We start from the raw sequence: 240,510 nt of genomic DNA, 5'->3' as shown, positions 1-240,510 counted from the left end.
TCTGGCTGAGGACAATGCTGTGTCACACAAACGCGCACACACAGTTTGAAAGCTGTCAGTAAGTAGAGAGGAGAGCGCTGAGGCCTGCAGTCCCGCTGAGTTTAATCACTTCTAGGCGGGTGTCTATACGTATGCACAGTGTCTTTGTTTGCTCAGTTTCCCATGCATTATACTGTGAAATCAAGCTGTTGTCTTGGTGACAGAGACGTTTGCGACGCTATACATCAACTCGCTAAATAATTTTAGTGAATATATTTGGCCTCTACAGGTGTTGTCATTCAGGACTGAAGGCAGCCATAATGTAGAGACAAAGTCTAAACGGGGGGAAAAAATCGACTAGTTTGTGATCAAAACAATGCAGCACCTCAAAAACCACAGTGTGTCTCTTGGCTGAACTTCTGAAATCTTTCAGAAGCCAGACTTTCTGAAGTTGTTAAAGGAAGCAGAGACTGTAAAGAGTCTCCTCCTATCTCATAGTTAAACCGGCAATTTGCAGGCCCATCTGGCGTGAGGCATCTTTAAAAACAAAAACAGACCTCGAGTCGCGGTGAGTATAAAAAGGATTCACTCACAGGGCCTTGTTTGGCAGAGTTATGTGTAAGTTCATTTTTATTGCCAGTCATTTCCTCTGTAGGAGTGTATTGGTGTTAAAATGGTGATAGAACGTTGGGGAGTTTCAGAAATCGTGTGAGATACAATGATTAAAGCAAGGGTTTAAAATCGTTTATGTAACCTGACACATGTATGACAAATGAAGCCCACATATCCTTTCTTCCTCCCTCACAATAAAGCCAATGCCATTCTTCTCAGTAGTGGTTGAAGTATCAAATAAACGGTAATTGTGCTCCACACATCAAACCCTCATATTCAGCACATACACATTTTCAGACCCATATCGGATCTCATAATAGAAATAATATGAATAGAATGATCTTAGAGGTAACCTTTTGTTGTTCATTTTGTTGTCCACACTGCTGAGACACCACCAGCGTGAATAAAACATCTTACAAGTTTTATTTTCTTTGGATAATTTTAGTCTTATAATCTGTAATTTTCGTAATTTATAAAATAATAGTTTGAAGCCTTTAAGATCTGATCAAAACGATGAAAGAACCACCCGCCTCCTCATGCCTCTTCTTGTCTCTTCTATCTGGACCAAATGATGAGTATCTACTAGCTGGGAGGTTAAGAAGCAAGTAAGAGCTGTTGTACAAACAGTGCAGTCATATAGGGGAGAAAGTGATGAAAATTCCAAGGACCCACAGCTCATAAGGGCCCACACACAGCCCCCAGTAATGACTTAATTATTATATATATATAAAAAAAAGAAAATGAATTAACTAACTAATATATATATATTCACACTAATGAACCTGAGCTAAAACAAAGCCACAAAGTCATGCTATATTTTCATTTTAATCATTTCAATAACCCCCCTGGCCCCTTCTTAAAAATGGTTTGGTCTCTGCCACAGGCAGAGAGGAAAATCAATTAAGATGATGACCCCCAAAAAACAGAAACTTGGACACGAGAAAAGACTTCAGAGGGAGGCCAGGAGTAGGAGCAGCAGAGCAGAGACCCGGGACATCAGAGCCTAGCTATCATCGGGTGAGAAGCGGACTACGTATATTGTAGAGCAACCATTCCTAGTGTAGCTAACGGACATTACTAATTTGGAGGCTATCTGCAGCAGTCTGTGTGTTTCACACATATTACCTCTGTGGACAGTCCCCCTGTTAAAAATAAGCACACACTCAATTACGAGGCTACATTGAATTGTATTATGATGCATTCAAGTTCAAGCTCTACTCAGTAATTATGAGCAACAGGCCAGGTCAATTACTGAAATTGTGTTACTGTAGGACATTTGAATAGCCAAAATACAAAAATAGTTAAAGTAAAAACACAATTTAGAATTATTATGGACAGTTTATACTGACTTTAGGGTGGTTTTAATGAAAAATCCTGAGGTAGAGGGGCCCAAGCAGATATTCTTTAAGGGGGCCCTGAATTCCTAGCAACTGCCCTGTGCACAAAGCTGGTCTCTTCTGAATCATGTGCATTAGTTGGTCTAAAGTTTAAGTCTAGATGATGATGATGTTGCACAAATATTTTTGCATGTGAATGTTCAGTTCAGTGTGTGCCCTTTGAACTTTGTTGTCATTTCTCTTCTTGTGCACTACTGGATCACGATGGCCCACTTGATCTCTCGAGGCATTTAAATTTGTCTTTTAAAAATGTCCTTGCATATCATTTAGATGCAGAGGCAAAATGTAACAATCCACTTGTATGTCTGTAACCACAAACTAAAGGTAAGACATAATACTAAGACAAAATAATCGCAACATTTAAACTTGTATTTCAAAAAGCATATGCTCAACATCTATATAGAAAATGGCGCATATGAAGACAAACAAGTCGCGAGGACGTTGCCTGTTACCCATTTTAAAAACACATATTTTCACATTCCTGAGATCACTGTGCGACCGCTAGTGGAGCCCTGACCTGCTACACGACAACCGTTGCTGAGGTGAAACAGCCTGCAGTTGAAATCACTCTGTCACCAACTACTGTGGTATTATCTGTCTGCCTGGCAGGCTGCCACCCCTGTCATTACCACAAAGTCCAGATTTGTTCAGCTAATGGCATCCTACACACACACACACACACACTGAGCATCCTCAAGAAATGCCAACTCAACATCTGACCCAGATTAGAGCATTCCAGTGAGAGCACCTTCAGGGTAGAGACATGCAAACTCACACTGCATCTAGGCACATATTAACTCTATCATATTACTTTTTGTTGCCAACAGTACATGATTACGTTGCTGGAATAGTTGTGTGTGTGTGTGTCCGTGTGTCCGTGTGTGTGTGTGTGTGCGTGTCAGGTACTTTCCTTGTTGGCAGGAATTAAAATGCAGCAGAGAAGTTGAGATGCTCCACTTAGATCAATTAGAGGGTGAAATAAGAGGCATCTGCAAAACCGACACATGCATGCTCATACTTCACATATTTTAGTTTTAGGTTGTGTTTAGTTACAGCTGTTACTGCAGTGATGAAGCAGCCTATTTCATATTTGTGGGGAAAAACTGAAGCAGATACTGGTTCAAATTAAATGAGTAGTAGAGTCATATCAGTAAGTGCAATCGATTGTGTGACAATTGTGATGTGAGTAACACTGATTTATCTCATTGTTATGCAGCTACTCGGTGGTTGGGAAATTTAAGGCAGCAAATGTTATGTCCTCACAGTTGATGCGTCAGAGGGCAGGTGTGAGCAATTTTGACAAGTGCTAAATTGCAAACATCTCCAAAAATGCAGCTCTTGTGGCTTGATTCTGGTCCACGGCAGTCAGTATCAATCCAATAAGGTCCAAGGAAGAAAAAGAGGCAGAGGCTTATGGATGCAGTTGGGGAGGGACGGTTGGCCCGTGTGGTTGGATTCAACTTTTTTCTATCTATTGGTACTCAAATCTCTTTACAGTCACAATAACACATCTACCCACTGGTTCAAACAAGCTTGTGAGAAGGTGAGTTCAGTGTCTTGCCGAAAGTCCATCTGCTTCATACCTGCAGAGCCAGCACCGACCTGTGATGAACACAGAGTGCATCACACTTAGTTTTGTATGGGGCTGCATTGCGACAGTCAGGGTGCTGACGCTTGCACTGCTGAAAACACCTATAACTGGCACATGAGCATCACAACTGGACCACAGGTCGATGGAAGAAGGTTGCCTCGTGTGAGAGGAATCATGTTTGCTTTTACATTATGTGGAAGGCCTGGGTCTGTGTGCATGGCTCTGCTGGGATAATATATGACAATGTGTAGGATTTATAGGAAAAGCTTAGGCAATAACCATGCACTGTAGTGCTTATCAAACATCTACATACAGAAATGCGAGGAATCAGGAACTTTCACTTTACTGGTTGGTGGGTTTAATGCTATAGCTGATCTGTGTATTTAGGAGGACGGATAGGCCAGGCATGCATCTGGCTCCGAGGAAAAAAAAAAACATTTGGAGAGTGTCTCTGCACTGGCACGAAGTAAATTAAGAAGTAGGTTTGTGTCTGAGATCAGCTCCTGTGTTTTGTCAAGAGCATGCAATCATGACTGCACGCAGAATTCATTGTTTTTAATCACCACTACAAAGTAATCTACAGGCTACAGGCAAGTGTTAGCTTTCTGAGCTATACTACCAGTTATTTTGTCCAAGGGTCAAGTCTGACTTGCCCCTGTCTGAGCTATGTGAGCCGAGGAAGTAATGGGAATACCAGAACACGACACACACACACACAGACACACACAGACAGCACTCTGTGCTACTTGCCATGTAGCCATGTATGCCATGCTAAACATGGACTAACACAGGTTTTACATTGCTTGTGTGTGTGACTGAGAGAGGGAAACAGACAGCAGGTGTTCATCCTGACGACTTGTTGGTTTGTTTGTGGCCCTGGTGGACACGGATGTTAGCACGGAGACAGAATACATGGAGAGGTCAACTGGGAGTTTGTTTGTACGTAGGTTTGTGACCAAAAGTTAGTTTTGCTGTTTTAAAATAATAGTTGACCTACTTAAACTTTCTGTTCTTTTACTCACCTGTTATTTTTTTATTTATTTAATTTTTTGTTATATCTTATCAAGCAATTTACAAGTGTTACAAAAGGTGAGTGAAGGTCAAGCTATAGCCTCCAGGTATTGAAAACCAAAGCTAATGCAGAAGAGCACAAAATCTGTTCCTGTAAAGCTGCCCCGAAAACTCATCGACCTTCATGTTTAATGGAAGCTCAATTATACAGCATAAATAATAATGTTTACAGTTTGATACGGGAACAGTTTGCGTCTCATTAGCTAATTTTCCCTTTCGTGACAACTGCATAAGAATTAATTTGTACATAACTCACCCATTTAAATTCTACTAAAGCTTGAAGTTAAGTGTAATTAAGGACAAGACTGCTTTGAGAATCATCACAGGTTTCTACCTGTCTATAACCACCCACCACAGCTCCATTCACACTCCATCAACTTTCCCATTATTGAATTATTCAGGAGTTAAAGGCAAGGTATGTAAAAGCTGTGCTGCCCCCCCTCCTCCTTCTTGTTTATATGCTGCAGTTTTCATTCCCTTCGCCCTGTGAACGCGCGATTATTCAGTTATGGACCGAGTCACAAAGTAATTTACCTTTTCTGTTTCCTTTCTATTGTCAACAAATTGAATTCATGAACAAACAGCGTAGTTATTGACTAGCAATGGCACGTGAACGTGCACGACTTATGTCGAGTAACCTACAGGAATGCCCCAAACAGCGACGCTCCGTAAAATGGCTTGTGATTGAAGACTTTAAACACAGCCAGGAGGAGGCACAGACGTCAAGTGTTCTCTCATAACACTTGAATTACAATAAGCTGACAGGCTATTATTGACTTTGGGCCAAAAAAAAAAAGACATACCTTGTCTAGTTCTGTTTATAAATATACATTATTATTAGCATTTTGAATTCAATGTTAAGCTACTCAAATATAACACAGGTTCAAATATTCATTCTTTTTATTCCAAACATGTGAAACAGTAAGGTGGCCGTGCAACTGCCCGGAAACATAAAAATACATATGTAACATAGCTTAACGCAGCTAAACATAGCTAAATTATTGGCAGTTCCAGGATTTAACTTTGAACATCTAAACAGCTAAATGTAGTAGGGACAGTGTTAGTGGTTGGCTGATGAGAGTGAGCTGCACTGTTAGCTTCTCTTCTGCTAATATTGCAGAGTACATCTGGGATTTCGCCACTGAATATGCTCTCAACCAATAGTGGGGAACCTGACAGATTCAGTGTGTAAAATGCAGCCTGGTTGGCTCAGCATTGATGTAGGCGGGGCCGACTGTGTACAGGCTTAGATTGATGGGTCTCGGTTAGTGTGGTGCTCTGTATGAAACTCTGTATGAGCTTTTTTAGACAGTTCCTTTATCACTGACTGTAAGATAACATCTTCTGCCTCCATTTATCCTTTACTGAAATATAGTGGTTTCACGTTAATGTGTATTTAAAGAAAAAAATATATAAAAAAATGTCCAATCAACCAAAGATCTTACCGTTCAACACTAAAGATTCTTCCCACCTGTTTTCCACCAGGAATAAGGAATGTTACACTCTGTTACCTATGACCTATGAAATCTGCCCTCTGTCTCTGTCTTAAATCACTGTTGCTATAAAAGTTGTTTGGCAACAACCTCTGAGATTAGTACAGATCTTATTCAGTGCAACAGTGTTGTTTTGTTGAATAAATGTGCAAAATAAACAAGGCATCAGACATCTTGGCAGGTATTCTCTGCCACAAATGTCCAAATTATGTTTATGAAATACATTCAGGCAACTTTTCCCTTCATTGTGGGCACCATTTGAAAAATTACCTGCAGCAGCTTGATGGATATATATATATACACACACACACACACACACACACACATATATATATATGTATATATGTACACACACACACACACACACACACACACACACACACATATATATATATATATATTTAAATGCTGAATATATTCAAGCTCTGCTGTAAATTTTTCTCTATTTGGCCATAGAGAGATTTTTTTAGTTTTTTCTAGCTGCCTTCACATATTAGATCATTCATGTTACCATCGCTCAGGCGCAAGGAGGATAATCTCTCTTGTGAAGGTGATCGACCCACCAACATGACCCAGAGTTAATACTGAATGTACTATAAACACGTCCGTGTCAGTAACACCAACTGTGCTGTCAACATCATGCTGTTATCTCTTATATGTCAAAACAGAGAACATATCGTTCCCAGAATTAGCAACAATCCAGACATTCGAACAGCTAAATACCTGTAGTGAAAATAAACGTTGAACATTTCGATGGCAGATTTCCTTTTTCAAAATCTGTTACTCAGCTCGAGGTTTCGTCTTTATTCTGCAGTTCATAAGGTTTATTGCACCATGCAACACTGAGCATAAGTTTTACTTTTGCTGTTTATCTCGTGTTGGTGGTACAAGTGACTCAAAAACTTATTGTGGGCAGCCAAGATGGAATAACAGAGAAATGTTTTTGCAGTGAGCGATGGATTTCTGTTGTTAGGTAACGCACTGCTGCCGTTAATCACTGGAGTTCATCGTCAACAACTTCAAGCAGCGGAAACACAACAGTAGCTGACAAACAAGCCCCGACTTTGACAAAATCCCACATTTTCCAAGTAATTACCATCCACAGTTTCGTTTTTTGACGGCTCAGTCAGGCAGATCATCCCTTCACCGTCCTAATTATGATGTTGTTTCAACATTTAATGTTTTAATTGCTACGTATTTTTTTTTTGCATGATTTGCCTTTTTATGGCTATAACATGACACCCAGGTCACCTGCTAGGACAATATATAATTTGTCCAAGAAATCTTTGACATTGTAATACTATAAACTTAAATGCAATCACTCATTCTGTTTTAGGCCTTTGAACAAATAATGATTACTGTAGTTTCTGGTGAGGACAGCGAAGGCGAGAAAACCTGTTTTTAGCACAATAAATCTTGCACTGGTTGTTGTATCCTTTACAGGTGCTACAAATCATGTGTGATGCTCTTGTCAGGTTCTGCAGCTTTGTGGGGATAATGAAAACAACCACCATTAATCCTGTGGATCAGCTGCAGACGTTGATGTTCCACGGAAACATTAGTCACAATTAAGTAGATTTCATTCTGCCTCATTCTTCTGTAACGCCCAGGGCCTGCAACCAGAGCAACAGGGAGTGGCGTCAACATTTAAGTGTTTACATGTAACACGTTTCTAATCAGAAACACGGTCATGGAAACACCAGCATGTCTCTTTACAGAGATCGATAAGGAAAAAAGGGAGTGGAGGAGGAGAGCTGAGGTGAGGGAGGAGGGAGACGAGGAGTCTCTGGAATGAGGGGGAGAGAAAAGGGAGAAAGAGGGAGAGGATGAAATTGAGACATGAGTGTTCCTTGCACGGTTAATATCTTTCTACTACAGAAACGCTACAAAATTACATGAAGTGAAACCAGCATAAAAAAAGTCTTCGTGGGAACACCTGTAGTTAAGGAAGAAATACGTAATTCTGATTATGTGCAGGTGGAAGTCAAACCCATCTGTTTAATGGTTTGGGGAACAAACACTGGTGCCCCGAGGTGCACTGGTGGTCAGCGTTGGAAAATGAATGATTCAGCAAGGCTTTGTGCCAACGTGCTACGTTGAAAATGTGCCAAAGCGGGGCTTGGCTCAAGAATTGTAGTTAACAGGAAGTCCAGGAAATGGATATCATAGTATGGCATTTCAAAACACATTTTAAAAAAAAAGTAGCAGGACCATTTTGAGGTTGGCGATAAAGCCTTGATCTCATAGTCTTGTACTGTTGGCACATGCTGGACCTCGAACAGGCAGAAAGAGCACACAGAAAGGTCTTTTAAGTTTTCATCATTATCTGAACCTTCAAATACAACAACATGGTCACCTAGAACCAATAAAGTCTAGCTCAGTAAAAAAAATAAAAAAAATAAATGAGCAAAATGAGCAGCATGATTCAGGAGAGCCCAACCCTGTACAATGTCGTATATAATTCGTGCATAATTTCCTAGCTCCCAACCCTGTCCAGTAATAGTACACTATCTCTTTGATTTCCCCATTTAAACAACAGACTTCTGCCAATCACTGAGTCATTTCCTTTTAGGCAGGTTCAAAACATGCAGTGTGCACCAGCTGGCTCTTGGTCAGATTTTGTGATTTTTTTTTTCAATGTTTTGTGAGTGATATATCCATATACCCCAGTAATGTAACGTGTCAAGTATTTCCAAGTGTCAAGATGTGCCTCAGACCTTGTTTCTAAAATCAACTTAGTGAGAGCCCTCATCACATGTCAGTCGACATTGAACAATTATGCTCTGGCCCCTCACGACAAACTCCCACCTCTTCCCCACGTAGCCACGTGTTTTGGAAGAACTCAGGTGATTCAGGATGATAACAGGTCATACTCCTGACTCACTGTGGCTTCCTGGAAATACCACCACTCACACACATTTAAAGATGCCAAGAATTTTTACATGCCTGTGTGAAATAGTACCGAGGTTTACACAGGCAAAAAAAAATTAAATTCAGCTTTGGGATGTTTTTTCTTCCAAAAAATCCTCCTCCTCTACTACAGCTCAGAATTGAAAAGCCCCAAAACTATTTCTAAGCACATACTTTCTTCATGCCGAGCTTGGTTGACCCATTTTGAGAGAAACAACTGTTTAAATTAAATGTTTAATTTTTTTTCTTCATTGTATCCTTCTGGAAAGATAAAAAAAAAAAAAAAAAAAAAAAAAAAAAAACGATTTAATCTGTTTTCTTAGTTTGTCCTGTCACAGGTTACTCAGCCAAATAAGTCATTTGGCCACAAGGATGTGAACCACAGACCTAAAGCCACAAAATCTGGCATAATTTTGTTTATCATTCTTGGGATTCAAGATGACTTTTAGTGACAAAGTTTGGTGACTGCGGTCTGTGACTGTCCAACACGCAGCAGTGGTCAAGCAATGACAGACTTTAACCAAAGTTAAAGATGATCCATATTATCTAAACCCATTACTTAAAATCAAACCGAAAGAAGCTGTACTGAAAATCTTTGTGCTTACCGTCCCTTGTATTGCAAAACTTTATGGACAAGTACATGCAGCACATACTGCAGGTAAAAGTGAAACAGAAATCATACACTGACTCTGTATGAATCATGCCACCATCATGAACTCTGTATGTTTATGATGCAGAAAGCTCCACTGACACCACGTTGGGTCAACAATCAGATACTTTTGCTTTAAACAGATTACCCCACCAACAACGTCAACGAGTGCAACAACCAACATTTCGACGACGACTCGCTGACAGTGTAGCTCGCAGGCTTGGTGGCTAGGTAGCATTGTCCCCTTCCATCTTGGCATTGCTTGATCCACCTAACTCAGGGGTCGGCAACCTTCAACACTCAAAGAGCCATTTGGATCCGTTTCCCACAGAAAAGAAAACACTGGGAGCCACAAAACCCCTTTGACATCCAAAATGAAGATAACACTGCGTATATCGTTGTTACCTCTATGCTAGGCCAATAGTGTGTTGCATTTATGAAATGAAATAACTGCTACAGAGAAAACGAAATTGCATTTATGTAACATAACCGGGATTTATCCGTGGTTGGCTTACCTGGGGTCGAAAAGTCCAATAAATAGCGGGCTGGACCTGCCGGCGGGTGTCGCACTTCGGCAGTTGTGACGTATATTTTGAGCGACAAAAAATTAAATACATCTTATTTTAATTTTAAAAGATCACCATCAATTCAATTTTAGAATTATATCTAAAAAAAACTAACGCACTAAAATAAAAATACATTTGAATTAAATACTCGATAGCAACTAGTAAATGTGCTGCAATGCACTGTGGGAGTTCAGTGTTTTTTCGTTGTTTGATGTTACAACCGTGAGTGTGGCGTGGCGTTCAGTGTCATTCAGGTGTTGTGTAGCTCTCGCTGCTCTCGCAACTAGTCACTGATGAGTGACTAGTTGCCGCTATTCTGAGGCAGTTAGCGTAAAAAAGTGAACGGCTTTGATCAGTGTCCTTTCTCCGCACCGCTCGCCACAGAGAGCCGCAACAGAGGAACGAAAGAGCCGCATGCGGCTCCGGAGCCGCGGGTTGCCGACCCCTGGTCTAACTCATAACTTCTCAAATGGTGGGGTGCGGGGTACTAATATCAAATATAATAAGATAATAAGATTGGAAATCTGTTTTCTCCGGCATGTATAGCCTTAATCGGAGTTAAACTAGACAACGTGCATGCGCATGCTCTACAACCGCTGCGCTGGCATGTTACCCCGGAAGAAAAACATCTAAAAAAAAAAGTCGAATTCTGAGCAGTATACCTCGATTAAGTTGTGCATGTAAATGAACTGATTGGCTGTAGTAGGCTCGCAGAGGACAAGGTGGAGAAAGGAAAAGGAGAGATGGAGAACAAAAGAAAAGGGATGAGGCATTGCAGGCGGAGGAAAAGAAAGTGAAGGTAACAATATTAAAAGACAACATTTATGAATCTATTTTAATGATCGGGTGATTGCATGCAGAAGGCTGGTTTTACAGATAGATGATGGAATATTAATAGGTTCTCAAAATCATTTCAATTCAGGAGGGGGTGTGAAAAAATTGTCCCCTTGGGGTGGCATGACAGAAAATAATTGAGAACAAAACACTGCAAAAAAGGGTGGCGCTTGAAGGAAAGTGGGGGCGTGTTGAGGCAGTTAGAACCTGTGGTAGCAACTGTCTCTGAAAGTGTCCACACCCTTTAAGAGTTATATAAAAATTCACGTCCGTGTGGTCATAATTCAGGAAAATGGCTACAGAGACCGAAAGTTTTTGCACCAGACTGTAAACATGTTTATTTTTGCGGCCATTGGAATTGAAATTTCAAAAAATGAAGTCAGGAGAATATTATCTAAAATATGATCTAAAACTAAAGATTAAGGTAAATTAAAAAAAAAAAAAAAAAAAAAACGTTAAATGACCCTCATGCACTTCAATGCCAAATTTAGTGTGAATAGCTCAAGATCAAAAGCCCATACATGCATGTAGCAGCATCTGTGGGTGAGATGTGTGTCTGATGTGTGCGGGCCATGTGATCATCTTGGCTTTCATAGCAGCAGGATGGGCTCGCCATATTGTCCAAAAGGAAACACGCACATGTGCACGTGTCTGGGTGTTATCAACTCCAGACAATACTGAGAGGAACCGGAGGACAAAGACAGGAGAGAGTGTTGTCCTGAGGGCCAGCCAGCAGTGATGCACACACACACACACACAAAAACATACACACACTCATGAGCTCATACCTGATATCATGACACAAAGCAGAGCTCTTCTACAGATGAAATTTGAGCATTCACGCCCACATCCGTGCAACAAGACCTTGATGATGAGTTGATTTACGTTTCAGTCAACACTGAGTTAAGTCGTTAAGCTCCTTGAGACTTGAGTGCTCCTCAAGTTGCTCAACAATCACGGCCAGATCACATTTTTCCATCCTGTCTCCTCTCTACAAATAGCAACATTAGGTCAGATCTAACTCCAAACATCACACCAGTCGGTGGTGGTGGTGGTGGGGCAAGAGGTGCCGAACAAAAAGACTCTGAGCATGAAATATGAGGCAAGGAACACAGAGCAGGAGAGGGGATGAGAGGAGGAGGAGGAGGAGGAGAGTTTTGTTCAGTGCTAGGAGGCAGGAGTTGAGGTTGGGGTGGGGGGCAAGAGACAACTCGGCTAAAAGAGAAAGAAAGAAAACTCCTCCCGAACTCAGTGGAGCAGGAGGAGGGGTTGTGTGCTCGCAAATCACTCCCCAGAGGGAGAAAAGAGGAGGGCAGGGCTTGCGATTGTGCAGCGCTACTTGTTGTTGCCTGTCTGAAGGAGTGTGAGTGTTTTCCAGCCGGTCGGCAAGTCAGCCTAGCGTTGTCACTCAAACTATGAAAGGGGACAGAAGCATTAATATCAAAAGATAAAATAAGAGCAAAGATCACAGGAGACGGAGAAGTGGTCACTGACAGGTAAGAATGGACCTGTGTGTTTGTGCACTTACATTCAGTAGTGTTAGTAGTGTGTGTGTGTGTGTAGGAATGTGTGTGTGTAGGTGTTGATAGCGGAGCTGAGACGGCTATCTTAATTGTCATCTTCTTCTCTGGATGGATTTCCAATTTTATCTTGATCTTTAATGCAGGTTTCAAAACAGACATTTCTACTTTCTCTTTTAAAGTTTGTCCTGTGGCTGCTCCTCATTTCACCACACACTGTCTCTGTCTCCATCCCTCTTGGCTGAAGTGTTTACAGCCTGCAGTCAGTGAAATTTGCTCTGGGACTTTTTTTGAGCAATAAGTTGCCATCCCAAGGCACTGGGTGTAACTGTGGTTGCTGGGATTGGTGGCGTTAGCTCTGGAAACCCCAACAGGAAATAATTACATATAATATGACAGATAAGACCAACAGCCTTTCTTTTATCTACATTTTTCTCTGCTTGTTTTTTGAGTACTCGCTAAACATTGTGTATCTTGGCTTAAGAGCTTCATATGGAGCCAAACCTTATCAGAGACGGTGTTGCTTAAACGTTTGCACCGTCTAAAATCGGGGTGAATATGCTTCATATTTTGTTTGTGTGAATGTTGGGTGCACTGATCTTGCTCTGGATCACGTCGACAGGTTGAGTGACTGCAGCTCAGACTGAATGTCTGACCTTTCAGTTGTGCGAACGCATCTTTAAACAGTAAGCCACCCATGAGACGATGACAGAGGCAGACGTGTGTGCGCATCTGTGTTTCAGTTGATGCAGAAAAACACATGTATGCAGCAGGTTGTTTCAGACATTAGTCAGAGTCATGTCTGGGTGTCATAGCAGAGTTGAGCGGAGCCAGTGGGACTCAGACCGTCTTTAAGGCTGAACCGCGTCAGATTCACGTGATGGCCGTGCACTTCCAGTTATAGTGTTGTGTACGTCGTGGGGTTGTGTTGCTTAGACCCCATAGTGGTATCAGGTTGTTGGTATTCCAGCTAGTAACCTGTCTGTCTTTACAATGACTGACTGACTGCATGCCTTGAAAGTTATTTGCGTATTCATATTCTTTAGTGGACAATGTTGTGTTTTATTACTTGATCTTTGTAGAACTGTGAAAAAAATGTTGATCTTTACTTTCATTTTACTTTTCAAAGCATGTCATCTTGTGGTTACACAAAATTCTTGCCTTTCACTCAACCGCAAGTCGTGAGCACATCTCCGCTAGATCTAGGCAGCTGTTGCCGTCTGGAAGCCAACGAGGCTAACAGTTAGCAAGCAAGCAGCTCACCTGGTTGCTAACTACAGTAAATTAAATGGCATAATGAAAGGAGGAGGTCAAACGGAATATTATCCTCAGATATAAAATAGTGCAGAAAACTTTCTGTGCTTACATGAAAACGTATTAACCAACCATCTGCTTCCAGCAAACACGTGACAACTCGTGAACTCAAACCTCTACAAAAATGTCCAGTTTAAGATTTTTTTCATATGAACTTTACTCGTAAACGCAACATCATTTTAATTCAGTCATAATCCAGAATAATCCACTCATGACACAGTTAGACATTTGTTGCACCTCTCGATCTAGCGTCAGCAGCATCAACGCGAATAATGTTGCAAAGAAGGGAGAGGAGCTTTTGATATTTAAGCCTTGAAACTGTTACCAACTTTTATTTAAAGAATAGTTGAACTTTTTTTTTTAAATAATATGTTTGCTGAACATGAACCTAGAGCCATGAGACAGCTAGCATAGCTTAGCGTAAATTCTTGAAACAGGGGAATAGTTAGCCTGGCTCTGTTTAGTGTTAATAAACTGCCTACCTGCACTTCTGTAGCTCTTAAGTCTGAATTTAGCTTCCAGTCTATTTCCAAAACCAAAAAACAGCATTTCTTACTCCCTAATAACTTTTGTGACGTAAGTAATATCTAAGTAATCCTTCCACTCACTGACACACACTGTGTCGCTGACCCGACAACACATTTTACCGCTCCGTTGTGTAGACCTTCAAAATGAGCGCACACGCTGAGGGGAAGTTAGGTGTGAATAAAGAGTCACGCACACACCCAGATTTAGAAGTATGAAATGGCAGCTACTGCTGTGGGATTTAATTTAACAGCCTCATTAATATGTTGCACACATCCTTCACACACGCACACACACACACTGGTGGTGGGCCAACGCACTAAAGCTCGCAGTAGGACACCTCTCTCTCTTTCTCTAACAAAGGCCGGCTCTGCACAGCGGTCATGTGACAGTTGTTCCCATTGTTCACTTCTGGCCAGGGGTGGTTTTGCTAATGCACCGAGTGTGTGTTTGTGTGTGTGTGTGTGTGTGTGTGTGTGTGTGTGTGTGTGTGTGTGTGTTTGCGTGCATGCCTTGGCAGGAAGACACTTTAAGTCTGTTAGAGGAAACCCCTCATTCCCAAGCATGTTGACATTTGTGTTCGTCCTCCCTATTGTGCGTATGTTTGTGTGTAATGAGAGACCAGTTCGGCAGCATGTGGAAGTTTAAACTCAATTTTTGTGCGTATATTATCGTGTAAAAATGTGTTCCCAGACGCACACAGTAGGGCAGTCGGGGCCTGGTGAATTAAATGGGACCTGTTGAACCCTCTTAAGGACTTGTGGCCTTAAAGCCCCATTTTTAAAACCACTTCTTCAGTCGATTAACAAAGGAGCTTTCCGGGCTAACTCATGTGAACGGTTGATTTAGGAGAGACAGAGAAAGCTTAACATCAAAACATTGGACTTAATTCATTTTGATTTAATAGGAAAGTTGTGGCCTCGTTCTCCTATGGGACGGAGAAATGGAGATGTCAAAAAGAGGATGGGAAGAGTCAGAAATGTTTGTTTTATTAGTAATCCTTCGTAATGAGCCGGCCGTCGTCTAAATGTTTATACTGGCATTTCCTCTTCCTGTTAATCTAAATGTGTTTCCCACCCAAGGTCTCGTGTGTGTGTGTGTGTGTGTCTTTGTGCGCGTTTGTGGGGCCTTCACTTGTGTCGGTGATAAAGAAATCCTATTTGACAATGTTTTGTCTGTTGCACCACAGCCAAGGAAAGTACAGAAATACAGTCACAGGTTTGTCAAAAAGAAAACAAAAAAAACATCCAAAATAGGCAAACAATGGTTGATTAGATTAACACATAAGAAATCTGTTCAAAAATCAACATAATTCTTTCATCAACATGATGAAAGTTAATTGAATTATCGCCAATAGCAATCTTCTGCGGTGGCATGACTTCAGTGGGACAAGTAATACGTTTCCTGGCTGATTTCACTGTAGTTTTACCAGCATTGAATTTTTTTCTACGAGGCGATGACACTGAATCTTTTCTCTTTTATGGCGCTGACAAAGTGCTCCAGCTGTAAATCCTCCAACGTTGTCTATGCAGGAGATTAAATATGGACGTTAAAATAGCGGCTTGGCCAGTCTTTATCTCTGCGGCGCCGTCCCAGTCAAACCTTCAGCTGTATGTAACAGAAATACTTGTGTTATGTTACTGGTCAATTTTAGTTGAGGAAACTTACCTGAAATAGGCTTAAACGCTTTCAAAGTGGACGAACGTTAAAATTAGCATTCCTTTCTCATTCTTTGGTAAACGTTGATTGCGTGCTTGATAATGTCCTAATATAGGAAATAATGGAGCCGGTGGAGGAAATGCCGGCGCTCGTTTGTGTGAGATGCAGGGCGATGTGACCGGCGTCTGAACAGCTGTAGGGAGGATAAGGATGAGGCAGCCAGGGAGAAAGAAAACTGTTATTGTGAGAGGTGGACGGACAAAGGAAAGAAAGAAGGAGACTACGTCAGGAAGCAAAAGAAGAGCTGGCATCATGATGGACAGACAGAGGGAGGGAGGGGACGTCTCTGTCGAGGGGACGCAAACCTGAAAGGGAAAAGAAAGATGGATGAGAAGGGTTCAGTCAAAGGGAAGTGAGGAACGAAGACAAAAAAAAAAGTGAAATAAACAAATGTTTCGCTCTTAACCCTCGAACAAATGACTTCCTTTAGCTCTTAGCATCAATAATTAAATTATAAGATTAATCGACGTAGCGTTTGTGTGCATCAGTTTGTGTTTTCACTCAGTGAGAGTCTGTCCTTTCTCCTCTGCAGGAGGAGGGTGTGTGTCTGGCAGATGGTCAGGGCCACACACACACACACACACACACACACACACACACAGACACACACACAGCTGACCATCCCTGAGGGTCTTATAATAGGTGCTCCTCTTGTAGTCGTTCTGCCCCTCGGAGGAATCCACACTCTGACCCAGCATGCCTCTGTAGGACTTTTACAGTGTGTGTGTGTGAGTGTGTATGTGTGTGTGTGCTTAAACTTTACGGGACACACACCGAAGCCTCTCGAACTGGCCAGCTGTTCCTTTCTCTAAAAGCGTATTAGCATTTTCTTTGACATTCGTCATCACAGGCTGGTGACTCAGTGGCCCCCTGCTCAGGTATAGTTTAGGTTGTTTTGTTCCGCTTTGGGGCTAATTTAAGGCTGGCAAAGTCTACAGCCTCTCCAGAACTCCAAGACTTATGACTCTCTAATCAAATTGTCTGTGCGGTTTCTCATTTGTTGAAAGCATTCAGGGTCATTCCAGCTGCTGTTGACTGTTGCTTTTGCCAGTTAAAGTGACAAACAGCAGCTGTAGATAAAAAACTTGCCACAAGGAAACTTTTTTTCTTGGTTGTTGATAAAACAGTCAAAGTCCCAGACGATTCACACTGGGCATGGGAATGTGTCTTTTAGCACATCTTAATGGTTCTCACCATGTTTTAAGATCCTAAGGTACAGAGTCACCAGCTAATGTGAAGCTAATCGTTCCACACGTTGTCTCTGCAACACATCTGTTATTGGTTTATTTATGTAGATCCCCATTAGATGTTAAAAAATAGACCAATATGTATATTATTTCACGTTAAAAGTGCCTCCAACATATTTGGAAATGTGATAGAAGTTGCATTCACTTTCCAGTTCTTTAGGTCACTCGATAAAACAAATCCATCCTTACATGCCAGTTCTGAACTCTTAATCTTAGCTTCATGAAGGTTCAAAATAACAGAGAGGGCTTTTGATTAAACGGTTTTCATGAATTGATGAATTGAATGGTTTAATTCCTTACAATTTACCAGCATTTCTAATGTATGAACTAAGAACTCCTTGAATTATCATACGGTTGGATTACCACCTTTCTAGCGCTGCTTTATATCCTGAACATTGGTGCAGAACAGTCAAAATAAAGCCATTTGTTTTTACTAGTGTTCCTAATGTTTTGGCAAAAGAGTGCACATGAAAAGATTCATAAGTTTTACTCTGTGTGGGTTTAGTTCAGGAGTTCAGCTGTGTGTCGTTAAATCAAATCAAACTTTATTCTCACGCAGTGAGAATAAACTCTCGCTGTTTTTTTAAGAGTTAACCTCTAAAAAGTGTTTAAAGGGCTCCTGAAATATTCATACTAAACAAGTAGAAACACGCACGCACACAAAAAAAGTGTGGATTAATAGACTGTCGACATTTGACGGATCACTGTGTTTACAAATGTAAATGATTCATTCTTTACTTCAGTTTGTTGGCGGCACATTTTTGGCGAAGGCTGATCTTAATCTCTGTTCTACTATTAATCTAATTTAACACCGATGTATCCACTTCTGTCTACATCGCACAGATGAAGATAATATCCATCTTCTCACGGAAGTCCTGGCAAGATGGTGCAAAAAAGTTGTCATATCTGTATTGTGCCATATAATAGTCTTTTGCTATTAAACAGGCATGTAAAAGTTAAGGAGTTTCATTTAACCTCTTATCATTCCAACGTTTATGCAAAAAAAAGCCTATTTTGGAGCTCATTGTGAAAGCCAACACTGAAGTTTCAATCAGATTCACTCTAAGTGGCATCGTTCTTGAGTGATCAAAGTTGGCGCACAGTTAAAAAATAAGAAGTTGTTGGATTCGGTTGAATTTTTCGTTTGAAAAAAATGTGTTGGTTGAATCCTATAATGACTTTTATCAATGAAATCAGAAGAAAATGACATGTTGCATGAGGCATTTACTCAAACACGACTCATGTACAGAGCTCTGATTGGTTCAAAAAGGGTTAAATCATTTCATTTCAGCCTGGTAATGTTGATCATATCTGATAGTATTAATAGAAAGTAAACTCATTTCCTAAGGAAAGAACCTATTTACAGTATATTTACATTTCCACCTCTAGCCAACGTGAACTCTGTGAAACTAGCTTGCGGGTTGGTTTTCTGGTCACGCTAGGTCTTCTCTCTTGTAAATCATTTTATATTTCTCCAGTAGCTCCGCTCGTGCCCTTTGGGTCAAAACAGGGCCTCTTGGTCTGGACCGTCTGCGTCCAGCGGGACGGCTACAGCGCCCGAGCCCCGCAATTTACTCTGCAGCCCACTCTCTCTGATCACAATCAGCCTGTCCAAATAGAGACACGATAACAAACGCCAGCATACTTGTTCAGGTCAGATTCTTGGGTTTGATGAGATTAGGAGGAGGGAGGGAGGGTCTGTTGAAATGCAGTGTGCCGGCGTGTCTGTCACCTCGTGATATTTTAGTTGGTACAGTATGACTAAGTGCTGCATGGTGAGTGATTCAGAGCAGATTCAGAGCTCGCTGTCCAGTCATCGACACACCGCTGGGGAATTTATCACGTACCATCTTGGCCAAACTTATCTGCTTTGTCCATCGCTGCGTATTTATGTCTGACACGATGTAAACCAAAAATAACGTTGTCTGCGTATCTTGGTACACTTAATAAAGGTTTGAGGTGGAATCTGACTTCAGTGACCTTGCTAGAATATGAGGTATTTTAAGAATTTCCTCATGGCATGAGATTGAGGTTGTTTTTAAAAATACCATCTGACATTGAGACAGAGGGTTGAACCTCTGTTCTCTTCAGAGCCACAGAAACACGTCTCTAAAGATTTCCATTCACCACTTATCCGGTTGGGGTTTTTTTTCATCTGTGCACTTTGCTTTCACATGAATAAGGTCTTAAAAGATGATGTTTAGATTGACCTGGTGTTCTGTTCAGCTCCCCTCCCCAGTTTTAGGGTGCTTTGTCATACCTTTCGCCTTAAAATGCCCCCAAACACTACCAGACACTACCAGACACTTCCAGGCTCATTTGGTTTCACAAGTTTCTTAATGTGAAATAAAAAAAAGTATTTAGACCTCTTAGGAGTTCTGTCTTAGTTACAGTCATTTTTGAGGCCGACACCTCTTTTTTTTTTTGTCCCAGTTTCCTAACAAGGTTGCAAGAATACACATATTTTTGGTCAATGTTTTCGGTTCAGACAGCTCAAGACATGTTGCTTCCCAGTCAAAACATGGTGGGCTGTGGTGCTTCTGTGGGGAGAAAAGAAAAAAAAAAATCACAATTCATCCGACCTTCCCCAGTATTCGGGACACTACTTTCTTGGCTTTCATTCATGTCTCCAACCACTTGAACAGCTGCAAATCATTTGCAGTGAACATCCTCACTGCCCATGTTTTGTCTTTTTGTTGTTTTTGTGTGTCGCCTTGTTCTGCTTCCAGACAGTGATGTATCCGAGTGGTTGCGATGCAGGTGAACAGTCACGATGGTGTTTCCGTTTGAGGAGGCGGAAAGCGTAAAAATGTTTTTGCAGGCGTAGTTTTCTTTTCCTTACCATCTTAGTCAGTGCAAAAGCTTCATCGCTTCCCTTCAACTGTTCGTCATGTTGAAGTGAAGTCAGATTTCCCAGCTTTAGCCTGCAGTAGTGGACGTGCGTCCCAGGCAGCACGTTGACTTACAGGTAGAAAAAGAGCAAATAAAGAAAAAATACCGCAATTCACAAGTGTGTTTTAAACCACGGGTGATGTATCAAACGGTTCAGTGATATATTTAGAATTGTGGCAAGCCTTAAATTAAGTGTATTAGGTAATGACGGGTTTCTGCTTCCCTCTGGGCAGCGTGTTAGTGTATATCTTTGTTGTGTAGTGTATATTTTCAGTCAGCCAGTGTTTGATGGGTCAGCTGTGTGTATCATGTAGCTCATCACAGTGAGGGTTGTATGTCAGTATGTAATTGTGAGTTTCAGATAACGTGTCTTTGCTTGAATGCGTTACAGCATATTTACACCTGATCTGCATGAATTGTGTTTCTGTTGTTACGTAACTGTGTGGCTCAGATTACTGGAAGCATCTGATAAACATTTTGTGTTTCTTTATGCGTTTCTTTGCTCAGTAAAGTGATTAAAATCTGAAGTTATGATTCAAGTCATTATGTATGTGTCTGTTTCCAGAGTGGAGGATGATGGCGGAGGGTCGTTTTGCCAGTCTGCCCAGGTCCCTCCATGCTCACCACACTCTTGGAGGAGGCACAGCCCACCCTGGAGTACCCAGCAGCTCCATAGGTGCCCCCGGCACTGTCACCTGCTCCTCCAGGAGGCTCCAGGCTTCTCTGGCCTCCTCCATGGACCTCATCAGCTCCAGATCTGGGTGAGTTGGATGCCCAACATTAATTCAGATCAATGAGTAAACAAACTTCCTTGGTCTGATTTTTCTTTCTCCTTCTCGCAGCCTCCCTACAGGACAGAGCGGCAGCCTGGTTGAGGCGCAGTCTGCTTCCCACCAGCCGGTCTCCATTCACGGGACTCTGCCTCGACGCAAGAGAGGAGGGGCCAACCTCAACCACGGAAACTACACTTGGGACCCCAAAGCCAATCACACGCAACCATCACTTTGCGGAAACTCGTTAACTTCTCCTGGGTACATCCATCAGCCCATGACGTCTCCGCTGGTCCAGAATGCCATCGATGACTTCCGTGGTTACAGGTAAACACAAACATGGATCGTGTTTCTGTTTGCAGCTGCAGGCCTAAGTTTACTGTACGCTGAAATGAGGACGCAACTAAAGCGACTCTCACCGTTGCTCACGCCCTTGTAGGACTGAAAGGTGGTTCAGAAAATGTTGTGCAGAAGCAGTGGTGCGTTATCATGTAGTCATCTAGCTGCCCAGTCAAGGCAAACAAAAAATGAAAGTGAAAATACATCTTTGCCACCTCTATGACACAATAGAAATCCATTTTGACCGTGTCAATCTGAGCAACTTTCCTCTGTCATGGAAAAATCTGTTAAATTTTAAATCAATAGGCTACTCAAAAATAAATAGGACAAATGTTATGTATCTACGCAACTTCTCTTCAGATTGGAGAGTGGGAAAGAGAGTTTGGATGTAGAAATGAGAGGTTGTAAGGAGACCCCCGAGGGGGTGTAGCAGTTAGCCCAACTTCAGAGGGAGCACACACACCTCATCCCTCATCATGTCCTCCCATCTTTCTGTCTGTAGTGTTGAATTACAACAGACTGTATCTGATGTAGCCAGCTTTGTGTGCACCTATGCTTGTGTGTCTATGTTGTGGGTGTCTAGCCCCCAGCATTTGGGTTACCTTTGTAGGTCAGGGTGTGGCAGGACAGATCAGAGATTACTGTGAGCGCTTTGTCTGTTCTCTCCATCGCTCCGACTCCGCGCTGGATTCATTTCATATGCTGCTGACATACGGTGGGACGTTTTGTCCAGGTCAAATTCAGCCCGTGCAGGTGGCTGAATAATGAACAGACTAATGAATTTGGGTTTGTTTTTTTTTCTTTAAGTCACTACACCTTCATCAGTATTGTGTCCCTTAGGGGTGGGGAGAATAACGATATGGCAATATATTGCGATATTTTTTAATCCGATTCGATATCGATTTTGAATTTTTATTTATTTTTTGTCCAATGAATTATCACAGTCATCTGCTGTACATAAAGACTATGTGTTTTTTAAGCTGCATTTCAAATTTATCAGTGAACTATGTACAGCATTTCAATATATTGCAGTATCATAATATCGCAATAATGTATCGTATCGTGAAGTATCGTGATACGTATCATATCGTGAAGTCATTGCCAACACCCACCCCTAGTGTCCCTATTTATACATGAATGATCTTAGTGAGCTGACTTAACTAATTAAAGACAAATCTTTCTGAAGCTGAGTTAATTTAACATCAGGTAACACTCAGATTACTTTAAGCTATCAACAAAAGCACTTGTTTTTAATTTAATAAAACCACTAATAGCCTAAAAAAAAACATTACACAGTCGATATTTCTTCATTCACCTCAAACTTCTTAAATTATTTTGAATATTCCAAGTAAAATCTGGATGGATGCATGTATGTTAAAGAAATGCTGAGACTGAAAATAAGAAAATGTATTGTTTTTTTCTCATAAAAATGCAAGATTATCTGCTGTGGAACTTCCTGTCAACTTAACTTCATTGTTTTGAAACTTCACACGGTTCGCAGTTGGGTTTTCTATAAAAAGATTGGGGAGTGTATCTCTAAGGTATGTAACCACTGGCCAGTCGGTCTTGACTTTCCATTGCTCAGGCTGTCAGCCGACCTATGACCCGTGACCTTATGTTGCACCGGCCCCCGATTGGCTAGTTTGTCTTTCTGGTGACCTCCTTGAGGACCACCAGGAGAGGAGGAGGAGGAGGAGGAGGAGGCAGGAGGAGGAAAGAGGGGAAAGATGAGGTGGTGCAAAGAGAAGGATTAAAGGGAGTGGAGAGCGGAGATGGACAGTAACTGACTGCTGACACATGTATCTTATCCTTTCATCGCCATAAATAAGCTGAAGTTAGTATCCTCCTAAATTCCTTACTTAGCTGTTGATCATGTTAGGAATTTAGCAGTTTTAATATTACATCGTCTTTCACATAGCAAAAGACTGATATTAATCTTTAAAAAAAAAGTACATCCTAACGATCCCTCTCTTACAAGCAGAGTTAGAGGGATGATCATAGAGGGATGATCCAGTGCTCCAAATTAAAGGGAGGCTTTATGATTTATTATTTGATAGGATGAACTGAGACTTACATCCTGATATTCGAAGAACAACGTGGATTTTCCACTAAAAGCCAACAGCGAGCACACATATCTATTGGTGGTGTAATAAAATATTTCAAAATGCCACGCAGATAAGCTCTGGACCCGTGTTTGCCTTGCATTGTAAATCAGCTCTGGAAAGCATCCGTCATCAGTGCCAGTGTTCAGGACTGATCTGTCTCCAGATTCCTGGATTTATTCTGATTTTACTTTGTAACTTGTTCAAAATCAAAAGTATCAAAACTCAAATATTAACAGGACAGCCACACATTACACCCCAGAACCATGTTGATCTGTATAATGGTTGCACACTGACCTCTATAGGCTGCCTACAAGCTGTGCTCCCCTCCACTCTCTCTTTTCTCCCACACACACAAATATGGTGCAGTCCCTAACTTAAGCCAACTGTGGTCATGCTGAGTATTGTGTGGTGAAGTGCAAAGAACAACAGTAGCCAGAAAAAGACTGCGGCGAGTGCTGCCTGCTCCTGCCTTCTCTACTCTTGTTATTTCTTTTTTCTTTTTTCCTTTTTCCTCTGGCCTGCGTCCTTTTTTTTTTTTTTTTCAACCCCCGACTGTGTTGAAGATCAATTTTTGTGGTTGTAGAAGCAGAAAAATCCAACGTCGGGTGCTGTTTCAGCAACGTACGCTTAAAAAAAAAAGGCAGATTTAGCTGTGGTCAGCTTGTGTAGTCTGGAATGACATCTCACATCCACCATACTTTGTTTGAATAATGTTAGGGCTGTAGACAGGCCTATTATGTGTTTTCAAGGAAGAATAAATTTGTGAAACACATCCGTCAATGTTCAAGGTGAAGAAACAATCCTCTAAGAGCTGGGTTTAAGATGTTTATCAGCATCGGAGCTGCTGCTCTGTTTCTGAGCCTAACCTTTGACCTTCCTGAGTCTCAAAGGGAATTTCCCTTTAGTCGCAGCACATTTAACCTCGGAGGATTCAAATGGGTGTTGTCTATATGGTGCACCCACCTAAGACTGGTGGTCGGTGTGGTGAAAGTTTTTGGCAAATCAAAGGTCCAGCCTGCTGCTGACCCCGGAGACACTCACACAGCATGACTACAGTAAATGGACGATGTCAAATTGAATGTATGACTTTAGTTTATATGCGAGACCACAAAAACTTCCTGGATTTTCCTTCCTTGTTCTTCTCTCTTGTATCCTTTCTTCAGCTTAGCAGTTGTGAGACTTAAACACATAAACCAATACCATTTTCAAATGCACCAGTCACTGGTAGTTTTTGATTTCCAGTTTCCAGATTGATTTGTTACATTAGAATCAAGTGGTGGCATCACTTTTTATACGTTCCCAAACATGTTTCCAAGTTTTACTCTTATCAACATTATAGTTGACTTGCTTTATAAAAATGCATGTAGTTTCAACATTATAATACAATGATCCAGAATGTTATCCAGAAAAAATGCTTAGTCACAACCTCTAATTCAACGCGGTCCGTCTTTGTTGTGGGTGCACTGTTGGCAAGTGGTATCTGTGACGTGACGTGCTCCAGTGGTAACTCAGTTCACTTCAACGGTAAATGCAAGTAACTTTCAGGGATTTGAAGCTGAAGTTGTTGTTCGGAAGACCACTTTCTTTATCCATTTCCATTGTTTGTTTCTGCTACTACCTCAACACTTCCTGGTTTCCCAACCTACCGGTGGAGACGAGGGTCATATTGTGTACACTCAATAGTAAACTGAAAATACTGTGGACGGATTATTCATTAGTGAAAAGAAATTACAGTTTTAGCTCAAATACAGTAACAGAGGCCAACTTAGCTTAGCATGAATAAACGTCCCCAATGCAGTATGTTAGAGTTTTAGAAAAATAAATAAAGATTTATAATGTGAAACTTCTGCTCTCTGTGATTAATATTAACGAGATTGATTCTTGCTCATATTCACAAATTGTTACAACTTCTAAAATGTAGAAAATTTAAATATCACAGACGATCAGCTTTTCTTTGAATCTCCGTTTGATCCGTTTGTTCACCCAACAACGACGTCAACGTCCACTGTGCCCTCTGCTGAGAGGACGTCTCAGTGTAAATCTGGGTTGATATCACTATATATTGGATCAATTTGGATATTCTGAGCTTCCTTGGTTCTCCAAACGCAGGTCTCTGGTAGATCCTGAGGGTGACAGGGAGGATTGAACACTACACTACTCTGCATTGTTGTGAATGGGGGCTTCTGTTCACTTGCATAACTAAATCCCACTCATTATTTGGGTCCATATTAAAACCGGGAAGGCTTAGAACTAAACATATTTGGTTTAGTAAGTAATGGACTGTGCTAATATTCCCGTGGGAACACCAGCGCAGGCTTAAGGGATTTAAACTAGCAACCTCCACTAATGTAGCTGGGGATTTGAGCTAATTACCTCTTTCACTGAGCCCCTGGATGTGTAAGCCTTGAGTGGAGAGCGAATGGGCTGCATGGACACACTCTGGTACTGATATTCAAGTGAGTGTGTAGATGAGTGGGTTTTTTTTTTTGTCAAGGGACAAAAATGAGGAGCTCACGCTGGTGGTTAACACAAACAAAATGCTAAAATACAATGTTTGAAAACCGTTCTGTGGTGTAACCTGACCTTTAAACGACCACGGCCAAGAAAAGCAGCCGTTGGCGAGACGAGGAGAAAGAGGCCAAAATTGGCTCAAAACTGTTTGATGTGGTTTTTCGGCAGCTTCTGGATAAATAAAGGAATCAAAGAGAAATACAAAAAAAAGAAAAAAGAAAAAGTGGGGAAACTTTAAAAAACAAACAAGCTTCTTCTGTCTGTGTGTGCTCAAACCTCTCTGTGAAATTGGCAGTGGACTCAGAATGGCAGGCGTGTGGCTGCGATGTGTGTTATGATGGGGGAGGAGAAAGAGACGGGTTGAGGGAGGGAGGCCAAGTCAGTCAGGCTGAGAGTGAACATGTTTACCACTGACTGAGAGAAAGGAGGAGTAAGAGACAGACAGCGAGTGAGACGGAGGAAGGAAGAGGCTCAGATTTTAAAGTAGTTCAGCGAGAGGTTTGGTTTCTCACGACTTGCTGCTCCGTGAGAAAACCCACCTGCAAAGTTGGACCTCGTGAACTTAAATCTCAGATTTACAGCGTAGCTTTACCTTCTTGGTCTAGCATATGGCTATAATGGGCGTCTGTTTGGATCAGTGAAGTCCACGCCACGCCTCCGCCAAATTATATAAATCCCAAAAAAAAAAAAAAATTGTTAGAGGAGCAGCATCAGCACCAGGCAGACCTAACCAAACCCACCTGGACCTGACTCTAATACAAACAGTTTATCTGTGATAGGAGCTGCAGGGAGAAACCAAAAGGCAGCACTCTCCCACTGGATGAAGATGTGTTCTCTAAATCGGACCTTGTCTCTCTCTGTGTTCCCCAGGGAGCCAGCTGCCGGCCTGGACGCCGCCGTGGACTATGTTAAGGTAGGATTGTGGTGCCATGTTGTTTGCGCAAAATATTCTTGTATTCAATGAAATCATCTTGTATTGAGAAAAAGAAAACTACCAATGGGTTTTTTCGCTTGACAAAAAATCTCAAAATAAGCACCAAGTTCTTGTCTCTGAACAAAATATAAGATGTATTTCTTTGATACAAGGACATTTTGCTTTCTGGAAATTGCTTTTTTGTAGTGTAAGTAATGTTACTACTGATACTTATTTGACATAAACCGCTTTTTACTCTTTGTATGTTATAGGAAGGATTGGTAGTACAAGGTTAAACCATACAAACACAGATAAGCAGTGGCTACAGGTTTCTTTTAATTTAGTGGATAGAACAGAAAACTTGCTGACGATGTACATGTCTAAAAATGATACTTATCATTTATGTAAAACCCCAAACCTTCAATCGTGCTCTAAAAATACTGAAACTCGAGCTTTACCAGGTGAAATAAATCTGTGAAACTAAAGAAAATGGGCTAAATCAAACACATCCAACAACATATGCTTCGGTGTAAACACCACTCGCAGGATTTTATCCGATTGCTTCGAGCGTAATGCACCTTTAAATCAGCCTGTGCGCCACTTTGCTGCCGCTGCTGCTCGGCTTTAAATCATATCCACACCACCTGAGTCCCAGCTTCCAGAGAAAGGGAGACGACGACTGAGAGGTGATCATTATGTTAACACGATATCATCTAGCTGGCTCCTGCCAATGTTTCATGCTGTCAACGCCTCGGCCTCTCTTACTTTCGCCTCACGCTCTTTATCATTTCTGCTCTGTTTATTTAATAAATGTAATCTAAAGGCATCAAACACAAATATGCAAAAAAAAAAAAAAAAACAAGTCCCTCCGATCTCCATATCTAATCTAAACACTTTCCGTGTACAAATTGACGGCTGCGTGCTGAAAGCTGGCACAGAAATCTTGCTGTGTTGTTTATTTAAATCATAATTGAGTCAATTTTATGCTACATCTTTGCCAAGTACTTGTGCTACTTCATTAAACAATAACGTTAAACAGATGCCGATGTGACAAACACTGACTTATTAAATTACTTGGAAAAATAAACAATAAAAAAATACAATTTTCCTACCAATTTTTGTATAAATTAAGGTTTTTATTGCACAATTACCACCCTTATCTTTCCCGTTAATCACTCAGGACAACCTGTGACCTGCTGTATATTAACAAATGAATGACAAATTCATAATCAGCCACATGACTTACGAAACATCTATTTATATTTTCTGGTGTATGTGTTTTAGTTTTACTAAGGTATCTTCTGTCGTGCATTCATTTAAGTAATATACTGCAAAAATAACCTTGTTTTGATAAGTAAAGTCATTTGTTTTTGAATCATCCGATGAGATGAACCCTCAAATGAATACATTACAGCTTATTTGTTCTTTTTGAGACCTTGTGATCATATTCCTGCCTTAATTAAATAAGAAGAAGTGTAGATGGAGACAGGGCACGAGGCAGGAGATAGGTGAGACAAACAAAAGTCATTGTTAAGAATCAAACCTTTACCAGTCAGGTCTTATTTTGACCTGTGAACCTGTGAATCTCCCTCAGATTTTAATCCAGGTCTCACAGATAAATACATTTGAGTTTAAATCTTTCATTCTGCGAACATATGTATATACACTGAGGTAGCTGTTCCTCTTCTCTGTCCCATGTGGATTTTTACCCTATTTAAAGTCTTCGCCTCCTTTTTTCTCCAACCATCCTTCACCCTCTCCATCCATCACTCTGTCCCTCCATCTATTGGCTCATATGTTAGGATGCTGACGCCTCGGCGTGAAAAGCAAACTCAGTCCTTCCCACGACAGCAGGACGCACACATATGGGAGCCAGCCTCGCACACACTCAAACCTGCGCGTACACAAACACCACTTTGGATCTGATTGGCCAAATTGGGGCTGTGAGCAAGTGTCAACAGTCTTTGTCAACTGTGCGCGCTAAACCGCGTATGGAGCCACTGTAACCGAGGTATTGCATAATACGTGTGAAAGTGCGGCCCGACCGCTCGGCTACTGTTTGACTCCAGGTGTGTTTGCATTTCCACCGTGGACAAAAACATACACATATGTCCATGTGTGCACGCAGGCACAGGCTGCATGAGACGGTGCAGGTGGTGCTCGGTGTAATATCCCGTGCGGAGGTCGAAAGTACATCAACGCTGTCGGTGCAGTGAGCCTTGTATTGTTCATTATGTGCAGGTCAAGTCACTGGTAATAGTGGGATGTATACAAGGAAAGGAAGTGGGTCTGAAAACGGTAATATATCACTCACTGCACTGACTATTTCTTTCTTTTGTGAAACTGTTTGAAGTCTAAATTTAAGCTCCTCTTTTAAACAAATACTGTGTTAGACATAAAATTTTGAATATTTAAACTTACTGAATACAAAGGAACATTAGAGACTAGGAGAAGTAATATAGTGATGAATAAAGGTAGTTTTAGTTATTCCATGTGTGAGAGGTTTGTGTATTTTGTTGTATCCTGTTGAGTATTTGCCGTGCAGCATTTATCAATACTAAAATCACAATGTGCTGCCAGTTGTGTTGCCAGGAGCCTCCATAAAATGTGATCATACCGCACTTAAACTTTCCGTGCACCAACATCTCGATAGGTGGCAGCATTATGCACCGTAATCTCCTCATTCTTTGAAGAGCATTAATCATTGATTTGGAGAAAACAAGAAAGAGGGACAGATCATCTGTGATCCAGCGTGAACACAGCTCTTCTTTTCTTTGGGTCTTTTCTAAAAGGCTCTTCCTCTCTCGCTCTTTCATTCCCACTCCGCGAGTTGAAAGTTGGTCTGCTCCCACATGAGAGAGATTTAGGGAACAATAATGCTCTCTGTGTGCACGTGTGTGTGTGGTCTCGGGTTGCATTAGCGTTTAACTCCCAGGGTGGATAACACTTGCGTACAGTACACAGTGATAAACTGTGGTGTTTAGCAATGAGAAATATGGAAGAGGAAAGATTCCAATGTCAAAACATTTATTAAAATGCTTACTTATACATTTTAATTTTATTTCTATAAAGAGTTTACTGTGTTATTAATGTTTGGGAAAGTGCACAATCTAGTGGCCATATTGAGTTACTACACACACCAGAGCTGTAGCTGGACCAGCCTGTCAGTCAGAGAGAAGTAAAAGCAGGTGTGACATTCATTAGGATCATCACTTAGTCACCTTCCTCTGCAGCCATTCAGCCATTCAGCCAGTCAGTCAGTCAGTCAGTCAGTCAGTCAGTCAGTCAGTCAGTCAGCGTATAAGCAGTAGATCATTAGTAATTATGTGAAGTCTTCAGTCATCCTGACAAACTCTGTTGCAGTTTTACAGATACATGGTCCCTGAGTTTATGATCAATGTTAAGACTCACATTTATCAGGAGCTGGTATCAATACTGTTAAACAGAAAAATATTACATTTTATACATGCTGAATATAAAAGGGTACATTGGCAGTGAGAGTGAAAATATCTTCCTTATTAATTATTTTTATTTCTTCTATTATTTGTAAGTACTTGTTCTGAAACCAAACATTTACTGTATTTGGACTAGGGCTTCCTAAGAATTCAAAAGCTCTGGATTCTAGATACCAACCAGTTTTACTTAAAACTGACTTTGTCTTGTCACAGCATTTTACCTCTACTTGGCACATCTTTCATATTGCTTTGGTTTTCTACAGCTCTTCTCCATCGTCAAACTTTTTTTTTAAACCCAGTCATTTCAGGCGTGGCGGTGCTCTCAGGGTTTTAGCTCCTTTTGTGATTTTGATCTCAATCACACACAATATTTAAACCCGAGGATGAGATCCAATTTGACAAATACCTTTTCAGCTTTTTACAGAATACAAACTACTGCCACCTGCTGGTAGGAAGAGTAATTTACTTTCATGCAGGTGCAGAACAAATGTGTTACCTTGCTGTTCGTTGCAGTCTTTGCGGTGCGTTTAAGCGCAACTTATTGGTTCAGACACTGGTGACATGAGGCAGCATCACAGTCAGCCTTCGTTTCCTGTAGTTGTTTGATGTTTGCTTTGTGTTTGGGCTTTAGACTCTAAAATGAACTGTATATGTTTTTAGTTTAGTCTTGTTGCTCTTTCTAAGTGTAGCTTACGACGTGAAGTCAGAAGACTTTCAGATTTCTCTTTTCAAACACATAAACTGTACTGTAAAAACTCACTGCCCACATCTTTGTTGACCGTGTGAGAGTCCACGCAGTGGGGACATCACGTTACACAAATCAATAGGACTGTCACCAAGATCGGATCGATGGCGCATCACAAATACACACACATCCAGACTGACCCAGAGGGTGAAGAGCGTTGTCACTGGTATTATTATTCTCTGGCACAGAGTCAGATTAATGTTTCCCAGCAGATACAGAGGACAGTGATGAAGCTGGGACGCTTGAAGCCAGTTTCAGGACATTGAATGATCGGATGGTGAACTGTATTTAAAACCTGTACATAATAAACTACATAATTATTAAACTGATTTGAACAGCAAAATATTACAACCATAGAAAAACATGAATATAAATACAACACGCTGAAGAGGTTAATCTGTATTTTGTTTGAAAAATAACTCACTTTGGTTTGTTTGAGCTTTACTTATAAAAGTATCAAACATTAGAGCGGAAAAGGCCCAAAAATATGTGTCACTAATTTGCTTCACCCTGAAACGTCTCAGTAACTAAGGATAAATTGGCCTTAAATTTTCCTCAAATGGTTCCCAAAACACTTTTGTTATCCCCTGACCTTTAAATAGGTTTTATATATTTATCATAAATGCTTAACTTAAAGGGAAACTCCAACATTGGCTACATATAAAGATGGACAAACCCTTCATGCTGTCGCTTTTAGTCGTTTCCTGACTAGTGGTTCGGAAGCTCAGTGTGCGGTCTCCAGCAATGCATGACTAATTCAAAAATGGAGCTTAAATAGAGCTGAGGTGGGCAAGTACCTGCCTTTCACTAAAAGGAGCCATGGCTTTAATTATGCATTTTTTTTATATATAATATATACATAATTTAAACAGGTGCGCTATATACAAAAAAAAAAAGCAACTGCATTGGCAAAACCGTTTGGATTTGGCCATTTTTCCACGTCACACTCTGGTCACAGGACTTTGGTGGTAATACTACAAATATGAGAGAGGTTGTGTGAACCCTCTGTAGGCTCTGAGGCAGCTGCAGGAAATCTGTTAAATTAAATCAAGGAATATATTAAAAAAAAAACGTTTTAGGGTTTACTTAGAAAGATGTGATCTTATCAGACCTTGTAGATTGAGGCTACATTAACTCCTAAGCTTAACATTCCCAATTTCTCCAACTGGACTGCTGCCAGTGCGCTGCTGCATTGTGGGTAACGTCGGTGGCAGGCTTCGACGAAAAAAGAACATTTCATGGGAAAAAATGCTGAAATCGGGGGAGCGCAGGAACCACGTTAGGAGCGCGCGTCACACACAAACGTACACATTGAAGGCCCCTTTTTTACGTAACGAAAACAGTCGTCTTTTATCCCACATTTCCTGCTGATGCAGCTTCCTTACTCCATTTGACAGGGACAACAAACAGATAGAAATAGAAAACATAGAACCTCAGCTTGCCGATTTCTGCCCCTCGTTGTTTTTCCAGAGCATTCCTGGAGCGACGGATGTGTGTATTTTAAGGTGGACATTTAGTCTAGCTGGTGATTTGGGGCTGCTGTGGTTGGCAGTAGTGTGTGTGTGCGTGTGTGTGTGTGTGTGAGTGTGTGTTGCCCGAGGGAATGTTTTACATGTATTTCCTCCGTGGATCCTCAGAGAGTTCACACTGTAATTAGTGGCTCCATATCCTGCGGCAGAATATTCCTTTAACCGGTTGCTGCTGGGGTGTCACCCTCATCGTGTGTCTGTGTTGATGCGTACAGTATGTGACTCTTCTTGCGAAGACGCGATTGCACCTACGCTGTGTATTTATGGTCGTTTTTCTTTGGCCTTTTTCTGCCATATATCTGCGCGGCGCGTGAACCGGTGGGAAATGCTCCAGCGTTTAACTAGTGTGTGGGTGTAATTGCTCAGCAGCCATTAAGTAACACAAATGGTCAGCTATTTGTCAGCGTCACTCTGCAGGACACACACACACACACACACACACACACCACTTTCGCCTTGTCTAGACACTTTGTGCGGCAGTATAGTGGATTATTTTCAGCTCACTAAAGTGGCCGAACTGACAGCCCCCCTCCCCATTAAATCTCTGTCAGTGTCTGGGAGCTATTTTCAGGAATCAGGAAGTGATGTATTTTTCTGTTTGTAGCTCGTTTGTTTGTTTGGATTGATAAAGAACCGTGGATTTACTGTAGGGAGAGCAGAGCACTGCTTACAAAGATTTGAAGGAGATCAACGTAAGATCCGATAAGAGCGACACCGGGGATGAGTGAAGTGCGGTGCAGAAACTCAGTTCAAAAGCAAAGACAAAAGGACGCAACAAATGTATTGTTTTATATTTTAGTAATTCACAAATGCATAAATAAATCAGCTAGGAATCTGCACATCCTATTAAAATTATGACATATCATCAGACATTTACATGATATATTAAATGAAACTTTACACCTATGTTGTGTAGTTGTAAGTTATGTGCTTCAACATAGAATATGAGCCTGTGATACAGCACGGTACATGCTCTTCCTTCCATCATCCATGTGCTCTCAGGGGCGGCTAGAGACTCTGCCTTTGAGCCACTCCCAGTTAATCCACACATGATTGGCTCAGTCTATATCACATGGGTCTTCCTCGCTCCCATATATGGAGCCTGGAGGGGTGGTGGTGGTGGTGGTGGTGGTGGGGGCACCAGTGCAAAAGGGAAAAAGTGAGGGAAAGGATTTCTAGAGCTGGGTGAGCAGTGGAGGGTTCACTCTGCAGGGGACTGTGGAGGAAAGAGATCTGAGATGTCAGAGCCAAATTGAAGCATGGAGACGTTGGCCTCTCGGTGTTGTTCACATTAATCTGACCGCTCTGCAAATATTAATTTTTTTGTAAATCTGGTGGAGAATTTCCTTGGAAGAGAGAAATGGGAGTCAGGTCAAGTTGTGCTCTGTAGTCAAGGCGACTAGAGCTGGTATTTACAGCTAAAGCCGAGCTCACTGAAGGCGGCGTTTGTCACCCAGTTAGTTCTGGTCCATTTAGAAAAGTTAACAAGAATGTCGGAGCGATGCAACCTCAAGGCCCTGACAACGGCTCTGTGCTGCTTCTACCACAAGAACTCTGTCATCAGCGCAAAGGTGAGAGAAACCGGCCAGCGTGTGAGGATGTGTGCAGGTGTGCAGGTGTTGATTGGCTACCTAGCGTGTAATTGAACTCATATCAGTGTTTGTGCTTTTGCTTTTGAGTTTGTGTGAAATCCCGCATGTAAAGCATGATTGCAAGTGCACACGTGCAGGTGTTTTGTGCATGCAAGGGAGCTGCAGATTTTATCCTGTCGCACACTTTCACAAGAATGCATTTCAGTTTATAACGTACAATTTTAGAGATTTGCTTTTAAGCATGCATTATTTTCAGGCGTCCTTCAATCTGCTGTTGCTTTTAAAGCCGAACACAGGAAACTTTCCATTCCACTAAAAGGCATTATTGAGAAACACTCCCATGTTGCCCCGTAGAAAACAATCTAAAGAGTGCATGGTAACAATTTTCGCCTGAGCAAAATCTAATCACACTGAATAGTCCTCCTCTTCCCCTCGCTCTCTCTGCGAGTCGAACACTGGGCTTTTATTACTCGGACCAGACGCTCTCATAAATGACCGACTGTGTGACTGTCTGACTGTGTGAGTGCGAGATATATAGCCGGCTTCGTCCATAACTAGTGCTGGCGGACAGACAGGGCAGTGTGTGAGAGACACAGACAGTTATAGTCGAAGAGGTACAACACAACGGTGATGACGAGGCCCTGATGCAAATGATAAATCACTAACTTGTGGTGGTTTGTCTTCTTTTCTTTTCTTGTTTGTTTTTTGACGTCAATGCATGAACGTCATTAACTTGATTGGATGGAGTGAGCAGCAGCAGCAACAGCAGCAGCAGCAGCGCAGGAGGCTGAGGTGACGTAGTGAGTACATCAGCCAGGAGTTAGTGCCAGTAAACCCTGTGTCACACGTGATGGCATCTAAGACCAAAACATTTGATGGTGATGACAATCTTCACAGTGTCTCCTGCATTTATTGCTTTCATTTCATTTGGATCTCCGTTAACCTTCGTGTTTAATGGTCTCTGTTGATTTAATCTCCTATCATTCACATTAATCAGAACAAACCAAAAAATAAATAAAAAATCCCCTAATAGAGGGTGTGCATTGACGTCACTGTCGCCCGGGGCCACAAAAACACGGTGACATGTATCAGTAAATACAATAAAACCGTGAAAAATATGGATCATCAGATCGAATTAAGGAGAATCGGACTCGACAATGATCCATGCGAACTAGTGTGGATTTGGAAAAGTGGATGAGCCTCAGTTTCAGTTAGTTTAAGTTAGTTTTAGGGAATTTTAGCTATGATTTATGTAGCTAAATAAAAGATGCTAACACTAACAGCTTTACTGAGAAGTAACGTTAGCCATACAATACTGTAGTATCCGACCGGACGTTAAAAGGATGACGAGGCGTGATAACAAATATTCTATTTGTATTTTTATTGTTATTTATTGTTGAAACTGAAATAGTTACTGTCGACCATAACTACGCCAAAACAACAACATCCACAAACTTATCTGACAGCCCTCCAGGACGTAACTTAAGAAGTAACTTAAGGTATGACTTCATCAAAACATACAGCATAAATTAATATTACCTGACACTAGATGTGAACCACAAAACCAGGTTTATTTGCTTGGATTCCAGTTGTTTCTTCTTAATGCATCGATCCATGTACTGCTCTTTTCTTCGGCAGATATCAGTAAAAATATATCTGTGACTGCTTTTCAAATCTGTTGGTTCTGTCAATTGCACAACAGTTCTTTTTTTTTTTTTTTTTTAAATTAGTTTTACAATTTAGATGGTATTAAAGCCCATGATTCAATCTAATGCTGCTAATCTCCGTGTTCAACTGTCACTTTTTGCCGCTCAGTGGCCGTAACCATGGAGACGTCCGGTTGCTGTGACGTCACGTAGCTTTCCCTCTGTTACACAGAACTAAATCTTAGTTCATTACCATGTTCATTACAAATCAATGGAAACTGAACAGGAGCTTTAGGTTTAGCAACTGAGTTTGTGAATTAACAGCTTGTGATTTACGTCCAGTGACGAGTTTATGTGATGATAAGCTCTGTCTTGGTTAGTTCACAGAGAGATTTTGTTAATCTGAATCTCTCTGAGTCTACAAGAACAAGGACTGTACAAGAACCCCCCCCCGAACACTCTGATGTTGTTGTCGTCTCTTGTTCTTATCATTGTTTTCCCTCCAGCTTTCCTTCGCCCGTCATCTGTTCATCTCTCCATCTCTTTCCACGTCTTCACTTTTGACTCCAAAGGGCCGGGGGTTTTGTTCCATGCCCCTCTTTATTTATTTATCCCCTCCCACCCCCCCTCCATCTGTTTCTCTGGGATGTCGCCCACATATCTGAACTCAGAAGCGCCGGTGTCCCCGGTCCTCGGAGACCTCGCTGACCCGTTTTTGCGCTGCGATCCATCATAAAGCGTGGACGGAGGGTACACAGGAGATCCATCAGCAGATTACATGTGCCCTCAGGGGGAAAAGAACCCCACAGCACAGAGCTAAACAACATGTACAGTAAAAAGCTGATTGTTTATCATCATTCAGTTGCTCCAGTGTAAGCTCCTTTCTCATCGCTCATGGCGCATACAGCGCTAGAATGTAAAAAGCCACCCACCTTATCCAAAGAGCCCAGTGCTTCCGTCTGAGCTTTGAGATTAATCTTTTCTATTGTTTTTGATCAAATGTTTTATCTCTGAGTCTAAAGCTCGACTGGAACCTTAAACCTAAAGCGTTAACATTGAACTGTGGTACTGATTCTCGTTTTATGCTGTAACATTTAAAGCTACATTTATGTTAAAGTGGTTTCAATTCCTCTGCTTTACGGATTTCAGATCCTGGCTGCAGAGATTTTCTCCCGTTCAGTAACAAATGCACGAGTGAGGCCTCAATTGATCCTCTCCTTTTATACATTTCTGAAGCTATAAGTACATTTATTAAAGAGAAGGCTCCTGATTTGGTCTTAAGTGGAAGATTTACTGTGCAGCATAAACACACGTCTTAGAGATGCCACCAATGATGAGCCCTCTTTATCTGTCCAAAACGGACCAGTCAAACGCTTCCCAGACTAAACACAGGAAGTGTTTAGTTGTTTGTAAACAGGAAAGGTAGGGACCTTATTATGATGGAGTCTAGATGAAGAGATGCACGAATCAAAAGATCCAACGCTACAAGTCGTTTTCCAACCTTCCTCAGCTTTGATACTGTCCATCAAACTGTGGGATATTGAACATAAAAAGCTGAATTCCAGATGGCAAAATAAAAAATATCCTCATGTTCACTTGAGATGCAGTTAATGAGAACGTTTTTACTTAATAGTCATGCAGCATCCAGAAGTTTTACTTTCCCCTGGATGCGTCTTCCCGAGGTCCCGAGGCACTACTTAATAATTTGCATTGATGTTTTGACTTTTCAGTTAAAACCTTGACTTGATTTTCACAGAAAGAGAGAAATGGAAAGAGAGACAGAAACTCAAACTATAAGAGAGAGAGAGATGAAGGAAGTGAAGAGGAAATGCCAGAAAAACAACAGAACCAATGTGTTGTTATTTTAGCAGCAAGGATGATGATGATGATGATGGCTGCTTTATGTTTAAGCCCCTTTTTTATGGATATCTCCTTGGCAACACTCTTAAAATTATTTACGCGTGGGTTTTGTAGAGCTTAACTGAGTGTTTTTAAACTGAAGAAGAATCAATAATTGTTTTGCTTTTTGCTCTTCTTTTGTGAACTGGGCCCTTTAACTTCGACTCTTGCCTCTGAAGATTAATTGGGCGCTAAGAGCTAAGACCAACCATCTCATTCTTCAGTTCATCCCAAAAAAGTGACGCAACTCTGCACCATAAGAGCAATAACATGTCACTTCTGGCACAGCGTTGCATTAGATCACAGATGGAGGTTGAGTCTGTTAGTTTGAGACCAAAACCATGAACCATGGCTGCTCAGCTGAAAACCTCTTTCCCAGCTGACGTTCACTCCATAAAGGGTTCCTCTGGTTTACCATAATGTCCACAACTTGTCTCTTTTTTACATTTCCCAGTTGGCATTGACATGATGGCAGCGCGATCCAGGCCCTTCTGCTAGCCCTCCGGCTGTTTTGTTATTTCCGATCCTGCACGTTCTCAGATTGAAAAAAAAAAAACATAAACTCGTTCAGGAATCTGCGGCTCTCTGCTTCGTTTCAGCCCTCGGATAATGGTATAGTACACAGATGATGGGGGCAAGATATGGATTATAATGTCCACTAGTTTGTCCATGTGTGCACACGTGTGTCATGGTGAGGATTGGGAGTTATTACGCTAAAGGGTTACTGGTCGTCACCTCGTTGAACTCGCAGGACAAGCAGCTTATACGCTGCCTCTGATTGGTCACGGCTGCGTAAGATTGTCAGAGCAGCAAAGAGAGGTGGTCGTGATCTTGCGTATCATCTCCGCCGTACACACATAAACCCCCGAATCAGTTAAAATAGAATAAATAAATAAAAAAAACTTTCTGCTCCTGTTTGAAATCCAGGAAATCCAAGGAAAATCTGATCACAGCTGAAAATCCTTTTGAACGGCGCCCTTTGTTCTTTAGTTAGAGATTAGTTTCTCGGCATGTCAGCTTTTTAGAGAGCCCAGAGGAGTGGCGAAAGCGAGAACTGATGGTCCTCTGTTAAACTTGATGCACTGATCAGGCCATAATATTATGACCACTTCCACTAATAATGTGTTTTTTGCATCTAAAAGCGGCCTTGACCCGTCAAGGCTCCAACCTGAAGGTATCTGACACCAAGACAGAAGCAGATCCTTCAAGTCCTACAATTCATGAGGTGGATCAGACATCCTAGAGATGTTTTTTTTAGATTGAGATCAGGGGATTTTGGAAGTCAATAATTTTAAATCAGTCCTGAACCATTTTTGTCGTAGTACCTGCTAAAAGACACCACTGCAATAAGGGAACACAGTTTCCATAAAAAGGTTCAAAAGCATCAAACTGCTCCTGCCAGCGTGCCTTCTTCCCATAATGCACTCCATATGCTCCCCCAGATAATCAATGCATAAGCGCCTGACCGTCCGATGTAAAACATGTAGAAGGAAACGTGATTTATCAGTCCGAGCGCTCACATGCCCACTGTGGACGCCATCAGCGGTGGACCAGGTACCATGATATTATAATGTTTATAATGTTTTGGCTGATTTGATTTCATATTTAGGCTTATAAAATGCAACCAGGCAGATTACTTGAGATCAAAATAGCTCTTTTGCAAGCAAGGCCTCGCCTACGTAAATACTTAACTCATTTCAATGTGGAAATAAAAGTTGTGCCGTTGGATCGAAGCCAGTAACTACACCAACATCTATCTGTTCCTTATTGAGTCTTTTTTATCAGTCAGGACTGATGTCAGTGTAAAAGAAACCGTCCTCTTCTTCTTCTTCTCGTTATCATGAGTGTAGATAATGAACAGGTTCAGCAGGTCATGTGAGCAACCGCAGACAATCACAGCATTTCATGTCATCTCGAGTCTAAAGGTTTTGAACTGTAACCTTGAATGTCTCAGAGAGGAAAGGCACGAGGATGCTGGAAAGGCAGTCCGCTGTGCTGTAACTGCTGTGTTGTGGTCCGCACGCATCGTCTGGGCTGCTATAAATGTAGCCTGTCTGAGGATGACATCATGTTGCAGAGTCTTATTAAAGACCAGCCTGTAAAGAAAGAAAAACACTCCCATCCACTGTGTCCATCTACTCCTAGTGCTCCTTCATAGTTACTCCTCTCTCCCTCTGTTCACCCCGTTTCTGTTTGTGCTCTGTGACTCCTCTGGTTTTTATCCCCATGTTTTCTCCTCTATCCTCCCTCCTTCATGCACAAAGCATGTCCTTGTCATTTCACTCTTCTCCCGCTCTGCATCCGTCCCAGACTTTAATTCGTCGGCCCCGTTGGCGGTGTGACCGCGGACGTAATTCCATTTAATCGTGGCTGTTGTAATAAATGTAATAAACACTGATGCGAGTGTAATCAATAGCAAAGCCGGAGATTAATAAGAACACGGCAGCTTTTATGTTTTCAGTTCGTCCAGTTCGGCTTGTGCAACACCAGGGGAACAGGAAAAACACGCTGTCAGGCAGAACGTTACCGGCGCAACGTGCTGCTTTTAACACACCGCAACGCAAACTGAAAGAACGTTTTCAAACTTTTAAATGTATATTTTTTTCTTGGTTTGAAGTAATCAAAAATGTGGGGATGGTAGTTTGAGCCCACCTCCCTCTGCCTACACGTTATGTTATGTAATATGCTTTGTTTTCATATAAAATGCCCAAATTTCATAGAAGGATTAGAAAGGTTGAAATTGTGTTCCTACGTTCGAATGTGATTCTATTTCCTGCTACAGAGGAGTTTTTATTTAAACAGGGTAATATACAGTATTTTTTAGATTACCCACATCAAAATGAAAGTTGACTCAGTTTGAATGAAACCAGTGAATTAACATATGACACAGAATGTAAAGTTAACCAGATGCCACGACTTTGAAGTCCTCCTGCGTTTCTGCTGCAACCGTTTCATGCAGAATCTCAGATGTTATTTGATTATTAGTTATTATTTACGTTCTTTTAATTGAACAGAAAAACGTCTCTTTAGCGAACTGCGTGACACTGAACAGAACCAGATTCCACGAAGTCAACGTAGCCGCAGGCGGAAGCCCAACTAGAAGTGAACCCAAACCCGTCCGCTATGACTCCAAGTCTGTGTCCTGTTGTGTTGTTTTCTGTGTAGAAACTGTAACATGATACACTGATTTCCTGTCACGCATGGAGACATGGAGGCTGAGGGCACAGGGGTCCATTCTAATGACTTTAGAGCGAGGCATGGACAGAAAGACAGAGAAAGACAGAAGCTGTGGACGAAGGGAGGTCGAGTGGCCGCGCGGAGACAGTGAGTGGTGTGGAGACAAAGAGACGCGCATGGTTTCAGTTTCAACCGTGATTCTTGGAGACATAATTTTCTGTTTCATGCTTGAGTCAATAATTCCATCGGCTCGCCTTGAACCTCTTTGTCCGTGCGGGTTCGGATCAAAGTCCTGAATTTATTCTCAGGAAGCTTCCAGTCACTAATTTACAGAATAGTGCCATCACACCGGTATAAAACCACATCCTGCCACTTCATTAGGTACACTAGTAGAAACAAATACATCCGTAACATAACAGTCCTGCTCTTAATCTTGTCCTGAGGACGGTTGTGGTGCTCAAAGTTGTTCAAATTCAGCTTTTACTTTAATTTTGGAGGCTGTCGGTTGTAGTCAACTGAACTGTTCCTATTATTTTGACATTTTAGTGCCTGGGCTGTGATAAATAAACAAATCAGAACAGCTTAACAGCACTACAAACCACACCCTCCACAATGACCTTCCAGTTAATTTCGTACATTGTTTTAATAATAATAATAAAAATAAAAAAAACCCTGAACATTACAACAGTCACGGGGCACAGATTTAGTGCAGGACATTTGTCTCTGCTAGTGCACATGATGAAACTGCAACGTGAGCTGTTAGAATCTGGGTCAATGTTACACCAATTACACATCAGTGTTCACGTCTTACCACAATGTGGCATTATTACATCTGTGGCATTATAACATGAGACACATTAGTGAGCACATTTATTCATGTAAACCGTTGGGATACATTATCAGAGACATTCAATTCATTATTGGGAATTCCACCTGTTCAAAGTTTGTATCAGGAACTATATACCATGATGCTAGAAGTCATGAGCAAACAAAAGATTACTGATTAACCTTTTTTTTTTTGGGCAGAGGACCAGAATAAATATAGATGCAGATCAAAGACCATAATCAAAGGTCCCGCGTATCGACTTTCATAACAGATACTTATGGTCGAGAATATAAAAAAAAAAAAAGAGGAACTTAAAGATTCAGCTGTAGTTGTTCGTAGCTTATTAAAAGTCGAAGTGTTCGGGGAAGTGTATGCGTCACCTGGGTGTGGGTGTGTGTATGTGTGTGTGTGTGTGTGTGTGTTTGTGTACGTCAGGTGAAGGTGTGTATGGAGGCAGGTCCGGGCAGCTGGGAGGTGTCAGGATGATGACTTCACATTAAGTAGGAGTTGTTGAAGCTGGAGAGGAAGCGATGAAGGAGGGAAATTACCGAGCACAGAGTCGGAGTGACATGTGTCTTCGAGTTGTTTGAGAGTTAGTTGAGATAAAGAGAAAAAGAAAACGGTGCACGGGAGTTTGTGTGTCTCTGCTATGACGTTTGTGTTTGAGGAGGGCGGAAAGAGGGCACGATGCAGAGACCCAGCAGCTGTCAAGTAAGTGTGTGTTTGGGGTTTTGTGGTGCAGGTGGTTGTGCTGACTCGACATCCTGCCCTTAAAGTTTGTCAGACTTTCTCAGCTGGTTATTTGGACTAAACTTTCCCGGTTTGTTATTTCATGGTGTGATTTAGATTAAAGCGAGGACGCTGCAGGTTTCTTGTTTTTGTTTCTCTTGGTTTGGTTTACAGCTGTCTCTCTATTATTTAATGCTTCACGTGACCTTCAGCCACTCAGGGTTTAATAGATGCTGTAAAAGACAAACTGGTGATTCCTTTATTGACCATAATATTAATACTGACTTGATAATACTTGGGTAAATTTAAATTGTCAGCCATTTATCTCACTGTGTGTCTCAGTTTTTAACACATAATAAAGCATGTCAGACTAGAGAAGCAGCACGATTATCAGTTTTACTTGTAGTGGTGGTGGTTTATTATTCATTGTAACAGATAAGTTCATAGAGGAGGACTTTTAGGAGCTTTCACACTAATGATAACACTGAATTTACTGATAATAAACTGAATAATGTTACTGAGTCAAAAGAAAATAGCTGGAGAACGTTAAGTCTGCAACCTATTTTAGTTACAGTCTTAGTTTCTGCCATTGTTTTCCATGAATTATGAGATAATTTGAGTCTCATGTAAACAATGCTTTTTGAAGGGATTAAAAGCTTTAAACTGACACACCGTGCCCCACAGCGAAGCCCAAAGACTCTACTGTACTATTTAATCCCCAAAACAATTACATTAATATCCTGTTTTAGTTTAATTTTACCATTTTCTATCGTATTTTACTCTGCCAAAGGAATAATAATGACATTATTGCTTCTAGTTTTGAGAATGAAGAAGAAAACTGAAACATATTGATAAAAACGATCTGTAATCAGAAACAGCAGTAATGTCCTGTCCTGTCCGCCCCCCCCCCCCCAGTTCTCCAGAGACCAGTTCATCCTGGACTGTCCTTCAGAGAAGCTCCGCAAAGAGCTTGAGGAAGAGCTGAAGATGAACTGCGAGGAGCCGAGAAGCCACGCGTGGTACCACGGAGCGATTCCCAGACAGGTAACACGCACCAACGTACATAAATCTGAGTCACGGGTTTCTCCCTGCAGGAGCCCAGTTAAAAACTTGTTGAACCAGATCACCTATTATTAGGCTGCTGAACTGCACTCACTGCTTGCAGGGAGATTACAGCTTAAGTAGTGGCCTCAGCATTAGCAGCAGTGTCAGGGTTGTAACACTGGGTCATTGCATAGAAAGACCTGTTTCTGTATGGCCTATTTAAATATATATATATGTATATGTGTGTGTGAGAGACAGAGAGCCAGTCCTGAGATATAATCACTTTTAATAAGCTGCTTCCTTTGGCGAAACTAAACTACCATTATATACTATACAAACACATGCTTAATTAAAGTCTGTGTCTGTATGAAGGGTTGTGTGTGTTTGAGAGGTAGTAAATGTAGCAAGACTGAAGTGAAACATCATTCATTTTTAATTAAATGAATGAAGCCACTTAATGTAATGTTTAATAAAGTCTCTAGTCTGCTTTTAATTGTGCGCTGATTTAATGAATTGGAAGTTTTTATAGGGCAGCTTTTTTCACAGTGATAAGTTGTTGTTTTTTTTCTGTTTGTGAGGTTATACACTTTATTCTTTATTATGGTACTATTAAAGTAGCCATCAGTCTGCAGCTGTATCATTGTTTATGCTAATGCTGTGTCCTAATATTGTGAACTTTTAATATTATTCAGGTGGAGGCTTCTGTCTCTCCCAGCACAGCAGATTATATTGTAAACTTTGCCTTTTTTCATTTTTAAATAGTGCAGAATAAAACGAAAGGAAAACTTCATTCAGAATCACGTTATTGCTTAACTGAAGGTCGCATTCATTGCTACTTTTTTGACTCATTGCTTTGACCGTGAAACGTCAGAAAATAGCGGAAAATCCCTGTTACGTCACATTCAGACTGCATATAATGCCAATAAATGGAAACATTTCCTCCTTTCACTTCTTTTATAAATATAAAGCCAAATTACATCAACCCTGACTCGATTTAATTTAAGCAACGGAAGAGGAAAAGATTCAAAGGGGTTTAATACTTTGAACCGTCTGAACGTGTACGGGTTTCAAATCTTTTTTTTTTTACTGTAAACAGTGCAGACCAGCCAAGCCTGTAAGGATGGCAACAGTATAGCAGCCTACCATTATTAGATTTAATACAGTGTTTGGACTGCAAACAAACGTGGCATGCCGGCGCGTGTGTGTTCTTGTTTTTGTAATGTTGTCGGGGCCAAACTCTTGCATAATCCTAACCTTGTGGTGCCGTACGTCCGGGCACCTCATCTTTTTAAGGATTAAAACTTTGGCAAAGGTTACAGTTTGGTTGGGGTTAGGTCAGATATTTGTGGTAAGGGGCTAGGAAATGGTTTAATGCCAGCGATAGAAGATACAGTTTGTGTGTGCGCCCGCATTTAACCCTCTGTCTTGTTCCAGGTTGCGGAAAACTTGGTGCAGCGCGATGGAGATTTCTTGATCCGCGATTCACTGTCCATTCCAGGAAGTTACGTTCTGACGTGTCAGTGGCGAAACGCTGCTCAGCACTTTAAAATCAACAAGAAGGTACAGGAAAAGCAGCACACTGAATAGATCTGCCCCTCAGAGGGCAATCATATGTGTGGTGTTTAAATATTATTATCAAATATCTTCATCGGTTTCATCTGAACCAGCACCGACAGTGCAAATATCCACACCTGCTAATAACTGATCTGTGCTTCCTCTACTTCAGGTGGTGATGCTGAATGAGGCTTACTCCAGAGTCGAGTACCGGTTAGACAGAGAAGGGTTCGACAGCATCCCTGCACTCATCAGATACTACGTTGGCAACAGGAAACCTGTCTCTCAGGTGGGTTTTGATTGCGTTTTAATTAAAATCTCGCTTCACATCCCAAAATTTCCCTCTGCTACAACAAAGCAGACTCGTACTTTTGCCTTAACTTCATCCAATCCCAAGGTGTATAGAGGGGAAGAAGGGAAAGAAATATGAAACAATACTCTGGGAGCAGGAAAACAGAAGCAAGTGTTTTTTTGTTGGGGGTTGACCAGGAGGATGAGGAGGAGGAGGAGGAGGAGGAGGAGGATGGTTGCACCGATAAACAGCCTGAAAGCAGAGGGACAGATTTACAATTAATCTAAATAATCTAAAACACGGGGGACGAGGGATTGAGTGCCTCAGAGAAAGCGGGCAAATAGATGATTGGACGAGAGAGGTAAAGAGATTTGGACCGTGTGGGAAAGAAGAAGAGACGTGGAAATAGAAACTGAACGTAAGGGGAGAGATCTCCTCAATGAACTTCCATCAAAGCTTGAGTCACTGACATGATTCCTCTTTATCAGGTCAGTATGCTTCTAACTTGAGGTTGCTGTAGTTTTGACCACTTCTTATCATCCAGCTGCATGATGAAAAGCCTTTTTTAGACGCATGTTTCTTTAGTTTGTCTTATCTAAGGTCTGGGGTCTCCTGTTGGGGATAGAGAGGGTGTAAAAATAATGATACTAATGCCGTTATCGATTTGATTTTTTATGGATTATCAATATCACCTGTGATTTTCTTGGTAGAAAAAGTAGGCGTTAATGGTTTTGTGTAAACAACTGAAATTTTGTCAAGTTTGTAAACAAGAGGAAAGGGCGTGTGTAAGAAAACAAATAGGTAATTGGTCACTGTGTCCGCACTTGTATTGCTCTGCTGAGACGTAGCGATAGCTGCACTCGTTGACCGGAAGTTGTCGAACACAGGACACATGACGCCACATTTCATCACATGACGTGTTTTGACGTAAAAACTCTTCATCTCTCGCTTTATGGCGGTTGGCGAGCAGCATTTAGGTGCATTAACGCCACCATCTGGACTGGGATGCAAAGATTTGGCACAAAAAGTATCGATGCCCAGCCCTAGTCTTCACCAGAGCCGCATATTAGAGAGTCTGACCAACTCAAATTGCGGGCGCCATGTTTGCTACAGCGTAACCCTATGAGGCAGATGTGCTATAATGAAATAAATGAATTATTATCACCATTAACAGGCCTATAAATGTTACTGCCAATGTCTGTCACTGTGTAAAAGGCCCTCACTTAAATATCCCAGTGTCTACTTACCCTAAGTATCTTAAATGAGCCTGTAAAATGCTTTGTAGCCCAATCGCCTCAACAATCATGGAGCTGTGTTTAACTTCTCCTCAGTCTCTGTGTTCATCCATCGCTGTTAAAAGTTTGAAATTACCCAGAAAAATTATAAATACTCAGAAATAGAGAAAATTAGTGTTATTTAGTATTATCATTATAGCATTAGCATGCTAGCTATAATAACTTAGCAGTAACTGAGGCAAAGTTACGTGTCAGTTAAAGTTTGTTTATCTACATGGATATAAATTACATGCACACATGTGTTTCACAATATATATGATATATAGCTGCTATTTAAAACAAAAGAAAAGAAAAAGCCTTTTTTGACGCATGTTTCTTTAGCTTGTTGCGTCTCTTCTTTTGCCCTGAAGGTGGTAGGTGCCATCATCTTCCAGCCCATCAACAGGGGGCTGCCGCTGCGCTGCTTGGAGGAAAAGTACGGACTGTCGAGTAATCACCGAGAGGCTCTGATGGCGCAGGAGAGGCTTCAGAAACGCCTGAGCCTCAACATCACCAACGGACACGCACACGACAACACACACTCCGGCCACGACGGCTCACCCTGTCAGGACAACGGCTTGACCAGAAGCAGCCAGCTCAGGTTTGTGTCGTTAAAACTCACCAATAATCAGTGGCACTAATAATGTGTTTCTAGACAATCTGAGCACATGTGACTTTATGGATTTGATTAATACTGCCTTAAAGATGGTTCGTATTTAAATAATGGAGACTCAACTTTACACCTCTGTTCTCTCCTTTGGTTTCTCTCTCTTTTTCACACGCACAGATTTAAATCAACCTTTAAAATCTGCTCCTGCTTTTAAGCTTTTAGCTCGCAGCCCGAGCTGTTCACATTCGTCAGGTTGTTTATGCGACATGCTCCATATGCATGATACGTTCTCTATAAATAAAGAGACGGAGCGTGACGTTTGAGTACATTAACCTTAATGTGTGGGGCCCCATACCTGTCTGAGAGGAGGCAGAGTGAGGGGGGGGGGTAAATATATTGTTTAGTTTAGAAAAGAGTGAAAGAGACAGAAAATATCAGTGGGATGTAGTTTAAAAAACGATGAGGGATGTTTTTATTTATAATGTACTTATTTATTAGTTTGTCATTTCCGTGTAATTTTCTTTTCCACTTAACTCTACTTATTGAACTTTGGATGGATTCTCACTAAACTGCAGTTGGATTTATTAATTTATTTATTTATTAACTTATTAATTACTTCAGCTTGTTGCAGTCTGTAAATATCTATGTATAGTATGTGTCCTTAACATATCTACTCTAATATAGATATATAAACGGAGTCTCCTCCGAGGAACCAATAAAGTCTTATCTTGTTTATTTGGAATAGGTTTGATTTATTTCCCCCCCTCCCCTCCATGTGTGTCCCATGTTGTAAACAACATTTATTGACGCCTTTCTCTGTCATTGCCGCCTCTCAGGTTGAAGGATCGCTGTGGCAGCCAACCAGCGAGTCTCAACCAAGTCCAGGAGAGGCGACGCCCGCTCAAGGCGCACCAGTCTGAAAGCTTCCTGCCTCTCGGTGAGTGAAAGTCTGGAAAACCAAACCAAATTTTCAATTACACTTAAAGATTCTTCTTATGAATGCTGTGAGGTTTAACAATATTAACCACCTCTGTTCCCCTCTGTATGATGGCTCTACCTTTAAATATGTGGTCATCTGTGACTAGTTTTAAACACTAATTCTATGTTTGGTGCTTTCCTCCTTTATCTCGTTCTCTTCTCTTCAGGATCCAAACCTCAGCCCCAGCAGCCGCCCGACCCGCTCCTCTCCAGCTCCAGCCCCAAGTCTCCGGTGTTTCGGACGGGCAGCGAACCAGCGCTCAGCCCCTCTGTCACCCGGAGGTCAGCAGAGCTTCTGGCAGGTAAACTAACAGTTTTCAAAATACTATTTATTAACACACCTATGTGACCTTTTTAAATAGGAACACATACAGGTGTTGTTTAGTAATTTCAGTGTTTCCACATTCTCGAATATACACTATAAAAACATGATGAATAATAGATTTTATTTATTTGTTTTCATTCATTCACATCTAAATTTTTGGTTAAATTAAAACTCTACAGTGCTTAATGCATCAGCATGAATATAAATATCCATACATATTTGCTTTGTGCTTAATAATGGTTCTAAAAGTAGAGACAGAAATACAGACTTTTTTTTCAAATGTAACGTGAAGTACAGTGAACAGTTCCTTTCCTCCCTATAACACGTGTTAGCTGCTTTAAAAACAGACAACACAGACATAACAGCTGCTGAGAGTATTAAATATTATGGATGAAATAAATCACATCCTCATACGGGAATAAATGAAGTGAAACAAAGTGGTGATTCATTCTCGTTATTAAGTTAAAAGTAAAACTGTTGTGCTCGCCAAAGGCCAATAAAAGCCCCTGTGGGGGATTTAAAATTAATCAGCCTCTGGTCTCTGTACGTGTGTCGGTGTAAGCCCTTTCCTGATTTGCTCCTGCCGTTCGTTGCTTCAATGAGAATAGGAAATTACAATTGACTGCTGTTCTCTCGCGGCTCTCTGATTCATATTTATTATCAGACGTCAGGGTGTTGCTACACAGCCTGGACAAATAAACTTAATGGGACAAACATGACGTCTGTCTCCAGGTCAGGCGATCCGGGGCTCCGACAGTCAGCTGTGTCCCAAACCGCCTCCCAAACCCAGCAAAGTGCCTCTGGCTCGGCTGCCTCGCTCCGCCTGCTTCCAGCCGCCGGTTCAGCGCTCGAACGTCACAGACTCCTCCTCCTCCACCTCCTCCTCCAACCTCACCGCACCTTCCCTGGACTCCACATGTTTGGAGACTCTAGGTTCTGCCTGGAGGAGTGGAGGTAACTGGTTTTATTTTGAAAGTCTGCATAGGTGTTGTACCAATTATTGTAGAAAATAGTATTTTTCAAATAAATCATAATCATCAACATGAGAATCAAAATCTTATTTATTTTTATAATTTAATTTTAAATTTCTTTAAATACGCATAAACATGAATCCAACATATTTTAGTAAAGGAGGTCCCTACTTAGTCTCTCCATCAGTTTGGGAAAAATGTTTAAGATGCTCAGATAATAATACATTACAGCACATTTACAGTTAACAACAACTCATTGTGGACGTGACTCTTATTCCACAGCCTCCACAGCTCCTCCTGTTCCTCCGGTGAAGCCCCTGAAGTTAAAGCATCAGCTCCTGCCCCTAGACCCCCTCAGCTCCCCCACTTCCGTAGTTCAACCCGCCGAGGGTGTTCAGTATCCAGATCCGGAGGCGTTGGCGGTGGCGGGACGGGCCGACCGGCTGCGGCTGAGCCCCGCAGACCCGAGGTCCCGCAGCCCGTTGGAGTGGGAGCAGCCCGACAGCCCACAGCACCTTCAGCCGACGCTCTGCAGCTACGTGGAGAGGCTGAAGAGGGAGGCGGAGAGGGGAAGAGAGGCGGACGGGGAGGAGAAGGAGGCGGATGGACGCAGAGGCCTGGACAGAAGCTCCTACCATCACGCCATCGCCGCTTTGGAGAACACCAGCGAGGAAGAGGAGGACGACGGCGTGAGGGGGGAGGAGGAGGAGGAGGAGAGGAGGGAAAGGGAGAGGAGCGCCTTCAAGAGGCCCGTCATAGAGACGGAGTCGACGTTCAGGCCGGCTGAGTTCGGATCCAGGCTCCTTCCTCCGGAAAACAAGCCGCTGGAGATGGTGGTTCTGAAGAAAGCGAAGGAGCTGTTGCTCAACCACGACCACCACAGCATAGCCAGACACCTGCTGATGGCCGACTGCCAGGTACAGGCAACTCCTCTAACAACCACTCTATGCACATATAACATTTACTAATTCACTTTAGCATCTCATCTCCCTCGTTAATTAATTATTGAATACATAGCATGTTCTTAATCCAACACTGCAAAAGTTGACAACATAAAAAAAGAGAAAATAAATACTTCAAATGTTTCCATTTTTTAAATTTGTGTCCTCTGTTGGACAAACTATATAGAATCCTTGTGAATTTCATTAAACGTGTCTTTGGCCTTTCTATAATTGCTCTTTTATATGGATGAAAGTGTCCGGTCAGTCTTATTCATGTGGATAATATAATAATAATCGCATAAACTCCAGACACAAAAGTAACTGGACACATTTCTTGTCAATTCACAAATTAAATTATCGATCACTTTCGTAATTATTATTTCCAAAAGCCCAATATTACGCTACCTAACTGACAGAGTTTCTCACATAACGGAATTAGAAAAAGAAAGTCTGACATCAGGCTTATCTCCTGCAGGGACACAACAGCTTCAGACCGAATGAAATGAGACATGAGTCACAATCGTCACTGATTATGTTTGTAGTTATCTCCAAGATAAATACTGTATGTACGTCGAGGAACAGACATGTTATGACATATGTCTATGACATATTTTACTATCTGTTTAAGACTCGTCATTTACTAGTGTTTTATTGATCAGTTATGAAAGTTGACTCGTGAGAAAGTGGTGATGAAAACACTGAGAGGATTCAGCTGACGAAGGTAAACATGTTTACTGCTGCAGATCTTTCGTGTGTTTGCGTGTGTGTTCGCTGAGAATTTGATTTCTGATGCAACGCCATGATCCTCACGCAGAGAAACAAAACAAATGTCAAACCTAATCAACACGCCCCGCGCACAAAATGAAACAGGGTATAGTGGCTTCCTTTGTCACTACCTGCTCATACTGGCGTAAAGGGCTTCTAAGCATAGCAGAAGAAAAAACAGCAAAATTGTCCAAATATTTTCTTATTTCTTTGTGCTGATTTATTCAAGAAGCCTGACTATACAGACAGAAAACCAGAGTCCTAACCATACTGTCACCTACTGGCACAAATGTGCACAACTCCCACAAGAAACAAACAAAAAAATAACAACCTGGCTCCTGCACAGAGTGATAAAAATGTAATTGGAAACAGCTTTTACAGCCACTTGTAAAACTTTGTCCTCCCTCCAGGTTGCGAGGATCCTCGGGGTGACTCCGGAGCTTAAAGGTCAGATGGGCGTCTCCTCCGGTCTGGAGCTGGTGACGCTGCCTCACGGCCGACAGCTGAGGCTGGACCTGATGGAAAGGTACAGATTCAGAACCAGCTTCTAAGATGTAAAAACGGAACCAGAAACAAAAGGCACAGTGGATTTATTTGAGTTTTCTTTTAGATGTTTCACCATCAAACTGACTAATGGGAAGTTAGTGGATGCTGTGTCCTATTGTTCTTTTTTGTCCAGAAACTTACCAAATCCTCCAAAAAGCGTAATAAATAATTAAAGTCTCACACTTAACAGAGAAGATTAATAATACTGATGAGTCTTTTTGTTAAATTTGAATTTTTTTATGAGCAGGTTATTCTTAATAAGACTTAAAAACTGAGAAAACAGCTACCTCAACATACTAGAAATACTAGAAAAATGTACCAAACCAGTTACAGGAGATCAGTTAATGAGGTTATTTTCGGTCTTTGTGCTAAGCTAAGCTAAACACATAATTACCAAAACGGATATGAGAGTTGTACAGTGTGATCTACCTGATTGAAAAGTTTATTTTGAATATGTAAATAAGGAGAATAAACGTACATCGAGAAATACTAGCGTACGTAGTTGTAGCAAATATTACACAAAATGCAAAATAAATATTCTAACAATTCATAATTTAATTTACATACCCAAAAAGGAGTAGGTAATAGTAAAAACAACGCATTAAATCCCAACGCTCTTCCTTAAATAATTAGTTAACTATGTGCATACACACATACATACATGCACATACACGAATACAATAAATGAGAAGATTGGAAAACATTTATCTTCTCTGCTGTTTCTGTTGAATACATCTAAGTAAAAAAGTTTACCTGGAGCTGATTCTCCACCTGGAGACTGAACTCTACTGACATCAGCAGTGATTCAGAGGCGCAGGTTGATTGTTGCCTGTAAACAGACTCTACAGACTGCATCATAATGGAAACAGGTTCTCGTGTAGTCAAAGAACCAGACCACAGCCAGTCCATCAGATCATCAGCTGAGTGACCCTAAACCTCCTCTCCTCCATCCCCCAGGCACCAAACCATGGTGATAGGCGTTGCCGTGGATATTCTGGGATGTACGGGCAGCGTGGAGGAGCGGGCGTCCACCTTAAACCGCATCATCCTGGTGGCGATGGAGCTGAAGGACACGGTGGGCGACCTGTTCGCCTTCACTGCCCTGATGAAGGCTCTGGACCTGCCGCAGGTAACGCACAGAGACGAACAGCAGCTTTTTTAAATGTGTTGTCGTCGTCTCTAGTGTCATTAAAAACGTTTGTGGTTGATGCTGCAGATCGGCCGCTTGGAGGAAACGTGGACGGCTCTACGAAGGAGCTTCACGCAGACGGCCATCAGCTACGAGAAAACACTCAAACCTTTCTACAAGAATCTGTACGAAGGCGCAGGTAACGAGACCAGCAACACTCCCAATGTCTCAGTGTCCAGGCTGCTTTAGCTCCGCCCCAAAACGACTCCCACATCTAGGCTCCGCCCAATTTGGGCTTCATTTTTCAGGGTTGAGATCCAATGGAGGGTGTAACATGGGTTTGTCCAAGCATGTGGAGCTCCCCCTGGTGGCTGGATGCAGTATAGGTCATAAAGTCCATAGTCATAGAAATATGTAAGAACAAAAATATTAAAACAATGATGCATGAGAAATCTGTTAAATTAAAAGCCTTACACAATATACAAAGGTGGTGATAATGTTACGGTTGACTGGTGAAATTATACCTTTACAGTAAAAGAAGCAGCTCTGCTCACTGACGTGTTCTTCTTATTTCAGCCACAAATCCTCCAGTCGTCTGTGTGCCACACCTGCTGCCTCTCCTCACCTTGATGGAGCGTCCGTCGATCACAACTGAGGGGGCGGAGCTCTGGGAGACCAGCGACCAGGGCTGCGACATCATGCTGCGCCACCTGGAGGCGGCACGCAACGTCGCCCACAACGCACAGAGCTACACAGCCAAAGCACAGCAGATCTTACAAGGTGAAAATCAACTCATTATCAATGAATATCTTTTAGTAATATTTAGTGTGTGTTTATTTATTTATTTATTTACAGCGTCGTTAAACCCAGATCTGTCTGTTTCCCCTTCAGGGATCCAGTGCGACGAGGACCTGCTCGAAGTCTTTAAGACGGACTTCCAGCTGCGGCTGCTGTGGGGAAGCCGGGGGGCAACGGTCAACCAATCGGATCGCTACAGCAAATTCAACCTCATCCTCACCGCGTTGTCACGGAAACTGGAGCCCCCTCCTAAAACGCAAACCTTAATCTGACCTAATCCAAGCGCATTAACACACGACAGAGTAGCATCAGCCTGGGTCAGACGAGACGGGAAGATACAGGTGGGGAGGCGTCAGGATAAGATGTCAAACATCTGGACTCGCTGGAACGCAGCAGCTGCACAAGACACTCGATACGGAGCCTGTCGAGCTGCTGAAGGAGCCAACGGAGAAAATGTCTGCTGAAGCAATGTGAGCCACAGCCACGTCAAACTCATTTTATCAAGTTTATCGCCTGGAGTTTTCATCTCCAGGTCTTGTACAGTGTGGACAACGCCAGGATGAGAAAATTAAAGATTTAATGCATCAGCTGAGAAAACAGGAAAAGGTTGTTCCACCCTCACAATTTATCCAGAGAAGACAAATGGTTTGAAAGGGGAGGTGGACTGAGATATAATCTGCCATTCACCCGTTCACATCTGAATGCCAATGAACAGTCATTAGCATTAGCACATCATGTAAATCGTCCAGTTTCAGGTTAGGAGCTGGTGCTTACAGACTCTCGCTACAGATGTTCCAAATAAAACCCACCAGTGATTTAAAACTGAAGGAGCTACTTGGTTTAAGCAAAAAAATATATGGATATAGCATGACCTGGATGATTAATTAGCGGTAAATCAGGTTTTCCGTCGCTGAGACACGTCCATGTATTTTTGTAGTTAAAATGTAGCTCGTCCACGTCCTGCCAAAATGAAGCGAGTGGCACTTTAAAGGGATGCGTGATATTAAAATGTTGCTGCACTGTTTTACTTTTCAAGAGGCAAATATCGGAATATTATTTTGTTTCAAGACGTCGCTATACCCTGATTCCTGTTCAGAGTGTACGATAGAGCCGTCAAATCACAGAGAAGAAACAAGAGACGGTGCGACCTGTCGGCTGTAAACACGTCTGATGAGTTTGTTGCTGGATTAACAAGCAGAAAATGGTTCAACACTTTAAGATAAATGACATATACATTATAAATATATATGTGTGTGTGTGTGTATCTGAACTAAAGCTGTACATAATATTCAAAGCATGTTAATAATAGACTGTACATACGTTCTGTAGAAGACTGACTGTAAAGAAGTTGCTGATGAATTTTAATATGTTTATATTATTATGAACTACTGTCAAGATTTAATAAATACTCTGTATGATCCGTCAGCACGACATCCTTCAACCTGCACAGAAACAAATCCACTTTTGTTTTTAGTTCCATTGCTGCTTATTTTATTAGAACAATATCTTGAAAGAAGAAGGAAACAAACAAACAAACAAAAAAAAAAAGCATTTTGTTCACAAAGTGTCCGACAACATTCAAAGTAAAAAGATGTGCACGACAATATGAGAAGAGAAGTACTGCCATCGGTTACAACATGGTTAAAAACACACATTTACATGTTTTAAAAAAAATAATAATAATAAGACAACCTGGTACCTGCTGCTTTAAAGTTGGGACGGTCTGAGGATTTAAAAAAAGGGAATGTAGAGTTTGTTTTTTAATGCTCACAGTAAAGAACCGTCTAAAGAACCGATATGATCAAGTTTGCCGTCTCATCTCAAAGCAGTTTTTTTTTTATTTTATTTTTTTTTATAGTTCTGCAAGATATTCAGAGCTAAAGCACAGTGGCACCGTTTTATAAGTATGTTAGTGATTTAAGAAGAAAAAAGGTTCAGAAGGAAATTTAAGACGTTAAATTTGGAGTTAGTGACCTCTTCAAGAGTTTGCATGATGATGTATTTAAGCTTATTTAAGCCACAAGATGGATGCAAATGTTTTAAGGAACCCTGCGTCTTGAGTGCACATTTACAATTACTGATAACAATCGACTTTATCAAACAAAACTGTCAAACATTCACGAGTTCAGCTTCTCTAATGTGAGAATTTTCTCTTGAAACTTGAACATCTTTGGGTTTCGGGACGGTTTGTTCGACAGAATCAACAACTGGAAGACATCCACTTTGAATAAGTTTCTATATTTTACATTTTAGTTTATTAATTATTTTAGCAACACATCTAAGATGAAAAATAGTTAGGCTTGAATGTTTGTTTTTTTTTGTTAAAAAAAAAAAGAGTGGGGATTTACAACAACAAAAAATTGTAAATTTAGTTGAATTTAGGGAATCAGAACCAGTCCGACTGAAGCTGGTGAACCAAAACAACAAAATGTGCACAAAAAATACAAAGAATTTTTGCACTTGTTTACAAGGTTTCATCATAAAATGCAAAAACTTAGAGGTTATTTTTAATAGTGCCATTTTGCATCCCCAAGCAAATTAAAGGTGCTCAATTTGTGGGGGAAAAAAAATATTGTTTTCAGAAATATTGGGCAATATATTTGCCGAAACCACCCCGCTAGGCTAAGCTACCTGACTTCATTTAACATAACCTGAAACAGATTGTGTAGTTTCACGACTTCCAGAAATATGTCGTTTTACTTGAGTTTGGGGAAACGCAAGCAGTCTAACTTAAGCTTTTGTTTGTTTGAGAATATAAAACTATTTGTACCATTTTGCATCCCCAAGCGAAATAAATCTACTATATTTGTTTTAGTTGAATTTAGGGACTTACAAGCAGTCTAACCGAAGCTTCTCCTTGTAGACAACCACAAAGATTCATGAGGTTCATGAAGTTCTTTTGTCCCATTGTGCATCCCCAAACAAATTAAATCAGCTCAATTATGACAGAAATAATCATTTTCAGACAGTGTGAGAAATAGTTATGCTGCTTGCTGCTACCATCCTGCTAAGTAAAGCTACTAGACTTAGCTTAGCAAAACAGTATTATCACTGGAACTGAAAAAAATGATATCAGTTTAGTTAAGTTTAGGGAATCACAAGCAGCCTAAGTGAAACTACTTGTACGAAGATAAATAAAAGCATAGATGAAACCAGGCCTCATTATAAAATACAAAAATGGCAACAATTTTTTTTTTACACCATTTTGCATCTGTGTGGAAAACCAAGACACCAGATATCAACAACAGATCAAAAACTACTGGTCTGTGAGCTTGTTAACGAGGGTTCACCATAAATTGATAAATTGCACCATTTTGCTTCCCCAAGCAAATTAAACTCAGTCAATTTGGGAAAAATAATAAGAATTTGGTACATTTTAGGAAACTGGCATATTATTTGCTGACAACACCATGCTCTCCATAGGCTAAAGAATAAGCTAGACAGCTAAGCATGAAACTTATCTGCATAAGAGTTCTTTAATTTCTCAAAACGGCCAGTCGACTGGTCGCCGAGTCACAGACAGAAGCTGAAGAAGGAAATAAAAAGTTCAAGTAACAACATCTACAGCGTCGTTCTGCACATTTCACAGCTTCATGGAAGAAAACACAGATCACATGTAAAGCGCGGCCACCTGCTGCTTGGATTAATTAGCTTGTAGTTAAATAGTCCGGTCGACTTTGTTAGTGTATTACACAGAAACATTGAGCAGTTTTTTTAAAAAAAAAAAAACTATCACCAGTGACATAAATGAAATCAAAAGTAAAATCATGCAAAAATAATAATTAATAAAAAAAAAATTAAAGTTGGTCTTTGCTTGACAAGAGTTACAAAAAGAGTATAAAAGCATCAGGAGAAATTACTCTGAGCTGTTTAAAAGTTTCTCGCCTCTACACAGTGGTCGTTCATCAAGTTCAACGCAGACCTTCGTCACTCACTCGCTCATTCACTCACTCGCTCATTTAACCAAGATTCAAAATGCTGTGGAACTTCAGGGCAAAGTGCATCGGTTCACTTGAAACCTTGTTGTCTCTCATGAGGAGGGTCAATCAGACAAACCTAAAAACAATCACCATGGAAACACATTCAGCGTGACACAAACAGACGTTCATATGTACAAATCCATCAACTTAACAAGTGACACGCGTCCTAATGTCGTGCGCGTGTCGTCACATTCACAAATTACAAATGATTATATGAGGAGAAACTTTTTGAGCCCCAGGTGGCTGATGGGAGATGTAGTCAGGAGGAAGAGCAGGCGTCCACTCCGTAGTAAAACAAGTTTTAAGGCAGAGTCTCAACTGCAACGACGCCTCCTCTTGTTAAAAAAAAATAAAATAAAAAAAATTAAAAAAAGAGGCCCAGTCCACATTGAGCTGAGCTGTGGTTTCGAAGAGGGGATGACGCCATCTGCTGGTCAACTGGTGGAATCGCAACCGAGGAGGACAAGAAACAGAAAAGAGAGGAAGACAAAGAGGAGGAGGAAGAGGAGAAGGCCTACATTCACCTGATAATCGTGCTATCTGAGAAATAAAAAAAAAAATAAAAAAAATAAACAACATGCTGCAACGACATGACAACGTTCAACAGAACTGCAGGCGAACATGAGACGGACCTTTCGGGAACAGGTTAAAAACATGCGGCTGTATGAGGATGAGGGCAGGCATGAGGAGCAGAGTGGCTCAGGCAGGCAGACATCACCAACAGAGCACAGATACACGACGGCAGTGTTAGTGAGACCCTGAAAAGTTATTAAAACCCTGAACGCTGCTGGTTTGAGGTCTGAGGGGAAAATGTGATTTAGGATAATGTGGCGGATGGATAAATGAATAGATGATTTGAAATATGAGGAAATGTTCTTGTTGAACAAAGACCTTTCTTCCTTTTCTGCTCAGTAGACTAATTTATCAACTGCTTATTACTTATTAACTGTAATTAAACCCTGTTAGTGCACAACACAGACAGCTGAGAAGGTCATATCTGTCATTAAAGGATAATTTATTTTTTTTTTATTTATTTTTTATTTTTTTGCTGCAACCTTCAAGCAAATGTTAGTTGTTTAATTTTTGGTTGCAGACGTTGAAGCAGGTGCAGATTCTGATCAGATCTGACAGAAGACCTTTAAGACAGGAAGGAGGAAAGCAGCGGCAGCATCGGCATCATCTGGTTTTAATAAAAATGCTGCCGGCGGCTTCATCTTCGTGGTCGTGTTTTGCTTTTGCCAGTTTATTAGGTACACCTTGGTAAAGCTGAGGCTACGTCACATAAGCCGATTTTAATCCGACACCCACAAACATGACTGTGGCTGCAAACCTGTGTTGATTAGTTAAGATCATTGGATGTAAACGGTCTGATCAGATCACTTATCTACTGTCGTTACTCAGTGCCTGATGGAGTGAAGAACAATTTCTACGTGTTAAATAATCCTGGATGTGTGTCTCAGCACAGCTACATCAATTTAATATGTTAATGATAAGAAACTGAGAATTAATGTGGTCTTATAGAAATCGATTGGGATTATTTTCTGATCTCATGGATCAAGGCCTCTACAACATCAAAGTTTAAATTAGTTTTAGCTCGGTGTACCTAATAAACTGCTACGTGTACATTCAGCTGAACGTTGCTGCAGTTCTCCATCTTAAAGATCTTCAGGCTCAGACTTTGTGCCGGTAACTTTGGGATCACCTCCTCTACCTTCGTCCCCCAGGATGCTTTGCCGATTATGGAAACGTGAGCATGCAGACATGCAAACCTCCCCGCTTTCATCCCTATCCTCCTCTACCTCTCTCTCTGTCCCTTTCCCCTCTCATTTTCCCCCACCACCAATAATCAGCAATCAGCGTGAGCCCTCCACCAGCCAATCAAATCGCCCGGCCACTCTGCAGCTCTCAGGAACCTGCAGTCACATAGAGGAGAGACACAGTTACTCAAACACACAGTGAGAGTTTCTAAAACGGCTTCTGCTCGACAAACTCAGATCCAAAATATTCGTTAGTGTTCTAACAGACGTTTAAACTTTCTCTGCGGGTCGTGAAGAACGTTTCCTTGTGTTGGTGCGATGACCTGAAAACAGTGAGTATTTGATGCTGCACCCTTGTTTGCACAATAAATCCTCAAACTTTATTCAGCTTCGCAGTGACTGTGAAATACCTCAGAGACGTTTTAACCAATGAAAATGTCCGTATGAGTTCAAGGAAACATTAACAATGGACAATCCTGCAGTATTTCTCACTCAGACTTGTAAATAAATTGAAATCATTTAATTTCTAAACCTTGTCAGAGAAGAAGTTTCTCAAACGTGCACGTTCAAAGAGTGAAGCTGGGGATGTTTTCTTTTTGCTGACAAATCCCACAAAAACTACAGATGAACCTTTCAAACAAAAATGTGCCGATCAAAGCCTGAAATGTTGTAATATTCTAGTTTCAAGTGCTCTTAAAAAATAAAAAAAAAACAGCTACGTCTTAGTCAGATTTATTTATCTGCTGCTTAAATTGGTCCCAAATAATCTCACGTTTTCATTCTTTTATAAATTATGTTTCAAACAAAAATAATACAACAGCATTTTTAGGAAATTAGGGAAACGGTTTTTAAATAACTACTTTATATTTGGCCTTAAAGGTTTTAGAAATTAAATTATACAACCACAGACAGTATCCAGTTGCATTATGGGAAACGTAGGCTCTATTATCTGGGAGGAATTTCACCGCTACAACGCCAGAGATTAAAAAAATTAAAACGGGACATCTGGCTTCAGTTTCTTCTCTTAAATATGATTTTCGCAAATCTGCAAAATGCTGAAAATACTAATAACAAATTCACCTTCTTCTGAAAAAAACTAAATAAAACTAACTGCAATGACCAGCTGCAGAAACTAGAAACGACATTTTAGAAATTCAGTAGGAAACAGCTGATAAGGAGGCCAGTTTTTGTGGAAATTGTTGACTAATTAAAAAATAAAAATAAAAAAAATGATGCCAGGAGTCTTTTTTTTTTTGATTGTACTACTGCGGTTAAATCCCGACTGTGATGGCACAGAGAAACACTGCGATCAGACAGAAATAAAGACAAATAAAATCACTTCAAATGATGTCGACACATAAACGAAACAAAAGAGTTTAAAATTAGGGAGTTTGATCGTCTCCAGAAAATAAAATAATTAAAAAGAAAAATAATCTCTAATATATTACATACAACAATCTTTGATCGATAAGGAGGGGCGCACACACACACACACAAACAAACACACACACATTTACAATATGAAAACCACTCATTCAGGTCCCTGTCTGTCTCCGAGCTCAGACAGTCGCCTCAGATCCCTCGTATATGAGACGAGGAGGAGGAGGAGCGACTGACTGGGGTTAAAGGAATAAACAGATGGAGAGATGGGATGAAAGAACAGAACAGAGGAAACAGAAGACAGACAGAGGACGTCCATGCGGGAGTTCAGATGTTGTCTTTTGTCCTTATAGTGGTGTGAGATGAAGGCAGAGATGGAGGGAATGACAGACAGGACAGTGTCAGATGTAGGTGACGGCACCTTTGCTGTTTTTCTCCAAAGTGATTTCTACGTAGGAGGTGGGAACATAGCCCTCCTCCCCGCTCTGCTTCCTCGCCCTCGTCCAGCCGTCGCCCTTATCCTCCTCGATGATGTACAACACCTGGAGACCGAGAGACGGGGAGACTCTTAAAGCGGCAGCTCTGAGCTAAAGGCTAACATCATAAAAACAAATGTTCACATGCAAACACTTAGATTTTTTTTATTTGCCATCTGAGCGTCTTGTCGTGTGAGGCTTAAGTATTTAGTCCAAACTCAGGACTAAGGAAAGTGTGAATCAACTGTACTCTACTCTAATAATGACATAATAGGACGAAGCCGTTGTGTTTTCACTTATTTTCTATTGGACACACAACTAAATTTAAAGCCTTGGCTCTAGGGGGCCACTTTTGGCCCATGGGCCGTATTTTTGACACCTATAATATATAAAATATAATATAAACAGTACAGTTAAATTCCCTAATCAGAATAATTGACTTAAATATAGTCACATATCAACGTTTTTGATTAACTTTGTAAAACCTTGACTATAATATTTTTTAAATCAGACACATACCTTGTCTAATTTAACAAAATAATAAAGGAAATAAAACGCAAAGAGTTTTTTTTTATTTTTACCTCATCTTCTGCCATCACCAGCGTCCCCTCGTTCTGACCTAAAAGTCAAACAACAACAGATTAAACCACATGAAGCTCACTCCAGGTCTTGGTCTAAAGCAGACATATGTGATTTATTTCTTCACGGTTATTAAATTTCGTCTATGATCAGAACAATAAGGTTAACACAGAAGCGTTAAGTATAGGACGTTAGGATGAGCCATTAAGTCTTTCGTGAGTTATTTTACCGTCAAACGAGTACAGTGCTTTGCAGTGTCCGATGATGGGCAGCGGGTCGTCGTCATCGAACTCGTCGTCAAACTCGTGCGGGTCGTGAGGGGTCGGCTGCCCGGGCCTGGCAGGGCTGGGGCGGTGGTGGGGAGTGTGGTGCTCCTGACTAGTGTCGTCCGTGTAACTGCCCTCAGGACTGAAGACAAATGTTATTACGTAAACATAAAGTAAGAGGATCAAGCAGGTTTACGATGATTCAACATTTTAACCACGCTCATTTTCAGAAAACCTTTTCTGTTTTAGCTGCGTGTTTTGATTTAAAAAGTTTCACTGCCACAGAACAAAGACTAAGCAGGACAGTGAAGGAGGATTGAAAGAGATGTTATTATAGAAAATATTAATCAAGGGTTTATTCTGAAGTGCAAATTAAATGTGTTAGTCCTCCACAGTCCTCAGAAATAAAGTTTCTCACATATAAAATGTTCCACAATCATATTATTGTCAATGACGCACATTGATCAGATGTTTTAATATCACAGAGTAAAAAAGAGCAGTAAAGAAGTATGAGCTAAATCAAATTTTTTATGTTGGTAATATTTTCAGATTAGACTTATTTATAACTTTTATATTTAATCTATTAGATTAAATACATTACAGTAAGACATTTATTTAACTGAATATTAATTAGATATGTACGTTTAGGGGCATCCAAAATGTTCATTAGCACTGCATTTTTGGATTCATCGGATCTTAATAATTTTCTGCAAATACCTGTATTCTGAACAGAGGTACAAAGGTATGTACGGCGTATTAAAGAATATACAAACCTTTACTTTTGATCAATTCATATTATTGACTGATTCTAACACAATCACTACAACCTCTTCATCTCTATGTGGTTTATCTCTGAGGTGAAGTTAATGAGGAGTTCACCTCTCTCGTCCTTGAGGAGTGTGGTGGTGGTTGTCGGCGCTGTGTCTTCTGTCTCCCCTGGAGCTCTGCTTTCCCTCCACCTCAGACAACCAAGTCTGCCGACAGAGAGGGGAGAAGGTTTACAATCACCCACCCACCCGACGGCAAAGCAGAAGCACGTGCTTATATTTAGTCTGCCCGACTTCGACCGTCTTTACCTCGTTTTTGTGGATTTCAGAGCGCAGCTTCTCCATGTTGCAGATGGTCTCCGATATCTTGGGCTGCAGGCTGACGGGGTCGCCCATCTGAGGATTCTTCTCGTAAACGTCCTTCATCTTGTTCAGAGCGTCTCTGACACAAACGATAATAACAACGTAAGGACTTCCAGACTTCCTTCCCTCTAAACTCCTTCCAAGAAGGAGGCGTGCGAGTCGTCCCGGGTCTGCGTGGACGGTCTGGACTGTGTCAGGAGTTATAATGAGAAGTGTCTCACCTCTGGTCCATCTCTTTCTGGAGCTCTCTGCTCAGTTCGTCGATCCTCTGCTGCAGCCTCTTCCTCCTCTGCTCGGGGGGCAAGTGGCTGAAATCCTCAAGAGACGGCGCCTGGTGAGGATAAACAGGGCTGAACTCCTTCGCGGACACGGCGGACTTCGTTATCGCTTCAATCAGTGAACGATCAGAAGAACGATGCTCAGATAACAAAAGCATCAGGAGACACCAGATGTTGCAGTTAGTTTAAAGCTGTTTGGAAAATAAGCTAAATGTAATATAATAAGTTAAATGAGGGATTGGTGAATTAAAGGAGGGTATTTCTGCTCTTTAATTTAGACTTAGGACTGTGTAGTTCATTCAAGAACCAGGAAGCAGCTGCTGGAGTGAGACTGTTTAACCACGTCCAAACATTTCTATAACTGGGACAGTCTACAGTTCTGCACCTGACATTAACAACTTCCTCTAAAACTGGGGAACTGTTTGTACTGATGAGGATGTAACGTCCACAGACAACAGGAAAATCTAGCAGCAGCTAACTTTACTATCACTACAGGTTTTTTTTTACCATGTGCTGGACACTAGGGGAACTCCTACATGGTGAGGATTCATGCACAGCTGGGCCTTCTCAAGACTAGTCTACAAACTCACACAGACTCACTTACCATCTTCACTGACCACTGAGCCGTATTAACCATTACAGTGAAAAAAAAAGAAAAGAAAAGAAGGAAAACAACACAGGATGCTGGTTAGTAATGAGTCTCAGTTACTGTGTGTGTTCCCAGTGCGGCAAAGGGAAGTCAAGACGAGATCAAAAGTGATTCATGACGCAGCAGGATGAGAGAATAAATGTTCTCCAGCAGCTCTGCTTTTCACGCATGACTCGCTTCTGATTGTGTCTCCTGCTTTCATCGGCATCCATGAAGGACTTTTCAGTTTTGGTTGATTAATTATTGAAAAACATGCTTTAGGATAATTAAGAAAAAAAAATGAATGAGTGGTAGAAGCTACAAAAGTTAACAAGCCATGTTTTTTTTGTGCATTGTCTTTAATTGTGCACATGAATGAGCCACATGTTTGATCTTGATGCTGTCCTGCTTATTAACAACAGGTGGCAGTAATGTGGCTGCAAAATCTCCAAATTAGCAGATGTGGAATTCAAATGATTAAAATTTGCCATGTAACCTTTAATTAATGACCAAAAAAAAAAAAAAAAAAATGCAACATAATTTCCTCCTCAGTCCAAAGTGATGGCAAATGAAGCAGCAACGTCTGCATTTATGAGGCTGGAAAATACAAACGTTTTTGGTATGAATAAGGTTTCTGAATCATTTTCTATTTATTGCCTTTAAAGAAATGGAAATGGACTTGTAGACTTTACTGAAGAAGTTTCCCCAATGATCCAAGTATCCAGGTACAGGAAAGCATCTGGGCATTAATAGATTTAACCCACAAATTTTAACCCCCAACTCCACCACCACTCCATTAGAAGCTACTTGGATGAACCGTCTTCAGGAAACTCTACAGGTCCTATTCCCCTTGTTTCAGCTCATTTTTCTGGATATAACATTAACTGACTTCATCAATTTCTTGATGAAACTCTGTTTTAAATATGCAGCTTTTCAAATTGCAATGACCTCAACCTGATTATTTGGCCTCGGGATGTATCATTTTAAATGTTCCCTCTCTGGAACACATGTAGCTTTGATATTTTTTCATATCTAGCGAGAAATATTTCCAATCACAGATGGTGCTGACGGAGCCGCCGGCCAGTCGCAGGCTTTGGCTCGGCTCTGAGGCAGCTTGTGTTATTCACAAGTTTGTGTTAAACTGTCTGAAAGCAGAAGTCTCTGTTTCACAGCTTAATTACACTGTTAGCACAGCTACACACACACACACACACACACACACACACACACACACACACACACTGCAACCAGAAAAACCCTCCAAAAACCTTCACACATTAATCAGCAGAAATCCTCCGTCCTGTGATTGGAGCAAAACCCTGTCTCATAAACGAGAGGAAGATTCACAGGAAAACAATAAAAGTGGAAGAAAGACAGAAATATGACGACAGGGTATCTGCAAGTTTAAGACTTTTTGTGAACAATATCTCATTTGAAGAATATAAAATTTAAGTACAACTTGCAGAAAGCCTGTAAACATATACATACAATAATGAATCTCTCGGTCAAACACACCACAACCCTACTTCCTGTCTCACCCCTCTCCTCAGGCCCCTCAAATTCTGGGGGATTCTCGGTACTGAAGTCTTTATCTCAGAGAAATAGTGGCTCACAGCGTCCGAGTTGAACCGGGATGAAGGGAAAAGGGTGGAGGTGGGCCGGGGGCGGGAGGAGGAGGAAGGTGGAGGAGGAGGAGGGGGAGAGGAGGAAGGGGACTGGAGGGGAGCAGGAAGAGAGGACAAAGCCAGAGGTCAGGACGACACAGAGTTTGGGTTTGTGTTGCTCTTTGTATAATTTGACATTTTTGTTTCAGCTCAAGGGGAGACAGCTGGTCGTGGTTTGGGCTTCGAGATCAGATTATTTTAATACTGAGCTCAAGCTTACAGGAAAAGTGTGATGTTAGCAACAGTTGATATAATAACAATAACAAAATGTTCCTATCACATTAATTACCAAAATTTTGTTTTGTAAATTTTTTACACGTAATATAAAATTCAAATCCACTCAGTCAAACCTCACCTGTACAATCTGCCTCTTCTGGATGTTTTTAATTTTATTGCTTTGTTGTATTGTGCAAATGAATAAATAAAAAATAAATACGAATTGAGTGGCGGTCCGGTCAGACAGCGTCTCCAATAAATAAATCTTAAAATGTTCACATCAGACTGGTGGGAAGAACGGAGAAAAAGCCACAAACACAAGCAGTTATATCAAAGTTATTAATATCTGTTCATTTCTAAGGTCTGGTTCAACAAACTATTGATTAAGCCTCTATTTCCTCACCTCCTCTGCTTTTGCATGTGATCAGAAACACTTGTATCATCTACATCTTGTCCAGTACACTTCCTAAGCTGAAACGTATCTCTCTGAAACGTATCTCTAAAAGGAAACGATATCGAATCGAATCGGGACGGCGTGAATTGGAATCAAACCAGTAGATATACACAGCTCAGGCGTGGAAGCTCTGAAGCTGTTCAGCCATCTTGGGTCAAAGTGTTATTTGACTTCTGCTGAACTTCCAAAATACTTGAAATTTTCATGGGCTTAAAACACCCCCTTGTGCGAGACATTTGTGTGAAGAAACTAGGGCTCCAGGTGTTTAATTAACAATGAAACTAGCCTGCACACACCGACACACGCCCGATCCATCACACAGGTTCCAGATACTTCGAAGGCAGCTGATGGCGATAAAATAAACCGCCAGCAGGTGGTTAATAATTGACTGACTCTGTCTTTATGAAGAGGGGCAAGGTCCAAGGAGGTGTGGGAGGAAGGATTTGTTGTCACAAACACGGTGACAAAACGCTACAACTTGGTCGCAGACAAAGTGTTCAAAACGTGAGGAAATTAATGCAAAAAACTGAAAAAAATGATTAAATAATAAACTCGACAGGTATTGGCTTGTTGTTTTTAAATTTAAAAAAAAAAAAAAAAAAAAAAAAAGGCATTTCTGTACCTTTGGTTTCTTCCCAAACAGCCACAGCTTGTTCTTGGTTCTGCTCGTCTGGTGTTTAGGGTCGGATCGTGGCCCCGGGGTACCATCTTTGTCTCTCTCTCTCTCTCTATCTCCTTTGCTTATGGTCCCGTCTGAACCCGTTCGGCTCAAATTCTGACTGAAGTCCTCGAAGGGGTAGTCGCCCGGGGGATCGAAGCCAGACTTAAATGACTCTATGACAATAACCGAATCCTGGGAAGAAGGTAGGACCAACACGGACGGACAGGTGAGATCTAAAAAGCCCAAGTATCATCACGTTGCTTCACAAATGCGACAGTTTTTTCTTCTTCTACGTACCCGTCTGTCGTCTACAGCCTTGGCGGCAGAAACCATACCCTCTAGACATTTGGAGATGATAGGAATGACTCTCCGCTCGGCCTCGGCAAAACATCGATACGTCTCTCCAAGCTTCACCGTCCGACGTTGGTCCATGTCCTGTAGATTCTGTAACACATAAACACTAGTCACACCAACTCTAGGACAAGCCCCCTTGACGGGTAAACTATTTGATAGCTATATGGCATAATAAATTAAAATATCAGAGATCTTATTGTCCAATAGTTTGACTTCTGATTTGTTCTCCATATACAGAGCAAACAGAACAAACTTCACTGCAGAGCAATACCTGCAGCTGGTAGGACAGAAGTTGCTAGCTTAGCTTTAGCATCAATAACGGTAAATTACGACAGGTGTCTAAAACTGAATTTTATTGATCTTGATGTAAAATTTGAATCCTCTACTAGAATGTCAAGAATAAGTTTGTTGATATGATGCAGGGTCCTGTTTGCTTGAGCTAAAGTTCGTGGCGTGACGCTCTCAAGGCTAGAAGATTAAATTAAATTTCAGGCAACTTAGAAAGACAGAGTTAGAAATAAATTGTTCTATAGCTCATATAATCCCAGTACTTTAAAAAGAGGTGAAAAAAGCAGGCAAACAGGGTTTTACCTGCATTTCTATTTGAACTTCCAGACTAACAATAGTATCATCAATATTTGTTTTCTCCAACACTTACCTTGAGTTTGCAAAGTTTTTTTTGCAAAAAAATGTAGTTAATGCATTATTTAAGCTCAATACCCTTAATATATTTACCTTTATATAGTTTTCATACCTTACCTATTTGTTTTATGTAACTTATATTTGTGCACACTCTTGCCCTGCTGCCATAACAACTAAACGTCCCATTGATGTTCAATTAGGTCCAATCTCAGGGAAGGTAATTAAAATAATTGAATTAAAAGTCAGAAAATCGAAGCTCAACACAGAACTAAATGGGTAAATTCAGTAAATTACCTTGAAGATGTGCGGTATGGCGTTGTTGAAATGTTTCCACTGCTCCGCGTTGAAGTCCTGCAGCTGAGCGGCGTACTCGTTCTTACTCTCGTCGGCCATGTGAGTGCGCGCGTAGAACTGGTTTTTGGCCTGAACAAGTGCATCCACACAAACGTTACGTCAACACTGACCCCGTACCTCAGAGACCCGCAGACGGCACATGCGGGTTCACTTCTGACCGTGACAGATGAAAACGCTGCTGTTTTAATGGGAGTCATGTGGATCCAGTAACACAAACATAATGATGGCAAACAGTATTAAAAATAAAACTCCAGCCTAAAACAACCTGCTTTAATCTATAATAACACATGCCCTGCAGTTTCCACAGCAACTCATGTAAACACATGTTCCCTGAGCTGTGATTTTACTTCTGTTTGGAACATTTTATTTTCCTTCGAGCTTCGACCTAATCCAGCAGGTCTAATTATACAGTAAGTGCGGAGGGGGGAACAGGACCAACTGTATGATTTTAAGGCCATCAATTACGCACTGCTAGTTTAAATAGTATGAATGAGGGCAGCGAGATGAGGTCTGAGATTGAATTATCAAATGTTACATATAAAATATGTCTTTGGTTTTCTTAAAAATATTATATATAGAACAAAGTCCAGTATTTTATACTGACGATGGAAAACGTGAGGATAGTGTATCACAGCGGCTACATTTACACGGACAATATTTCTCCAACTTAACTGTTTACATGGACACTAAATAAAATGATCTGAAGAGAAGTAAAAAGTAAACTCCCCAATATGTCAAACAGAAAGGGAGGAGGCAGAGGAGAAGGATGACAATGAAGAAAGAAGAAAGAAAAAGAAGGAAAGGGAACAAGAGGGAGGAGGGGAAGGATGAAGGAAGACGAGGAGGAAGAAGATGGAGGAGGAGGAGGAAGAACAAGGAGAATGAAAGTGGAAAAAGGAAGGAGGGAAAAAAAGTAGGAGGAAGAAGGAGAAGAAGGAGTCAGATGAAGGATGAAGAAGACAGAGAAGGAGGAAGAAAGGAGACAGAAGACAAAGAAGAAGGAGGAGGAAGAAGAGGTAGAACAAATGACAAGAAAGAAGGCGCTAGATGGTGGAGCAAGAGGAAGAAGAAGAAGACAATGAAAGAGGAGGAGGAAAAATGAGAAAGAGGAATAAAGAGAGGAAGGAAGGAGGAAGAAGAAAGATGTTTCCACTGTTGCCATGTAACTGTCCTCATTCATCTTTTCTAACTCTTGTTTGAACAACCGGTTGTTGTTTTTTTCCTCCATGTTTCTGATAATTACCCCACATGGAGCAAACACACTCAGAAAGAACAGATCTATTCCATCAGATTAAGCATTTACATGGTTATTAGGAGTTAATATGTTCTTATTATTACACCACCACTGTAAATCAGATCTGTTCTGACTGAGGTGAATAAATGAAGTGTTTTTATTCATCTCAGTAAAGGAATATTAATGTCCATGTGAACGTAAGTGGTGTGGCTGACGGGGACTTCCTACCTTCTCCACCTCCGACTTGGTGGCGTTGATGTCGTTATCTAACCGCTCGTAGGTTATCTGGGATTTCTCTGCCTCCCGACACTCCCTCTCAAACTTCTTTTTACTCTGAAACAAGAGAGGACAGTCATAAAGGCTTTTCATTTTATTGCAATGACTACATTTCCTGTCTTGGTAAATAAAACTTTAAAAAAAAAAAAAAAAATGTGAATGAGTTGAACGGGAGATGAATCAGACGGAGGGAGATAAGTTAGCTTCCTGCCAGACCATCTGGGTCACATTAGCAGCGAAAGAAACGCTGAGAATAGCTGAGACATTACAGTCCAGTCACTAGGTAGTCACTATTAAACTCATGCAGACCACACACTAAAACTCACTCCATCAGATGTGCTGGAGCAGCTAGGCTAATTGGCTCCAGACCAGAAAATGTGACTGGATATGTATTATTTATGAATAAATAAAAAATAAATAGGAGGAATCATGGTGATTTAATTATACGTCATGTAATGAGACTGTTATAAAATGCTCCACTAATGCAATTAAATGATCTCAGGAGTGAACAAATGGGAGGATCTCTCTTTGCTGTGGAGACTTTTTGGGGCCCAAATGTGGCATATTGGTCTTGAAGTGGGAGGGATGTTTGTAAAAATGTAAAAGCTTTAATAGTTTTTTTTTCCAATCACAGATCTGCTTCTAATAATGGTTTCTGAAATATAAACAAGCTTGCACCAAATGCCATATCTGTCTCTGGTCTAAATAATGATACGTATGAAATTGTTTAGAGAAAGTGAATCCTATTTGTCCTTCAGTTACCTTTGTTAACATTTCTGTCATTCCTCGTACACTCAGCTATGAAGTGAATGCAGCTGGCTGTCCCTAATAGAGAATATTTACACTAAACATTTTTATCTTCACTCCTCGTCCTCCTCCACCTCACTTACATTGTCCATCATCTTCCAGCAATGATCCAGATGTTGCTGAGCCTTCCTGCCCTCCTGTAGATGCTGCTCATTCAAACACATGGCACAGAAACGAGAGACATTTACACAGAGACACAACAAAAAAAAAGTAAAATACACGCAAGTATTGGACTTTGTGTCACAGCTACATACACAGTAACAATTCAGTGGAAGGAAAAGTGCTGAGGCCACAGATCTTAAGTAGTAAACTTAACTCTACGGGAAAACCGGTTACTTATTACATGTCCTTACATAATAATACTATTTCAGTTTCCTATCGATGGTTTAATTTTTATGACAACGATGTATAAATAGTTTGTCATTTAACCGTATCATTGCGTCGCAATCAGCTGACGGAGTTTGCTGAGTTGCCATTGAGATGGATTTGTTTGGATGTGCCGGTGAGAACCATGTGATGTGTTTGAAAGTTCAGAACAGGCTAAGGACTGCAGCTGCGATGATTTCAACCACCAACACAAAGAAAAGACCGCGTCCCTCCTGTTTCAGCCTCTTTACAATGACGTCCACTGTATTTTATGATCAACTTTAGGATCTTAATGATTCATTTCAGGGCTCTTCTTCGCATTAATGTAAGAGGTAGGACATAGTTTGACCCATTTTTTTTATCTTTATCTTTATTTTTTATCTCCTGAAGATTAAAGGAGATGAAGGATTCATATTTGGTGTCCCAAGGTTCAGGAACACAAGCATATTAAAAAAGCCTTTCTCGATTTTATATAAGCATTAATTTATTTCTTTTTATTTTATTTGAAAGTTTACTCAAAGATGTTAGAGAACAACATAAAATAGCCTTGTATACTGCCCGGGAATAAAAAGCAATCTTTTAGAAGGCACTTTCATGCTTATGTTTTTTTAAGCAACCACAGCCAATAATTGTTAAAAAAAAAAAAAAGTTTTTATGGATGAAATGAAATCATCAGCTCCAGCTGATGAGCTCCAGCTGCTACCAGCTCCTGTGTAAACATATTTATCACTATAGCAACTCATTATGTGACAGGTATTAAAGCAACAAAAGCAAAATGTATCATGTTTTTATGGATAACTTTACAGACGTGGTCCTACGTAGAGACGTAAACAGAAGCTCAGTCGTGTTTAAAACAGCGTTAAATGTGTGAGAACAGCTTTACTAGCTCAAGATCACGACTGAGTCCACTTGTGTACGGCGGTTTCAATCATAACAAAGGGGGCGCTGTTCTTCCAAAACACTGCGTCTTTAGATTTTCAGTTCATGCCATCAACAGATGGTGGCGGACGCGAAAGACAGATGGTTGACATCACATTCAACATATCTCTCCTCTCCAAACACAAAACAAATGCGTCTGAGGCGACACAGAGGAAACAGCAGCAGTTTTATGACAGGAAGCAACAGTTTTTTTTGGACAAATGTGATCTTGATTAACGATAAACGCACTGAGAATATGCCGTACGTGTCGGAGCTGTGGATTTTGCTGCTTGTACTCACGTGTTTCCTCTCAGCTTTGAGGTCCTGGCTGTACCTCATCAGCTCTCCATAAACCTTGTGAGCCATCTCCTCCGCCACCACCTCCCTCTGACCGGCATAGTCATTCAGTTCATTCAGGATGGAGTAGAAGGAGAGACATGATGTGAACCTGCAAATCAGGAACATAATGAACGCGTGACTTAAACACTTTGTCTCTGGTCTGATTGTCACCATCATTGTAGCTTTTAGTCAGAATCATTTTATCTGGAACTGTCAGCTACAAAGAGATGGACAAAGAGCAAGTTGTTTTATATGCAGACAAGACTTGAGTTTAGCTTGGTGCATCGAGAAAAATGTTCTTTGTGTCATATCATTGCTAAATTTCATTAACATTACAAGATTTCTTGTCAACACATCGCTGCTAGTATCTTCCTTAACAATTAAAACAGACAGAAGAGACACTATGAAGCCATGTCCAAGTACTGCATTATTTAACTGTTAATTCATCTTGTATTTATAGTATTTAAATGGCAGCAACATTTTGTGGAAGATATTAGAATATAGTATAGTATTATTTATAATACCGTAAGTTCATGGTTTTTCATTGACAGAACAGCAAAAATTCAAACTGTATATATCAATATTCAAAATAATTATGCCATAATTTGTTTGTTTATTTCCTGAATTACAAGTAAGTAATTACGGTGAGCTGTGATTTTAGCAAATGTCAAGACAGACAGAGGCTAAAATAATATTATTTTACAGTGATGCTGAATATTTCAGTCACAATAAGGAGGAACAAAATATTTTGACACAAAGTAGTGCACTTCTGCTTCAGTGAGCATGACGACACTTTTTCCACTTTTTCCACTTCCACGTTTTCACTCCAATTATACATTTTAAAATGGGATTTTATAGTTGTATTTTTCAGTAAAGCAAGGGAATGAATAAATAATTAAACTGCTTTATAAATAACTAACTCGTTTACCCTGTGTTTGGTAAATGTGCAAAAAAAAAAAATGTGTGGAAGAACCACATCAAACCCAGCGTCTGGATCCTTCAGATGAACAGTCAGACATTATTTATAAAGAGCCCAGTAGTCCTTTTCCGCTGCTACAGTCTGCAGACGTCCGGGAAGAAACAACAAAAGCAGAAAGACAGACTCAGAATAGCAGAGACGACCGTCTAAAGTTACTCACCTCGGCTCCTCATCCTTTGAGCGTTTGGGACAGTATTTCTTCACCAAGTTCCTGATGGAGAAGACAGAGAAGCAGATTTAGAGGCTGACACTTTAAGGCTCATACAGAGGCAGGTAAACACACAAGAAACAAAAGATAGAGGGAAGATCTGAGTCTATTATTAAAGATGAATCAAATATTCAAGCATCAAAGACTGGCCCAGCAGACTCTGACAGTACTGCAGAGCAGTAAAACAGTGATTTAATGATTTAACCAGAGAGCAGAGGAATGTGTGTGTGTGTGTGTGTGTGTGTGTGTGCCTGTGTTTCGTGTTATCTCAGACACAATAAAGAGCGTTTCTGTCTGATGTATTGTCTGAAACAAGCACATGGCTTCAAGACACAGCTATATCTTTGATCACTCTTCAGGCTTGTGGGCGTTTCTCGGTGTGTGTAAAGTATTCCAAAGAGACATTCCCCTCCCCCCTTCAGGAATCACAGCCACTGGGACTCTACCGGTTTGTAATGAGGGTTACCCCATTTGTGCATGTTGGCTTGTGGAGAAGCGTTGCAACACTGGAATAATAACAAACAACATGGAGATGAGGACAGGTTGCTCAAACGTTTCCGACTCTAATGATGGGATCAGACATCCTACGTGAGACTAAAAATGGCTCAACACGTGATGATGGATCGACTTCGCAGATTTGTTAAGTGCAGAACAGTGGCTACATTTACGGATTCTGCTAATAATCTGAAGAAAAATGTGTCATGTCACCACCTCAATCAGAATAGACTCAGCTGATCAGTAGGAAATTATAATCAGATTAAGAGGGGTAGCGTAAACCTTAGATAATCTGTTCAAAAGGAAAATATTAGCTCCTAATAATCATGAAAACACTTGATAATAGCATATTTGCCCCCCACCAAGTTTCCAGGAGGGAGGGGGAGAAAACATGGAAGAAAAAAAAGAAGCAGTTGTTGAAACAAGCGAAAAGATGAATGAAGCCAGAATTCATTGACATCAAAAACAAAAACCTTTTCTTCTACTTCTGTTACGTTTCCAGCAGATTCACAACAGGCAGAACCACTATTTGACTGATGTTTTGAGGCATATAAACATATATATCCAGGTCAGCAAGAACAGCATTAGCATGGGGCTAATCTCTATGCTAACTGCTGGGATGGCATTGTTTCCCAGTGCATTTAGAAGCTGTAAGATGATTGTTTCTGTCCATACGGACCCACAAAAATAAATGATGTAGATTTTTTTAAACAACCTTTATTGTTGTTTCCTAATTACATTTGATAAATCTAGTCTTTAACTGAATAGTATTTTAATTGGTAGAAGGAGGTGGAATATAATAAAAATGATCATTACATTTCGTGTGCATGTAAACAGTTAAATTGATTTAAATCAGGTTGAAGAAATATTGTCTATGTAAACAGAGCCCATAACTGGTCGGGGTCAGCGGTGTAGTCCGTCGTGTCTCTCGGCCAAGCTACATCAATAATTTATGTCTCTATGATCACCTATTCTTAGACTTCAATAGACAACCTTTTGTGTAGTCTCCTCCCAACACGTCCTCTTTTCACAGATATCATGCAAATTATGCAGGAGAACATATACTGGGACTGAGGAGAAACTATTGTATTAATGTATTAGTTCAATGAGAACTACTAAAGCAACAGAAATAGAGACTAAGCGTATCTCCCACAGCTTTCGTGTTGCCATCTGTATTTGTGAATAAAATGTGTGCGTACCGTAGCTGTTTGGCGTAGTTTTGCTCTATGTCCAGCCTCTCCTTGACGAACTTTGCGTAGCGCTCGAGAAAGTCGATCCCCCACTGAGTGTGTTTGTCCAGATTATCAAACTGGTCCTGAAGAAGGAAAGAAAAACAAAATAAAACACATCTCTGTAAAATGTGCGTGCATAACATATGAACAGCACTCAGGTCCAAGACGGAAATCTTTATGGGGACAGGAAATTATATTAAAATGCAGTTACATTTCAGACAGAGAGGAAGGGTTAAAATCCAGGGTTAGATGACTCAAGCAGTGTGTGCCTATAAGTGTGTACTTATTCATTCAAATAAAACACCCGTCTTTATGACAATGAGTAAGCAGCAAGGGTATTTCCTGTGTCCTCTTAATACGTACTTCATATGTCAGACTAGATTCCCTCACGGGAGAGAAGAGTAAATACCAGAAGTTCTTGTATGAAAAACAGCTAAAAACTTTTTTCTTTTAGTTTAATATTATAAATTCTATTGTTATATATTTCTAATCATGACAACTTAGAGAATCAAGAAAAACACTGAACACACACATCCAAATGTTTCATATGGTGTCTTTGTGAGGACATTCATTAACCAAATCCTAACCATAACCTTATTGTTGCCAGCTTTATAAAGGGGGTGAGGACTGGCCAAAATGTCCTCAATCCAATGGTGTAAAACTTAAACTGTTCGTCAGAAAGCTTCACAATGTTTCATTTATGTTGAAGAGTCACTTGAAATATGCACCAAGTTTTTTAGCCAACTGGCTGAAATGGGGTTGTCAAAACCATAGAAACATGTGTCTGTACAACACAACACAGTTCAATAATAGACAACAGTTACATCAGCAGCTCTCTCGGTTATTTTAAGCAAATAATGAATCCCATTCATTGGGGAAGCAAAGCAGCACCATAATAGTTTCCTCCAGCCACATGGAAGTATCTATATCTATATCTGGTATTTTAGTCTTTTAGAACTGAAGTAGCTTCATGTATGCAAAAAAAAATAAATAAAATAAAAACGCATGTCCAGGTTTTAGCTTATCAGCTTAGCTTACGTAGCTCATCCGTAGCACGGTAGGTAAATGCCGTGTGACGCTCTTTGTCTTTTAATAGACAAACATTTGCATGTTTTAGCCAGCTAGAAAGGACTTCCAGGAGAGGTAGCTGAACGCTGTGAAACTCAGTAAAAAAAAACAAAAAACAAACTGTTTGTCAAAGATCAAGCGTCCTCAAACAGTCTTATCTGTTGCCCACTGTAGTGGGGGCAGTCTTTGTTTAAAGGCACAACAATGTCTCTGCTTCCCCAGCCTCATTTACTCAGCTGGTCCGAGGATAAAAACCAACATTTTTCCACTTAAAAGCCCACATGCTAACTTTTAGTTCATGCTATAGCGTTAAAATTGTTATAAAAATATTAGTAAATTACATAACAATCTGAAGGATGGGAACAATCCTCTCATAATCATAAGCTAGTGAGCTACCCTGACTACCACTCTAGCCTTTGTGTGTGTCAACACAATCCAAGGCTGTGACTGTAGTAAATAAGGGTAGCCAAGGAAGGAAATACGAGACAGTGTGTGAAACAGCTGATCTCGTTTGTCCAGTAACCATTTTCTATGAACCCAAAGAGAGCAGGGAGACACACTCTCTCGACAATACTGCTGCCATTGTGTGTACGAGCTCTGGTCATTGTGGAAAAAAGGAAACAAATATAGAGAAGAACTATTTGTTAGTAATGACACAGACGGGTTAAATTAGTTAAATCAGTCTCATCTAAGTACTTTTCAAGTGGCTGTTTTCCATTGCATGAAGTTAACACATGGTTAAACAGTGCACAGTTGAGTGTATAATGGATTAGCATTTAGCAAACTAACAATGAATGCAGTTCCTAGAATGAATCCCTCTTCTGTATAAGTTCAAATATAAAGTCATACAGTAAACAATTCAAGTCGAAAGACTGCAATTTATTGTTTGAGATTTAAAATGTTATTTTGCTTCAAACTGTGTACACCCTAAAGTTTGCACTTGAATTAATATAGCAATTGTTGTGAGTCATGTCCTCTCAAATGCATGAGCAGACAAGTAATCTCAGGTATAAGTTCAGCCATTGTACTGCTTTTATGTCTGTGTTTATTCCACTTCAAACTGAAGTATCAGAATATATATTTTCTATTTTGTCTAAAGATGGTATATAAAATAGCTGGATGTTGAAGTTTGACTAAATGTAATAAATAAAAGTGACTAATAACTGACTTGAGGCGCATACGTTCATCTACGCCCGACCTTTGACAATAGATACTGACATATTATATCCGCTAACAGCAGCCTGATAAATGTAAGGGCAAAGCAAAAGAGATTAAATAAGAATAACAAATGACTGAATGACTTATTTATTAACTAAACTGAAACTCTTCTGGATTACTAGTCTTAAATTCAACCACGGTCATTTGAGGCCAACTTTAAGTGCTTCACTGAGCCCGTAACCCAGGGTCACATTTCCACTGTGAAAATCTGACGGGTCCAACAATCTGAAAACCACAGAGTGTCCGCGGCCCAAAAGCAGCCATCAGTTAACGAATATGCTGGCTAATTGCTGCCACTGCGACAAACAAAAGGGCCCCAGCATGATAAAACAGAGCCTCCACTGCTCTCTATTAAACCCGCTGCCAGTTTTCTTAAGTGAGTAAAAAGCTGCCAGTTTTAAAGCACATTTTGTTAATTCAGCCTAAAAAAGATGAAGCCAAGATGTGAGAGCAAGAAGCCTGTCTGCAGCTTGTAGCAAAACATGCTTGGATCAATATGCTCTGCATCCTGCCCGTCTGGCTGCCGATGCCTAGCGACTCGTCTCCTGCCAGCCCGGTCTGCAAACACATGCCCGTCCACCTCCTTTTTAGCAGCCTGTCTGACTGCGGTTGCGTCAGCCTGTGCAACGGTGTCTATGAATAAGTAATAGGGTATGAGATCATCCTGTAGTTTGCGGCGAGCAGAGCACAGACGAACTCACTGGGGAAATGACAACATCGTTGGACTCCTGGTTTCTCAGTTCACATGGACGAATGTGAACAATGACGGTGGCTGAGGAGTAGAAGCCTGAATCTTTTCCCGAGTGACCATTTCTATTCAGAGTGCCCAGAATCTCATTTAACTGCTATTCAGCACTGCACAACTCGTGAAATGAGCGCACAAGCTACAGATTATTTAAATAATTATTCAAATGGAAGCACTTTTTCTTGTTTTCTTTTTTTAAGTGAACTAGCTAAAGAAATAACTAATTAAAAACTTGCTTTGTCCACTGCTGCACCAAAGCAAACCATAAAATATACTTTAACTTAACTCGGTGGTTTACAAAATCCATCTTTGGGAAAAAGGTGATATTTAAGAAGTGCCAAAATAACACACCACACATTAGCTGATCCTTGCAGGCAACAAAAGGTGACCTGATGGCCGTTTTATCAGCAGCAGCAACACAATCGCAGGAAAGGGTGTCTTCACAAACACAGCAGAAACACTAGACCCTCAGGTACAATGCGTTTTGGGCATTACATACATACTGAGGCTTTCTCGGGTTACCCTGATACAATACCAACACTACATCTACTGCTGCGTTGAAAAGGCGGACGTGTTCTCAAGAACAGTCCATAGTTGTGGTCGCCATTATGTCACATCCTGTTTCTTTAGTGTCAAATAACTAACTAAAACAAAACTTGACACTTGAACATGCATCAACGTTATGTTAACTACCTAAAATGACTGAAAAAAAAATATTTTGGACGTGTATTTTAGTGTTTTAGTTTGGCGTAAGTCCCACCCACTAACACGGAGGAGGTGGAGCTTACGACCGATACTGCACCCAGTCAGCAGGGGGCGCTCTACCTGCTTTGACTTCACTTTAGAGAAGCAGTTCCGCCATCCATCTTTATGTACAGTCGATGGTCCATACAAACAGCCTCCTATGTGATATTCAAGGCCTTGTAAGTGGACATTAGTTTGAAGACATTACAGATCAGGTGGAGGCGAAAGATGAATTTACATATTGTGTGTTCTCATCACGTGCTTTAAAAATGTCGACCCAAGTATAAATGCTGATAATTGTGTAGGTCACGGCATAAACTCAGAACCATTGCAGGAATATAAACCAAGCTAAACCCCCCCTCCCCTCCCCCAAGGTACAGAAATGTGCATGTTTGTGCGTCTACAAAGCAATAACCATGGCAACGAGGGGTCCTCTGCCACCCAGCTAGAGGATGCTGCAGCGCAGGAAATCTGGAGATGGCACAGGTTATTAAGTGATGGCATTAAATAATTTATTACCTTTACCGAAAGTCGCTGTTGGGATTTAAATCTTGGAGCATTTTTCAACCATTACAGGGAAAAAAAAATACACGGATATCTCTACAACCAGTCAGAGCAACAGATTACGGGACTTCTCGACAAATGTTACTGTTAACTGCACGTCCATATGAGTTCATATTTGCTTGGCAACCCTTATTTTACATCCCTCTTCTCCAGTAACAGACAAAACCTTGGCTAGATAATGTGTATGACTCAGCTAGTGCTACTCTTTTTTACATTGCTGCATAAAGCCCAGTCGATTTGACTGACCCAATCCTCGTCAGGAATAATGAATTGTGTTCTTCTGGAGTGAGAATAGGGTAGGATCTTGGACTGGTTTCCCAGCTAGGTGATGGAATCCTTCATATAAATGCATTTAAGTAAAGTTCAGCTATGCATTTACATGTAAATCTGGAAAAACTGCATGAGTAGCTGATATTTACATATTATATATCGATAACAGGCTTGCCACTCTAGTATGACTCACGGTTGTAACTCAGGCCACTATACCTAGATTGTGTAATATTGATTGCCATTTGGACGAACGCCACTGTGACTGGCAGACAAAGACGTGAGTTTTCTTCCCGGATCCAACTCCAAAAATGGGTCACAGGTTTACTTATGCCGCAATTCCCACCGACAAAGCCACCACTCTGCTTTAATGAGCTTCGATCTCAGGGTGAGCGAATAAATTAGTCACTTGGCTCCCAGACGAGGAGGACTGAAAACACCCCGTGTGCAGATTCCACACAGTCTTCTGTACAATCTGATAACCAATCAGATGGAGAGAGGGCCTCTCTCCAGCCAATCAGACACCCAGACACAGCTCGCAAGCATTCCACAGGAGAGGGGAAGGTTAATTAGCATAGAAAATGCTGCTAAGACAATAGACTAATTACACACTGAGGCATTCAAGACCAGAGTAGACATACACACAGACACACTCTCTGACTCTCTCGGAGACACACACCGGGGCACACATGGCAGACACTGGGTGGGAAATGTCAACTTGTCTGAAACACTGGCATCACTCTGACCCCCAGGCTCTGTCTGCACAGTGTGTATGTGTTTACTGTGTCTATCCGTGTGTGTTCGTCCTCCGCAAAAACAACAACCCAAAAAAAAAAAAAAAAAAAAGTCTCAAGAATGTGATAGACGAGACAGGATTTGAGTGGGCTGGAAGAGAGTGAGGGAGGAGAAGACTGCAGAGAAAGGGGAGGTAAGGAAAACAAGAGGAAGAAAATTGGACAGGAGGAACAGGCCTGGATCTGTGTTTGATAAACATCATCCGGTCGGAACATCACTTTTATGAGATGACTTCACAGATTTTCAACCTTATATCTATTAATCTGAATAAGAAATACAGTTTTTAAATGCTTAGCTTAATAATATAATGTTCTTCCAGGTACCAACGACATCACTGGTTTGTGGTGTGACATTAAAACCACCAACGCTATGACGTGAATAAACCTGATGAGCTCATTATATTCTATGAAACACGGGTTCTGGATTTTATGTGGGAAGAGGTTGATGCTGAATAGATCAGTACGTCCATTTTAAATATTACACATCAATCGAAGCTTAAAGTAAAATTATAAACATCTGAGCAAATTACATACACGGCAAAAATTGAAATGGTTAGAAATTCTATCCGAGTTCAAAGAGTTGAAGTGAAACTCCTTCAACTGTAAGTAGTCTCCAAAGCTCCAGGAGGTAAGCTCACATAGTTTATACCTGAGTATATCACACACCGACACACACACACACACACACACACACACACACACACACACACGAATGTTCTGATTTTTACTCTCTGAGAGCATCTGGATTTGGATTTGTTGTTACAAGGTTGTTGTGCTGAAAAGTGTCCAATTGCCATCTAAGGGCAAAACAGACAGGAGCGCCGGCACGCTGTCGACATCACCCCGCGCTGTGCGGAGGAGCAGCCAGCTTCTTGAACTGGTTTACAAACTCTCTACTGCAGGTTCTGGTCTGTTCTGTTTTTGTTTGTTTTTCTGTTGTTGTTTTTTTTATGAAAACACAGATTTCCAAGAGAGCACTTAGCCTAATTCTGTGTTTGAGGGTTTGATGGATGCTTTAAAAGGCCCTAAGCACTCAGCAGTGCTTCACCTTTGTTCACCTGCACTCCTACAGTTTTGCTTTAAAACCAACAACATTAGCAAACACAGCTTTACACCCAACATCTTTATACCTACTACTACTAAAACGACCAGAAAAATATTATAAAACAATTTTATCAAGTATCAAGAAAAACTGCACATTCTCTCATAATGGTGTCATATAATTGTTAACTCAACCTATTGTGACCTACATTTGGAGCTAATTAGAGTACTTAAGTATAATTAAATATTTACACAAGTTTGTTTACACCCCGTCTATCCTTGCTTGTTTTGCCTTGCAGGAACTATTATTCCGTATTTCTTTCTTCGCCCTGAGGAAACAGAAACCATCACATGAATGACTGTAGCTTTGTACAAGCACACCCCAATCTGACTGTCCACACACTCATCGGAGGAAACATGTGATTCATAGGTCTTCAAATTATACATAATATCAGTGGATTAAAATGAGTCAGGGTAGCGAGCCTCGTGGATTACAGTCAGCTCTGAGTCAGTGAGCTGCTTCACTCCTGCAGACATGACTCCATATATAAAACGTTACCATACGTCTTTAGCTCATATGTTCACCACAGGATGTCAACCCCTGTGGGGTTTTCACCTATCGTCAAATCAGTGCATATGCTTGTTTCGATCAGTTAAAGTTTGAGGTGAGCAAAGTGAAGTTTGGGCCTATTGTTTACCAGTTTGATCTAAACCACGGATCGGAGGTCTGGATTACTAATCATGATTGAAGGTCGATAAACAGCTTAATATCATATCTCTGTAACAAGTGCATTGCTGTTAGCAAAGTGTTAATTGGGGCACCCTTTTAAAAATAACCACCTGACTTTAGTGGTCAGAACACAACATCAGAACAAGACAACAGACAAGAACTACCAGCAACAAAGGAATCTCTCGTCACCTGCAATTGCGCCAAAACGTTGCACTTGAACACACCATGAAGGCCAGAGCCAACAGCCAACTACCACTTGAACCTTGCCAATGCGTGACGTGGTGTAACTCTTCATACCAGTAGGTGGCAGTAGTCCGTATTTGTCAGTCAAAAGGTTAAGAACCCCCGACCCGATACAGATATTTTAATATTCGGTATTAGTCGATCCAAGTCCCAATTCGATCTCAAATAAAGTAAATGTCCTCCCATGATTTTTATTTTTATTTTATTCTAGTGGTGTACTTCCGTGGCTAGGCTAATTAGCTAGCGTCTGATAGTGTTTTATTTCTGATCCTAGAAGGGAACAGTCTTGGTTGAATTCATTACCTCCTGCTGTGGACTAGGCTATATAGCTGGCGTCTGGTTCTATCTTATTTCTGATATAGGCAGAAGGTAGAGATGTTTGGTTGGAGTGTGGTCACATTCCCATCATTTCTTACCTACAGCTGGTGGCTAGGCTAGTTAGTAGCTGACCACTGGTCTGCTGGTCGGTTCTCGGGTTGGACCGGGCTTCTAAAGGAGTTTTCCCTCAGATCATGGCACAAGGGATCGTGAATTAATGAATTTAAATGGGATCCAGACTTGGCTCAGTCGATACTGAATGTTTTGGGGGCAAAAAAAAATTGACATTGGCCAATAATCAGCTATCCAATTGGTGTTTCAAAACCTTTAATTAGACCAGAACTTAGATTAGTGACAATCTTCAGAGTTCCACTTAAATGAGCTGCTTATATCATAAAAATAGCTCTTTGAAAGATTAACACATTGACAACAGCTGTGCAGTATTTACAGAGGTAAACTATTAATCTGTTTCAGATCACAGGGAAACTGTCACAGCTGAAAATATTTTAAACACACACAAAGTCATCTCTGTTGACAGAGACTCTGCAGGAATGTGTGCTCACAGTTCCTTCAATGGATCAGCCAGTCAATGGTTTTGTTCAATCTCTGGCCCGGGAGGACGTTAAACAGAAACCGATGTTTGTCGTGCGCCAGCAACCACATCTCAGGGAAAAACATCAAAAAGCAACAAGAAGAAATGCAGGAGGAAAAAGAGCACTGCGGATAGTTTCAACACCTTAAACTTTGACATTTCAACACAGAACGAGAAAAACGGAAAGCTGTAACAGATGTTTGCTGGAAACGCGGCACACAAGCAAGCCGCAAATGCAGGTGCATGTTCTGGTTTGCGTTTGTGGTCATTGATATAAAATCTTTTCATGACTCAGAAATGCAACAAGATTTCTCCCATTTCAGCTGATTTTGTAATCGTATATGAATGTAAATAGAATATGTCTGGCTTTTAGTCTGGAAACAATTCAGGAAGAAGAAATCAGACTAACAATAAATAAAAAATGAAATATTGGAGTTGCAGTGTGCTCTGGTGTAAAGCAAATTATTCTGCATGTTTCCATTTCTACAAACATTTCTGGTCATGGAGCAGTTTCCTCTGGCTAGTTGGCAGCCTCTGAATAAAGACCCATCTGGAGGTGTACAATTAGGAGACGTGCCAGTCAAACATTAACCCAACCCTGCCACACTCCACTGAACGACCACTACACTGAGTCAATTATCTGTGGAAGGGTTACCCGGCAAATGCTAAGTGACACAGTGAAGTTCAGTACATTATTTGACAGTTCGATGGTGCAGGTTGATGGTTCACGAGGAACTGAAGAAAAAAAAAATCCTAAATGTCACTCAGGGGAAGTTGCTGCCTCCTCCACCATTACAGCAATAAATCAGCGACAGTTGCCCTGTAACTACCCAGAGGTTACTCAACACATAGCAAGCTTTGTGCTGACTAAAGGAATAATGACACGTGGTTAGCAGAGTGCACATGTGTGGGTCGTGTGTTGATAATACACACGGATGATGCCCCCTCAATGCCATGAATACACAGCGTCTAGTTTCACGTTTTTGGCTTCATATCAACACAACACTGAGTGAGCCCGTAAAGTAACCACTATTTTTGCTTTAACTACAATCCATAGCCCGAAGATTTTTGATATATGGAGCCACAAAATCAAGACACACAGTTCTTCTCTTTAGACCATAGAGGCAACATTTACATAGGTATAACTATTCCACTAATAATAAGATTGATAGCACAATCAGTATAAAAAAATCACAACAAGGAGTTTTTTTAATCCGATTGAGAGGGGCTAGGGTAAACCTTTGATAATCTGTCCAAAAAGGGAAATATTAGCCCCTAATGACTATGTAAACACTTGAACTAATCCTTTGTCTCTGGTTGGAACAAATCTTTCTGAGCATGTGTGATCAGGTGACGGGTTTTCCATGAGGGACAGACACATGGAGGGAGAAAAACAACCAGTACTGAAACTATTTTCTGAATGTGTTTAGCCCAGGCTGAAAACGAGTTCCAATCGTCTCTTTTATATGGATTTTATAAATTCAGCGTCAATAAAGTTGGCAAGAAAAAAAAAGTTCCATTTTGTATCTGATGTATTTGATGCCCCACAGTGGGCAGAACTACTTTATTAATAAAGTTCTATTTTGAATGATGTTTTGGGTCAAACACATAAATAAGATCCATGTAAACGGTTAAACTGACTTCAACAAGGTTGAAGAAATATTGTCCCTGTTATCAGAGCCTAGAACTGGCCAGGGTCACTATTGTAATCTGCCGTATCTCTCAGCTGAGCCATATCAACAATTTATGACTCGATGATCACTTAATCGTAGATTTCAAGAGAAAAGACGACCTTTAGAGCAAAACTACTTTGCCAAAACAGTTTTGTTCCAGTTGATGTTTTGGGGCATATAAACACATATATCTGATTTTCCCAGTATGATTCAATTTATTTTGGCATGATTCAGTTTCAAAACTATTTTTACAAAAGAAATATTATCATTGTTTTTTGAGATTTTTGGAGAATTACACAATATTTTGCCTGCAGTTGGCAAAACTTGTACTTTGTTTTTGTGCTGCTCTTCCTCGTCATCATACTTTTTAAACCCAATCAGCTTTCAGGTTTGACAGCGCTCTCAGAGTTGGAGCCTTGGTCATTTTTTACATCTCCCTGACATCTGGACCAATCTCGTTGTGCAATCTCACAAGACTAGTCCTCAGTTTGAGCAAATAATATCCACGTGAACACAGACTCGTTTGATGGGCTCATAAGATCCTAGAGTTTCAAAAAGACTAAAACTTTTTGGATATATGTATAAAAACGGAGTCCAAATGTCCAACAGTAAAACGCAACAAGGAAGATAAATTACTAGCGCTGTCAAGATAATATTAGTTTCTCAAGGACAGGACAAATCCAGAAAAAATATGCAAAAGTGTCTCAGTCAGTGGGCCAAGAATAAATAGCGAACCGACTGACCAAGTAGATCATATGTCTAGTATCCAAGTGGAAAACTTTGGCCCTGAAAGCATAAAACTCTTAAGCATAAAAATGTTGTTGCTTAACACTTTTATTGCACATATTATATATATATTTCAGTATAACATTAACAGTGTCGGTGCAATCAGTAAATAGCTTCCAATATAACCTCTGTCTCTTGGTCTATTTAGCATCACAAGACAGGAAGTGCTTGTAAGAGTGCACAAGACTTGAAGTACATTTAATTAGCTTAATAGCATAATTGCCATATTTGAACATATTCAGAAAACAAGAAAAAATACAATTGTTAACAAGCACATTGGTATTCTTCACTGATATTTTAACAGTAAATCAAAAATGAGGCAATTATGTTGTTAGACTAATGATTTAAAACTAGGCATGTTATGACCTTTAGGTAACTTTGCTTGAGTAGTAATGAGTCGCTGCTATATTTAATACCTGTCTGACGGAAACGTAGTCACACCTGGGCACACCTGTATCTGGCTAGCTCGTCAGGTTTCATAGCAACGCGATCCCCTCCTATTGTCTTGCTCCCCCGCTGCTTCACACGCACGCCCTGACGGACTGGTTTGACGAGAGCGAACCAGAGAGAGATGTCAGGACGACTGGATATCAACGGGGATCTAATCCGATATGATCACGTCTCAGCAAGCGTTCTCCGTGACAGATATGTCTTTTCAGTACTGAAGAGGGAACTTAAAATACATAGGATGAGATACACCTTGTCGAGCAGTTTACGGTATAAACAGGTTGCTGGGCAACTTAAATTTCTTGTCCAACCCGTCTCTGTCTTCCTTTAGACAAGGACAATCCACCACCAGAAATGCAGTTGTCTGTCTCCATCCAAAGATCAAAGTGAAGTGAATCTTCACTTCAGTCAAACTTGTCCTTCTACACTGAAGTCAGGACAATTAAATTAGACAGATGGAAGATTTACCCACATTTTAGTTGCAACATTTAATTCTGTGTCGGAAGTTTGAAGAACGCGGTGTCTCAACTAGGGCTGAACGATATATCGTTATTGTATCTATATCGCGATATGAACATTCAAGATATTAATATTGAAAAAGCAACAATATAGACGATACAGATTTCTCCTCTGCGCACTCGCCCCGCATGCACAGCTCTGGCAGTCACAACAAACATCATTTTTACGATTGCCCTTGAATGCACCGCCAAGGCCAGCCAACCACAAACCTTTTTTTCATGCTTGATGTGATCGACAGCTGAAGTCAACCAATGACAAACGTATGAGGGCAGGAGTGAGGGAGACGGAGACGACACACAGACACACTACAGACACAGCGGGGAAATTAAAAAGTAAGAAAGAAAGCGAATGCGGAAGATAATGCGGCCGGTGGCGGTGCAGAATCTGACTTGGTGCCAGAACATAAATCATCGTATTTTGGATTCAAAAAGGACAATGTTAACCGGAGTGAGGTGTTGCGCAGGTTGTGCTTAGCAAATATTGCGACGAAGCAAGGTAACACAACAAATAGGTTTTATTTTTCTGAAAAATGCTTGGTTTACACCGAACCCGTAGTCATATCGTATCGATATCGAGATAACTGGCATGGATATCGAGATATCACATTTTGTCCATATCGTTCCACCCTAGTCTCAACCCTCTTCGACCAATATATTTTGTCAACAACCCTTTGACACTGAAAGTCAACCAGCAGATTTCCTGGGTCAATAACTTATTTTGAAAGGGAGGCAAAAGACACAGTTGTTCTTCTGGACACGAGTGTGAGGGACTTTTTTTAATCAAATAATCTGCAGTGTCAGATTTTTAATGGTCATACGCGTTTCAGGACAAAGCCACTGGGAGTGAACGCACTCGTAAGGAGCAGTCAATTCTTTCTATGTAGGTGTAGTATTTTCCAACCACAGTGTTTTCTTAGTAGATGTCCAGGGTCTCAGTCTCAATCCACTTCACATACAGGCAACAGGCAAGTTATAAAGCTACAGTGTACAGTGTGTGTTTCAACATTAACCCAACATCAGCTATTACACAATTTTGTCAGTAAACAGCATTAACAGCCTGAGGTTTTGTGTTTAATTATGAATGGGTGGGGTCAGCTGTTGAAATGTTGGGGCCAGTGGCAGCAGGCGTCAGTAGCTTCAGATTAGCTCAGACCAACAGAGAACAATTTGACATCACTGTTCACTGCATCATAAAATATCAGTACCACATAATTGTCATATTGACATCCCATGCTTTTTGACAAGGCCAGTTCCTATCAAAGCATGTACTAATATCTACTTGTTAATAAGAGCAATCAATAAAAAACACAACACCAGTGTGTTATCAGTTTCTTTGTCTCGTGCCAACTCATAATCAATATTATCCCAAGAGATTTTAACAATGCTAAACCTGATCTGATAGTATTCTTTAGCTGGTCGTTTCATTGTTTTTGGCAGAGATCTTTAGCCTAAATACTTTCAGGACTTGATATTTGTATTAAGGGATGGCTATCATGATTAATTTCCACTCAATTTGATTCAACATCAATTCATTTGGAGATAGCTCTTTCCTAAATGAGTAGGTGATTTTAACAAAACCAATATAGCCACTGGCGTCACTGGTTTTAAATCCAGACGACTTTCAGGCCTGACAGTGCTCTCAGAGTTGTGACGTTTCCGGATCTCCCTCACATGTCAACTAATTTCGTTAAGTAATCTCGTGAGATCTGTCAAGCACAGCCAGTTCTGGAAGACCACATCAAGATTTCTTACGAGAGGATCCAAGAAATGGTATGAATGTAAAAGAAGCTGATTCGAGGACTTTATGATTCAATATCGGACCTTTAAAATCAAGATTTTAATTTGAAAAACGTATCTTTTATTTTATTTTTTTAACCCAGCCCTAATTGTAGCACAAACACTCACCAGCCGTCCGACACAAGCAAACAGTCGACTGTCAGCTCGGTGTGTCACAGCCTTAAATAAAAAAGTAGTGTCTGAGAAAAGCAAAGAGACGCACCTAGAATGTAACCAACTACCAGAATCCAGTTGCACAAACGTACATAAAAGGATTAATTCAGCACAGTGGTGTTTTAGTGGTTGCCCACATCATCAATCACAGCGTTTCCTGTTGTGCATGTGTCTAATGTGAAAGAACAGGATGTGGTGGTTACTGTATCTTCTCAACAATCCACCGAGCTGTGTCATCAGCGCACACACACAGCTCATACAGTTTGGAAGAAAAGCCACAAGATCCTTGATTTTTCAACCTCTGACTCAAGTGCAATGATCACAGCCGGGGTTTGGCATGAGGCTGTGAGAGCGTGCGTTGACGATGACACCTTCCCTCAGTGTTCACGCTGGTTAGTGCGGTTGACTGTCGGCTATAACACTTAGTTTGGGTGTTGAAAGCAGGGTTTTTTTTTTTGGGCCACATCTTTTTTAGGCCACTCAACGCCAACAAAGCAAAAAACACACAGTTTAAAACGGGATTATACTTAATGTCATGCCTCTTTGACAGAAAAGGTGTCAGGAAAAACTCTTAATGTGAATAAACGTTCATTTGATTTTAAGTGTGCGCACTCCTTCCAACAATCAGAGGAGAAATCCAGACCAGATATGTGGGTAATTCGAGGTGACTACTGCTGACAAACCTTCTACGCCAAGACAATTAATATCAGCCATTGAAAATCCGGATGATTACGTCAATACTTTCACAATAAACACGTCTACAAGGCACGAGTCTATAATGAAAAGCAGCTGATGTTGTTGTCAAGCTACAGTAAACTTCCTTGCCCTCTAGGCTAACTTTGGGTAGCATACTCATTTTTACAGATATTAAAACTGACAGTTAACACTTCTAGTTTTGCCTGAACAGACACCACATGTTGACTGAGACACTATTCAAACACAACATCTACGTCCGCCCTGGGTCATCCAGCTTTTAGTACCCATGTTCACACCTGGTGTTAAAATCAACTCCACATGCGTCCTCGGCCAGCTCTTCAGATGCGTCATTATTTATCTAGTTCCTCCAAGACATCAGCGATTGAGGAAATATTAACTCCAAGTGGCCATGTTCACAGCAGTATCTAACCACATGCCGGTAGTTTTTTGTTTTTTTTTAGTGACAGTCACATTAAATACTGTCATTTGTTAATTCTTGTATAGATTAGTTTACTATTTAGCTACTTAACATCCACAGGACATAATACTTTTAAAAGGCTCTCATTACTAATGAACATACGCTTATTGGGCTTTTTTCTTTTCAGGTGATCATTTATAATAATGGTTGAATGTATAAATATCTGAGGCAAAACTTCCGACATTCCTTATTGCTGAGTAGGAGGTCTTGACACCTCCAGGATGACACCCAGGACGCATTGTCGTGTGTTCACACTATCAAAGGAATAATGTCAAATGTGTCTTAAACCAACTTCCAATGTGATATATATTGGACCCTTTAAATACATCCTCAATGCATCGTGGGTCTGTGTACTTTAAGCTTGACACCTGACTATCCAGCACAGATTTTAATTCGAGGTCTGAATGGAGCCAGAGTCTTTCAAAATATTTTGTCATCTACACTAAATAGTTTTCTGTAAAGTATTACAAAGCTACAACTAGTTTTTATTTTTCTGCTTTTGGTTTGATTTTGGTTGATAAACCAACTTGCCGGTGCATTATCTCCATGTATCAGTTCTCCAGCCAGCTTCATTTTGTTTACATACACTTCATTGTGAAATCACATGGGGCGGTGCCTTCACTGTTCCCTGATCTGATCATCAAAACAATGTCCTATAAAGTTCTTGTAGTTCATATCTGGATCCAGGAGTCTGAGCCCAGCTGTAGACAAAACAACTAGTCATTCCTTTAATTTCATGGTTGACTCTTACATACAACAATTTTTTTAACAGAAGATACTTTACAAACACTCTAGTTTTAAATTTTTGTGTGCCTCTCATGTGAAAAGTCGGTGTTGTCACTGGACTATGTCCTACAATATAACCACAGTTTTCTTTTACATCCTGCGGAAATTCCCTTTAAATCTCTTTCATTAACTCAAACACTGCCGATACTGAGTAGAAACATCTACCTAGAGAGGTCTTTACCACTGTATAAGCATGTAGATTGGGAAAAATGTCCTTTAACTTTATGCAGGATGAAAATGAGCATGACAACCCCCATCATGACAGAGAAACCGTACCGTTTTGTTTTTTAACCACGTTTAAAGGTGGAGAACAATACATACAGGCCAGCACAGTGTACTTCCCTCTGAATGTGTGTCGTGTGGTTTAACTATTAACTCAGTTTTTTAACACTATTATATAATATGACACAAGCTGCCAGGTGCGGTACAATCATTTGCTTTCACTGAGTTTGAGAGCGCCAGTTAGCGAGTCTGAAATTATATTAATTTATATTAAAAACGTTCTGTTGAGGCCCTTGGTGTCCTCTGTGGTGGCTGAGCAGAGATTAGCAAATGTAACATTTCAGAAAACTGACAAAAAGCTGCTGCTCCGCCATTAATTTCACAAATATTGAGACAAAGTAATTTAGAGTATAATCTGCGAGAGTTAGCAACAACGCAAGGATGTTTCTATCTGGTCTCAATTCGATGCTAAACTTCAGTGACCTGGATAGACTCTGATCCTGGTCTTGGGAAATCATGTTATGCTGGGTGGAGTACTCAATAAAAAAACAAAAAAACAAAAACATAATGTGTAAATCGTGTCCAAGTTTCTAACCATTTCTACTACCTGTGTATGTTTAGCTCCAGCCCAGTGAAGCAAAACAATGGTGGCAATGAAAATATTCAACGTCTGATTCAATGACGTTGAAGTTTTGTCTTTAGACAATGAAAAAAAAATGTAACATACTTGGCAGACTGCATGGAAAAAGCATTAAAATACTGACATACTGTGGTAAACAGGTAACAAGATACCACCTTCCAAACACGTATAGTGGAGAAAGTCAGGTCAAATGGGAAAACAAATGTTACACAAAACGTCTTGTTGGTGTGGTTGGCGTCAGCTTCCCTGTTACAGTGGGCCATTAGACTCAACAGGGAGAAACATCAAACCCGTGAATGACTCTCAGCTAACGTTAGCTTGTATAAAACCTCATTTTGTCATTCATTGTTGGGTTGTGCTGCAAACAGCAATCAGTAACTGGGACACTAAATATGTCACGTTAGATATAAAATCTGATCGCAAATATGATTGAAACCAGGATACCCGTCACAATCAGGATATTCGAAACACAATCACAGACACTGCTGATGCAGGAGATACAAAATAACACAGTGGATAATAACAACAACGCACGGAATGGCAGCAAGTGAAACAGATTTGGTCAGTGGAATTTAATTAATATCACTTGTGTGTCTGTTACATCCCTCTGGCCACTAAGAGGGTTTAAATGAATAATGTCAGGTCTAGTTCAACACAAAGCTGTAAAGTGGTTCACAAATGACTGTGGAAATCTGAATCCTGTTTGGAGTCTATTGTGGCCGTCTCATGAAGAGTGGTCCCCCCCCAACAACTCGAGTCTCCCGAAGCTGTAAATTGCTGATTCCAGTTGAGGACAAATGCAAGTCTTGATGTGTTTGGCAATTTACACTTTCAAAATAAAGGTAATTCTTTTTAGACTCCCCTTCTCCATTTCACAACAGTGCATCCTTTCCTGAGTGTAGAGGTAAACAATGTGAAAGCCCTCTCATCCTGCACTGACTACCTGACATATTATAGTGTGGGGTACCCAATGTAACCAGGGGGTACACTGTGTGTACTTCATGGACAGGTTACCTAGGTAACCAGCAACCCTCCATGCTGAGCAGCTAGTGTGTGTAGGCAGCTTAGAGCAATTTTATGGGGCTCCGAGGCTCCGCCGGCCAAATAAACAGCCTGGGAAAACTGTTGTTGCTAGAATTAGCATTGTTTCCTCATATGCAAGCGGGCTGTACGTTGGACGGGGGGGGGGGGGGGCTGAGAAAGGAATGATGGGAAAAAGAAGCAAAGTGGAGCCGTCCTAGTTACGCCTGACCTATGTACATATATACACTCTCTGTACGTGATGTCAGTGTTTATGTGCAACATATGTGGCCAACTCTTTGACATAAGCCAGTGTTTCCCGCACGTACACTTGTCAGCCACAACAACAGGGAAAAACACACCACAAACACACTCTTTGTATGTCTTGTATACAACGTCTGCATCGGCTATGGGGATTTATAGAAGCCCCTGAGGCGATCATGAGGCAGAGACCCCGTGTGAGATAGATATGCAGCTGGTGTCACGGGAGAGCCCTTAACAAACATTTCACCTCATCGCCTGGGAAGTTAAAGACTAATCGAATAACCAAAAAATGAACGAACAGATTGATCATAAATAAAAATTAGTTTTCGTTGCTACAAAAGAATATTGAGATTGAAAATAAGCTCCAGAAAAGTGTGAGTTTGGATCATTAACTGAATTCAGGAAATTCGAAATGAGTCATTTTAACACAATCTGTGCTTTAGCAAATAAAACTAAAATTTACATCAAATCATAAGGAAAATCTGGTTGAATTCCTTAACTTATTAGGAAATGGATAACACATTGTGTTGTTTCTAGGGCTGTAACAACTCGTCATGGATGCGTGGAATACAGCTATGCAAGGTTTAACCCAAATTGTGCCAGGAATGCCAAAAATAACCAAAGAAAGTCTGAACCCAAAGGTCAAAAGTGTCTGAATGCTTTAAACAAGGACCAAATAAGTTGCGACCAACTAAAAATGAAATGGCCCCTTCGCTGTATAGCAGCCGCTCGAGAAAAACAACTTTCTTTTTCTTTTCTACCAACTTTCTGACCTCAAAACAACCCACAGCAGCATTGGTATTTGGACTATTAACATGTACTGTAGACGCTCTGAGATAATATTAGTCAGCAGAAGTCATTGAATTGATTGATGTTAATTAATGACGGAATATGGTAAACAACGCATTTAACAATCATTACATAAAGATCTCAAATTGGTTTCTCATTCACAAATGCAAGTTAAATAGGTAAATGCTAAATATATTTAGCAGTTAACCAAATGAGAAAACAGTCCACAGATTATTCAATTTAATAAATAATAATTCACTGCAGCCCTAGTTGTTTCATCAATACACTCTAACAAAAACAGTTCACTGGCCCCTGGGAGAAAACTTCTTCAAGTAGCGTGTCCACATCATTACAGTGAAGTCTATTTGAGGCCCTGTGACATTCAACCATTTGAAAAGGCTTCCCATTTTAACTTGGCCTGTGGGAAACCCTGATACCGAAGAATGTGAATTTGACCTAGAGGAAAAACAGGCAGGGTTGGTCGAGTAGATAAAGAGTGTTTGGCGTAAAGGATGGAGGAGTACAATAATCAACAATGGGATAAGAAGAGCCAATAGTTTGGCATCATGCAGCAAAAACACACCCACTGGTCACTACTCACATGAATACACACAAACAGGACAAACAGCTACGTCAGTTTTTGCTCCACGCATCAACAGGCAGCACATTTACTTCATGCGACTCATGCAAGATGCGTCTATTAAAACTGGAGGGGAAGTAATGAAACTGAGAAACAGATCACTAAACATGAAACCGAGAGCTTTGCCGTGCCTCCAGGTTCATGCCGTTTAGCGTTTGAGCGTCTTAAAGTCGTGTCAGCTCACAGAGGAGATAACATCAGTGCAGCAGGTGAGCAGGTTTAGTCGGCAGCTGATGTGTTTAGTACACAACAAGCAAAGGACATCAGCTGGAGGACATCTAGAAACTCCGTCACCAGCTGGAAATGTTGTTTACAACCTACAAAATCCTTGTTTGGATCCATCTCAACTTAATTTAAACAAAGAATGTTGTTTCTATGTGGATGTGTTGAAATCCTACATCTCTGTGCATTGTTGCAAGTTTCCTGGAAAGAGAAACTGCTTCCTTTTTATTTTGGAAAAATTAAACCGATACAACAATCTAATGCTGGCATAAACAGTTTTGATTATTCAGCAGATTATTTTTGTGATTAATTAAAAAAGGTTTAGTTCTCGGCCTCTTCAGAATAAAGTAAAAAGCCGCCTAATGCAAAACATAAGACTTAATTTACTCTGCATCACCAAAACGAGAAAAACAACTTTTAACTCTCTGCCATGTGGGCATTTGCTTCTTCTCGTCACACAAAACCAAACAGCTGCCTTCTTCTACTTCTTTTTAATAAGAGGTACATAGACAAAGAACATTTCTAAACTAGTAGGCGTTAGTTAATAAACAGCGTTAGCATAAGGTCTTGTGTGCGGCTGATAGACGAGAAGGGAGTGACAGCAGCCAGACATCCAGCAGAGGTTTAGAGTAATGACTGGGTTGGAGTTTTAGGGAAAAATCCCCAGCAAAAAAAAAATCCCAACATCTTTCAGTTTTCCACGTGTCCTAGAGTAAAGTCCAAATCTTTATTCATGGCTATTAAAGTAACTGACAAATAAACAGCTGACAGACTGCCTGACTCTTGGAAGACAGCTCAGCAGTGAACATAGCTGTAGCTTCGAGCAAAGTCCTGCAAAAAGGAGGCATGACTCTGACAGGGCTGGAGCTGCTGGTTCAGATTTTCCTTCCTGGAAAGAAGTTAAATTTAACTGTGATGCTGCAGCAGTAAATCTAAATTATAAATAACAAGTCATCTTTAAGACTGCTACAAGGAAACACAATGAAAAAGCTTGATTTACCACAAGTCAAATATCCAAGAATGTGCCTGATTTCATTCACTGTGTTTCTCAAAATGTGGTGGTGGCAAAGGAACCATATTACACAAAGTAATCTGAAATTTAACAACGAAAAATAGTATTGAGACCAATGATAAGCCAGGTGAGATAACACGTGCTGACCTATTTAGACAGAAAAAAAGAAAAAAAACAGGCTCATCCTGGGTCTGAAAGGAATACGACATGTGTGATGGTGTCCGAATCCGAGATGAGCTCGGCTGCCAAACAGCTGGCTGGGTGGATGCAGCTGTGGTCCCATTCAGAGGGACGCAATGGGAGGACGAGAGGAAGGAAGAGAGGAAGGGATGAGAGGGCAGTGGGGACGAATTCTGAAAAAAAAAAAAAAAAAAATGCGAAGAGGAAGAAGACTGTGTTTGTCATCCAGAATGAGATTGGGTTTGGAAGACTCTGGTCATTCACTTCTTCGTTGCTCTAGCCTCATTTCTCACTACTTTCTTTTGCCTGTGTACATGACTTTTATGATATTGGAGATTTAACAATTTTACTGTTTTTCATTAACACTAAATAAAAGAACGCCCTGATTCATTAAGAACTACTGTAGAACATTTTCTGGCATGCACAATGTGGCTGTGCCCACTTTGTAGCATCATATCTGCAGAAGAAGAAAAATTTTCATGTTTACTGACACTAACACTGAATTAAATCCATGGAGATAAAACAGTGTATACAGTTTCACTGTGTACATCAATTCTGTCTTTGTTCATCTTTTGAATACACTTGTTTGGCCAACTAATCGTTTTGCTACCTCCAGAAAGAACAGGTAATAGGAGGATAAAGAGGGAGGATGAGGAAAAAGAAGAAGACGATGACAAAGAAAAGGAAGGAATGAAAAGAATGAGGAGTGGGATGTGAAGGAGGTGGACAAGCAGGAGGAGGAGGTGAAAGAAGAAGAAGAAGGAGGAGGAAAAAGAAGTAGTGGATAAAGACTGGCCAAGACACATGTGGATTCCAGTTTTCAATGTTTCTGTGCCTCCTGGAAACTCGTGACATCACCTGACGTTTACCGAAACGTCCAGAGAAATAATGCATTTCTATAATGACCTGTCTGTTCAGACTGAGGTGGTTTCATGAGACATTATTCAGATGTTTAGTGGAGGGTACTGGGGTTTATGTTTTCACACATGTTCCTATTGTCCGGTATGCGTAGTATATTACAAAAAAAAAAAAGGTGTGTTGCTATCCTAGTGAGTCATGCCATCTCACTATACTATCATGTGTTTCAGCCATCTAATAAAATATTTAAAAGAAAATGTCAAATACATGAGTAATCGTTTTTTTCTGCCATTTTGCGTACATTAATAATGCTCGTATCCGTTCGTATAAACTAATTTAGCTCTGCTCTGACTGACATCCCATTCATTCTAGAGGTATCTTGTTACTGACAATGCCCCCACTGGGATCATTAATGTTTCATCTAATCCATTATGTCTGTAAACTCTACTTGTCTCTGAGTCCATCTGCCGCCATCGATTCCCCTCGCACCACCTTATGAAAATATCTCCCTCCTCTTTTCATCGTTCAACCTCCTCCCTCTCTTCCTCTTCATGGACCTTCCTTCCTCTCCATCTTCCTCCCACTCCCCAGGAGGTGCGTGTTAGCTCAATTTTGTTAATTAAAAAAAAAAAAAGAAAGACATCCACCCTTCACACAGGAGACAAACTAATGTGCGCTTCAAATATCAAACACATCCAGGCCTGGAAAAACAATGTGTCCTCTCACTCCCACCTTTGAAAACACCCCCTCCCCATACAATGTGTTGACAGGCTTGGCTGGAGCGGGTGTAACAGCTTGTCATGTCCAGGCCGATGCCCTCGGATTCGACATGACTTCAAACACACCCGCTGTGACCTGCAAAGAACCAGAGAACCACGGCCATGGAGAACCACGGGAACACTCCCTCGCAAGAGCTTCCACTGCCACAAGTCCACGGAAGACGCAACGAAGGGAGGTCCGAGGTTTGCTCCACACTGGCAGGCATCACACGGAGCTGTCAAAATGGTTTTTACATGCAGTCTTTGAGGGCTGAAGGGGAGTGCACACGGGAAGAAACTAGCGGCAAGAGATCCACCACCGAATCCACCACGTTGCTAGTGGGCTGGGAGTGTCGGGCTAACCCAGACATTAAGACCATATAGCTCCGTCCATTCAGCAATGTTTTTGTGCTTGTTTCAATCAGAAACATTGGATTAATACAATCAGTAATCAGAAAATTCTTTCAAATTTTATTCAGACCACACTTGGCTTCAGCCAATCCCGAGAAGAATAGGAAGAAGAAGATTGTCTAGTGTTAAAGCTGCAAAAAATCTAAGAAGAAGAAGCAAAATCACTCGACTAAACATGTTTGCTGTGTGGAATAATTCCACTCTGGAAAATGAAGTCAGTCAGACAAAAGTATGCAAATTGTGCAATGTGGAATAAAAAAAAAAAAAAAAAAAAAAACATATCCCATAACGGAATCCGTGGAGTACACTCAGGCAAACCCTGAATGCTGCGTCTAAACGAGGAGAAAAGTTTCCTCGAGACAGAGTCGACCAGAATAATGTGAGGGGGTTGCAGAGTTTATGGCGTTGGACGGCCAGTTGCTGCACTAGAGAAGACAGGTTTTCACCGTCTGCTGTAGCTTCTGGAGCCAAGGTACAAGCCACCGTTTCGACACTACATTCACTTCGACAGCCCTGCTTATTGGACTTAATCCAGCCGCACAATACACACATGATCCAGGAGAATACAAGCAAGATAAGGAAAGATTTTATGAGGACTCAGATAGCACAATAATCAATATTAAATGACGGGGCTTTAGTTATGTTTAACCCAGAAGGATAATTTCAAGGCTTTTACAATGGCAGAGTTGTTGAGCTAAAATATCAGCCAAGTCCCTGGTTCAAATCCCAATTTGATGAAACTTCGCTGCAGTCGCTATATGCCCTATAAAATAAGCAAATGTCAATCAACATCCACCAAAGACTTCAGTAAGATGGAGCAGTGACAGCTGCTTTGTCGTCCTGTGTCTCTCTGCTCAGCTTGACAGACTTACAAAGCACATACGGACACTAAAGGAAAATATTTATACAAATGTCATCTGATGCGGTGAGAACGAACGGTCAGCAAGAGCCATTAGTGAGCCAGCAATGACACCATATTGGCTGTAAAGCGCAACTGTCACATATAAGCTCATACTTTTTTACAAATTCTTTAATACTACTTTCCAATTCTCATGCAGAGATCACAAGATCACACAAAGCAAGACAAAACAGCGGAGACGCTACCCTGCGATGCAATCAGGCCTCCAGACTTTTATATACAGCAGACTGAAGTCTATTAATATCACAAAGGTGGGCGGTGATAACAAGAACCTTGTATGAGTCCAAAGGTCACACAATGCCAAACAATCCTCTCGCTAAATGTATAAAATAATTCACTGATAACCCCAAAAGACTGCACTTCAACCGCACCTTAGCATGGCGCACGATAACCTTTCCCACATGCACATGAAGGAAAGGCCTTAATCAAACCTATTCACTGCTGAGTTTCAACAATTGGGTCTCCGTTCCATTAAACAGCTGGCTGATTTCAAAGTAAAACCATAAGTCTAGTCTAGTCATACAGAGTCCGCTCTTTTTCCCCTCGCTATCCCCTTATCCTCGTCTTTCAGTTTGGCCTACGAGCAGAGACGACCGCCTGTCAGCCTCTTGTCCTTCAGTCGGACTTGGCCGCTCCACTCTGCTGGCCCACAGCTCACCTCGCTCAGACAGACCAGAGCCCAGCGTGGCAGCATCCTGGCGCTAACGCACACACAAAAAACACAGACAGAGCTTTAATTCAGAGACAAGACACTTCCTACTCTATGTGTGCGTATCGGAGGGCAGGAAGCCAGCGCGGTAATAGGATGTTCCTCGCTTGCTTTGTAAAGTCTCAAAGGGCTGTGAGCCGGAGCCAAAAACACGGGGCAAACGCACCACTGAGCATGCAGCTATAGCAGGAGGGTGCTTTTTATTTGATTTTATTCAGTTTGTAACAAAAAAAAATACCAACTGGAGGAACGAAGAACGATCGAAATGAAACGAACCTGAAAAGTTTATTCAACATGAAAATTATTTGCTTTCTCAGACTCTCCTCTAACTTTCAAAATCTTAGAAAAAAAGTCAAATTTAGTAAGATTGTTCTACAGCAGTCACTGACAGACATTGAATGCAGCAGCTAATCAATGGTTTAACAAGTTATCTTGTGCATGATAATCCCTAATCTGACATCAGACAGCCAACACATTAATCACATCAGCGGCCTCGGGGATTATGACGATCTGTCCGCCGGCGTCTGTACTCGGCAGATCAGATGGGCTTTGCTTTAACTACAACACGGACGAAAAGAAAAGCATAACCTAAACTGTTGTATGAGCATTCAATGGAATATCTTAATTTTTTTCATTAACATTTAGTTTTACAAATAACTAAAATAACATCGACATCTCAAGTATGGGCTCAAAAATGTTTGTCCTCGGTTTCTTTATCTTTTTCTTTTTCAGGATTACTGACTCTACTAATGCATAAAATATCTCTTCACCCTTACATGTGAACAGTCTTAATTTAGATTTTATGACATTTACGGCACGATAAAAACACGTGTCCTGCTTCGACTGGAACTGAAGGTGGACATGTAAACCTTAATCTTATTTGCCATTAGCAGACTAGTGAAAATGAATGCAGTCTAATGGAACAGTCCTGCCCTAAATCTTAGCTTCACAAAGGTTACGGTATTCAAAGTTTGTTTAAACAAATAACTGACAGAGATGTTGAGTCTGTGGCTTGTAGTACCATTGGATTGTGTTCTTATTATTTTGACCTTTCTGTCAGTGAGCTAGGCTAATAGAAACACTTTAGGGTTTAATTAAATCCAGTTTAACAGCACCACAAACTACATCCTCCTCAAAATAACCATATAGCTGAGTGACCTTTCTGATGCCGTTTCAACATAAACTGAACATTATAACAGTCATTAAGGAGGATTTGTTGAAGGATTATTAGATTAGAATAAATTCATTTTACTTAATGAACTGGGAAGTGAGTAGTAATTTGATCAACAGGAAATTAAAGACTTTATTAAAGATTATAATTTCATCTATCTATCTGATGCACTTGCTTATTCTTAAGATACCTTTATTGCTGCTTTCAGCTTTTTAAATGTAAGAATCAACAGTTTTCTGTGCTATTTGAACACATTTTCATAAATGTCAGCGATTCATTTATGACGTTCACATCTTCAGTACAGTTTCTACCTTCTACCCACCAAAAACCACTGACTGCACGCTTCTCGCTTGCACTGAAGTCACATGGAGGGGGGGAAAAAAATGAATGGCAGTACAAAAAAACAAAACATCTTTCACACAATCTCGGCCAAGCCAAGCAGATTTCTCTTTGTCTGAAGCAGCATGGTCGTGTTTTCTCTGAGGGCTGAGCAAGCGAAAATATAGCTTATTTTTAAACTGCAGATAATGACCACCACTGTCAGCTGGAGGAGTATCGCCTCAGGATGTCAAGGAGGAGGACACACGCATTAAAACACACACATTAAGACACACACAGATGGAGGGATGCTATGCTGCTACTTGCCTCTCTGGTTACACAGCTTATGACGGGCCAACACCCGAAGAAATGCAGACTAGAGCCCTACACTAACTCTGAATTTAATAAACAATGATCTAGTTGAACAAATGCTTAAATTATAGTCCAAGACCTTACTTTGATGTGAAATTAACAAAGCAATCTTTCATTGTGAAGTGAACAGGAGATGCTGTTTGGGTTAATATAAAGATTTAATATGACTTCTGTTTAGGACCTCATGTTTTTCTTATATAAAACATTGCAAATGCCCGTTGTTTAAATATGAGACGTGAAAGTGTGGATAAAAGTGTTGCATAAAAAGCAACAAAGAGACAATTAATAAGTTAAAATATTATAAGGACACCCAGCAGGACCGTGGTCTCCTTCCACCCTGCTGCCGGGAATCCCTGCCTGAAACAGGGTGTGACACATCCACAAAGCCCCGTAAAGATACAACTTTGCAACTCTCCAGCAATAAAACACACAGAAAAAAATAAGAACGCCCACGGATGATATTAAAGTTGACAGGTAACAGGGCGGAGAAGCCAGCTTGACCTGTCCCTGCCCTGGCCGGCTGTCGTGCCCGTGTGTCTGGAGACTCTCCAGCCTATTGTTCCGCCGCTGTCACAGCCGTTAAGGTGCACCGCGGATTAGCCTTAGCATTAGCCACCAGCATTACTCCAACCGTTACCGTTAGCATCAGTTTTAGCCACCCGCTTTAGCATTAGCCACCAGCTTTACTCTTGCCGTTACCGTTAGCATTAGCTCAAGCCGGGAAGCTAATGTCAGCGTTAGCCGCTTTTCACACAAAGCTAAAAAGGTAACACGGCACCTTTCTTCCACTCCCAAAAGTCGCCGCCGTGTCCGGGCTGAACAAACAAAAAAAAACAAAAATGCAAACAAGCAAAACACCTCTTTAAATGATATTTAAAATGAACATACCCAGAGCTCCGTTCCCCAACTCATCGTGGAATCCCACTTCTGAGTTATCCCGTATTGGAAGCAGTTTTCCCCGCTTAGACTCTCCTGAGCAGCCGCTGGGACTCTGGTTCTCCTCCTCCTGACTGGCTCTCTGTCTGCAGACCGCAATACTCCTCCTCCTTCTCCCGGATCAGCAGGGCCGTCCAAACCAGGGGCCCCCGGACCGCAGAGCTCCTAAATTATTATTTTTTTTATTTAGATATCACCCATCAAGGATCAATGAATAAATAAACTGCAAAAAAAAAAAAAAAAAAAAAAAGAAGAAGAATAGAAAAGAAAACTACACTACGCCATACTACCTCAAATGAATAAGAAAAAATGTATATTAATTGAATTCATTTCAATTTTTAATTAGACTATATGTTGCAATTTATAATCAATTGGTTGTAACTAAGTTTTGCAAATCAAATAATTCGGTTTATATTGTATTAAGTGTTATCAGTTAAACATAGATTTTCTTTGTGCATTTGTTGTATTGTTAGAAAAAAACCCTACATGTATATTATTTCACTTGGCATGAATTCAAAATATCAAAATAATGAAATAAAAAAAGGGATTAAGCTAATAAAATCTTAATTGATTTCATTACAGTTCATTGAAACTTTTATAAATAAATAATAATATATACATAATGTGTAAATGTTAATATTTTAAGTGTTTAATAATTTCCAGAGAAATTAACTTTGGTATTTTTTCATCATTATCTGGGTATCGTTTTTACAAAATTACAACATGAATAAATAATTATCTACAACCTTAGGTGCCTCACAGAAATGATTAACACAGTGCTTCTTATCATTTAAACGGTTTGCTTATTTATTTCGTATAAAAATTTAAAATGTTTTAATTTTAACTGTTAATTAAATTATCCACATTAAATCACTAGAAGTAAGATTATATTGTTTTTAGTACATTCAATGAATTGTGATCCAGCAGTTCTCTCTAGTGGCCTAGATGTGTCATTACAGAAGAAAAGGACGCGTATTAAACAACTCTGTTTCTCTAATAGTTAATTTGCAGGAACTTTCAAAAGTCTAAATAAAAATAATATCTACAAACATTTTAAAACTCCATAAGTTCTGACATATAAAAATCAAAACATTTTCAGATTCTGAACTATTCGTAGGTCATCAGTTAAACTGAAGGAAATTCTTGTCATTGAAGGATCTTATCAGAATCAACCTGCAGACTTTGTTCACGTGTCATAATTACTGAAGCCCCAAGTTTCCAGCGAATTTAAAAAGGGCATCAGAACTATGAGAAAAGAGTCGGATTATTTATGATTGTTTATTATGAGCAGGACATAGAGTGGAGAGATAAAAAAAAAAAAAAAAAGCATATCCTGATCATATCTAGACAGAGATTAGTGACAAGAACAGATATATTTATGTGGGGAGACTGTGGATAAAATTCACAGTCAAACATGACGCTGTTTAAGCAGCACTCCATTACTGAGTGATATGCAAAGAAGTATCTTCAACTAATGCCCTCAGACTTCTGTAACCTGCTGTATAAACAAAACTGCCTACCATTATTAGACTGTTTTTACTGCATAATATGATCTAACTGTTTTGTTTGTTTGTTTTGTTTATTTAATTGTTGTAATAACTTACATCTTAATTTGTTTATTATCTCCAAGATTTTAGTTAATCTACTATAGGGATAAGTACAATATTTTCTTTAAAATAACACGTACACACTTAAAATAGTACAAGTAACAAAAACATACTTTACTGCGGTACTTGAGTAGGTGTGCTCAAATGCCAATGATATCAAGAAAATATATATTTTAGTGCTTTTTATTTTTAATCTCACAGCAAAGCTGCAACGCTGCTTCCGCTCCTGCAGAGGGTGGTAATGAGCATTTGTTCATAATGTACATAATTCATGTACAAGAGATAGCGAAGTGCCGCTTAACTCACACAGCAAAAAATAAACACGTCAAGGAAAGGGGGTGAATGGAGATACTTCATAACTTTTTTTTTATTTTTGGTATATTTTATTGCCGGTAGAGACACATTTAAAAGCGTAGCCAAGCGACATAACATATAAAGCGGCGAAGAAGAAAATACAGGAAGAAGACTCTTCCATATGATGCTGTGCGGCTATGGAGTAGCTGCTGTTTTTTCTTTGCCATAAACATATTAGCTGTCAAAAGTAGTAATTAATACACACAGATATGCACCGCTGCATTGCAAGGTAAGAAGCGAGTCATTTTTACCCATAAATCCATAATTAGTTTACATTCAGTCTTATGTGTCACCTGAAGTGGCGACCTTTGGCACACTTAAGCTCACCATTGAGCTCCAAATGTACACCGCGTTAAAGTCAAAATAGTTAACTTAATATTGCTCGCATGCTTATTTTCCTTCACGTTTCTTGTTCATCATTAACATGCTACCAATAGCTAACGTATAGCGTATATACACAGCTTTATTTATGGTAATCAGAGTTGAGATTGAAGCAAATTTTTAGCCGCAGGTGATGTAGCACTGATGCAAAACTGCAGTTCATTTGAGTATCTAGTGATAATGGCATCAAGGATGTAAGGAATTAAGTATACTTGCAGTTTAAGAGCTTGGAAGATTTGCATGAAAAACGGTGTGTGATACCGCCATCAGGGGTCTCCAAAACACATTAAAACGAGTCAGTAGTGAGGGTCGCTTAATGTGTAGTTTACCAAATGCTATTGTTAGTTTTTAACAACAATGTAGGAAGTATTCAGATACCAATCTTAAATTAAAGTAGAAATTAAATTTGGCCAGGAATCTATTTAGAAGAATTCTTAATGCAATGTCTCAAAAATATATATTTAACAAGTGAATAATGAAATTCTTCATGTTCTGTCTGACATAAACATTGACAACGTATTTTCAGATTCTCTTCTGTATTTACCTGCATTTCTTGAATTTCTCATGGTGCAGGTTCGCTGAGCACCGCTGGCACTGCTCAGTCCGCTGCATGAGCTCTGCAGTTGGGAAGAGGAGAGCTCTGCGCAGTGCCTTCCCAGTGCTGGACCTGCCCCTGCATCCCATCCAGAAACATGTATACGAAGCAAACCTCCGAAACAGCAACGCCTGCCTGAAGAAGTAGGTTCTGTTCAGCTTGGGATGTTCGGCTTTAATTGGATATGCTCAGTTCCACTACTCTTTACCGCATAGTATGTTTGTACAGTGTTGTGATAATCATGAGTTAAAGTAAGACTTTTGTTTATTAGTTCAGTGGATGGACTAGTTTATTAATCAGAACTGATTCTGACGACTTAAGACCTCATCAGCAGTAAATCAATTGCAAAGAAGTTCAGCTTCTCATAGTCTACACTGTTACACAGGTCCGTCTCATATAATGGTTTATATGACCAGCTGGACAAAATTTGTGTCGGTGTGAAGATGTACCATCTGGTTTAAACTTTTAACATTTTGCTGGGTCGTATATGGGACAGCAGTAGCTTTTTGAACCAATCAGAGCTCTGTACATGAGTTGTGTTTGAGTAAATGCTGCATGCAATTTGTAATTTCTTCTGATTTCATTAAAAAGGCCATTACATGACACAACCGACACATTTTTTCAAAATAAAAGAAATCAGGTGAACCCAGCAACTTTTTATTTTTTAACCGTGTGCCAACTTTGATCAATTTTAGAATGATTCTGATGTTATTCTAAACAAAGCAAGACAATTGGACATGTTTGAGTTTTTCTTGAAGGGATTTCATACAGGTACTTTCTTCAGTTCTAAATGACTGATGGGGAGTTCTGGTGGTGGTGTCTGCCTTCCCAGGAGTATTTTTAATGAACATCATATCCAGATAACAGCATATCCCAATGATGGGGCATTTTTGAACAGATTGATTATGCTTTGTGTGTAGCCACAATAAATAAGAGTATCCCATTCTTTGCCTCTGTCTTTTAGATACGCAGAGTTTAGTGAGAAGGTAAGGAAAGGGGGAGGAGAGAACGCCACAGCTAGACACACTCAGAGAAACAAGAAGTTGCTTGTCAGGGATCGACTGCGCCTCCTGTTGGACGATGAGGACTTCTTGGAGCTTTCCCAGTTTGCTGGTTTGGGTCTGCCGTATGGTGACATCCCTTCAGCCGGCTGCCTGACTGGTCAGAAACCACTCGCTGCAATCGTGTGTCTTTGGTACTAACTATAGAATGTATAATCTGACCCCTTGTTGCCTCTGATTTGCCCTTTTATTTCTCAACTGGTGTCAATCCAAGTGTGAAACTTAACATGTGACCTATGCGCCGTGTGTGTGTGTTTGTACGTGCAGGCATTGGCAGGATCAACGGCCTGTGGTGCATGTTCATTGCCAACGACGCCACGGTGAAAGGCGGCACGGCGTATCCAATCACGGTGAAGAAGCAGCTGCGAGCGCAGGACATAGCGATACAGAACCGCCTGCCTTGTGTCTACCTAGTTGACTCTGGAGGAGCCTTCCTACCGCTGCAGGTTAATCAAGCCCCCATTTGGACGATGCATTAACATCTGAACTAGAAAATCTAAATAAAAGTGGCCTCTTGGCATTAAATTGCATCTCCACTTGCATCCCTCCCCAGCACTTGACCTCAGTGTTCTTCACCCTGTATCTAAATAAACACCGACATCACTGCAGGCACAGTAGAATAGAATATTCAATAATACAATAGAATATTCTAACAGCTGTTATCGCTAATGGACCTCTACTGCTGCATCAGAGCCGCAAACAGCTGTTTGTAGTGTGTGTGTCATGACTTGGGGAGATTACACATATTTTGGAACAAGCTGTAAAGTCCTTCTCCTCTCCCTATTTTAAAGACAAGGCTCACATTATGACAGCTTCCATACACGCTGTAATTTCACTGCTGTGCTGTTTGAACCAGAAAATATCTGATATATATAAATACTCCTAAATCCACGCAGCTACATGCACATCTACCTGATCACATCAATAATTAACCACATGCCAATATGTTATTTTAATGATGGAATCAAACACGGTGTATAAAATATTTTCATTAGTTATTAGATTTATTCATTATTTAGTTAACAGCTAAAAGGAGAGACTATTTTGAAAGGCTGTCACTTACAATGCTTTTTCCTTATCATTGAAAGTAGTGGTATTGTATGTAATCCTGAATGAGAAGCAGATGAATTATACTGACATGCTATTTTAATTTCCCTTCCTGCGTTTAAATGTTCAGTCAGAGATCTTTCCCGATAAGAATCAGGGAGGAAGGACGTTCTACAATGAAGCCATCATGTCTGCCATGAAGATCCCCCAGGTGAAAAATGACGAGAACGTTTTTTTATATATATCGAGTAGAAATAACTTTAAAACTTGATAAATGTTAAATAATAATAGATTTTAGGTGTGTTGTTATATGGTCAGAGTTTTAGTTCTAGTTTTAAAATTGGCCTTTTTCAATAACATTTAATGATCCCAAAGGTTTCAATCGTGTGCGGGTCATGTACGGCCGGTGGAGCTTACATCCCCACTATGGCGGAGGAGACGGTGATGGTGCACCGGATAGGAACCATATTCTTGGGAGGACCTCCACTTGTTAAAGCCGCCACAGGAGAGGAGGTGACACCGGAGGACCTGGGAGGAGCCAGGCTTCACGCTGAGTAGGTCCATAAACCAAACCAACCTCACAAATTAAAAAAATAAATAAAAAAGAGAAATCAAAACCGAAAGTTCTTGGCAGCATCTGTCAATTTGCTTTCTTGTTTCAGGGTGAGTGGCTGTGTGGACCACTTTGCCTGGGAGGAGAAGGAGGCGTTTGAGTACACCAGAAACATCATATCCACCCTCAACTTCCAACTTCCAGAGGAAGAGGAGGAGACGACGACGACGACGAAGAAGAAGAAAGCAGAGGAGGAGCCGCTGTACAGTTCAGAGGAGCTTTTGGGTCTCGCTCCGCAGAGTTACAACTACAGCCTAGATGTTAAAATGGTACGGCCGTGCACAAGCGCACAAAGATTTAGTTTGTAGCCGTCATGTGGCCTCAGTAACCTGCAGCTCGTTGTTTCCATCCGTCTGTCCAGGTCGTGAGTCGACTGACAGACGGGAGCCGCTTCCAGGAGTTTAAAGCTCGCTATGGAACCACACTCGTCACTGGGTTCGCAAAGATCTGCGGGTAAATGATGCAACCACACACTCACAGATCACTTTGCCAGGACAAACTCCATCACGAACTGCAGATATCTTACTCACCATTGCTTGTAATATTCAGAAGTGAACTGGCCTGCTTTACCTATGTGCCGCCTGAGGTATGTTTGTATTTAAAAATACATTCTTGGCAGGATTCCTACGTAATCAGCTCTAAGGATATACGACAATTAATACTGCAATTTGTGGTTCGTGAGCTACGAACTGGCACACAAAAGTCTTTTTCTGAGCACTCAAATACACACATATTTTTCGAAGACATGTTCGTCGGGAGTGAATGAAGTGTAGCTGTGATTCAGGAGACAGATAGAATTTTAAATCTTAACATACACCAATCAGGCATAACATTATGACCATCTTCTTAATATTGTGTAGGTCCTAATATATGTTTGTTGATCCAAAAAATATTATGCCATATTATGTTTTATATTTTATCACTCCAGTATATACAGAGTATACAGCATTGTGTTTTTATTGCGTTAGCCACCTGGTGGGAATAATAGCCAACAACGGAGATCTGTCGTATGAGGCGGCGCTAAAAGGAAGCCACTTTGTCCAGCTGTGTGACCAGAGAGACATCCCACTCCTCTTCCTCCAGAACACAGCACCTACACCAGCGCTAACGCTGTCCACAACGCAGGTATTCAGCACACACACACACACACACAGCCTGCCCAGGTCTATGTTGAGATGTTTTTGGACATCACACAAGCCCTGGGGTCTGCTCACTCAAAATGAATTTTTGTTTCAACGCATGTTTTCTACGTTTGTCTCTTCCAGGCAGAAACAAACACAAACCGCCTTAAGGCTCAGGGCTCAATGATGTCAGCAGTAGCTTGTGCCTCCGTCCCCAAAATCACTGTGGTGATTGGTGGTTGCCACGGTGCTGACAGCTATGCTATGGTGAGCAAACACTACTCTGTGACAAATAAGGTGACGACGAGGTTAACATAGTTATAATGTTATTGAGTCCTTTCTCCTTTCCTGTTCATATTCTTTTTTATTTTTTTTTTTTTGACTCGTCTTCCTGGTCACTGTTCATGTGATCAATCGATCGATCGGCTAGTCAAGCAGTATTTCTCTGTATCTGAATATTGGCTGTAAAGCAAAAAGATAAAAACAATTTATATTCCCTAAATAAGTCAGTCATGTTTATATTGACATAATTATTCTGCTGATAGAATAGACTGGTCTGATCAAAAGGACATTACAGATTGAGAGGTGTAAACCTTCTGCATCTGTATACTATAATTTAAATTTGCTTTACCAGAAAAAGGACTTTAATACGGCCCTGATCAAATCAAAGTAATGCGTTACCAGACCCAGCTACTGTGTCACTGGAAAAAATGTCTAAAAACTTCTTATATACTTATTATTATTAGATTTTTTTCAAGGAAACAAGTCTAGAAATACTTGAATGTAATGCCTTACTATTCGAGAGTATGATCACGTGTTATGCTCACAGTGGGTTTAGTTTATGTTTATTAAATTCTTGTGTCCTGTTTGTCTCCAGTGTGGGAGGGCGTTTGACCCTAACTTCCTGTTCCTGTGGCCCAACGCCAGAGTATCATTGACGGCTCCGGGTCACGCCGGCTCGCTGCTTCCCCCTGATGGTGAGCAGGAAGAAGAGCTGAAGAAGAAGCAGGAGGAGAAGCTGAACGGGAGGTTAAAGGAGGAGAGCTCAGCATTCTTCTCCTCCGGCAGGATGTGGGATGACGGAGTCATTCTGCCACAGGACACCAGGAAGGTAAAACAAAAAATGAAATTGGTTTGAGGTGTTAGAAAGCGGTTTCTGGGATGTTTGAGCTCATCCGCTCGTCCTTTTTTGTCTGCAGGTTCTCAGAGATGCCCTGGACATCATCAAACAGCAGCACTATCAGCTGTCTACAGAGAAACTGCAGTCAGCACTTCTTCGTATATAGAGGCTTCTGCCTTCACTGTCTCTGGACACTACAAACATCTGTCTGTCCCTTTCTTCTAACTGCAGCCTCAGGCCCCATTTATACCTGGTATTATTAACCAGTGGTCAGATCGGATCTCAGTTAGGGGCTCTGTATGTAAATAAACACGGACATCATTTGCTGTGAAATAGTAAAAAAATCTTCTGCATCAAAGCTACCTCTGTTTCAGGACCATGGACAGCGCTGTGGCCTGACATGATGAACATGTTTTTAACATGTTAAGTTATGTTTTTATTGATCTCCAGCCTGACGTTGGGTCTTTTAGGTGCCACACAAAGCTCAGTCTATGACTGGAACCCTGGAAGTGTCGATACTCTGAGTAAATCTCCTGTAATAAATATAAATGAAGCTGCAAGTCATTGTCGAGAAATAGCTCGATTCCACACGACTACATTGTTATTCAAATACATGCAGATTCTGATTTATATGAGAAAATGATACATAGCCTTCTGATATTCAGTAATTGTATTTATTAATCTGTTATTGTTTAGATATATCAGTTTAGTTGGTAAACAGCTACGAGACCTTCATTACCAATGAACAGACACTTTCATTCAAAATGGCTGCTGTGGATTTTGTTTCAGATCATGTGGTTCAAGGTGTCAGATCTTAAATGTGTTCTTAAAGCATCTTGTGTTCAGACCTGTACCTGGAGTTTCTTTTCACTTGGACTGAGATTATTTTTTAGGAAATCATGAATACAATTCCCTCCACCTACAAGAACTTCAGGTTAAATATTTGTAACATTCAAGAACATTTTTTCACTGTTTCCAGAAGGTTGAAGTGCCTCATCAGGTTTTTGCTTTATGGCCTCAGCTTTGAAGGTACACGTCAGGTTGACAGTCTGTGCTACAATGAATGAATATTTCAGACTTGAGTTGACGTTTGGGCTTCTACACAAAGCTCCTCTCTTAGCCTTTCCTACATGTGTTCCATCTTTACTGATCCAAAACAATCAATTCAATCACAGCTGTTGTGGACCATGGAGCGTAGTTACATTTCTGGGGAGGTGTAGGTCAGGCTACAACGCTGGGGTCTGCATATGCTCTGCTCTGACGCCATAACTAAAGCGTCAAATTGACACAGAAGCCTCAACAGCCTATTAGCCTTAAACATCATTGAAGAAAGGTCTTGAATTAATTCATTTTTTTCTTGATTTTCCAGATTGTTGTGTCAAAGACTTTTTTAAATTTAGTGTCCTGAACGCAGCTATAACCTGTAGCGTTATTACATTGAAAAATTTGCAATAACAGATGTAATTATTGTAATATTGTTTGTTTATTGTGTATAAAACAGGATAAAGATGTTTTGAAATTTCATGTCTGTTATTTTTTTGTAACTAGACACTTTTTGCGCTGACTAGAGACTGGTCACCCTGACATCCAGCATCATGAAGATCATGGAGAGGCTTCTGCTCCTGTAAGTAACTGGCTCCACAGCTGGATCACAAACTGGACTGGTTAGCAAACATAGACTCAGTATAAAAAAAAAGGTCAGTGTTGCCTTTATTTCCTTGGGAGACTAACATTGTTTCATACCTGCTGTAAGCTGCTGGTAAAGCGCCAAAGCATGATGGGACAATTTTTACGTGACCAACATCAGTTTGCGTCAGTGTCTCGTGTTGCTCACACAGGATGTTGAATGGACGATAACAACATTAGGATTCATATAGTTGAATTAATAAATATTTTTAACAAACATTTCCTTCATGGACATCAGTGGTAATATTGTATAGCTGTGTAGGTAATATACATTATGTTTAGTTATTTTTTGTCTCATTGGTATAAAAAGGTTACTTTATTTGTCTGGGGTAGTTTGGTTGTATGTTTGGGTACATGTGTGGGGTGACCACCATAATTTACATAATTATGGTCATAGTCAACCTGAGTACAGTAATCACTGAACAACAAAATTTGTCTATTTCATTATTTTTATTTTATTTATTTATTTTTTCATTACTTGATGTTTTGAAAATTTATTTAATTTTTTTATTATTATTTTTATTTTATTTTATTTTATTTTTTATTTTTTTTTTGTGAATGCTACATATTTTTATTAATACTAAACAATGAAAATTCTATGTACAACCAGAGGAAGAAGGAGGAGGAAGAGATGGAAAAGAAGTTAAAGTTTTGAGGAAAAGACAGGAGGAAGAGATGGAAAAGTAGTTAAAGTTTTGAGGAAAAGACAGGAAGAAGAGATGGAAGTAACAGAGCTGAAAATGTAGAGGAAAGGATCAGGTAATAGAAGGAAAGTAGGCAGGAGATCTGCAGGAGAATAGATGTAGTGAAAGGACATAAAGATAGTAGAGACAGTGGACAGAGGACAGGACAAGAGAGAGGAAGATTACGTGCGGCGATCCCTGAAGGCAGGTTTCACTTGGGGAAACACATCGAGCTTTTGCAGGCTTTCCAAACTCGTGAGAAGAATCTGCTTAACTTGGATTCCCGTGGAGGCGGACTGGTTGGGATATGCAGATGGATTTTAAGATACTTCAAAACTGCATCGTCAAAATCTGAATCCATTGACATCACAGCTAACAGCAACGATTCTGAAGAGCCGAATTCTCCACAAAGGTCTTTCACCATGGCTTTGGTGAGTTTTTTGATGTTGAAGTCATTTACTCTGAGAGTAATGATAGTGGAGCTCATCCCCCTCAACACGTTGCATGTTAGTCGGTCAATTATTCTGTTGATTGCGTCTTTCTTTATGACCCTCTTGTTTTTCTCGAAGGACTTGATGATTATTCTCATGATAAGACAAGTCATAAAGTCTTCGGTCATGCTCTCGGTCACAGATGAAGAACCATCTGACTCAAATGACACTGCTGCAGATGTATCTCTGGACACTACAGACAATTTGTCCAATCTGAAACCAAATGAGTCGCCAGTAGAAACTGGTGGAGGCGAAACATTTGTTTCAGGAGATGAGGTCAGTTCGTCTGAGTCAATGTAAAACCTGACAGTCTTTGATCTTAATTCAGGATGTTCTTCATCTGACTTAGGTCTTAAATCATGAGACGCGGAGCCTGCCGGGGACAGCACTGTTGTTATAAGGCTTTCTATATCTGCCATTGCATCAGAAACTTCCTCAACGTGGGCCTTTGTCTGCGTCTGCTCCCTCTCCTTCCAGAGGAGCACTTGCTGCAGGAACTTTTCAACTGAGTCCTCCGTCATGGCATACATGACTTCAGGAGAAAAGTGACACTCATTGTCATCATCACTTCTCCTGAACTTGGAGAGGACACAGTTAAAAATGTTCTTTCCCACTGCAACTCGAGGGGCTTGACACGTGGGGCCGACCATTAGATGAGTGTAAATTTTATCCGTCAGCTCCTTTGAAAATGCTTTAATTTCACGGCTGTACATGTTTTCCCCCATGCAGCCGACATTTTGCGCAGGTTTATCTGACTGATTTAATTTTTGCAACATCTTGTCAATATCAGGCTTGATGTTCTCAAAATCAAAAGACATGTTTTTTGCTACACTCCTCTCTGACAGTGTAGATTCTGAACAGTCTGGAACACTTCCTGGTAGAAGACACTCAGGCTGTTCAGAAGTTTCGAGACTCCCAATGAAATCGGTGTCTTTTTTCTGAGAGGCGGCCGTCAGCTCTGTCACCATCTTCTCGAACTGTCTCCTTGCAAACTTAGAAAACTTCTGCCTTTTTGTCTCCTTGTTGACATTGGCACTGTTTCCTAACAGAGAAGCCAGTGAGCTGAAGAAGGTTTTCAGCTTGTTCACCAAGAGCAGCCTATTGAAATGAGGTGTCGGTGATGTGACACTCTCACAAGAATCACAGCAATGCAGTTCATCACTTATGGCAGTGACGATATCTGACGCTGCTGCTCGAGCCTCCAGAAAGGTGTTAATGGGGGGCAGACCATCCTCGGCCTCTTCCACCAAGTCTGGAGACTCGCTGCAAATTCTCATAAGAATTTCACTCACAGCTTTTCTCACTTTGGGATCAGCGACTAGAGATTGTTCATCTGCAGAGTCGCATCCCTCTGGCGCTGATAGCACCTGTTGCTCTTGGGACGAAGCTGAACTTGACTTCGACAGTGATGACAGTGCCGTTTCTGGCCGCTGACATACTCCAAGACACTGATGTCTAAGTCTGACTACAAGTCTTTTCAGACAGGTGGTAGCGTGGATCACCATTTGATTTAGACGGCCAATATTGGACATGGAGCCGCTGACATAAACTGCAGGCTCTGGGGATTCAGCAGAGCTATTGATAACCAGAGAAAGAACGGACTTCACCTTCTGGGAAACCTCGCTCTCAACCAGAGCTGTCAGCTCTTTAGCATCCTCACTTTTAAACTGTGGGACGTTGAGGGCAACAGCAAAGCTGGTGGAGAAGGAGTCTCCCAAGTCGGTACTAAAGTTGTCCAAATCTTCTGGTACAGTGGGCGGGTGCTGATCCCCAATCACTGGAAGGATCATCCTCAGAACTTGTGCAGAAATACTTTGCACAATGTCTGTGAGCATGTCAGCCAGTGCAGCTTGTGTGTCTGAGTCACAAACATCTGCAGCGAGCATGCTCCACTGTGCCGGAGAGATTGTTTCAAAATGTGCCTTGACAATGGGCAGAAGGTCCTCTGGTGTAATAATCACAGGGCTGTCCACCTGGACTTTGGAAATCTCCACTGAAGACATTTCTATTTTTGGGGGTTAAAATTTGGAAAACAGTTAATTTTCGCTAACTCTAAATACTCAGGTGGCCTGGATATTAGATGTCGTCTGGATACTGGATGCGTACGTGGTCTGGATACTGGATTCTCACTTGGTCTGGATACTAGATACTGACGTGGTCTGGATAGTGGATTCTGACGTGGTCTGGATACTAGATACTCGCTTACGTGGTCCGGAAATCAGGAACTAAAACCTTTAAGACCAGAGCCCTTTGTATATAAAGAAAATCCACAGTGACGTCATGCAAAAAGATCAAAGCCACTCCTGGCTTTGATCTTTTTGCATGACGTCACTGTCAGAAAGGTTTTCACTCGTTTACGCATGCGCAGTCAAACGTTCCGCCGGGGCCACAAAGATGGCGGACACATTGTTTTCTACACGAATCAGAGCTAATACGGAAAATAAAACACAGCAGTCGGTTAATGAGACAAATCAGGGAAGGTCAGCAATCAATTGAGACAATGTCCCGAGAGACGGGGTTTTTATTGTATTTACGTGGATTGATTGTCAACATTGAATTCGCTCGTTTACGCATGCGCAGTCAAACTTTCCGCAAACATGGCGGACACATTGTTTTGACAAATATGAATCGCAACCAATACAGAAAAAAAGCAAAAAAACAGTCGCTTAATGAGACAAATCAGCGACGGTCAACAATCAATTAGGACAATGTCACGAGAGAATGGATTTTATTTCTTTATTTACAGACTTTTATCGTTGAGTGATTATCAACATTCAATTCCCAAAGGAAGCTTTTATTATGCCGTTTCCCTCTTAGGCGATCGATGTCTTTTACATTTAGTAATAACTTTTGTTAAGAATACAAACTAGGTTGTGAGCCAATGCTGTCACGACAGCAGTTTCCCGATCTATTAAATGCTCCTACATTAAACAAAAACATTAAAAAAAAAAAAGATAAGAGGTGACACAAGTTCATTGAGTTAAGATATAGTTGTGTTCATTTTCCTGCTTACTGAAGCGCAGTCTTCGGACTTCGGATCAATAACTCCAACTCCCTATTAAATGTTTGTTCTCGTGGTTAAAGTGTACAATGAGCTACAAGCCAGTTCTTATCAAAACGAGTCGGTGTCTAGCGGTGGACAAACAACATTAGTCTGGTCTCCCCCTCTCGTCCGTCAGCTGGGTGCAGAGGGACCGTCTACAAGTTTGCAAAAAGCAGCTGGAGAAATATTCAGAAACTAATATTCATTGTAGCATGACAAAAATTACCACAGACATACAAAAGTTCAATGAGTATGCTTATACAACACCACACTCTTTAGAAAAATATTTTTTGTTCGAGGGTTTTCGTGACGCGTCATCAATCAGATCTCCAAATTTGTGAGGCCCATATTTTTGTCAGGTAATTTAAGTGTTGGTAGCGGCGGCTCTTAACTAATTTGTTAGTGTAATGATAATAATATAATTCATATCAAGCTACCACATGTGACGTTATTGATTTGTTTCTCCAGGTGACCTTTGCTGACCTGTCCACCAGATGGCACTCAATCTGGGTCATCCTTTCAAGAAGTACTGCATATTTTAACTCTACATTTTATGAACGGTGTTGCTACTGTAGCAGGTTATTAAATATGATCAGAGCCAGATATGTGTTAATATGATATGCCACATGTTGTAACTTGATATGAATTATATATCATTACACTAGAAAATTAGTGAAAAGTTGATATCAACATTTCAATTACATGACAAGACATGAGATAAATAAATTTGAATGTCGCCCAGACTTTTGCCTCATAGATCCTGGTTAGGCTTTGCTAAACACAAGCGCCTCCTTTCCTCTGATAACATTTGCCATTGTTCTCCCTGATTTGTAATAACTTTTGGCAGTCTATAAAATTCCAAATGTTTTTCACAGTCTGCCCAATTGGTACAGCAAAAGACAAAAAAAAAAAAAAAAAAAAAATGGCAATAATTGACCATTTTCCATAATCTCCTTCAGGCCATGTACTTTGTTTGCCTGGTCAAGTGCCTCCAACATCGCAACATCCATGAAAACCCTCTATTATAGTACATCTGACTTCTTGACTGTTACAAATCCCCGCAACTGTACTTGTATTGTGTTTTCACCTAAGCTTTATGTAGAATTTCTTCCATTTTTTAAAGACCGGATTTCGGCTAGTGGGTCTTCCCCCTCACCCGCTGCCTCAGATCCTGTGATTTCTCTCATTTGGCCAGGTACAATAGTTCAGCATTTGCACCTTATCTTACTGCCTCATAGCTAGTCTTCACAACATAGATATTATATGAGTCAAACATGAACATCCAACCGTGTGGTGTTCATGTGTAAAAGGATTAATGAGTTTCAAAAACTGTAACACGATTGTTGAAGTTTAACTTTTATTTGTATAAAGTTGTTTAAAATCTCTACAGCAAAATATGACAACGATTTCAGAAGTTTACAGAAGTCATTTTGATTATGAATTACAAGACTTTCTGTCCATGCAGTAAAGGTGAGTGTTTGCTGCTGTTCACCACCGTCATTTGTTCATCACAATCAACTCAGAAATAATGGATATGATATAATAAACGCTTCATGATATGTTCCACGTGTCACATGAAGAAAATCAGGCATAAAATAGGTTAATGAGCAGCGGTGTGGACAAATATATGGAGTTCATCTCTAAATACAGCATCAAGTGTGGAGGCTGAATGTGTTTCAGGAAGCATCCTGGTCGCGTTACATGGAAATCACGGTTTGTACATGCCGTGCAAGGTGACCGGGATGATGGCGTTGACCTCGGCCCTGGCGAGCTCCGTCAGCTTCACGGCGTCCAGCACCAGCAGGAAGCCGGGTCTCTCTGCACCGGGCTTCACCACGATGCTCAGCAACACACCTGGAAAACCCAGATGGAGGAGGTGTTTACATACCATTTAAGATCAGACATAGGTTAAAGAGTTTGAAACGTGTTCAAGTTCAGGATGCACAGATCAGGTTTAATGTGGCTTCGCGGAGCATGGCACTGTAGCTGAGGTGCACAGCTCTGCGAAGCTGTGTGCATGTTTCAGATTATGAGCTCAAATAGTCAGCCTGGAAAATTCAGACCTGCCCATTCTCCAGAAACACATGGACAACCACTGATACAACCAGAATGAACACCTGTGATTACGATGCACCGTCCACCACTTTGATGCGAGACTCCTTCACCTACCGTCGTCCTCCTCCGTAGCTCCAGGAGTTGGCACAAACAGCGGCTCGGATGGGTAGCACTCGTCCTCCTGCCACACCCAGGTCTCTTTGGTCTGCACGTTCAACTTCACTATCTGCAGCGACAACCGGCAAGCTGTCAGCACATGTGAGCTAAAGTCCACAGTGTCCTGACATAGTGTGTCATGTGTCATACCCTGTCAGGGATGAAGTGGTTGAGTCCCAGGCCGTAGGTGAAGGAGTACTTCTTCCCACAACACACAGGGTAGTTGATCTGAGGAAACTCAAAAGCTGGGACACAAATGCAACATCAGTATATTGTGTATCTCTTTAGATTACATATATTGGTTCATGAGCTTTAAATTAAGTGTTTTACCCTGTTTTGGTAAAGAAAACAGGACTTCTGGCTCGAGCCAGATGGTGCCATCGCTCTGAAGAACGGCAGTAGCTGTCGTGTAGGACAGAGATAACAGATTCTTCCCCTGTTCCACCTGAACACAAGCAAAGCGAGATGTAAACACACGTTAAAATGCGATATAAAACAAGAACAAGTCAAAAACAAGTCAATAAACTGAATATTTGTGATCACTCCTTGTCATCCTTTTCCAGTTTTGTATGGCTAACGTTACTTCTCAGTAAAGCTCTTAGCATTAGCATCTTTTATTTAGCTACATTTATCATAACTGAAATTAACTAAAACTAACTTAAACTAACTTAAATTGAGGCTAATCCGCTTTTCCTAATCCATACTGGTTCCTATGGACCATTGTCGAGTCCAATTGTCTTTAATTTGATCTGATAATCCACATTTTTCCCGGTCTCTCTGTATTTACTGATACATTTTACCATGTTTTTGTCACTCAGGAGGACTTGGCCCCAGGCGGCAGTGACATCAGTGCAAACCCTCTATTCTCTCTTTCACTGTTTGTCGCTGTCTGAATCACTAAGCCATTTGTGGAGAGTGTTATAGACAGACAGATGTGGACTCACCTTGTGAATATCCAGCGGCAGCACGTATCGTCTGACCTCAGGCTGAGGAGCTCTTGCCGCTGCTTTCTTCACTTCCTCCCAGTCCTGCCTCAGGTTGGCCAGGTACAGGTAGTTATACACAAAGTCGTAACTGCAGAGAGGGGGACACAGTTACACACGTTACGCTTCAACACACAAACGCACATCCACACAGGCACAGGGCGTCACACTCACCCTTTCCAGGTGCACAGGTCGACCACGATGAACCCCTCGTCTTCATATGTGTTGATGTGGTGGAAGACGTTGAAGGCTGACGTCCTGAACTTGTGGCTGCTCATGTAACCAGCCGGGTCCTTAGTTGCCAGGTGGAACCATGTCTGCAAATAAAACACACCCTTCGTGGCAATACTGAACTTCTAACATTAAGGTATGTTGAGAATTAGCAGCTAGGTTGAGACCATGGAGCTGAGATCCCCCGGGTTTTTAGCCCTCCCCCTCCGGTCCTACCCCCAAGCTGCTGTTGGACTCGAAGCAGTCCATGTAAGTGGCTCCTCTGACGCTCCAAGCCGACAGGAACTTGAGCAGGTTGATCTTCACCGGCTGCTCCACAAAGACAAAATAGTTGTCCGTCATACCGAAGCTACACACAGACAGATAAACGGAGAGAGGTTTTTTTTTAAAAAAAAAGAAACAACGATTCTTTTTGATTGTTTCTGGACAGATGCTGTGTGAGATCACTCTGTACCTGTGTACATAGGACGGCTTTAACCTCTCACTGCTGGGCAGCTGCACCATCACTTCAGATTTCTCTAAAGGATCAGATCCATCTGGAAACAGAAGCCAGGTTTACGTGAAGACTTTTTTCTCATTCTGATTGAAGGTTTCAGGTCAACTGTTTACATGTGAGGTGATTCGATCTGATGTTTACATGTACCACTACATTTAAGCGGAACAGCTGTTTTACAGACGTGTGACATGCACAGATGGTTGAAAATATCATGTGACTGATCAAAGATGGAGGTCTCTCTTGTCTAATCAGCATAGTAGTTATGATTGTTTTACACTTTTATTAAAGCAACAGCTCGAGTCTAAGACGCTCCTACTGGAAGCACTGAAGAAGTAATAAGGAATATTCTACCCTTGTGAATCCGAATTAAATACCATTCGATTTGGGCCTGTTTATTCCAACTGAGTGTTTATATGGAGCATTTTTATTCAGTTTGGGTTTCTAAACCGATTCTAATCAGAATATTTGTGTCTATGTAAACCCAGCTTAATACAGATATTAAATGTTACTGCAAACAATTATTTTTCTTCTTCACATTCATCGTTCTTTGTAATCTTTATCTATTTATGTATTAATTTTATCTATTGAAAAAAACTGTCTGCTGTCTCAAATAAAAGTTATATTTCAGACAGCAAGTATAAATACTAAAATAAAAAAGTAAAAATAAAATAATAATAATATAAAACATACATGAATCCTGAAGGAAAAGAATCAAAGCAAATATTTTTTTTTCTCACTTATTGTTTTGTTTCTTTATTTTTTTTTTTGTATAAAATAGAATAAAATAAAATAAATTACATACTAAAGGTAAAGAGTCGCTGAGACTTTTTGAAGTTCTCACATGTTTACTCTGCTTGTCTGCGTTCTGATTTTCTTTTTTTTAACAGACATGGATGTTGAAGGATGCACAAACTCAAATACCATAAAAACTCGGGGGAATAAAATAATTTGGATATACAATAAAACTAAATTGCACTAATTCAGTCACTGACACAGTGACTAACAATCTGCTCACCTTTCTGAGCAGGTGGGATCTTGACGATGTTATAGGCCAGACTGAAGTTCTTCCCAAAGCAGTTACCGATGTTATAGACTGTACCGTCTGCATCAATGTGGGGGTGGGCAGTCACCCCATTCACCGAGAGGTACTTACACAGGTCCACCTGAATGTAAAGACATGCACAGGGGAATACATATTAACCATAAAAATAAATTTAACCCTAAAACAAAATGTAAACCCATCCGCTCCAACCTTCTTTAGTGTCTCCAGCGAATCGGGGTCAACTTTGGTGATGTAATTGGTTTCGGTGACAGCGTAGAAGTCCTCACCAATGGGGTAGAGGTTCACTAAGCAGTTATCAGTCACCTCGATGCCTCGGAAGTAAGTAAAGAACCTAAAAAGGCACAAGACACAAAGAAAACTGATGATAAAAGTACTTTAGTAGTAATGCAATACATTGATATTTTTTGGGGTGGTTTAAATGCTACACAAATTATCCATATAATACTTATTAATTATCTCTTTATTAACAAGGTGTATAGTGGATTTATGCTTTCATTATACTCCTCGCAAACTTGAATAACTTGAAAAATCAACAAATAACATAAAAACTTGAGGGAGTAAAATAATTTGGATATAACATTAAAAATAAATTGCATAAATTTAACCACTGACACTGAGACTAACAATACAAATAGAGTAATTAAAGTAGATGAGTGTTATTGTGCTCTTACCGACCACAGGAATGCAAACTGCTTCCAGTTTTCCCACAATGTGCCCAGATATTCTTTTCAGACGCGACTAATTACACTGGGCACCTGAAATGTTTGGCACGTCGGTAACATTTGAGCACGCAGCTTTGGTTTTACCTGGAGAAGATGTTTTTGCAGGGGTCTGGATAGGCCGCTGTGCCGAACTCCGTGATGACCACCCTGTTCTCCGTCATGGCACGAACGTAGGCATCCGTCCTGATAAACCTGAGGCACGTTAAGCAGCAAAGACGGGAGTAAGCCGACACCGATCCTTCCCAGGAAAAATGTACGAAGCTGCTCTGTGTTTTGCTTCTGTCGTTTTGTTTGTAACATTCCAGCGCGGACGAATTTACTGGCAGCGCTTTCTCCTGCATACCACAATCAGATGTTAGAAAATGTCTGCATCTGCAAGAGCATGGAATACGTGTGCCTGGTTTTTCTCCCCAAACGTTTTAACGATGTTAACCACTTAAAACAAACACATCTGCGTCTAGGTCCAAACCAGAATGAGTTATTCTTACTTCCTGTAGTAGGTCACCTGGCCGTTCTTCAGGTCAAACTTGTGGATGAGAGCCTGTCCGTCAAACAGGTGGTGGAAAGGTTCATCTCCCACCTCGAAGAGACCCGGACCCATCCTGAGAAGACTGCCCCCGAGCCATGACGGGATAACGCCTGCACACACACAGGATACAGCTGTTTAAAAAACTGACGGCCTGAGGCTCCTACAGCTTCTTTCAATAAAATGAAAATTCAATAAAAAGTTGTTGAACATGTTGAAATAAAGTCTCTCCCCACATCATTTACAGGAGAATATTGTGTTGTTTTATTCAATGGATCGTGATCCAGAACTGCACCGTCACGCGTCATGACTTAGGTTAATGATACACATTTCAGAACAAGCTGTAAAGTCTCTCTCTCTCACTCAAAACACACACGTTACCATTTATTCCTTCACCTCTGCCCATTTTAAGCTCAGAATTAAACCTAAGCCCTGATCTTAAATAATCTCACCGCTGTGCTGTTTGGAGCGGCGGAAGAAATTTTTCTTTTTATACCAATGACGTCTGTTGAGTTGTTTAATGGATTTCCAATGCGACATATTATAGGTAGTTTTCACCTGTGGTCCCACAGCCTGTCCAACAGGTGTGTGTGTGTGATTACTTGACCTACTTTCTGTGCACTGCAGTATCCCAGTGCGTCATTTTTTAGCACTAAATGTTTTAAACCTGTTTCATCATGAAATAGTCATTTCAATAAAGGCTTTATATATTTATTTTTTGTGCTAGAGGATTGCTTTGGATTGGATGCAGATTCGTACTTTATTGTCCCCAGGGGGGAAAATTTGCTTTACAGTTCATACACATGGCTCATATACGAACATATAACATTTAAGCACATGAAAACGTTCAGCGCGAGAGATGTGGTGACCTCCTGCTGAGGTTGTTCAGGGCAGGCATAGCTGTGGGGATGAAGCTCTTGGCAAACTGTGTCCTTTTGCAAGTTATTTGTCTGTATCTGACACCAGAGGGGACGAGTGTGAAACACGGGGTGAAAAAGTCTGGAGTTGTCGTTATGTAGTGTAATGTGCCAAAAGGAAGATAAATGGAAAATAGATGCAAGCAGAATGACTATGACGTCATGTTTTATTAGAAGTTTGTGATTGAATTACAATGATATGTCCAATCATAATGTCATTAGTTTGATTACAACATGATGTTTTATATGATGGGCCTTCACTAGGCATTTGCTACTAGAACACAAATGGAGAGCACTGGAACCAAAAGTATATCAACTGTATTCCTCACAAGAGCACGTGTGTATGTAGAAGATAGTTGTTGAAGTTATTTTTAAAAAATAATGAGCTAAAGAGTGGACTAGAAGCTAAAGGTGTAAAATGAACGGGTGTAACCTTGTGAAACTGGGAGCCTAGGGAAATTCCAAAACCACTGATGTAAATGCAGGTGTTTGAACCTGAGGAAAAAAACAGAAAAGGTATTTGGAGTAGATCATGATGCTCCAGAGCCATGTGGCACATCTGGCTCACCTGGCATCTCAGGCCATGGGGCTCATCAACAGTGACGAAGACAATTTCTAAGGGTATAATTGGTTAAAATAAGGGGCTGGTGAGGGTGTGCCCCATGTAGGGGATGGACAAGGGTGTGACTTGTGACGTCCCAAAGGTATAAAAGATGAGGACAGGAGCCCTCGCACCTCAGAGTGGGGTCGTGGTGACCATTTTTGATGCTGCTCTCCTTTTTTGCCGGCAATAAAGATCACTCTGATGCTCTGGACTTAAACTCCTGATGATTTTTTGAGAAGACATCTCCAGGCTGAACTGAACATCTTTCAAAGACTAAGTTTTACAAGGGTCTCCTATTTCGGAATAATTTGACACAACAGTTATTTATAGGTTATTATTCTGTTATTCTGTTACTGGTCCGCCCACTTGAGATCAAACTGGGCTGAATGTGGCCTCCAAACTACAATGAGTTTGACACCCCTGGTTAGAGTCTCTGCTGGTACCCTCATCATACGCATAAAAAACTTCCTGAGCACCTGGGACCCTGTTCGTTTTTTACTCTGCAACCTAAACCATTTTGGATGTGTTTTTCAAGATGCAGATGTGAAATTGGATCACGCAGGGTGTGTGTGTCATGTCAGGTCTGAAGAGGGCGTCTGAACTAACAGGCTTGCGAGTTATTTATTAGCCAGGTAGTGTATTCAGAGGAGTATTCAGTCTGCAAACCATTAATGGGGCAGTTTTCACCCCAACAGAGGAGGTCAAATAAAAGATAATCAGCTAATGATTATTATGGACCCATGCCCTTAAAATGTCCACTTTGTGCAGCTCTGTGAGGCCACACACAGTACTTAGATTAAAACTGTTTGCAATCATCCATTTTGGATCCGTGTAGCATGTAACAAAGCGTTGCAGGGTTGGGTGGTTTCATGCCCACATGGGTTGTTTTGAATTTTACAGGGAAGTGCAGGTGAAAGAAATATGAGGCGGTTTTGGTGGTTTTGCTGATCACTTTTTAATGTTAGTGTGAAAAAAAATGTGCATTTACTTGTCCTGCAGACTACATTACATCATCAGATGGTTTTGTAGTAGCCAGATGTGAGTAGTTGTGGTGGTTTGTTGCGGTCTCTTTTGATAGACTATAGACTAATCATGTTTTGGTCTAATATCTAAAAGCTTTGGGGCCAGAAACCCTCAGCTTTATCTGGCAACACTGCAGATGTGTTGTGTTTATAATGTGTTTCTGTGTGAGAGACTGCGTGCCAGCTCCGGCTCTGAAATGTTGGCAGACCTTTGCTTCTGACATGTGTTCGCGGAAAAATAAGGAAATAATGAAACCAAACAACGGACAAATTGCTGATAGTTGTTAAGACATTTCACTCTAAATCAAAAACTTCATGCTGACACCGGAGGGAAAGTCATAAAGAATAATCCTCTGGGGGTTTTATGAGCGTCTCATTTCATGTTCAGATGTCTCTGACTGGATTGAGGATGCTGAACATTACACAACAGTATTTTTTGTCCTTTTTAAGTAGTAATGTTCTTTCCTGTACCTTTGACCTCTGCAGGTATCGGCTCATTCAGCTCCTCCACTGTCTCAAAGACCTTCTTGTAGCCCCCAGCAGGATGCTCCACACTGGAGAGAAAAATAAGAAAAGTCAACTACACAGGCGAGTCAGAAAACTGGCGTTCTGCTGAATCTGGGTTGTCTCTAAACGCCATTAAGACTGTATTTCACAATTTTCTATCAGCCAAAGGGAAGCTCCAGAGCAGCTTCTACAGAAAATGGATGTTGTTACGAGATTGTTTTGCTGTCTGCTTGTTTCTGTACTACCAACGGAAAACTTATTTCTTTGTACTTTTCACTGTAATTGCCTTTCAGGCTTTTGTTCTTCGTCATGCATTCATCTTGAAGGTTTCATTTTGTCTCTAGTCCAGTTCTTTCTCTTCTTTATGCCGCTCTTTTACCATTTCACTCCTTTTTTTTTCTCCTTTCCACATAAACTGCATTTCTTTCACTGAATGCTGGAATCCTTCTTCCCTTTTTCCAGATTGCAAACACCTTCTTTTCTGAGTTATGAAAACTAACTTACATCAGCATAATTGTGCTCAGTTGACTCATGGTTAAGACATTTTTTTCCCGGCAGCAGAAAAACACTCGTCTGAAAACCACTCTCTCATTCTAATGTCTAGTTTTGCTCTTCTCAAAAAAACAAAAACAAACAAAGGGAGAGCGTTACTCACCGGCTGACCATGCTGCTGAATGCTCTTCACACACTTTCTATACTCACACATGCACGCAAGTTGTTTTCGAGGGACTCTGCTTGCATTTAACGCAAGTTTCCTGTGGCGAGCGTGGAAACTGGGCCTCCTCCTCCTCTTCTCCCTCTTTCCCCTCCTCCTTTCCATCCTTCTTCACTCCCTCTCCTTCTCCCCCCCCCTCCCATTTTCCCTTTCATGCCTTTTGCTCACCCACCACCCTCTTCCCCCGGAACCCCGCTCCCCCACAGTCTTAACCAGAGCCGAACAAACCAGCTTTGTCTCTGCTCCTTTCAGCCGTCTGGCCCTCAGCTCCAGCACAGTCTTTGTCAACCTGGGAACACAGGCACTCATGCACCTAGCGGTGAGGTGGGTCAAACTCATAAAGTCGTCTTTTAAAAGCAGCATATTGTTGGTGTTTGAAGATGGACGTGCGCGTAGAAAGAACCTAATTGGATCCAGACAGCTTCAACACTCTGAAACTATTTGCCTTGGCTACACTGGAGGGAGTGGATTTAAAATAAATAAATAAATACATAAAAAGAGTTACTGATTAACTTTGTCTTAGTTTTGTCGTCTATCATCTTGATCAATGAAAGTTGAACCCTGAACAGAAGAAGAGTTGCCTTACAAAGGGCGGGAGGAACAATCTGTCATCAAGTGAGGTTTCATTTACTAATGCCTGTAAATAAATAACCAAAATTTCACACATTTCAACGATCAAAACACTGCTTAGGAATTTAAATTGAAACCATATTGTGTTTTTCCTCATCCTGAAGCCAGTTTACTGTGTCTATCTGGCAGCCACCAAATAAATGTTTTATCCCTCATTTACACCCTTCAGAAGTCAGTACAGAATCCCTCTGATTTTACAGCTGCATGTTTCTAATCTGTGAAGATGCTTGTTGGTAGTTTGTGAAGATATACGTTTCTAATCTGTGGAGATGCTTGTTTCTGATCTGTGAAAACAGTTAGCCTCGGTGGCTAATTGACGTGACAGCATTGGCTCACAGCCGAGTTTGTATTATTAACGAAATTTATTAATAAATTCAAAACACATCTGTCGCCTAAGAGGGAAAACGGCATAATAAAGTTTGAGATCATATCACATCTTCACACCTTGTTTTAGGAATTCAATGTTGATAATCAATCCACGTAAATACAATAAAAACCCGTCTCTCGGAACATTGTCTTAATTGATTGCTGACCTTCCCTGATTCATCTCATTAACCGACTGCTGTGTTTTATTTTCCGTATTAGCTCTGATTCGCGTAGAAAACAATGTGTCCGCCATCTTTGTGGCCCCGGCGGAACGTTTGACTGCGCATGCGTAAACGAGTGAAAACCTTTCTGACAGTGACGTCATGCAAAAAGATCAAAGCCAGGAGTGGCTTTGATCTTTTTGCATGACGTCACTGCGGATTTTCTATATATACAAAGGGGTCTGGTCTTAAAGGTTTTAGTTCCTGATTTCCGGACCACGTAAGCGAGTATCTAGTATCCAGACCACGTCAGAACCCAGTATCCAGACCACGTCAGTATCTAGTATCCAGACCAAGTGAGAATCCAGTATCCAGACCACGTACGCATCCAGTATCCAGACGACATCTAATATCCAGGCCACCTGAGTATTTAGAGTTAGCGAAAATTAACTGTTTTCCAAATTTTAACCCCCAAAAATAGAAATGTCTTCAGTGGAGATTTCCAAAGTCCAGGTGGACAGCCCTGTGATTATTACACCAGAGGACCTTCTGCCCATTGTCAAGACACATTTTGAAACAATCTCTCCGGCACAGTGGAGCATGCTCGGTGCAGATATTTGTGACTCAGACACACAAGCTGCACTGGCTGACATGCTAACAGACATTGTGCAAAGTATTTCTGCACAAGTTCTGAGGATGATCCTTCCAGTGATTGGGGATCAGCACCCGCCCACTGTACCAGAAGATTTGGACAACTTTAGTACCGACTTGGGAGACTCCTTCTCCACCAGCTTTGCTGTTGCCCTCAACGTCCCACAGTTTAAAAGTGAGGATGCTAAAGAGCTCACAGCTCTGGTTGAGAGCGAGGTTTCCCAGAAGGTGAAGTCCGTTCTTTCTCTGGTTTTCAATAGCTCTGCTGAATCCCCAGAGCCTGCAGTTTATGTCAGCGGCTCCATGTCCAATATTGGCCGTCTAAATCAAATGGTGATCCACGCTACCACCTGTCTGAAAAGACTTGTAGCCAGGCTTAGACATCAGTGTCTTGGAGTATGTCAGCGGCCAGAAACGGCACTGTCATCACTGTCGAAGTCAAGTTCAGCTTCGTCACAAGAGCAACAGGTGCTATCAGCGCCAGAGGGATGCGACTCTGCAGAGGTACAATCTGTAGTCGCTGATCCCTCAGTGAGAAAAGCTGTGAGTGAAATTCTTATGAGAATTTGCAGCGAGTCTCCAGACTTGGTGGAAGAGACCGAGGATGGTCTGCCCCCCATTAACACCTTTCTGGAGGCTCGAGCAGCAGCGTCAGAAATCGTCACTGCCATAAGTGACGAACTGCATTGCTGTGATTCTTGTGAGAGTGTCACATCACCGACACCTCATTTTAATAGGCTGCTCCTGGTGGATAAGCTGAAAACCTTCTTCAGCTCACTGGCTTCTCTGTTAGGAAACAGTGCTGATCTCAACAAGGAGACAAAAAGGCAGAAGTTTTCTAAGTTTGCAAGGAGACAGTTCGAGAAGATGGTGACAGAGCTGACGGCCTCTCAGAAAAAAGACACCGATTTCATTGGGAGTCTGGAAACTTCTGAACAGCCTGAGTGTCTTCTACCAGGAAGTGTTCCAGACTGTTCAGAATCTACACTGTCAGAGAGGAGTGTAGCGAAAATTGTGTCATCTCTCGATTTTGAGAACATCAAGCCTGATATTGACAAGATGTTGCAAAAATTAAATCAGTCAGATAAACCTGCGCAAAATGTCGGCTGCATGGAGGAAAACATGTACAGCCGTGAAATTAAAGCATTTTCAAAGGAGCTGACGGATAAAATTTACACTCATCTAATGGTCGGCCCCACAGGTCAAGCCCCTCGAGTTGCAGTGGGAAAGAACATTTTTAACTGTGTCCTCTCCAAGTTCAGGAGAAGTGATGATGACAATGAGTGTCACTTTTCTCCGAAGTCATGTATGCCATGACGGAGGACTCAGTTGAAAAGTTCCTGCAGCAAGTGCTCCTCTGGAAGGAGAGGGAGCAGACGCAGACAAAGGCCCACGTTGAGGAAGTGTCTGATGCAATGGCAGATATAGAAAGCCTTATAACAACAGTGCTGTCCCCGGCAGGCTCCGCGTCTCATGATTTAAGACCTAAGTCAGATGAAGAACATCCTGAATTAAGATCCAAGACTGTCAGGTTTTACATTGACTCAGACGAACTGACCTCATCTCCTGAAACAAATGTTTCGCCTCCACCAGTTTCTACTGGCGACTCATTTGGTTTCAGATTGGACAATTGTCTGTAGTGTCCAGAGATACATCTGCAGCAGTGTCATTTGAGTCAGATGGTTCTTCATCTGTGACCGAGAGCATGACCGAAGACTTTATGACTTGTCTTATCATGAGAATAATCATCAAGTCCTTCGAGAAAAACAAGAGGGTCATAAAGAAAGACGCAATCAACAGAATAATTGACCGACTAACATGCAACGTGTTGAGTGGGATGAGCTCCACTATCATTACTCTCAGAGTAAATGACTTCAACATCAAAAAACTCACCAAAGCCATGGTGAAAGACCTTTGTGGAGAATTCGGCTCTTCAGAATCGCTGCTGTTAGCTGTGATGTCAATGGATTCAGATTTTGACGATGCCGTTTTGAAGTATCTTAAAGTCCATCTGCATATCCCAACCAGTCCGCCTCCACGGGAATCCAAGTTAAGCAGATTCTTCTCGCGAGTTTGGAAAGCCTGCAAAAGCTCAATGTGTTTCCCCAAGTGAAACCTGCCTTCAGGGATCGCCGCACGTAATCTTCCTCTCTCTTGTCCTATCCTCTATCCACTATTACCTGATCCTGTCCTCTACATTTTCAGCTCTGTTACTGTCACCTCTTCCTCCTGTCTTTTCCTCAAAACTTTAACTACTTTTCCATCTCTTCCTCCTGTCTTTTCCTCAAAACTTTAACTACTTTTCCATCTCTTCCTCCTGTCTTTTCCTCAAAACTTTAACTACTTTTCCATCTCTTCCTTCTGTCTTTTCCTCTGGTTGTACATAGAATTTTCATTGTTTAGTATTAATAAAAATATGTAGCATTCACAAAAAAATAAAAAAATAATTGAAAAATAAATAAAAAAAATTTAAATAAATAAAAAACAAAACATCAAGTAATGAAAAAATAAATAAATAAAATAAAAATAATGAAATAGGCAAATTTTGTTGTTCAGTGATTACTGTACTCAGGTTGACTATGACCATAATTTATTTATGACTATGACCATTATGTCAATCTATCTATCTATTAATCTATATAAACATGACACTAAAAATATATATTCATATTAAACATATAGCATATATATTAAAGTTAATATATTATATGAAAAATAAAGAAATAAAACATGAAAAATCACAAAAATAAAAATAATGAAATTACCAATTTTGTTTGTTGTTCAATGATTACTGTACTCAGGTTGATTAAATACAGACCCAAACAGACCCATATTACCTTAGACAAATAAGCTAACATTTTTATACCGCAAATATGGAAAAAAAAAAATATATATATATATATATATACGAGACATGATGTAACGTTATAATGTTACTTATAAAGCTAGCAAAGAATACTATCACCGATATCCGTGAAAGAAATCTTTATTAAATATTTATTAATTCATTATCAACTATAAGTGTCCTAATGTTTACCTTTGGTGGGGCAATATCTGCACATAAAAAAAAAATATGAAATGCATAAATCATTAAACCTATTTTATTGTCGTTATCATCCATTTTACATCCGGTGTGAGGATCGCGCACACACTGACGCAAACTGTCGTTGGTTACGTAAAAATTCTCCCATCATGCTTTGGGGCTTCACAAAAAGCCAGATGAGAAGGCCGCGAAGGAGGAGGAGGCTACCAGCCGAGGGGGGTAGCCGAGTCCCGGAGAGAGGATTTTTCAGTTCCCGTAGCCTGAATTATCAAGTACGTAACGACAGCGAACAAAAACGAAGAGAGAGGCGTCATAAAACATGATGCTTGTCCCTGCTCGGGGTCTAACGGTGGTCCTGTGAGTGTCGGCCGGTTTCCCCACCGCCGCCTCTTCGGGGGATTCTGCTGTCTGAGTCCGACCTGATCCTCCACACCGCCAGGCGATGACAGCGGTTACAGCCACTCCGCAGATGATGAGAGACCGGCTGCTTCAGGCCATCGACGGCCAGAGCAATGTGAGTGTGTCCGCTGGTTTAAAAATAAACAACCATGGGTAGAGAAGGGCAGGCGAGAAGGCCAAACCGGCCTCAAGTCCTCAAGGGAGTCTTGACAAAGTGGTCAGCCAGTGTTTGTGTGTGTGTCTGGCGAATTATTATTTCCTTGCTAATTAGCTGCTAACATCTCTAGTTGGCCAAAGTGACTGATATCGAGGCATCCTAAAGATCAGCTTCCGTGTGTACATTTAAATATGACCACCACAGACGACTTGCTGAACTGCAGGTGAGATGTGCAAATGTGCAGAGAAATATTTGCAGCAAGCTCAGCTATATATATATATATATACATGACAGTAACAATGTTCCCTTTACCTGACAACCCCATACAATAAATCTACATGTACCTGGAAGTCTATACATGAACAATAGGCTGGACTCTACTTTCTGAGGAAGCTCAGGTCATTCAGTGTGTGCAGGAAGTTGTCTTTCTACCAGTCTGTTGTTGTGAGTGCCCTGTGCTTTGCTGTGGTTTGTTAGGTTAGAGTAGCGCCAAGCAGAAAAGACATCAGTAGTATCGACAAATTGATCCGGAAAGGCTGAACATGTGATCGGCAGGGAGTTGGACACATTTGTCTCAGTGAGGAACAGGAGGACACTGGATAAACTGCTCTCCGTCTTGGGCAATCTGTCCCATCCACAACACCAAACACCTTTTTGTAACAACTAAGCTACTATGACCAAGCAATTTCCCCTTGTGGATCATTAAAGTCTCTCTAAGTCTAAGTAATATTCTTTTGTATCACTGCTGAAGTCAAAAACTCTTGATTAATTGAATAATCAGACAAACAACTTTGTTTGAAACTTAAAAAAAAAAAAAAAAACAATACAGTCTAATCTTTAGCTTCTCCTCAGTTGGCACTATACACCGATCAGCCACAACATTAAAACCACAGGCAGGAGAAGTAAATAACATTGACTGTCTGTGACAATACAACATTATCCTGGCAAACGTTTGCAACTGGCATTTGTGATGGACATGTACCACCCACCAAGACCAGGCCAGGTACCCCCACCCCATAGCAATGACACTCCTCAGTGGCAGAAGCCACACACATACACAAAAACTGTTTAGGAACAACTCAAACATTTTTGCACGCACAAGGGAGACCTACACAATATTAGGAAGGTGGTTTTTAATATTGTGGCTGATCGGTGTAGGTTGGCGATACATATGACATATGACCACACAGAAGTGTTTAGGAGTCCGTTGGAGACACGCTCAAAAGACATTTAAAGAAGGACAGCTCCATTTTGAGGAACACAATGGCACATTTGCATCCCGTGTCTGAAACCAGTTTGCGCTTCTATACATACAGGTGCACATCTGAAAGTCTATTCAAATTAAGTCTCAGTCTACTAATAGCCTCTCGTTTCCCGCTCTGTAGAACTTAAGCATATGCTTTCAGTCGAAATGGAGATTTGAGTTGAGTCTGATCTTCACAACACGTGTTTGTGTATTTTGTTCCTCTGTTCCTATTCTTTTGTGGTGTCATTGTCTTAATGCATGACACTGTTTCTCTGCAGATTCAGCTCACAGACAATGTACTAAGATTGTCTTTTAGAATCTGCTGGTATAATTCAGAATTCATCGGTCCATCAATGATGACATATGATCATATCAGTGTTACAGTCTGGATGCTGGGATTAATTTGTTTTGGCTCTTCTCCAAATAGACACCTCTCCTTTAAATCAGACTGTTCTATTTTGGTCTCATCTGTCCACAAAACAATTTCCCGATAGTCTTCTGGCTTGACAACGTGATGGTTAGCAAACGTTGTCCTTGCCGCCCTGCCATGCACACCATGGTTGTTCAGTGTTCTCCTGATGGCAGATTTATGAACATTAACATCAGCCAATTTGAGAGAGACCTTTAGAAACCTTGAAAGTTACCCTAGGTTCATCTATGCATCTTGCGTCTGTTTATTTTTTGTGATTATTATTTTTTTTTGGTCAACCCCTCCTGTGCAGGGTAAAATTTGTCTTAAATCTCCTCCATTTGTTCACAATCTGTGGATTTGTGCATTCCAAACTCTTTAGAGATGGTTTTGTAACCTTCCCCAGCCGGATTATCAACAACAACCTCTTTACACTTTCACAAACCTGTGTCGTTAAGATCAGATTTTTTTTTTTTTTTTTTTAACTAAATGGGCCACTGAAGGACACCTGAGCCTCGTTACATGACATTAATCGTAAACACTTCTGAACGTAAAATTAACTGACCTAAATTTGATCCGTGTGAATTGAGATATATAAACCTTTGTGTCTTTTCAGCAGATATGCAACATGGTGGTAGTTGTGGAGGTGATCTCTTTTTTGGAGAAATATCCTATCACCAAAGAGGCACTGGAGGTAAGTCACACCCAATCAGTCAAATCACATATAATGCATTTTATTCCAGCAAGTCGAGGTGCAGCTGCCATTAAATATTTTACCTTAACTTCTTAAAGGAAACCCGTCTTGGCAAGCTCATCAATGATGTCAGGAAGAAAACCAAGAATGAGGACCTTGCAAAAAGAGCCAAGAAACTCCTACGAAACTGGCAGAAGCTTATTGAGCCGGGGAAGGGTGAGGTGCTGTCCAAAGGACACTCTGGTGCATCGTGGTCTTCCAACGGTGGTGCTCACCCCTGCATCCCTTCTCCGGCTGCCATACCACCATCAGGTAAAACAGGTCCAGAGCTGAAGAACAGGAATGACTTCAATAACTGCTCCCCGGTGCTGGAGAAACTGGGTAACAGGAAACGTAAGGGCGACCAGAAGGAGGGACAGCTTTTGCCAGCCAAGATATCCAAAACGACTCTTAATGATAAAATACAGAACTCTAAACACCTGCCGACCAACGGAATATGTGCTAATTCTGAGATTTCTACGGACGCTTGTGCACTCCAGCCTTTAGACGGAGAGGTACCTGAGCCTTTGGACAACGAAAGGCTAAATAAAATCCCCATCAACGCTGTAAAACCTCATCCAAGTGCCCCGGGATACAGCAAGCCTCATAGCACTTCTACTTTACTAAAAGCGTCAGTCCTGCAGCAGCAAGCCAGGCAGGAACAAGCCGCCTCCCGGGGGCAGTATCGGCCCAGAAGCCCACGCTTTTCATTGCACAGTCCTCAGACTCCAAAACGGGAAGCCATTGTAAAACAAGCGGCAACCCACACACACAGAATTTCTAGCCCCAGTGTGAAGCCTGGGACAGTGGAGTCCTCTGCAGCGGGGCCGTCCCCTCAGCCTTTCAATGTTTGTGTTCAGGGTTTTCACACTGACGGGTCAGCGTCTGCAGATTTGGACTCGCAAAGCAGGCCTCCCAATGCATCTCTTAACAACTCTGCTGCCTCCTCCTCCAATGATGCAGCCAGTCTGGAAGAGGAGGATCCTGTTGGCAATACAGGGAAAAGGAAAAGACAAAAATACAGGTCTAAGGATTATGTAGTGAATTTAGTTGGGCAGACTGTAGAAGACGGCACTAAACCGGTCAGGTTAAAAGACAGGAGACTGACGTTTGACCCGGTAACCGGACAGATCAAAACATCCTTTCAAAAAGACTCTTGCCAGGAGGCAGAGGTCAGACCGGGCCACAGACCTGAAATTCACCGGCCAGAGCAGCCCACACCGACACCGACTCCACCAGTTCCTGCCAGTCCCTTCCAGCAGACAGACTGGAAACAGCTGTCGAGGAGCGAAAACATCCAGTCATACCTTAGCCAGCAGAGCAACATGTTGGCATCTTCAGGTGCCCACATCCCAGGCGCTCACTTCTTCATGACAGAGTTCCTGAAAAAAGAGGAACACGGGGTTAAAGATGCCACGAAAATGAAAACGCACGTGTTGGTTCCAGAGCTTCCACCCAGGGAATTACCGGGACTTAGCAGAGAGGTCAACAATGATGACCTGAGCAGGTTACACACACAACACTGGTCGGGGGTCAATGGTTGCTACGACACAAAGGGTAAATGGTATGACTGGACAGAGTGCATCTCCTTAGACCCGCATGGAGACGAGAGCAGGTTGAACATACTGCCCTACGTCTGTCTGGATTGAAACCAAAGCCGGGGTTTCTGAATCGTGCAGCAGAGCAACTCTGGCTGCGTGGAGGCATTTCTTCGACGTGTATGCTGCTGTTTTGTACTGTTGGTGTAATTGGAATAAATATGTTGATCGTTTGGGGTGTGTGTGTGTGCGTGTGTGTGTTGGACCACAGGGAGTGTAATCTGTGTTTTTATAAGGTTGTGAACATTGTGTGAGGACTGTGTGAAGGGAAAAGGCTATGCATTTCTGACCACTTAGTTTTTACTATTTAATAGTTGCGAAGACTGATCCATGATTCGACATGTTTTCCTTTTGAGAGACGATTTACTGTAGATATATTTTATTCATCTTAAGTTATGCTGTTCACATACCTCATGGGATGTGATGTATCTGAAATACCGGTTCCACTCACACTTAGTCCATAGTGCAGTATTTTTGTTTTCTTCATTTTAAATTTCATGTTTAAAAAGCTGTGACCGGTAGTGAGGTACGTAATTGGAGCTGACACGGAGCAGGTACATTAAGTGATGCAGCTTTTCTTTAGCATCTGTGCATGATGCAGCTTCAACAAGACATTTTAACTGTTAAAAGCTGAAATAAATCCTCAGTAGCAGCGGTTTTTGGCAACTATCCACTATTAATCCTATGGCAAATACATTTATCGTTAACTCATTGATATTTTCCGTTCCCACGTTGCATACCTCATTTATAGTGGCTTTTAGAAAGAAGGAACCACTGACTAATCAGTCTGAAAACATTTGAATATTGCTCCTGGTTTCTGTTGCTGGAGACACGAAACTGTAAGATGTGACTGCAGTTTGCGATAGGAAGACAAAAAAAAAAAAAAATGGCCACAGAACCGCGCAAGCTGAAAGAGAAATGAGACTGTCCTGTGTGTATTTATTTACATATTAACTTTTAAGATTTACATACATGTTTGGATTTGATTAAATCATCTTTTGTTAGATTCATTTTGTTCAAATTTGGTACGGTGATGTAGACGTTTATACCTGCTGGTAAACCAACCTACTCTACATCGCAGAAGGAAATACATTTTTGATGAACTGTAAACATTTTTGTTTTGAACTTGCCTTTTCCCTTTACTGTGTATTTAGGTTGTAAAATATGAATGGGAACAGCAGAGCAGATTGTGCTACCAGCTCCTGTCTTTGTACTGTCAGGAAGAACTGAAAAAAATAAAAATGAATAAATAAATTGACATGCTGGATGAAGTACTTACTAGCATTCCTTTAGATATTGTTTGCCTTATGGAAACCTGTGTTTTCCCTAAAGACAGAGCCTTAGTGAATGTACAGATAATTAGCCTTTTGCATTCGGTCGAATGCGGAAGAGAACATATTTGCTACGTTGTCCTTTTAAGTGGACATGTTAATATATGTTAATAAAAAACTGAAGAAATTGTGAGTATTTGTCTTGAAGTGTCTTGGATTTTGTGTGATTGTCTGTAGTCACGTCATTGTAAATGAGAAATTAATTCCCATGGTGAAGGATCTAAAGCACATTCCTGTATTAATATCCTGAGTAATTCCCAGTGATCTCTTGGATGTCATTTCCTCCATTATTTATGCAGTTGGAACTGATGTGAAAAATCTTTTGAACAGAAAAACCGACAATGATGATATCTATTATCTGTTTATTTCAGGAAAAAGGCAGGCGTTGTTTCTTTGGCGTAGTTGATAATCAAATAGAAATAGATTTTGGATTGTTAGACAAAGGAAGACATTTGATAAAAGCTAATTTTATTACACAACTGTTTATAGACTAACAACATTTATCTGTAAATTATTAATGAAATAAAAAAATAATACAGATGTTGGAGGAAGATTTTGAATTTTGAAATAAAAATAAATACAAAATAAAAAGAAGCAGGCTGAAATGACATATCTATTTTAATTAGCTCTTTTTTAAAAGTATCTGGGTTATTTTACAATTTCATGGGACGCTACATTAGGAACATATATCGATCATGCATAACATTATGACCACTTGCCTTTATATTGAATGGGTCTTCCTTGACTCCAAAATGCTTTTTCCGAGGAGGGGAGGGGCCTCTGTGGATCAGGCTTGTTCACAATTTACCCACAGATGCTTGATCAGTTTGATATCTAATAAATTTGGAGGTCTGGTAAAAACATCATGAAAATCTAAAACACAGATGACTGGACTGGACTCATTTAAGTCGCTTCTTCATTTCTAAATGACTGGTCGAGAATTTAATTTTTTTTTTATCGGGAGGTGCACACTTGAAAATGTACCAGTTTCATTTTTAACAAAAGAATGATGATGTGTATGTCTTTCATTTTGAAGGCGATAACCGGAAGTGTGTTCCACTCTGGGCCGCTGACGTCGCCTTCCACCGGTGCAGCCAGTAGTGATGGGCAGTCCTGCTCCTTTCTGAGAGTCGGCTCTTTTTCCACGGCTCCCAAAGAAGAGTCGGTTCTTTCGGCTCCCGAAGGACTCTTTATTAATTATCGTTTATAGTCCAATATTTTAGACCAACACAGCAAATACACATGGTATGTGTGTCGATAAGATAAGATTATGAGAAGCCTAATTTTGTTTAATATTTAGTAGTTCAATAAAATGTAAATTGCGCAAACAAATGAATAAAACACAGCAATCAAATCCACATCCAGTAAACAAACCATGTAAGTGTCCTTGTGCAGGTTTGTAGTAGAAACTGCTCTTAATAGTGTTTTCATTTTTGCAGTAAAGACACTCTGCTCTGTTATCTTCAATGTCTTTAAATTTCAACCAAATGCTGCTTCGTTTGCAGGTGTCACTCACTTATGCTTGTACTGACTACTGACTTACTGATGTGTAATTCATACTGCCATGCTAAATTGACACAGAGGGTCCTGCATTAATGCAGACCTTGACGTGCAGCTGACATGCATCTCTCCAGAAATGTAACTACACTACACAGAGCACAAGAGCTGTGACTGGTCCGCTTTGTTGTTGCATATTTATTTTCTTTAGTATTACCAGCTGCTCTCCATTTCTACAATTTTCGAATTGATTATTTTGCATCAATTAAGAATCACAACAGTTAACTGAGGAGGTTTGGAGATACAGAGGTACGTATACAGAGGTACGACTCGTGTTCGGTGACATTTTGGCGGAATTCAAACAAAATTTCGGCAAAAATTTCGGTCACCATTGTCGAAAGCGAAGCAGGAAGTAGAAACAAAAATGAACCAGACTGGCAAAAAAAAGACACAGCGTTTGGGTGGTGTTCTTACAGAGCAAGCCAGATTGAGGAGCAAGTATAAATGTCTGCGTAAGGTCCTCGCGTAGCCCTGCAAAGTAGTATAAAGAACGCATTACTCTATGGGCCACAGCTGCTTTCACATAATGGTTATGATCATAAGTCCTCACGTGTGACTGGCCACGTGTCTTGCCCCAGTCTTCAAGCAAGCAAGACAACAAAAGGCAAAAGAACTAGAGGGGGAGCCGGCTCTCACTCACATCTGAATCGACTCTTCTGATTCACTACCGCGCATCTGCTCTTTTGCGCGTCACACATCCCGAGCAGCCAGACGGACCCACGCAACGCCGGTGACTCGTCGTCGTCACTCCGCGCTGGAAGATGGCTGCGGTGGAGCGGACCCCGGTCAGGGAAGGGATCCGGATATTTTTACTTTGTGTGTGCTGGTACACGGTCAGCTCGGGGGGCAACATCGTCAACAAGATCATCCTCAATGGGTTCCCGTACCCGGTCACGGTCTCTCTGTTCCACATCGTCTCTATCGTCGTCTTCCTCCCGCCGCTGTTGCGGGCTTGGGGAGTCCCAAAAACTGAACTGCCGAGCAGGTACTACCGGTGGTACATCCTGCCTTTAGCCTTCGGGAAATACTTCGCGTCCGTTTCGGCTCACTTCAGCATATGGAAAGTGCCGGTTTCGTATGCGCACACCGGTGAGTACAAACGGAGTTCACCTGGAGCCTCTGAGCCGGATTCACTCGGATGATGTGTCCATATCCTCTAAAGGCTAGCACAGGGTTACTAGCACTGGGCCCCGGCCGGACTTTTTATTTATTTATTTATTATTTATTTATTTTTTCTAGTTCATTTTATTTCAGGGACCATGTACAACAAACATTAATTTACACAGTTTGTAAGTTTCTCGTCCCTGGTCAGGTAGAAGCGCGTCGTGGAGGCTCGTGAGCAGACACGCTCTTATTCGGCTAATTACCTCAGCTCGAGCCCTCAAACCAAAATACGAGTCACGTTTAGACTCCACGGAGAATAACTTAAGTAGCTGCTCTCAACTAACTAACTAACTAACTTAATTAACGCTGGTATTTAACGGGAAAGGGGAGGGGGGTGTATCCGTGGTCTGTGAGTGACTCCTCTCTGTGGTGTAACGTGCTTCCTCAAAATTTGATCTCAGACCATCAGATAAACTCGCGTCACATTTCTTCACGTAATTGATTTTCCTCGGGGTCGAGGAATTCAGTAAATCTTGTTGGAGCGTGTTTAGTCGAATTCACAGGCCCTCTACGATATTCAGACCCTGACAAAAATCTGAGAGAAAGTAAAAGACAATTAAAAGTCTTGCATTCATTCAAATTGTCACTTTAAAAAAGAAAAAGAAAAACTCTTGTATACAAAATGTCCCATTTGAGAGCAGTCTTGGATGCACCTCTGACTGATATATTGCTCCGTTAACCAAACAGATGTTATTTGTGGTCATGGTCTTTAGTCGTGGTCTTTAGTTTTGTATGCATTTTTAATTTCTCCAAGGTATTTGGGATTAGTAGGGCCTAAGAAGTATAAAAACTCAAGCATCATCTTAAAGCAGGAAGTAGTTTTTGGAGAGAGAAAAAACGTCCTCATATGTGGACACGGGGATTATTTCACATACAATCATAAATGTAACAAATAATAAAATAATAAAACTGAACATGGCTGTGCAGAGACTGAATTGGCAAATAATGAATTCCCGATGTCCTCAAACTAGTATTTGCTAATTAGCGAAGTTATAGCCCTTTACTATTGCTGCGATTTGTCACGTTTGCTTGCTACATTAAACTACAAAAGTTAACAAGCATGAATAAACAAGTTTCAACTGTGAAATTTGATGAGGTTTTACACATTGTTGCACTTGTTGAAAGACTTACTATTAGGTTTTTACACCAACTAGTATCTAGTTATGAGGACGTCGGGTTTGAATGTAGCAGAAGAAGCTGCCCCAAACCTAAAATGTCCCCATATGAGGAAATATAGTCTCAGGAGGTTAAGAAAATCATTTCAGACATTTATTTTTACAACCTTGGTTATGTGCTGGTATTAGCTAATGAAGAGGGTTTTGCACTCTACAGTACGATATGTAAACAGTTATCTTAATTTAATTTATTCATCTAAAACCACATTAGTCACTACAGAGAAAGCAGCTGTTCCTATATATCTATATATTATTAGCTCGAGTTTTCCATCGTGCCTTAAATTATACACACTCAGCAGTTCATTAGGAAAACTAATGGATTCTAACGTTATGTACGTCTCAGTCCAACTACTCAGCATTTGTTTAAAATAACTGAGAGAACTGGTCGTTTGACTGTGTTTTCATTTCGGAGGCGAGGGTTTTGAATTATATAGTAGTTATATAGGCACATGTTATTTTGTGACGGCCGCGTTTAAGTCAGAAACGGAAAAATTTTAGTGTTTAATTAAATATGGTTTAGCAGCACCGCAAATTACATCCTCCGACATGATCATACCGTTAAATTACCACATTTCTGATGCTATTTCAACATGAACTGAACATTGCAGCAGTCATGGAGCAAATATTTAGTGCAGGACTGTTAGAATCCATTCATTTTTACTAGTGTGCCTCATGAACTGTCAAGTGAGAGGAAAGTAACTAATCACTTTAATGTAGTGGGGTTAAAAGTGTAAAGTATTATACCTCATGTCTGTAGTTATGGACAGCAGTTGCGTAAATCTACTGTTACGTCACGTTACATGACATTTAAAGAGATGTTTGCTCACTTTTACAGCCCTTACTTTACCCACTTGATGTCACGAGGGGTAAAGTAAATTAATAAAACCCCTCTCGGTATATATAACGAGGTACAGTTTAACAACCCTACAAATGGACAAACATTTGCAGTTTTATGGTTTAAGATAATGTCAACATTAACTTTCTAATGTTTATTACAGGGCTGCTTTTCCTATAAAAAAAAACTCTGTAGAAAGAGTAACTTTAAACATAACTTTTAATTTAATTAATTTACTTTGAATCCCATTAAGATAGAACATTTATTCAAGAATCAAGAATCTTTATTGCTGTTATAGAGACTCTCATCTTAAAAGGCACACATGTAAATAAGTCAAAAATAAAACGCTTGAGAAAATAAAATGCAGCTTAGTGCAACTCCCAGTGTGTGGAAGTTGAGGACTGATGGTCTACATATGTTATAAACTTCATAACAAGCCGATATAATATGTCTTACCTCTAAATAGACGCGTGCAAACCAACAAAAGATGTGTTTTTAATTGCAGGTTTAGACCTAATTGTCAAAGTAAATGTAAAACAAACATGTTTTTTTTTTTAGCTATGAAATGTCCTTACAATATAATTACCCTTGTGATCACCTCTTAAACTGGATACGCCCGTTTGCTAGTTTTAGTGAGCAGGATTAATTCCACCACAACTGGTTAATCACTTACATCTTGTTAACTCCCAGACTGATACAACAGCAGTAAATGGTACCATTTTAATGGTCCTGATGTCAGTTCAGGACTAAGGAAACTCTCTGAGACGCGTTTATTGGTTATTTTCAATGGTGCGACCTTTGGTGCCTATGAAATGTTTCTAATTATAGTGCCAGGTGATTTTCGGTAGGTGTACTCTATAGTTCAGCAGCAAAGTGTTGCCTCTAAAAAGCAAAAAATGAGCCATTTTTCCCTTTAAATGTCCTGCGTTGGATGTAAATTGAGCTTTAAGGAAAACCTATGAAAATATCCCTCCTCCTTTCTCATAATCTGACCTAATTATAACTATAAATAACTACCATTAAATGACATGTTGGTGGTCTTTGACCTCCATTTGGAAGAGACTGCAGCTGTGTTGTTAGTGTCTGGGAGTTTTATTTTAGTCCTTTGCGCTTGAGAGTGGCTAAATTTAGTTCTCATGGTTGTGTATGTTCATCATTTTAAGCATTTTTTTTTTAATGCCATCACTGTTTTCCGATGCTTTGTTATGGGATAAATGTATTTGTGCGTAAGTCAGCATTTAAAGGAAACGACGCAGCAATCGTGACGTGAATCCTTAAGAGACTCTAGTGTTTGGCAGAGGCGTGGGTCTGACCCTAAAACCCAATTTAAGTCTCTCATCCGCACGTAGCCGTTAGCCGTTAATTCTCGTTTGTTCAACAAAACAAACTGACGGTATCTGTTTTCTGTGTTTCTTTCGCAGTCAAAGCCACAATGCCAATATGGGTTGTGCTCTTATCACGAATTATCATGAGGGAGAAACAAACCACGAGGGTGAGTAGGTTCAACACGGCAAACACAACACAACACAAGACTCACTCTCTTCCAGCCTGTGTCGACCTGGCAGTGGTGATGTGGCACGGGAACTGCGCCTCAGCCGCTTCTCATATTACAGCCACCTACAGGGGGTTTTGTCCCTAAGGTGGCGAGTCTCTGAGTTTCTTTGAGACCAGTGTAGGAGGTCAGAGGGGGTTACTTTTTATTTGCTGTACGTCAACCGGCTACATTCACCTGACAAGCCCCCAAATGTAATCATTATAACATAGGAGACCGTTGGCTTTGTGTGTTTAATCCACGTTTGTTTTGTAGCTTACAAGCGGTTTAATATTTCCAGAGCAGGTGATAAGAGTTATGTGAGTCCTCTTTCCGACGGAAAGCCTTAAAGTTATGTGCACAAACTAGATTTAACACTAGATGAACAGGTACGTCAGCATAAAGCAATTAAATGAATTCATAACATCACACAAGAACCTTTTTGTCAACTTTAAAAAACACGATTTCAGTTTTAGGCTCATCACACTCATCAAATTAGTTTTAAATTAAATTGTATTGCTGAATTGTTTAACTAGTTTGGCCACTTATCTTTTAATTAATTCATTTTTGATCTGTAAAATTTAAGGCCCTATCTAGTTTTTTGCCATCCCGCTTGTTGTAAATTAACTTTCTGTGGATAAGCGCATTGATTAATTGGCTTATCGGTTCAGCGTAAACAATTTAAACAATTTTGTTCATCTTATGCCTTGGTAGCTGCACAAATAAAGCTGAAATAAAATTGAATGTGACAAGACACTCCTCCACGCAACAATATACATAAATCATCATTATGCTAAATCATTCACACAGAAAACTTGTTTTAAATCAATACATTTCAATACATAAAGTAAATTTATATAGTGATTTTAGCACAAATCACTTGTAGTGATCTCATTAGGGGAAAAAGTCAGACTTGGACTCAGTATCCACTTCTACTAAACTCTCAATGTGACAACATTTGGACCTTCGAAATGAGGGTTAACCTTCTGTCCTGACGGGGCAACTTTTCACCGCCAGCGTTTGCTGAATAAGGAGACGTCTGAGTCTACAACATCATCCCGTCATGTTTACCTCACGGCTCAGTGTTAGACAGGATGGGAGTGTGGGTGCTGAAGAGGTCACAGTGTGTGTAGAGATCCTGTTGGAACAGAAGCTGGTTGCCCTGTACCGCACCGAGAGATGTATAAACATTGGAGGTGGACTAAATATTCAAAGTTAGATCAGGATAGTGAGTCATCTGTAATTAGGCACGTCTTTAGAACCTGTACAGGTGTGCTTAGTAAAGTGAGTGTAGATCTTAAAAAAAAAAAACTAATTACATCCAACTAAATACATTTGTGTAGTCATTGACTTTTCCTTTTAACCTCACTGTTGTCAAATAGACCAGGTCAGTTTAGGACCCAGGAGGATAAAAGATGCACGGTCAGTGGGACGATAATACAAATGTTGGAAGCTTTCAAGAAGACTTAACATTAAAAGAAATGAAATTACCTGAAATGTGAATCTATAATTCCTTCCAAAAAGATGCAACCTCTCCTCATATTAAAGGTTACCAGTTACCCTTTACTTGTGTTTAAACAAAAAGTTAATTCTTGCTTTGTCTCCAAACTATTGTTATTAATGGTGTCCTGGAAGTATCAGCTGTAGAAGCATTTCTTTAAATGTTTGTGTCGGGCTGTTGCTTTTCTCTTCATATAAACCGTGTCCATTAATGTCCATTAATGTGGACCACCAGGTGCTGTCACCCAGATGTTTATAAAGGTGAAAGGAGGCGATTATCGCGGTCAATTCAAATAACTGGTGATTATGCAACACTTGTGACAGTCCTGCGTGTGAGTTTAATACTCAGATTGTTTAATTGGTCCTCGGTGATGTGCTGTGTCGGTTTCACACTGAGTGCACGGTTGAAGGCAGCGTTGTGAGAGTGAGTGGGCGTACAAGTGGGTTTCACGACAAATGCGTTGTCTCCACCACTTTCAACATCTGTAGTTCTTAGTCTGATTAGGTGTCATCCCCAAATGACAAAGACGAGAATGTTACCACGTGTGAAGTGGTGACTCTACTGAACATGTGTTCAGATTAAGTGTTTCCGTAGAGCTTCAGCGAAACATTAATCGCCCTGTCTGTGAAATGTTTGAAAATAACAGTGAAGTGGGAATTGCGAGGGTCGTGACACACCGAGCTGGTGGTCCGCCGTTTGCTGGAGTCAGACGGTGGTTGAGCCTTCGTCGCTGAAGTATTCCTGGTGTGTCCTGCGCCCCTGTCTGCGGCTTTTAGGGTGATTCAGTGTTGAATTTGGCTGCGGTGAGAAAAATCACTCTCTATTGGTTGGTCACAAAATTTTTCGTCATTTTAATCCAAAAGTGGAACTTGGATTTGTAGAGTTTTGAGAAGACGTTATGCAAACTCATCTGTCTTCTCAAAACTCTAAAAGTCCAGTTGCCTTTTTTTTTTCACCATGACCTGAATGAATGAGAACCTTATCAGGTATACTCTCTCCGTTTTACACCTTTATCTCATCTGAATATTCAAAATGAATAAACTGTAGAGAAACATAAGTCTGAGTCAGGAAACGCCAGCTCTCTATGTAGCTATTCCTAGCTTCCTAGCCTCCCAGCTAATAGTAGATGTTCAGGTTTCCTGGTGCCTTTAGTGCCACTCAAAAGATTTCACATCATCTGTTGATCTAAAACTGAGAAAAACAAAAGTAAATCCTCAAAATTTAAAAATTGAGCAAGGAAAAAAATGACAAAAGGATAATAATAATAATAAAATGAACAGTATGTATCAATAGCTCTACACTCTATGTTGAGTATCTGGACCCTGGATCTGCAGACGCGTCCTGCAGCGGGACATGATACCTGACCGACTCTGACATCTGTCTCTTCGTCGCAGGTTTACGTCTCGCTCATCCCCATCATCGGTGGAGTGCTGCTGGCCACAGTGACCGAGCTTTCCTTTGATGTGTCAGGACTAATCAGCGCTCTGGCCGCCACGCTCTGCTTCTCTCTGCAGAACATCTTCTCCAAAAAGGTAAGTCGCCCCTGTCCTGGTGGCTGTAAATCACGTGATCTCATCTTCCTTCTGATGCCATTAAAACACGAGCGGTTTCTCTGGGTAACATGAACCTCAAAGGTCAGAGATTAAGTAAAGTGTCTTTGACAGTTTCTCATGTGCGCAAGTAAAACCTCGCTCTGCTGTTATTAGGGATGGGCACCGAGAACCGGTTCTTTAAAAGAACTGGTTCCACCTGGTTTAGTTCATTGTCATCGTTGACGTTCATGCGTATCGATTACTTTTGTGACGATTTTTTTTACGTCAAAGCACGTCATTCACATCCCCTGAGTGAAATTTGGCTTTGCTTCAGTCTCCAGTCAACAAGCGCAGCTGCTGCTAAGTGTTAGCGATGCTAGTGAGGATCCAGTGACCAATTTCCTGTTTGTTTACTCACACAAGCTCTTATCTCTAAACCACAAACACCACAACCAGACTTGATAACATTGTTGATATCAATAACATCTTATCTCTTAGACCTGTAATTTTATTTAAGGCTCTACTAATTACCCCTCAGGGATAAATAAAGTTTTTTTTTTTTCTGATTCTGATATCAATGTTCATCACTAGTTGCACTTTTTGACTTGTAAAAAATGGGGGAAATTTTAACAAAGGATGATAAGTCGTTGCGTTTATAAAATAAACGTTAAAAACATTGTTGACACTTGTGTTTATTTTTTGTCCTTGTAAAGGTGTTGCGAGACACAAGGATCCACCACCTGAGGCTGCTCAACATCCTGGGCTTTAACGCTGTGATCTTCATGGTTCCCACCTGGGTTCTGGTGGACCTGTCTGTGTTCCTCGTGAACGGAGACCTGGTGAGAATCTCTTACGTGTGACAGGTGATGCCGTTCATTTGTTTTTTTTTTAAACGACCTCGCTGCTCTCCTTTCAGTCGGAAGTCTCGGAGTGGAGCGGCACCTTGGTCCTCCTGCTCATCAGCGGCTTCTGCAATTTCGCCCAGAACGTCATCGCCTTCAGCGTCCTCAACCTCGTCAGCCCGCTCAGCTACGCCGTCGCCAACGCCACCAAGAGGATCATGGTCATCAGCATCTCGCTGCTAATGCTACGCAACCCGGTCTCCCTCACAAACGTCCTGGGTATGATGACGGCTATAGTCGGGGTCTTCCTTTACAACAAGGTGAGTCACCATTAGAGCAGGCTGCTCAGACTCTTTGTCTGCAGATACATGAGCATATAGTGGGAACCCGTGTGAATGCAATGAGCTCATTCACTCCAAATCACAGCTAATGCATTGCATTAGTAAATACGTTCATCTTAAAACTGCACAGCACAAACACTGAGACAAGACAGCTGCCATCAGTTATTTTATGAGCCGTTTGCTCCATTTACTCCCTTGTTTTTGTTTAGCTTCCTAATCTGTAAACTTTTTTGCTCTTCGCCCTAAAAGCATATTTCCGTGTCAGTCGCACTCCCTGTCAACTTGTTGATTTTAGGGTTAGCCACGGTGCAGCACGCAAGACACCAGGTTGTTAACGTGCATTTGCCCCTTTTTCCTCCGCAAACAGGCCAAGTACGACGCCAACAGGGAGAAGAAGCTGCTGCCGAGCTCCAAGCAGGACCTGACGTCCTTCGTCAACCCGGCGCTGGAGAAGATCCAGGCCAACGGGTCAGTGCCTTTCTCCCACGGCTCGGAGCAGCAGCACGGCTGGAACAACGTGCTCACCGACCACTTCCAGTACAGCCGGCAGGCCTACACGACAAACTACAACAGCAACCACCAGTACGTGGTGTAAAGGAGGGGTCTTCCTCGCTCCGGGTAGCTGTCATAGACATCACTGTGCGTAGCCACCCTCCCAGCGGCGGGTCCTCACCACCCGCTCCAAACTCGAGACTGAAGGCAAGTGCTGTTTGTTCTGGATGTTAAAATGAGAAGAGTTCGGCCGCGACGGGGCCAGAGATGTGACTTCTCCCATGCCCCTCAATCTCTAAGCTTCATCTTGTCACATCGTCGCTGCAAGTCATTGTTTATTTATTACGTAGGTACTGACTGTATGAGGGGTTTGAAAGGAAATGTAACTTATGTCAGCCATTTTCAGACACGCTGGTGTTGGATTAAGCCATGCAGAGAAACGGGCCACAGCGGGGTAGACGTGTGGAATCACAGAAGGAAAAAGGATTTCCACACGACTGTCTGGAAATGTTTGAGTTTTAAGTTATTTTGTTCACTTTCATGGGAAGGGGTGTCATCTGTCCCCGTTTACTGTGAACGTTTACTTGCGCCGAATCACAAGTCATGTCATGTTATATTTTATTAGCTACCTAGGTTCAGTGTAAGGCCTTAATATTTTGGGTATTTTGGTATTTTTTACCATGGGTTACTTCGTGCTCGGGTTGGACATTTTTCTTTCTGAGGCACTTGTCACCGTGTGAGGAGAAACAAACTGCTGGGATTGGTCTGTTCAGACTTTTATTTTACACGATCATCGCACTTTACTTAGAAAAATTATGGAATCACATCAACCGTACATGTGTTTAGAGCTAATTAGCATATGCTAGCACGCTGACATGCTATGGTAAACATTCTGCTCCTTGATGTGGTGGATTTAAAGTCATCGTGAGCTTGTTAGCATGCTGACATTAGCATTTAGCTTAAACTACAACCTCCCAGAGTCTCTAGCATAGCATCAGACAAAATACACAAGACGCCACCACAGATATAAATTTCTCTAACTCGTAAACTTTGCAAGTTTGTTCACAAATGCGAGTGCCTGATTAAGAAAAATGTCTCCATCATGCACAAAATATCTTCCCTGCGTCTGCAAGATGCTAATGCCCATAAACCGTTTCTTCACGCAGATCAGTAAAATAAAGTCGGACTTGTTCTCGGCGGTAGTGTCTGCGTAAATGTAAAAAAAAAAAAATACGCTTAAAATTAGATTTACCAAAACAGCACATCCTTCACCTAAGCATGTCCAATGTCATAGAGATGTTAAAATTGACTGTATTGCTGTCATGATCTGGAGAACTGATTTAAAGCAACGCACAGTTTGTTTGTTTTTTTAAAAAAACAAAAACAAAATCAAAAAAATTTGGTATTTATTGATCTGTGAAGCTTCTCAGGCAGAGGGACATTTTCTGTCCTGTTAGGCGATAATTTCTTTTCGACCTGAACCAAAGCTGCTCTGTTGTTTTTCTGTTTTTGTGAACAGAAGCTCGAGTTTGCACATCACCGGAACGACTAAGTGCGTTACGCAGATCGTGACCGTCTGCCGAGTGACTTCACTGTTTGCTTTCAAGCCTTTTTTTGCAGCAGCAGCAACGGTGTGTCAGTTACCGGACAGATGTGATTTAATATGAGACTTAATAAGAAATCAGAGGTCTGGTTTGTGCAATTAAAGATTCAAATTTATCTGTGGCTGGACTTAAATATCACCGACAACTGATAATCATTTGTTTTTCAAAGCTTTTTTTTTTTTACTGCTTCTGGGAACTATAAGATGTGGGAAACGTGTTTTTCTCCTTGCTTTCTCTTAACGCACGCTCATTTCAACGTGAAGCGAATAGTTGCCTATGAGCTTGTTTTTTCAGCTGTTTTCCCTCGTGGATGTGGCCATGTTCTACATTTTAAAGCGCTGCCACAGTATTTAGCCTGAAGAAGAAGAAGAAGAAGAAGAACAAGAAAAAAATGACTACTTTGAGAGATCGGAGGGCTTCCCAGAAACAAGTGTTTTGAATAGTCATCTTTTTGCTCCCAAAAATGACATCAATGTCCGACACTGATTGAACAGGAACATGGGAACGCTAGTCACATGGTGAACTTTAAAATCCCTGGAATAATTACAAGCTTAATCAAATTACTTTTGCTGATAAGACTGTTTTACTGAATCATCAAAGGACACAAACTGCATCCTCGGAGGGAGATGAATTAAAACACATTTAATATTTCATGAACGTGGCATTTATCTACTGGAATCAATTACTTTGTAACGGAGAATCCAGTGTTTTGTGTTGTGCTGCTCATGGGTGCAGGAACAGCAGATAATTAACCCGTCTCTGCAACTTTGTGGAGCTGATTCCTTTGTTTGTTTGTTTGTTTTTTCTTTTACATCTGCACACGTCTCATATCTTTCCGATAAGCTCCCGTTTGCATCGGATGTGCAACCTTCCCTGTAACAAACATACGAGTCTTTAGACAACAAAGTAGAGCCTTTGGCAGTTTAAGAGCCGGCTATGTTTACATGGACACTGTTGGTCTGCTAATAATCAGAATAAAAATGGCTCCACAATAGAAACAGGCTGGGCACCTTTGGAAGAATTATCCCACTGAAAGGGGTGACACATTTCGGGCAACATGACGCGTTTCCATGGAGGGAGAGAGACGTAAGCTCGCGACATGGGAATATTAGAAAGAAAATGTCTCGGTCCAGTTACGTCACCTTTTTCTAACGAATTTTTTTCCATTGTTTTTTTGGTAAAGATCAGAGGAGAATTCTGGTAGACGTGACTCTCCAGATTCACCAGAATCTCTTTAGTCCGGAGGAAATGCCTTTACCAGATGGTTTCATTTAGCATCCACGTAAATAGTATCTTTCATATTAATTTCATGTGACTGAAGAAGTATTTTCCATGTAAACATAGCCTCTGCTATATCAAGACGCCGGTGACTTTTACTAAATCTTTCACTAATCTTAGAAGATTGCTCACACAACTCCAGCTTTTTTGTGCTTTATACTGTTTTTTGTTGTGTTTTTTGTTTGTTTTTTTGCCCTGTGCGTTAACGCTGTTGCCTCTCGAGTTTCTGAAGATCAAGAGGAAATCTGTAAAGAAACGGATGGTTTAAAGTCAAATTGAACGGACTCCTTATGTGAATATCAGACTGGTGCAATAATTCACGTGAAAGGCAAAACATGAGCTTAACTTATTAGATAAACGTTTCATGTGAAGGGCAGAGTTGATTTAAACAAATAAAAGCATATCAGCTGGAGCGACTACATCCGGACGAGCTACTCGATGAAGACGTGGCACACGTCATGATTCAAGAATGTAATTTACACATCGTGCTCGCTTTCCACACGGACGAACTTCGGATGAAGTGAAGCTGGTGGACTGAACTGGTCCTCAACTTTTAATCAGCATTTGGGAGCGAGGAAATAAAAAAGAAAGAAAGAAAAATAATCACACTGTGTACTGCTGCAGCTAATGTTTTTAGGCTTTCTTGAGACTCTTCACACTTTTCCTTCATGTCCATCCTCATGTTGCCAAAAGCGGAGCGTGGTGATGATTCTCCACAGGACAGAGGCCTTGTTATTCGGAAGACGAGACGTAGGACTTTTTTTTTTTTCTTTTCCACTCCTTTCTGTTTCTGTGCAGCGAGCTAACTGGGGGAGAAAATAATAATAATAATTAGGGAACGGTTTGATTTAGACGTTGGCTCTCTGCTTAATCACTGGGATGTAAATGGCAATGAGTAGAGGAAGGAGGGAAACACTTTGTAAAACTTGTATAATTATTATTTTTGTGTGTCTTTAATGGATCTTGAGAGTTTTTACTCGGCCGATGTTTATAGATTTTTATTTATGGTGTCAAGGTACAAAAAAAACAAAAAAAAAAAAAAATGTACAGACGTGCAGCTATGCACTGGTCTTGTCTGCTTATGTTTAGTAAATGCTATTTTTAAATGTCGGGAGGGGGGGAATAAATGCATTAAGGAATACTGAACACACTGAATGTCTTTTCCTTTTGACTGATTAATGTTTATACAAAAGGCAGCGGTACTCGGAAGACGCACTCGAAGCCTACATTTACTGGAAGTTTAAATAAAGTGTAAATTAATCACATAAAATACAACTCTACACTATCACCAGGTAAATATTATTAAAACGATAAGTGGCAGAGTTGAGGGATTATTAACCCACAGTTTGCACCCCCTCTGAAGGAAGATCAAATGTGTGGACTCGTGGTTTGAGAAAAAACTACATTATATTCAATGCAATATATATATTGAACAAATGTGTGTAGTTTAAAGGATGTGGTTTCTTCATCTTTAGCCTGGTGTTTTAACCATCACCATAGATGTCGTGAAGTAGATGTAGACTAAAAAGTAGAACAATTGCATCTATATGTACTGGTGGTGCAGAAATATAAAGTGATCTTTTTTCACTTTTAATGTAAGTTAAACGTGAAATCGGGTGCATAACTTTAGGGGAACACGTATAACTTGTTTTATTATTATTATTAAATTTCTCCCTTTTCTCTCACTTTAGTTTAAACTGCTTATATTTAAATATTTTATTAATGTTAATAATTTATCAGAAGCTGAATTCTCTAGTTGCTTTTAAGGCAATTACATGATAAAAAAGTTACAAACTCATACAGGTGTTTTAGTGGCCTGCCCCCTAGCGGTCATAATTCGGTTACTGCAGTTTTCAACAATTTTTTTTTTTTTTTTTGCACATTCGCCTGTGCAGAATGTGTTTAGAGAACCATCAGTCAATAGTCAGTCCCATTCCCTTCAGAAGTGTTTTTTTCCCCCGTGCACTGTGTCTTTTATTAAGAGGGGGAGGTCATCTGCTCATCGTCAGAATTTGAGAACGTTCTAGTAGAGACACTCCTGCTGGTAGGTGTCACCGTCCCCCTCCTGCCTCCTGATGTATGACGATGATGGACTCCGTTACCAGTGTGTTGTCTCCCCTGTGTGACTGACGCATCCCGAACTAGTGTTTTTATACACCAGGATCTAAAGATGTAAAAATAGTTTCAAATGTATTAGGTCAATGCAGGGAACCAACTATGAGAAGACACCAACATGACGATATAAACGTGCATCCACTGCATATTTTAGCCAGTGTTTTATTAGCTTTTCTACGCAGGTTTTCCTTACGCACATGGTTGTGACAAAATGAGGGAATTACCAGTGCTCCCCAAGAAATACCTCTGAAAAATAGTTTTCATGGGATTCAGCCAGTTTCTACATGAACTGACTACAGCGTTCATGCAATATGTAAAAACATGACTTTCAACACTGGGTTAAGTGAAACTGGTGGAATAAATGAACATGAAAGTGCATAAGGCGTTTAAAGAAGATAAATCACATTGCAAGGTACAAAATAAAGTCTCTTATCTTGCTATTGCACTTCAGAGTTAAATATTTCTTTCTCGTCAGTCCCGTGTCAGTGCAACATACGTGTGCCGTAGCCTGAGCCTTCCTCCACTTTTATTTAATAAATAATCCCAGAGGAGCTCTGAGGGCCCTGTCCGCCGTGGGTCCAACACCATCTTTCCACGTCTCGGCTCTGAAACGGAGATCGTGGTTCTGCACGCAGATGCTTGCCGCCTGAGAAGGCAGTGGATATTCCTCCAAACATTTGCTCTGTCCACAGTTTCTTTCTTTTTTTTTAAGTCTTTTGGTTGCTTTCCACGTCGTGCGAAGTGAATTTGACAGTAGCAGGAAGCTGAGTGATGATGTTTGCGTTGCACATCAGCTGGGAGAACACGTGGCTGTCCCTCATGATATCGGGACAAAGCAGATTGCTCTGTGGTGACGGAGGGGGATTACTGCGGGAGCTGCTCCCTCGCCTGGATAAACCGAGCAACCGTCGAAACAGGGACCTCCTGAGGAGGATGTAGATCCAGGGGTCGAGGATGGGGTTAACCGCGGCTATTCTGATGGCAGCCAGGTCTGCTTTGGGGTCAGTTTCTTGCATGAAGCAGTTGGCAAATACACGCACCTTGAAGAGAAAGACAAGTTACTACAAGTCAAAGCATATATTTATATTTTCATATTTTTTGGGGAGTTTTCCAACTAAAAGGAAGGTTAAAAACTTTAATGTTTCAAAATGGCCCATATTTATTATCATGATTTTATTTTTTGAGGCAGCAATTTTAGTGAAATATCTTGAACATCATGTCTCTGAACATTCTCATGGTCCTGGTCTAACTTCTTAATTTGACCAAATTCCATTCAATCCCCCTACAATGAGATAATCCAGTGTCTGTTAAAAAACAAACAACCAAATCAAATTTCAAATCTATGCCAGTGGCGCTGAAGCAGCAGACGAAGGCAGCTGGACTTGCCTTGAGTTTTTCTGGAAACATTTTACCATCAGTAGCTCCTTCGCTTCTAAACGACTGCCACTAGTTTAGGTTTTTATTTGGTGCCCACCGACAATGCCACCCAGGTGAATCTGATCATCTTCTAATTGCAAACGAGTATCCGGCAGTTAACAGAGTCCAGGTGTGAGAGTTTCAGGTGAGCATCACTGTGAGACACTACTGATGAAAAACCTAAAATCCCACCAGTCATCTAGAAGTGAAGAAACTACTAAGATTATGAAATGTCTCCAAAAAAACAAGCCTATAGTTATCTTTGTTGCAACTTCTCTAATGATTGTTATTTATTGAATGGATACTTGGGGACCTGCTTTTAGAAGGACTGACTTAAATCAGTGTGCATGTGTGCAAAATTTCCCAGTTTGTGTTTCTGATGGGCAGGTTTGAGTTTAGAAAGCTTTTAAAAAGTCACTGACTCAAGTTTCTTAAGGGACTTACACTTTATTTGAGAAGACGCAACTGTTAGTTATGGTTTATAGTATAGTCTGTAACTACACCGTGTGTTGTTTAGGGTTAAAGCGCACAGCCCTGAAGTCTTTGATGACAGACTGTCGTTTAAACATAAACCATCTTCATTATCAATCGTTGCTGCTGCGTCAGTTTGTACTTTTAGTTAATTATTGATAATTATTAATTATTGACTCACCACTAGAGGGGCGGAACAGGCCAGGACCACCACGGAGGTCATCAGCAGCACCGTCATCATCTGCGTCTCTGCGGCCGAGGACAGAACCCTCCACCTCTCCCGAACGCTGGTCCTGGTGACGGGCCGCTGCACCGTCCTCTGCCGCATGAGCAGCAGCGCCCCGCACACCGCCAGGTTCAGCAGGATGGTGCCCAGGATGAGCAGCAGGCTGACGACGCCGTACAGGACGAAGTAAGCGGTGGACACGGGGTCGTGTTTCTTCCAGTCGATGAAGCACCATGTGCTGGACTGCTGCAGCGTGCTCTTCGCCATGCCCATCATCGGGAGGCAGCAGAAGAATATGTGACTCATGTAAATGCAGAAAAGAAACTTTTGCGCAAAGCGTCGGTCCACACCCCACCGCTGGTAGGTGTACGGCCAGCATATAGCCATGTAGCGCTCTGCTGCCATGGTGCATATGATGCTCAGTCCGGTTAAACCGAAAAAGAGCAACAGGAAGGACTGGAACTCGCAGACATGTTGCTGCTCCAGCACACGCCGGTCCAGGTAGTTGGCTAAAATGAGCGGGCTGGTCAGGCAGGTGCCCAGCAGGTCGGTCACAGCCAGACCGCACACGAGAGTGAAGAACGCTGAGGATTTCCTCTCCTGCCTTGAAACCGAAAGGACGATTATTGCAATTAAATTCCCCGCCGCGCCGCCGGCGAACATAACCATCGGCAAAGCAATCTGCGTCTCGTTCCCGGTTCCGTGCGTAAAGTTGGCGCCTTCCATGCAACACATTTTTTCACTCCACGGGATAGAGTATCTAGAGATGATTCCTTCGGTCTGCTATGGGTTTAGGAGCGCGTTTCCTCTTCAGCCCCCTGCACCAGTAGATAAGGAGCCAGCAGGGGTAGGTTCTGTGGTAGTCGCATCCCCGTTTGCTTTCCAGTAATCCAGAAAGTAACCACAGGGGTCGTATCGGACAGCTGTGGTCTCAGAGGTGGGCTGTCTCTATATATTAAACCGCCCAGCAGTCTGACAGGATGGATGGAGGACCCGAGATAAGTGTAAAAAAAAAAAAAAAAGACAGTAATTTCTTAACATTTCCGGCCCACTTGGCTTCTCTCAGTGCAGGCGTCATCGCAGACGTGTGATGTTTGCTGCGCTCCGTGTAAAGTTCACTTTCTGTCTATCAGGGCTGGTGAGTAAAACTGAGACAATGAGACACAAGAGGCTTCCGCGGATTTGTCTCACTTATTGGAATAGACACACACGTCTGAACAGGTTGACTTGGCCTGAAGTTTGCATGCAAATTTTTTGAAATCCTGAAGTGACTGAATTATGCACAGATATTTTTTGTCTCCTAGCGACAGTGGGAAGTTTGACCTAATTTTTAATGTCGATCTTCACCCAGTTAATGTCATTTAGATTTAGTTTGGTCAGGATTTGATGTATCCGTCATTTCATCTGTAATCTAGTGCATTTAGTGAGTGGTAGATAAAGTACATGGCACATTACACTTATTCATATTGGGATCTGGGGATTACCCAGACCCACCACTCATGCAAAAACTAAAATAAAAGTGGGAATTCCTGCACTAAAAGCCCCTGATGTTGTTATTTAGTTATGGTAGTTTGCATCCTGACGTGTCAGACGTGTCAGATAGTGATACAGACAACTCTTTGAAGACTGTAAATGGCATCCATCCATCCATCCATCCACTCGAAATAGAGTCAGGCAGAGGTGTAAAAACAAACAAACAAAAACATTCCTCCTTTGAAAACCTTTGCATCAAGCCCGAACAGCAGGAGTGGAGGGAACGGTGAGGGGAAGGAGGGAGCTCATATTTAATTTCATGTGGTTTATAAAAACAGGAATTGGAACTGTATCAAGAATGTTGCTCTTAAAAATAATAAAAAAAAAATGCAAACCTCAATCAAATGAGATCTTTATCAGCTCGTTTCATTTTAGACATTAGTTCTGCTGAGTTTTTCTGTGACACACTTCCCTTTCTGACAAAGTTTGTTCCGTCCAGTAGAAAATCTTCCAACCCAGTCGTGGTTGATATTTTCCCTGCGACAAACCTCGGTGTCCAAAGTGCCGCGCGCAGCTTTGTCCCAAACAGAGATGACTGTAAATGGTTGTGAAGAACAACAGAGAGCTGACAGGCGCAGGGAACGCACGGGACGTCAGCGCACTTAGCCTGCTCCCACTCTGCAGCCATCGCACATTCATTACAGCGTGACTTCTGTTTACACTGAGCAGCAGCGGAGAGGGGTCTCTGTCTGCAGCAGACCTTTAAAGACAAAACACAACACCTCACTGAGAGGTAAACCACCGCTGCTGCTCTTCTCGGCTGCGGGCAAAAAGGAGCTGGCAGACCGTAAGAACAACAAACCGCTTAAGTGATGCCAAAGTTTGGAAACTCCAACTGCAGTCTAGCTCGCAGTGAATCATGGGAAGATGTTCCCGGGAGGTTTACGGAGTTCACGGATGTCGTAGAGGTAATTCCTTTATTGCAAATCCACTTAAAATGTATTGTCTTCCAGCCCGGCTATCTCAGCAGTGGGCTAGAGCTATAAAAGTGTACCAGACATTGCTGCGTGAGTAATCAGTCCAAAAGACCATATCACAACATGCCCCTAAAAGGTCATTATCCAGATATTTATCTCTGCCTTCATCTAGCCAACCACTATTCTCAAAAGAGCAACAGCTTTAATTCAGCGACTATTTTAAACAATGTCATTACCCTTAGTTCTCATAAAACTTGGTATGTCCAGGGACCGCATCAGCCTCGTGACCAGAGTAGTCACGAGAGTGCAGCCCAAGAATGCACCTAAATGACCTACACAGTCATGCCCAGTTTGTGATATTGATTAGTTGTTCACCTTCCTTTTTTTTGTTTATGTGTAAACGATTATATTTCACATTCTTAAAGATTTTCCTGTCAAAAAAACAGCAGCGACCTGGCAGTCTCCCACTGCACAGCAAAGACACCTCCGTGTTGGCAGCAGCCGCCCCCCAGAAGGATGCACCCCGCAATCGTCACACACACAAAAATGGTTTAGGAACAACTAAAAAAAGCATGTTATGTCTGCTTGGTGTACACTGTCATTGTTAAACAGCGTCAGTAGAGACAAGAAATACGGTGGAAACAGCATGCAACAAAGATCTGAATGAATCAGAAACTTGGAGAGAAATACAAAGTACAAAGTAGCTCCTGAATGCTCTATTTTTGTTCATCAGCTTGATTTTTTTTTTATATGATATATGATATGATATGATAACTGCAGCTGAAAATAACACTAACAGAAGCGTAACACAGTAGCAGATAACAGATGAGTTGTGGCCTGATACGATAAGCTCTGGACTCAACCAATCGCTTGATTAACCACTAGTTTCAGTGCTTGTCAGTGTCTTGAAGGATTGTGTTTATTTGGCTGCATTTTGTGTTACATACATATGTGACAAAACGCCATCTCTTCTAATTATAATATTATTTAATAATATTTTTTACGTAGAAGCCGTCAACCCAGCTGCTGGTTTATTCTTATCTCTCAGTTGTTGGTTAATCAGCTTCTCCATCAGAGACAGCGGAAACATCTGCGCATTATTAGCAGATAAGTGAAGCGTCTTGTTGTTTTTTTTTTCTTTTATCTGCGGGCAGACACACTTTCATGCACTCATGTGAATGTACACTAAATACAGGCATAACATTAAAACCACCTTCCACAATAACCCCACGACAATGAAAAGCCATCATCATTGGAGCAGAAGGCGGTCAATATATTTCACGTACATGGACCATGAGGTTTTAATGCGCTGCTACAGTGAGCTGGAGCACATTTTAAGAAAATAAAAAAGTAAATTAAAAAAAAAAAAGAAAGCACTGCTTCTGCTGCGAGAGAGAGATAACAGACTAGGGAAAACATCTCTACTCTGGTTAAAGTGTAAGTTTAATTTTAGTCCTATGTGACTTTGTGAATGGCTAATATTGTAGATGAAAATCATCAATTAATTGCAGATCAAGATGAAATATAAAAATACAGTTCAGTCAGAGGACTTGGGCACAATGTCCTTCATGTCTTCTTCATACATTCCCAAAATACAGAAGCTGGATAATGGTGTTCTTGGACCACCAGATCATGAATGCAGATCTGAAAAGTGTGTATGGGCACAGATGAATTGTGTATTTTATTGAGTGTAAAAGTAAATAACTGCTGCTTTGTAACTCCAGGAAATGAAGAAGAATGAAGGAAACCTGAATACACGTCATCGTTATTGTGGGGGGTGGTGGTGGTGATGCATTAAACTGTTAAGTTGGTGTTGCAGATGCCCCTGACCATTCTGCCATCTGGACCACCATCATCCGCCTCCTCAATATGTGGGGCGGGGTGTTGCTCTCCTCTAATAGTGCCAACATCATGACGAACACATGCCACAAAAATGTCACAGGCTCTGTCAGGGGGTAACCCTTAGGTGACGCAAGCACTGGAAACGGGCTACGGTCGTCCCCACTCTAGCCCAGTGAGCCCTGTTAAATTGCATTGACATTTGTGCTCGATGTGAATGTACAGGTCACAAGAAGTAATTAGGGAAATGAAATTCTTGAGTTTATTTATCCCTTTTGTGAATGACTGGCTAACTGGCGACTCTACATGCGCTGCCGAATTAGGACAATACCTGGACGTTATTCAACTCTGGGGAACACGGTGAGTGATTCCACATAGGGGCGCCATATCTCTTTAAGATGCCCCCATGCTTACCTGAGTGAGGTGGGTGGTATGAGCCGGTTGTAGTGGTGAAATGCCCTTTACTGGTCTATTGAATTTCTATGTGATGGTGCTTACCACCCGTGGACCTGTTTCTTTGGGGCCATACCGAAGATTCAGGGTCAACACTCAAAGGAGATCCACTCATATACGTACTAATGCCTAATTAATCAAAATAAAACATTATTTTAGAGGGTGTCTTGTGTCAAGCTCTTTATTAAGAGAGTGTCAATTAGACAGATAATAAGCACACACCCAGGAAGTAAGATATCAAAAATAGAAAATGTGTTATATTTCCCCTGAAAAAAAAAAAGAAGAAGTAAAAAGACACAGTCACACATTTAAACAGCGTGGTGTAATTGTGGAACAAGGAAGAGATCACTTTTCTCTTGTCAAACAGCTCAGACAGCCATATAAAGGTCAGCGCTGAAGTCCTCTCTGTTCAGTGTTTTGTTTTTGTGTTTTGTTGATAAAATCAAAAGTGAAATCCAATCCTGGGTGCTCATGCGAAACTAGCAGTCCAAACACCGCCTCGTGGTGAAGTGGTGATACAGAGATGATAACAGTTCTGCCCCCCTCGCAAATGGAGTTTGGGGAGCGAGGCAGGAAACTGAATTCTGCTGCTTCCTGGAAGCGAACCAAGATGATCTCACGGGTCCCCTACCAAGTACCAAGGAATTCAAAATCAAAAGCGCTGCTCAGGAACTACATAATACGTTAGAAAGAAGCAGCCACAACTGAGTCCCACAGCACAAATTATGAGTAGATTAGTGTGAGTCAAAACATGGCAACTCAAATGAGTAGCTATAAAAAGAAAGAAAATCAGTGAGTCGATGTTATCTTCTTCTTACTTGAAGCTAACAGTGGCGACAGGCTGAAACATGAAGCCCACTCGAATGATTTGGATGTATTTTGTGGAGAGTGAACGCTGAGGCTGACACAGGAATCCTAAGGTGTTTCAAGGAACCTGCTGCTTATGTTGGCGCCGCCAGTCATTCTGTCACTGGCGAAAGTTCATGACCACGGATGAAGGCTGGAATGTAGAGTGATGCACATGGAAAGCTTTATCCTCCAACTTAACTCCCTCTTCAACCTGACGGTCCGACACACCAAACCACCACGTGAGATCTCTCATCGCTTGGGAACAACACCCGAGATACCTCGACTGGGGATTCGTTTTTCCTTCACATCAGGATTCACATCACAGAACTACATCATCTGCAAAAAAGTAGAACCGTGAGTCAGAGGTTCCCATACAGAACATCCTCTTCACGCCTCTTGAGATTAACTCCACTGATTATGAAGAAAAATAAATAGGACCAGGGACAAGGAGTACTCTTGACGGAGTCCAACATACCCCCAGGAGAGTGTTTGGCTAAGTGTCGAGGATATAAATACAGCTTTGGCCCCCATATCCCTATACTTCCTGGGACACATGATCCCATAAAAAATAATAAATAAAATAAAATAAGTCATCACTGTTGATTATAGGTGCAATAATAAGTGATTTTAATTTCAGTAGTTTAAACCAAAATGACTTTTACTTATCTTAAAAAACCATCAGTGGCCATAATGATTATGACGAGGTCCCGTCAGCGGAAGGTGTGAGTGGAGTGACGGGTCAGCACTGTGGTCTAACCGATCTTTCCCAAATGAGTGATTCCTGACCAACTATCCCCCACAAAAATGTTTGTGGACAGGGAAAATTTGTCTCACTTCTATTCAAGCTGGAAGCTTGAAGCTGGATTGTTTTTTTTTGTCAGTCATTGCAGTACACAGAGAATTGTGTAATCGTTTTGACGGTTTTATGACTCTGGAGAGTAAATTACTCATCGCATCAACAATAAAACTCCCTCTCCTTAACCAGCTGTCACAGATTCTTGTAATATAATGCGGCTAATTTTAGAACATAAAAAAGTTTAAATGAACTTATTTTCTATTGCCACTTGCCTTCTGGAGGGTCATGTATTTGAACCCCTAACCTTCTTGCTGGGAGCCATCAGTGCTAAACCCCACACCACTGTGCCGCCTCAAAGAAGATTATAATGAGATTAAAACTTTTCACATGACTGATTTCATTTTTAAGAATAAAAGGAGGGCATGCTTTAATCTACATGTTTCCAGCAAGTCCATCTGAAGACGGCATTTATTTATTTTCAGTCGCACTTCATTTAACTGTTCCGCCCCGAAAACACGTCGTTCACCTTCTGCTTTAATCTCCGCAAAGGACAGGAAGAGTGGAAAGTGCAAATCATGACAGAAATAAACTTTATTTAACTTAGGCCATCCACATTTAAGCAAAGCAGACAGATTTCCAAGGAACTCTGATGATGACACATGCAACAGAAACCCTCAATCAAATCCTGAAAATACCGTGTGAAATGTTGTAACTTTTCCAAGAGCCGCCTCCCTTAATTGCCAAGTCTCTAGATGCTTCTTTATCACATATTGAGGAAACCTCGTGATCATCTTAAGGATATTCCCTTTGCCGACGTGCCTCTGTCTCTTTTTAATAAGTAGCCCGTGACCCAGTTCTTCAGTGTGATGTTTGTTTGCTGTAGTTAACATCTTATCTCAGAGTTCTCCAACATGCAGTGCCATTAGAATAGACGTGGAGATTTTTTCTGATAATTTCATCTTTCTGCCTTTGCCAGTCAGAAGCCTTGCATGTTTGTGTTACTGTTTGCACCAGACTGCTGCCTGTTTATGGTAGCTGCTTTATCAGTTTTCCTATCAAATCAGATGTAGAGGAGAGGTTTTATTGACTTGGGAGGCTGACATCTTCACTTGAAAATAATCTCCTGCTCTTCTTTAAGTTTAGTTTCCGTCTCTTCCTCCTAGCGTGAAGTGGTCCAGTAATATTCCCTAACATTTGACCTTAGTGAATCTCTGATGTTTACGCGTACTTTATTTGCTTGCCCCTTTTATTCGCTCTTTGTTTCTCTGTCTGATCATCATGTTTAATCCACATATGGCTTATATTTTCAAATAAAAAAAAAAAAAAATTAATTAATAATATGTTTATTCATATTAATAAAAGCTTTCCTCCTCCTAATCCTTCCAGTCGGGGGAGGCCAAGCCATGTGGATATTATTTTTTCACGCATCACGTTTTATAAAACATGAACAAAAAGAGAATGCAATGATATGCAGATCTTTTTCAACCTATATTCAAATGAAAACACCACAAAGAAAAGGTATTTCATGTTCAAACCTGACCAACTTTATTGTGTTCTACAATATACGCATGTTCCAGAGAAGATGAGACAATCCCAATAAATGTCTGGGAAAACTCCTGTTTGGAACAATCCACATGGTTAACTGGAAATGTCATGATTGCTTATAAAAGGTGCCATTATCTCAGTCATTTACAAGGGAGGCTGGTTCGCTACTGCAGAAAAGTCGCCAGCTTCTTGTCTGACGAGTCCACATTTCAAACTCTTATTGGAGAGTGTGAAACGTTACGTCCAATCCAGATTGTTGGAAGTGGAAAGTTTAAAGGCCAATGACTGTGATAATAGGCAAACATTAATTACAGTGAGGCAATGACGAACCACATTCTTCCACATTCTTCGCCATCCACAAATCTTCAACGTTTAGTGTCATCAGTTACCAAACGCTTGTTGAAAGGAAAGATGGTGTAACACAGTGGTTAACATGGACCTGTCCCAGATCATTTGTAATGTGTTGCAAGTGAGGGAATATTGGCAAAAGAACAATTAACAATTAAGCCTCAACTTCTCTGGAACTGGGGTGTGTAATAAAAACAAGATGATACCGTAACGCCCAACTTTTACCAGAATATTTAGGTAAGGTCTGTGTTTGGAAATCATTCCCCCGGGGGGTTTATTAATAGCTTATTTCATTATCGCGGTTAATGAGGCGACATGTTGGTGAAATAACACAGCTTCCCATCGGCTCAGTTTAGCCAGGCTACTGTTGTGTGAATGTAAACAGTTGATGAAGTTAAATAAACTCTCCTGCCGGGTTCGTACCCATCAGTGATTTATGTTTCAGGATATTTGACAACGTTTTTATTCTCAGTAATCAGGTTCCATGGCTGGTTAGGGAACTCATCTCAAATGCAGACGTTGGTATGCGTACCTTCATGTCTGGAGGCCCCACGTCTGTAAACACCAGACATCATGACATCCCGAGGTGAGTCATGATGATATGTGATATAATATCTCACTGAAGACGGTGCCTCTTGGATAACAAGTCAGTACAACTGCAAATATATTCAGACTGCACACTTTGGAAATTAAACTACATTAAAAGATGGAGAGGAAGCTGAATGAGCCATTGTTTTTACAAAAAGCCGTGACACATGTTTAACTGTTGGTTGCTCTGTGTTCGTGTTTGTGATCTTTGCGGTGTTTACTTGATCACCCAAACAGCATTCAGAGAGTCTTCCAAACTCAAAACAAGACTCCAAATTTAGGCCACCACAAGAGGGTCTTAAATCAGTTAATGGCGCAGTGGGATGTTGCTCACGGTGCATGTCTGATGAATGAAAAGATTTCAGATATTATGTTAGATGTGAACAAGAAAAGCTCACCAGGCAGATTTTGGACTTTTATCTTTCTTACCTAAACATCAGTGTTCAAACATATGCAGCGTAGACCTGCACACTGATCTATACGGTGCCTCGTCTCTCCATAATAGGCTCTGTTTACGACTGTAGGAGTTTGGCATTCTTCCATGGTGGCAGTTTTACATGTCAGTGTGTTTGCTCTCGTGACGTACCTGCAAACTAAGCAAGTGACACCGACGCTTTTAAATCACATTAACCGTCATTTATGACAGGGCAGTGTATGCAAAGTCGTCCCTGTGGCCTTCGCGCAGCAACACGTCAAGAACTAATTGCAGGTCAGCGACACTGACATCACAAAAATGTTAAACGTAGTCAACTGCGGCGTGTTTGTTTGTGTACGACCGTCGGTCACTAAACTTATGAGGAAACCAGAATTGAGTTTAGTTTGATTACAGAGAATTTATCCAGAGAGGTTTTGAATCCGTTTCATCTGCTCTAGAGGTCATACGGTTTCCACAACACACAGAAGACCGTTTAATCCTTCCGCTTAAGTTTCAACGCGAAATACGCAACCGCCGACGACTCTTTTCCCCTCGTCGCATGATGTGGGATGTGGGAAACACTTGACCGCAGAAGTCAGAGTTATCCGACCGAGATGGGTTCTCATCTGAGAGGAGTGCCGATGGATTTGTTTTCTTAGCACAGTCCGCTAACTGGTAAAATAATGTGTCAGCATTTATTCTGCATACACTGTATCAGAATTACTTAGAAAAGAATGTGAATGTGAACATGAATTACTGCGCAATTTCAGTAGAAATATGAGTTATTGCAGAAGAAGGCATTTATCCAACCCAACAGGTTGATGATTTCCTGTGGCGCTCTGTAGTGCGTCAGCGCTGAAAGGATTCCTGATGAGACATGGCGACCCAGTTTAAGCTACTGTAGCGTGTATGTAAAGTTGAATAAACTCTCTCTGAGTCATTATGACTCATTGAAGATTGTTTCCCTTTGAAAATATTAATATTAATGACCACTTTAGTGTCCATATAATTGTAAATCCATTGAGATAGCAATTAAGATGAAATCTCAACACACTTTTCCTCCAGTTTGGATGGAAATGTCCTCAACTGAGTCAGCCGTGGCCAGACATTAAAATATTCTAGGGCGGGTTTGGTGCATAAATTTAGGTCGATATATATTTTTCGGGCACTAACTGAGACTGAGTTTTTGTAATTTATAGCTGTTTACCAAAGCCTATTCAAGAGAAGACGGCGCTAAAAGCAGAAATAAGCTGAAGGCTGCAGTGGAGGTCTGGCAAATCAGGGGGGAAACCCGTGACCTTTGGTTCAGGCGGTCATTGTCGGCAAAAGCTCTGGTCGAATTCAGGCTGAGCTCCAGTTAGCAGAACTACACGTGGACCGCTGTCTGACTAGTGTGGTGAGTCATTTATCACAAGCCTGGCATGAAGTCACTGATTGCATTTAGGTAGCTTTTTGGCCGCAGAGCTCATGCCTTCAGTATTTTCTTTTATTTAATTTTTTTTATGGGGGCCTTAGCAGGTGAGGGGGATGACTCAGTTCAGAAACTACTCATTCCAGGAACGGAAGTCTACGTCCTAATCACCGTTCAGGGTGGAGGATCTTGCCAGACCTCAGCCCTGCTCTCTGCGTTTCTCAGTTATCTTCTGACTTCCTCACTGTCACTGTTGGGAATCGTGAGCAAAACTGTTATCCAACACTTGTTGTTCTTGTTAAAAAGGAAACCCGAAACCCCCTCAGTGCTGCGACGACAGCACTCTGCGTGACCCTTTCCTGTATTTGATGTTTGCCTCCTGAAACTTCATTAAATCAGGTCTTGAGTATCCTCAGATAACTAAAAGTCTTTAACGCTTTGCCAAAGCTGCCATTCTGACCTAAATTCAGACCACTGTGTTACGGGTTTGTTTATCCTTCAGGCTTACCAAGAATCCCTCTCATTTAGTGGAGATCGCCTCAAATCTGTGCCTAATCTAGTTGAAAACTCTTCCTGTTCCAGGGGGTTTGCAACAAATTAGTCTCGCTCCCTGAGAAAATGTCTACGGCATGCAGAAAAGACTCTTTAGCTAAACTAAATGTCATGTCACAAGCGATGGACTTCATAAACATTTACCGGAGAAAGTGCGTTGCTCGCATTTTGAGGCAGAGAGGAAAGCATCCCTCTCCCGGCAAACAAACACTTCAAGGGGTGTATGGCATGCTTGGAAGCAATGCTGGGAGATGTTGCATGGAGAGTTGTCAAGTTCCTTGAGTGTTTCTCTTCCAAACAAATGTTGGCAAATTGAAATTTCAAGATGACGGCATGGTGTCTGTGGTCAAGCTGAAGCAACAATCTCCCGACACTCGATTAGTCACCGCTGAGACACCAGGCCGTCAGTGGTGCCTTCAAGGACACATGGCTTTGCTCATCGAGAGGCGTACTACTCAGCAAGCGAAAACAGTCGTCTAATGACCCTTGAGACTCCGGAGGGGTTTGCCGAGTCTGAGAAAACAGCCCTGATGATGTCTCAGTGATGTAATAAGGATAATGTTTAGCTTCATTCACAACCTCCTATATGATGGACACTGTATGGAGATGAGCTGAATTTCCCATAAGTCCTACATGTCCCGGAAGAGAAGAGTCGAGGGATGAGGCAACGGGTCACGGCTGGTTTGTGTACGTCTCTAATGGTTACATTCAGTGTGTATTTGCTGTGCTTTTAGTTTATTTATTCAAACAGTAGATTTGTCATTCGACTTTTTTTGTTTTTTAAATGACTTCTTTCACTGATTCCTGTATCAAATGTCTTATTGGATTTGCCTTTTAAGATGGAAAGCAACTCTGAAATACGCTATGAAGCCAAGTTCATGTTTCCAAGAGGATGGATCCTACTTTCTTTTGTGATCCCTGGCATTTACTGAGGCTCTACGGCGATCAACATTCACCCATTCATTCATTCAACCTCTTTGTCAAGAAAAGCAGAGATGTGGCCCCAAGGGCAGGACAAAAGGCAATGAAGCCGGGGTTCAAACAAAAGAGCATTTAATCAACACAAAATTTAACAAAAGACCTGCACACATGGCAGGATAATATTCAAAACATGATAAACATCATGACATGGAGACGAAAATAATACAACTAGAACACGGAGATAAAAAAAAAACACGACAGAGGGAAAAGACAGGGCTATACACACACACACACACACACACACACACACCCCCACACACACACACACACACGAGTCGAGGACAGATGAGACAAGAGTGAAATTAGTGAGGGAGGAACACACAAGGAGAAATCAATAAGTCAATTAAAGGCAAACTTAACAAAATAAAACAGGAAACTCAAAACGTAATCATAAAAAACACAGACAAAATCAGAAACATGAGACGTTTGTCCTCTGAGAGGAAACCGGAGCACCTGCACAGAGCACTGCAAACTCCACGCGGAAAGCCCCCAGTCGACCTGGATTCGACTGCTAACCACTGCACAATACCACACCATACCTCACAATACCTCAACACAATGTTGCAAAATAATATAAAGGGGCATAAAAATAACAAGAGTAAAGAATGGAGTGTATAAAAGATGCATAATAAAATAAAACAGAATGAAAAAAATGCATGTATTGGCATATATACAAAAAAATGTTATGTTGCATGTTCCTGTTTGCATTTAGCTTGAGACACCTCTTGTTTCAGTCTAACCCCACATTCATGGAAATGTTAACAGTAGAACATGTTTTCACATTTTTAGCCGTAACATGACATCAAGTGAAAATCTGTCATTACTGCATCAAAACCCTGCTTGTTGTTGGTTGCACTTTAGCAGCCTCTTCAGTTTTCCAGTTTCTCTCAACCATGTTTCCTGCAGACGTTTTCATTGAGCTAAGAATCTTTTGGCAGATGACTAGTTATTTTAGGAAAATACCACCCAAAGCCTGTTGTCAAGAGAAATGCGTGACCTCATGTTTATCTCCAGAGAGGGAAAACACCAAGTTCATGTCTGTCCTCTCTACCAGAGACCTCTGCAGGCTTCCACATAAGTTCCCATGTATTCGGCCTCCCAGCGGATGTTAATATATCACCAGTGAGCCTGCAGGCTGACCTTTGGCTCTGAGAAGCTTCGGCTATGAGACGAACCGAGCAGCAGGGTCAGAGCGGAGACGCACTCCCGGCAGGTGAGCAGGATCAGACGATTTCTGATTTAAAAAAAAAAGAAAAAGTTTCCAATGTCATGTAAAACCTTTTATGTTTCTTTTGTATTTTGACAGCTATGCATGTCTGGCATTTGTTGATTTCCTCAGACTGCTCTCCTGCCGCCAACAATTGACAGCCTGGTAGTTTTCAGTGGATCCCGAGCCCTGCATTTCCAAACAGACGCTGTCATGATGGAGTCGGAGCAAACAGCTGGGAGTTGTCCAGCGCCGGGCCAAGCTACTGTCAGAACCTGGCTCCCTTCCAGCCCGAGAGGTACGAAAGTTAAGTGAAGCAACTCCAGACATAGGACAAAAAAAAAACAAAAAAAAAAACATAAACAACAAAATTAAATATAGTCAAATGAGGCACTGAAGGTGTGTTCAGCCAGACAAATTTTCACTTTGTGTCACTGTCCTGTGTTAGTTGCTGGACATTTTGTGTGTTTATTCCTGTCTGACTGAACTCAAAGACTGCTGAGGTTCTTTTGGTTAATTTTCCCTTCTGGTCTCGAACCTGTTTCTCCTCATCGATGCAGATCTGACATAGGCGCATACGTAAAACGTTCAGAAAACACGCAAACCTTTCGCTCAAGTTCATGTCTGTTCGTGGCAGGTGAATTAACTAGTTGAGTTTTTCTTTTTTCTACTGATGTGACAAAGTTCAGTAAAAGTCCAAATACCCTCAAGCTATAAAACTGTCTTTTCTGAATGGCTTGAATAACCTTTTTGATTGTTTATAAAGAACAATCAGGCATTTTAACTTGGTGGCACTTTACTCCCAGTGAAGATATCACGCTCTTCAGAATACACTATGTCTGAGATTCAGCTCAGGGGACAGAGTTTATTAATATATGATGGGAATCGAGACGTTTTCAGGTGAGACTGTTCTGTCCTTCTTCCTAGTTCCTCCTTTATGCACCACTGGGACGTGTCCGTGTGTCCGTTCCAGCTGTTTTCTGGAACACACTTGATGTCCCTTGTTCAGTTATACAATAGCGCCTTACTGGAAACGCTTTACCATGTTTCCATCTTTGAGTCGCTTTCATGTCAGGTGGATAAATACTCTGTTTATCTTGTGTAATCTCAGGCTCTTTTCTTGTAATTCCATTTGGACAAACAGTTTTTTCTGTCAACAAAGTGATGGACTGTCAGGCGAACTTCAAAAGTGTAAATCTCACATAACTGAACTCCACTTTGCAAACGTTTGACATGTTAAACATTAGCAGCGAGGGATTTACGAGGACATGATCGCTTCATAGTCGAGTTCGCTGCCTATAAAAGCAAAAGTGCACCCGCAGGAGTCACACTTTTATGGTAAAGTACAGAGGCAAGGTTCATAAAAGCCAATAAAGCCTCGAATCTGATGCAGTAAGAAATAAAAAATAAGAAATAATATGCACATGTCATGGCCACAGCATTGTGAAACACTTTAATGGTTACATTTAGATTTAAAAAAAAAGCCTTAGCAATGTATTTTTTTTTTTCTGCTTTCATCTAAACTTGGAATGGAACTGGAGCCGATTCCTGGTTTGTGTTATGATAGATGTGTGTGCTTTGTGCTCCCGTCCATACCCTCCAACTACCTCCTGCAGCCGTTTTATGTAAGTTGTAATCCAGCCAGTGAGCGTACTGCCTTTTTTGAACTCCTGACTACAGAAAAAGTTTCAGAATAACTGGTAAAATGCTGCTCAAAAAAGGAAAGCACAGAAAAGGAGCGGTGCAGTGATGCTCCTTGTAGAACTGAAATATTAAGTTCAGGGGGAATTAGTTTTAAAGTTTGTGAAATTTAACTTCATAATCACATTTGTATGCAATTAGCTGCCGAATATTTCAGAGAAATGCAATGCTGTATATTATATATATACAGTATATATCATCAACATACTAACGTCACTTTTAAATCCACTTATAACAACTAAACTATGATTGAAAAACATTTGAGAAAATATCTTTATTACAGAATACTCATTAAGTCTAAATGTGACCTGGATCTCAGGTCACCGTTGACGAGGGTCCTGAGTTTGATGAAAGCCAGTGTAAAGAAATCGAGAGACATTCTGGACAACTTGTCAGGTATTCATAGATGTCTGCTGGCTGCCCGAGCCAAGTGAAACTCTGTATTTATAACGCCGCACAAATTTATCCAAGTCTGAGCTGAGCTCTGGTATTTTCTCATAGTGTCTTAATAAAGTGATGCTATTTATGATGGAACAATCAATTAATGTTGCTGCATTCGTGTCTCCACCCAAAAAAGAACATAGTGAAAACGGGAACAGGTTGTTTTTTAAAAAATTCTGTATCAGATTAAAAAAAAACACATGGGACTTCTAACTGAGAAAATAAAACAACGCTGAAGTTCTCCAAAAGGTGAAATCGCTTTTTTTTTTTTTAACAAATAAATCAATTCAGTCCACTGATCCTCACTGGAATGTTTTCCTTTTATTGTAGTTTATTTTCCAAATTCAGTCCTTTCCAGCTGTAATTAAAATAACAGTGTGGGGAATTTGTTTGATAGCTAATACCGATCATCCATCCCAATATCCCATCGACAGCTGCCATCAGACGACAGGAAATTTATACAAAATTAGCCCAATGTGAAAGACTCGAGGCCCAAACATGAGCATTGGGCACAACAGCTGATTGTCTTATCTAGTTTACCGTATCCCACTAGAGGGTCTAATCTGGCAAAATTACATAAAAGTCTGCAATTATTCAATGAAATAAAACGATATTAATTTGTAAACTGTTTAGTAAGAGAAGTGGACAGGGCACAACACTGAGGCCCAGACAGCAATGTGCCCAAATTGCACTTATTTTTCTTAAGCTATTTCATTTTCTTTTTAAGGAAAGTTTATTAAATGAATTAAATATAACTGGACGTCTATGAGTTATAGGTTATGATGACATTATGTTACTGGTCTGGCCAGCTTGAGATGAAATTGGGCTGAATGTGGCCTCAGAACTAGACAAACTCTTTTGTCAAACTCTGGCCCTGTCTCTTTAAGAAAAATCAAGGTTATCGTTACTCAAATCGAAATACAGCTTCACTTCCTTCTTATTCTCAAACATCAGTCTGATTCATAGTGGCGGTGATGTTGTGAGCGTGGTGACACGAGGGTGAGCAGAGATTAGCTTGTCAGAGAGTTGCTGATCTGACGAAACTAACTGAGAGCCAGGTCACAACCACGGCAACTATGGCGCTAAAGGACGGAACAACCGCACTGTCCAGCCTCAAACCGCAGGGAATCATTCACTCCATTTGATGTTTTCATTGATGTTTGCTAGCTAATCCCTGGCACTTACTTCCTCGTGATATCACACACAGAGAGGTAGTGCTACTGCTATAATGAAAGCTGAAGGCTATAATTGACTGTCACATGTCACAACAGTGGAATAATAGTATTTTTATTTTAAAAAAAGGACAATCTGAGTTATTTAATTATGACTTTACATGCTTTATCTGTTTGCATGTCCAGTTCAACTCACATCTGAGGATTTTACTTCATTTCAGCGGGTGTTTGCCTTGTTACTGTGCTACATGCTGACTGATCATTGTTTTGTGGACGTGTGCTCACCATTAAACTAGAAGCCAGACTGAAGCTGTTTAGGAGCCGACCTTTGCTACCACATTTTCATAATCGCCAAATTACCTGTTTTCATTCCAGGAGATGAGATGAAACATTGACCAAGGATCTGTTAAACGCCTGCCGTGCAATTTGCTTACGCACACAAAACACATGCAGAAGATATAGACACACACACACACGCACACACATACTTGCGCGGATTATGCATGCAAAATTATTTACTCATATGACCACACAAATACACAGTAAAACACGTGTGCAAACACACAGTACAAAAAGACACAAACAGGGGAATGTAATACTTAAGGAAGAACAAATGTATTCAAAGCACAAATACACATTTTCCTTAATGAAATCATGACACATAAACATTATTAAAAACCAAAATATACACAGATGCGCATTTCCTTGCTGTCACTGGAATTCACACACCAGGCTCACTCAGATCTGACCTCTCAGTTTAACCTTTCATCTGCTCCATTCATGTTTCCCAGGATCAACCAAAGCACCCAGTGATGCTGTGTCCCGTTTCCAAGGAGACGGGGTTCGCTACAAGGCCAAGATCATCGGTGTGGACCCGGTACCCGACTCCCAGGGGGAGAAGATGTGCTTGGACTCCATGATGAAACTAAAGGTAGTCCGTCCTCCGTGGCCAAAGTAAATCCACCTCCGTCTAGACATGACAGGAAACTGATGAATAATCTGTGCTGTGAAACCGAGCCTCTCGTCCGAAGCGATCATTTGATCAGAGAGAATATTAAAAAAAATGAACACTAGATGTTTTTACAGCAAATGATGAGCGAGGTCTGTCGTCAGTAGATAGTTGGGCGTTGAGTTTTTATTAACATTTCATTTTCGGGTCAAACGTTTGTTTGGTTTATAACTGAAGACTCACTGCGTTAGCCGTAGCGGTGTTTAGCGCTAATTAGCAAATGTTAGCATGCTACTAAACATAAACGTGACTGAAAAATCACTGCAAACGTCCCCCTTTAATCCAGACTACACCATACAGGCTTGCTAAACTAGTACAATAAAACATTGTATTATAACAACGCTAACACAATGATATTTAATATCATTGTGTTAGCGACATTACTATGAACGTTAGCATTTTGTGCTAAATAGCTTGGGGTGAGGGGTTTGTTTTGTTTTGTTTTAAGTGGGGCAAGTTTTTCTTAGCATTTCATCATCAGGTCAAAAGTTTGTTTGGTTTATGACTGAAGAGTCTTTACTATAAATAGAGTTACTATTTTAGCCTTAGTAGTGTTTGGTGCTAATTAGCAATTGTTAGCATGTCTCCCCCTGGTGGACCAATGACGAAAAGCACAAACTCCACATCAATAGTTTTCTTATTAAAAGTTTAAAGGATCTTATCCAAATACATTAACATCCTTTTTTTTTTTTTTTTTTAAAGAAAGCTTTAAATCAGAGTGCAACTACTCCTATCTGTGATTTAACTTCAAAAAACATTTATTTTTAACCTGCTGAACTGATGATAATGATAATGATAATGATGGTGGATGCTAAAAAACAGTGCCTATATGGAGACATTTTGTAGTTTGGGGTTTCAATAATTAAAAAAACTAATTTTGATGCAAGCAATCAAGCACTCCAACAAACACAGTTGACCTAGTATTAGAGTGGTTCCAGGTGGAAGGTTTTAGTTTTGGTTCTGAGGATGTTGAATGTATTTTCTTGTGCACTTAAAGCAACTAGCAGCTAGATTCAAAGCCTGATATGATGTGTATTTCCGTTTGCATATTAATCATCTGAAGAAAAACAATCTCAAGATAAAAATCTCTCTGAACAGGGCTCTCTGGTTTTGAACTTAGCTCGGAGTGAGCTGGGGTTGTTTTTTTGTTTTTGTTTTTTTGAATGGGTTGAGGGTGAAGTGCATTTTAAGATAATGTATTAGTACATTAATCCCTTAAAGGACAAATTCCTTTAAGCCAAAAAAAATGTTTTATTTACGACTTTCAGGATAAAACATTGAGTGATGGAGTCATTACCCGATTGGGGGCTTCCACTTTATATAACGTCTTTGTTACTTATGTGCAGCGAGTTTTATCACTTCTCAATGGGAGAAATGTGATGTGTGAGGAATGTGTGAGACTTGCAAACCCTGACTAAGACGATAAAACATGGCCAACTAAACAACGCTATATTTATATTTATCATAGTGTTAGCATTGTTACTGACTTTAGTGCTAATTAGCATGTACAAACACAAAACTCAGATCATAAAATATTGTTGCTAAACATGACACGTGTTAAATATCAGCTTATCAGGAAGGTTACTGATAACATCACATCATAGTTATTCTGAACTAGCAAAATTGCTTTTACCATTAGCAGGTATTTAGCCATTAGTGAATTCTGAATGTGATTTGGCTGAGACAAATGATCCAGATAAGTTGGACCCAGGTGTGCTTGGTTTGTTGGTCCTGGACAATTTCCCAATGAAATCATCTATAAAGACCCCAACTTAAATCTCCACATTGTAGCTGGCGGTTGTTGTCCTTCACCAAGCACCACCATGCTAATTTCAGACACAAACTTGTTTTTCAAGAGCATATTATACTTCATGTAAACAATACATGTAAAAAAAGCTGCTAGTAGCGACAGCTGGGATTCTATCAAGATTTGCAGGATAGTCTGTTGCCATATCTCCAGTTATTACTGTTATTGAGTCTAACGTCTATTTCTCTTCCTCCTTGAGGTAAATTTGCATTTTTGAACCACTAACTAACTGACCAAAACGTTTACCTCAGTCACAGGTACTTTCCTTTCGAGTTCAGCTTTGATAAAGGCGCTCGGTCCTCAGATAGCGAACGAGTTGTGGGAAAATTCCTCGCGGTGGAATTTCAGATAGATATGACATCCTGCTGACTCCTGACATGTCAGTGACTTCAGACCCTGTAATCTCATAGGATTTACAGTGAAAGTTATTTTTTTCTAGATGAGAAGCTTTGAAACAGGACAAAAAGAGAGCAGAAAAAACACAAACGATAAAACAGACGCACCCTGCAGGGACTTTGTACTTTCCAAGCAGAGGCTAATAAGTTAAAAATTTGTATCTTGCCAGTTATTAGAAAGGCTAGTTAAAAAAACAAAAACAAATATCATTGTCTTTTATCAACTTTGAGTTTGCTCTCCCTCAGAAGTAGGATGCAATCTGTTATCTCACCACTAGATGCCACTAAATCCAACACACTTGACCTTTACATGAGCTGCAGATTCCTCATGTTTTACAAGCAGTCAGAGCCCAAGGCTCAGACACAATAATGAAACACTGGATAATTAAAACAAATAAATGCTTGCATAAATATAAAAGCATGTTTACAGGAATTAAAAAATTGCACTCAAAGTAGGAATATATCTCGTTCAGTCAAACACTGACATGAACGACTGCAAAGCGTAGTAGGAATGCTTTCTGTGAAGGATTTAAATTATAAATTAACATTAGTTTGACATTATTTTCACTTTTTGATTTGACTGGCAGGTCACTGAAAGCTCTTCTTATAGTTTATTTTTTCATTTTAATCCCATCCAGTAGTGAAGTGGCATCTTCGGTAAAAAAAAAAAAAAAAAAATCTCTGGATATTGGTTTATGCTATTTATTCAATTTCACTTCTTCTTCCTGTCACCTGCAGCGTGTGTTTGTGTGTGTTGAAGGGCTTCGAGGCCGCAGCAAGGAAACAGGGGAAACACAAGCAGAGAGTTTGGTTGAAAATTTCCTCCGGCGGTTTGAAAATGGTGGATGAGAGGACCGGGGTGAGTCACATCGAGACTGTCTCGTCTTTATTTCTGCTCGTTCTGCCACCATGTAAGTTGGGCTTGATCTGCAAACTTAAATTGCCTGTGCTCATCCTGTGCAACCTCAACAACCGCATTGGTTTTCTAGCTGGGATTAACACCATACACACGAGCTGTAAATAAGCCATAACATTATGACCCCCCTTTACAGCCCTGAACCACTGAGACACTGACTTCACTCCAGATTCTGAAGGTGTTTAGGAGAAGATCCTTTAAGATCGTCTTCCATTGATCCGTGGGCGCCCTCGGCAGTGGACAGGGGTCAGCATAACTACAGCAAAGCATGCGTTGAATCGAACCAAAATTACCATGACCCTTTCACTTCTTTTCCCTCTTTGGACCACGTTGACAGGTACTGACCACTGCTGCCTGGGGAAAACCCCACAATTTTGCCCTTGTCCAGTTTTCCCTACTTTGAATGCATCAAATTTCAGGGCAAAATATTCACTAGCTGCCTAATATATCCCACCACCTGACAGGTACCATGACAGCTATGACAATGAGCGTCATTTAGTTCCTCTGTCGGTGGTCATAATGTTATGGCTCATTGGTGTTTTTCAAAAAGACATAATATATTCTGATGAATATTATGTTTTTTCTTCCAACAAAATTCTGCTGAACATTTTTTTTTAAAAATGAGGAAGCAGTGTTTCCGAGGAGAAATGAAAACTGCCCCTTTAGTCGAAGTCGGTGTTTGGAGATAATTTAAGTCTTAGATCCAGATGTGCCCACGCTTTGGTCAATTTCTGTTTCACTTGTGGGGTTTTTAGTGCCACCAAGAGCAACCAAACTTCCCAAACTGCCATCTGCTCTGAACAGCTCTGTGTGTTTTCCTCGTAATATCTGTTAGTTTGGATGCCAGGAATCAATGATCCGGTTAAAGGAGAAGAAGCAAAAGGATGAATAAACAAAAGCCAAACTACAGAAACAGAAAGCAGACATCTCTCGTGTTTATGACTTCTTAATTTCTGCTTTTTGTCTATTTTCTGTTCTCCCATGGTTTTGTGTTTGGCTGAATGTTGGTGTAGTGATGGTTACATATTGTGACCTGAAAATAAGCAGAAAACTCTCTTTATTGTTTATGTTTTATGTTTTGTTTTTTTTCAGTCCATTCTTCACGAACACGAAAGGAGCAGGATCAGCTCTTTGACAAAAGATGAGTCCGACCCCAGAGCTCTGGCCTACGTCTACCAGCAAGAAGACACCTACGCCCTCTTCTACATCAGGATGGCCAACATGGTAGTGTAGCTTAATAACATACGAACGTCAACATTTAATAAATAAGCAGAGAAGCACGTTTAATGGTGAACAACAATAACTCCTCTAGAAAACTTTAGTATTTTTTATATAATTATGCAGATATAAACACTTGAGAGGTACACGGAGGTACACAGAATAGGTAAGTAAGTAAAATTAGGGTCTTTAAAATGATGTCATCATATCCATTAATAGATCATTCGCTCAGTAGATGTTATGTCATGTGACATGTGAAGTAACTAACCCTTAATTGCAGGGACAAGACTACACCCTATCTCAATCTATTTCCCCATTCTTACATAGAAAGTCTCGTCCTCCATCCTCCCCTTCCCTTCTTTTCTTCCACTTAAATTGTTCATTACAGGGCAACGAGTCTTCCTCACACTTCCTGAGTTTATTTCCCCGAGATCCTCCTCTATCATCTATTTTCAGATTTCGCCCCTCTCATCCCTTCCCCACGACCCTACTTCATCTCCCCATCTGTTTCCCTCACATCCTGTCTGCCAATGAACTTCTTTGTATCAATCAGGGCGTGGTGCAAATGTTATAACGTTGTGTGAAGAGTTCTGCAACAAACAATCACCAAATATGCATCCGAAGCGATTAAAAGCCAGTTACAACTATTTTCATTCAGCTTACTTAAACAGCCGCTGATCAAGTCCACCTTAGACAAAAAGAGCATTTCCTTTGTAGTGTGAGAGGAAGGAAGAGCAGTTTTTGTCTTTCCCACAAACAAGAAGTGTAGAGGTGACACCGATCGAGACAGCAGCCGCTCGTTGTTCTATTTTTGGTTGACATTGTGTCTAGACTGCACGGTGATGTTTTTATCCATTCGTTTTTTGTTTTTGTTTTTTTTAATTTTTAAAACTGTGTTTTCTCAGGCAGATCCCGTCGTAGCTGACATCACTGAGGTTTGTCAGAGTGTGGACCAAGAGACGCCACAGGAGGAGCCCGCAGAGACACAAGTCAGGGGACGCCTTCACACGTTCTACCTCAGCGCACTTTTTTTTTCTTCGCTTGTTTAGTGTCAAGACAGTGTCTTTTTGTTTTTCAGAACACCACCTTACTGCTTATCAATGACAACCCAGTCGTCGATGCTGAGGTAAATGTTTTTGTTTTGTCCCCAAATGTTGAAGAAGTCTTATTGGTGGAAGTCACGCGTCACCGTTTTTTTTTTTTTTTCAGGGACCAGATCTTGAGGATGTGTTCAGTCCACGACCAGTTGAGGCACTGGGAAAGTTAAACCATGCAAACCCCACCCCAGTAATTATCATCATTATTCTTTAGATAAATATTTAAAGACATTCGTCTTCAGTCGGCTGACATGGCCTCCGAGCTACAGCTGAAACAACCACTTTAAAAGTTTCTCTGTCTGCAGGCCTCTTCCAGTAATGAGCTGCTAGAAGTGTTTTCCGCCCAGATGGAGTCGCCCCTGACACCCACCCAGAACGCCTCAAGCAGTCCGTCAGGTTAGTGCTGAAACGGGGAGGTTTTACCCACGTTACTGCCATCACTTAAATGAGAAGAGATTTAACCGGATGAACGGGATGAACATTGGCCGTGGAGACGACACCATGGAGCTCAGTCCCAGGGGATGAAGGCATGTAGGGGCTGGTGTCCAATAGGAAAAACAGGACGACCAGGGAGAGGTGGCGATGAGGAGGAGGGGGAGGTATGAGTGATTTAGTGACTGTGAACTTGAAGCGTGGGGATTTAGTGATTGAACGCATGTAGAAACTGAGAGCCAAGTGATTTAGACGAGTTGAGGAAGTGGAAGACGTGACACAGGAAATGGCCAGTCGTCAGCGTAGAGGAAAGGAAAGAGAACGTGAGGGGACAGATCGTCTTTACTGAAACTCTCGTCTAAGGAATTTTATTTCCATATTGTATTTATAGCACCATAAATGTAATGGATGATCCAATTGTCATATACCTTAATAGTTAGTTAACTTGTATAACGTTAGCCATTGAAATTAAAACTAAATTAAAGATTCTCAGATTTTAGTCTGAATCTTCTCCTTGAAAGTTTCCTCAGAGACATGGAGACTTTAAAAAACTTTAAAAAACACAAAGATAGATACAGCTGTGTGAAAAGATGCCACAGTTATTATATTAAGAGACAAACTCAGAACATAAAAGGACTTTCTGACCATACTGGATGCAGTTCGTCGCCTTTTTTATATCCTGATAGTAAATGTTCTTCAGTTGTCTGCTTAATAAATAATTAAAGAAATAAATCTTTTGCTCAGTGCTGAGTGATTCTTGACAATACTGAGTTTTATTAGTTTAGTTTTGGACTCGAGATCAACAGGGACGTAGAAAACAGGACATCAGGACAAAGGGAGGATTCATACAAAGACCTTCATCTCTTTCAAGTCCTCTCATTCGTTTGAACAGTCGAGCAAACGACAGAATCATCAGACATTTCTCATTTTCTCTTCTAGACTCTGAGGCGAAAACCTCACTCGTGTTTTCACTGAGTCAGAGCGTCAACACCTCGGCACTCTGTTAATGCACACATCACACTGTGGTATTCAAGCTGTGGTTCAGTGTAAATCAGATTAGGCACTGTGCAGCTTCAGGTTTGAAGTTGAGCCCCTTTATTCTTCGCGCTTCATCGCAGATTATTATTTGACCAAAGCAAACACGGCTTTATATGCATCTCGACGAGGAAGCTAGATCTCCATGTTTCTTTGCAAGCCTGGTTCCTGACGCTATTCTGAGAAAAATAACATTTTCCCTGAAAATGCATGATGCACGTTCCCATGATCACTCTGTGTAAGTTCATGAAATGTTTATGTCATGCATACACTGGTCACAGTACCATAATTCCCCTGGTACTGCTGATAAGGAGCCAAGCTCCACTCGTGTTTTGATATTTGACGTAATAAGACATATTTTTTGCCGCTTGCTTATGGAACAATCTCTCAGATTATCTGAGCAATCTCTACTGGACTTTCGTCATGTGGTTTTAGTTATCGCTCCAGATTGATCTGTGGGTTCATCACACAGTGTAAAAAAAAACGACACAGAACTGAGAGTGCATGACGGCGGTGAGAATTAATGACAGGACTGAATGAATAAAACCAGGGTCAGGCTTCAAAAGCTTATTTTTACAAACCTGCTTCGAATCAGCTATGAAACGGTTTATTGTCATTACAGATGAATCGTAGATTTGTTAGTTGTTTGTAAATCGGTTCATTTTTTATGTCTTTTAATTCGTTAGATGTCTGTAGAGCGGTAATGAATGCAAACTCTTTCCTCTCTGTGAGTGAAGAGTCCATCCACGGATTTAGGAACCTTTTAGCAACTCATATCTGTTCACTAAGTATGAGCTTCATTAGCTTAGCTTAGCATACAGGCAACAGGTTAAAACAAATGGAAAAGGTTAAAAATCCACCTACCGCCACCTTTGCAGTTCCAGATTTGACCCTAATTGGCACAAAATGTAATGTTGACGACATGTTTTGACATTATGTGAACTTTAATCTATTTTCTGTCGACTGTGACTTCAGTGACTAATCATTCATCATCATTTGTCCTCTCCTTGTCTCTCAGTGTCTCCACAGCCGACACTCTCCACCTCTCAGATCCTCTCCATGTTCTCCGCGCAGCCGATGGGAGGCTCCCCATACTCCTCTCCGCCTTACTCTCCCACCTCCATGCCCTGGGGTCAGCAGGGTCCTCTGGGAAACCAGTGGGCTGGAGGACCGCAGCTCAACGGGCCCCCCATGCCCCCCATGCCGGGGGGTCCTTTAATGTGGGCGCCGCCTGGCATGGCGGCCCCCCCGGCAGGAGGCCTGACTCAGCCTCACACAGTGGTCAACCCTCACCTCGGAGTCATGATGGGAGGAAACGCAGCGGGCTTCCCCACTTCTCCCACCGCTCCTAACGGGTACCCTGCTCCCTTAAACTCCCTCTACCCCCCCACCGGGCCACTAGGACCTCCGCAGCCACAGCCACAGTCAGTGCCCCCGACCTTGGACCAACATCCACTCCTGTGATCCCGCTGGTTAAAATTGTAGTGGCCTGATGTGAATCTGCGGATGTGTACAACTTTATTTTATTCACTCATGATTTCCAACGAACTTTTAATTCCTTCCATGTGCTTAAAAGTTAAAATACAACCTGTGATTTAGATCTAAATTAGTGCAGCGACATTATAAGGAAATCCATAAATTGCAAAGTAGCATCGATATGATCATTTTTCTTTTCCCCTGCCCATTTATTACCTAATACAGCATGTAAATGTGTGACTTTTTGATATTACTTTACTTTCATGCGCTTTCTGCTAGTTGCTACACATTGTCCACACTGACTTAACTGCAGTTGAATTGGTTTGAATGCCGCCTTGTATTCTTAGGGAGTTCTTCTTTATCCAAAACCAATATGTACAGTCACAGGATGTTGTATAACTGTGCTATGATGTAAAGTCCCTTGGGGTAATTCGTGATTTTTGACATAAGGCTATGGAGAGACCGAGAGGATGACTTGTACCCAACATTAAAGAAAAAAAAACATACAAGGAAATCTGTTTCAAATAACTCTTTCCAAAACGAAGCTGTTCGTCTTTTCTTGCTTTCTTCATTTCAAACGCTCAGATGAAAGGAACACAAACGGGTCGAGAAAACCAATCGATTTTTAATTTGCTTTACAATTAATGTCCGGATGCGCTTTCTGCCCATAGTCACAATAATACTAAGAAAACTGACCTTTTACCAAGAAATGAAACCGCCTGGTTGACATCACGTTAGCATTTCTGCTGTTAATCCCATGTTGTGTCACTCAGGCCACCTTGTTGCCCACAATGTATTGCAGAGCATTTCCTCATTTGCTCTAAGTTTACTGACATAGGTCATGTAGCAGCAGTAGCAGCAGCAGCAGCATGGATACTGAGTGACTGCTTGATATGGAGCCTTTTGTCTAGCAATAGTTCACCACTAAAGGCAAACATGGTAAGTCATTGTTATTTTAAATGTTAACCAGGAGGCTCCGTGGCAGTTTTGTAATGTTTCCACATAATGGACTTGAGCAAAAATATGCTTACATTGCAGCTTTAGCTCTTCTCTTCTAGGCGCCGGCTGTTTGAGTCCGGTCATTTGTTCCTGACCAACTACGCCTTTTAATAGCTTCTTATTGTTTTTAACACTCTCAACGTATTTGACTGTTTCTCTAACTTCAGTTTAACGCTCTCACATAACGATGAGCACTGCACCCTGAACTCAACTTCAAAACTTTACCACCTGGTTCTCAACAACTGACGGTTTCAAACGGCGAATCCATAAATCCACTAAAACGACAGTGTGTTCAGTTGTTCTGTATTAGTTCTCTCTTCTAATTTATTTAATACTTCCACAGTGAGAGGTTAAAAAAAAAAAAAAACAGAAAAAAATACAGGAGGAAGTTGGATTTGGTGAAAGAATGAAATGTTTGTGCGGGGACTGATAAAAGAATGCTTTACAACACAACTGCAGCTAGTTAATGATTCACAATGAGCTCAGCGAGGCTTCCTTTCTGCTGATCTAAATATACATGTATGGTGTTAAAAACTGAACTATACATGTCTGGACTTTTTTTATCATATGAGGGCATCAGTAACGACTGAGCTCTTAAGATAGATGTGTATGTTTATTTTTTTGTGTATTTTTTTTTGGGGGGGGGGGGGCTGCATAAAACGTCATCTTGTCCTTTATAAGATGATTTGCAAAGAAACAATTGAATTAATTCATCTAGTAAATCAAAAGTCTGTTTCCTGAAAATTCGTTAAGTGTTGAGTTAATATTTCACATATTAATGAAGCACCTTCTGTACGGGGTTAGTGGAATTCAAGGGGATTTACACATTTGTGGGATTTGTGTTATTCCCGAGACTGAAGGATCAACGCTGCCAAACAAGTCACATTTCTGTTGTTACACACTGATATTGTGCATCTGTTGGGAATAGCTGTCAAAAAAAAAACAAAAAAACAAAAACAAAGACGGTTTCAGGTTTTCTCTCGTGCACACCTGCAGCACAGCGACAGCCTGTGGCAAAACTGCTTCAAAACCTTCTGAGTTAATGTGTCAAAAAGGAGGCGACGCACAGACACACGCGTGCCCACCCACGCGCGCGCGCACACACAGAGTTGACTGAAAGCGAACCTTGCGTGTTCTGTGGCGGTAAGAAAAAAAAGTAGTTTCCTTTCTTCCTTGTACTGAGAGAGAGAGACACGGTGACCCCATATATAAAAAAAAAAAAAAAAAGCTTGTGCAGCGCTTGCAGCTCATTGGCTGAGGCGTGACAGCAAAGGGCATTTCTATGGTAACCGGCGCAGGATGCAGGCCGAGGTACAGAGGTGTGTGGTTGCGTGTGCTTCCTGCTACCCTTCTTTTGTTTGATTACGATTTAAAATGTGCCAACAATAGATGGTGTGCTTCCCTAATGTTGTAATTTTGTCGACAGCGTGGAAGAGTTTGTTTTACTCATCGTGTTGCACAACATTTATTTACAAATCACTTGAAAAAAAGTTTAAAAAAAAAAATTTTTTTGGCTCCTAAAGTGAACTAATCCATTTGGCTTCTTTCTCTCCATGATAGACAGGATTTAAATCTACACCCTTATGTATTATGTTGCGAAAGCGTGAATGACAATAATAAAAATAAGGTTTCCTGTTGTGGTTCATCCTACGTGTGTAATATAAGCTGCAGCTTTTGGACAAATTGTTAGAGAGTGACAGTAAGAAGTTACAGACTGAACATACCAGCCATTAAGAGCGCAGCGATGTGACACAGTCCAGTTGGATAAACCAGACCAGAACCGACTCGTATATGAAAAAATGAAATATGAAAAAACTCAGCACGTGTACAGTTAAAAAAAACAAAACACTTATGTAAGTACTGCAGCAAGTTATGGGAGAGATTTATGAGCTCTGCTTTGCATGTATTGCTTGACCATAAATGCGTATTTCATCAACTGTCTTTTCGTGAATCTTTAAACTGAGCAGTGTTAGCTTGGAACTCATTTTAATTTCCCAGTTATTTAAAGTGGCCAGCGCATGTGTTAATGTTGATCCGTCTGGTTTGTAAAAAACAAACAAACAAAAAAACAGCTGCTGATCTCTTTGCTGTATGACTGACAGCCCTTTCACAACAAGAAATGGTCCATTCTCCTCCGAGTGCTTGGGTCTTTGTGTTACAAGTGTATCAAGGCCAAGAAACACCAAACCAACTTCAAAGAAGTGGAGGCGTTGAATATCATGTCACAGAGCCTCTGTCTGGTTAAAAAAAAAAAAAAAAAAAGTTGCTCTGTCAGAGACTACAGTCATTGGCCGTTACAAGGCTATGGTCTGGGTCTGCATTAGAGGAAGTAACTCTTCATGTCAGCAGGTCGTCTGTATTTGTCATTTTAAAAGACTATCAAAGAGATCAAACCTATATTTACGTCTAATTTACACGTCTTAAACAAATGTGTGAAATGAGTGAAAGTACTTAGTTGTATTTGCTGGGTGGAGGCACACGACAGTGTTGAGCTGAAATATGAACATCTTTTTAAGGGACGTGGTTACAACTGAGAAAACACTGGCTAAATACAGTAAACAAAAAACAAAGACAGAGAATCTTAATTAGCTGGCACGTGTTTTTCCGGAAGTACATTGCCACTACTCTGTGTGTGTAGACAACTCACTACAAAGTGACTAAGCGGTTTGCCTCGTGCCAACTGGTGCCAGGAGATGGCCACTGTCTGATATTATCATGTAAAATGAATGTGTTTTTAATCTTGTACACAATGACAAGCCAGTGCCCAGGGTGTCAGATAAAATGTGAAATGTGGGAAGATAGTTAATGTTCACTGTTGCGAAGCTTGCCTTGTAGTTTACATAGTCCAGACATGCAGACACTTTAACTCTGTCACATTTATGTAGCTGATAAGTGTATCACAGTGTGGTACATGGCCATTTTCAGATACATGTTTGATTTATTGTCTTAGTTATTTCGAGTGGCTCTCTCGTTTGTACAATATAAATCACTTCATCGCCAGCATGCAGCTTGATCTGTACAGCTATGGGACAAACAGAAGACAGATCAATAATATAAAAACTAAAATAAAAGTGATCCAAGTATAGATCCTTGTGGGACACCTGATTATAAAACTTCTAACGATGAGTGCGTGTGGTTTTCTGAGGTGTGTTACGTCTTTTCTGTCCCTTTTTGTAAAATGACCAAAAGCTGTAATACCTCCCCATAGTTTCCTGCATTACGTAAAGAACAGCAATAACGAGGAAGAGGGGAGTGCTCTCACACATCTTCTCTAAAGATGATATCACTCTGATATAAGTTTAGTTTTGAGAGAAAAGAGAAGATTCATCCCTACTTTTTGTCCCACAAAAATTCTTGTTAATTGCTAAAAGGTGCTTTCAGTTCCTTGCTGCTAAGACTTATCAGCGCTGTGAAGATCAGAACAATCAGGAAGCAGTGTTGTTGCACCGTGCATCACTTTATAAAGATAGCGTAGGGGTTTGACGAGCGGTGTGTGTGTGTTTGTGAGCGTGGGGTGCATGCCTTGCTGTGTGCTGTGCTGCTGCTAACTTCCTGCTTCAGAAACAGAGCAGCTGCAGTTGACTTTGTTCTCCTGTGTTGTTCTCAGGACAGCGTTGATGTAAAGGGTCTGAGGGCCAGGTTCAACAACCCGAGCACCTCGGACACCAGCAGCAGGGACAGCGGCTCACCGAAATCTCCACGACCTGGGTTTGTGAGGGCAATCCTGCCCTTAACAGAAAGCGACCTGGCTCACAGACTCTCACCCACGGTTCCTCCTCCTATGGCTGGCCCAGGACTGGTGAGGTTCCCCAGGGCAGAGCCTCATTTGACCCCCACCCCCCCCAGACCTCCTTCTTTCCCTCGACCGCCACCCAGCTCTGGAGTTAGACCACCGTTTCAGCCGCCACCAGACACCAGCAAAGTCAAGCAGACGGGGGAGATGCTACAGAACATTATGCTGAGGCACCAGAGGCCTCCTGGGATCAAACCAGTTCCAGGTCCAACTCTGGCTCCAGCTCAGACTGCTGCTCCATCTCCCTCTAGCCCTAATCCCCTACGACTGCAGTCCAGACAAAAGAGCGCAGGGGATGTGGTGCCTCTGAGGAAGCCGCTGCCCGCTGTGGGACCCCTGCCTTTGAAACCCAAACGTCCTCCCAATGTCAATTTGGAGCCTTTTCTGAGGAGGAGAAACCACGGTAAGCTCTCTGACTTATTCGCCAACGTTTTTAAATAACCTACTACTCTACTATTAAAAGTTTACATGATTTAGACAGTTTTTTTTTAAAATCTCCTGTATCGCTTGTATCTTGTATCTCTCTGTCCTAAATAGTTTGTCTTTGATGAACATTCTTTTTGTTTAAAATTTTGTTTAAAGTTTGCCTGACAAAATGTGTTTAGTGCAGCTTGACGTTTGCGTACTTAATTTTATTTGGGGTTGTCCAATTTAATCGCAGTAAAGTTTGGGAAAATAAAGGAAAAAAAGAATGATCCAACTATTATATATCTAAGATTAGTTCTTTTCATGTTCCCTTTGTTCATATTCAGTCGTTTTTCTCCAGTTGTATCAGCAGCTGTACCCCAACCAGCAAACAGAAGGATGTCTTCGCCAGCGACGATTAACCCTCCGCAACCTCCGCAACCTCCACAACCTCCGCAACGACACAACAAACCCAGCAGACTGCCGCGACAAATCGCCTCCGTGTGAGTGTTTGCAACTTGACAACATGATGGATTTACATGATGATCTGTTTCGCCCCTCAGGAAATTGTCTGGGAATAAAGCACATGAGACAGTCTCATATAAAGTTAGAAGTACGACAAAATGTTTTTGTTACCTTTTGTCGTTTAGTTGGTTTTGTGTATTTATTTGTCTCGTGGAAGCATAGATACGACTAATTTCCAGGTCCAAATATTTTTGGAAAGAAACTTGATGCTATCCAGATATTGATGATGAAGTTTGAGCGTTTTGGATTGTCAACACAGATAAAGTGAAACGAAAACCTTGCTGAATAATGGTTACACGTGTATTTATTTATTTGACCGCAGGGATATTGATGATGACGACCAGGAAACCTACGATGATATCGCAAGCTTTGATCACACCGGTAAATAACATGGTTCTGTTCTTCACATAATTAACTGAAGCGACAGTATCTGTCCATTATTTTGCTTTGCGTGGATCCTGTGAGAATACAGGGCGTGGTGATTTCAAATTTGAGACACAACTGTGTATTGTGTACCTTTGCAGAGTCCTGCAGTGAAAACAGCTCACAGTGTATGGATGGGGTAAGTGCAGAGAAAGAAACTAACATTCAATTTACTGTAAATTGTGCAGTTTTAAGAAGTCCGTGCCACGAGGCTCCTTTTGAGGGAACTCGCTGAAGTTTTCCTCAAAACTGAAAATAAAATAAAAGATTAAATTAATAAAGTTTAAATGAGGATAGGTGGTTGTACAGGATGAGATAAAGTTTAAATTCCAGTGTACATTTCCTCTTAATAGTTCTATGAGTGTTAGTCTAATATGAGACATGAAAGTGTTGGATTATTACAAAAGGGTTGCATCCGTCTTTAATCTAATATGCCTTTTTCCTTGTTAAATGTCCAAGTAAAATCTTTTCTCTTGCAGGACGACGATGATGTGTATGAGTTTATAGACGAGTAAGTATGAGCCTTCTGCCTTCACCATTAAACACGTGTCTGCCTTTAATGAGTTTTTGATTGTCCAAAAATAGAGTGTGGCTGCAGCTGCACAAACTTAGGTCGTGACACTTATTCTGCCTGTGCTAAGTGCAAAAGCCGCACCTGAAAATGTTATTACCAAAAAGTCAGAGCTATTAAAGTTGTAACATGTTGCACTGATGCTGCTTCAAACTGCAAGGATATCTCCCTCACTGTTTATCACTCACTATAAACAGGATATTGTGACTAAATTGAGGGAGGGGCTGTCAGATTGTGGGCTAACTGGAAAGAATTGAAGTGCAGTGGGGGTAATGTTTAGCTTTTACATTATGCAAATAGGTGCTCATGTAATGACTTAAGCTCTCATGTCCCAGAAAACCCATGCATTCAAGGAATTAAAATTGACGAAACTAGGGAATTCTGATTTAAAATATATTTTTTTATTGTGGTTTCTTCATAGGGATGCCATAGAGGGGAATCGCCTTACTGCCGAGAAGGCAAACAAGAAAGATCTAAAAAAGCAGCAGGAACAGGAGAAGAAAGAACGCGCGGCGCTTCAGAAAAAGCAGAATGAGTTGAAGAAGAATTTTCAAGTAAGGAACCAGAAATATTTGCTTTGAAACCGTCCATATAAATTTCATTTTATTTCTGTGGTCTTACTCATTTTTAATAAATAAATAAATAAATAAATGTCTGTGCTTCTGTAGTTGCAAGGCGAGATAGAGGTTCTTCACACAGCCAAAGTCCGACATGACTGGCATGGGGAAACGAAACTGGATCTCAGTGTTCGACAAGGAGAAAGTGTGGAGATCCTCCGTGTGAAGAATAACCCGGGAGGAAAGTGGCTGGCCCGCTCCCTGAATGGAGTCTGTGAGTTGGAGTTTAAATTTTTATCAACCTTCCTGGCTTCACCTCCCTTCAAATTCACATAATGTAACTATATCCGCTTTGTAGACAAGGCACAAATGCCTGCTAATGATCTTCAAAGGACTGCAGTGCATAACATTTAGTGTCATGCTATGCAGACGATTTTAGACTCTGCCTGCATGGCTTGTAGATCCTTTGTGGCTTTGTCTCTTTCTTTTTTTGTCTCTGTCTACAGCTCTAACACATAATACAAAGGATAGAATGCAAGTACATGCAAAGAAGAGAGGCAACAATGGAAAGAAGAGTAACATTTACATCACAAAGAAATTTGACATTTGAACATTTTTATATATTTGTTTGATACCACTTGTTATGTGGTTTTGTGACTTTGCAGCATCTGCTCAGGGTTGTTGTCTTTCAAAATACCTGTGACTGGTTAAAAACAAAAATGTTTTTCAACCACTGATTGCACTGTACGCGCAAACAAATATTTGACACCGTAGGTGGAGCTTTCAGACATTAACGTTGGCTCTCACAGATGTCTGGTTTAATAAACGTGTTCTTATGTTGAGAATGCAAACATAAAAGTTCAGTTAAATTTAGAGAAAGATCACTAAAGTTTTAGAAGCAAATAAATTCCACATGTACCTAAAGTCCAATGCTTAGCCAACCCATGCATTCACCCCACCCTCCTTCCTCTGCAAATGTTTGTCGCTCTGCTACGTCTCCTTGTTTCCTCCATTCCTCCCAATATGATTACTACAGTCACTCAGGGTGCTGTCGTCTCTGAACTTATGAGGCTGTTTGTCGCTGCATTTTCTCGCAGATGGATACATCAGCAACACTTGCGTGGATATCGACTATGAGGCCGTGAAGCGCAAAGCACTTGAGTCTAAGAAATTTACAACGTCAGTGTTACCTCCCCCACCTCCAGACCCCCCAACGCTGATAAATATTGAGTCCAACAACAGAGACAGGTACAGGAGTAGATGATGTTCATCCTGCTGGACTGATTTTCGTTACTTTCGTTATTATTGTGAGACAAATGTTTTTTTCCCCAAAGATGTTCAGAGTATCAGTATTTTGTTTCTCTGCAACGCCTACGGTTCATTTGAAGTGCCTCTTTAGTTTCAAATACGTATGCTTCAGCTAACATGTTGTCTGTGTTTCCTCTCATCCACAGCATGAATGAAGATGAGGGTAAGTGACGTCAAACCACTCATAAACATCACTGACAGATTAGGGTTAATAGTGTTTATGATTTGTTCCCATTACAAAAGGACAAATCGTTTTAGTTTCACTTTGACCGCAATTTTTGTTTTCCTTCCAGATGATTACGATGATGTTGAATTCCCGCCTCCACCAGTTGAAATCAGGTATCTCGGCATCTGATTCCCTACGCATGTTTTAATTGTATTGGTCTACTGAGTAACAAGACCACAAATTTCCCCAATGGGGATCGATAAAATATTATCTTATATCATGTTCAAGTGAAAAAAAAAATTCCCTTTATTTTATGTTTTAATAATTTATGTCAGAAATTAGTTGTTAATAAATCTATTTGTGCGCTTGTCTGTGATTAACTGTTATATTATTTCTTTCCAGCATCGACCCCAAAGTTGAGAAGGAGATAAGAAAAAAATTTAAGGTAACTTTCGTTTAAACTTTCACGGTTTAGTGGTAGATAAAGCAAAGTGTCGCCTGCATAACAGTGAAATCAGATGTTTGTGCTGTTTATTTGTAAAGTGTAATTTCTGGATTATTTGTCCAATACGGTGCATATGGTACAATGTGTAAAGATAAAAGATCAGGACCCAGGACTGATCCCTGAGGAACCTCAGTAGGAAGCAATACATCATTTGCACATGCGAATATTTCAAAAATCGACTGACAACTGTGATTTTTGTTTGCCAGTACGACGGGCCGCTCAAGGTGCAACATACCATGATGGTGGATCCTAACTGCATCATAAAGAAACCAGGAGGAAAAGATCTGCATGTGACTCAGGGAGAGGTCGTGGACGTCATCCAGTTCATCGGCACCAAAAAAGCTCTGTGTCGCAACAGTCATGGAAAATGTACGTGAACACGCTACCTCACTGGTTATTATTACAAGCTGCAGCATGTTATACAGACACGAGCTGTTTGTCAGGATGGGTGGCTTCGAAAAAAACAAACAAAAAAAAACAAACAAGAGCTCGTTAATGTTGTAAGAGTTGCCTAATGCTGAGAGGGGTTTTTATGACCGAGTCAAGAGTTAATGTCCAGCTGCAGCCACATGTTCTGTCAGAGCGTCACCAAACAAAAACATTTTTACACTACAATACAAACACTTGATACAGATGTACAGAAAGAAAAATGAACTCCTCATTTAATTCGTACAATATAATAATAATAATAATAAATTTCTGTTTCCCGGACCGTGCATTAAGAGCTTTGTGTTTCATTACTGTCAGATCCCAGATGGACTTTATCTCTGGTTTTTATGCTTACAAAACAATAGATGCGACCGGAGGCGTTTTGTTTTTCCGGTTGCCTGTCCGTGCATCTGCCTCATTCTTGAAATCGTGATGTCTGCCTGGAAGAAATTTCTTCACATTGAGCAGAATTGTTTGACAGTTCAAGGATGAGCTGTTGTGAATTTATGTGTGACCTTAAAAAAATGTATTTTTGGTCTTTTACTCAAAAAAACAAAAACAAACGGCAATAATGACACGGTGCCACAAACATGTCTAAACAGATCTCTGTGAATCCTTCAGCCTCGCCTCCAGATCGCATTTGTATTTGTGTAATATGTAGAAATATATAGATAGTTTGAATGCATACATCAAATTTTCTTCTGCGAAATTTCCCGTAACATATTTAATACTTTTCACAATGGGCAATTTGCAGTGTAACTAGTATTTACCAGATGATACACACTCTCATTCAATTCAATGAGAAGGTGTGTCAAAACTTTTGACTGGTAAACGCGCAAAATAACAATCACAGAGCTTAGAGAATAGGTTAAAGTGCTATAAATGGTGTTGAATGATAAAGTAATAATCTCTCCTTTTTTCCTTCTCTCACAGATGGTTTTGTGAGCAAATCTATTCTTCTTCAAATGTAAGTAGCTCGTCTTCAGATCATTTGCGACTCTGCCACCATTAACACCACCTCAGTTCGGTCTCTTTACTCCATAAATAAATAAATAAATAATGAATCACTCTTTTCTACACACACTGATTTAAAAGTGTATTTTTTGAGATGTACGCGAACAAAATATAATAAGATTTAAGATCATATATGCATATATCACACACTTGATTTCTAGATTTTAATATATAAATGCTTGAAAATAACTTTCTGCACTTGGTTTAACATGAATCATTTTGTTTTGTTTTGTTTTTTTGCAGGGAGGGAGATATCTACGACGATGTCGACTATCCGAGTGGTGAGTTTCAGTTCTCATTCTGTGATAAAGGCCAAGAAAAATGTTTCCATTGTGTTTGTTTTACATTTGAATCCATTTTTTTATCTAATGACATCTCTCCCATTTTGTTTCAGATGTTTACGACAATGACTCTCCACACTGATTACCGAATCATTTCAAACTAAATACACACACACACACACCCTGGCAAACTGCAAATAATAATAATAATAATAATCAAACTACCTTTAAACGTAAGCTATATAAACTAGGACTCAAACTGGACGCAATAAACTGAAAATGAAGTTCAGATGTAGAACGATCTGTAGATAACTCACCAGAGGTTATGTAGATTTTTTTTGTTTTGCCCTTTTCAGATGTGAAAAAACTTCATTTGTGTCTTGCACCCCAACAAACAAACAAACAAACAAACAAACTTACAAACAAACTAACTAACCAACAAACTAACTAAGGCTGTGTAAAATCTCAAACTAAATGCCGATGCACAGGCAAAACCAAGTGTCAGAGGAGATTGTATTTGTTTCCTGAATACTTACCCTGAAACTGAAGTCTTAAACAGAAATGTAGTGATTTTCTTTTTGTAAACAAATGTATGTGCACGCACACACGCACACACACACACACACACACACACACACACACACACACACACACACACACACACACACACACACACATACAGATGAGCAGATAAGGTTTGATGCTGAGAATCACAAACTTGTCATTTTTGCATTGTTTGTCAAACTGCTTGTATAGAAAATGAACACACTATTTCTGTTGCTTTGTGTACTTCTCAGCTCCTGAGATAATTTAAAAAAATAAATACATTTTTCTTTTTTCTCATGTTTGTGTCGTTTGATCAAACGAACAGATGTTTCAGACTCATTACTTCCCGTACTGACTGATGTTTGATTTGGATTTTAAATTGCGTCTTTTGAATTATATGTTTTAGAAAAAACAGTTCAACTTATTTATTTAGTGTTATTGTGTTATTATGTTGTTATTCAGTGACTCATATTACATGAGAGATTGATAATGGGAAAAAGAAAATGAATAGAGCTGGCATTTATTAATAGTACAAAGGTATAGTAGGTAAACAGAGTGCTCATAAATTTACTGTTATAAACAAGCGCATGGGGGAATAAAACCATCTGTTCTATTACAGGTGAGTTAGCCTGTATTATATATGACAGTGAGATGTGTTATTAGCAGGTTGGATAATTATGAATCTGGGTAGGAATGGAAAACTGTAAGTCATGAAGACATACCACCGAGGCCAGGACTACAGATGCACAATATGTAGCTCCACAGATCAGAAACACACAACTTCAGGACAAGAAATAGGAGTGAGGACCACAGAGCTAAAAACATTCTATACAGTAGCAGCACATGCACATGCATCGTAGGAATTGACATTACTTTGATTCACTTAGGTATAGGGTCGACAATCTCTTAGGACATGAAGTGGAGCTTTCACAACGACTCTGTACAGAAGAAGGAGACGTTGTACTTCCTTCCAAAAATCCACCCTGTCCTGACCACATCCATCACGGTCTGGTTTGGATCTGCCACCAGACATGACACGGGGAGATAGCAGAGAACAATCAGATCTGCAGAGAAGATTACTGGCACTGGCTTTCCCTCCATCCAGGACCTAAAGACCCCCCATAGCCGCACATACTCTCTGCTCAACTCTGTTGTGTATGTATATATATATATATATGTTATTTTTACACTTATTTAAGTTCTGTGTTTTTGAGCAAGTGAGCAAAGTGACAAATTCCTCGTATGTGCACACATACTTGGCCAATAAAGCTTATTCTTATCTGTTTTTACTTTAACATTAAGAGTTTTTGACAATACAGAATACACAGTACTGACAAATGGCTGGCTATGGCTGTGTCGTCCAAGTACAAATCACATTTTATAAACAGAGGAGGGCAGCAGCACGCCGTCTCTCTTTTTAAAGAAGAAGAAGACGAAGTTCGATTGACTCGACGCTCCTCTACTTGAGTCTGCATGCTGTGACTTCACTTCCTGTTTCAAAGTCCAGCTGCTGGGAGCGTTTTCAGTGTCAACAGTAGGACCTAGAGATGTTGTGCAGAAGCTTCACGGGTCCGCGTCAATCTATTTTTTAATTTATCAGAGACGTGATATTGTGGAGCGGACATGGAGCGGTCTGTGGAGTCTCTGGTCCAGGTGTTGGAGTCCTACAGAGGAAGAGATAAAGTTGTGAGTATTCATTGAGTCATGTAAATAAATACCTACTGTTATTCCTCTACAACGTCTTAAACTTAAAGATTAAAGGTTTATTCGTCGCGTATGATGTACTCACATTGATTCAGTGATTAATAGCGTCTGCAGTGCAGAGTTCACTGTGACTTTAAATGTGTTGACATTAGTTGATTTTTAACTCAGTAATTACGCCATGTGACACATTAACGTTATTAAAAAGTGGATATTAAAGGGCTATTAAACCCTTTATTTATTACGTTTATTCTTGTTTTTGCTTGACAAATAAAGCACTGCATTTTAGCCGTGAAGCTTATCAGTCTAATAAAATAATAAGCCTGTATATTTATAATGTAATAAATTATTCGATCAATTTGAGCCAAGCAAAACGTAAAAAAGGCTCCTCTTTCAGAGGGTTTTGTTAGTTTCTGCTAACTAAATCATTAACAGTCATTAATTGTATAGATTTATCATTTATGTGCTGTGTTTTTGAGATATTTTAGTTATACTTTTGTTAGTTTTTGTTGCTGAATTTGTTGTGTGGATCCAGGGAGACTAGCGACCACTTGGTGGAAGCTAATGGGGATCCTAATAAAGAAAGAAAGAAAGAAAGAAAGAAAGAAAGAAAGAACTAAAGATTTTATTCTTGAAATATTGAAGCATTCTCACCTTCTATTCTTATGTTTTTTTTTGTTTTTTATCAAACGAATCTTGGTCTGCAGCTTAAAAATTAAGAATTACCTGTTAAGTCTGGGTTGCCTGCTCAGTTCTTTAAGCAGTGGTGCTAAATATGATAATGATAAAATATTCTCTTCTCTTCTTTTTCAACATTTTTTTCAACATGTGAGATTTCAGTGTCAAAATATATCACACGTTAAATGAATAAATAATCACTTATATTTTATTTCTGACAGTAAACAGTGTTTAATTCTCTGCGTTTGCCTTTGCAGATCAGGACGGTCTGTTACAGCTCCCAGCTGGTCGGAGGAGCTCTTTCCCGGAAGGCGGAAACAGATGTTTCACTCCACCGGCTCGGAAAAAGTCTGCTGCTGTTCTCAGCTCAGCTCAGCCACTGCCGGACGGTGCTGAGGCTGTTCGATGATCTCTCCATGCTGGCCTACTCTCGCAGCTATGGGCTCGGGGCCGAGGTGACCCACACGACGACACTTCTGATCAGCCTTGTTACATATTAGCTGCATCACTAGTTCTGCTGACTACGAAACAGTCGTGTCCTGTATAAAATAAAAAGCACTGACACATCTTGTGCATCTTTCAAAGGAGGAGGACGCAGCCGTTCGCTGGATTTCAGTGTTGAGCAACGTTGCCGATCAGCTCTACTACCCCTGTGAACACATCGCCTGGGCCGCTGACGCTGAGCTCATCAGCGTGAAGTCGGACAAGTGGTGGCTGTTCAGCACGGTGCTGTGGGGAGCGTCGCTGCTGCTGGGAATCCTCAGGTGAGATCATCTGCCTCAAAACATCATCAGACACAACTGAACGAATGCACAGAATAACCCTTGAAAGGATAATCTGAATTGATACTACTCACTCACTACAGTGTATTTAAAAGTAAAACCATGTATTATATGTCTTATTTATCCTATTGTTGTTAAAAACATACAGATGTTGAGATGTAGAAGAAGTGTGTATCAAACCCAAAATTAAAAGAAGTTCGAGTAAGGTTATGCTAAAAATCTACCCAACTGTTTTTTCAAGTTATTTTTCATAGATATTTTGTATTTGTTTTTATTTGTTTTCAAAGATCTATTCTCTCAATAGAAATTGAAGGTGAAGTCTGAAAGAATGAAGGGATGAAAAAATTAATTACTAGATTAATAGATTAATTATGTGTGGTGCACACCCGAAACACCCAAAATACTAATGGCTAGTGTCTATTAGCAAGCAGATACTCAATTGTAATTTGAAGAAATTTGTTTTGATCGTCTTTTTACCCCAGTGAATGATGACTAAAAATTAATCTAACATCTTCAGTCTGAGTTTCATGTGAATCTTTTGCTCTTTAGATCCCTCCGAGTTCTGCAGCTATTGAAGAAGAAGCTGAAGAAATTTGAAAGAGGCAGCGGAGGCAGCAGGTGTGACAGCGTGTACAGTTTTGTATTTGTGTGCATGTTAATGCAGACAAATCTGTTGTCGAGAACTATATGTTCTAAATAAAATAAATATTCCTCCTGCAGTCGCTCTCAGCTCCGCAGGAAGATGCGAGGGGAGTTGCTGTCAATCCTCAGCAGCATGGCCGACCTCAGCAACGCCGTTCACTGGATGCCACCCGGCTTCCTGTGGGCGGGACGACTCCCCACCTGGCTGGTGGGTCTTCTGGGCACCACCTCATCTCTGATCGGTTTGATCCGGATGAACTCCAGCGACAGTGACCAGGCAGAGAGCACGTAGTCTTAATCACACTGAAGAAGAGATGTTACGCTTTGATTTCTGCTTATGACGGATAAGGACTGAAAGGATTCATGGCAGATCTTTGATTTGATTGGACTTTTTAACATACATGTATGCAATCAAGAATGTGCTCAATGATATATAACTAGAGGCCTCATGAAAAAGGCATGATAATCCACTACGTACGTACTGCCACTTAGTTCATATTTTATAATGATTTTTATTTAATTTATGTGTCGTTAAATGCTGATGAAAGTACTTGTGTCTTATAGTAAAGAATACGTTTTTACTAACCAGGGTTCAGGTCCTATTTGGCTATTTCTTTTTCCTGAGGAATAGAAGATGCATTACATGTGTTTGTTAGTCCACAAAATCATCCAAGACTGTGTCCTCTTCCTGGCAGGTCAAAGGTTGAGATCTACTTTTTTGTCAAAAATCATGTAAATAGTAAATAGTTGCCTTGGAAGACACAATCCATATACTGTGAATTTACTTTATGATTATTTGGATACTTCATCTAAAATCGCAGCAATTAAAAGTGTGCGATGGTCTCAGCCTGCACAACTGGTGAAACTTGTTTAAGAAATATGCAAAACACCTGATTTGAGTTTGCGATGCTCGCTGAGGGCGTTTTACATAAAAATGATCTGTACAATTGTTCAGAATCGATAGAAACTGTTGACTGATTCAAGTGTGAAATAATTTTAAAATAAAAACATGTTTTTAAGAATGTTCTGTATGTCATATTTTGGATATATTCATGCCTGATTACTCATGTAGTGGGAAACATGCTGTTTTTCCGGTAAATATGGGCAAATGTTGCTTGAATTAAAAATCAAATCAATAGCCAAATAATTTTAGATTGTGGACTATCATATACTTAAACTCTTGATCAAACTATCGACTTTTGATTAAGCGGGACTCGAACATTCATCACGTTAGCGGGTGACGTGTCTGATCGTGGCGTTCAAGTGCTAACGAACGTAACGTAATTAAAGCAACTATACTGACTTGTTAGTTCTTGAGCACCAAAAATCTTAATGGATATCACTTGTCATTTTACAAAAGCAAATATTACTTTATGCCTTTCATCTTTATAAAATGTAATTATAAACACAGGAGTACGAATACGGAGTACTCCGTTCTGGATTATTTATAAGTTGGATCGTTATATTATGATTTTTAGTTTTACACATTCATCAGTTTTCTTGTGGGACTTGTTTGTAAGATGATTTTAAAAATTTCTGTAAATATTTTAGTGCTCTGTCTTGTTTATAGGTGTTCAAGGAAGTGCAGAAAAAACTAAAATTACCCCTAGAGAATGGTGCTGATTTAGGAAGCTACGGGAGCACCTGAACGCAGCACATCTATAGGCAGGAGCCAATAAATAAAAGCTGTCAGTCGACAACAGTAGCAGTAGAAAACTCATGTTTACTCCGGGACTGTTTCTTACCAGCGGACTATGTTGAATTACTACGTTTAACAAAGTGGCTTTTTTTTATTATGACGAATAAAACAAAGGCAGAGTTTGGAAAAAGGTTCAAATTCCAGCCCTGGGCAACTCATCAGTCGTGGCACCCACAGGAGGCTCTTTGTGGATTCAAGGATACCGTGAAAGACTTAAAACATCAGGCGAGAGCTCTTCTTTTCACCGCTTGAACTACCGTGTTTTAAATTTCCGATTTTTTTCTAGCTCTTGTCAATGCGACTTGTTTTCATTTAACGTCAGCCTATGAGTTAGCTTCGAGCTAATTAAACTGCTAAGTGATTTTAGCCAAAACACTTGTCTTGGTTTCAGTTCCTAATCTTCCTTCTAGCCCTTCTATATGTTATTTAACCCATTTCCGCTGCTGATGTAATTGTAGATTTAAGTATCTCGCCTCTGGCTGCTCATCGTTGTGTTTAGGCTGATGTGCCAATTCCATTGTCCATTAAGATTTCGTCTATATAAAGTTTTCTTGTTGTTAAAGGTGCTGCGGTTGTAAAGTTAACGCTCTCCGATCTGACTGTCTGTCTGACTTAACATCCACTAAATAAATCATAGCAGTGTGTAAATATGTAAAATGTAAACGCCTGGCTATCTGCGTTTTTATCTATAGTCTAGGGACGAGATTATATTTAACAGTGATTCAAACATGTATTAGTACTGTATTTCTTTTCTTTTTTCTTTTTATCAGTGACTACCAAGTTGTTTATATGTTTGCCGAATTCACAAAAATACCCTAGTGTAGATACTACTAAGTTTCATGCCTTGTTTACTGACAACACATGCACAGATAAGGACAATATCCTTAAATGTGACATTTTTTGCATGAAGTCTGGTGTGCGATTTATCTTAAATTGGAATTGGCTGTATTGCTCTCCATGTTTTAGGGTATATTAATACACATGCAAGTTGTATTATTGGTATTATGAAACAGTGTGCTCTCTGTTAACAGCATGTTGGACTTGTTGTGCATGCACTTTGACCCTTAGGTGGCTCTTTCTATCTTGATGGCCCTGAGGTAATTAATGAGGACAAGAGTTTGGATGATTGAACTTCAGATAGTGCTCCCTCTAAATCTTACAGTCTGCAAACACTTCACACATGCTGTTTTTCTAATTCTGGAATCAATACTAACAATGTGCTTCTTGATATTTAATTACAGGGTCACTCAGCTTGTCGAAAGCACAGTGGGAAACGTTCCTGATAAGACCCGCTACGTCTCAACCAGGAGTCAACACAGTTATGCCATTTTATCTCCGACAGGCTTTCTGACAAAATGGACTCGGCCTCTGCCACCACCGGCTTCCCGTTTTCTGACTCGGGCCCCGTTAATGGAGCCGCGGAGGTTGAGGATCAAGACTCCTACAACTTCATCGAGCCCCCTCCTTTGGACTGGAGGTCAGACTCCTCCAGTGAAGCAGGCGCAGCTGATGATCTGGACGACCCCAGCCTGCAGCCCTCGGCGGCGAGCCTGGGTGAGTCTGTGTTGCTGCCTTTGGACGCGAGAGACATTTTGACTCCGCTTGATGCGAACCAGCAGGAGTTTGAGGGAAATGTTGTCGAGTCAGTCCTGGATACTGAAGTGGAGCTGGAAGCAGAGGTTGGAAAAGCTGAGGACGGTGAAGTGAGGGTTGAAAGCCTTGTGCTGGTGGGTGTAGAGGAAGATCAGGAGGAGGTGACATCTAGAGACGCTGAAGAAGAAGAAGAAGGAGCAGAAGAAGAAGGGGATTTTACTAGAAGGACAGCAGGTGACGAAGACCACAGCCGCATCCACAGCCTGCTCAGCCAGCTCCAGCTAGTGGGCGAAGAGCCCACTCATCAGACATCCACTCACCATCGCTACTCCAGATTCTCTGAGCTGGAAGCCTGCGCTCCCTCTCTAGAGACGGACAACAGCACTGAAACCACAGGGCTGCTGTTCTCTGAAAGCCACCAGAGAGACCTGCTGGGGCTGCTGCAGTGCACAGAGATCAGCGCTACGCCCCACAGAGGGGACGTGGACGCTGTGGTGTCGGTTTCCTACAGTCAGGCGGACGCACCGAGGTTCTGGAGGAGGCATCACGGAAATGGACGGCACAGGGACGACTCTCTCACCTCTCTGCCTGACGAGGAGTATCCTGAGCCGGTGTGGATGAAACTCGGGGAGGGACCTCCTGAGGAAGAAGCCGCTGCAGAGGGCGAGCAGGTCTGTCCTTTTACTACGATAATACACACATAAAGTGTGTGTTTTCTCTGCAGAAAACCCTCTCTGGCATAAGTTTCAAACATTTCAACAAAGGAGTTGTGCTGGCTTAAAGCCAAAATTAAAAAGCAAAATAAATTAATTGTTTTATCTTGTGACACGTTTCAGCATTTATCCGTTAATGACTAAATATGAATAATGTTAAAAGTTGGAAATGTGCTCATCATTTGTTACCATGTCATGCCAGTAGGACAGCTTCTTTTTTGTATTTGTAAAGCCACAACCAGCAAATGACTCAAGCGCTTCTTTTGTCTTTTAACTGTGACTGAAATGATTAACAGATTTTGTTTGTTAAATTTCCAAATGAACTTCCATAGTCATTAACTGCCTCTAATCAGTAAGATCTATTTTTTTGTGAGACGAGGGATTAAATATTAAATGGCTTTAATTCTTTAATTTTATCTAGAGTGCTGATGACCATCCTTCTTACAAAGACGGTGAGCCACTTCTTTTTTTTAAATTATTTTTACAGAAGTATAATGTGTAGAATATGTTGTGGACAATGGGAAATTGTTTCTGAATTTATTATATATTGCTGTTTAGTACCTGGTCCTTGTGACCCCGAAGACCTGTTGGATGGAGTGATATTTGGTGCCAAGTATCTGGGCTCCACTCAGCTCAAATCAGAGAAGAACCCGTCGACTAACGCTCGGATGGCTCAGGCTCAAGAGGCTGTGGACAGAATAAAGGTAAATTATGGATATGTTGGTAATTTTTGTCTTCTAAATGTAATAAATAAGTCCAGATTTAACTGAGGAAACGCATGTTATGTACTCGTCTCAGTGACCAGAACTTTCTTTTGATGTTCAGCCCACTCTTGTTATAGTACGACCAGTGTGACTGCATTGTGTTTGTTTTAGGCTCCGGAGGGAGAGTCTCAGCCAATGACAGAAGTTGATCTGTTCATCTCTACCCAACGAATCAAAGTGCTCACAGCTGACACACAGGTACTTAAATTTCAAACAGATATGTTGATTTCCCTTTCCTCTTACGTCATGGTTACTTTCAGCACCACGTTATCATTTTCTTATGCCGCTCAGTTATGTAAAGTAAGTCAGCGCCATGTGGCTTGTGCAGTTTTGTTAGGATTTAGAGTGGTTTTCTGTCTTTTTATGCAACAAAAGCTGATGATTGATAACACTGGAAACCTCTGGTTGTTGGATGAATTCAGCTTCATAAAAAAAGTTTGTATTGCGAGGTCAATTTATTGATGGCCCTCTTATCAAGTCTTCAAGTTTACGGATTGATTCCTGGAATAATGCGTATTAAATGTTGCCCAGGTTCCGTGAGTCATTTACCCAAGTTACAAAGTCACAGAAAGTAAAAAATAAAAATAAAAAAAATAAAATATATTGCACCGCACTGCAGTTTCAGGGTTCGAGGTTAGATTTATTTGTAAGCACATGCATCCTTTTCTGAAGCAGCGTTTTCAGTTCTTAACGTTCACCTTCAAGCTAAGCCCCAGCAGCAGGGCTTCTTAATATAGAACTGGGTGGTGGTTTAATATGAGGCCTCTGTAATAGTAGAGTCTATTTTCCCTCCACTGTGTGGGTGAGTTTTCAGGAAAGTAAAAGTGGGTCACTTGACTGTCATATCCCTCTTTTCACGGCTGGTTGTTCCTCACTCACAACAGCTCATTATACTCATAAAGATAAAAGTATATATATATATATTTACTGTTTGTAAAGAGCACGGTCTTATTATATTAATTATTCTGTATGAATGTCTCATCCAGGAGAGTTTTTTTAATCGTCTTCACCTCAGTAAGTGTAATGCCAGGTAGTTATACTGTACCGTAACTGACTAAGAGGGTAAAAATGTGCTGCTCATTGTATTCACTGGTTCACTCGTCGATCTGCTCCACGTTTCAAGTCTCGGCACGTTACAAATCCAACCTTCGCGTCTTCCTCCTCTTTCTACTGACATTAACCCACTTGTGTCCGGTTTCCACTCAGGAAGCCATGATGGATCACGCTCTGCAGATGATCTCTTACATAGCTGACATCGGCGACATCGTGGTCCTGATGGCGCGAAGGAAACGCAAGGGGCAGGAGGGCGACCCGGCCTCTTCCTCCTCACCATCATCATCATCCTCAGCGTCTCAGAAGAAGTGCTTAATGATCTGCCACGTCTTCTCCTCTGAGGATGTGAGTCCGCTAGTTGAAGTGTTCACATCCTGGTGGAAGGTTAATTATAACCTTTTCCGTCTTGATTCTGTTATTTTTTTTGAATCCTGGACGTCAACATTCACTGTGATATACGCTGTAATATTAATATATGAAATATGAAAGTGTCTCTTGCAGTACAAAATGCTGTGTCTCCCATCAAATGTAGCGGACCATGGTTTCAGTCTCAGCTTGGCCTCGTTTCCTTCCCTCAGACAGTCCCCTGAATGTGGAAAAGTCTGGCCGTCGTCCCAGTTTCCCATAGTTGGCAACACTGAATAGGAGGAAGAAGAGTTTCTTTTAGTAACTAATTAGCTGCGGGGTACCACTGTTTCCGCTGACTACTTTCTTCTCATCTGAACTCATTTAATGTGAAAAGTTTTGTTTATGCTCGGTTTATAAAACATAAAGGTTTACAGTGTGTGGCGACAAGTCAGTATAACTAACAACTGACACTGACTGCGTTTGCATCACTCCAGAAACCTAAATATCGCGATACAAAAAAAAAAAAGGAAATGGAAACGGATACATTTCGAAAAACCTCTCGCTAAAACATTTTTACACTGCAAGTCATGAGGTGATTTTTCAGACTATCTTCTTCAAAGTGAAATCTCACGTGATGAAAATTCTGTAAAACATCTTAACGTTAAATACGCTTTCAGACATATTCTTTTTTGTTCATGCTTTAGTTTCAAGCTGTGACATTTGTCTTGACTCTACTGTTTTAGTTTTTTTTGTTTTTTTTGCAAATTAGCCAATTTTCTTTAGTTTGTCCGTATGAAAATGGAAATTTATTTAACAAATTCACTTGCAATTCAAATGCAAAATCCCCCAGTAGACTGATTTTAACAACAGCGTTGAACCGCGTCTCCTCACGCAGGCTCAGACCATAGCCCAGGCTATCGGGCAGGCGTTCGGAGTGGCTTACCAGCAGTTCCTCCAGACCAACGGCATCAAGGCCAGCGACCTGAGGCCGGGCGAGTACAGCGACTACCTGGAAAGCCAGGAGCTCTACAACGGAGACCTGGCCCACTTCTCCGACTCCCAGAACCTCCGAGACGTAAGCAGAGTGACGCCTCATGCCTTCACACAAAATGCAACAGTCCTGCACTCACTGTATCCTAGTTCTCCTGGTTCCTCATTCAGACTGACCAGTATGTGTGGGATAGAGAGTAGGTGGCAGATAATCTTTCTAAAGACTTTACACTTTGTAAAGACTTGACAGGTCGCTTTATACACATATATTGTTTCAGTTTTGATTCACAGTAGCTGCAGTTTACTCTAATGCTGACCCACTTCCACTGCAAATTAAATACCACAGTCTCCAAATAGATGGGCATCGCACATATACGCGCACAGCCTGGGGGCGGAAAGCAGGACATTTCTTATTTGTTTACCAGCAGAGTCAGCAGAGAAAGAAAATGACAAGGAGCTAAGGTGCTGTTGTGCTGTAAACTGCACGAATCAGCAAAAGGATGGATGGAAACTGTTTAACATCCCGAATATCATCCTTTTGCCAAGAGAAGAAGATGATTGTGGCTCCAGGCCATTAAAAGGGCGGATTGGGGTCCTGAAGGTGTGCGAAATACCCGTCAATATTCTTTGAGGGGGGTCCCCCATCTTCCTATTGTCCAGTAACAGTCCAATAACTACAGCAACCACGTCTGTAGGCCTATTTCTTCCTCACTAGTTTTTATTTATGAGAGAAACAGGTGTGCGCTAGCTTTTGTCGGCTGAAGTTGATGGTTTTCAACATTTGTGGCTCAGCCTTTTTGCGGGACATGTCTTTCCAACGATTTGATTGGGGCATGCAGGCAACCTCCTCCTTGGTGCGTCTGCGCCCTGACAGCTCAACTTGGCACATGTTGGCTGCAGCATGACTGCAACAAGTACGATGGATAGATCTGTTAGTAAAAGTAAGTGAAATCATAAGCTCACAATATCTGCTGTGTGAGCTTTACCCTGCCGTGCATGTGCAGTTAGCGGTAAGGATGTACCCTAGTTGCTTGTGCACGCACACCCAGGTATCATAAGGTTTTGCCTTTACTCGCTGTCTCTGGCTGGGAAGGACACCTGCCCTCAAAGCGCAAAACCCTGAACTCATGTCATAACCTTTTGAGTTTTGCACATGACCACAAAGTACATAATTATACGTGTCCAAACTGTCCTTAGTGTACACACTAGGTTTCTCAATTAGATAATTGTATATGTTGGGCCACATTATAGCTGGCCATTTGGACTTGTAATTTCTCACCAGTGCTGAGGACCAGTTTGTTCAGGTAATCGGTTCAGTCTGAGCGGCTGATGCTGTTGATATAATTGGTCTGAGCCATCTCTGTCAAGATCTAGCTAATGTGCTGTCAGACCTGTAGTGTAAACCTGTATTTACAGTGACATTGGAGGTTTTTTTTTTTTTTAAATGTTGGCAGGTCGTAAATTAGCCTGGTTGTAAACATTTTTACTTTAACTTTGTTAGCATTCACTATTACACATTCACATTACGACCCTGCTCCTGATATTTGAAACATCCAAAACAGCCTTCACATTCTGGTAAGTTGAGTGAAATTCCTGGACAGTGTTTTTCTGATTTGTGATGCATTGAAAGACAAAGTGATTTTTCAGTGAAATGACATTTTATTGCAGTTGTGTCAGGGAGAACTTACAAACAATATAGCATCTACAATGATACCAGCTTTTGCCCCCTGGTTGCGTGCCCGCCTAGTATTGTTTGTACACAGGAAACCCGTCTATAAGCTCTTCAAACTCGCCTTGCAGCGTAGTCTGCTCCTCTGCACAGTCCATGTGTCTGCTTAGTTTGTTCTTGTTTCATCTGTCTGAGTTATTCACTCCTTAAATAGAGTATGAATGGACATTGCATAATAATGTTCAGAAAAGTTTAAGACACATCTTCGCTTCTTTGAACGTCATGTAACACAGAGAAGTAGTGTAAAAAATCTCCACCCAGGAGGCTTTTATATCATGTGGAACAAATAATCCCCTGACAGCCTGTCCTAATACTTACCGCTGTTTATTTTGAAATGCACCTCTAGCTTAGCTTTCATTTAAATCGACGTAAAATGTATTTATTTTTTTTAAAAAAACATGCACACATAAAAAACTCACCCCTGTTACGAAACCTCTCTGTGTCTGTGGTTCAGGTTGTCATTACCAAGGCTCCTGGAGAGATCCTGGGACTAGCGGTGGTGGAGTCGGGCTGGGGCTCCATCCTGCCCACTGTGGTGGTGGCCAACCTCCTCCACGGAGGCCCGGCTGAGCGCTGCGGAGAGCTCAGCATCGGTGACCGCATCATGTCTGTTAACGGCACCAGCATGGTGGGTCTGCCCATCACCACCTGCCAGAACATCCTCCGGGTAAGCAGAGAACGCAGGGCACACACTTACAACACTAGTGGTTATAATAATGCTATGATATAATTTAATACAATAAAACGGCCTTTGAAATCACAGTACTCTTTGTATAATATATTCCACTGAATGTCCCTTTACACAGCCAGTGTGATGTCCTTAGGATACACTAGGTGGCACTGTGGCTTCATTGGTTGTATTGATTTAACATTGGACGCAGGAATTATTTTCCTTCCTTCCTTTCCTATTGGTTTCAGGTCTAATATTACTGTTGTTGACTTTTTTTTGTGCTGTCACATTATTATTTTAGAGACACGCCCAAACAAAACTCCATCACAGTATTTAATTTAATTAGTAACATGAGGTAATTCCCACTTAAATTAACAATTTAAAGGATAATTCCTCATTTCTTTGGATTGGAACTGTGGTTTTCATCTCTTGTTATTGTTGCTTAAGTTAAAGTTAGTTTTACTGTTCGTCCCATGATCAATCAATGACTGTTTCAATTCACACATGCGTCTTCCAGGACATTAATGTAGTACCTGTGAGAGCATATTGTGTATATAGAGGACAGCATTGTTAATAAATAGTCTTAGAGTAACTATTGATGTAAATGTTAATTGGAAAACGCACAATAAGACGTGTACAGTCCAAAGTCTCAAAAATGATTGTAGTATAAAATAAAGCAACTGTGCTGAGGTGTGTGTGTCAAGAGCTCTATACAATGTCTATTTGTTCTTCAGAAAAGAACAATTAGGGTCATTAACAGCGTAGGTTATAGGATCACACACATGCATTGTTTCTTCTATCGAAACTGTTAAAGTTCACAGACCAAATAGAATATCAAACAGCACGAATCACGTTCAAAGCAAAAAAAAAAAATCAACTACGAGGAAATATTCAGGGCATGTTTATTCAAAGGGAAGGACGTTATAGTTCAAGGGTGTTTTGTTTTATTTTAAGAATGCATGAGTGAGATCAGGACAACAACAAGGACAAGATTTTGTGTTTCTGTTCATGGTGTCAAACTTTGCAACTTTATGAATGATGAAGTGAAACAATTTCCAGACAGAGCAGTTTAAGAAAAAGTATAAAAACATGATTTTTTAAGTAAAAAGATGAGACAAATTATGAAGGCTGACATAGTTTCTTTTGTTCCTTTCCATATGTATTTATTCTTCTCTTGATGACTATTGGTTTTACTGTAGTATTAGTAGTTGGTCCATTTTGTTTACGCTGGGATTATTTTTCTTCTTCTTATTATTATTAGGAGATGACTTAACCATTGATTACTCGTCTAAGCTGAAAGGGTGCGACTAGAGAAGTTTGACGTCCTCCTACTCCTTTTGGAACATGTAAAGGACAAACTTGTTTGTTTGCCTTAGTTGTTGTTTTTTATGTTTACGTTTGTCTTTATTTTGTTGTGTTTAATTATTTGTTCATGTTCAGTATAAAATAAATTAAAAAAAAACGGTTAATTGTGCCAGTATGTGGGGTATAAAAGCTGTCAGCTAAACACATTAACATGTCTGTTAGACAAAAGTCACAAGCTAAAGAGAAAACAAGTACTGTTAAGGCTTTAAGGCATCAATCCAGTACAAGTAAATTAACAACAGATGAGCGTGATCGGTCGTTCAGTAAAGTTTGTCAGGAAACTAATAGTAATAGTGCCAGACTTCAGGTAGATTTATCTACATACAAACCACATGAAACAAAACACTGCTATAAATATCATCCTAACTTGTAGTTTCTTTTTTTTTCTTTGACTCAGGACTTGAAAACCCAGAAGTATGTGAAGCTCAGCATCGTCCACTGCCCTCCAGTCACCATGGCGATCATCAAGAGACCGGACCCCAAGTTTCAGCTGGGCTTCAGTGTGGAGGACGGCATTGTGCGTCCATATTTATGTCTTTCTTGAGTCGCTAAAGAATAGATAAAACTTCTCTTAAAACTCCTCATAGACGGTAGAAGATGACACTGATTTTTACTTGTTAGCTTTCATGTAGGAAAATGTTTAATTTCCCTTTTTTGGAATAATATAGCCCAACTTAGTAAATAAAGGCAAAATGTTTCACTTTTCTTGGAAATCTGACTAAATTAACCTAAAGATCATAGCAGGTCCTTTGTTATGCAGTCAATATATTCAGTGTCTGTCCTTCTCTGTTGTAGATCTGCAGTCTGATGCGGGGTGGTATAGCAGAGAGAGGGGGGATCCGCGTTGGACATCGCATCATTGAAATCAATGGGCAGAGTGTTGTTGCAACGCCGCATGACAAGATCATCCAGATTCTCACAAATGCTGTGGGAGAGGTGAGCAGTGATGACATTCTTGTAATATGAGATTTTCTGGATATCATCACAAACATATTGTGGGTGTGTATCTTTCTCTTTCTGGACAGATTCACTTGAAGACGATGCCTGCCTCAACATATCGACTCTTGACAGGACAAGAGCAGCCAGTGTTTCTTTGAGCGCTTCCTGTTTCACGAGGACAACTATAATGTGCAGTGTTCAAGCTACATGAGCTATTGCCAAACTCGGAAAATATTATGCAATTGATCACGCAGCTAGTTACAGGCTGTTGTCACGCCACTGAATGCCACACACTAGACTAGCTATATTTTGAAGATGTAAAGTACATTTGAATATTTTAAAATGACAGGGATAGATGGTAGCTCTCATTTATATTTATCAGATATTTAACAGTTCAGGCAGTAGCTGGCGTACAGTAATGCATAAGCACAATATATTTTTGACTTCACTAACTTGCTCACAGCATCAAACACGTCGTGAGTCATCCACCCTGGTGTGTACTGCCAGCTTGCGTTTGCATGTTTCATGGTCATGTACTTCCAGTCCTTCATATGAACATACATATCAGTGTCTATCACAAGAAGGCCACTCGCTGCAGTGCTCTGGTTCGTTTATAAAATGCTTCACTGACTGTGCCTGACATGAGCCAGATATCATGCACAATTAATGGTAACTGGTTTATTTGATAGAGACGCTTATATTTTTTAAGAATTCTTGTCTTTTGGATGTTGATTATTAAATGACCTGCAAGATATCTTCATGGTGTTACAGTGTTTATTGAGTCTCTTTGGTTGTAGTTTCAGATTATTTTTGCAATACTTTTGTGGAACAATAATTTTATAAATTATATTTTGTATTTAACATATTTTAAAAACAAATGACATTACTTTGAGGTGAGTTATAGATATTAACAGTGCACTGTTATGGTTATAACTCTGTACTAAACATACATAAAACTGATACATTAATAAATGATAATAATGAAGTAACTGCAGATATAAATGGAATTAAATGTACATTTTTTAAATAATAAATCATGTATAATAGTGCCTTTACCTACCTGCTGTGCTCGACCAATCAGCGCGTCTGCTGTTACGAAAACATACACGACAGCCAATCAGAATCCTAACCGGCTTCTAATGTCCCGCCCCCCGAAATCCATGGTAACCAATCGGCTCCGTCGGTGGGCGGGGCTTTTCTCCCGGCTGTCAGAAACATAGTGGAGTCAATGTCAAGCTACCGACAGTCGGTGTATGAGAGACGCCCAGAGGAGGTTTTAATCACCAGTACTTAAAAAAAGGTAATCATTGACAGCACTTTTAGAGTCATTAACTCATTGTGTATATGTATTGTTTTCGGAATTAGCCCATGCGTCCAGTGACAGCATCACTCGGTAGGATGCTAAGGTAAATAAGCTAACCTCGCCTCCGATTAGTTCCTGCTGTACTCTCATTAGTTTACCCCTAACCAGGGCAGTAAAGTAAACTGGTGGCGCTAAAACACCATAATGTTGTTGATTTGTTTCTTAACATTAGTTTAAATACGTTCCCTCCTGCTGAAATTCCTTCGTCTTATTCAAATAGTTGTTTATTCGTAGTTTGTGTGCAGTAAGAAGATGTATCCATTAGCTTGCCAGATGACCTGATAAATCCATAATAGTATGGATTATGAATTACCTGCTGATGTTTTCCGGTTGTAGGCGAAGCAGGAAATAGAAATACAATCTTGAATTTAATGGTAAAAACTGAGAAAAAAGATTCATATGTCAAACGTCACTCTTTATTGACTGAATCCTACACCTGCACTGACCTTTGCAAGCAAATGAATGCATATCATTGGGCATATTTGCAAAGGAAATTCGTATCTCTGTCTTGGCACCGGCCCAGAGCCCCTGATTATTTATTCCAACGATATACCATATCTGGAGATACTAGCAAAGCAAAAGTGAATGTCTTGGAGGGAAACAGGTAAGCTGTTTGGATCAGGAGGATTTCAGGATAAAGCAGGGGATTGTCTGTCTTGAGCAGATCACAGCAGGCACAAAAGACAACCTTTGCTCACAGCAACACACCGAAAGCCGTTTGGACGTCTCTCATGCAGGGGGTTTAAGTTTCATGTGCACATTTTTGCGCATAATTGAGTGAAATGGAAGAGAAAGCAGTTCTCTGCAAGGATGAACCTCAACAGTTCTCAGTGACAGATGTGACCTCTGCAGGGGAGAGATCAGGTTTAGTTTCACACTACTGTCCTCACTAATGATGTGTAACATCATAAAACAACAACACAGATAGAATTATACTGTATAAAACAACTTATAAGATAAGATAAGGTAGTACTTTATTGATCCCCGCTGGAGAAATTCAAATGTTACAGCAGCACAACAGTGAATTAAAGAAATTAAATAGGACAACAGCATTAAACAGGCAACAAGCAACAAAAAGTACCGTACAAGAGTACAGTACACAAAGTACACAAATGACAGCAGTTGTGGATAAAGTGACAGTGTAAGTATGCTACATGTGGTCTCAGTGAAGTCAGCATACAATAGTGTGTATGCTCACATTTGGTGTTAGAATGCGTCTCTACATGTGACTCAAATCCTGACTTAAGATCCAGCACAATTTTCGGGTTTGGTAGAATATTTTAATAGGTGCTGTTTCTAGTGGATCGATGCCGATCGCTGTACCAGAACCATGAAGAGTGCTGGTTGTTTGCATCATGACATGGCGTTATGTTAGAAGTTATGAAGTTACTTTAGAGACCCGCACACTCCTCAGATCGTGACTCAAACTTTGAAAAATCTCTGGTAATAAAGATAAATAAAAAAAAAAAACACTGAGACAATTTTACATATACCCACATGATCTAATGGAAAATCAACTAAGTTTTCTATGACGACTCAACACACTCTAGTCTGTAATAAATAGTTTAGTTTGTTACTGTATAAATCGTTTACATGTGTTTATTATTAGGTTAATTGATGCTCTGTTATTTTGCTAATTTAACCCAGAATCCTGCGTTGCTCATTTGACCCAAGCCGATGAGTACAAGTAACCACCATGAACAATCCAGAAATGAGTTTACAGAAACAACCGAGCAATTTTAAGAGTATACGAGAATAAACTATACAGGACTTTTCATTTGTTTTGAAGAGGGTTTGTCTTCAGTCTGTGTGTATTTGCCTTAATCCTCCCCTGACATGTATTTTTGCTTTGCCTCTATACAGTGAAACAACTGAACTTTGCCACGTTTTTGTCTTTTCCAGGATCACATGATGGCCAGGTAGCTGCTGTGAGCGATGGGGTTTTTCAGACAGCTTTCCCTCCTGTTATGGAAGAACATCACATACCGCAGGAGGAACAAGGTTTCCCCATTATTACCTCCCAGACATAGGAATAATCTGAATAGTCTGTTTGGAAACATGTAGTAAGAGACACATCCTATGAACAAATTGTTGTTAAAACTGCATAGCACTAATAATTATATCCCTATAGCCATTCCACCAGGTTGGAACCTTCTTCCAAAACTTTTTATTGTTGTTAGTTACATTACAAACCTCAGTTCTGGTTGCTGGTGAGAGACAGTCACTGATTATCACCACCTCCCGTCTTCTCCTCTTGTGCAGATCCAGCTGCTTATCGAGCTCCTCTGGCCGCTCTTCCTCTTCGTCATCCTCATCTCTGTTCGTCATTCGCACCCTCCTTACAAACAGAGCCAATGTGAGTGATATTATGTAACTTGTGTCGTTCCACACTCACACGCACACTTACAGGTCTGAGGAACGGCCTTGTGCCAACCTGCTAAAGAGGATTAACTCATTGAGAGTGATTCTAGTGCCACGCACGGCCATTTATTTTCCTAACCCGCTGCGTTTTCCAAGTAGTGCACTGGCATAAGATGGTTAAACGCGTTACGTTAACACGAGAACAAACAACGCACTGCGGGCCAAATGCCTCTTTATCTCCTGTGCCCCACAAAGCTACGACTTGAGGGGTTCGTATTTGGTGTGTATGTACTGCGTGGTCTTTGACGTTTTTGTCATCTTCAGGTCTAAGGCAACTTAAATCAGGTTGAGGATACAAACGACAAACTCATCAATTGTTCACAAAGCAGTAGCTTGGCTTATGCTAGAATTATCACAGTGTTTCAGGTCACTCGCACAGTGTTTTCATTGTTCCGTCTCTCAGGATAATCTCCAGGTGCTGAAGTCTTTGCTTCTCTTTGTTTTCCTTGTAGGTCACTTTCCAAACAAGGCCTTGCCGTCGGCAGGTACCTTGCCCTGGATTCAGGGCATTATCTGCAACATCAACAACCCCTGCTTCCACACACCGACACCGGGGGAGACGCCAGGACAAGCTGGCAACTTTGACAACTCCATGTAAGTAGAGACATGGTCAGCTGTCTGGAGAGTTCACAGCATAAGCATTTAATACAGGGAGCAATACTAATTCTCAAACTGTTACTAAGAGCATATTTTTGACTTAAAAGTGTATATGATCAAATATCACCCTGTCACCACTGACTCTTGACGTTATAATCGTGATCATTAAATCACGAAGCTGTGGAGCAAAATACAAATCTGTGATATTGAAGATTTACAGCACAGGTGTCAAGCATGCGGCACGTTGGCCCCAATATAACAATGGAAACTAAAGTCAGTAACAAAGTCGGTTGAGCAAAATAAGTAAACAAAAGCAGCAACATAATAATAAATATAAAAAATGCTCAGAGAGGGAAATGTTGGCTCATTCATTTTCCACCAAAGAAGTGGCTCTGCATCCTGTGTTACCGTCTTCTCTTCTGAGTACCAACACATTTCAGTAACAGCATCAGGTCCAGCTGTGCGATGCTGCTGTAATGCCAGGATTTGAAAGTCAAACTCTGTCCATATCCCACCTTTTGCTGCAGGTGGGGATGGAGAAGCTCCTGTCGCACACAGACTATGAGAGAAGCTGCGCCTGCATGAACTCTGTTAGGATTAATTTGCTGGACGTGTAGAAGAGAAACTGCGACAAAAGTGTCGATCTCATCACGCTAGTATCGATTCGATGCTGATACTGGCATCGGTATCGATACTGTTGCTATTTAGATCATTACGCCCCACCCTGCTTAGCCAAAGAAACACTCAAGAACTATTTTGGCAGCTACTTTAAAGTCTAGAAAAAGTAAAACTCTGCCTTTGAGCAAGATAGCATAGTTTTTGTGTTGGAAGTTGTTTAGCAGAAACACCACAAATGATGCTACATCATATTCTAACCTAGTAGCAGTAGGGATTCATGACTTTACATGAGCGTAACTTCACAAAATAGTCTAATGTATTGGGGAAATATAAACTTGCCAAGAGAGAAATCTGAAGATCAGTATCGCTGTTATATCTGTTAGCAGCTTAGCTTAGCATAGAGACAGAGAAAGTGGCTAGCATGGTTTTGTCTAAAGGTTAAAAAATCTACGAACCAGGGCCCCTTAAGTTTGTTTACTTTAAATTGAAATTTCATGTCAGTTTGTGAGTGAAATTTGAAAGTGAACTTGAAATTTATCAAATCCTCTCATTTTCCTTTTCTTTCCAGACTCTCTCGTCTTCTCGTGGACGTTCAGTCGGTTCTGTCCAACAACAGAAACCGGAGCTTCTCTGGATTTCGGGAGCTGATGGAGGGCATCCAGAAGTTGGGAGAAAACCGTGGACCTTGGCCAAGTACGGCAGCATGTTTGAATATTCTCTGCTCTGACTTTAGGTTGTGAATGATGAGTCTGGTCATCGTTGTGCGCGACACAAACACAAAATAGATATGAGCCGATGTGTAGCGTATAAAAGACTTTTGGTTTTGCTTCCCACGAAAAATGATAAATTATGTATATGCTGAAACAGAATACGGCACTGGTGCTTGTCAGAGACGTTGTAGTGAGGTTTAAACGAGGTCACTCTGTGGTGGAGGACAGGAAGTCAAGCTTACAACAACGTTTGAATCAGACAACGCAACACAGAGAATTTTATACAGATATTTTTTAATCTAGTGCTGTTTCCACACTTACACCATAAGGCAGCAGCTGATGCGTATAAATTACTAAATGGACAGGAGTGTCCAGCTGAATGTGTGTTACTCCTGATGTGAAAGCCTCGTCTGTTAAACTTCTCCCTGTTGCAGACATATTGAGTTACACGACTGCCCCTGACAAACAAAGGCATGAATGGTGGCAGATTGTCTGTGTGCAGCCGTTTTTTTCTGCATCAAACCCCATGCTAATATCCTCTGGTGCTCAAATTCCTGATCTACAGATACACTTTAGTGTTGGAGGAAGCCATGACTTGCATAGTAAAAGAGAATGGCTTTCTTGCTTAACAGGTTTTATTGTTTTAGTTACCTTTGGTTTGTATGAATAGTTTCCCTGACCAATCTTGTGTTCAGTCGAGTCAAACGTGCCAAAGTCAGTGTCATGTAGTGACACTTGGCAATTAATTGAACCTATTTCTGCCTGTAGAGATCAGTACGCCTCATCACGTCTGCATCATTGTACTTGTATTTAATGTAAAAAATACAACAGATTAACTGCATGTTGTAACATTCAAGCATAAAGTCAGTGCAAGCACAAACTAACTTGTAAACGGACAGTTTTTATGTTAAATCATTTGTTGTAGTTTTTATTCGTTAAACCGGACTCTACTCATTCCCTGTTCCTCTTTCAGATCTCCGTGTTAAAGAATGTCTGAAAGCCAATGAGACGTTCTCCACCTTCCTCCTGACCAATGGCAGCGTGTCGCCTGTGACTATGAACGAGCTGCTCAACGCTCGTCTTACTTTTCAGGTCAGGTTCCAGCTTTAATCATTGTTCATTGAACTTAATATCTACAATGTCTCCTCGTGTAATTATGATCCACTTAAACCCCAAGAATTTGAGGTCTGTTCTGACACAGGTCTCCTCAGTTGCAAAAGCAATGTTGTTCTCAATTGAAATCTAAAAAAGTGGAATTAATTTATTGCAATGAATGGAAAAAATATCCATTATTATTTTGAATTCAGAAAAATTAAGAAAGAAATGGAAATCATTATAATAAGAAGCGGAAAGGGAAGTTTTCATCAACCACTTTATGTCACCAATAAGTCCTCAAGGTGTTGTATAGTGAACGTTTCTGAGCTGTCACTTCACTCAGCCTTTTATAGTAGTAAAGTAATTTAAAGCACTCCTAAAATGTTCATGTTGGGTCAGAAGCCCGAATTTGTTCTCTCTGATTTATTTTTTTTGTTAAAACTAAATGTGTGGCACCGATTCCAGGCTTCACTGACCGAAGGACAGGTGCAGCTCAGGGAGTTGGTGTGCAACGCGACCATGCTGTCGCAGTTGTTGACGATGGACGGAGGAGAAGCCGCCGTGAATGACCTTAAGAATCAGCTGTGTGGCCTTCCAGATGACGTCCTGCAGGAGGCCGAGACCCTTTTCATGTCTCAGCTCGACTTGACCAAGATTTTAACGGTAGGGTCTCAGTTCAGCACAGCTCTGACGTCCAGTTGCATCTGTATCTGATGAGCTTCGGTAAGAACCTTCAATTAAACCGTTTTTTTCTTTTCAGAGAGATCGTCTGATGGTCAACGCCGGAGACCTCATGGTGATCAGTCAGGCCGTCACTACGATTTCCAAGGAGCTCACTCTCTTCATGGACGATGTGAGAACACGTGACTGCGACTCAACATTTGCACTTTTTTATAAGTAGACTCCAACATTATTAACTGCAACGCTTCTTCTCCGCCTGTTTCCATTTCTCCCCTGCTGCGTGTGCTCGCTCTTCCTCCAAACCTCTTTTCTTTTCTTCCTTCAGTTCTCCTCCCTCTCCAGTTTTACAGAGATGAGCACGGCCCTTCGTCTTCTGTCTCCAGAAAACCTCACGGCGGTGCCCAGAGAAAGCTTCAGAGCTTTCACAAGAGTCATGTGCGGTCACAACGAGATCGACGGCGAGCGCATCCCGTCGCTCAACTGGTACGAAGACAATGACATCAAGTCTTTCCTGGGCAAAAATGGCACTGAGGACTTGGACCTGGACGGTGACAACAACACGAGTGAGTGGATCAGAGCTTGTGCGTGATTAGTTTTGAAAAGAAGGGTGGAGGTAGTTTCGCTGACATGTCCAACTCAAACAAAAATTTGACTTAAAAATGTAACTTTTAGAAACAAAACCTGACAAATACTCTTCTCTTTTCCTTTTTTGTTTGTTTTTTTGCAGCTCCATTTTGTAAAAATTTAATCCGGGGTCTTGAGTCCAACCCTCTGTCTCGCATTGTGTGGCGAGGAATCAAACCTCTTTTCATTGGGAAACTGCTGTACACGCCAGACACTCCCGCCGTGCGACAAGTCATGAAAGAGGTACAACAAGCTCGGACACAGACTCGCTTGTTATCAAACCAGGATGCTAACTTTATATGCTTCAATAACAATAGTCCCGAGGTTATCTCCGAGCAATCTGCTAAAGTGGATAACATGTCTTATTCTGCCTTTTAACTGGTTTATGCCTCACATTTTTTGATCGGAGTTGATAGTTCGCAGTGTGAAACAGCATAGCTGAAATGTTTATGCTGGGTGTCAGTGTAACAGGAGGCAACTTGTTTCCTCGTTCTTTAATGTGGTTTTCCCTGATAAATGACTTAACTTCCTTGCACCGAGAGCCACTTGTTTTAAAACTGAACGTTTTTTTTGTAGATTATACTGTATTTATGCCATATTTAAATTACTGCGTTTCTGGGGAAACACTTACAAAAGCAATCTACAAACAATATGCGCACTGCAAAAAAGAGCCACCAGGAGCATAAATAACCAGGAACACACCAACAAACAGTTTTTAAAGTCACAGACACTTAAATTTAGGAATTTGGTGGAATTCAGAAGCACATATCATGTTAAAAGTAAGAAATTATCTCTTTCCTAACAATATACAAGACATGTTCATGGACAGAGAGGGGGGTTATAAACTTTTCAGAATCAGAATTAGAATCAGAATTACTTTATTGATCCCAGGGGGAAATTACTTTTCGTTACAGCAGCTCCAACCCGAAGTGTACCAGTGTTTAGAACAAAGTGCAATCAGAATAAGTTAGAGAATGTAAAAAATATAGGAAATATATATATAACAATATGTACAAGTGTGACAAGGGGTGAGGCCAGATAAGAATGTTGCTTCCCCCCACGCTTTTTTGAATATTACCACTAATTTAAGTTATTAATTGGAAGTATTTTTTTTTCAGTTGCATATGCTTTTGATGCATTTCTTTTCTTTTGAATGTTCAAAATGAATAAGCTAAAATATTTAAAAGTTCAGCACATTTAAGCTGACTTTGGATTTTCTCTGCTTAAGGTCAACAGGACTTTTGAAGACCTGCAGATTCTCCGGGAGCTGAATGACGCCTGGACCGAGGTCGGACCGCGATTCAAGAACTACATGGAGACCAGCGTGGAGGTTCAGCTGCTGCGGGTCTGACTCACCGACTGCTCTCTCATTCTCTGCACGAGGAGTGATTTGACGCTGGAAAAGCTTTCGTTCATTTACAGTACAGCCGTGTGTTTGTGAAACAGGATTTGCTGCGGCGCCCGGAGATAGCTGTGCTGGTGAACCTGCGTTTGGAGGACACGTCGTGGACGGCGTCGCGGATCGCACGCTTCCTGTCTACTCCCCCGCCCAACATCCCGAAGAGGCCTGGAGCACCACCTAACTGGCTGGATGTCTACAAGGATGTCAACCGCACCATCACCACTCTCGCACAAGTCACTGAGGTTCTCTTCCTAAGTTTATACGAATGAACTGAATTGTGAATATTTAACCCAACTTGTGCTTATAAGTTATAGTTTGAATTCCAACTTTCTTCCTCTCTTGCAGTGTTTCTCGCTGAACAAACTAGAGGGGCTGAAGACTGAGGGACAGCTGGTTACCAGAGCACTGGAGCTACTGGAGAAAAGGGAATTCTGGGCAGGTGTGGTTTTCCTGCTGCCTAACGTCTCCTCCCCTAAGCTGCCGCCACACGTCACCTACAAGATTCGAATGGACGTCGATGACGTGACTCGAACCAACAAGCTCAAGGACAAGTACTGATGATTACCCAGAAATCTGGCTTAGTTATAAATAGAGTTCTAATTATTTCCATTGAAATTTAACCCTGTAGAACCGAACTTATCGTGGGCGATCCATGAAAGCACGTGGTATTTGAATTACCGTAACTCACAATGGTTTGCGCTATGGAGTTGGACTGAACTCAGAGAAGTTGTGCTTTTGTCTGGAAGACCTTCGTGACGTCTCAAGGGTATAACTAACATCGTTTTTACCAACAAATTCCTCCAAACAACTCTCTCTTCCAGAAAGCACAACTTTCTAGTGTTCAGCCACACTTTGAATTTTGTCCATCAGAGAGTTATGGTAATTCAAAAAGATTTTTATATGCGTAGACGGATGTTTAGGTCTTAAAGGGTTAAAGATGACTTTTTATTTTATATGAATATGCTTTTTCGTGGACAGACTGTTCCTTGTTTAACTTTTCCTTGAGAAAAAAAAAACAGTTTGGGGTGATTTGATAAACTACACTAAGACTCAAACCAGTCTTTTTTATCCAGATTATCCAGAAAGGATGACACCCAAAATTAGAATAGAATAGAAACCCTTTATTTGTCCCACAATGGGGAAATTGCACTTTGCAACGGCATACGTAGGGGCTGAAAAGTAACAAGAATAAAGAGTGGACTGTGTAAAACATAAATAATAAGATAGAAAAAATATAATAGAATAAACAATAGACAGATTATAAAAATATTTGATTATAAACAGAAATTATTCAGTTGCAAAATTGGATCTGTGTTTAAATTTGTTATGTGTCTGTTTTTTTCTCCTTCAGGTTCTGGGACCCTGGTCCAGCTGCTGACCCGTTCAGTGACATGCGCTACATTTGGGGCGGCTTCGTCTACGTTCAGGACCTGGTGGAAAGAGCTGTGAGCCGCGTGCTCACCGGAGTCCAACAGAGCACCGGCATCTACATCCAGCAGATGCCCTACCCCTGTTACGTGGATGATGTGTGAGTGACTCTGCACTAATAAATGAAGGTTGTTGTAAACTTCACACAGAGAACAAACCAGATTACAATTCCTTTATGCACTCATGAATATAATGCTAGGGGAAAACAACTTCTAAAGGGAAAGTAACAGAAACAGAGACTGTATGAAGTCTTACTGTGACTGTTAAAGGTCCACAGACTTGGAATGAGGTTGACTGCAAGATAAAAGAGTCTCCATCCCTGCCAATTTTAAAAAGGAATTAAACCAAAAATATATAATCTAAATATGTGTGATCAGAGTTTGATTCAAGGTATTTTGCCTCACGTATCTGTACCTGATGTGTTGCTATTGTGTTTAAATTCTAGACTGTCTGTATTTATGGAATTACGGTTTGTTAGAATTTAGGTAGAAATAGGTGTTGTTTTTCATAATTTATTGTATCGTTGTCTTGGTGTTCCTGTACCCCTGTTTTTAAGCTACGGATAGCTTCTTTTTTTTTTTTACAAGATCATATCCTACTGCAAATTATGAAGTGCAATTGTATTTTAAATTATTTGTAAACAAAACTAAACCAGTAAGGCCCACCGTTAATGAGCAGCTAATTATCTAATGCAGTCAGGCGTGATTGCAAGTTGGCATAGAGACTAATTAATGGTGGAGTTATTGGCCCAATAACTCTAAACTACTCTAAAATATGGTTTAATTAAGGTACTGTGGTTGTCACAGCACTTTCATAAAAGCAGGTTATGTTTATTATTAAAGGTATTTAGTCTCTCTTAAGTGTCCATTAAAGGCCTCAAGTACAAGCACAGCTACTATTACATCTGAAAAGCAAACTGAAGTAAAAACACAACCTAAACAACTCCAGTATTATAACAATATCAGCTTCTATGTAATTAACAAAAACCAAATCAATATGTGCAATTGACAAATTGATTCCACTTCTGTCCACCTTTCCAACAGTTTCCTTCGAGTGCTGAACCGCTCTCTGCCCCTCTTCATGACGCTGGCCTGGATCTACTCGGTGGCCATGATCATCAAAGGCGTGGTGTACGAGAAGGAGGCGAGGCTGAAGGAAACCATGAGGATCATGGGTCTGGGAACGGGAACGCTGTGGCTCAGCTGGTTCATCAGCAGCATCGTTCCTTTCCTGGTCTCTGCGGGGCTTCTTATCGCTCTGCTCAAGGCAAGATGGTCACGTGCTCTGCACAAAGCATACACCAGGGCAAACGCTAGACAGCGACACAGTGGGCATGAACCGGAAAATTAGAAAATCAGTGTCTGTTTTTACAAGTCATGGAATATAAAACTGAAAATATGTATGTGTTAAGATGTATTTAGACCTTCTACTGATGTTCCTCCTCTCCTCTTTATTTTTTCCAGTGGGGCGACATCTTGCCATACAGCAACCCGACCGTCATCTTCTTTTTCCTCACTGCCTTTGCCACCGCCACAATCATACAGTGTTTCCTCATCAGCACTTTCTTCTCCAAGGCCAACCTGGCCGCTGCCTGTGGGGGGCTCATCTACTTCAGCCTCTACCTGCCCTACGTGCTCTGCGTCGCCTGGAGAGACCACCTCAACACCACACACCGAGTCTTAGCTGTGAGTAAAAAGAATATGGGTTCGGCTGAAATGTTAAAATAAGTCTGTAAAATATTTAGCCGGCACATTATGTTTGTTTCTCTCAGAGTTTCCTGTCTCCTGTGGCTTTTGGCTTTGGCTGTGAGTATTTCTCCCAGTATGAGGAGCAAGGCGTGGGCATCCAGTGGTACAACCTGCAGTCCAGCCCGGTGCAAGGAGACACGTACAGCTTCACTGTGTCCATAACCATGCTCTATGTGGACGCCTTCATCTACGGCATCGCAGCCTGGTACATCGAAGCAGTGTTTCCTGGTATGAAACATGTTTTTTGTTTTTTGTCCATACTTTATAATTGTCGCACGATTAAAGGTGAAGTTCGTTCAGCTGTAGTTTTGGCACTGCATTTCACCAAATCATTTCTGTCATCGCTGGCAGCAGATTTCATCTTCTTGTGAAAAACACCTCCACCGTGGAAACCAGTTAAACCGGTTCTTTCGTTCTTGCGGATCATTTCCTCTTGTTTGAAGTCTGCTTATGTCTGTGTTTTTTTTTTTTTTTTATCCCTAGGTGAGTATGGGATACCCAAACCCTGGTACTTCATCTTTCAGATCAACTACTGGGGTGGAGCTCCTCTTGAGGCAGGAATGCCGATCCCGCCTGCACCCCCAGAGCAGAATGAAGGTACAAAACACTGCTGCTCCTCAGGACCTTGTTTGTCTTTCTCCTCTTTAGAAAAAAGTATTTTGTTAATACGTGTCCTTTAATAATGCATGACTTTAAGCCAATCAATCAATACAAGTTAAATAGAAATTCAGCTCCTGTACTATTGGTTGACTATCGAATGGAAGTTGGACTTTCTAACACTGGAGTCTGTGTGATTTACTCACGTCCTATAGTGGCCACTGGGTGGCACTTTCATCTTCTTCAGACTCTGGCTGCACAATTTGGGGCCCGCGCCCCAAACTTCTCGAAAGCTCGAAATCTGCACTCACTGCTCTTGCTCCCATTGATTATTCTCTATTAGTGCACTTCCACTCCTGACCAAATATTAACATAGTGATACAGTCATGTGCCGTTGAGCTCCTGCCAGCTCAAATCCTGTGAGGTGAAGAAGACCAGCAGATGGAGCGTGTTAGGCAGTGGCACACAGACAAACAAAAAAACAAAAATTCAACAACATATCTTTTTACTGAGGTCGATTCCACCGCAGTGTATGTCGTATCATTAATGGGACATTAATGGATTAATGTCCCACGTTACTTTGTTCATTGTTCATTCATGTCTGTCTTCACATATTTCAGAGTACTTCAATTATTTTTCTTATTTAAAGAAGCCAGATGGATGTTCAGTAGTTTTTGAACATAAATGTGAAACATTATGGAAGAGGATTAGGGGCACTTAAAAAAAAAAAAAAAAAAAAAAAAAATACATAGTTGGAGCCAATGAATTCTGACTTCAGGAAAAAAAAAAATAATAACTACTTTTTTTTCTCTAATCTCTAATCTTCTTCCGTATTATACAATAACCAGTGTTATTCATTTTTCAAAATTGTTTAGTGATTTTATTTTGCACATGCATGCTATATATATATCCATATTTTACACTGAGAAGAATTTTTGGCCCCTCTACTTTAGACCATTAACTTCAGATCACTGGCAGCAAAGTAGTGACTGTAAATTTAGTAATTAAAAAGTTTAATAAAACAATTTGAATGAAGTTTAATTTCTTTACACCTGTCAAGACTTCATGTTGCTCTGGCGATAGTTGTGTCTTGGATTCCAAAACAATTGCAGTTGGTTGTTATCTAATGATCATTTTCAAGTATCCATCCATCGTTTAGTCCCAGTATATTAATAGAAATAAATAAAATATCTGTTTCTGTCTGTCATTAGATCACATTGAACCAGAACCCAGTAATTTGATCCTTGGCGTGAGCATCAGAAATCTGGTGAAAATCTACAAAAATGGAGGAAAGCTGGCCGTCAACCACCTGAACCTGAAGTTCTACGAGGGACAGATCACCTCCTTCCTCGGCCACAACGGAGCCGGCAAAACCACCACCATGTAAGATCTCCACCTTAAAAGAGGGTCATTGATGAGTTCTATGTTACATAGTGTAACACTTTCATGCTGTCAGATTGGATGAGTTTTTTTTTATTTCTCTTATGATTGTCAGATCTGTCTTGACTGGCCTGTTCCCGCCCACCTCTGGAACCGTGTACATCAAGGGGATGGACATCCGCTACAACATGGACAGCATTAGAAGGACTCTGGGAGTTTGTCCGCAGCACAATGTCCTGTTTGACATGTAAGGCTCGTCAAACGATTCCTATATTCAAAGTCATTGCACGCTTTATTGTGTTATTGTGAAGAACAAAGACACGGATCCAGATTTTTGAGGTTAAAAGTTATATTTATTTTAATATTGGCAGGTTACGATGAAACCAAGTGTGACAGTTGACAGTGGTTGGTTGTGACAGGATGGAAGAGAGTAAACTGGTGCTTAACTGGGCTGAAGGACTGGCAGTAGTGGTGACTGGTGATGATCTTAGAACACACAAATAGACAAGTTACAAAACACAGCACCTGGAGAGGAAGACAAAAGCTTGACAGTCGAGTTCAGAAAGTTACCGCACAGGCAGACACGACCTACGTTGGTACAAATGAGCTTTGATGAGTGAATAGGCGTCAGGTAGGCAGGCTGATTGCAGAGAAGGAATTCATTGAATTGCACATGCACTGAGAGATAAAACAAAGACGAGACGCATGAGGGAATGAAATTAAACGCAAGCATTGGGAGAGAGAACACAGGTTCACCCTGTTTGCTTGAATCATTTTCAAGGTATGTCTAAAAAAATCGATTGCATTGATAGTTCATAAACGCAAACATGCATTCAATATAAAGATATCACAATTCACACTGCATGTCGAGACAAAAATAAAGCAACTATCAGTAGACCTCCAGCTTAAAACTGTGGTGACGAAGAACCCAGTCATTTTAACAGAACCTCAGACGTCCTTCACAGAGATCTAGATTTAAAAAGGAGTACTGCAAGAACCAACATTGCAGCAATTCGCCATAATTCAGGACTTTACGCTTGAGTAGGTAGAAGGAAGTTACCGTGAGTTTCAAACTCATTTGGAGAAATCTTGAGGAACAAGATTCTCTTTTCTGATCAGCCACTAACTAAAGTATGTGGACAGAACTCCAAGCACAATGTCTTCTCAGGAACTTATCTCATTACCTGTCTTACTCCTTCCTCCAGTGATTCATGTTGGCAAAGGATGAAGAGCCGGTGTGTTTAAATAAATACATTCGTATTAAACGTTTTTTTTTTTTCGTATTTTCGCTCTCTCAGTCTAACAGTGGAGGAGCACGTGTGGTTTTACGGCTGCTTGAAGGGCTTGTCTGAAGATGAGGTGAAGGCTGAGCTGGACATTTTGCTCGAAGACGTCGGCCTCCTGCACAAACGACATGAACAGACCAAGAATCTCTCTGGTAGAGTCACCAGTTTAAATTGACTGTGTAAAACTTGGTGCATGTGAAGGTTCGTTTCAAAACTGCCTCTTGTCTGTCTTTCAGGTGGCATGCAGAGGAAGTTGTCTGTGGCAATAGCATTTGTCGGCGGCTCAAAGGTGGTTGTCCTGGACGAGCCCACCGCTGGTGTCGACCCCTACTCCCGCAGAGGGATATGGGACCTGCTGCTAAAATACCGAAAAGGTGCTTCAAAGGGCTTGTTACCTTGAATTTAAATGACCTGTAAACATACAACATGTCCTGATCCACATTAATGTAAAACCCTTTGTATTTCAGAGATGTTACTTTGTATTTGGAGACTGAAAGAAAAGGCTCGCACCTACACATGAGAACTGACTAGCATAAGACATAAGACATAAATGTACAAATGGCAGGTAAAAGACACACTCAACGTGCATGTTTTTTTCCATCAGACCGAACCATCATCCTGTCCACTCACTACATGGATGAGGCGGAGCTGTTAGGAGACCGGATCGCCATCATCTCTCAGGGGAAACTGCGCTGCTGCGGCTCACCGCTCTTCCTGAAGTCCCGCCTGGGGTCTGGTTACTACCTCACTGTGGTGAAGAGGGAAGGAATGGAAACAAGCACTCCCAGTAGTTCCAGCATCTGCACCAGTACCAGCATCAGCACCAACAAGCTGCCCCCTCTAGTCAAGGTCGGCTTTTGTCACAGATATAAGCGCCTAGAACTGGTTTCATTTGCTTTAAATATTGATAAAGCATCAGTTGAATTGTTGTTTAGATATTCAGCGTGTTCCTCTGCCTTTTCTCAAAAGCATAACAGTGACACAAAAATAAAGTATTTACTTTAAAGTTAAAACTCTAAATTTGCACAAAAATTAGCACAGGGAGGACAGTTGCCGATTGACATCTTGGCTTTGTTATTCGTCCCTTTTCAGGACAGTGAGTCGTCCCTGAGTGAAGACACTGGCCTGGGAAGTGAGGACAGCAGCTCATGTGAGTATTTGACCACTGGTTTCCACGTTGTTTCTAAATAAACCAGTGTAACATCCAACTGCTCATCATCTCCCCGGCAGACATGGCGGCTTTGCTCTCCCTGGTGCAGCACCACATCCCAGGGGCGAGGCTGGTGGAGGACTCGAGACGCGAAGCAGTCATCAACCTGCCTCAGACGGCCGCCAAGGACAGCAGCCTCGCCATCTTCCTGTCTGAACTGGATCGCAGGCTGCCCGAGGTGGGCGTCAGCAGCTACGGCCTCTCAGACAGCACACTGGAGGAGGTCAGTGAGATAAAAACTACCAGCCTTTATTATACATGTGGATCAGAAACAAATTAAATGCTATAATTTAGTTTTATTACATTCACAGCAAGAAGAAACAAAGTGACGCTTAATCCTCAATTTGTGTCAACAGTTACAGCTGTGGATTTGCTAAACTATAGATTTTAAATCTATAAAACCTGATCCATGTTACAATTTTTTAAATTTTTTTATTTATTTATTTTTTGAGTTTGAATTTGACTAATCTAATCTAATGTCCAAAAGCAGAAGTCTTGTTTCTCATGATGCACTGCACTGCATTTTTGATACCAAAATGATCTCAGCTTATGGTGATGACACAAATATGACTTGACTTCTTCCTGTTGAGCAAAATATTACGTTAGTATTTACAAAGGGAGTAGAAATTTAAGAGAAGCAGGATTTCCGACAGTTTTAAGTGCTGCAAAGCTTCGCTAGTAGAAGTTGCTATAGAAATATATCAACAACATCCAGCTGCTGCTTGTGTGCTTGCAGCCAGCATACGTTAGTCTTGTAACACTGTCCCACAAACTTTGCCCAGTTTTGTGTCTGTACAAGTGTACGCGTGCTTGTTAGAATCACTGTTTCATAATCGCGCGGCGTTAGTCATCCCACCTGTGTGATTTATAGCAGGTCACCAGGTCTTATCTGGAAGACTGGATATTTGCGGAGCAGCCGTGCTCATAATAGGCTTAACTTTAGCATTAGATTAGCACTGATAGCTGTTATAGAGCCTGGTTAGTTTACTCTGTGTGATTTAGCCACTCACTCCATGCTCTTGTAACCTTTGTGTAAAGCTTCTGGATTCTCCTTCACTGCCACCTGCTGTCTGCAGCTTTAGCTGTTAGGACATAAACACAATTCCTCTATTTGACCTTAAAGCTGCTTTTTTCTGTTATTAGCCCTTCATGCACCTTCCATTAAGTTGAACCTTTACCTCCTTTCCACTTTCTTTTAAATTGCGCCTGGATATTTTTTTAATGATTGTTCTGTTACAGATCTTCCTGCGAGTAGCGGATGAAACTGGGGTCGACGCTGAACTGGAGCTGCAGGCTGAGTCTCCCAACCACCAGCAGCCACCAGGGCAGAGTTCAGATCCTGTTGAAGAACCTGAGACAGGTGTGTTCATGCATACATAGATTATAAAGACACATAGATTTGTGAACCGCACAGCGAGTCTTCTGTTCCGTCTCCCATTGTGACTGTGTGTTTCCATAATGCTGCCAGGAAGGAAAAGGCTTCACAAACAAGGTAAATTAGGTTGAAAGATTAGATTTTCTGTACTAAAATGTAGGAATTTAAAATCTAAATTCTACATGCCTTCAGTGTTTCTACCTGGAAATGTGAAGAATTGAACACTCCAGTAATCTCAGTGTGGACAGCTGGTGGTAGTGAAAAGCTAAATAATAATAAAAACAAATAGACAGACAATTGTCCGCTGTTGTGTCAAGTAGCTCAGATCTGAGAACAGTGTCCATCATATCAAAGGTCACCACATCCATGTCTGTTTAATTATTTATCAGCAGAGTTTTTCAGTCTGTGCTTATCCTGCCTGCAGAACCTCAGGAGACGGACCCGCTGAGTGAAGATGGCCGAGTTAGGGTGATGACCGGCTGGTGGCTGACGTGGCAGCAGCTGAGAGCTCTTTTCATCAAGCGCTGGCTTTACGCTCGAAGGAGCCGCAGGGGATTCTTTGCTCAGGTTAGACGGCTGTAATCTGTCAGCAGAAATTTATGGCCCCCATATTGTCACTTAAATTTATCAGACTAATAATAAATCCTTACAGTCTTTGCTGCCTTTGAAATGAGCTATAGGTCACTGGATGGTGCTAGAGAAATATCTGTCATCTCCTCAAGTCGATCTTCTTTCCACCTAAACCTCGATTTCTGCTCCAGATTGTTCTCCCTGCTGTGTTCGTGCTGGTCGCCCTGCTCTTCAGTCTCATCGTTCCACCATTTGGGAAGTACCCCGCCCTGGAGTTGCAGCCCTGGATGTATGGAGAACAGTACACCTTCTTCAGGTAGGACTTAATGCACATCTCAGCGCCTTTCAAGTCACCCAAGGACACTTTACACAAAGGACAAATGGAACAATGGATAGAAACGTCAATGGACAGAAAAATAAAACAGAATTCAAACATCCAAATACAAGAAACATACAATAAGCAACATTCAAGCACTGACAAACAGACAAAGTACAGCATTTAATAAAACAACATAAATAAAATAAAAGTGTGGAGATGCAGAAGGGAGAAGTGGGGCAGTGTTGGAGTTAAGGGTGGTGGAGTGAGTAAGCGACTCTAAACAGGTAGGATTTGAGTCTGGTTTTGACATCAGGGAGAGATGTCGGAGGGTAAAGAGTTCCTGAGTGGCTGCAAGCTCTGCTCCCCATGGTGCTGAGGTGAACGGGGGGCACAGCGAGGTATAGGTAGAGGGAGGAGGAGGATCTGAGGGAGTGTGCTGGAGCCGGCGATGTGGAGGAGGTTAGACAGATATGGAGGGGCGAGGCTGTAGAGACGGATTTTGAGTTGAGTTCTCTGTGTGACTGGGAGCCAGTGAAGTTGCTGTAGGACGAGAGCAACATGGTGGGAAGAAGGGGTTTTGGTGATGATTTGAATAACATGTGCTGACATCCTCACAGCAATGATGCCCCTGGTAATACAGCCATGGAGAACCTGCTGGAAGCTCTCCTGGACCAGCCAGGGTTTGGTACCAAGTGCATGGAGAAAGAGGACGAGGACAACAGCACGTAAGACAATAGTTACAACATCCGTTCTGCTTTTATATATGGATTCTTTAGTTACAAGTAAAATGTTTACACCTTTTCCTTGGTCCTTCACAAAATATATTTATTATCAATAGAAATGAAAATGTATATTTATTTATTTGGAGGAACCTGTTCAATTGTGACAGACTATCTTCGCTTCAGTTCACTGGTATGTAACCGTATCTATCCCTGCAGGAGTCCTCAGTGTGACAGAGAGCGCAGCGGCCTGTTCATGAGGCCGCAGATTCCCTACTCCACCTGGCAGATGTTCAGCAAAGGCAACTGGAGCAGAGACAGACCCTCGCCTGAATGTCAGTGCAGCACAGAGGAACAGAGACGGATGCTTCCCGAGTGCCCGCAAGGTGCTGGTGGGATGCCGCCTCCGCAGGTCAGTGCGTCACATCAGAGAATTCAGTGGAGAAAATCGCACTGCTGCATCAAGGATTAGCAGTGGATTTATCAAAAGACGAACCATAACCTGAAGCACTGTAACATTTTCATTAAAGCTGTGCTCGTTTATTGAAGTACAAGGGCTGCATTGGGCCGTGTCTCAGAGAGCTGTCTCACTTTGTTTTTTGGCAGATTAAGAGGTCGACGGGAGACATCCTCCAAAATCTGACGAGCTATAACATCACTGATTACCTGGTGAAGACCTACTCTCAAATCCTCAAGAAAAGGTATTTCATTGACTCAATAGTAAAGCTTGTTGTGGTGTGTGTTATCTTTGTTCTTTAGTTTGAAGTAGATTATTGGACACAATAAAAAATAATTTACATATGATAATTTATATACACTCGAATTAATCTTCTCTCTCCTTCTTCTGCATCAACAGCCTAAAAACCAAGAAGTGGGTGAATGAATTCAGGTAAACTGCTCAGCAATAATTAACGATTGGTCTGAGGTTTTAGTATTTGGTTTTTTAAGTTTATTTTCTATATTGCAGGTATGGAGGCTTCTCCCTCGGAGGCAACGCCACCCAGACTTTCTCTAATAACCACCATCTCGAAGACTCGGTCATGGCAATCAGGACTCGTTACAGAGTCCAACAGGTACATTAAGGTTTTAAAGTTGTTTAATAGCAATAGTGTCTTCTTTACCTTTTCAACTTAATATTTTTCCCTCATTGTTCTTTCATCACAGAACAGTTCTCTGGATCATCTGCTGAACAGGCTGCCGGATGTTCTCGGAGGAATGAACAGTCAAAACAACGTCAAGGTAAATGGTCTGACGTGTTTATTCCCCCCAGACATGTTCCCTCTGGTTACATGCAGATTATTATTATTATTATTTTTTTTTTATTCAGTGTGCAGACATAATTGTCTTTCTTTGTCGTGCTCAGGTGTGGTATAATAACAAAGGCTGGCATGCCATGGTGTCTTTTGTCAACGTGATGAACAACGGCCTGCTGAGAGCGAGTCTGCCGCCGGGTCCGGAGAGGAGAAGACACGGCATCACGGCCTACAATCACCCACTCAACCTCACCAAGGAGCAACTCACAGAAATAGCCTTGTTAGTTCACTGCTCTGGAGATTTCACGTGTATTTATTTTCTTGTTGTTTTCGTGTTGAATTACATCTATTTGTCTCAAGGGGCAAATTCATTTCAGTCAAGACCCTTGAAGTCTGATGAATCTCAGAAGGAGGTGGACTGACTTTAAAAGGCTGAAAGCTGTGTTTTATACCAACATGCTATGGAATCAGTAGATTTGTAGGAGATAGATTAAAAAAAAACACATCAATGTCAGAAATAAGATAATAATAAATAAGATCTGCAACATACTGCATGTGTTATACATGCTAATAATAGTTTTTTTTCTCTGCTTCTTTCAGGATGACCACTTCAGTGGACGTTCTGGTTTCCATCTGCGTGATCTTTGCCATGTCCTTTGTGCCGGCCAGCTTCGTCCTCTTTCTGATCGAGGAGCGAGTCAGCAAAGCCAAACACCTGCAGTTCGTCAGCGGGGTCAAACCAATCCTGTACTGGCTGGCCAACTTCGTCTGGGACATGGTCAGTGTTCACAAGAGAAGAGACATTTTCCGTTCTGTATCTGCTGCACTTTCAGATTTCACAGTTTGTTGAAGAGATGACACTTATCCCAGTTCTCCAGATAATAATCTACTTTAGATTATGCAGATTTGAAAATAACATTATTAAACTGATTGTTTTCTTGTCATTTTCACAGTTGAACTACACCGTCCCTGCGACCATAGTGGTTCTGATCTTCATCTGTTTCCAGCAGCAGTCGTACGTCTCTGAGACCAACCTGCCTGCCCTCATCCTGCTCCTCCTTCTCTATGGGTACGTTACAAGTATTTTCACCAGCATGTTGCACTTGAGTGGGATTCATGTCAGCGTGGGAACTTACACTCATCTTTCTGGTTCTCACAAACTGTAATAATCTAAATAATGATGATGAATGAAGATGTTTTTTTTTTTCTAGATGGTCCATCACTCCTCTGATGTACCCAGCATCCTTTGTTTTCACCGTTCCAAGCACAGCTTATGTTTTCCTGACCTCCATTAACCTCTTTATTGGAATCAATGGCAGCATCGCCACCTTCGTCCTGGAGCTGTTTGTAGATGAGGTACAAATTGACCTAATTCTAATGACCAGGAGAATGCAATTATTTCTTTAAATTAAAAAAAAAATAGACATAGATTGAGGCACAGATCTGAATAATCCACCGAGTAAATATATATCACCCCTCAATGATTTGTTGATTTGTCTTTTCAGTATCTGAACGAGGTGAACAGGATCCTGAAGAAAGTGTTTTTAATTTTCCCTCATTTCTGCTTGGGACGAGGACTTATCGACATGGCTAAAAACCAGGCCATGGCAGACGCCTTCGAGAGACTAGGTAGCTATATATCCGCCTCTGTGGAGACATTTATTGACTAAGAATCTGTTCAGTATTTTAAAATCCTACCCAAGGACACCATAAATAGTTGTGGTTCAGTGTTAGATCTGCACTGTAGCTCTGTGCTCGCTAAAAGCTGGGATTAGTCAGAAATGCATTGCCTCATTTTTGTCTTTCAGTGGATGAACAAGCGCAAAACATCTTCTCCCCCTTTTCCTCATTCCTTCTTTTTTTTTAACTTTTTTTTCTTTTACTTTTTCCTTCTTCCTTATTATTCCCCACTGCACAGCAAATCAGCATTACTAGAAAGAAGTAAAATATTGTTATATTCAATCAAATCATATGTGTCGGTCTGTAAATCATACCGGGAAATATATATATGTATATGTATGAACGCGCAGATACCGATATATCGGTCAGTCTCTAGTAAATATATAATATAAACACATCCATGTATGTGACGAATGTCTTTGTGTGCTCCTGCAGGCACCAAACAGACCCTGAATCCTCTCGAGTGGGACTTTGTAGGGAAGAACCTGTTCGCGATGGCAGCTGAAGGTGTCGTCTTCTTCATCTTCACCGTACTCCTGCAGTACAAGTTCTTCATTCGCTTCAGGTGAAACATCCTTTCTACGTCCCAGAACTTCTCTGCATACATCGTTTAAGATAAATAAGTAATACTGAGAGGTGGCGTCTCTTTGTTAAGGCCGTGGTGGTCCGAGCCCGAGATCCCTCCGCTTGGTCCAGAGGATCAGGATGTAGCCAAGGAGAGAGAGAGGGTCAAGAGTGACAAGACTCGGTCAGACATCCTCACCATGATTGATCTGAGCAAGGTACAAACAGCAGACAAATGGAAAATGTGAAACTGGAACTGTTCATTTTAGTGTCCGCATCCCTGGTGTTATTCAGACTTTCAAACAACGTATTTAAATCTTATTTGTAAGATGTATTTTTCTGTCTGAAACTGAAAAACATAATGTCAACATAAAGACACTTCTGAAGTTCATAGACAGATACTCCATTTGGAACAATCAGATTTTGGTCCCTTCAAAATAAGAGCTTCCCTTTTCTTCTCCTATACATTGTGACTTTTGAATTTTTTTTTATTTATATAACTGCTTGTGATTATAACACAACCGGTACTTATGCAAGAATGTGTTAGATATCTGAAACTGAACACATACATTAATTTTGTTTGAAAAAGATATGATCGCTTTTTTGTTGTTCAGGTTTATAAAGCAGGCCGAAAGCCAGCTGTAGATCGTCTTTGCCTCGGGATTCCCCGAAGTGAGGTGAGTAAATTGATAATGAACACATGTTTCTTAAACTCTGTGTATGTAATCTGTATATATCAGTTGTAGTTGTACCTCAGCTTTCCTGTTGTTTGACAGTGATTATTTTAAACTATTCATCGGTCACTTTTCCGAAAACCAGCCACGTTTATCCCTTATGGTCGGTTATTTCGGGCTGGTGTGAAAAAAACGAATTCACCACTACCAGCGCTTTATTATTATGGAAGGGATTTTTCTCTGCAAAATTATGACCAGTCACCAAACTCTTTGCAAAAACACAGAGTTGAGGACTTGCTATCATCTTTGTCTCGATTGCTTTGTCTCCATTAACCTGTGAACATGAACCGATCCAAGGTTTAAAGCAACATAAAAGCAATATTTTTTCCATTTGTTCCTGAATCCTGAGAAGGTGTGAGAGCGCACTAATGCCATCTATTACTGACACTTCAGCTGTAGTTGTTTTGTTAGATTGCTTCTACACTCACTGCTTCTAATAATTCAGTCACACCCACAGTAGCCCCAGCTGCAAAACACATCTAAAGAACTTCACATAAACTTGTGCAGCATCCTGCCTGCTGCTTCCATCTGCCTTAAACATATATATATATATATATATATGTGTGTGTGTGTATATGTGTATTGATATATTTGTAAGCGCTGCCATGTGTCTTCAGTGTTTTGGTCTTCTCGGGGTGAACGGAGCAGGGAAGACTTCTACATTTCGCATGCTGACTGGAGATACACCCATCACTCACGGAGAGGCCTACCTGAACCAATACAGGTACACAACTTCTCCACATCTGCTCTGACCTCTACAACCTCTAGACATTCTGTATTCACAAAAATGCTGAAATTAACTGTGTTCCTTAGTGTGCAGACAGATATGGAGCGAGTCCACCAGCTGATGGGTTACTGTCCGCAGTTTGACGCCATCAGTGACCTGCTGACTGGTCGGGAACATCTGGAGCTGTACGCCCGCCTGCGGGGGGTGCGAGAGGAGTCTGTCGCCAAGGTAACTTAACATAAAACAAGACCCTTAGCTGAAATTAATGAAGGAAGATATTAAGTTTTAATTTTGCTTTGTTTAGCTAACTCGTACTGTGTTACAGTGTAATAAAATAGAACCGGGTGAGATCTAAATTCATCGTTTTCTTCTTAAAATGCAGATTTGTTCTTTCTGTCGTTCTGTAGGTGGCGCAGTGGGGGGTGAAGAAGCTGGGCCTAACTCAGTATGCAGAGCAGGAGGCTGGAGGCTACAGCGGAGGCAACAAGAGGAAACTCTCCACGGCCATCGCCCTCATCGGAGCTCCACCCGTTATATTCCTGGTGAGGATTAAACTTGTGTCAATGTAACTTTTATTTAACATAATGATAATAATCAACAACAATAAAAGCAAAACAGTCAAATAAACACATATAAAAGATCAAAACAGGTGATGTGCTTAGCCAAAGGCTAGGGTAAAAAGGTGGGTCTTAAACCAGGTTTTAAAAGTGGGAAGGCTGTTCGCAGACCAGACAGAAGCAGTGGGAGTGGGAGTCGCCACTGCAAAGCTCGACCCCCTCTTGTTGGTACAAGCCAAAGAAGAACATCTAGGACCATCTGGTCAGTTGACCTTAGGGCTCCGGAGGGACAGTGGACTTTCACAAGGTCAGACAGGTATTCTGGGGCCACAAATAAAATAATCTAACTGGGAGCCAAGGAAGAGTGGAAAGCACCAGCGTTATGTGCTCTTGTTTCGATGCTGCGTCCTGGGCAAGCTGTAGACAGTTGAACTCTGAGAAAACAATGAACCTCCTAGAAATAACTCATAAATAATATCTCATATGTTGTTCTTTGTTTCCTTCATGCCGTCAGGATGAGCCCACCACTGGCATGGACCCAAGAGCCAAACGGTTTCTGTGGAACTGCATCCTCAGCGTCACCAAAGAGGGAAGAGCTGTCGTACTCACCTCCCACAGGTAGGATCAGACTGTCACGGCTTTAAACTGCACAGTGTTGAAATAAGGGTGCATATGCAAGTTTTTAGCAATTGATTCATAATCAAAGGATAGCGTACCTCTATAAAATAACTAACATCAGGGCAGAGACACACAAAATAAATAATTTACTCAATGCATGTGCTTTCTCTTACGGCCTGTTCCAAAATACATACCATTTCTCCAAGTCATGACATACACACAATAAATGGCTGTTCGTGGTTCTGATACAAATCTATGAGAGACAGCGGCTGTTACAGTATTTCACTGTGTCCTAAATAAAGCCAGTCTTTATTTACATACAAGGCGCAAATTTTACATTGGATCTGAAGAGCTGGCTGGGGATGCATGTGGAGGCACATTTCAGTACCAGAGTTTAACACTAAAACCTGGCCACTTGCAAACAGATTACCAGGATGGATGTTAAAGCAAGCTCTGTACAAGGAGAAGACATAACTTCTTGTTGTTTCAGGAGCCCTGAAAACCATTAGGACTCCCATGTTTACAATGAAAAGTTTCTCTAATGTTAAAGTTATTGTGTTATTCTGTGTCTGCATGATCAGTATGGAGGAGTGTGAGGCTCTCTGCACCAGAATGGCCATCATGGTGAACGGCAGGTTTCAGTGTCTCGGATCTGTACAACACCTGAAAAACAGGTAAACACGTGCACACTCCTCCCTGTTTTAATGTCTGTTTGTCTTCCGTCTGCACTTAAATTAATATTTAACACTTTCAGTTCAGAGATTTTCAGTTCAGATTTAATTTCGCTATGCCAAATTGTAACATACTATAAATCGTCTCAGGCTAGGGAGGTCGAAACTTCACGGTACTTTAGAGAGAAAAATCTAACAATTCCACCTCGAGTTGGACTGAAAACTTTCTTTTAACAGGAAAAAAAACCTGAGAACATTTCATCGTCCTCAGCTGGATCACTGTCCGAATGAACAAAAGGCTTTATGTGACATTGGAAACACGCTCTACTTTATTATTTCTTAAGTGGAGCCACCTCAAAGTGAAGATATCTGTGAAGGACCGTCTTTGTTCTTTTTTTCTCCTGTGGAGAGTCCGCCGTTACAGAAAAGCAGCTGATTAGTCAACGTCTCTCTGATTCTGACGTGTGGATATGGGAGGAATACTTTCCAGGCCCTGTTCTGTTATCAAGTCCTGATAATAAGGAGCTCAGAAGTAGCAGCTACATTAAATTGACTTTGTATGCCTTTGCCTAGTGTATTAGTACAAGTGCACTCACTTGCCAGTTCATCGGGTGCACTAGTAAAACCAAATGCGCTGTAATATGAAAGTCCTGCGCTAAATCTTAGCTTCATTAGTGTTGAGTATGTGTTGAGCCTTTGGAATAAATGCGCTGATGCATAATAAAAAAACAAATAATAATAGAAACGTATTATAATAGAACACTACAAACAGTTGAATCAACAGCTCTCACTTTTTTTCTAAACAAATGCTGAACCATAACCCTGAATGAAGATAAGAATAAATGCACGGCGGACATATTAGGATGCATTCGTTTTGATAGATAGATAGATATCTGAAATGCAGATGGAACAAGCCCATTAGATGCCTAGGATGCCTGAGAAACAAGAAAATAGAAATACTTCAGTACACTTAAAACTACTCACTTGCCAGTTCATTGAGTACACTCCTTTTTTATCAGTGTACCTAATGAACTGGCAAGTGAGTGTATATGGAGAAAACAAACTTACACACGCTGTGGCATGTCTGTAAAAACCTTAAGAATCCTGATGTAGGGTTCTTGCGATGATTACATTGTATGTATTACACAATTTATAAGACAGAAATGTTTCAAGGAAGTCAAAGGATGGGGCTGGCTGGGCTATTTACACATGAGGGCTTAGAAACTTAAGTATGTATAGCTTTTGATATAATGTGAATACTTGAATCTAGTGTTTCTGGATGTGTTTTAGTTATGATCCTTTTACCTCTGTGTTGTGTGCTGTTATGATTTAACTGGATCTTGAAGTTAGTTCTCTTCACAGCACTTCACTTTTTTTTTTTTTTTTTTTTTTTAAACAGGTTCGGTGACGGATACACCATCATCATCCGTTTGGCCGACACTAAAGCCGACCCGGATTCGTGCCCCGTCAGCGCCTACATCAAGAACTCCTTTCCCAGCATCGAGCTGAAGGAGCAGCACCAGAACGTGCTGCAGTACCAGCTGCCCTCACAAGGCTGCTGCCTGGCTCGCGTCTTTGACCTGCTGGCTAACAACCACGAGGAGCTGGGAATCAGCGACTTCTCTGTTTCACAGACCACGCTGGACCAGGTGAGGATCATGATTCTGTTTTTTTTACACTTATTTAATTTCTTTGTCTTGTTCCATTGAGCAACGTGACCGGAGTCAAATTCCTTGTACATGTGTACATGTCCTTGGCCAATAAAGCTAATTAAAAGTTCTGATGATGATGATGATGATGCATCTGGGATAAAAGCATTCAAACCTTTTCCAGCACCTGATGAACTGATGAAAGGCTGGCATCATGGTCCTGATCTATGTCAGAAAAGCTGTTTCTTATTTTGTCACCATTTTTAAGAAGTAGCAGGAGATAAACACTAGTTTTTGTAAATATTTTTTTTTGTAAATGAACTACTAATTACACCAAACATTAAGAGACACCAGCAGATGGCACATATTTCTTGTTTTACGAGGACAAAGCTTGAAAAAAAATTGGTTTTGATTAGTTTCTTCAATGTATTTTATGAGGAGTTGTCAAAATCTATCAAATTACGTCAAGTACATAAGGTGTCACTTCAGATAACTGGACTTATGCCGCCTCCAAATGGGGTTCATGATTAAGACAGAGTGTCGTGAGCACAAAATGCTTCGTGTTCAAGTGGTAACATCAGACATAAGTTGCTGCAAAAAGCAGCTTATCAAGCTCGTCAAAACTCCTGAACTCGAACCTCAGATTGGAAACATTTGCATTTATGCTAAGATGTAAAGTACAACAGGGATGCTAGGGATAGTTGGACGTTATTAGCTTGACGGCTGACCAGATTAATAAAAGCTAATGAAGTTTATTAAAGAATAAGTCAATGTGACTTTGATTTTGCAGGTGTTCGTCAACTTCGCTAAGGAGCAGACCGACGACGACTGCCTCACAGATGTGGTCATCAGCAACGGGACAGTACAACCAAACCAGCCCGCCCAAATCAACCCTCCCACCATCCAACCGCCACCACCAGTCACACCTCCTCCGCTTAGCAAAACTCCACCAGTGCCTGGGACGTCATCTGACAGCCATCCAAAAGCAGCTAAACCAAAAAAGGCAAAGGCTGGCAAGGTCAAATCTGACAGAAAAACAGAGAAAAGCAGCGGTGTGCCACTGAGTAGATTGCCGCAGCCAGAGGACGGGGAGACGCCTCGGACGAGCCGGAGGGGCAGCAGCGAATCAGACAACAGTGGCGGCAGTGGTGTGCAGGGAGAATCCAGTAAATCTCACGGGTCCAAACAGGAAGTGGAGAGCTCCAGCAAAGATCCCTCTGCACTCTTTATAGTTGGTCCCAAATCTAAAGACAGTGCGGTGTGAGGTGGACTGGTGCTCGAGTGGACCAAAGACAGACAAAAGCTTTTTACTACTTCCAGTTTTTTCATCTGAATGCTGCACAGTGTTTACAGCAACAACATCTGAGCTCTTTAAAGTCTGTTGGTATGACGTGAACAGTGGAAAAGATGTTACTGTCTGAAAAAAGAAAAAGAGTGCAGCTCTGAAGAAAGGACCACTAGTTCTTCCTAGTAATGGCTCCGGTGCCTTGTTCACCTGTTCGCACATCTGTATCTTTATCCCATTATATTGGTAGATAAATGTTGTACTGTCTTTTCTTTGTGTATCACTTTTATCTCCCCCAAAGCTGTGGTGTTCCTCAGGGCTCAGTCATTAGACCTCCAACAATCTCATCTTCATTTTGCACTTTAAAAAAGAAAATGCTGCAAACTCTCAAAACGGTAGCTAAACGTGTTAAAATGTTAGTTATTGAAATTTCTTTATAGATACAAAAGCATTTGATGGGTTGTGTCAGTATCTCTTATCATACTGCTATTTAATTGTTGAATACCTCTTGATTATTTAAGGATGACATTTAAAATGTTTAACAAATCCCTTATTTGTTTTCTTTTCTTCTGTCAAAATGATTTTTTTTTTTGTTTTTTTTTATTTTATTATTTTTGTGATTTGTTGTTGGCTAACAGTGTCCCTGTATTAATGAGGAGTAAAAGAGGCTGCCTCTTTATTTTCTCTTTTTTAATTACAAAGTTCTATTTCGGTTTTTAACCTTTCGATATCGTCCGAGTAGGACTCAGAAATCCAAGCTTGGGAGTTGAGGAAACTTTATTTTAAGCACCAGTCTGTTGGATTTACTGCCATCTAGTGGTGAGGTTGCGGATTGCAGCAAACTAAATATATGTTTATGTTAGGACAACCTACCAAGGCTACATAAAGCTAGAGAGACGCTCTTTAAAGCCATTGCATTTTGGGATACTGTGGCAACATGGTGGACCCTTCATATGAAGATATCAAAGAAACAAACACAATTATTCGATTAATAGACAGATCCACTTTTTTTTACTGTAATCAGACTATTGCATTAATATTTTTATTATAAATTATAACACAGAATGCTCCCAATTTATTTAAAGAATAATATATGATTTTTTTGTTGTCGTTTTTATATAAAACTCTTTATTTATTTGTTTCTGTTAAATCTATGATGTAGTTGACTGCTGAATGTCCAAAGCGGGTTGTTACTGCACTGTAATGCACTGTTACACATTTAAGATTGTTACGATAGTAACTACTGTATATGCATGAGACAAACATCAGAAGGATTTACTCCAAAATGCAAACTGTTTTTAAAATGTTCTCTTCCATGTCCATCTCCACTGTGTTCTTTGAGAAGAAAAAAAAAAGATCTCTGAAGGATAATGTTAAAAAGGTTAAAAGTGTTGAAATGTGCAAATAATCGAAACGAAGCTGGATGTCTCATATTGGAATGAAAGTCTGTATTAGTTGATGTGTCGTTGTACTTGAACATGAATGTACCTGCTATGAGAAGTGTGTTATGTCCTGATCAGATATGCTAGAATAAAGAAAAAAAAACATGTCTGTGGTGAATGTTTTGTCTTAAAATTTAAAAAAAATAATTGATTTCCAGAAGCATTTTTAAGAAAGCCTCCAGCTCATTTACTATTGTTGTTGCTGTAGTCATGAATGAGTTGACGTGTGGTTTTAAGAGGCTCATCAGTCTGTTTACTCTGCAGCTGCTTGGTGATGTTTCTGTTCCTGCTTGTCGGCTTAAAAGACAAAAGAAAAACCTTTAAATTCAGTGTAGTTTACAGTCAGTCATCATTTTTAGGCCTGATTCTATTCCTTTCGATCTAAACCACCCCACCCGCCGTTACAGGAGCAAACTGTGCCAAGGGTTTTACTTCTGTTTTTCACTGAATCACATCAGAAATACTTCTTTCACCTCTAACTGTTTGACTCAAGATTGAATGTATAACAGCAAAAACACCTAAGCTTTTTTTTTTTTTGGTACTTTCTTTTCTGTACAGTCTGTTCCTGGTTTACTATCAGAGTACTGATCCTCACCCTGTCGTGGATATGTATACAGTCCATTTCTCCCACTTTTCACCACATTGTTCCTCTTGAAATCATATCTTATGAGTCAATTGTTCCATTATATATATCTCGTTCACGATTTTC

At 40.8% G+C, this 240,510-nt stretch overlaps 12 protein-coding genes across 20 annotated transcripts; 9 read left to right on the top strand and 3 right to left on the bottom strand.

Annotated features, from left to right (window-relative positions):
- The first annotated feature begins 12,361 nt into the window (after nucleotides 1-12,361).
- Nucleotides 12,362-55,202, top strand: bcar3 (BCAR3 adaptor protein, NSP family member). 3 transcript variants are annotated; one of them, XM_047587406.1, is made up of 17 exons: nucleotides 12,362-12,598; nucleotides 20,885-21,080; nucleotides 21,162-21,416; nucleotides 26,915-26,957; nucleotides 43,471-43,599; nucleotides 45,034-45,159; nucleotides 45,326-45,442; nucleotides 47,091-47,320; nucleotides 48,166-48,266; nucleotides 48,475-48,609; nucleotides 49,365-49,586; nucleotides 49,886-50,520; nucleotides 51,720-51,835; nucleotides 52,813-52,984; nucleotides 53,072-53,183; nucleotides 53,561-53,764; nucleotides 53,876-55,202. In XM_047587406.1, the coding sequence occupies exons 2-17, from the start codon at nucleotides 20,893-20,895 to the stop codon at nucleotides 54,052-54,054; spliced, it is 2,964 nt and encodes a 987-aa protein (XP_047443362.1). In that variant the 5' UTR covers nucleotides 12,362-12,598; nucleotides 20,885-20,892; the 3' UTR covers nucleotides 54,055-55,202. The 3 variants fall into 3 exon arrangements, with proteins under 3 accessions (XP_047443362.1, XP_047443363.1, XP_047443364.1); XM_047587407.1 differs by lacking the exons at nucleotides 12,362-12,598; nucleotides 20,885-21,080; nucleotides 21,162-21,416; nucleotides 26,915-26,957 and adding an exon at nucleotides 33,864-34,257; XM_047587408.1 differs by lacking the exons at nucleotides 12,362-12,598; nucleotides 20,885-21,080; nucleotides 21,162-21,416; nucleotides 26,915-26,957 and adding an exon at nucleotides 42,018-42,537.
- Nucleotides 55,203-58,667: 3,465 nt separating this feature from the next.
- Nucleotides 58,668-102,658, bottom strand: fnbp1l (formin binding protein 1-like). 3 transcript variants are annotated; one of them, XM_047587411.1, is made up of 17 exons: nucleotides 102,507-102,658; nucleotides 75,423-75,538; nucleotides 73,681-73,731; nucleotides 72,503-72,650; nucleotides 71,002-71,064; nucleotides 70,064-70,168; nucleotides 68,542-68,670; nucleotides 67,549-67,695; nucleotides 67,213-67,443; nucleotides 65,795-65,971; nucleotides 63,572-63,681; nucleotides 63,297-63,429; nucleotides 63,100-63,194; nucleotides 62,184-62,362; nucleotides 61,957-61,994; nucleotides 61,321-61,441; nucleotides 58,668-59,675 (listed from the first exon to the last, which is right to left on the bottom strand). In XM_047587411.1, exons 1-17 carry the CDS (start codon nucleotides 102,528-102,530, stop codon nucleotides 59,668-59,670), a joined length of 1,875 nt encoding a protein of 624 aa, XP_047443367.1. In that variant the 5' UTR covers nucleotides 102,531-102,658; the 3' UTR covers nucleotides 58,668-59,667. The 3 variants fall into 3 exon arrangements, with proteins under 3 accessions (XP_047443367.1, XP_047443365.1, XP_047443368.1); XM_047587409.1 differs by having other exon boundaries at nucleotides 58,668-61,441; XM_047587412.1 differs by lacking the exon at nucleotides 65,795-65,971 and having other exon boundaries at nucleotides 58,668-61,441.
- A 1,894-nt stretch (nucleotides 102,659-104,552) lies between these two features.
- si:ch211-198n5.11 (methylcrotonoyl-coenzyme A carboxylase 2) lies at nucleotides 104,553-111,977 on the top strand. Its single transcript, XM_047587413.1, has 12 exons — nucleotides 104,553-104,744; nucleotides 105,470-105,634; nucleotides 106,456-106,652; nucleotides 106,820-106,998; nucleotides 107,730-107,810; nucleotides 107,975-108,153; nucleotides 108,262-108,481; nucleotides 108,574-108,665; nucleotides 109,181-109,337; nucleotides 109,478-109,600; nucleotides 110,211-110,444; nucleotides 110,533-111,977. The coding sequence occupies exons 1-12, from the start codon at nucleotides 104,725-104,727 to the stop codon at nucleotides 110,617-110,619; spliced, it is 1,734 nt and encodes a 577-aa protein (XP_047443369.1). The 5' UTR covers nucleotides 104,553-104,724; the 3' UTR covers nucleotides 110,620-111,977.
- A 5,722-nt stretch (nucleotides 111,978-117,699) lies between these two features.
- LOC125009440 (retinal Mueller cells isomerohydrolase-like) lies at nucleotides 117,700-126,437 on the bottom strand. The gene is made up of 14 exons (XM_047587414.1): nucleotides 126,294-126,437; nucleotides 125,603-125,685; nucleotides 122,551-122,701; nucleotides 122,147-122,254; nucleotides 121,530-121,671; nucleotides 121,293-121,440; nucleotides 120,236-120,317; nucleotides 119,998-120,130; nucleotides 119,725-119,867; nucleotides 119,512-119,641; nucleotides 118,898-119,012; nucleotides 118,718-118,812; nucleotides 118,526-118,637; nucleotides 117,700-118,210 (listed from the first exon to the last, which is right to left on the bottom strand). The coding sequence occupies exons 1-14, from the start codon at nucleotides 126,302-126,304 to the stop codon at nucleotides 118,065-118,067; spliced, it is 1,599 nt and encodes a 532-aa protein (XP_047443370.1). The 5' UTR covers nucleotides 126,305-126,437; the 3' UTR covers nucleotides 117,700-118,064.
- A 4,877-nt stretch (nucleotides 126,438-131,314) lies between these two features.
- On the top strand, nucleotides 131,315-137,210 carry LOC125008946 (mediator of RNA polymerase II transcription subunit 26-like). 2 transcript variants are annotated; one of them, XM_047586362.1, is made up of 3 exons: nucleotides 131,315-131,718; nucleotides 134,032-134,109; nucleotides 134,208-137,210. In XM_047586362.1, exons 1-3 carry the CDS (start codon nucleotides 131,647-131,649, stop codon nucleotides 135,795-135,797), a joined length of 1,740 nt encoding a protein of 579 aa, XP_047442318.1. In that variant the 5' UTR covers nucleotides 131,315-131,646; the 3' UTR covers nucleotides 135,798-137,210. The 2 variants fall into 2 exon arrangements, with proteins under 2 accessions (XP_047442318.1, XP_047442319.1); XM_047586363.1 differs by having other exon boundaries at nucleotides 131,318-131,718; nucleotides 134,035-134,109.
- A 2,097-nt stretch (nucleotides 137,211-139,307) lies between these two features.
- On the top strand, nucleotides 139,308-151,507 carry slc35e1 (solute carrier family 35 member E1). The gene is made up of 6 exons (XM_047586364.1): nucleotides 139,308-139,723; nucleotides 143,230-143,300; nucleotides 146,235-146,372; nucleotides 147,086-147,211; nucleotides 147,289-147,534; nucleotides 147,923-151,507. The coding sequence occupies exons 1-6, from the start codon at nucleotides 139,396-139,398 to the stop codon at nucleotides 148,148-148,150; spliced, it is 1,137 nt and encodes a 378-aa protein (XP_047442320.1). The 5' UTR covers nucleotides 139,308-139,395; the 3' UTR covers nucleotides 148,151-151,507.
- Nucleotides 151,508-151,703: 196 nt separating this feature from the next.
- On the bottom strand, nucleotides 151,704-156,960 carry LOC125008949 (prostaglandin E2 receptor EP4 subtype-like). Its single transcript, XM_047586365.1, has 2 exons — nucleotides 155,113-156,960; nucleotides 151,704-154,084 (listed from the first exon to the last, which is right to left on the bottom strand). The coding sequence occupies exons 1-2, from the start codon at nucleotides 155,890-155,892 to the stop codon at nucleotides 153,752-153,754; spliced, it is 1,113 nt and encodes a 370-aa protein (XP_047442321.1). The 5' UTR covers nucleotides 155,893-156,960; the 3' UTR covers nucleotides 151,704-153,751.
- Nucleotides 156,961-168,431: 11,471 nt separating this feature from the next.
- Nucleotides 168,432-181,804, top strand: LOC125009668 (disabled homolog 1-like). 2 transcript variants are annotated; one of them, XM_047587818.1, is made up of 10 exons: nucleotides 168,432-168,597; nucleotides 168,724-168,889; nucleotides 172,697-172,836; nucleotides 175,877-175,975; nucleotides 177,125-177,256; nucleotides 178,156-178,239; nucleotides 178,329-178,376; nucleotides 178,460-178,537; nucleotides 178,653-178,743; nucleotides 180,833-181,804. In XM_047587818.1, exons 2-10 carry the CDS (start codon nucleotides 168,805-168,807, stop codon nucleotides 181,276-181,278), a joined length of 1,203 nt encoding a protein of 400 aa, XP_047443774.1. In that variant the 5' UTR covers nucleotides 168,432-168,597; nucleotides 168,724-168,804; the 3' UTR covers nucleotides 181,279-181,804. The 2 variants fall into 2 exon arrangements, with proteins under 2 accessions (XP_047443774.1, XP_047443773.1); XM_047587817.1 differs by having other exon boundaries at nucleotides 168,461-168,597; nucleotides 168,691-168,889.
- Nucleotides 181,805-182,074: 270 nt separating this feature from the next.
- Nucleotides 182,075-193,109, top strand: si:ch73-40i7.2 (FYN-binding protein 1). Its single transcript, XM_047587816.1, has 16 exons — nucleotides 182,075-182,229; nucleotides 185,897-186,485; nucleotides 186,849-186,990; nucleotides 187,335-187,393; nucleotides 187,537-187,574; nucleotides 187,915-187,946; nucleotides 188,428-188,560; nucleotides 188,675-188,837; nucleotides 189,661-189,811; nucleotides 190,018-190,034; nucleotides 190,165-190,210; nucleotides 190,440-190,482; nucleotides 190,749-190,911; nucleotides 191,905-191,938; nucleotides 192,229-192,266; nucleotides 192,380-193,109. Exons 1-16 carry the CDS (start codon nucleotides 182,227-182,229, stop codon nucleotides 192,406-192,408), a joined length of 1,680 nt encoding a protein of 559 aa, XP_047443772.1. The 5' UTR covers nucleotides 182,075-182,226; the 3' UTR covers nucleotides 192,409-193,109.
- A 1,193-nt stretch (nucleotides 193,110-194,302) lies between these two features.
- On the top strand, nucleotides 194,303-197,637 carry pex11g (peroxisomal biogenesis factor 11 gamma). The gene is made up of 5 exons (XM_047587400.1): nucleotides 194,303-194,498; nucleotides 195,449-195,646; nucleotides 195,777-195,955; nucleotides 196,523-196,591; nucleotides 196,694-197,637. The coding sequence occupies exons 1-5, from the start codon at nucleotides 194,436-194,438 to the stop codon at nucleotides 196,905-196,907; spliced, it is 723 nt and encodes a 240-aa protein (XP_047443356.1). The 5' UTR covers nucleotides 194,303-194,435; the 3' UTR covers nucleotides 196,908-197,637.
- A 637-nt stretch (nucleotides 197,638-198,274) lies between these two features.
- On the top strand, nucleotides 198,275-209,232 carry si:ch73-40i7.5 (amyloid-beta A4 precursor protein-binding family A member 3). Of its 2 annotated transcripts, none has more exons than XM_047588066.1 (11): nucleotides 198,275-198,539; nucleotides 199,657-200,578; nucleotides 201,042-201,072; nucleotides 201,179-201,324; nucleotides 201,496-201,582; nucleotides 202,591-202,782; nucleotides 203,681-203,860; nucleotides 205,959-206,171; nucleotides 207,937-208,056; nucleotides 208,335-208,475; nucleotides 208,565-209,232. In XM_047588066.1, the coding sequence occupies exons 2-11, from the start codon at nucleotides 199,670-199,672 to the stop codon at nucleotides 208,634-208,636; spliced, it is 2,091 nt and encodes a 696-aa protein (XP_047444022.1). In that variant the 5' UTR covers nucleotides 198,275-198,539; nucleotides 199,657-199,669; the 3' UTR covers nucleotides 208,637-209,232. The 2 variants fall into 2 exon arrangements, with proteins under 2 accessions (XP_047444022.1, XP_047444021.1); XM_047588065.1 differs by having other exon boundaries at nucleotides 199,556-200,578.
- A 444-nt stretch (nucleotides 209,233-209,676) lies between these two features.
- On the top strand, nucleotides 209,677-239,910 carry abca7 (ATP-binding cassette, sub-family A (ABC1), member 7). Of its 2 annotated transcripts, XM_047587807.1 has the most exons (50): nucleotides 209,677-209,778; nucleotides 211,744-211,842; nucleotides 212,104-212,197; nucleotides 212,715-212,856; nucleotides 214,046-214,170; nucleotides 215,161-215,279; nucleotides 215,748-215,945; nucleotides 216,043-216,135; nucleotides 216,289-216,526; nucleotides 216,691-216,830; nucleotides 217,816-217,932; nucleotides 218,034-218,231; nucleotides 218,335-218,540; nucleotides 219,341-219,517; nucleotides 220,461-220,683; nucleotides 220,881-221,102; nucleotides 221,189-221,393; nucleotides 221,649-221,762; nucleotides 222,974-223,145; nucleotides 223,258-223,389; nucleotides 224,441-224,580; nucleotides 224,665-224,802; nucleotides 225,033-225,277; nucleotides 225,521-225,578; nucleotides 225,659-225,861; nucleotides 226,878-226,998; nucleotides 227,107-227,130; nucleotides 227,438-227,580; nucleotides 227,775-227,899; nucleotides 228,520-228,627; nucleotides 228,841-229,033; nucleotides 229,228-229,322; nucleotides 229,478-229,510; nucleotides 229,589-229,694; nucleotides 229,786-229,860; nucleotides 229,985-230,154; nucleotides 230,475-230,652; nucleotides 230,828-230,943; nucleotides 231,086-231,230; nucleotides 231,380-231,503; nucleotides 231,990-232,119; nucleotides 232,210-232,336; nucleotides 232,733-232,795; nucleotides 233,470-233,576; nucleotides 233,666-233,807; nucleotides 233,987-234,121; nucleotides 234,651-234,754; nucleotides 235,336-235,428; nucleotides 236,825-237,074; nucleotides 237,865-239,910. In XM_047587807.1, exons 2-50 carry the CDS (start codon nucleotides 211,777-211,779, stop codon nucleotides 238,336-238,338), a joined length of 7,146 nt encoding a protein of 2,381 aa, XP_047443763.1. In that variant the 5' UTR covers nucleotides 209,677-209,778; nucleotides 211,744-211,776; the 3' UTR covers nucleotides 238,339-239,910. The 2 variants fall into 2 exon arrangements, with proteins under 2 accessions (XP_047443763.1, XP_047443764.1); XM_047587808.1 differs by lacking the exon at nucleotides 227,107-227,130.
- The last annotated feature ends 600 nt before the right edge of the window (nucleotides 239,911-240,510 follow it).

The sequence above is a fragment of the Mugil cephalus genome, chromosome 6 (genome assembly GCF_022458985.1).
Source record: "Mugil cephalus isolate CIBA_MC_2020 chromosome 6, CIBA_Mcephalus_1.1, whole genome shotgun sequence".
Classification (NCBI taxonomy): Eukaryota; Metazoa; Chordata; class Actinopteri; order Mugiliformes; family Mugilidae; genus Mugil; species Mugil cephalus.
The sequence above is the reverse complement of the archived record's forward strand: the minus strand, read 5'-3'. Positions and strand labels throughout refer to the sequence as shown.

Excerpts from the sequence above, each read along its gene's own strand:
- bcar3 (XM_047587406.1), top strand. The coding sequence starts at position 20,893 with ATGATGGCGGAGGGTCGTTTTGCCAGTCTGCCCAGGTCCCTCCATGCT. Across the intron at positions 45,443-47,090 it reads ACAGGAAACCTGTCTCTCAG|GTGGTAGGTGCCATCATCTT; the intron begins GTGGGTTTTGAT and ends TTTGCCCTGAAG. Across the intron at positions 53,184-53,560 it reads GAATCTGTACGAAGGCGCAG|CCACAAATCCTCCAGTCGTC; the intron begins GTAACGAGACCA and ends TTCTTATTTCAG.
- si:ch73-40i7.5 (XM_047588066.1), top strand. The coding sequence starts at position 199,670 with ATGGACTCGGCCTCTGCCACCACCGGCTTCCCGTTTTCTGACTCGGGC. Across the intron at positions 200,579-201,041 it reads CCGCTGCAGAGGGCGAGCAG|AGTGCTGATGACCATCCTTC; the intron begins GTCTGTCCTTTT and ends AATTTTATCTAG. Across the intron at positions 201,325-201,495 it reads AGGCTGTGGACAGAATAAAG|GCTCCGGAGGGAGAGTCTCA; the intron begins GTAAATTATGGA and ends TGTTTGTTTTAG.
- si:ch73-40i7.2 (XM_047587816.1), top strand. Across the intron at positions 186,991-187,334 it reads CCGCGACAAATCGCCTCCGT|GGATATTGATGATGACGACC; the intron begins GTGAGTGTTTGC and ends ATTTGACCGCAG. Across the intron at positions 187,394-187,536 it reads CGCAAGCTTTGATCACACCG|AGTCCTGCAGTGAAAACAGC; the intron begins GTAAATAACATG and ends GTACCTTTGCAG.
- slc35e1 (XM_047586364.1), top strand. The coding sequence starts at position 139,396 with ATGGCTGCGGTGGAGCGGACCCCGGTCAGGGAAGGGATCCGGATATTT. Across the intron at positions 139,724-143,229 it reads GGTTTCGTATGCGCACACCG|TCAAAGCCACAATGCCAATA; the intron begins GTGAGTACAAAC and ends TTTCTTTCGCAG. Across the intron at positions 147,535-147,922 it reads GGGTCTTCCTTTACAACAAG|GCCAAGTACGACGCCAACAG; the intron begins GTGAGTCACCAT and ends CTCCGCAAACAG.
- LOC125009440 (XM_047587414.1), bottom strand. Across the intron at positions 119,013-119,511 it reads TGCCGCTGGATATTCACAAG|GTGGAACAGGGGAAGAATCT; the intron begins GTGAGTCCACAT and ends GCTTGTGTTCAG. Across the intron at positions 118,638-118,717 it reads ACCACTTCATCCCTGACAGG|ATAGTGAAGTTGAACGTGCA; the intron begins GTATGACACATG and ends TTGTCGCTGCAG.
- LOC125008949 (XM_047586365.1), bottom strand. The coding sequence starts at position 155,892 with ATGTGTTGCATGGAAGGCGCCAACTTTACGCACGGAACCGGGAACGAG. Across the intron at positions 154,085-155,112 it reads CCTGTTCCGCCCCTCTAGTG|GTGCGTGTATTTGCCAACTG; the intron begins GTGAGTCAATAA and ends TTTCTCTTCAAG.
- fnbp1l (XM_047587409.1), bottom strand. The coding sequence starts at position 102,530 with ATGAGTTGGGGAACGGAGCTCTGG. Across the intron at positions 72,651-73,680 it reads TCAAAGGATGAGGAGCCGAG|GTTCACATCATGTCTCTCCT; the intron begins GTGAGTAACTTT and ends CCTGATTTGCAG. Across the intron at positions 62,363-63,099 it reads ACTCCTCAAGGACGAGAGAG|TCCTGAGGGCAGTTACACGG; the intron begins GTGAACTCCTCA and ends ATTTGTCTTCAG.
- si:ch211-198n5.11 (XM_047587413.1), top strand. The coding sequence starts at position 104,725 with ATGCACCGCTGCATTGCAAG. Across the intron at positions 104,745-105,469 it reads ATGCACCGCTGCATTGCAAG|GTTCGCTGAGCACCGCTGGC; the intron begins GTAAGAAGCGAG and ends CTCATGGTGCAG. Across the intron at positions 108,666-109,180 it reads GGGTTCGCAAAGATCTGCGG|CCACCTGGTGGGAATAATAG; the intron begins GTAAATGATGCA and ends TTATTGCGTTAG.
- LOC125008946 (XM_047586362.1), top strand. The coding sequence starts at position 131,647 with ATGACAGCGGTTACAGCCACTCCGCAGATGATGAGAGACCGGCTGCTT. Across the intron at positions 131,719-134,031 it reads CCATCGACGGCCAGAGCAAT|CAGATATGCAACATGGTGGT; the intron begins GTGAGTGTGTCC and ends GTGTCTTTTCAG. Across the intron at positions 134,110-134,207 it reads TCACCAAAGAGGCACTGGAG|GAAACCCGTCTTGGCAAGCT; the intron begins GTAAGTCACACC and ends AACTTCTTAAAG.
- abca7 (XM_047587807.1), top strand. The coding sequence starts at position 211,777 with ATGGGGTTTTTCAGACAGCTTTCCCTCCTGTTATGGAAGAACATCACA. Across the intron at positions 218,232-218,334 it reads CTCTCGCACAAGTCACTGAG|TGTTTCTCGCTGAACAAACT; the intron begins GTTCTCTTCCTA and ends CCTCTCTTGCAG. Across the intron at positions 219,518-220,460 it reads CCCTGTTACGTGGATGATGT|TTTCCTTCGAGTGCTGAACC; the intron begins GTGAGTGACTCT and ends CCTTTCCAACAG.
- LOC125009668 (XM_047587818.1), top strand. The coding sequence starts at position 168,805 with ATGATGGAGTCGGAGCAAACAGCTGGGAGTTGTCCAGCGCCGGGCCAA. Across the intron at positions 175,976-177,124 it reads TGGTGGATGAGAGGACCGGG|TCCATTCTTCACGAACACGA; the intron begins GTGAGTCACATC and ends GTTTTTTTTCAG. Across the intron at positions 178,538-178,652 it reads ACCATGCAAACCCCACCCCA|GCCTCTTCCAGTAATGAGCT; the intron begins GTAATTATCATC and ends CTCTGTCTGCAG.
- pex11g (XM_047587400.1), top strand. The coding sequence starts at position 194,436 with ATGGAGCGGTCTGTGGAGTCTCTGGTCCAGGTGTTGGAGTCCTACAGA. Across the intron at positions 194,499-195,448 it reads ACAGAGGAAGAGATAAAGTT|ATCAGGACGGTCTGTTACAG; the intron begins GTGAGTATTCAT and ends TTGCCTTTGCAG. Across the intron at positions 195,647-195,776 it reads GCTATGGGCTCGGGGCCGAG|GAGGAGGACGCAGCCGTTCG; the intron begins GTGACCCACACG and ends CATCTTTCAAAG.